General features: G+C 42.6%; 14 protein-coding genes and 2 long non-coding RNA genes across 26 annotated transcripts in view; 9 read left to right on the top strand and 7 right to left on the bottom strand.

The window, feature by feature from the left end:
• Positions 1 to 25,713: 25,713 nt before the first annotated feature.
• On the top strand, positions 25,714 to 29,716 carry LOC308411361 (uncharacterized protein; the record flags this gene model as incomplete). The annotated part of the gene is made up of 2 exons (XM_080905244.1): positions 25,714 to 27,074; positions 27,144 to 29,716. The coding sequence occupies exons 1-2, from the start codon at positions 26,417 to 26,419 to the stop codon at positions 29,714 to 29,716; spliced, it is 3,231 nt and encodes a 1,076-aa protein (XP_080761370.1). The 5' UTR covers positions 25,714 to 26,416.
• A 7,938-nt stretch (positions 29,717 to 37,654) lies between these two features.
• Positions 37,655 to 80,786, top strand: gsg1l (gsg1-like). The gene is made up of 5 exons (XM_080904481.1): positions 37,655 to 40,214; positions 59,417 to 59,464; positions 72,304 to 72,456; positions 75,431 to 75,542; positions 79,282 to 80,786. The coding sequence occupies exons 1-5, from the start codon at positions 39,878 to 39,880 to the stop codon at positions 79,640 to 79,642; spliced, it is 1,011 nt and encodes a 336-aa protein (XP_080760607.1). The 5' UTR covers positions 37,655 to 39,877; the 3' UTR covers positions 79,643 to 80,786.
• An 11,824-nt stretch (positions 80,787 to 92,610) lies between these two features.
• Positions 92,611 to 98,896, bottom strand: hoatz (HOATZ cilia and flagella associated protein). Its single transcript, XM_080906078.1, has 2 exons — positions 97,167 to 98,896; positions 92,611 to 96,686 (listed from the first exon to the last, which is right to left on the bottom strand). Exon 1 carries the CDS (start codon positions 98,870 to 98,872, stop codon positions 98,408 to 98,410), a length of 465 nt encoding a protein of 154 aa, XP_080762204.1. The 5' UTR covers positions 98,873 to 98,896; the 3' UTR covers positions 92,611 to 96,686; positions 97,167 to 98,407.
• Positions 98,897 to 100,785: 1,889 nt separating this feature from the next.
• On the top strand, positions 100,786 to 131,330 carry LOC308411434 (uncharacterized protein). Of its 2 annotated transcripts, XM_080905308.1 has the most exons (43): positions 100,786 to 100,908; positions 103,187 to 103,484; positions 104,125 to 104,295; positions 105,772 to 105,928; positions 108,409 to 108,436; positions 109,560 to 109,659; positions 110,186 to 110,212; positions 110,350 to 110,442; positions 110,531 to 110,594; positions 110,674 to 110,772; positions 111,782 to 111,925; positions 112,249 to 112,344; positions 112,431 to 112,549; positions 112,636 to 112,788; positions 113,872 to 114,045; positions 114,881 to 115,054; positions 115,698 to 115,812; positions 115,899 to 116,092; positions 117,199 to 117,320; positions 118,208 to 118,277; positions 118,385 to 118,545; positions 119,013 to 119,121; positions 119,242 to 119,373; positions 119,457 to 119,663; positions 119,918 to 120,055; positions 120,148 to 120,271; positions 120,663 to 120,834; positions 121,264 to 121,476; positions 121,924 to 122,068; positions 122,227 to 122,433; positions 123,321 to 123,425; positions 123,509 to 123,661; positions 123,778 to 124,026; positions 124,222 to 124,434; positions 124,524 to 124,736; positions 125,177 to 125,338; positions 125,537 to 125,665; positions 126,008 to 126,096; positions 126,447 to 126,570; positions 126,680 to 126,888; positions 126,980 to 127,088; positions 127,173 to 127,345; positions 128,981 to 131,330. In XM_080905308.1, the coding sequence occupies exons 2-43, from the start codon at positions 103,329 to 103,331 to the stop codon at positions 129,213 to 129,215; spliced, it is 6,027 nt and encodes a 2,008-aa protein (XP_080761434.1). In that variant the 5' UTR covers positions 100,786 to 100,908; positions 103,187 to 103,328; the 3' UTR covers positions 129,216 to 131,330. The 2 variants fall into 2 exon arrangements, with proteins under 2 accessions (XP_080761434.1, XP_080761435.1); XM_080905309.1 differs by lacking the exons at positions 100,786 to 100,908; positions 103,187 to 103,484; positions 104,125 to 104,295; ... (1 more) ...; positions 108,409 to 108,436; positions 109,560 to 109,659 and adding an exon at positions 109,685 to 109,880.
• On the bottom strand, positions 131,328 to 145,149 carry LOC308411435 (nuclear distribution protein nudE homolog 1-B-like). 2 transcript variants are annotated; one of them, XM_080905310.1, is made up of 9 exons: positions 144,952 to 145,149; positions 144,182 to 144,305; positions 142,332 to 142,485; positions 139,549 to 139,697; positions 137,101 to 137,237; positions 136,752 to 137,018; positions 135,624 to 135,709; positions 135,121 to 135,266; positions 131,328 to 134,771 (listed from the first exon to the last, which is right to left on the bottom strand). In XM_080905310.1, the coding sequence occupies exons 2-9, from the start codon at positions 144,265 to 144,267 to the stop codon at positions 134,723 to 134,725; spliced, it is 1,074 nt and encodes a 357-aa protein (XP_080761436.1). In that variant the 5' UTR covers positions 144,268 to 144,305; positions 144,952 to 145,149; the 3' UTR covers positions 131,328 to 134,722. The 2 variants fall into 2 exon arrangements, with proteins under 2 accessions (XP_080761436.1, XP_080761437.1); XM_080905311.1 differs by having other exon boundaries at positions 144,182 to 144,394.
• Positions 145,150 to 148,823: 3,674 nt separating this feature from the next.
• LOC308410956 (mpv17-like protein) lies at positions 148,824 to 155,256 on the bottom strand. Its single transcript, XM_080904620.1, has 4 exons — positions 154,671 to 155,256; positions 154,133 to 154,203; positions 152,920 to 152,949; positions 148,824 to 152,681 (listed from the first exon to the last, which is right to left on the bottom strand). The coding sequence occupies exons 1-4, from the start codon at positions 154,975 to 154,977 to the stop codon at positions 152,466 to 152,468; spliced, it is 624 nt and encodes a 207-aa protein (XP_080760746.1). The 5' UTR covers positions 154,978 to 155,256; the 3' UTR covers positions 148,824 to 152,465.
• A 905-nt stretch (positions 155,257 to 156,161) lies between these two features.
• On the top strand, positions 156,162 to 174,868 carry crlf3 (cytokine receptor-like factor 3). 5 transcript variants are annotated; one of them, XM_080906302.1, is made up of 9 exons: positions 156,162 to 156,287; positions 165,147 to 165,275; positions 168,539 to 168,746; positions 168,892 to 168,979; positions 169,066 to 169,243; positions 169,933 to 170,161; positions 170,803 to 170,941; positions 171,063 to 171,175; positions 172,410 to 174,868. In XM_080906302.1, the coding sequence occupies exons 2-9, from the start codon at positions 165,159 to 165,161 to the stop codon at positions 172,673 to 172,675; spliced, it is 1,338 nt and encodes a 445-aa protein (XP_080762428.1). In that variant the 5' UTR covers positions 156,162 to 156,287; positions 165,147 to 165,158; the 3' UTR covers positions 172,676 to 174,868. The 5 variants fall into 5 exon arrangements, with proteins under 5 accessions (XP_080762428.1, XP_080762429.1, XP_080762430.1 ...); XM_080906303.1 differs by having other exon boundaries at positions 156,176 to 156,287; positions 165,150 to 165,275; XM_080906304.1 differs by lacking the exon at positions 156,162 to 156,287 and adding an exon at positions 164,726 to 164,745 and having other exon boundaries at positions 165,150 to 165,275.
• Positions 174,869 to 178,357: 3,489 nt separating this feature from the next.
• On the bottom strand, positions 178,358 to 192,751 carry LOC308412237 (polycomb protein suz12-B-like). Its single transcript, XM_080906431.1, has 16 exons — positions 192,026 to 192,751; positions 191,197 to 191,243; positions 191,032 to 191,096; positions 186,291 to 186,359; positions 185,922 to 185,971; positions 185,747 to 185,832; positions 185,410 to 185,656; positions 184,494 to 184,596; positions 184,263 to 184,368; positions 184,002 to 184,176; positions 183,706 to 183,794; positions 182,396 to 182,539; positions 181,704 to 181,861; positions 181,413 to 181,611; positions 180,256 to 180,335; positions 178,358 to 180,151 (listed from the first exon to the last, which is right to left on the bottom strand). Exons 1-16 carry the CDS (start codon positions 192,186 to 192,188, stop codon positions 179,728 to 179,730), a joined length of 2,205 nt encoding a protein of 734 aa, XP_080762557.1. The 5' UTR covers positions 192,189 to 192,751; the 3' UTR covers positions 178,358 to 179,727.
• Positions 192,752 to 202,838: 10,087 nt separating this feature from the next.
• Positions 202,839 to 206,836, bottom strand: LOC308412212 (C-reactive protein-like). Its single transcript, XM_080906384.1, has 2 exons — positions 204,489 to 206,836; positions 202,839 to 203,599 (listed from the first exon to the last, which is right to left on the bottom strand). Exons 1-2 carry the CDS (start codon positions 204,635 to 204,637, stop codon positions 203,173 to 203,175), a joined length of 576 nt encoding a protein of 191 aa, XP_080762510.1. The 5' UTR covers positions 204,638 to 206,836; the 3' UTR covers positions 202,839 to 203,172.
• Positions 206,837 to 207,169: 333 nt separating this feature from the next.
• LOC308412240 (C-reactive protein-like) lies at positions 207,170 to 224,893 on the bottom strand. 4 transcript variants are annotated; one of them, XM_080906436.1, is made up of 5 exons: positions 224,590 to 224,893; positions 210,513 to 210,597; positions 210,331 to 210,397; positions 209,642 to 209,849; positions 207,170 to 209,453 (listed from the first exon to the last, which is right to left on the bottom strand). In XM_080906436.1, the coding sequence occupies exons 3-5, from the start codon at positions 210,380 to 210,382 to the stop codon at positions 209,048 to 209,050; spliced, it is 666 nt and encodes a 221-aa protein (XP_080762562.1). In that variant the 5' UTR covers positions 210,383 to 210,397; positions 210,513 to 210,597; positions 224,590 to 224,893; the 3' UTR covers positions 207,170 to 209,047. The 4 variants fall into 4 exon arrangements, with proteins under 4 accessions (XP_080762562.1, XP_080762561.1, XP_080762560.1 ...); XM_080906435.1 differs by lacking the exon at positions 224,590 to 224,893 and adding an exon at positions 214,188 to 214,827; XM_080906434.1 differs by lacking the exon at positions 224,590 to 224,893 and adding an exon at positions 213,507 to 214,153.
• Positions 224,432 to 231,135, top strand: tsen54 (TSEN54 tRNA splicing endonuclease subunit). Its single transcript, XM_080906432.1, has 12 exons — positions 224,432 to 224,577; positions 226,219 to 226,377; positions 226,939 to 227,002; positions 227,101 to 227,184; positions 227,274 to 227,372; positions 227,448 to 227,500; positions 227,646 to 227,771; positions 228,215 to 228,650; positions 228,718 to 228,853; positions 228,935 to 228,995; positions 230,091 to 230,204; positions 230,937 to 231,135. The coding sequence occupies exons 1-12, from the start codon at positions 224,522 to 224,524 to the stop codon at positions 231,085 to 231,087; spliced, it is 1,539 nt and encodes a 512-aa protein (XP_080762558.1). The 5' UTR covers positions 224,432 to 224,521; the 3' UTR covers positions 231,088 to 231,135.
• Positions 231,136 to 232,831: 1,696 nt separating this feature from the next.
• LOC308412239 (5-hydroxytryptamine receptor 3A) lies at positions 232,832 to 242,326 on the top strand. Its single transcript, XM_080906433.1, has 9 exons — positions 232,832 to 232,874; positions 232,988 to 233,154; positions 233,461 to 233,505; positions 233,683 to 233,792; positions 239,837 to 240,009; positions 240,102 to 240,256; positions 240,344 to 240,554; positions 240,780 to 240,938; positions 241,201 to 242,326. The coding sequence occupies exons 1-9, from the start codon at positions 232,835 to 232,837 to the stop codon at positions 241,461 to 241,463; spliced, it is 1,323 nt and encodes a 440-aa protein (XP_080762559.1). The 5' UTR covers positions 232,832 to 232,834; the 3' UTR covers positions 241,464 to 242,326.
• A 4,408-nt stretch (positions 242,327 to 246,734) lies between these two features.
• Positions 246,735 to 252,704, top strand: LOC308410652 (5-hydroxytryptamine receptor 3A-like). The gene is made up of 8 exons (XM_080904160.1): positions 246,735 to 246,882; positions 247,033 to 247,077; positions 247,246 to 247,355; positions 250,472 to 250,644; positions 250,724 to 250,869; positions 250,957 to 251,167; positions 251,262 to 251,411; positions 251,643 to 252,704. Exons 1-8 carry the CDS (start codon positions 246,871 to 246,873, stop codon positions 251,903 to 251,905), a joined length of 1,110 nt encoding a protein of 369 aa, XP_080760286.1. The 5' UTR covers positions 246,735 to 246,870; the 3' UTR covers positions 251,906 to 252,704.
• An 8,385-nt stretch (positions 252,705 to 261,089) lies between these two features.
• On the top strand, positions 261,090 to 262,000 carry LOC308411315. Its single transcript, XR_013974363.1, has 2 exons — positions 261,090 to 261,227; positions 261,834 to 262,000. It is a non-coding gene; the product is annotated as an uncharacterized lncRNA (long non-coding RNA).
• A 491-nt stretch (positions 262,001 to 262,491) lies between these two features.
• On the bottom strand, positions 262,492 to 263,431 carry LOC308411316. The gene is made up of 2 exons (XR_013974364.1): positions 263,295 to 263,431; positions 262,492 to 262,738 (listed from the first exon to the last, which is right to left on the bottom strand). It is a non-coding gene; the product is annotated as an uncharacterized lncRNA (long non-coding RNA).
• A 1,189-nt stretch (positions 263,432 to 264,620) lies between these two features.
• The window catches only part of tmem104 (transmembrane protein 104), a 75,967-nt gene continuing 55,214 nt past the window's right edge, over positions 264,621 to 285,373 (top strand). The window contains exons 1-6 of one of the 2 annotated variants that reach the window (XM_080904753.1): positions 264,621 to 264,863; positions 265,492 to 265,565; positions 267,783 to 267,904; positions 270,078 to 270,159; positions 275,636 to 275,735; positions 276,516 to 276,596. In XM_080904753.1, the coding sequence (XP_080760879.1) occupies positions 265,521 to 265,565; positions 267,783 to 267,904; positions 270,078 to 270,159; positions 275,636 to 275,735; positions 276,516 to 276,596 (430 nt within the window). In that variant the 5' untranslated portion in view covers positions 264,621 to 264,863; positions 265,492 to 265,520. The remainder of the gene's footprint in view (positions 264,864 to 265,491; positions 265,566 to 267,782; positions 267,905 to 270,077; positions 270,160 to 275,635; positions 275,736 to 276,515; positions 276,597 to 285,373) is intronic. The other variant, XM_080904754.1, reaches the window with a different exon arrangement.

A 285,373-nucleotide genomic window follows, 5' to 3' on the forward strand; every position in this document is an offset into this window, starting at 1 on the left:
CCTCAGTGAACACAGCATGATGTTTATTTGGGAATGTATTAAAGTTTAAATCGGGTATGCTTCAGGCCAGGGCTTCCTGATGACTAATGCTAAATCACAAAGTTTAGAATAATGCACTGTCCCTCAGTGTCTTCATCTGATCCAATTTGCAAAATCTGGACATGCTCTCTGCCTCCGGGCCGATTTCCAGTTTTTAAATAAAACAACATCATAGTGTAACTAGAGTAACTAGAGTAACTAGAGTAACTTTTGATGTTTTTCAATTGTGTTCTGTTGTTTTTGTCCATTTTATGCATAAATTTCAAACCACAAAGAGATTTACTGAACAAACTGAGGAAATGATGGGTTCCATAAGGTGGTAATCACTAAATGCACATATACTGCTTATCGCTCAATACATAGTGCTCATAAAAAGTAACATAAATGCAGTTTTAGTACACACGCGCACGCACACCAGATCCATGAGGAATCCACAGTTTCAGCCGGGCAGCTTTGATCAGTGTCTTCACTGATGGACAAGCGTGATCCTCCTTACAAAACCACACAGGTGTTTTAATAAAGAAGCTCCACAGGATGAGACTTTGATGAAATCACACCAACACACCAACACATACACACGGAGACATAATGTCATTCATTTCACCTGTAAAAGGATACTTAAAGAGAGACAGGTGGCCAGTGACACACTCCACCACCTGTATCATCACTGAGACCAGATGCTTCCCTGCTGCAAGTGCGTGTGTGTGTGTGTGTGTGTGTGTGTGTGTGTGTGTGTGTGTGTGTGTGTGTGTGTGTGTGTGTGTGTGTGTGTGTGTGGGACAGCCTGAGCTCTACTCACCTAGAAATCATCTCCTTTTATTACCCTCCCCGTGAGGTCTGGAAGTATGTGTGTGCCCGTCATCTCCAGACAGTAGGAGGTGTTTCATTACAGAGGATCAGCTGAAACGCCGCGCCGAGCCACAGAAACCCGACAACTGTAACGAGAATGTCGCCGGTCTCCTTTCAGTGTCTGAATTTCTTACCGAACAGCTCAAGGACGTGCAGGTCAGCAGAAATTCAAACAAGAAGTAAAATTAATGGTGTGTTCAGGAAGTCCCTGTTGTGTCATAAAACATTTAAAACGGCGCTGCATTATCGGTGATGGCAGATCACAGCAATCCTCCTGCTGGTAAAATAAAGCATGCAGCACAAATAAGTCCTTAAAAACAGAAGTTAGTTTTACGCCTTTTCTCTCATCTCAAAGTCACCCCCCAAAAAAGTTGTTAGACGAATGATTCTGTGAGGAGTGACGGTGGGGAATCACCAACACTTTGTGGCAGAGGTCAACAAGGTCCTGGGTGAGAGGTCAGATGAAGAGCCATGACTGTAAAACCAAAGGACCAGTTTATCCTGTGTAGGAGATCGATGCCGTGTTCTGGAGTGTAACAGGTAGGACACAAATGCAGGCGAGCTTCACTGAGCAGTTTATTTTGCTGTAGGTCCCAAAAAAAAAGTACCAAAATTTCAAAAAGGCGTTGCATAGCAACATAACACAACAATGAAAACATGGCTGTTTATACACGGACACACTGAGGGCTGATGAGGGGAGTGGAAACAGCTGGGTAACAAATAACAGGTGAAATAATCCAGGATAATGGGAGTAAAACTAAAATCAAACACAGCAGATAAGGACCACCAAATTAAAGTAGGAAATGCAGGAAACACAGAGCCAAAGGTCAAGATACAAAATAAGAAAATGAAAATGAAACTAAACAAACCATAAATCAAAGAAAACATGTAATAAGAAACGAGAAGTGCAAAAAAGTTAAGACTCTGGATCCCAGATCAGCACTGAAAGCAGATCACATGCTGGGCACTTCTGATAAAACGGGCTACTGCAGCCACTTTTATGCCATCTGATTATAATTCTGTGGTTGTTGATTTTTATTTCTATTTATTTATTTTGTTATTTCTTTGGTACGACAAAGTGTCCGTCTGCTCTGTTGGAGCTGTGCCTCCAGTCAAAGGTCACTCATGTCAAACACCAAATCCAACATGCGGAGCCACCCACTGATTTCTTTAAATGAACCAACGTCTTCTGTTTTTTGAACCATTGTTTTTTCTACTTTATTTATAACTTGTTGGATGGATGTTGTGTAGTTGTGGTGAATTGTGCAGACGATCTAGCAGAAGAAAGCAAATAAACTTTTATTTGTCCAGTTGGGTTTTTGTTGAGGTAAACAGGGTGATGCCACACACACACACACACACACACACACACACACACACACACACACACACACACACACAAATCAAATCATCCATGCGGCACTCTTTAGGTGAGCTGTTCCAGGGTCTTTGGGCTGTGCACACTGGCTTGCTGTGGCACAACATGGAGCTGAGCCATGGTGAACGTGGTGCAGCTGGGATGTGAAGAATACATTTTCTGGTTGCCTCTAAAAAGCAGAACAAGAGCATAAACTGTACACAGAACACTTCCAATGCAAAAGCCAGGTTCTTTGAATCTTTATAGGCAGACCCGCTTAATCTGCCCTTCTCTTTACTTTGCGGTGAAGAATTCACCTTAAAGCTTCCACTATCACATGTATTCAGAGGACAACAATGAAAAAATGTTGATTTCATGCTATAGCTCTCAGGTTCTTGAAGTGAAGGCCAAGTAGAAACCTCCATGGGTAAAAAATGAAGCCAAGGTGAATGAACCTGCAGTTCCTCTAAAATCCACTTGAGGCTCCAGCTGTGTCTTGTTATTTGTTATCAATCATCTGATGTGATATTATATATCTGTGTAGGCGTGGCCTCTTTGACTGACAGGTGGATGGTGACCAGAGATGGGCAGTAACGCGTTACTGTAATCCGATTACTTTTTTCAAGTAACGAGTAAAGTAAGGGATTACTATTGCAAAAACGGTAATTGGATTACCGTTACTTTCCCGTAGGAACGCTGCGTTACTGCGTTACTAAATCCGTGATTTTTTGAGAGAATGTCTCATGACAGTGACGTAAGCGAGTGCGCCGTTCGTGACAACAGCTGTGTGCAGATCAACAATGGATCACATATCGAGTGCAGGAGAAAGTATGAGCGTGCAGCGTTTAAAGCGTGGAAGTACTGACCTTACTTTGAGTTTGATTCCATAAAAAGTGACAAAAACATTCGTGTCCGCTGTGCGTGGGAAGAAAACTTCTTTTTACAGCGAAAAAACCCTAAACTTCCAACAAGCACCGAGTAGCTACGACGTAATGGGAAACTCACAGAGAAACTCGCGGATTCTTCCACTGACCGCGGCACACCTGCACCAGGGTAAACCTCCGCCTGCCCCACTCCTGCTTTACAGGTGAAAATAGAGCAACAGGACCGCTGAGTCTTTGCCTTTATTTATTTTCTGCTGTGTTTTACTTGCATCTATTTGAAAGACTGAGTGAAAACACAAAAAATATTTTATTTTATGAGCTGGAATGTGCAGAAAATAGGTTTAAATGTTAAACTAATTTCTTCCAGTCAGAGAATGTTGCAGATAATTAAATTTTTGCTTGATGCATAAAGTTAAAAGATTAAAACTAATAAAACAAGTTTTTTAAAAAAAGAGACTTTTCCATTTGATTACATTTTGTATGATGGATTATGCAGAAAAAGTAGAATTGGGCTGAAAGATCTATCACTTTATCACCTCTTCAGGTTGTAAATCGTGTTTTTAAAAAGTAAGTAAGTAACTAAGTAATTAATTACTTTTGAAAATAAGTAATCAGTAAAGTAACGGGATTACTTTTTTGGGGAAGTAATCAGTAATTAGTTACTGATTACTTTTTTCAAGTAACTTGACCAACACTGATGGTGACACAGGCGGCTAAAGCTGCTAGCTGTCTGCTCGGCTTCACCTCAGCTAGTTGGAGTCCCTGACTCTGTACAGGTCCATTTCAAAAGCAAAATCCTTTTTTCAAGGATTCACATATGCAGGCACGTAAGCAGGCCTTCAAGGATTCACTACAGAAGTCTAAATCACTCATGAGTCTGAGCTGTCACAACAATATATTATCTCTCGTTAGAGGTTGATACTATTTTAGCTACTTAATTAATGACAGCAGCTTGTAAAGTCGGATATTATGAGGGTTGCAGCATGAAAACACAGATACCGAAGATCGTTCCTCCTCGTCATGGTGCATAAAGAAGTCAACTGTAAAACGTGACTGCTGCAGCATCACATATTTCACATCCTTGTTACACACTGTAAGATAAACTTCTTAAAAATGAGAATATTTGTCATGGTTACACACACTTCTTTAATCTCCTCAGGTGTCACAGGAGCAGCGTGTGGACTGTCACCTTATGGAAATCAGACACCCAGCAGGTGGTTACGGTGTCTGTTTGAGTCACACCGTGGTGAGGGGTTCCCACGTGGACGTCAGAGATGCTGGGATTCGTGTCAGTCATGAAGGCTTTGATGGAGGTTGTCGACCTTTCCCTGCTGTGACCCCTCGCTGGGTCACGACACCCTCCTGTTCTGCTCCAGTGAAATCTCATCTCCTGCTGCTTCATTCCCCACAGATCACTTTTACTGTTCTGTGAATCTGAATCAGGTCAGGAAAGTACATTTATGTACATGAACATATGTTCAGCATTTCTGATTCCCTAAAATATGCCGATGATACACAAATTTATATTAGTACGTCTCATACAAGCTCCAGGATAATGCATTTATAAAATCAACACTTAGATGTGCCAGAAAAATAAAACAGGAGTAACTGTTCATCTTCAATCTGTGAAGTTAACCAAAAAATAAGCTGGAAATGTTGGTAGAGAGTTAGATTATAACAGTCAAATGCCATTCGGGGCGATCGTGGTTCAAGAGTTGGAAGTTCGCCTTGTAATCGGAAGGTTGCTGGTTCAAGCCCCGGCTTGGACAGTCTCGGTCGTTGTGTCCTTGGGCAAAGACACTTCACCCGTTGCCTACTGGTGGTGGTCAGAGGGCCCGGTGGCGCCAGTGTCCGGCAGCCTCGCCTCTGTCAGTGCGCCCCAGGGTGGCTGTGGCTACAATGTAGCTGCCATCACCAGTGTGTGAATGACTGGATGTGTAAAGCGCTTTGGGGTCCTTAGGGACTAGAAAAGCGTTATATAAATACAGGCCATTTACCATTTTTGAGGGTTGATGGGCTTATTTTTTAGCTGGATTTGAAAAAACATGAACATTATCTATATTAAACTAGACTAAAGTGATCGTACAGTAATGGGAGACACCTCACCTAGGAGCCATCCACGAGGCATTTTGGTCAGATGCTGAACCAGCTCATTCGAATCCGTTTGATGTGGACGGTCAGCTGCTTTCCTCTGAGATCCCCCCAGATGACTGAGTCCCCCCCCCCCCCCCACCCCCCATCTCTAAAGCTCTAAATTCACACAGGGTCATGTAGGTTTGGATTTTTCCCTCTTAATAATAAACACCTTCATTTAGAAATGGTATTTACTTGTCTTATTTTTTGTCTAATATTTAAATTTGTTTGATGATTTGAAATGTTTAAGTGTGACAAACATAGAAAATTACATAAAATAAGGAAGAGGGAAGCACTTTTTCACACCACTGTACACTGACACCTGAGGTTGAGGACTCTAAACAACAGGTGTCATAGCTAACTAGAAAAAATGACTTCATCAGTTTTGGAATGTGAAGTCTGTTGTAGAGAGTGCTGGTGTTCATGTGTGTTTGGGGGTGTTATGTGGAAAACAGGCTCCTGTACATGTTGTGGTTAACTGTTGACGTCTCATGAAGTAGTCATTAAACGTCCTGATTAAGGCTCTTAGTTTCTGAGCATCGTTATCCTGAGGTTATAACAAAGTCAAATCAGGAAGCAAAGAAACAGAAAGTTTTCTTTTTATTTGTTCAAAGTTTTCTACTCTTGTATGTCTGTATCTTTGTATGATATATCATTGAAATGACAGCAAAGCCCTGAGTCAGGTTATGAAAACAGAAAAGTGCATGATGAGCTGAAAAACTCTGAAGTGCAGAGAAAGGTGAGCGTAAATAATGCTGAGCCCGGAAACCCTGCAGAGGAAGATCATTAATGGTTTTATTCCTTTGGTCTCTGTCCACAGCTTGTGGCCTTAGTGCAGGGCAGGAACATAGACTGATCACCTTCATCTTTTTTTGCTGTAGGCATTTGTCAATCTTCCCTTGGTAGGGTCTCCAAAGGCATGTTAGTGAGGACCAATCAAAAGACCTATACCCAGGTTAATGTGGCCCCACCCGGGGACAGTCCTGGGAGTGGGCACCTGATGGCCAGATCATAAGGGTTTCTGTGGGGATACTAACAGGAGGCGGGGCTGTAGATGTTCAGTGAGAGGTTGACTGGATGGCAGTCGGACTGTCTGATCTCACATTACCATTTTAATATTTTCTGTTATAAACGGTCTGGTAGATATTTAATGTAGTTACAGACTTTAATGATATATAATGACATGATTGTTTTAATTTCCTTTGTAAAATAGTGTGCATGTGTTAGAAATTCAGTTTAATTCTCTCGTTTCTTCTTCTACCAGCTTTTAAGGGACAGGTGAATCTCCTGATCACCTTCCTGCTCCTGAGAGGATGAACCTGTGATGATGGTCTCACATTTACAGCCTTCGCCCGTCTTCTTCTGTTTCTTTTAAAGCGCTAAGAAGTGTTAAACTGTCAGCATTTATGCTCTTTTGTGTGTTTATTTAATTGTAGTGACTGGTGTAAAAGCAGCATCTCTGGGACACTTTCACTGCTGTCAGCTGTAATCTTTTGTTTTTCAGATACTCCAGTAATGTGTGTTGGAGGTTGTAAAGCTTACAGCTCAACAGCTTACGGTGCACAAATGTTTGGATGTAAGAAAAGGCACAAACACACAATCACTACCTCAGATCCTTTTGAATGACTTTCCTTCTTTACTCTCTGAATCCTGTCGGCCTCTCCTTGGTTCCTCTATGTGCAAATCTGTCTTTGTTCATCACTTGTTGACTTGCTGAAATCAGCTTGGTTCTCCTGTTAGCAGCCCTGCTCGTAATTCAGTCGTGATTTCCAGGAAAGTTTATGATTCTGATTGTTTCCAGCTCCATAATTTTATTCTTGGACTCCATTAAAGTAGCTTTACATGCTTTACAGCTCAACATAATCCATCTTTGTCTTGTACAGGGCATTGGTAGAACCCCTCAGTTCATACTGTCTGCCTTTTAGCTCCTCCCACTTTAGCCAACTAAGCATAAGGTGGGAGGGGCTTCTGTGCCTAAAATAACCATTATAGGGAAATTCTATTCTAATCATAAGCAACCCATAGTAGAAATAACTTAGTGAAACTGAGTCTTCAGAGCAGTCTGAAGTGTGAGCTTTACACTGACCTCAATATTTGAATCAATGGTCATGTTTATTACGACCATCCACCGCAGAAACAGGAGAAACATGACAGGAAGTAAGGAAGCATTAGAATAATGTGTGAGCTTTAAATCACTAGATATGATTCCTTAACGTGCTAACTTACACTAAATGTTCCTCTGTTGTTACATCAGTTACTTTACACCAAAAGTCTTTTATCCATATAGAGCCCAAGGTTATCAAATTCAGCCCAACAGCCACGGAGGTGTTTCTGACCAGAGTTAAGGATGTTTTTCAGGTGGAAACTCAAAAGAAAAGAAAAGAAAAGAAAAGAAAAGAAAAGGCCTTATGGGGTTAATTTAAAAGTCTCACTCTGGCAGCAGGCAGCTGTTTTCAAAGAAAAGCTTCTAAAGGGCTGCTGTTCACTCCCTGCTTAGCAACAAACTGAAGACAGAGAAATGAGCAGGTGAACATGGGAGATCATTTAACAGCTAAAGAGCTGAATATTTCCCTCAGGAGTTTGGGCAGAATCCAAAAACAGAGAAAGGGTGAAAATGACACTAATTCTTTACGTGGAACCAAACAAGCCTGCAAATTAATGATGTTTCTGCAGGACGAGGAAATGAGCTGCGTTTATTGCATTGGACCCAAATCAACACAGAAGTTATTGCAGAGTTATTTACAGAGTTTGGATGGTGATATATATATTTTTCTAACTTTGTCTCTGTACACCACCACAGGAGACTTTAGATCAAAGACTCAAGATGTGACTGAAGTGCAGATTTTCAGCTTCAATTTAAGAGATTTAACAAAAGCATTAGACTGTCTGTTTAGGATGTACAGCCATTTTCATGCACGGTGGTTCTGTTCACAGACAGCAGACTGTCTAATGGTCGGGTGAGGCCTGTTCCCTCATTATTCTCTGACAGATTAAGCACATTAAAGATGAGGAGTTGAGGCTTATTTGCATCTTTCCTGGAGCTCTGAGTCCAAGGTCCAAATAGATTTCGATGTAAGTGAAGCAGGACGTCATTAGACTGAAACACCAAAATATCGACACAAATTGTTATTGTATCTTTATTTTTATGTGCTTTTACAAATGTTTAACTTTTCTGTTATGCTTCTTGAGCCGTTTAGAGGCCTAAACTTTAAATTCATCACGCACTCCTCTCGATGTAGGACGCCGGTTATTGCAGCATCCTTTTTCATGTTCCACGACTTTTGATCAAAAGTCACGGCGTGATGGAAAGATTGTTTCCCCCCGTCTCATTTTCCTGCCAGCAGCAGCAGACCTCACACAGCTCAGAGTAAATACAGCTGAAGGCTAACAAGCAGCTAGCGAGTTCGACAGTTCGTGAAAGACAGCCTGTTGCTATTCCCTTCACTCCGGTTTCAGCTGGTTAGGCTAATGATCAGAGTGGAGCTTGATTTAATTTCCAGAGAGGGTGTGTATGTTTGTAATGAATGTGAGGAGTGTATATATATTTATGTGTGCACAAAGACAAAGTGGAGGTCGCTGATCCATCAGGACATCTCAGGCTTAATTGAATTAATTTTGCCTTTGTGGTGTTGCAGGATCAAATGGAAACAAGGTGAAGTGGCACGTGGAGGACGCCTGAAGTGTGAATGCGCTTCCACCCTGAAAGCAATCACTTGTCTCTGGTTCTAATTTCTGGGTCATGTGATGCAAGTCAAATGATGACAGCCTCCATTGATTTGTCTTTGTTCACCCACCCACTGAGGTTGATGAAGCCTCAGGAGCTCAGAGATGACATGCAAACAAGCTTCCAGGTGATCCTGCATGTTTAAAAGACACTGCAGGACGGAGGCAGGACTGTGTTCAGATCATTTCTGTGCTTCATTAGCTTCACACCGCAGTGTCGCTCTGCCTCCTCTGTGTCTGCCTGTTGTTGAAGAAGTCCATCTCTCTGTGGCCGGCTGTGTAATCGATAGGCAGCCCGATATTACCGTGGGCCGGCGGGCAGTGAGTTATTCCTCGGAGCTGAAGCTGGAGGCTGATGGAGGAGGGAGAGGATGAGTCTGAGCACTGAAGCATTGGCTCGGAATCGAATCTGAGGCGAGATAGCCTCGTAGATATTATAAAAGCAAGAGCGAGGGATACATGTGTGGGAGAATTTATGAGTGCCTCTGCGTGGACTCGTGTGCAGAACTGCGCCGAAGTTTTAGGCACTTGTTTGGATTGTTATTCACCGTACGAAGCCAATAATAATCACGGCTTCTGTCTGAGAATGCAAATGTCAGGCGCAGTCAGATCGAAGCTTAGAGACTCTTTCACCTGCCAGCTGTCCAGTACAAGTCAGTTTGATGTTGGATCTCACCAGTGTGGGGAAAAGAGCAGCTAATTTTACTAATCAGCATTCTCAGAACATCATCTTACAAACTCCTGCACACAAATGTTTGAGCCTTTTTTCCTTCAGTAGCATCCAATGTGCCGCTGTGCCTCGCTGAAGTTAAATAGTTGGTATTAAATGGAAAACTTTCACAAATATAAATCCACTGCGATTGGCATGCATGCCATCTTGCAGAACATTTTAATGGAGAACAAATTTTTTCCCCTTAATTTTATTCGACAACAACTGTCAGCTGAAGATTTCATAATAGTGAAGGGTCCGGGTTGCTTCCCGTACCTTCTTCTCATTTTCTGCTTCATCTTGGAAATTACTGCAGCTTCAAACCCGGCTGGTGGTGATACTCACCTCAGCTGTGGTGAGGTGTGGGTGTAATTTTACTGTATTCTTGCATCGTCCAAACACAACACGCCTCCACTCCTCCCAGCTGGTGTAGCTCTTGAATGTTGCTCTGTCAGCTCCTGCATTGACTTCACATGCACATCAGACGATCGGTGAAAAATAACAGGGGAGACGGGACTAAGTTCATCTGGGAGGGAATTCAAGACAATCAGACAGACAGAAACCGCCAGAGAAAAGATGCATCAAAGTAAAGCAACAAACTCAGAAGACACAAACAGTAAAATGAAACAGAAATCTAAAGTTAATAATAAACATGAAGCTGAGGGTCTAAAACAGGGACTGACACCTGTCAGTCAAAGAGGCCATTTTTATCTAAATGTCAGTGGATTGCAGATTGCAGACAACTGACTGTAATCCTATTTTTCTTACCCCTCCCAATCCAAGTGCATAATCCAAGCTACAGTACGGCTTCTCTTCTCCTGCAAACCTGCTTCTATGCATTTTCAATAGTCTGTGGAATGCAGTCTGTTGGAAGATGTAATTACATATTATTATTCTATGTATATTAATGACTACAGTATCCTTTTTTTTATTAAATAAACTCAAAAAATGACAGGCTGCAACTTTAAGCAGGTGACTAATAACAAAATACTTAAAAGTTGTTATGAAAGGAGAAATTATCCATAGAGACCAAATCAGCATCAGGCTGTAAACATCTTTATTTCTGCTGGACACATGTGAGTCTATGGGGACTCACTGCTGGAGCCTCTGGTGGACATCAGGGGAACTGCAGCGTTTGGCACCAGGTTGTGAGCAGGCTGACGGGGAAGCTTTCTTACAGAGTGACTGTATGTGGGAAACTTTTAAAACCTGTGTCTGTATCTCTCTCTCCCTCTGTTGTTCATTTTTTAAGGCTGAGATAAGCCGTCCCTCTGTCTTCCTCTCGGTGTGCAGACACTGCTCCGGTGGAGGCATTAGCTCCTAAATCACTGCAGCTTTTTGTCAGACACAAACGATCTTGTTTTCCTCATAAGGAAGCAGCTGGCAGCAGAGAGGCAGGACAGATACCCCGTAAACCAAAGGCACCAGATTAAGCTGAGGATTAGCTATTGATCCTTCATGCAAACACTCTTCTCTTCTCTTCTCTTCTCTTCTCTTCTCTTCTCTTCTCTTCTCTTCTCTTCTCTTCTCTTCTCAAACTCATATTATTCATTGATGCCAGCCTGGTTTTACATCGGCATGATGCAACGACACAAACAATTAAAAGTGAACACTGACTGTTGCCCATCAGGTAATGAAGCTGTCCAATCTGCAGGAGAAAGATAGGGGCAGAGGGGCCTGTAATTAAAATTGACCAATCGCCTGCCTGCCTGGTTGAAACACTCCTGACAGCTCAGGTGTCATTTAGAGTTTGTTTGTTAAAAGTTCACAGTCGACCGGTATAGAGCCATACACAATGGAAGGACACAGTTGTACATATAGCACAATCATTTACAGCAGGGTTGTGAAACATAAGGCCCTGGGCCAAAATCGGCCCGGTAAAGACTCCAATCGGGCCCACTGGACAACTTGCGAGACAAAATGTGAGAGGGGGCTTTTAATGCATTTTAATAAGTTTTACAGATGATAAAGACTTCACCAAAGTAATTCAGTAAGTTTTCATTTTTATTTACTAAAAAAATCAGTTTTTTACAATGAGCCCACAGTATTATTATTATTGTTATTATTAATGATAACAATAATAATCTTTCTATTTCTATTTCACCTTTTTCTGTAATGTTGCACATTTATTTATTACAATTTTAAACTTCTTGAACTTCTTGTAGAAAAACGTAGCTATAGTTTTAAAATTGCACTTTATTTACACAAGGATCCAATGTGTAAATAAACGGTGTAAGTAAATACATGTTTGCTATACAGTTAGCTATAAACTAGTGTTTCATTGCTTCGTTAAAAACTGTAAAGATGTTTTTTGTTTTGTTTTTTCTGCCCAGTAATCAACAAACTAAATATGCTGAGTGCACAGCTGGAGAAGCTGCTATCAAATTAATTGAAAAATAACTCATCAGCTGCCGTTTCATGTTCTGTCAGTTGATGAATTAATGAATTAGCAGCCGGCTTCTTCAGCTCTGGTCTGTAGGTTGTTACTGGGGTGAGAGAGGAGCCCAGGGACGAATCGGTGCCCCAGGGCCTCTCTGGGCCTCTCTCGGGGTTTCTCTGGTTTCACTTTTTTGTCCATTACATGTTCTTGAGTTGTTTTTGTTTTTTTTAAATGAGATATGGGGATAAAGTTTGTTTGTGTGCACATATATAAACACAAACTCCACAGATCAGGTTCTGCAATCACGAATTTCATGAAGAACCCACTTTTTTTATTCTTAATGCCCAATAAAACTGCTCCTCGACTCTCTTCTTTCTGAAAGCAATGGATGTAATAAAGTACAGTTTGAAGGAGTAAAAAACTCCCACATACAGTCTGAACGTCCTTCTTTACCTGCCAGCTGAAGGCCCGTCCTCATCGACGTCAAAACCCAGAGAAGTGAACATGAACTGTGAATAAAACATGGACTCACCGAGCAGCCGGACCAGCACAGACATGGTTACACTCCACCCTGTTCTCCAAAGGTGGGGATTTATGGTGCATCTCCTCCTTCTCACATCCCCTCTGACACTTTCATTACAAAGTAAAATATCAAAGAAATTGGACATTTCCTTCTCCTGGAGATCAGGTAGTCGGGCGGAGGCAGAGCAAGCGAGACAGGCGTGCTTTTCAATAACAAGGTCCACCTCTCCGGCTGACTAATCCTGACACATGACAGACGGGCCCTCAGAAAAGAAGGATGGCGCCGACTCAGGGCGGGGTCTCCGGTGGTGGTGGTGGGGGGAGCTCTCATTCTGAATTGGAAGAGACCCTCAGGCGGTAATGGTCCCTGTGAATTTCAATCAAGGCTCAAAGGATTTAAGGAATGAGACTTTCTCGAGTGAGTTTTCTCACAGGAACTGGCAGTTTAGCTGACGCACAGCTTTCAGCACCAATGTCCAAATCTGCATTTATACAAATACAGCTTTCTGTGGTGGAGCAAGAAAAGAGACTGAAGGAAGGAACGTTTAAATAGTTAAACTGAGAATAAAGCTACATGATTAAAAGGAAAGCATTACTCACACAGTCATGCATCACACGTGACTTTGTACTTGGACGGAGGTTTTGTTGAACTTTGGGGGCAGTCTGAGGTCTTCCACATTTAGAGCATCAGAAGCTTCATTTCCTGCATTTTGTCTCTTTTTCATGCAGGAAGTTGTACCTTTTTCTGCAGTTTAAGGTGGAAATGTGTTCCTGTATGTAACAGAAAGAATTGCAACAATTCAGCAGTGACTGAATCTCTCAGGCGTTCTGTCAAATAATATTAAAACACATACAGGCACGAGATGACAGCACAGTTTATCCAACTCATTTCACAGAAAAGCTTCACTGCATTCGCTCAGAGCCCGAGAGGCCAGGTCAATATGTTGTGTTTAGGATGGATGTTATAACACGGAGAAACGCCAGTTTCATCAGTTACCTGGAATATTATGATGTGCTGGTTTCATCACTTTATGGAAATCTCCACATCTGCACTCCAGAGGAACACAGAGGATGAGCTGCGTTTCACTGAGTCACCGCACGTTCACCAGCATACAAAACTAAACATACCCCCATTTAACCCTTTCACTCAGTGGTCACTGCGGTGCAGCTATTCAAAGGCTGTTTTCTTGTGTTTGTGTCAGTGTTGATGGGATCCTTGCACATAAACCACTACATTGGGCACTGATGTCACTCCATACCTGCCACCCACTGGTTGTTTAATGTTATTATATGACACGTTTCATTGTAATTATTGTTATTTAACCCTGACATGCATGAATTGTGACAACTTCAATCAGGATTTTCTTCTTAAGTACTTTATTCATCTTTTCGTGCCTAAAAATCCTGATTGAGGTTGTCACAATTCATGCATGAAAAGCTTAATATTCTCTTAGAGAACATTTAAATTCACTTTGCAGCACAGAAAGGTCAAATCCAAGGTCGGAGTAGAGGTCAAAAGGTCAGATAATATTGTAGGATTTGAAACTTTTAACCGACCTGTATTTTAGTCGTTTCTGTTTTTAGTTAAGAACTCTTCTTCTTCTTCGACCTGACCTCTGAGCGTGTCGCAAAAACTGCTGTAAGCTTCAGTTGGAGGTTCAGTTTCAGCTTTGATTGCTGGTGTCAGTGTCACTGGGTCTTAAACCCAGGGGCTTTTCATTTCTCTGTGCCTGTTGTGAGGATAATTTGATAATTTAATATTTCTATTTTCTTTGATCTGTTCTGCTTTCTTGTGGTCTCAGCTGTTTTTCACCTGTTTCCTCTCCCGTCGTTACCTGATGTGTATTTATTGTCTGAGTACAGCGACTAGTTCGTTTCCTCTCACAGACAGTACAACAGATGGCGTTTTACAGCTCTGATCAGCCTTCTTACCATCGCTGTCATGGTTACAAAAAGCTGGACGTGCAGAAGACTGTTAGCAGTGACTGACAGCTTGTGATTGACATGTTGGTAGACGATGAGAGGCTTTCATACACGGATCATCCTCCACTTTGAAACATGGTTTCAAACTGACCTAAATTTTTACTCATTGTGACCCAAAGTGACGGAGCTTCTACGAAGGCAACAGTAAAGTCGTTGAGAACCAGCCTGGTGTCGAGAACCGAAATGCAGGACATGAATGAACAAGAAGCTCAAAGTTTTATTAAGAGGGCTGAAGACGAGCCAGGGAGTACGTTAGGAATCCACTCATGATTAACAAAGAGTGAAGTGCACACACAGGAGGGTAACGAGACTCAGCTGAACTTAATCTAGACAAAAGGAAGTAAAACCCTAAATGAAAGAAGGAAACACAAAAACATGAGTGGGCTCAACTAAAGAGCTCACACAGACAGAAACAGTAGCAATTTATAACAGTATTATTCCTGAATGACGATGTAATCATAGTGACTTACCAGTGGATACAGCAGGATACGAGGATAACGATCCAAGTTTTCCCAGTGAAGAAGAAATATTCATACTGGAAGTAATTTTAAGCAGTGAACAACCAGAATAAGAGTAATTACTCAACTTACACCACACAGCAATTTAGGGCCAATGGCCATATTATACAGTAGCCCTACATTTTAAAAAGGTGTTTTGGTGATAAGCTGTATTCTGATAATAAAAAAGTTAAATCAAAATGTGGTAAAGACTGTTGTTGGTTTCCTGGTCAACATATTGATCGAGTCTATATAAGAGTATGAGAGAAGCGGTAAAGTACCTCAGATGGGGTTTTTATAGTCCATGAACTGGACAGAGGATCAAAATTCGAGCCTTTAATAGCTGCTAAATAAATAAATAAAACCCAGAGAAACCCAGTCCACAAAAACAAAACAGGAATCCAAAAGTGAAGAGGACAAGCACGAAGGACAGCAGGCAGACACGTGCAACAGCAAACGGACGAGCTCACAATCCACAGTCTGATCTGTGTGACAATGGCTGTAATGTTAGTGACTGAAAATATGCACTCATGTTTTTCAGTCCAGTAACAAATGATAAAACGTTAGCCTGCAGAGAAGAAACATAATCCCGTTTAAGGCTAGAGAAACACTGCAGTGCGCCAATAAGAAGAAAACCTCCAACCAGGAGGCATAAATAAGTGAAGAGTCTCAGGTTTCAAAGAGCTCAAGGATGTGTTTATTTGTAAGAAGTACTGTCTTTAGATTTAACTTCTGTTTTCAGGCTGCCAGCTGCTCCTGTTTGACTTCAGCAGCATTCAGACACTCAAAGAAAAGCGCTTTTGATGCTGAAGGTGAAGACGTCTTTTGTCTTATCCGCCCGCAGAGCTCTGCAGAGACTGAAAGTGAGAACAGAAGGACGATCTATCTGCCTCCTCGCTCCTGCCGTCTGTCCCTCGTCTGTCACTTTCCCTCGCTCGCTCTCCTCCAGACCTGCGACCATCAATTACGTCTGCCTCCACTATAATGGCCGACTTTCCGTGCGCACCAAGAGGCGTCTGCAGATTTACGGCTTTAGCCTTCATGCTCGGGTGTCACACTCTGTCTCCTTTTATCTCGCACGCTCATGTAAGTTTTGCCAATCGATGATACAAAACAAAAGCTGCGTGAAGAAAAGCTTCTTAAAATCTCCATTGATTGTGTGGAAGGCCGCCGCGCCGTGGGGACATTATGACCTCGCTCTGATGATGGATGAAAAGCTCACTGCCGTCTGTTCAAAGTTCTGCTGGTTTAAAATCTTTTGGACGGCTGTCGAGCTGAGAGATGCTCTGAGCTTATCAGTCACACATCTGGACAACTCTGGGCAAAGATGGGCTCGATGGAATCGAAGTTATTGGATAATGCAGCTTTGAGATTACACCCAGGGTCATTTTACTAGGTACACCGCTTCATCTTCTCATCAATCTAATCAGCCAATCGCATGGCAGCAATGCATGGTCAGGATGCGCTGATGAACTTCAAAGTGCATCAGAGTGGGGAAGTCAGGTCACTCAGCGTCTGGGTGTCTCAGCCATCTCCAGGGCTTGTGGAAGACCACACTTAGTGGCAAGAACAGGAAACTGAGGCTATAGTTCACACGGACTCAGCAAAAGTGGACAACAGAAGATGGACAAATGCTTCCTGGTCTGATGAGTCTCAGGTGGTGGGGTCAGAGTGTAGTGTAAAAATCACCACAGCATCCACCCTGCCTGTATCAGCAGCTCAGGCTGCTGCTGGAGGTGCTGGTATCAGATGAGCTTTGTTTAAGCACCACAGCCCACCTGAGTACTGTTGCTGACAACGTCCATCTGTCACAGTGCCTCTGTCCCTCTGTCCTCGCCGGCTGAATCACCACTTTCTATCTGTCCTGTGTGTGTGTGTGTGGGTGTGGTTTGGTTATGGCACAGAAACAGGACTCTGCCTGAGTTCCCACCTGCTGCCTCCACACACCTGAAGCAATCACGTCGCTCGTGATGTGTCTCACAATCTCAGAGTATCGTTTTCAGCAGCTTGTCGGGCCAACTAGCAAGGTGTACCTAATAAAGTGACCATGAGCATTCATACTGTAGTGTTACATGCAAGTTAATGACTGCAGTGTATCTGAAACAAAGAGCCCCATCACAGCAACATTACAACATAAACATAAAATCATATTTCCTGACTTTAATATATCATTAAACTTCTGTTAGTCTTACAAAATATAGATAGACAGTTATAAACGAGTTATCCTCGTCCTTTATGCTGCAGAAGCTTCACCCTCCTTCAGATTAAAAGAACACAGTAAGCTGTACAGTGTGAAAGAGCAGCCGAGCTCTACTTCAGGTCCTTTTACAGGAAAAATAAGAAGGTTTCAAACAGATGATGGTCAGGTCATCGTGCTCCAAACGGCTCCACTGAGCGTGACCCTTTTAAGCACCCCCCAAAAATACAGAGAAATCCTCAAAGAGACAGTGAACGGATTAATTCCCTTGTGTCCCTTGCAGTGTTTGATACTAAGACAGGGACTGATCTGTCAGTAAAAAAGAAGTTTAATTACACATTGAATCCCTCAGATATCTTAATATAAGGAAAAGAAGTGCAATTTCAACAGCAGATCTCATGCTGATTTATTTAATTAAAGAAATCTGTAAGCACGACTCTCTGGGTTTAAATCGTAAGAAAGCAATGTGTAAAAATACAGAAAAAGTTCTGGTAGCTCATTGGCCAGACTGCTTTACTTTATTGTAGAAAACAGAATTTCTATAGTAGATAAAAATGAAAAATAGAAACTTTTTTGTCTTTTAATTATTGTGATATAGGATGAAAGAACCCTCGTAGGTGAAACTATGCATTTCATAGGTCCTCCTTCACATTATTCAAAGCTGTCCAAGGGGCTTGGTTGGAGGATTTCTCTGGCCGATTCTGGCCCCCGAGCCTTTCACACCTGTGCATTAAGGTTAATGTTGTTTGTCTTTTGACTCACATCATATCAGGAGATTGCAGAAACAGCAGGCAGTTTAAGATAGATTTCTCTTCTCTATGTATTTTAAACTCAAAGCCATGAAATTTGACTCCAACTCAGCGTCTCCTCTATGCAGATATGAATTTATGGCCATCTTTAGATATGCGTTATAATATAAATAGAAAGACTTTCCAAACAAATGCAAAGGTGACAAAATATGTTGTTGCAGGTTCTAGAGCATAAATGAAAAACACCCAGAGGCCAAAACAAAAGAGAAAGAAGAAGATATCTGATAGTTCTGATTAAGTGCTTTAAGGCTCTCAATATCTCTCCTCCACAGGCTGCACTCACTGAGTTCTCAGCCCTGCTCCGGTCTTTCAGGGATGCTCGCCACTCCAGCACCATTTTTCAGATGATTCGGTCGGAGCGAGCTGAGCCGAGACGTCGTGGCAGGTGCTGACACCATTCGCGTCTCATTCCAGCTGAGAGACAGCTCGCCCGGGTCCCACGAAGGCAGGAGCAGGTGTGAAATTAAATTATGACTTGAGTGGTTTGAAATACAAGCGCAGGCCTGCTGAGCTCTCTGAAGTCGGGCTACGTGGACGGACTGATTGCCGGAGTTACACTGACACCACGGTGTTTGCGTCACTATACGAGCACGTTAACCTTTCTTTTGTCTACATGGACCCTGAAGCAGGAACAATTGAGGGACACCGTCTGTTTTCTAACCCACTCCTCCTGCTGAGCCGCCCACAGAGCCAGCAGAGACATTTAAAAAATGTCTTTAGTTTTTCGTATTTCTCCACATACCTGACACAATATGAACCATAATATTACAAGTATTTTCCTCACACGAAAGAGGTAAGCTTCTCCATCCTCCCTGTGATTTCTGTGGGATGTGAGCGATTGCTTTCCAGCAGCTCCCATAGCAATCCCAGGATGTGAGGAGTTTTGATGGTAAGGCAGGATTTAGTAGAATAATCAGTATTAAAATAATCTAAATGCCATGTTCTTTGTAGTCTGTATGTAGTTTTTGTCATGAACCCTGGGCTGCCTGAGGTTTGTATATTAGTACATATTTTAGTCTATTTTAACTTTTTGTGTTTCTTGTGTCCTGTAGTCAAATGTTAGACTCTTTCTTCTCTCTTTCTTCATCTCTGGTGCTTTGCATTTAGCTTTACTTCAGCTGTGTCTCCTCTGCCCAGTCATCCCTTAGTGTATTTATAGCAGCCTCAGTAGTCTTCCTCTTCGTTTCATGTTTTCCCGGCCATGGACAGCATCAACAGCTCCTTTTGTTGAATCCTTCCTGCCTAAATGATGCCTTTCTAGGTCCTCACACATCACTGTAAACACAGTCGGTATAATCCACGTACGGTTTTAAGTTATTGCAAGTGCTGTTTTATTTTGAAGTGTTACTTACTTTGTGTGTTCTCACGTTACTTCCTGTCTTTGTCTCCTTCATCCTAATCACACCAGCCATTAGGCTGGTGCTCTGTGTTGATGCGAGGAGCAGAAGACAACAGAAATGTAGCAGAGATCCTCTGTTGGAGCTCCTCACACATAAATCAGACAGACGTTGCCAATGGCGATTTTAAGCTCACATGATATTCATTCTGGTTTGAGTCTTCCTCCTGCTCGTATAGCTGACACGGACGTGTCTGGGCGTGCCCACATGGGGGCGCACAACTTCATCAGACGTTGTAACAAATTAACAACTGTAATAAACTCCCTGTGTGAGTCCTTCTCTCTCTCACACAGTCGAGTGAGTTGTTGCCTTTGGGCCGCACGTTGTTCTGCCATCACAGGTGCACGTTAACCTCCTCTGCTGCCCAATCCAATCAGTTACTGGCGATCCCACGGGGGGACAAGAGGACGATTAGACTACACAGCAGGTCACACAGGCCTATCCTGCTCAGACATTGGCTGATTTAACACATGACAAAAAGGTTACATAAGACACATTTAGTCAATAAAACTGACGTGGAACCAACTCAAAGCATCCACGTCATCTGTTGTTCAGGCAGTTTTAAATCGACCACAGCAGCTCACATTTAGCTTGTCCTTGCGCAGCCCCTTAGTTATACTGATACGTGCATTAATATATTATGTTTTCTTTTCAGATTTAGAGGCTTTTTCCCCTCTGGCAAGAATAAAAACTTCTGCTAGAAACAGATTTGTAATTTTTAGAAAACTTTTGGCTTAGAATCTGTCCGAGATAATGTCTTAAGATAATGAAAATGCTGGCAGTGGACTTCAGGAAGTCATTTAGGTGGAACCCTGATGCAGACGGCTGCCAGAGACTGATAGACAGAGAGTCCCATTAGATTAGGAAGGAGAGAAGCATGGAGAGCAGGTTCAGCTGAGGGTATAATGAGCTGCAGGTCAGCCACAACTCTTTACCAAGGGGAAATCAGGAAAAACTGGGAATGAGCAGTCGACTGCAAACTCACACAGAGTGAATATAGCTGCATTCACACAACTGCTCTGCAGTTTAAGAAGTTAGCATCTGGTCACACTGATTTCCTAACCTCAAAATGTGAAACCAGTCTTCAACAGGTCAGACTAAGCCTCACATCATGTGTCTGCCAGGTTTCTGCTCCAAATGAAAAGAGCACAAATGTGACCGTGTACTCATCGAGCATAGCATTAGTTCGGGAAGGACATGGAGTCAAACTTGCAAAAGCAATGAGGTGACCTGAAGCTTTACACGGGTACAAGATTTATGCTATACGTTAGTTTACTGCAGCTGCTCAGGGTCCAGTCCATCAAGGCTGCAGATGTCCAGACCGTCCTCTCCACGGTCCCCTCCTTCAGACAGGCAGCAGAGAGACGAAATCTCTCAAGCATATCCTCGGTCTGAAGCGCTACTTTGACCCCCACCCAGATGACTGAGTTTCTCACCCTCTCTCAAAGGCTGAGCTTGAACATCCTCCCAGACGCTCATTTCCACCACTTAGTGAAGGTAGTTCTGTTCTGCTGATCCCGGGCCCCGCGTCGGCCTTTGACACTGTTCACCATCACATTCTGCTTGGAAGGCAGAAAATACCAGGTCGGTGATAAAATACATATCAATCACCTGGATCACCTGTTGAGAAAAAAGAAAAAAGAAGCAAAAAAAGAGAGCAATATAATAAACAACATAATCACAATAATCTATGTGTATATGACAGTAAATACTAAATATTGAATATTATGAAGCAGATATGGAGGAGATCCAGGCTCCAGACATCCAGAGGCCCCCAGAGCGCAAGAGTCCAAGGAAAACCAATCACATCCGGTTTTTAAATATCAAGATGATAAAGGTGGAAATGCTCATCGCGAGGCTTCATAATGAGACTTTAGGCATCACAGTGGTTACCTCCACCTTTTATTCTGTCTTTGTACACTTTGAAAGAATATCGTACTACTACTACTCTTTGGAGACACTCATAAAATTGACATGTGATTCTTCACTCTGTATTACACGGAGGAAAGCTCCGGCCTGCAGCTGATTAGTGGTAGGAAAGCGGCTCCAGTGTCATGCAGAATTCAGACTCTGCTGCTCTGTCACTTAATCCCACCACAACACCGAGAGGCAGCATAATTGGTAATGCACCTGTATTCACACACACACACACACACACACACACACACACACACACACACACACACACACACACACACACACACACACACACACACACACACACACACACCTGCGTCAGCAATCCGTCCTGAGGCCATTTGCATAAATGTCATTTACTGGTCAGAATAAACATCTCCTCACACTCTCCCATCCAGACACATAATTGGAAAAACAGAACCAGGTGAAATCTGCTGAGCGTGGAATTGATTCGCAGGTTATTTTCACTGCAAACTGCTGCTCTGTCTCCTTCCCTCCTTTCTTTTTTTTTTCCTTGGACAAGCGTGTCCCACAAGATGATTGACTGAGGTAAATACAGGTGTGAGGAGGAGCTGCAGCGGGGAGTAAACCCACCGCCAGCCCCGTATCGCTTTATGGCCAGTCTGTTCACATTAACTCGCTGCAATGCAGTCTCACAGCAGTCTGTGAAATATTCATGACTTTCAGTCTATAGATTCGTGTTCAGGTACATGAAAAACAACATGGCAGTCCACCTTAAGAGACTATAGTGGGGGAGAAAGTGTCCCAGTTTTAACCCAAGAAACCAGAGCTGTGTTCATACATTACGCTCAGATAATTTTGGGGTAATTAGGCAAAGATACTCTGCTCAGCCCACTCCAGATGTGTTCACACTGTCTTTTAAAAAATAAATAAATTTCATTTTCACTACCTTCAGTGGGTTTTATTGATTTTTATTTATTACAGTTACTCGGGGCTGAAACATGGGAACAACCAACTTAAACGATTATGGAAGGAGGATCGCCGTAAGTGGCAGCAGCCACATAAGTTTATTACGGTTCAGTAGTTGTGAAAAGTGAAACCTGTTCAGATTGACTATGTTTCTGGTCAGAACATCGTGCGACGCTTAAACACCTCACTGGGGATCGTCCCAGCTGTCCAAATTGGCCTCTAGAGATCGTGCACGAGCCAGACCATAGCAGCACAAAGCGTGAAACTCGATCTTTGGCCTCCAGTTTAAGCCTCGAATGAAGAATTCGGGCCTCTACCAACTCAACATTCCCACATATCTACATGGATAGGACACCGGTCAGAGAAAAAGTCAAGAAAAAGATCAATTTGGAGCTCAAAAAGGCCAATGGCATCAGGTTTAGCAAACGCTTTGGTTCAGAACTCTAAACACGGTTCATTTCTGCTCCGACGCAAACTGAATATAAAACAAACGTCTAATGAGAAGTAAATCCGTACTCGAGTCCCAAAGATCTCAGCTCTAAATCTCGGCTCTCCGCTGACCTCAGCGCTGCACCTGCATTTAGATGATCTTACCAGCTTGTCAGTCACTTGTAAAGTTGACACAAAAATAAAGTTTTATTGATCCGAGTCTCTGACCTGAACCACCGACTGTGATTAACTACAACATCCACTTTACTTCACAGAGCCGAGTTTCATCCAAGGTCACTTTGAGCTGGCGACGGCACTCAGCCACGAGCCGAACGTCCGACCGGGTGTTTACCGCATCGCATCTCTGAGCGGCAGATAGATATGAGCAGAGGTGCTGAGTGCATTTTTCCACCTCTGACATCTCCTACAGGGATCCAGATGTTGACCAGAATATTTCCCATGAGGTCTATTTACCTGCAGTCAGACCTCAGATGAGTTCTGTGGATAAGAATACATCACTTTTGTCTGTTAACTTGTGGCGTATATTTTAATCAGTCATTACTTTTCTCTTCACTTCCTCTTTTTTTTTGTTTGTTTTTTAAGTTCCTCTGGTGCCTTTGTGGGTTTTCACCTCCCCAAATGTTAGACAACGTGCTCATGCGTATAAAAAAGCTCTTGTACGAATGTGTGTGTGATTGTGTGAACGAGATTAAAGACATGCTCTATGTTGATGCCTTTACGTTCATGTTTTGGTGATGTTCTAAACGTCTTCTAGAGATTCCAAAATGGGAATTCGGGATGCAGTCTGTGATGTCTTGGTACCTTTATTACCATTTTATCACTGCTGCTCGCATCTCATTATCCACAAGGTGTCTTTGGACACTGGTGCTTTGACGTAAGAGCATCCTTGGCCCTGCTTAATAGACCCAAGAAGAAAAGTTGGAGATGTACGGAGGCACAAGGTGAAAGTTTCAAGCAGAGAGACTCTCTCATTGGTGCTGATGTCAGCCCTAACCCTAACCTGAACACTCACCCTCGGCAATAAGAATATGTCATGTTTTATTAAGTTGTCCTCCAGAGTCTTTTCAGCCAAGGCGTAAAGACGTATCATTTTAAATGTCTAATTTCTTTTCAGTCTTTTCTGCAAACATCTGTTTGCACTCCAGTTAATAAACTCAGAGCGAGGGCAGGGTTCGTGTTAGCACCTGTGATGACTTGGCCCTCACAGGGTTGAGTGCCCTTCATCCCCGAGACCACAGAAAGTCAATAACATTCAGCAACATTCAGAAAACATGTCTGATGACTCGGATTTGTCCGGTCCTGAATCAAACTTCTCCTCAGCTGTGAGGGAAGTGATTGATCCGACAAACCAATGAGAGCAAAGAGGAGCTGATTGACACGCGGGAGAATTACCTGCACAGCTGGAGCCTGTAATGCCCACAAGTGACGCACAACGAGTGGATTGCTTTACACGTGCTTTAGTTTTTTGTTTTCCATCTCGTTCTTCTTCTCTGCGCAGTTTCTGCCAGATCAGGGTTGAGATTAAAATCAGGACTCCTTGTGTGTAACTAAGACACTGAGCACTGACGTTTCAGAAATGACCAGTCCAATTGTTTAAGCAGAAACTTGCACTTGTTTGCCCTTCATGTTGCTAAATTACAAATGATTTGTTGTGTTAGGGTTAGCTACTTCAGAGTTTCCACTATACCTGCTTTCCAAAAATCAGTAGCCTTGCTGACTGCATCAGGCCTCGTTATCAGCAGTCAGGTAAACGGCAAAAGTTGATCCAAGAAAACTGGAACGAGGCATAAAAGATTCCTGAATTTGAATTTCCTCACATTTAAGATTCTGGGTGCACACTTGAAGATAACTTTGGGTGGTGTGTGGATATCAGGGGTGTATCGTGTTACACGCCGCCGCTGGAGGGAGTTGTGTTAACTCGGCCATCGTGATCAACTCGCTGGTGCCAGGATTCATTTCAGACGGCAAACAAAGCCTGGGCGAACCCACAGATGGTCCCATACATCCAATGGGAAATCTAGTCAGAGACATCAATCCAGCAGCACTGCATTTATATGTGACTGTGTGTGTGTGTGTGTGTGTGTGTGTGTGTGTGTGTGTGTGTGTGTGTGTGTGTGTGTGTGTGTGTGTGTGTGTGTGTGTGTGTAAGAGAGTGCAGGTGTGTGTTTTCAGGCCAGGGAGGGGATTTGGTCCTTGCACAGATGAAATGATTCAAAGATTGATTCAAACCGAATCATGTGCTGACGTAAAAGCAGAAACTAAAATATATTTCATCCTCTCAGTGTGTGTTTAAAGCACTGAGGTCACAGTCACCATGTTTTCTACTCTTACTGTGATGTAAACATTTAACAGGACTTGCAGGGATGATGTTAGATTACCCGGTTTGTGTCCAGTGGTCTCCTGTGGGGCTTTCCTGCTTTCTACCAACTCTTCAGTCTCATTCTCGGCTCTTCGGCTCGCACTGCTCATGTGAAGCTCATCTTTGAGTAAAGTAACTGCTGCCCAAGGGTTCACAGTGTCCCAGACACTAAATATTTAAACACTTTAGAAAAGCATTCAAATATTTGGTGCCAGGCTGACTGATTGTTCGGTGTGGACATGAAGCTGAGGATCAGCAGAGTGATGCAAACCATTAATGACTAACCTCATGTTGTGACCTCAGACTCTCTGCTGGCTGAAGTTTGAACGTTTCTCAGGATCTTATTTCTGCCACGTGATGGCGTTTGTGCGTTTAAACCAGAAACATGAACTTAATTATAATAATAACTCTGCAGCTTGGCTAAGGCGGCTCTCTCTCTGGGGAGTGTTTGCTATAACTTTCAGTATATTCATTTTGTTTTCTTTTGTCCTTTTGTACTTTAAAAAGTTGACAGTGCAGTAAAAACCAGATAACGGCAGCATGACTGACTTTGATTACATAAACATGACTGTTATGCCCCCAGAAATGTGTTCTTTGTGTTCTCTTTATCTCGCTATCGTAGCTTAGAGCGGTGTGTGTATTTTCGTAACCATGACAACACGAGAGCAGTTTACGCTGAGAGTCAGGAAGTGAATCTACTGTGTGACTCGGGATATTAGCGTGTGGGCTCATTCAACCGCCAGCTCCGCCGTTACAGGATTAATCCTTTTCTCTTCGCTAAGGCATAGTCTGTGAGTATAATTCATTTTGTACAATTAAGCGGTGAAGCGTTTTGAACCGTTGTCTGTTATTCGGTTAACTTTATTGTGTCTCATATAAGCTATGCGGCTAGGCTGTCAAGCTGTGATAATTAGCCAGATGCTTTGAGCTTATTGCATCTATAATACATTTCATATATTTCATTGTATTGTGTTTACAGTATATTTCATTGTATTGTGTTTACAGTATATTTCATTGTATTGTGTTTACAGTTTCACAAAAGTGCCCAGTAAAAACTTCTGGAATCCAATCGTCTGAGTCCTGGAGATTTTCTTGGGAGTGTTTAAGCTGAATGGAAACTTAGCCCATTACAGTGAAAAGACTGCAACGCAGCTAATAGGGATACGAGGATCGCCGCTGTACGGAGCTACTCATTATCGAGAGATAAGCAGCCTCCAATATAGCCTCGGAAAACTTCGCCGCAGCCCACATCTCCCGATACTGGAGACCCAACGACACGCAATGTCACAACGTAGCAATGCTGACAAAGGAAATGGAGACAACCAGTCAGAGTGTGTGCGCTCAAGGAGCAGTCGCTCATCCGGCACGTCGTCTGGCTCAAAAATTAGCATAGCCATCGCCATGGCAAAAGCAAAGGCTGAAGCCGCGCAAGCTAGAGCGGCACATTCAAAGAGGGAAATCGAGCTTAAAGTGGAGCAAGCACGTATTCAAGCCAGCCTCGACGCACTAATCGATGAAAAAGAAAGGGATGCCGCCGTTGCTGAGGCGAACTCCCTAGTAGCTGGTCTGCAGGATATGGGTCTCGAAGTACGCAGCGAAGTTAACAGCCTGGTCCGCCAGTCTGTCAAAGACCAGCGCGTAGCCGCCTTTGTCTCCGAACAGGCCAGCCTGAGCGCCAAGGGTCTATCGGCTACAGAAAATAACCTTCCCCCTTCTCAGCCAGTCACTCACCCGCATAACGCGGCTCAGACCCAAGCTGCCGCTCCTGCTGCTATTACGCCACACCAAGCTCTTCAGGGCCCCTGGAGAAGCGACGCACCAACACGACAGAGCTCCAAGTCACCCTTCTACCCCCCTCCAACTCCACTCCTACAGCAGAACCCCAAACGAGATTCTACGTTTCCCACGCATCAGCCCATCCACGGGACACTCTACGGAGGTGATTACGACCATTCTACAACCACTGACCTCATCAAATATCTCGCTCGTAACCACTTGGTGACTTCAGGTCTCACCGCATATGACGACCAGCCAATAAACTATTGGGCCTGGAAAACATCATTCCAGAACGCCATTGCCAATCTAGACCTGTCTGCTGCAGAAGAACTCGACCTCCTAACCAGACACCTGGGAAAGGAGTCAACAGAGCAGGTAAGAAGAATAAAAACGGTCAACATCAGGAATCCAACTATTGGACTGTGCTCAGCATGGGGGCGCCTCGACGAACTATATGGCTCCCCAGAAGCCGTCGAACAAGCTCTGTTCAGCAAACTAGAAAGCTTCCCAAAGCTCACGACAAAAGATCCACGGAGACTCCGGGATCTAGCCGACCTGTTGTCAGAGCTACAAGCCGCTAAAGAAGATGGCTACCTCGCGGGCATGTCGTACTTGGATACCTCCAGAGGAATTAAGCCCATCATCGAGAAACTTCCATACAGCATACAAGAAAAGTGGCTATACCACGGGACGAGATACAAACAAGAACATTTCGTCAGCTTCCCACCTTTCTCCGTGTTGGTGAACTTCATCCGCACCGAGGCGAAAGCACGTACGGACCCAAGTTTCAACCTCTTCACGCCAAGCCCCCCAAACGAGAGAATGAATAAATGGGAGAGGCCCACGAAGACGTCCGTTCACACCCACAAAACACAAGTCTCAGGCACTGCCAAGTTCGAGTCTAAGGAAAGCAGGGAACGTATTGACCCGAATAAACATTGCCCCCTGCACAAAAAACCCCATCCTCTGAGGAAATGCAGAGGTTTCCGCGAGAAGAGCTTAGATGATCGCAAACAGCTTCTGAAAGAACACTACGTCTGCTTTCGCTGTTGCTCGTCAACAGAACACTTTGCAAAGAACTGCACAGCCAAGATAACATGCACCGAGTGTGGTAGCGCTGCCCACGTGACAGCCCTCCACCCTCACCCACCTACCTGGAAATCTAAATCGTTCCCCTCCATCTCAGAGGATAGCGGGGAGGAGGACAAAGCTGATAACCAGGAGGTCAACGCAACGTGCACACAGGTATGTGGGGAAGGTCTGAGTGCTAGAGCGTGTGCTAAGATCTGTCTCGTCAGGGTGTTCCCAAACGGACGAAGAGAGGAAGCCAAGAGAATGTACGCTATATTGGATGAGCAGAGTAATCGCTCCCTCGCGCGGTCAGAGTTCTTCGAAGCCTTCAAGATCTCCGGGCGCTCATACTCATACACACTAAAGACCTGCGCGGGACGTACGGAGACATCAGGAAGGAGAGCCAGCGGCTACACCGTAGAGCCGTTGGACGAGAAACTGAGTATCTCTCTGCCTACACTCCTCGAGTGTAACCAAATTCCCAACATCCGCGCGGAGATTCCCACCCCCGGTGTGGCCTATCATCATACCCACCTAAAACGCATCGCTGACAAGATACCACCTCCGGACCCAGACGCCAGCATTCTTCTCTTACTGGGCAGAGATATCTTACGGGTCCACAAGGTCCGAGAGCAAATAAGCGGCCCAGGAGATGCTCCCTTCGCCCAAAGGCTTGACCTGGGATGGGTCATCGTCGGAGACGTGTGCCTCGGAGGTGCTCACAGACCACCGGAGGTGAGAAGCTACAAAACAGCCGTTCTAGGGAACGGTCGTACAAGCCATCTCCAGCCATGTAACAACCAGATGAAAGTAACAGAGGTGTTTGAACAAGCACGTGACTATCAACAACATCCAGCGCGAACCCCGACGACGCTAATCGGAGACAATTTGGGGCAAACCGTCTTCGCTCGCACTCCCAACGACCACAAACTTGCTCCATCCAGGGAAGATTTGGAGTTTCTAAGGATAATGGAAGCCGAGTGTTGCCAAGACAGCTCCAACAGTTGGGTCGCACCTTTGCCGTTTAGGTCACCGAGGCAGCGACTCCCTAACAACAGGAAACAGGCTCTCGAACGCCTCGTCTCACTTCGGCGCTCACTGGAAAAACGACCACGGATGAAAGCCGACTTCCTAGAGTTTATGGAGAAGACGCTCAAGAAGGCGCACGCAGAAGCTGCCCCTCCCTTGCAACCCGGTCAGGAGCGTTGGTACTTGCCCCTGTTCGGCGTGTACCACCCCCGGAAGCCGGACAAGATCCGCGTGGTCTTCGACAGCAGTGCATCCTATGAGGGAGTATCGCTCAACGATGTCTTACTCAGTGGTCCCGATCTTAATAACAGCCTACTAGGTGTTCTTATGAGGTTTAGGAAGGAACAGGTTGCGATCACCGCCGACATCGAGCACATGTTCCACTGCTTCATCGTGAAAGAAGACCACCGGGATTTTCTCCGCTTCCTGTGGTATAGAGACAATGACCCTACCTCTGACGTCGTGGATTACAGGATGCGGGTGCATCTCTTTGGTAACAGCCCCTCGCCTGCCGTCGCAGTGTATTGCCTGCGGCGGGCGGCTAAGGCAGCAGAGGCCGACTACGGCAGCGATGCTAGGAGATTCGTCGACCGCGATTTCTACGTCGACGATGCCTTAAAGTCTTTCAGTACAGAGGAAGAAGGCATCGCAGTTCTCCAGCGAGCGCAGAAGATGCTCGCGGCTTCCAACCTCAGGCTGCATTAGGTTGCATCAAATTGTTCCGCGGTCATCAGAGCATTCCCCTCCCAGGATCGCTCTCAGGATTTCAATGGCCTGGATCTCTCCATCGATGATCTGCCTATCCAGCGTAGCCTGGGACTGTTCTGGAACATGCGCACGGACACTTTCACGTTCCAGATCGAGATCGATCAGAAGCCGTTCACCCGCAGAGGGGTACTCTCGACCGTGAACAGTCTATACGACCCCCTAGGGTTTCTAGCACCCATCACAGTTGATGGAAGACGGATCCTAAGAGAACTCACCTTGCAAGCGGAAGATTGGGACGCACCCCTTCCCAAAGACATGGAGACCGAGTGGACTAGATGGAAACAGTCTCTTCAAGACCTGGAGGGGCTCCAAATACCACGGCCTTATACGTCCCTCTCCACCACAGGAGCCCTAAGGAGAGAACTCTGCGTCTTTGCCGACGCATCCGTCAGAGCAATAGCGGCCGTAGCCTACATCAGGGTAACTGGCAAGCAGGGACAAACTGAGATTGGGTTTGTCTTTGGGAAATCGAAGTTGGCTCCCCAACCTAGCCTAACTGTCCCTAGACTTGAACTTTGTGCTGCTGTGCTCGCCGTCGAGATCGCCGAGATGATAGTCACAGAGATGGACACAACGTATGACAACATCACCTACTACACAGACAGTAAGGTCGTACTGGGATACATCCATAACCAGTCAAGGAGATTTTATGTCTACGTACACAATAGGGTCCAACGTATCCTTCAGTCACCCTGTCCCGGCCAGTGGAAGTACGTTCCAACGCATCTTAACCCAGCTGACGTTGGGTCAAGAGCTGTAGCATCAGCCCTGCTCAGCAGTACACCATGGCTCAAAGGACCAGCCTTTCTTTGCGACGCATCAGGGCATCCATCCGAGCTTCAAGAGACGTACAATCTTGTCGACCCCGACATCGATGCCGAAGTGCGTCCACAGGTGACAACGAAACTCACCCATGTTGCTAAAGGCGTGGTACGCCCTCAACGCTTTGAACGCTTCTCCAAGTTCAGCACACTCCATGCAGCCATTGCACATTTGATCCACGTAGCTAGCTCCTTCGCTCGCTCGACGCAGGGCGAATGTCGAGGCTGGCACATCTGTCGTCCTACAGAAGAGGAGCTGCTGAAAGCCAAAGTGTGCATCGTAAAGAGTGTCCAGGGTGAGTGCTACGCGGAAGAGCTCAAGTGTATCGGTTCTGGAGTCGACATACCATCTTCCAGCAGCTTGTGGAGATTGCATCCCATTATGGACCAGGATCGACTACTCAGGGTAGGAGGTCGGATCGAGCAGTCAGGCTTAGGCATGAACGAGACTCATCCCATCATCATTCCTGGCCGGCATCACCTCGCAACTCTGCTTGTGTCCCACTATCACGAAGCAGTAAAACACCAGGGGAGACATCTTACTGAAGGTGCCGTTCGGGCCGCAGGTTTTTGGCTCGTGGGAGCCAAACGCTGTATCAGCAGTCTGCTCTACGGATGCATCACTTGTAAGAAGCTGCGAGGGAAGGCCGAACATCAACGGATGGCAGCCCTGCCGGCAGAACGGTTACAAGTAGCACCTCCCTTCACCTACATAGGTGTCGATGTCTTTGGACCGTGGGGCATCGTTTCACGCCGCACAAGAGGAGGAGTTTCGAACTCCAAGCGATGGGCGGTGATGTTCTCGTGTATGTGTTCCAGGGCAGTGCACATTGAGGTGATCGAAGCCATGAGTGCCAGCAGCTTTATTAACGCCTTGAGGAGATTCTTTGCGGTCAGGGGCCCCGCGAAGCAGATACGCTCGGACTGCGGAACTAACTTCGTCGGCGCTTCCCGTGAGCTGGGGATGGACAAGGAAAACTCAGGGTTCGACAGGGTGGAGAAGTACCTCAGTAAACAGAGCTGCACCTGGGTGTTTAACCCACCCCATGCATCCCATATGGGTGGCGCATGGGAGAGGATGATCGGCATTGCCCGCCGTATCTTGGACTGCATGCTGCTTGAACAGAGAAAGTCTCGCCTGACGCACGAGGTTCTGACCACGCTTATGGCCGAGGTAGCAGCAATTATGAACGCAAGGCCGATCATTCCAGTGTCATCCGACCCCGAGTCGCCCTGCATCCTCACACCAGCCATGCTCCTGACTCTCAAAACAGGCTCCGCGCCTCCTTTGCCGTCAGGCAAGTTCGAGGAAGCAGATCTCTTCAGGGAGGAGTGGAAACAAGTTCAGGGCCTGGCAGACATGTTTTGGAACAGATGGAGGCGTGAATACCTCAAAACACTGCAACTTCGACACAAGTGGCAAGGGAAACAGCCGAATCTTCAAGAAGGGGACGTAGTTCTCTTAAAGGATGATCGGGCAGAGAGAAATGAGTGGCCCATGGGCATCATCACGAAAGCCTTTCCAGGGAAGGACGGTCTGGTCCGGAGAGTCGAAGTGGAGGTCGTTAAAGATGGAAATAGAAGAGGATTCTCTCGTCCCATTACAGAAGTAGTTCTGCTTCTTTCTCCAAAGTCTGACTCTGCCAATTGATGTGGGCTCTTAAAGACCCCAAGCGGGGAGTGTTATGCCCCCAGAAATGTGTTCTTTGTGTTCTCTTTATCTCGCTATCGTAGCTTAGAGCGGTGTGTGTATTTTCGTAACCATGACAACACGAGAGCAGTTTACGCTGAGAGTCAGGAAGTGAATCTACTGTGTGACTCGGGATATTAGCGTGTGGGCTCATTCAACCGCCAGCTCCGCCGTTACAGGATTAATCCTTTTCTCTTCGCTAAGGCATAGTCTGTGAGTATAATTCATTTTGTACAATTAAGCGGTGAAGCGTTTTGAACCGTTGTCTGTTATTCGGTTAACTTTATTGTGTCTCATATAAGCTATGCGGCTAGGCTGTCAAGCTGTGATAATTAGCCAGATGCTTTGAGCTTATTGCATCTATAATACATTTCATATATTTCATTGTATTGTGTTTACAGTATATTTCATTGTATTGTGTTTACAGTATATTTCATTGTATTGTGTTTACAGTTTCACAAAAGTGCCCAGTAAAAACTTCTGGAATCCAATCGTCTGAGTCCTGGAGATTTTCTTGGGAGTGTTTAAGCTGAATGGAAACTTAGCCCATTACAATGACGCAGGAGCAGAGAACAGTTATTAACTGTACCTGAACAACTTGAGCTTATTATATGACTTTTTATAACTTTTTAAATGTCGAGTTTACAGACATAATGACACACAGACACCAAACACCATTATGAGTGTTTAGTTGTGTAATTAGCCCAACTTCACTAACCCTCCAAACATTGCTGATGTTTAGTGTTTGTCTTTTTGTCTTAGTTTTAGCAGGTGTATCATCAGATACAGATAAAGCTGAATTCCTGCTTCTAACCTCTAACTCAACCCCCAAATGCAAAATGACCCGAGACTGGAAGCATCTGAAAAATAAAACAGGGGATTATGGGAGACTAAAGACAAATAAAAACACAAACAAACACAAACAAAAGGCACAATGACACCATGAAAGCTCGTTTCTTGGTTTCCTCTGCTCTGATATCAGGACTTCTCCAGTTTGGACTTTTTCCAGTTTGTACTGGAGTTATAAGTGAGCTGGTTGGTCTCGATGAACCAAGCGTTAATATTTTAAGTGTTCAGATCTGACTGCGGATAAATCCAACAGCATTATAACACATTTATCAGTGCACCCTGTTCTGCTCTGTTTATTGACTCTCCTGAGGTTCTCTGTCAGTCTGAATCGGCCTCAGCTTCCACACATCACATATATAACACACACACATACTCACACACTTGCCGGCTGTATTGATCCGGAGGTGGGAGCCATAAAATGAGCGGTGATGGATCGGAGCGGTGGGCGGCTCGGCCTTGTCGCTGGTGATTTTCGCAGCCGGAGACGTGAGCGCTCTGCTCGGCTGATCGATAAGGAGGGACGCTCGGTTTCTACATATTCATCGAGCAGGTCACACCTGCACAAACAAACAGCAGAGAGGCAATTTCCCTTCTTTCACGTACTGTATACAGCCTGAAATACTCATCGTCTCCTTGGCACCATAACCTCAGCGTTGCCATAACCTGACAGGTTGATTTTGAGTTCAAAGCTTGCACTGTCTTCTCTGTAGGGTGAGACTGATAAATCTTCTTAGACTTGCATAAAGTAAAAACCACGAAGCCCTGGTAGGCTGCAGGACACTTCAATCTTTATCAAGCCTTATAGAAAAGTCACGAATGCTGTGCAGATGAAAAACAATATCTAATGCCACAAGCCTTCACATAACTGCCCTCCCGTAAAAAACGACCCTGCAGGCTGTTTGTGCACGCGGCGTTTTACGAGCCCCAGTGATGTTTTTATCGTGACAGCGTGATTAACGACGCATGTTATATAGAAGACGTCAGGTGACGTAGAGACGAGGCTCAGCTCCACCCCCTTCTGTTTTTAAACATGACCAGCGCCGTTTTCCATAAAATGATGCATTTAAAGAAGCAGTCACCAGGTAAAACCACGATAAAATATAAAATCTGAAATGGGTGGAGCTTCAGTTTAGTTAACACATCTGTATCTACTGTTTTCACCAGTAGCAGGCAGCTAGTAACCACCAGGATGCCACCCTGGACTCTGCAAGTCTCACACTGTGTTGGCTTATGGACTCATTAAGGAAGTGACTGAAGTAGCTTCTGGGTTTGCTTGGAAGTGGCTTAAACCCGCCTCCTTTTTAATGGCCACATGGGGGTGATATCTACAGAAGTGTATGGGAAAACAGGCTTCAGCCCAGAATCCTGCTGAGGTTATGGGCTCAGTCACTTATCTGACACTTACTGGTCATACTGAAGACCCAGAGAACTGCCAGTTAATCCAGTTAGAACCAAAACTTTGGCTCAGATCTGTTTGGATGGCCTGTTACTATGGTAACTGCACAGCAACCATATTATTGGTCAGATAATTGGTCGGCACACAGCAAATGAGTTGAATGTGTTCTTCAACAGTCTGCACTGCAGTGAATGCTCCCCCCCCCCCCCCCCCCCCCCACTGAGTTACTCACCACCTCACCAAGTCCTGACACCCCTCCCCCACCTGTCACTTTCACTCATGACCAGGTTCAGAGATAAATGAGAAGAATCCACTCAGACAAGTCTGCTGGACCGGACGGGGTGAGTCCCAGTGTCCTCAAGGTCTGTGCCTCCAGCTTTGTGGAGTCTGCAGAGGGTCCCATTGCTGAGGATGACATCATGGCTTGTTCTTGTAACAAAGACGTCACGTCCCAGTGGCCCCCAGGATTACAGACCTGTGGCACTGACCTACCACGTCATGAAGACCCCCTTTAGTTTGCTTACCAGCACGCCTTGAAGCTCGGACACCATCATCTACCTGCTCAATCGTGTCTACACCCATCTGGACCAGCTGGCAAGCACTGGGAGAGTCATGTTTTTTCACTTCAACATTGTGTATCTGAGAAGGTGATCAGCAACACAAGGGCACCACAAGTTACCGTCCTCCCCCCCTGGACTGGGTTAAACTTCTTTAGGGTGGTGTCAGAGAGGCAGATGTTGTCCAAGATAAGAACAATGCTGAACAATACACTGAAAATCATCCCTGCCTGTGGCTATCTCTGTACAACTCCTCCATCTGATGCACAGCACACACTGCAGTTGTAACACCCCTTTGCACATCCTCTACAGTAAAATAACAAATAACAACGCTTTACAGTTTAGAGTAAAATGTCAATCCTTGCAGGCAGCTTGCAGCTACAGCCACCATCCACCCGTCAGTAAAAGATGCCACACCCCTAATAACGCAAGCTTTAAGCAGGTGAATTATAAGAAAAGCCCTCCCCCTGTACAACTGTTATAATGGGGGAAATTATCTATAGAGACCAAAACATTTCTGTCTATTGCAGGGGTCTGCAGCCTTTAACACCCAAAGAGCCATTTGGAGCAGGTTTCCACGCAAAAGAAAACACTGGGAGACGCAAATACTTTTTGACATCTAAAATGAAGATAACACTGTATATATTGTTTCTTACCTTTATGCTTTTTGTGAACAACTAAGGTGTGTTGCTTATGAAATCCATGAAGTGCTACAGAGAAAATTACATTTTATTTATGTAATGAGCACATTTTGAACTCTTAAAGAAATATAACAAAAGGAAAGCTGAACTTAAAATGATCCAGCAAACAAAAACTGCTGTGAGCCGCCATCCTTATATTGCCTTTGAGCTTTTGGAGCCTTCACCTGACTCTTAAAAAATAATTGAAGAAAAAAACATTCAGCCTAAATATGTATTTTACCTGGTTAACGTATGTGTCGGGGCGTGGTCTGCAGCGGCGCTGCAAGGGAGGCGGACGCACCTGAGCGGCACCCGCAATCACGCCTCGCCGCCTTAACGTCTGTGCCATCTCGGGTACACCGGCGAGTGTGACGCTTATTTTGATCGATGAAAAAATAATAGAATATAATTTTATTTTTATATTTCAATATTACAATAATCTTCCAATTTAGAACTATTAAAAAAAGAACTAACATAAATAAAATACACTTCAGCTAAATACTTAATTTATTTTCCCAAACCACGCGGAGCCGCAGTATAAGGACTAAAGAGCCGCAGGTTGCCGACCCCTGGTCTATAGGGACTGACTTACTGCTGGAACCCCTAGTGGACATGCAAGGAACTGCAGGGTTTTTTGGCACTTCTGTGTTGGTTTAAGTTTTTTGCTGCTTGGATAAAAGTAAAATTTCCAGTCCTTGTTGCAGTTTCAAATCCCTCTGTGGTCTGGTGATGAAGTGAAGGGACGGCCCATTTTCATTCCCAAAGTGTTAAACTCTGCTGTACCATCGAAACTGTTGGTGTCTCAAAGTGTCCTTCTGTGTCCATGTGTCATGGCACCAACACTGAAAGCTTCTCATGCTCAGCTTGTCATGAGCATACTTAAAAGGGTATCACAGTACCCCAGGATCACATTTAGAAGCAACTGGTAAGCTTATTTTCTTGTTTAGTGCCTTTGAAGCCAAGCCAACATCTTTTTCTGAACATAACCAAGTAGTCTTTGGTGCCCAAACCTTACCAAGTTCATAAAGAACACACAGACTTACTCGACTGTCAGAACCAGAAAACCAAACACCTCCAAATTTATAATTAATCAATCCTTAAGAGGATTGTTCATTCTAATATTGCTTTAACCCAGTTCACTAACATCACAAAGCATCTTATACATGTCTCTCTGATGTCAGCAGCATCTTTCTCATTTCTGGCAGCCTGTGACTGATAAGGTGTGACGAGCAGTCCCAGCCAAAATACCCAAGTGTGCGCTATCTGCAGAGGGCATGGATGTGCATGTGGCCTCACGGCTTCACAGCTGTTACTGACTGGATTTAGGGATGTTTTTCTCAGATGGACAATTAAAGAAAAAGCACAAAAACCTGAGGTTTTTATTGCTGTTACCATGACGATGATGGTCCTGTAACCTTAGAAGGTAGTTATTTTAACCCTGGCTGTGATCGTTCTCTCAGTCTAATCAAGTTGTTTTTGTGTTTAAACCAAGTCTTCACCACTGCTCGGTCACATGGTGGCTGTTTATCTCCTGTAGCTGGTGTTTTTCCCCTCCAGCCTCTCTCTTCACGCCCTGCTGAATCAGAGCATCACTTTGAACTTTTTACTGCAAACATGGTCATTGTCCTCTCTTTCTCCTGTCTCAACTCAGAGAATCAAAGGGTTTTGTTTTACTTGAGCTGCTGCCAACAGTTTTTGTTTAACTGTGGAGATCAATCTGCATATAATGAGACACTGTGAGGAATTTCTAAAGCAACTAGTAGATGGATATGTAGATGTGGACACAAACTATCGTGCAAAAGGAGTAACTTTAAAGAACTTAGAAATAAAGAAAAACAGCAAAAACAAAATGAGAAACTAACAAATGGAAACAAAACCTTCTTAATTCAAGCAATTAACACACAATTAACACACAATGACTAAAGTAGGAGTGTCGTCACATGGACTTACCGGAGGTACACACAATCATCAGCAGTAGGACTGAAACCAAGACAAATAATTTTACAAGTGAAACTGTCAAAAGAAATCATGAAGAATAATCAAAACTGAAGAAAGACTGAACTAAATGCTGGAATCACAAGAAGATCAATATCAATCAATATCAGTTTTCTTTATCACATTTAAAAGCAACAAAGTTGACCAAAGTGCTCACAATTAGTTAAGAACAAGAGGATCAATAGAAGTTAGATGAATCGAACTCTGTGATGTGTTTTTACTGTTTCTGGGTTTTTGATGTCTGACTGCGGCTCCTTGTGTTCTTGAACTGTTTGTCATCCTGTCTCTTTGGTGGATACATTTTTATTTGCAACAAACTCAAATGAAACTTTGCTGGTATTTGGTCATAAACTGGAACAATACAACCCGATGATGGTCCCAGTTATTAGAATTCATCCTGAGTGAAACGAGTCAGGCTCGTCACTCTGGAGAAAAAGTCTGATCACCAAAGTCGCTGAGATTCTTCTTCCAGGGAAGGTTGTGACTGACGCTGTAAGGACTCAGTTAAACAGAAAGTAAGGTTAGAAGTTGAGTCTGGTATCCAAATGTAGGCAAAAAGCAGAGCTTAAATGTGCTCTAGAGCACATTAAAGCTCTGCTTTTTGCCGGGTGTCTGCTCAGAACATGTTAGACTAACATGTTCTGAGCAGACATCCGCCCCACGAGGGAATCTTTAAGGTTTACCCAGAATACTCTTCTTGTTTTCTACAGTAAATGATCAGAAAACAGAGCAAATATCCAGGGTACCAATGCTTCCGCTTAGTGAAATTATAATATTTAATCTGATGCTGAAACTGATGTTCAGAGAAATGAGATTTTGCCTTTGCATTGTGACACGTGGAGAAAAACTGATTTGATGACATTCACAGTTTGTAACAGAGCCTAAAAGTGTTTTTCAGTCCTGGAAATTTCACGTGGGCATCTACTGTACTTAAAAAGCATCAAATTTTAACCTTGCAGATGTTTTTATGGGGGCTCTTACACTCATCATTTATATGCAGGTAAAACTTAACTTGGCTTCATTTGATATGCAAAAGTTTTTATAATAAAAAATCAGCTCATCTTTGGGTTTTTTCCATTTATGATGGATTTTGTTTTGGATTGACCCAGTAGCACTGTGTTTACATACACTCACTGCCTGACTGGGTCATTGTGTTAGTGGCTGTCACAGTTGGGTTCTCACTTCTATAACGTTACAGTAATACTAACTGTGAGTTGGTTGTCGAGCTGTTCCTGCGGCTGAGGTGGGAATCGGTGCCCTTTTGCCAAAACTTTTTTTAACCTCAAACCAAAGGCGCTTGTTAGAGCTTAAACCAAATGTTTACGCAGTTTTTACCTTCTAGTGTCAACCAGGAAGGTCAAGTCAAAGCAAAATGAATGAATAAATAAAATAATTTAAATAAATAAACAAAACAGATTAGATTAAACTAGGAGAGTAAATTAACAAAATAAGCCAAAGGAAAAAATTCACAAAAGTGCGAAACACAGTGGTCCCAAACTGGAGCCTCACCTCTCCAAGCTCCTAATGCACGTTGTCATTAAAAGTTTATCAGTTTATTGAGTCTGTTGGGATCTGTGACCCTTTGTCTCTGAAATGAGACTAAAATTAGATTTTTGACTTTCGCAGGACACCTTGAAGGTGGAGAGGAGATGCAGGTAGCATCAAACAAAATGATATCGTATTACCTGCTGTCATATTTGAGCTGGGTTTCTTTGTGATGGATTCAACACCCCCATAAAGAGTCACAGATTTAATACCAAAAGATCCAAAATGACTGATTTCTAAAAGGGAAAACGGGAGTAGGTGTGGCTGAGGTGTGAGCTGTCTGGGTGACCGGTCACTGTGATGACGCACACGCAGGGAGGGAGAGCAGGAGAGAGAGAGGTGCTCCGCTCTCAGCATCACGTCTCCTCAGTGAGCCTCCTGCTCTGTGACGGAGGAGCAGCTCCCCGTCTCCTCTCCGACGCCGGAAGCTCTCAGTTGTGACGCTGATGGAAGATTTAAATTCTGGGTCCGGAGCTCCTCACTGAGGACACGCGCGTAATTCTCTGTGCGTCCTCGCAGCGCCATGCCGCTCTTCCTCGTCTGACCTCCTCGCTCTCCTTCTTGGATGAACTTTCTCGCTGCCTGCGGGGACGCGGCCGCTCGCTCCGAGATCATGAAGACGACGCGGAAATGCCGCGCGCTGCTGTCGGTGGGTCTGAACCTGGTGGCCCTGTTCTTCTCCACCACCGCCTTCATCACCACGTACTGGTGCGAGGGCACCCAGCGCGTCCCCAAGCCCAACTGCAGCAAGCAGCGGCACCACAACTGCATCGACTACGGCGTGAACGAGACGGACCAGAACAAAGTGCACTACAGCTGGGAGACCGGGGACGACCGCTTCCTCTTCCGCCGCTTCCATACGGGCATCTGGTACTCCTGCGAGGAGAACATCCACGAGTCAGGTGGGTCCATCAGTCCGAGAGGCTGGGGCGATTCTGGGGTCGCTTAAAGTTGTTAAGAGAAAATAAAACTAGAGCAGTGTCGGCTTTAAGATGAGTGTGAAGTATGTGGAATACTTTTCCCTCTTCACTTCAGTTTTTATTTATTTTATTTTTTAGCTCACCTGCAGTAACAGGTCAGACAATGTCCCCCTGAAATTAAAGCTAACACGCCAGCCACGTCATTTTTACGCACAACCAAAGGAAAATGTTTGTGCGTAAAACCTGTTTTCACTTCGAGTTTGAGCCGCACTGATGTTTGTTTAGTCTTTGGACAGAATTTTAAAATGATAGGATGTGGTGCGTTCAGAGGACACTGCTCTCACTCATTGCACGCTGATCGATGTGGACAATTTAAGTCAATGCGCTCTCATTTTTCAAGCAGAAATTGAGCTTCTAAATCTCCGTTTCCCTCAATAACAGGACAACAAATGAAACATTTTTAGATTTACATTGAAAATAAATATTTTTATGCTTTTTCTTCGGTCTGTGCTTCTTGTCATAAAGATAAAAGTTGACAGAATTCAGGGAATTTGTTAGTGCCAGAAAGGAGCACAAAATCTTCACTCCAAACCACGTCTGAAGTCAAGCAATCCTAGATGGAAATTCATCAGTTAGGACCAGAGAGTGTGGCTGCACTGAGACTTTAACCTTTCATGTGATGGTGGATGATGCTGGTGTGGGTCTGCTCTGTGCAAACATGATGTATTCACACTGTTTTGGATAAATGTGGAGAGCTGGGTGATGAATATGACTGAAGCTGGAACTCTGAAAAGAACGGCCCCGTTTACCTCCATACTCTTCTCTGCTCTGGTTAGTTCCTCAGAAAAGCAGAAAGATCTCAGCTTAAACACATTCAGCATACCTGCTGCTGAATTGAAAAGCATCATAAGGAGTGCAGTGAAGGAGATGTGAATGTTTTTCTTGTGAGGTCTCTGGTGGGTTTTGTTGTGGGTGTTTGTATTTTGTATAAATTGTTGTAAATCTTGAATTTTCTGTTGTAATTGGTGCATTTTTAGCATGTTTGCATCATGGCTGCTGTCTTGGCTGGGTTTCTTTGTGAACCTCCTGGTTAAATAAAGGTAAAAATAAATAAATAAATAACACATGAGGCTCTCTGCTCACATTTTCTCTTCCTGCTGATGAGACGTTTAATGGAAAACTCAAAAATTAAAAGTTCAGGTCTTCAAATCACTTATTTTCCCTCAGTCCACAGTGAGGAGGCGCTCAGGTGATGTGCTGGACGCCCTCACATAGAAGCTCATACCAGTGGGACTTTTTGCTGTAACCGTGTTATCCAAACGGTGTGTTGAGGAGGTGCTGCCCTCTCCAATCTCCTGGATTTCCTCTCCTGTGTTTTTGGATTTATAGTTCCAGCAGTTTGTTTCCTGAACTTTGTTATCAGCTGCTGAAGCTGGCTTCCTGTTGAATGGTAAATGGCCTGTATTTGTATAGCGCTTTACTTGGTCCAGTTCTGGTTAGTTCTAAAGCTGCCAAACAAAGTGCTTCACAGGGGAAACAAACTTCATAACAAGCAGGTTTTAATAACTCAAAGTTAACTTCTGGTCTTTTGAATGAAAGATGGCAGAGGATGAAAAACAGAGATCACTGATCAGATTGTTTTTGTGAATGCTCTGATGGTGGACGGCTTTGAACTGTGGGGTGGTGTCACCTCCTTACCTTTCAATAAAGGATGGTCTAATGTATCCTCTGCCAAAAGAGGCAATAACTCTGAAGCATTGTTCTTAGTATTTATATAATCCGGTGAGACTTATTGTGGCTCCCTCACAGACATTTCCACATCTGTCAGGACTCTTATTAAGAAAACTGTTTCTACCTCAGCCAGTGTCCCTTTACTTTCTGACTTTCCTTCTCTGTTTCCATCTTTGTGATGAACTTCCTAAAACTGCTCCACGGTGCAGTTTTTGACCAAACAGGAGAAACCTCTGCTTGTCAGGGACTACTTTCAGCTGCGGATTGATCCCCATTACTTGGAGCTTTAGCTGTGAAGTCTACAGTGAGCTTTGCCTCTGTGGGTCCTGTAAGTGTTTCTGATATTTTGTCCCATGTGAGAAGCTGTAGACAAACAAACAAACAGGATCTGTTCTGTGCAGAGACGAGTGGGAGTGAAGAGGACAAAACAGTCTGTGTGTGGATCTGTGCGCTGTAACTCTGTGAGAGTAAATAAACATCCCAGGGACACAGAGGTAGGTGTGTGTGTGTGTGTGTGTGTGTGTGTGTGTGTGTGTGTGTGTGTGTGTGTGTGTGTGTGTGTGTGTGTGTGTGTGTGTGTGTGTGTGTGTGTGTGTGTGTGTGTGTGTGTGTGTGTGTGTGTGTGTGTGTGTGTGTGTGTGTGTGTGTGTGTGTGTGTGTGTGTGTGTGTGTGTGTCTAACTGATATTATGAGCTTTCCTTCTTCTCCACATTTAAAGTCCACACCATGCAGGAGCAGCAGCATCTGTGAAGTTAAAGTGTAAAAAAACAGCAGATTTTCTAAAATCCTGTAAAGAATCATTATTTGCATCAGTGGCACGCGCCATTGTTCAGAATGTGAATGCATTTTTAACCTTATTTCTCTGTGAGAATTTTCACATCAGCGGCAAATAGGAAATAAAATGCTCAGCCTGAGGCCTTAAGTCCTGACTGATGACCACCAGTAACCCACATGGGAGGGATCCTTTAATTCTGCAGAAGCAAAAACGAGAAACTCGTATTTAAGCTCTTGCTGTAGCGCCCACTTGTGTTTTTATTGTGGTCTTTTAGCTTTTATTGCGATAGGAAGGTGGAGGACAGGAAAGCTGAGACCAGGGGAGCATTTCCAAACATCACAGCACCTAAAAACTATTATTCATGTTTAATACATTAAACCATATTCATATATATTATGTAACTGAGACTTAAACGCTCATATCTCCTCAAGCATGACTTAAAATAAGTTATTTATGAGTTTATTTAGACACAAGCTTTTTTTTTAGTTAGTTTTAATTTTGAGCTCTTTCTTTGCATTATTTGATGTCAGAGGTCTCTCCTCTGTGACAGACTGGATATCTGGGGGCTGTGCTACAAACTTCAACATACCCAGGATAACTTTTTTATCTGGCTTCACTTATCCTAACATCTGCAGTCAGTTTGAGCTCCATCTAGTGGCTGTTTAGCGGCCTTGCACGGTGTGACCAGGAGTGTTGCAGATTCGGCCTCAGGAAGGTTGAATCTGTTGATCTGCTCTAAAGTTTCTGTTAATACATCGACTCAAACTGAGCTCTGACAGCTCAGATCTCAGTAAGTACAAAACTAAGAAAGTCTCCCGTCCAGCACATCAAGTATTGAACAAACACACATCCCGTCACGCCCCGAAGCTTAAGCTTGTTAAATTCCCCCCTCACATTCTGAAAGGATCGGTATGTTCCAGCTCTTCATTAAATCTACAGGATGTTTACACTGAGACCAACACTGGAACAGAAGCTGCTGATGGAGCAGCACCTTTTTTGTTTAACAGGGTGTTTATATTTTTGCTCTCGGCCCTGCTCTCACCAACAGGAATGCACATTTTATTAGACTTAAACCCAAAGCTGCATTTTCATCAAAGATTTTATGCATTCATCTGTTTGTATTTTAGATCAATCCCAACATCCAGTCTAAATTATTTGTTGTCTTTGAAAACTTTGGGATTTGCACTAAGATTTCTCTTTGCTCTGCTTTGTTTTTCACTTTCTTTTTGCCTGATTAAATTTTGTTGCTATCGATACATGTGTATTTGCCAACTGCTCTGTTGCTGCTGGGTGAAACTGGTTGCAAAGAGTGTGGTGCACCAACCTCAGCAGGAGCTTGCAAGGAAACACTCCCCAGCGGACTCTCAATGAATAAGTTTCGAAAAACGCAGCTTTTATTTTGAAGGCGACAGTTTCCATTTCCAGCTTGCATCAGGTTTTTTTAGTCTCATTAACATTGTGCATGTAGTTGGTGTCACTGGAATCAGTTTGTAGTGTTTGGGTCTTGGGGTAAAGTCTGATTCCCACTTTGGTCTTGAAACTTACCTGAACTTGCTCACCTGTCTTCTCCGAGTCAATACTTCCCTGTTAAGGATTCTTTCAAGGAGTCTTACCTTCTTGCCTCACCTGCCTGCAGACCCTCCTTACAAACCTCAAACAGTTCCTGGAGAACAAACCAGCACCATTCTCTGAGATTACATTCACGATTCTTTTAAACTGTCTTCGAAGCAACTCTCTGTGAACCATCCAAACACCATCTGAACTGGGTCCTGCTTAAGTGTCCAGCTGCCTGGCCTGGCCTCCACGGCTTTCCAGGAAAGCTGGTGTCTTCCATGAAAACTGTGGGTAACCATGGCAACCTACAAGCAACCGAAACAATCGTGAGGAAGTTTTTTTGTCCAACACCGTGCACCGACCGGTCTGTAGGCTGGTGTGACTGAGGCGCTGGGCGCTAAAACTTCTTGGTTAGGTTGAGGAATGCCAGTTGAGGTGATTGGATTCAAACTGAGTTGAAGACCGCTGATAATTTGTATTTGCACTTTTTAAAAATGTTTACAGCACCTGTCTTACTAGTCCTGATGGCTGAACTGAGCGTGTGCCGACTTTAATCAAACCATGTAAACAATCCACATTAATATGCAGATATTATACATGTGCTGCAGAGGCTGAATAATGATGAAAGCAACTCCAAACACCAGCTGTTTAATTATCAGCTGATAAAGATTCAACATCATACCCGCCTCCTCATTTAACCTGATGCGTAACAGACCAAAGAGAGTGTTACCTGAGATCAGGTACGCAAACACCTGTGACAGCGCGGAGCTTTGGGAAGAGCCGGAGAGTGTGTGTGTGTGTGTGTGTGTGTGTGTTCTTCTGTCCCAGTGATGATGAACTCTACAGAAAAGCCCAGCAGCAAAAATATGGTGGATTTCCTGCCAAGCCCAATGTTTTATTCAGCTGTTTCCTCAGTTCTGGAACAAATTCAGAATACTGGAGATGCTGGCTGTCTCGACTGTGATAAAACAAGTATACGTATAGTTTATTTGTCTGGATGACTTCTTTGGCGTGACGCAGCACTTGCTGATTTGCAGCTTGGCCTGGATGATAAAGTTGATGTTTGGACCAAAGGGTTGTGGATTTTTGCCTTTTTTCCTCACAGATTCGAGCTGCTGATTGGTGATGCATATAAAACTAATCTTGGCTCATTCTTTGGCTCTCCCTGTGGTGTTAATGATAAAGAGGACTTAAACCTGTTAATGTGTGGTAGTACTGGGGGGCTGTGGATCATAATTCCTAAACCTAACATGTTTTCCCACCATGAAGGCTGCTGCAGTGATTCCAGACAGTTTAATGAAAAGGCTGGGATGAAGCTTTGCTGTGTGGCTGAGATGTGCTGCAGAACCTTTAGACTAAGTGCAATAACATCAGTGTCACTGGGTCATTATAACAAGCCTGCTCCGGTCCCTGAGAGGGAAAAGATTGCTGTACTTTATCCAAGTGTTTCCTGTTGTCTGCACGTGTAGCGCATTAGCTGTTGCTAACATCAGGTTAATGCTAACCAAAGCAGGAGTAAAAATCATTTCTTCTGTGTGGGTTCAAGGTGCATTGTTTTGGTATGAGGTGTTTGCACTTCTACAATTTCAATTGCACTTTGTGTATGTTAACATGAGTCCAGTGGGAACCTCCAGGCGGATGAATGGGGTTAAATGTAGAACTGTCACACGAGACTGAGGTTAGAGTCTAGTATGAAGTCAAACATCAGTAATGGCTCATTGTTTTTAGTACATCACAGCCGTACGGGGGAAATGTTTTTATAATGCATCTATTTGGATTTTGTTAAGGCATAAATTTAGGAGCATGGCAGCTCTGGTTAGTGGGTGGCGACACAGGCGGCTGTAGCTGCTAGCTGTCTGCTCGGCTTCACCTCAGCTAACTGGAGTCCCTGAACTGGACCTCTGGACTGTGTTTGTGCTGTCGGAGCACCGTCCAAGAAAATTAAAAGAGGACAAAAACTGTCTTTAAAAACACAAATCATCTGTAAAGTAGGGGTGGGCGATATAAACGATATACGATAGAAACGATATAAATTTGGCCAACGACAGAGATTTTGACTATACCGCTCTATCGCGATAGCGCATGTTGATGATGTCATCAAGCTGCACCTGTTTTGGTCAAAAGCATCGCAGCGGCTACAACCATTATCATCTGCAAATTATGGCGGGCGACAGTCATAACAAAGAGATGAAGCACTTTTGAAATATGGGGAAAGCCAAAAACTGCGCTTCCTCCACTTCGGTAACATTGATTCATTAATGTGGAATTCTCTCGCAGCTGCTCTGTTCCCGTGTTGTTGCAGTATATTAATAACTAACCTCGTATTGTGGATGAATAATCTCAGTTGTTCTCCTGACTGAAGTTTGGCCCATGTATAGCATCCTGCTATGCGATTTCATTTGTCCCTGACCACCAGAATCCCTCACGTTAACTTTTATCGAGTGGAAAAAAGTTGGCGTTCATCCTCCAGCTTCACTGTGCTAATGTTATGCTAACATAGCTGTGTCGCTAGCAATCACGTAGCACAACATTATATACCAGGTAGTCCAACTTCAGTAACCCTACAAACACCACTGCTGTTTAGTTTTCTGTCTTCATTTATGTTGGAAGTGGCAGCAGAGCTGTACGTTTGAATTAGTTTCAAAAATCTCAGTCAGAACATGATATGAAATGTTTAGGTGGAAGCTAGCGAGCTAACTTCCTGCTAACTTCTAACTCCGTTAAATTTAATAAATTCTGTTTTCATGGATGCCTGGATGTTAAACTTAATTGTTACACCTGGTAAAGCGTTGCTGCTTTACCAGGTGGAATTTAGACCGTTTTTAACTCTTAGTGTTCGTTTGACTTTGGGACCTGAAGCAGACGGAGTTTTGGACCCAGATTACTCCGCGAAGCTCCTCACTACGGCAGCCGTAATGCTCTGACAATCCATCAAGCAGTGCAGCTTACCAAAGTTGTACTAAAACATTTTTTAACAGATTTCTGCAGCCAAAATCGGTTCGAGGTCAGTAAGCACAACCAGAATTCATACATAAGGCACACTCGATTTTTGAGAAAATTAAAGGATTTTAAGTCCTTATAGTGTGGAAAACACGCTATACAGAAGAAAAGAATATATCGCGATATATATCGTTACCGCACATGCTTCAAATTATATCGCAATATGAATTTTAGGCCATATCGCCCAGCCCTATCGATTATTTCCCGGTCTGCACACAGACTGTGTTCACTGTGCTGTTGATGGGATTTTTTCTGAGTTTTTGTTTTAAAAAAATCAAACATCTGTTTGAATATAACTCACTATGAATTGCCTGTTAGTAACTGGTAATTTCTCCTTTCAGTGTGATTGGTCTGCGAGCTAAAGGCCTGTATCTTTATTACAGTGTGGTTCGCCCAACAGTGCTGGATAAAAAGGCATTCTGGCATCGCTGAGCGGAGAGTTATGATAATAAAATTTTACAGTGTGACTCCCTCTCTCAGCCATCGATTCCTTTTTCTTCTCTGACTTCGCTCTGCTTGTTTGTTTTTACAGAAATAATTATTAGCATCACCTTTGAGGATTACGAATGAGATCATCTTGGGGAGGTGATGGAGACACCGAGAGCATCACTAATTAACATTGATTAACCTCCAAAGATGTTAGGACTTAAAATTACATGTACGTTATACATAATTACTGTATGAATATGACACTGTCTGTCACAGATTTAAGCAGACTCTCGGTTACCTTTGTTTGCAGTAATATTCTCTATAATATTTTGACACCACTTTTATCAGTTTTGGGCTCTGTGTTGCTGCTCGTGTTGTTCACTGAAAGCTCAAGAAGTCAACAGAGAAGCGCCAAAAGCTGCAGTACCTCTAGTGTCCAGCAGAGGTCAGTCCCCATAGACTCCCATGTTCAAATGTCCAACTTCACAGCAGAAATAAACACGTTTACAGCCTGATACAGAAACAGTTTTGGTCTCTACAGATAATTTCTCCATTTATAACAGCTGTACGAGGGTGAATTCCTCTGTATAAAGTTTGCATTATTATGGGCGTGGGCTTTTGGACTGACAGGTTAATGGTGACACAGGCAGCTGGAGCTGCTAGCTGTCTGATAGGCTTCACCTCAGCCAACTCAAGTGTTTGTTTTTGTTCTGTTGGAGCTTCCTGTTTGGGATTGAAGTTCTGCTTGCCTGTCTACAGCTTATGGATCCTGCTTTTAAGCTACTAGAGTCCACGATATAATATAATTCTACAAATGTATGTGAGTTATGCAACTTCCTGATGAAGCTGCACACAAAACACAAAAACAGCAGTATTTTATTTATTCATCGCAATGTCATGAATTTCTTAGAAGAAGTGTTTCAACATCTTTATCTGTTTTTTGCATTCAGCACACCTTGGACTTGAAAATAGGATCCACTTTTAAAATGATCACGCCGATCCTTATCTCTGATGATACTTTAACAGACATATGGGCCTTAAGTTCACCAGTACTGAATATGCTGTTGTGTGTTATTAGTATTACTTAGTAAAATAAAATTTTCTTTTAATATTTTCTTTTGTTCAAAAAAATATTTGTAATTGTTGTAAAGCGGACCCGCTGAGCTCAGTGTAGCTCTATTAGAAAGTGGGCCAATTCATCCTCTACCTGAAACAAGCCATTTCGGTGTGTTTGATGGCTGCACATACGCTGAGCCCATTATTGGAATACGTGGCCATCAGCCATTGGAGCTGGAGCTATATGTGACCTGTTGCACAGCTGGTCCGTATATTACAGCAGCTTATTATTAAAAATAGATTAATAATTGAATTAATGATTCAAGCTTTTCTGCTTGTGTGAAACTTATCCAAGCACTTCACAGTAATTATTTATCAGTCTGCTTTCCTATGAAAGGTCCGTACTTTGGAGCCACTGTGAAAAATGACACATGGAGGGAAATAAATGATTCAGTGGGATTTTTTCCTTTAAAAACAGCCATCGTCTCAGAGCTTTGGACTGCTTCAGAAGGGGCCAATCTCAGAGTTACTGAAGCCCGCTCGGGCTGATCGATGCGTACGACTTTACTGCTTCTCTTCATCAGTCTCACTGTGCTGCTCCTCACTGTCCCTGTTCTCTCCTCAAACACCCTGCTGGGAGACTCATGTTGGAGTCTCGCCGTCAATCCAGACTTCACTGAACTTTTAAACCTTCTTTGACTATGATTTGATATCGCATCTGAATCCAGACATGCTGTATTCCACCCAGGCAATAAGAGGTTAAGTGAAAGCATGCAGCCATGGCGTCATGAAAGCTTCAGCGAGGCTTATTCACTTCATTACATCACTTCAATCTGGCACGACTGGCAAACAGACTCCTAAGGAGCTCATCTCGCAGTGACAGCAGTAATGAGAACAGAGTCGGTCGCTCCAAAAAGAGGCTTTAATTTGCAAAAAAGTTCAATTTACATCGACGTGACCTTTCTGTGAAATCCTCACTGTCACTGTTTGAGCCTTTTAACAGCCTGTTTCATGTCTTTTCTCTTTTTATTATATTGTAGAAGGAAGAACCTGTTTCACCCCAAGACCAGAGTGCGTAATACTCAGAGAAACTGCAAACAAACCCAAGAGCTCCATCAAAGACTCTTCAGGCTAGGCTAATGGTTCAGGACAGCACAGTTAGAAAAAGACTGAACCCACATAGCAAAATTGGTATGGCCCGGATCTGGCCCACATAATGTGCTTACACATGGTCCACATACTGCAAAGAATGACGGCCCATGTGTGGCCCAGATCAGGTTTGCCAGATCTGGGCCACACGTGGGTCAGCACAAGGCCAGTTGAAGACACACTGGTGGTCCTGTGCTGGCCCATGTGTGGACTACCTCTGGCAAACCTGATCTGGGCCACCAAAGGGCCATCATTCTTTGCAGTATGTGGACCATGTGTAAGTTGTGTGCTGGCCCAGAACAGTTTCAGCTCTGGCCCCAGATGTCAGCCTAATGTGTATCTTAATCAAGCCATGTAATAACAACATGTGCCAGAACATGCAAAACAGTGCAAAAGTAACATGATGAGACTCTGTTCAGACTGACTTTTATATAGCGCTTTTCTAGTCTCCCGGATTACTCAAAGTACTCTATACAACATACCACATTCACACACTTTCCCTACACGGAGTGCTTCCTAACTACATTCATACACATTCACACTCTTAACATGCAGACTGGAGGAGCCAGTGATCGAACCACTAACCTTCCGATCAGTAGGTGACCTGCTTTACCTCCTGAGCTACCGCCGCCCACTGGCAAAGATGAGTAAACCGTCACTAGGTTTTGGATAAAGTGTACACAAACCTGTCAAACCTGCATTTGAAACGTTGGCTACCATAGCAGTATAGTATTGCAACATGGCATTTGGGTCTTTTAACAAAAATAGGAACATAAACAATGGCATCATTGCGGTTAGAAGTGCCAGCTTGATGCCGGATCTGGGGAAGACCTGTTTTCTATGGGCCTGGGCCACATACACTAAACCACAATCGGGCCAGATATGGCATGCCATCACATAAGCAGTGGCATCATTGCCAGACCTGGCCCATATCTGGTCGACATACACTCTGCCATGACAGTGGTCAATCAGAAGTGCCAGCTTGATGCCAGGCCTGGCCCATATCTGGATGACATATGTCTTTACATGCCAGAATTCAGCCAGCAGTGCCGGCTTGATTCCAGATCCGGGCTAGACCTGCTTGCTATGTGGGAACAAGTATGGCTGTGTGGAAGGGATGCAGGAGAAAACCTCTTCTCTCTATAAACAGCATGGCAGCATCTGAACTACCAACAAGACATCAGGACCAATGAAGTTCAAACCCAGCCTTCACCACAGCGGTGGACCGATCATGATTTGGGCACCTTGCAGTCACTGAGTGTACTGTGACCTCACCAAAGTGTTCTAGAGCCAAATGTGAGGCTGTGTCCCACAGCTAAAGCAAACTGGGTCATCAACAGGACGACGATCCCGAGCACAGCAGCACATTTCCAACTTAAAAAAAGGAGGAGCTGCAGTGATCCAGACCTCAGCCTGACTGAGATCTTTTCAGTCTTTTCTGTGCATAAATGAATGTTGCAAACCTCAATGATCTGATCGACGCTATAAAGAAGAGTGGGCCAAAACTCCTCCACAGTGATGTGACAGACTGATGAAGTCACACAGGAAACCATCACTGCTGAAGGAGGTTGCATTTGAAAATGATTAGGCACATTATCAAAGATGCACAGCAGAGGTTTGTGCAGACATATTTACTCATTATTGTAGTGACGATGAAGGTAAAAGTACCGTTCTTCCTTCCCGGACCCATAACGTGAATCAGACTATTAGTTGTGCTCTGGTGGGCGGAGCTGGAGATGCTGATTGTGTTGTTGCCGTGGATGGAGCCTTCAGTGAAGCTGTGTGACTGTGACGTAGAAGTATAACCTGTAGAACAAAAAAGTCTTTAAAATGTTGCTTTGAGGCAAATCCACCAAACCTTTGGAGCTGATGTGACTGATGATGTTTTCATATCTGTGAGCACAAAAGTTATTCAGTTACAAGCGAGACGGCTCAGGATGGCTGCTGAGGACTCTGGCTTGGAGCAATGTGTGAAATACTGATGTTCTGTCAGATGCTGCAGGCGTCTCACCATTGCAGACAAAGTGTCCTGACTCTTGGGTTTATTTGTGTAACCTTGTGTTTTCCTTTTGCTCCTGATTTCGGTGCTCACAGTTAGTTAATTAGGTTTAGGTAGAAGTTGTAGTTTCAGTTCAAAGCACCGTCCTTCACAACATTAAGCTTGCACACTGCCACTCACCAGTCAACACAGACAGCCAGTCAGTCACACCCTATGGGTACTTCAGAGTCACCAGTTAACCTAAACCCACTAAATGTATGTCTTTGGACTGGGAGGACGTCGGAGTACCTGCAGAGCAAACACTGGAAAAAGTGAACACAGCCACATGGTTGATGTTCTTGCTGTGAGGCAACGGAGTTAACCACCATGCTGCAACTCCTCGGGCTTCCACTGGTCCGTTGCCTCGTTCTGTGGGCCCAGTAAACACTTTCCTGATGGGTTTATGGTCTCAGTCGCTGGTTTGAAGTCTTGTTGAATAAAACGTGGTGTTAATTTAGAAATTTATGATCCAATTAGAGATAGAGGAGGACGTGCTTTAACGCAAGTCATAATTGTGTGACTGCAGCGTTCCTCAGTTTCTCAATCACGTCCATCGATCACTCTGCACGTCCAGTTTTGAACTGCGGTGTTGGATCAGCGCAAATGAGACTGGAGCCTTTATGTTCTTCAAGTTCATTCTCAATCTGACGTTTTATACGGTCTGTTTTAAATGTAGAAGTAATGGCACATTAGGTGTTGTTTCACAAAAGCATTCATACTCATTACAGCTGCAATTAACCCCCAAATGACATCGGATCATTGATTAAACAGTCTGCAGAGCTGCAGGAAGGGAGAATAATGAAAGAGTGGTGCAAAAGTGAGAGCCGGGACTGTGAACCAAAATTACAAGAGAAGATACCTGAAGCTTCTTTAAATGGATCTGTTTCATTACAGCCTGATAGACTGCGAGCGTGATTTTCTCTCTTTTTTTTTTTTTGATAATTGACATTTTAGAGCAGCGCGGGCTTCTGTGTGCAGCAGGAAGGCGTAGGAATACTGATTGTGCTGTTAGTCCTGTCATCAGGTCACAGACGAGCCCGCTCACTCTTTAATTACATTTTAGATTCATGTCCTAATCAGACGCTGAGACGCTCACCTTTTGGCTGCATCACAGCTTCACTTCAGTTCACCAAGGTGTGAGCAAATTCACATTTAACCTTGAAAAGATGAAATATGACCATCCTCTTCAGATTCTGTCAAACAGGCGCTTAGAGGAAACAATCAAAGAGCTGATTTTAGCTACAGTCATACATTTATTCTTATTTCAGTTTAGTTCCCAACAGGAAGCCAGGGGAGAACAGAGGAAGGAAGGATACAAGCACCAGGTGGAGAACAGGTAACAGGAAGGAGTGGGTTAAGGGTCATTCGGCTCATTTCCAGCAGCGTTTTCACTCTGTTATAGGAGAAGCGGAAATGGCCCATCAGTCATGAGATGGGCTTGACAGGGGTAAGTGTTTCATGGTTAAGAGGTGACCCAGTTGCCAAAGAACACCTGAAATTTGGTCCATGTGAGCTGAAGCCAGAGGTGGGACCAAGTCATTGTTTTGCAAGTCTCAAGTAAGTCTCAAGTCTTTATCCTCAAGTCTCAAGTAATGTCAGGCAAGTCAGAGTCGAGTCTCAAGTCACTGGTGTAAAAGTCCGAGTCAAGTCACAAGTCTGAAATTTTGAATTTCAAGTCCTTTCGAGTCTTAAAAAAAAAAAACGAAAAAAAGCATGTTGCAGTTATGCTAAATGTAAATATTAGACCATGTAATTTTAAAATCTGTGTTTTTCTCAACACATGACAAAATAGTGAACTTAGAAAATATACACAAATTGTGAAATTGCACCTCTTTAAAATGCAGCTCAATTAAACCTAGCTCCAAGAATAATTTTCACCGACAGTTCTGAGATAAGCTGCATGTTATTCTTGGATGCGCTTGTAGGACTGGCTTTAAAATCGCATGACAAAAATATCATACACATTAAAAAAAAACTGTATCACCAACGTAGCCTGGACAACATTTGCTAGTTAGATGAAGTCAGCTATCTCATTGTAGCATATTTATATGCATATTTATAATTATACAGTTCTTGGAGTGAGTGCACACACTCATGAAGTTTAGTAACTTCAGGTCACTGCAACAAGCCCAGGTACAGTTTACCGACGGATGGGTGCAGGACCTTGAAATGCACCGTGTAGAAAGTAAAGACCATCGTATGTATCATAAGTTTACCAGTCTCACAAATCGTCGTCATAAATACACATTCGTTAACCGTTTATTAATAGGACCTTTGAGCTCAACGGTAATTAATTAGCAGTGGAAATAATTTCTGGTAGCATCACAGAAATGTAGCAGTGACAATAATATTGTATGCTGTAATCGCACTGGGCAATTAGTGATACAAAACAACAGTTTTATCCTGTGAATAAAAGTATATGTTTTTGTCAATGTACCATAATAACAGAAGCGAAACGCAATATTGTGTCAGGACAATTCACTATTTATGCACAATAAACACAATAAATAAAGGAGCATAGCGCGACAATTTCTGTTCAGCGCCAGACTTGCTTGTAACCTATATCACCAATTATGTTAAGAAAAATGATGCATTAACTACAACAGCAGACTGACCTTTGTGTAAATGCTTGGAGCAGATTAACCTGTGAGCTGGAGTGTTCTAGGACGTTATATTTGATCTTTGAATGGCTGCAATCCAGTCGCCTCTTTATTACTTCGGAAACATGGCTCGAACAATTTCTCTTCAACGACGTAATCCGATAACAACCGATCTCTTTACCCGTCGGCTTCCCGTGGCTGTCATGCGACCGGCTATTGCAGTTAATAATACAACAGCTTCTTGACATTTTTGTGTTTCTTTTTTATCGCTGTATAACTGATTTTAATTGAAAGCCTGCGTGCGCTAGTACCGCTTGCCACGAGTTCCCAGAATCCTTTGCGGTTCTACCCGTGAATGACGTTACATTTTCAATCTCTATATAATATGCGTGTTAAATTTTATATTTGGGGTAAAATATCAAGTCTTTTCAAGTAAACCGGTTCAAGTCCAATTCAAGTCCCAAGTCATTGGTGTAAAAGTCCAAGTCAAGTCACAAGTCTTAGAACATTATTTCAAGTCAAGTCTAAAGTCATAAAATTAATGACTCGAGTCTGACTCGAGTCCAAGTCATGTGACTCGAGTCCACACCTCTGGCTGAAGCTATGGATAAATTTAGTCAGCCAGACCGACCCTGAATCATAGCTGTCAGCCAAGTCTGAATGCAGCCCACATTTAGGCCAAACACCGATTGCTCTCTAGGTTAGAATAACTGCCCATAGGTGATGCAACAGTAGATTAACAGGAATCATGTGAGCTGAAACTGTAGAATAAAAGTACCAATTAGACATAAAAGCTATTCTTCTGAATGCACTGTTGAGCTAACGGGACTTCCAGAATCTCAGAGAGTTTCTGCAGGACTGACGTTGAGTTTCTGTTCTTTTTCTTTCACCACAGGAAACCTAAATCGTCCTCAGCATCAGTGTGATCAGAGTGTGTCTTCATCTGCTGTTCAGCGAGTATGGCTCTGTGCGTGTGTGGGCGTCGGTGTTTGGGCTGGTTATAGATGGGCCCGCCTGCTGCCCGTGACACTGCACGGGCTGAATTATAGCTCGTGTTGTGGCTGCTGATCTGTGACCTGCAGGGTCCCGTGAGCTCTGATGAACTCACCGAGGCCCGAGTGTGCCAGGAAGAAATATAATGAAGCCAAGAGGACACTCGAAACTGAAACTAGAACAATCTGAGAAAGAGTCACACTTTTTCTTTTTTTACACATTCAGTATCGCTCCACATCACAAAGTTATGAAGGTTAGCAACCACGAGCAAGAGAAGTTTAATCACATGACAAACTTGTAATTGACAATTAGTCAGCCAATGACCGTTCCCACTTCTTTCTGACTCTCAATAATCCCAGAACATCCCATGGAGCCCAACCTGTCCAAAATCCTCACTCTGATCTAAATACAGTGGGGCAAAAAAGTATTTAGTCAGCCACCGATTGTGCAAGTTCCCCCACTTAAAATGATGACAGAGGTCAGTAATTTGCACCAGAGGTACACTTCAACTGTGAGAGACAGAATGTGAAAAAAAAAATCCATGAATCCACATGGTAGGATTTGTAAAGAATTTATTCGTAAATCAGGGTGGAAAATAAGTATTTGGTCACCTCAAACAAGGAAAATCTCTGGCTCTCACAGACCTGTAACGTCTTCTGTAAGAAGCTTTTCTGTCCCCCACTCGTTACCTGTATGAATGGCACCTGTTTGAACTCATCATCTGTATAAAAGACCCCTGTCCACAGCCTCAAACAGTCAGACTCCAAACGCCGCCATGGCCAAGACCAAAGAGCTTTCGAAGGACACCAGGAAAAGTATTGTAGACCTGCACCAGACTGGGAAGAGTGAATCTACAATAGGCAAGCAGCTTGGTGTGAAAAAATCAACTGTGGGAGCAATCATCAGAAAATGGAAGACATACAAGACCACTGATAATCTCCCTCAATCTGGGGCTCCACGCAAGATCTCATCCCGTGGGGTCAAAATGATCATGAGAACGGTGAGCAAAGATCCCAGAACCACACGGGGGGACCTGGTGAATGACCTGCAGAGAGCTGGGACCAAAGTAACAAAGGTCACCATCAGTAACACACTACAACGGCAGGGAATCAAATCCCGCAGTGCCAGACGTGTTCCGCTGCTGAAGCCAGTGCATGTCCAGGCCCGTCTGAAGTTTGCCAGAGAGCACATGGATGATACAGCAGAGGATTGGGAGAATGTCATGTGGTCAGATGAAACCAAAGTAGAACTTTTTGGTATAAACTCAACTCGTCGTGTTTGGAGGAAGAAGAATACTGAGTTGCATCCCAAGAACACCATACCTACTGTGAAGCATGGGGGTGGAAACATCATGCTATGGGGCTGTTTTTCTGCCAAGGGGACAGGACGACTGATCCGTGTTAAGGACAGAATGAATGGGGCCATGTATCGTGAGATTTTGAGCCAAAACCTCCTTCCATCAGTGAGAACTTTGAAGATGAAACGAGGCTGGGTCTTCCAACATGACAATGATCCAAAACACACCGCCCGGGCAACAAAGGAGTGGCTCCGTAAGAAGCATTTGAAAGTCCTGGAGTGGCCTAGCCAGTCTCCAGACCTCAACCCCATAGAAAATCTGTGGCGGGAGTTGAAAGTCCGTGTTGCTCGGTGACAGCCCCAAAACATCACTGCTCTCGAGAAGATCTGCATGGAGGAATGGGCCAAAATACCAGCTACTGTGTGTGCAAACCTGGTAAAGACCTATAGTAAACGTTTGACCTCTGTTATTGCCAACAAAGGTTATGTTACAAAGTATTGAGTTGTATTTTTGTTATTGACCAAATACTTATTTTCCACCCTGATTTACGAATAAATTCTTTACAAATCCTACCATGTGGATTCATGGATTTTTTTTTCACATTCTGTCTCTCACAGTTGAAGTGTACCTCTGGTGCAAATTACTGACCTCTGTCATCATTTTAGGTGGGGGAACTTGCACAATCGGTGGCTGACTAAATACTTTTTTGCCCCACTGTACAAGAGAAAGCGAAGCACTTCCTTAAAAACTGTACTCAAAAACACATAAACTAAAAATGCTGTTGGATATAAATTGCTAATGCTACCCAGTCATATGCAAAGTGTTAAGGCTAATATGTGACCCACCTGCCACTGAGACAAACCTTAATACAAGAGCAGTAAATCTAGGTCAGAGCAATGAGTAATATCACAAACTAACCACCTGCTGTTACCAGTTTTAAGTCATGATAAGAAGCAACGAGTCTTTTACAGCTGTGGAGGAATTTTGGCCCATTCAGCTTTGCAGAATTGTTATAGTTCAGCCACACATGAGCCGCCTTCAAAGGTCATGTCACAGCATCTCAATCGGATTCGGGTCAGGACTTTGAGTGGCTTAAGAAAAGCAAAATGAAGACTCTGGATCGGCCTAGTCAGAGGTGGACTTGCTGGTGTATTATGGTTTGGTGTAATGGGACACACACCTTCCAAAAACTTCAGCTTTTGTCTCGTCAGTCTACAGAATATTTTCCCAAAAGTTTTGGGGATCATCCAGATATTTTTCTTTATGTTCCTTTTGCTCAGCATTGGTTTTCTGCCATGCAGGCCATTTTTGCCAGGTCTCTTTCTTACGGTGGAGTCATGAACTCTGGCCTGCAGTTCTTTTGTCACCTCTTGGATGAGTCGTCGCTGCGCTCTTAGGGTAATTCTCTTCAGCTGGCCAATCCTGGGAAGGTTCACCACTGTTCCATGTTCTTGCCATTTGTGGAAATTGGCTCTCACTGCGGTTTGCTGGAGTCCCTCTGCTTTAGAAATGGCTTTATAACCTTTTCCAGTCTGAGAAATCTCAGTTACTTTGTTTCTCATTTGTACCTGAATTTCCTTGGATCCCGGCGTGATGTCTGGCTTTTGAGGATCTTTTGGTCTGCTCCACCTCGTCAGGCAGGTCCTATTTAAGTGATTTCTTGATTGTGAACAGGTATGACAGTGATCAGGCCTGGGTGTGGCTAGAAACTGAATTCAGCTTTCCAAAGATGTGATACATCACAGCTAATTTATGTAATGATGGGTCGGTGACAATCGGTTTTTCACACAGGGACACGTAGGTTTGGATTATTTTCCTTTTAATAACAAACACCATAATTTAGAAACTGCATTTTGTGTTTACATTTGTTATCTTTGTCTAATATTTGAATTTGTTTGATGATCTGAAACTGTGACAAACATACATTCGAAAAACCCCATGACATAACACAACAATGGAGGACATCTAGGCGATGTTTTGTCAGACTGCCGGAGAGATCGGGTGTCTTGGCGACACCTTGGTGTCCCCTTAGAAATGGTGGAGGAGGTGACTGTGGAGATGGGTGGATGTCTCTGCCCTCGTGACCATGACCCAGATTTTTGTCAGAGAATGGATCAACAGATCGTTCTAATCATTTAACTGAGTTCTCTGCTTTGGGATTTTCATCCTGACTCCAGCTCTGTGCTGTAAACATCTTTTGTTTAATGCGATGGAACAAAAGCAAATGAATGTGACTAATACAGCTTTTAAAACAACTTAATAATGCCTGGCAGTGTGCAGCAGTGTGCAGAGGATCATCTTGAGTCACTGTGTCTTTATTTGTGAGCCTGACGTGGTTTCAGTTCGTATCAGTCCGCCACACTAACGTTCATTTTATCCTTTTCTCTCCCCCCTATGCATTCATTTCCATCCTTGTCTCCTGCCCACTAATCGCCTCATCCTCTGCACCTGCTCCCCCCCCCTGTATTCCCAACTCGATTCACCTTGTTTCCTCCACCTCTTCTTCCCTCTTTACATCTACATCTCCCTCTCTCCTTCCTCTCCCTTTCTCTCTCCTCTCAGGTGAGAAGTGTCGGAGCTTCATTGATTTGGCCCCGGCATCGGAGAGAGGTGAGTGATGATGGTCATTAGGCAGCTTCGCCACTCCCTGCCGCTCCCCACCTGTTCACTGGGCCAAGGGAAAAAAACCAAACACACACACACACACACACACACACACACACACACACACACACACACACACACACACACACACTTTCGTTTTTGCTGTGCCCTTGTGTGTTATGAGTTCACATCTAAAATGACAATAACAAGCGTGTTTGTGTGGGACACGTCACCAACGCTGCATGGTCATTTTGACATATCAAACTTGAAATAAACTCACAGTGGAGGTTACAGGTTTGGTGTTTACCTTGTGATTTTAATCTGAAGGAGACTTTTCCAACTCTCTCTGGAGATAAAAGCTGAAGTTTCTTTCTTCTTCCTGCATATACTCTTTATTCCCTTTTTATATCACTGAAACTGTTAAACTTCTTTTAACTACTAAGTAGTAAGTAAGTAAAATTTATTTAGTAGTTAGTTAGTAGTTAGTATTTATTTATTGTCATTGTCAAGAACAATGAAATTGCGTTTGGGGCTTCAATACAACCCCCAAAAAAAAAAAAAAAAAAAAAAAAAGAAGAAGAAGAAAATAATAAATACCCCTTAAAACCCAAGTGTACATATTTAACCCAGTGTGACTCCAATGCAATAAGACAATCCTTAACAATAACATGAGAACATAACAAGTAGTGTTCGTAGAAATTCAGACAAAGACCTGAGAAACATGACAAAGTACAACAATGCAACCCATTCAATATTATTGTACTGTGAGATATGATATCAGATATGATAGTTATCTATTTAAGAAAGGGGGGGCAGGAGGGGGAAGAGAATAAAGATATGATGCACCAATGCAGACCAGTTCATTGCTATTAAGAAGTTGGATATGGTTATTGTCCGTGAGAGGGGGGCAGAGAGTTCAGGAGCCTCACAGCCTGTGGATACAGGCTGTTGGCCAGTCTGGATGTTCTGGCCTGTATAGACCTGTACCTTCTCCCTGAGGGCAGCAGATGGAAAAGGTGGCGCGCAGGGTGATGTTGGTCCCGCAGGATACTGTGCACCCTCCTCAGACAGCGAGTGGGGAAGATATTGCTGATCTCTGGCAGACTTGTTCCAATAATTCTGCCAGCTTCTTTCACCACCCGCTGGAGTGCTTGCTGATCGGCCTTGGTGCAGCTGGGGAACCACACTAGAAATCCATACGTCAGAACGCTGCTGATGGCACAGTTGTAGAAGTTCAACATCAGAGATCTGGGAATGTGTGCGCTCCGCAGTCTCCTCAGGTAGTAGAGGCGCTGTTGGGCCTTCCGTACAACTGAGGTGATATGGTTGCCCCAGGACAGGTCCTCGGTCACAGTTACCCCCAAGAATTTAAAACTGCTCACCCTCTCCACCGCCTCACTGCCAATGAAGAGAGGCAGATGGTTATTATGACCCCTCTTCCGGAAATCTACAATGATCTCCTTGGTCTTTTTGGTGTTTAAGACCAAGTTATTGTCGTGGCACCATGACTCTAGTTGTTGCACCTCTGTCCTATAGTTTGTCTCATCATTGTTGGATATAAGTCCGAGCACTGTAGTGTCATCTGCAAACTTAACAATGAGATTGGACGCGCAGGAGGAAATACAGTCATGGGTGAAGAGAGTGTATAGCAGAGGGCTCAGAACACACCCCTGAGGGGCACCGGTGTTGACCACAAGGGTGGAAGAGGTGTTCTTACCCACTCTGACACTCTGTCTACGGTTAGTGAGGAAGTCCACAATCCAGTTGCACAGAGAGGAGTTAAGTCCCAGTTGGTGGAGCTTGGGACGGAGTTTGTATGGCCGGATGGTATTAAAAGCCGAGCTGTAGTCTACAAAGAGGAGCCGTGCATAGGTGTTCCTGTGTTCCAAGTGCTTCAGTAATGTGTGCAGCACTGTGGCGATCGCATCCTCGGTTGACCGGTTCTCCCTGTATACAAACTGGTGCGAGTCCAGGGATGGTGGAAAAGCAGCTCTGATGTGTTTAATGACCAGTCTCTCCAGGCATTTGGCGGGAATGGGGGTGAGTGCCACAGGTCTGAAATCGTTCAGACATGTGACATTTGACTGTTTTGGGATGGGAACGATGGTTGCTGCTTTGAAACAGGATGGTACCAGTGAACAGGACAACGAGGTGTTATATATAGAGGTGAAGACGTCCGCCAGGTCCGCAGCACAGTCTTTTAGCACCCGGCCCAGCACTCCATCCGGCCCGGCCGCCTTCCTGGTGTTAATGCTCCGGAACACACGCCTCAGCTCATGAGTGCTCAGGACTGGAGCAGGATCGGTTGAGGGGAGAGGGGACAGGACAGGGTCGGTGTTCTCCCTATCAAAACGGGCATAAAAGAGATTTAGATCCTCAGCCAGAGTAGAACTGTCGGTTGAGGGTGATGGTGTTCTTCTTTTGTAGTCCGTGATAGCCCTGATGCCCTCCCAGACCTGCCTTGGGTTTGTGTTGTTCTCAAACCTGGCCTCGATACGCCTCCTGTGCTGCTGCTTGGCAGTCTTGATGCCTCTTCTCAGGTTGGCCCTGGCAGCACTGTATGCCTCCTGGTCCCCGGATTTGAAAGCGTTGTTCCTCGTTCGAATAAGTTGTTGAACTCCGTGTGTCATCCAGGGTGGATTATTAGGGAACACACGGAATCGTTTCCAAGTTGTTACATTGTCCACACAGAAACAGATGTAGTCCAAGACAGTGGAGGTGTAACTGTCCAATGCGACACGATTGTCAGTGTCCTGCACCTTGAATACATCCCAGTCTGTGCAGTGGAAACAGTCCTGAAGCATCGGAATAGCATCCTGCGGCCATGTTCTCACGGTTTTGGTTGTAATCCCAGTGCTCTTGATCTTTTGTGTGTATATTGGGTGTAGCAGAAGGGAGAGATGGTCTGACAGACCCAGGTGGGGATAAGCCTGGGCTCTGTACGCATTCGCCATGTTGGTGTACACCTGGTCCAACGTTCTATCTCCTCTGGTAGCACACTTCACATTACGGTGGAAATTGTGAAGTACAGATTTCAGGTCTGCGTGGTTAAAATCCCCAGCCGCAATAAAGACACTGTCCGGGTGTGCTACCAGGCTGTTATTGATGCTGCTGCTCAATTGTGCTAACGCTAGCTTAGCATTAGCATCTGGTGGAATGTAAACAGCGCAGATGTAAACGGCAGAAAATTCCCGAGGGAGATAGAATGGACGGCACTTTAACACCAACAGTTCTACCTCTGTACTGCACAGTTTTTCCGTTACCGTGACGTTCGTGCACCAAAAGTTGTTAATATAGATGCACAGCCCCCCGCCAGTCTTCTTACCCGAGTCCGCAGACCTGTCGGCTCGATAGGCGGTGCGGCCTGCTAGATCAATAGCCGCATCGGGAATGGCGCTGTCCAGCCAGGTTTCAGTGAAAATCATGCACGAGCAGTTATTAAAAGTCCGTCGAGTGGCGATCTGCAGTCGTATTTCATCCAGTTTGTAACGGATTGAACGGGCGTTGGAGAGGAATATGATCGGGAGTGGTGGTTTAAACGGACCAGTCTTTAGCCGTGCCCACAGGCCTCCCCGCCTGCCTCTCTTCTGCCTCCGCTCGCAACGTCTCCTCCTGCGGCTTGCTGTTGCGGGTAGCCCCGGGGGTTGCTTAACGATCTCCGGGGGGATGAGATACTCGGATGTTAGTTGAAGATCTCCACGGCTTAGTTGTAGTAGATCATCTCTGTTGTATTGAAGTAACCCCAGACTGTGTGAAATAATACACAGTACCACCAAAAGTACAAAAGTGTAGGAGCTCCGGGCCGCTGCGTCTGTGCGCGCCGCCATCTTGCCAATAGAATTATATAGCATATTTCACAGATAAAAATCACAAAGTGCTTCAGAATAAATTCAGAAATACAAATAAAATAATATAAAACAGTGAAAAAAAATGTTTGCATAAAAATGTCTTCAGCTGCTTTTTAAAGGAGTCGATGGAGTCTAGACCGCGTAACGACAACAGCAGGGAGTCCCACAGCCTGAAAAGCCCGATCCCCACGTGTTTTAAACCTAGTACCAGTAGCCTCTGACCTGACGACCTAAGTGCTCGGGATGAAGCATGAGGTTTCAGCAGGTCAGAGATATACTGGGGAGCTTCACCGTGCAGAGCTCTAAAAGTTACAACTAAAATTTTAAAATTACCCCTAAAATTTACAGGCAACCAATGAAGAGAAGCCAAAACTGGAGCAATGTGTGACCTCTTGTTTGTGCCAGTTAAAAGTCTTGCCGCTGCATTCTGTACAGACTGAAGGCGATCCAGAGCTGATTTGTTGAGACAAGTAAAAAGACCGTTACAATAATCCAAACGAGAAGAGATAAAAGCATGAATCATCTCAAGTTCTGCCTTTGACACACGTCTGAGTTTAGAAATGTTTCTTAGATGATAAAAACAGTTCCGGACAAGTTGTTTAGTGTTTCTCAAGAGACATTGAACCGTCAAATATACGTTTCTGAGACGCGACTGAAATGAAGGGTCTAAAAAAACTGAAGTGCTGCTTATTTTCTGAGAGCATGTGATCAGGTGCAATAATCAAGGTTTCTGTTTTATCTGCATTTAACTGGAGGAAACTGTCATTTAACCACTGTTTGATCTCAGACAGACAATTATTTAAAGACGACAATTTATAAAACTCAGAAGCTTTGAAAGAACAGTATAACTGAATGTCATCAGCATAGAGATGATAAGAAATATGTAACGTCTGATAATTTGGCCTAGAGGGAGGATATACAGCAAAAAGAGAATCGGACCTAAAACGGATCCTTGAGGTGCCCCAGAAGGCAGAACTGATGTTTCAGACAACACATTATTCATACAGACAGTAAAGGATCTCTCAGATAGATACGACATAAACCATTTAAAACAACACCAGTGATCCCAAACGAGTCCTTCAGCCTATTTATCAGGATGCTGTGATCAACAGTATCAAAAGCAGAGCTGAGATCCAACAGAACCAGAACGCTGTACTCTCCTGACTCTGCTGCCATCAGAGACACTTTAAGCAAAGCGGTTTCAGTGGAGTATAATTTGCAGAACCCGGACTGGAAAATACCTGTAACTGCTTGGAAGAGATGGGTCCAAATTAGGTTTCTTTAACATTAGTTCAACAATAGCTTGTTTAAAATAGCTGGAAACTGAGCCAGTATAAAGAGAAGTATTAATTATTTCCAGAATGCAGGAGCCAATAGAGTTAAACACACTAACGAAGAAGTACATCAAGGTGGCTTGAAGTCAGTTTCATCTGACCAAGCAGACACTGATGTCCTGTAAGGTAACAGGAGTAAAAGAGGAGCAGGTATCAGAGGTAAGCACGTGTGATACTGAGAGGATGATGGAGAAATATTCGACCTGACGGCAGCGACCTTATTAACAAAATAGTTTAAAAAGTCATTACAATCAGATTTAGTATAGACTGGTACATGAGGAATATCAGGAGAGACAATGTTCTTAATCGTATCAAACAATACTCTGGGATTTTTCTTTTTTTAAGCTATTAGATTAGCAAAATATTCATTTCTGCCATTTTTTTATCCTGTCATTAAGTGAGAAAATTGATTCCTTGAGATGTACCCTATGGACCTCAAGCTTGGAAGCCTTCCATAAATGTTCTAACGGCCATCTCCTGCTTCCAATTATCTCTGTCAGGTCAGCGGACAAAACTCAGTGTCTCAGTATTCCTGCTCACTTGACTGTCTTTGTGGTATCTTCCATCGTATCCATCTGGAATCATGGTGATCTGCAACTTTCACTGTTAAGCTGCAAAACCCAGGTTAACTTCTACTTTACTGCTTCCTTCACATCCATCAGGAAATAAAACTCACTGCAGGAAAGTGAAATTCCTTTGAAGCCGATCAAAATGTGGGACATCGGCTGAATACATCAGACAAGGAGGCTGAATAAAAATGTCCCACATAAACTGTGACATCTGCTCGGCCAGACTGTAGAGCTGCAACTGCCTTTCCAAAGCTCGTTCTACAGGAAGTATGCGGAGAGTTGGGACATGCTACCTTAAATAAGGTCACGTGGACTAACCTTTGACCCCTTTCTGTAATTACAACTGGTGCTGAAGTTTGTGGTACCATGCAGGTAAGATTGATGCAATCTTCCAAAAGTAACATAGCTGCATTTTTGTTTTGCTTTTTAAACTGCATTTACCACAAACCCCTCTGTCTAATTATAAAAACAACTCAAAGCACTTTAAAACTTGTGATTAGAAGATTCCAGTCATTACCGCCGTCATTGCAGAGGAAAGAGTGTGTATTTATTTATATGTTCAGTTTACCAAACGTAGCAGGAGATGACAGTTAAATATATAGACTGTATATAAAGGTTGGACTTTAGTCCTTGGATACTTTTAAACTTCATCTTTCACGTTTTCCCCGAACAATTTAATATTTTTCTGTTTTTAAAATACCGAAGTTCTGTATTTGGACCAGAGGGTGGCTAATGTTAGCTGTCGTGAGTAGCGTGTCAGATCCTTGGACGTATGGGTGCAGCAAATAGACACAGATACCTGCTACCTGGTGCTAATCAACATCCAGTCAAATTCATGAAATTTTACTCACTATAACTGGAGCTCAGACTCCTTGGACAGCCTGTTAGTCACCTCACAGCGGCCATATTATTGGACAGATGATGTCATTAAAAATGCTCCAAAAGGCTCCAACAGCACAAACACGGTCCAGAGGTCCAGTTCAGGGTCTTGCCAAGAGGCCGCACCCCTAAAAAAGGAAAGAAATTTAAGAAATGAACTAAAGTGACTAAAACAGTTTTTGCAGATTTACTGCTGGAGCCTCTAGTGGACATTAAAGGAACTGCAGTATTTGGTAGATCAAAATAAAAGTTCTGTCTCTTTTCTCCAAATATTTAGACAAGAGCTTCTAAATAACTGTCAAACTGCAGCCATGATGCGATACCAAGAGGCTTCTAGAAGCACTTTAGTTAAACCAGCAATACCAGCACCATTACAGCACTGATTAGTTAGAAACTGGGACCAGTGTAAGACCAGTTCCCACCACCGAAAAATGCAATGAGAAGTTTGCTGTCACAGCTGGAATTGAAATATAATGGAGCACATCTGTAGATAGTATATATCTAAGGAAAGTCATAGTTGATCTATGAGTTGAAGAAAGAAATGGGAAAATGAGGAAAATAGTGGAATACATCTCTAAACTGGGTCTTCGGATTTTAAGATTCTGAGATTCATTCGAAGCATCCTGAGGCCGTCATCGTTATTATATTGACAAAGGAGGGGGAAGAGGCAAAGTGACACTTATTAATTGATATGAAACAGGCTGAGTCTTTTCCTGTGTGGTGTCACTGGTGATTTATGGAAGTTATTGGAGCCTGTCGCCTAACAAAGGTGAGGATGTGGCCGTATGTTCACATCAAAATTTTAGACAGATTTTAAGCAACGTTTCCAAAGTTTGCTTTTGCCGACTGTAACCTGACCAGAACATGAAAGGCTTACCTCATGAGAAGGTCCTCTTGTATAACGTTAAACTCTTTTTAAACCCAAATGAAGTGCAGAATATATTAAGAAGAGGATGCTGAATAATGAGGGAATATTGCAGCTCATCAAGATTCATCCTAACTGCAGATAAGAGCAGATTATTTCATGTTGTTTATATCCTGCAGCGAATGAAAGGAATATTTGAGCATCCAGAAGAAAGGGAATATTTTGGTGCATGTGGGGCGTTGCCTCTAATTCTCTGCTTCATGCAGAGCAGGTAGTTAATAATGAAAGTTCTGCGATGGTTTCATCTGTTAATGCCATCTGGAAGAGCAGGAGTGATGCATGGAGCAGAGGTGGATGATATGATGTATTGAGCGGGGTGACCTTGCTTCCCACACAAGGATACGATATGTTAATCTGCCTTCCTTTGGGCCCGACATGCCTGCTGCTGGGTTTTATAACACGCAGCTGCTCCTCAGTCAGATCCAAGTCTGCTCTTAATGAAAAGTGAAACAAAAAAAACAACTCTTAATTTGATTAGACGGAAAGAGTCAGCGAGAGCGAATCGAAGCCAGGATTCAAGTCCCGCCCACTCCAGCAGAACCAGACCCACTTGAGAGATGACATGACAAACGCCATTTATTTTTCTTTACATCTGTGTGTGTGTCATTAAGATCAAACATACAGATGATGCGCGAACATGTAGCTGGCTATCAGTGGTGACTGCGTGGGTGCTGTAAACTAATATAAACTCTTTGGAACAGGGAATTATGAAAACTGTGACTGGGACTCAGACGTGCGTACCATAGGAAAAGATTACAGCAGGGGTGTCAAACATGAGGCTCGGGGTCCAGAATCAACCCAGCAAAGACTCCAGTTCAGCCTCACTGGACATCGAAAGGAATAAGCTTTGGACTCTAACTGTATTTTTATGCTACACAAAAGTTATTCGATTATAGATTAAAATGTTTTTTTTCTATCTGCTATAGAAATGTTTTATATTAAAATATCTGAAGGATCAAATGTGTAGCTAAACTTCTTTAAACTGACACTTAACATCAAAGTGTGCTGCATCTGATCCACGATGTAAGATGAGTCTGACATCCTGGAGTTTAAAGAGGTTCAGCTGTTGGGCCACTTCTGTTTATTTTCATATGCAAACAGACTTTTAACTTTTCATGAGACCCTTCGTTGTCTGCTCTCATCTTATTTGCCAAGTTACATTTGTCAGAAAGGTGTGGGTAGTTATCGTCTTTGGTCCCAAGACTTATTTTGTGCGAACGTTTGCACTAAATTCCAAAAAAAAATGTAAATTTGCAGCCTTAGCTGCTGCATCTTTTTGCGTCTCTCAGCTTTCAGTTTTGTAACTAATAACTGAAAAGCTGGTGGGTTGAGATCAGGAAGCTAACTGGGCCATCAAATCTCATTTCGTTTCCTTGGGAAAGTCTTGAGTTGCTTTTGCTTTGGGTAATTATCTGCACTGTGAGGCTCTGCCTGACCAGCTTTGGCTGAATCTGAACAGGAAGTTGAGCTCTGCTGCTTCTATCAGCAGTCGGTGATCAATAGGCACCAGTGACCCGGTGCCATTGGCAGCCACACAGTCCAGTGCCATAACACTACCTCCGCCATATGATGTGCTCTGCTTCAGATGATGTTCTCCGTTCTCTTCTTGTTCCATCATTCTGCTATAATTTCATCATAATTTCTTCATCTTTCCAAAGATTTCTTTCATTTTTCCAGAACTCTGCCGACTCTTTAGATGTTTTCTGACTTGCCTGATCTTGAGTCTAATCCATGGTTTGCATGTTGTTGTAAAAGTTTTTTCTTTTCAGTATGAGCTGACTAATGCATTTTATTTTTATTTTTAAGAATTAACCAGTTTGTTGAGTGTGTCACATCTAAAGGTTTTCCTGCATCTTTGAGAGACTTAGTTTTGTTCTTTCAGCTTACTAATGGCCTTGTTTTCTTCCACTGATGGACGTTGGATTCAGAGTTCTGGTGAACACTTGAAGCCAGCTCCAGATCTTTAATCTGCTTAATTTGTCATGGAATAATGAGGGACTTGGTCTCGCTTGGCAGTGAAACTGCTTGGCTATTGTCCAATTACTTTTGGTCCTCTAAAAATGGGGACTTGTTTATAAAAACGGCTACAATGCCCGAACAGGTAGTGGAGCACTTTGGGTAAATGTCTTGAATGAAAGCTGAAAGTCTGCACTGAGGCAAAATAGGGAAAAAATGTCATTTTCCAAAACCTGGATACATTTAATAAATGAACCTGATTTTTCAACTGTCTTAAATATTAGCCAAATTAGAGGTAATATGATTAGATAACTGGTCAGAAACTCAGTCACTGGTCAGTCTCCACCAATGGCAGAAACAGATATTTTTACACCCTTGTACAAAAGGTCATTAAATGTTTACATTAAATGTTTGGTCATTACTGATAATTTTACCGTTCGTGGAAACTCGATGCTTGAAATAAAGGGCATGGCCTTAATGGCTGACAGCTGGATGGTGAAGCGGGTGGTTATAGTTGTAGCTGGTCCTGGTACTGTGCTCACAGGCCATCCAAAAGTCTCCAGTTTCTAGGAATTTCAGGAATTAATTTGGAAGTTACTGAGCAGGCCTGTCTGTCTGTGTCCTGCTCCCATACAGTCTATGGATAACTAAGCTAGTTAGTGTTGGCCGAACACTTAGCACTCCACCCTCTCATCCAAATTTGGACACTTTCAACTCCTAAAATGTGATAAAACTGAAACCCAGTTTGATCCCAGGAGAAGACACAAATCCCTTTGGAACACTCAAACCTACCTGCTGGGGTGACAGCAGGTAAAACCAAGTATCGAGTATCAGGTTAAACTGTTACAGCAGCATTAATTCACCAGAATTTGCATTTGATGACATGAAAATGTTTTTTAAAACTCTAAAACCCAAAAAATGAAATGTATTAACCCAAGAAACTGTTGACTTCACACACCACTGACAAGCTCAGGAAAACACACACACTCGCGCGCACAGAGTAATTAAAGGTGTAATTATATCATTTACATGAGACTTGGTCTGATGAGCTGCTTCCTTCCTGTTATCAGGAAGTGTTGGTTTAGTCCTTCACAGCACATTTTATTTTCTGCCTTCAGTCTAATGAAGTCTGCTCAGTCTACTTGTGCATATTCAATAAGACAGAAACAGGGGAGAAAATTGTTTTTGGTCAATATTGTTGCACTCTGAATTCCCCCGCAGGCGGTTATACCTCTGGAATTTGTTTGTATCGACTGTGTGGAAATTACAGCGGCGGCTAATAAGAAATCAGAGAGCGTGGAGTCAAATTCGTGCGACCTGCGGGGTCACGCCGGTTACAGGGTTTCGAGTCAGAGCAGCGTCTCTTGTCATCTTTCATCTCTCGCTGGGAGTTTGATGTGATTAAATAAGCGGATTGATGCAGGACGAGCTCGGAAGCATCTGAATAAAATCTGCTCGTGTGGCTGATGAGAGAGAAAGTTTCCGAGCTGCTTCTTTGTGTCAGCGTTGGGCTGTCGCTGCACATGTGCTTCATTTTCCTCCTCTCAGCACTTACACTTCACATTGGGAGAAACTCACATGAGTAGAAGACACTTTGTGCGCTGAACTGATAACTGACACAGGGCACGCTGGCCTTGCTCGTACTGGGAGATATTCATCCTGTTCTCATTTCCGGGGTGTCAGATTCTGCTGAGCCGTCAAACCTGCTCGTATCTCCACAAGCACAAGGCGTCCTTCGGCATCTGTGCCCAACGAGTCTCGCAGCACCAGCTCGTGACATATAAAGCACTGGTGCATTTAGGTTCAATTTATTCTTTATATATTTTATTATATTTTCAGGTAATAACATCTTTAGATGCTTAATAAAGCTGGCTAGATTCTGGTTTCCGCTTCAATAGCAGATGTCATATGAGTCAGTCAGGTGCTCTTTTAGTTTGACCATCAGGTATTTTTATTCATGCATTCATGCATCCCTCCACCTTTTCCACCTGTCTGTCTACCCTAGCCATCCATCCATCCTTTACCAATTATCAGGTCCCCATTGCAGCAGAGACGTCCTGGGTCTGTCCCAGGACCTCCTCCCAGGAACACTTGACCTAGGAGGCATCCAGGAGGCACTTTAGTCAGATGCCCACGCCACCTCCTTCCTTTTGATGTGGATTGATTTAGTCTGAGATCATTCCACATGACTGAGCTCCACCTTATCTGTGTCACTGCTCGTGTGAACTGTGATGTCAGTGCACCCGATAACTGTTGTTTACTTCTAAACAACAAAACAAACAAACTAAATTTGTTGTGCTGGAATGCGAACAGGTTTCTCCTGCTTATCTGACAGCAGTCTAAGCAGAGACACACAGACTCTTCCTCTTTATCTCCATGGTGCCAATATTCAAATGATCTGTATTGGCTAAAGTGGATGGAAGTGTCGTTCCCTGACTTTAAAGCAGTGCTACCACATGAAATACACAGTCTGGCTTCTCCTTTGCAGTTGTTTGAAGTTAAAGATGCTCGTTAAGATTCATTAAGGAGTCGGAAATGATTTTTAGACCGTTTGGAAGAAATATGTCCACGTGGAGACGATGACATGGATGAAAGGTTAGCATCCTGATGCAGAGGAAACAGTAGTTGGTTGCCACCTTGCCTAGAGAAAAGAGCAAAGACAAAATTAGTGATCAATATTCCCAGTTTGGGGGTTTTGAAGCGCTGCACCAAAACTCACTGACATTCAAATTGAAAATTCAGCCTGGAGGTTGTAATTTTACCTCCTCTTCATCCTCAGCAGAGCAGAGCGGAGAGGAGCAGATAATCCTGTTTAATTCTGTGTCGTGAGGAGCTTTTTGCCTTTTTAGAAATAATACGTGTGGAGAAAAGAAGCGTGGTAGTGAGAGCGGACCCCAAGGGCAGCTTCTGCTACAGGATGACATCTCTTCTGTGCTTTAAAAATGTCATACGGTACAGCGGGGTTGTAACAGCTGTTCATCATCCTTTATAATGTCTCTCTGAGCTCTGCAGGGGTTTTTTCCCTGTCTATGACCAGAGGGCTCAAACACCTTCCTGTCCTCCTCTGGGATGATGAGAAACAAATAACCTCACCTTGTTTTGAGCTCTAAGTGCATTGTCCTCACTACAGAGGAGAGATGTGTCATTATCCGAGAATTCATCAAAGTTTCATCACAGGTTTGTGGCTTATTGGACAGCAGATGAATGAATGGCTGAAGTTGGAACAAATGGGAGACAAAGTTTCTCTCCAGCGTTTTGAGCCCTCGTAGCTTCAGAAGTCCGGGACGCATCTATGTGAGGTCTGTCTGACTGAGCGGTCTGTTGGTGTCTGTAGGCGTGCTGTGGTTGTCCGTGGTGTCCGAGGTGCTCTACATCCTGCTGCTGGTGGTCGGCTTCAGCCTCATGTGTCTCGAGCTTTTCCACTCCAGCAACGTCATCGACGGACTCAAACTCAACGCCTTCGCCGCCGTTTTCACCGTGCTGTCCGGTAAGATGCAAGTTTCCTTTCCTATTCTTCTTCTTGCGTTTCTTCTTCTTGCGTTTCTGCTTCTTCTTCTGCTTCTTCTTCTGCTTCTTCCTCCTCCGTTCTAATTCTTCTTCTGCTTCCTCTTCCTGCTTTTTCTCTTTTCCCTCATCTAACTCTTTAGTTTTTTGTCTCTTAGTCCCTCTCCTCATTTTTTCTCTTTTTTTATTCTTCACTTCTTCTTCTCTGTTGATTTTCCTGGCAAAAGATAATTCGTGTCCAGTGAAATTTGGCATCAGGAACATCCTTTAAACACCACTGGGCATCATTTACATATATTCTGAGTATTGCTGTGAGAATCAGCAGCAGAGCGGACAGAGCCTGAGGCAGATTTGTGAGGTCGTCCAGGGTCAGAGGTTATCCCATGGCAGCCTCGGATGTGGCGGTGCCAGGGATTTTTTCCCCAATTTACGTTAAACCTCTTACACAAGAAGCTGGCGATGCGTCCGTCACTCTGCTCCTCTCAGAGGACAGCGGCACATTTTACAGCATTTATGCAGCAAACCTCTGAAGCACGCTCCCTTAATCACTTCATATCACAAGTGACACTTCTGCTCTGAATTATGTAAAAACCTCATGCTCATTCTCCACCAGGGAAAGGTAATTGACATTTTGAAAACTATTACACAGCAGAGATAAAAATCCAGGCCTTCCCTCTGCTCACGTACTCCAAAAACCAGGCGTAGCCAGCGAGGGCCGGATCTGTCTGTGGAGCTGTCAATCACACATCATTAGCTCTGATCATTTACAAAAGACACTTGATGATTTGTTCAGTTTGACCTAAAATAAGCAACAGAGGTCACAGAGAAAAGAAGCCAGGGTCATTTTGCCTCAGACTTTTTACAGCCACAGAGGTCGCCCCCTGGTGGGCACTAAATGGAATGCAGGTTTAAAGCACTTTTACATCGGCTTCACTTTTCAGACCTGCAGCTACATCTAAGGAGACCAACGTGTATACTCCACACCTGAGCCCTGCATTCTCAGGAGCCCAAAACAAACTTCTGCAAAGAGCCCCCACCCCACTGTGAGCCACATAAACTATTTATCACTGCCACAAATTAAGTTTCCCTAAAAAGTTTTCCACTTCTTCGTGCTAAATGCAATACATAATCTCACCAGCAAGTTGTGGCTCTACCCAAAGGCCTACTCGCTGTCTGAGAGCACCCAGGTGGCGTCCTGATTGGATGCCACCTATAGCGGTTGGCCTGAACCCAGCCACCTGATGAGGGCTCCCGCCTGTTTTACCAGGCTCCGCCTTTCCCCTCCCACCCAGCCAACCTTCTTCTTCAACCTTCTTCGTATACAAGGGCCAGCCAATCAGAGGAAGCTGAAAATTTAAACTGTGACTCGTGCAAATCTGCTCCAGTGGAGTTCAGGAATACAAATATGGAGTATTAAAAGTGAAGACATCAACAAACAGCTTTGATTTACTAATAAATAAATAAAAAGTAATGGTGGGTGTCTTAAAGCTGATGAATATGGAGCATAAACCCCCCCCCCCCCCCACACACACACACACACACACACGTGATTGTGATGTATAACGCCTTTGTTAATGTCACATCGACTCGTTTGCGCCGCGGCGTTTTGACTTTGTTGTAATTCTGCTGACTGATTGTGTCGCTCTCTGTAATTGATTGGATGTTTCCGAGCGCGCCCATTGATTCAATTGATTCTGTATAATGACTAATTATGATCATTACATGTGTTCTGATTCATTACTGTTGGGCTGCAGTGATTTACTGTTGTTTTTGCTTTGTGGTAATTATGGTGGCAGACTGTCTCGTGCTGAGGGTTTCTGTTGTTATGTAAGAGCAAGAAAACACACTAATGTGTCTCCAAGCCGTCCTCACAGGGTTTGAACTGACCTGGGACTAAAGAGGACTCATTAAAACAGGAATATTTAATGTGTTAAAGACATTTTGTCTAATGGTGATGCTTAAATGTGTTTATGCGTCCAGAAAAGTTTTTAAAAACTCAATTAGCCCCCCCAGAAAAAGCCTTAGAATAAATCATGCTGTTACTTGATTTACTGATGGATAAATGTGAAGCGCCTGTCTGACCCTCATTTCGTCATTTATAAAGTTCCTGAACATTAAAGTCAAACACTGGACATTAGATTGTTATTTTCTGTCCTTAACAAGAGCACTTTTATGATCATTTAGTCCCCAGTATGGAAGGACGGAGACAGCACTTATGTCACAGGTTTATTATCAGCTTAGAATAAAGTCTGTAGTGTTCATTTGTCTGACTCTGTGGGCAGTGATGCAGCTGACACACAGTCGTTCTCCTGCTCCTGATCCTGTAAAGCTTTAGACACATAACACACTGATCAGTGATCAATCATTGGTCGTGTTGTAATCAATCACAGGGATGGAAAAATGTCTGTCACAGCTGAACCTCAGAGATGAGTATCTGAGTGAAGATGAGGCTGAAATGACTTTGAGACTCTAAAACTGAACTAAAATGTACCTACTGATTGTAATCAGATTACATTTAATGTTGAAATGTGTTTACAGACTGAGATTCAGTCATTAAAAATTAAGGTCTCCACATTTCACCGAAATCAGTCTCAGCGGCTTCACAGAACCAGATCCGCCTGAACGCATTCTTCCTGCTCAAAGGGAGTTTTTCCTCCCCACTGTCACCAAGAGCCTGCTCAGAGGGGGTTGTTACAGCACATGCAGATCAGTTTCATATTATATTTAAGCAACAGTATCAGGCTGCTACCATGGCTGCACAGGGGCACTGACTGTGCTGTACGGTGTGTAAATTTGGCTCCAATATTATGTTTTGATCGGTTTGTGTCTTAAAAGCCCTTTTTAATGGTTTCCATAATGAATTTGTTCACGTGTGTGTGTGTGTGTGTGTGTGTGTGTGTGTGTGTGTGTGTGTGTGTGTGTGTGTGTGTGTGTGTGTGTGTGTGTGTGCGCTGCAGGTCTTCTGGGTATGGTGGCCCACATGATGTACACCCAGGTGTTCCAGATCACAGTCAGTCTGGGTCCTGAAGACTGGAGGCCTCACAGCTGGGACTATGGATGGTCCTTCTGGTCAGTCCACAGCCCCCCACACACATTAACCCCTAACTAGCGTCACCCCAACATTAAACCTGTGTCCATAATAACGTTTAATGACTGTCTGTCAAAGATGTTAAAGTTCTTCATGTTATGGCTGCCAAATATTTGATATGAAGAATGGAATGTGTCTGACAGGCCACAGAGTCCATATTTATGTAAGAATTCAACAAAATGACACATAGATGTTCACAGACAGACGCATCACGTCTCCAAATACCTCGTTGTAATGACTGTTGGTGGAGGTGTGCAGCAGCCTGTCAGCAGGTGGTCTGCAGGTACGCAGGGAGCTGCTGTTAATAATTGTCTTTGCTCTCTGCTGAAAGCTGAGCTGCAGCTGCTGAGTTCCAACAAAGTCCTTTTTTGAACAGAGAGAAGAAGCGACTGTGCCTTTTATAAAGAGGTGCATAAGTGATACAGATGAGCAGAAATAAAGAAGCACAAACATGGATTTCATCCAAACACGAGTAAAGCAGGACAGAAGGAGGGAAACACCTAGAACGAGAACACCTGCTCCTGTTAATAGAAAGATTTTCAGTGTTAGTCATTTAAGCGAAAGCCTCCATTTACCACCACGAGGGAGCCATTCAGGATCGTTAAAGTGGAAAGGAGGATGAGGATTAACCTCTGCTGGAACAGAAGGCCAAAACGCTCCTTCAGGATGAATGAAACGATGATGGACGCTTGATGTGCACTCAAACTTTCTGCTTAAAGCTCCACTGAAAGCAATAACCTTAATTTGATTTTAGCACGTGCAGTGTTATAGAAATAAGAGAAAACGCTTAATATGAAGACGGGAAAAAAACACAAACAAAGCAGCTCTTCATCTGCTGGCAGGAGGTCGCTGGCAGGTTTTCTAGCTCTGTGCTTTTAGAACAGTTTGTGCTGAAGACACAGAAAAGGCCGAGTGTTTTTTCACGGGGAAACAACCTCTGTGTCACGTTCAGACAAACTCATCAGGACTGAGCGTAACCCCTGTTACGCCTCTACTGTGAGGATCTTCTTTATGCTTTGCAGTAAGAGGAGTCTGTTTCATTTATGTTGTTAAAGACATTATAGTCCAAATTATTTTGGATATTTTTTAATAACCCCACCACATCTACCTCTGGTTCTTTGGTTTTCATTTGAATCATATTTAAAGACAAAGAAAAATCCCCTGAGAAAAGGCAGCGGAGGTACGGTGTGTGGCTGACGGAGCAGACATGCTCAGGAGGGATTTGGTGAGAAACAAAACTCAGGGAGGCAGTAAAAACTGCAGTTCCTCTAGTGCCCAGCAGGGGCTTTAGGAGCAAGTCCCCATAGACTCCCATGTTAAAATGTCCAACTACAGCGAAACAAACATGTTTACAGTCTGATTTAAAACAAAAAAACAAACACAGACACACACACAAAACAAAAACAAAATTGTTGAGGCTTAAAGTTGGGGGCGTGGCCTTTTTGACTGACAGGTGCTAGCTGGATGTAAAGCGATGTCCTTTTAAAACGCTTAAAAATAAACGTCTGGTGCTTGGTGTGAAAATTCAATTTAGTTTCAGTTAGTTTCTACAGAGGTTTCAAATTCATTTTTATTAGTTCAGTGTTAGTTTTAGTCTTTTTAATGATTACTGTGTTTGGAGGACATATGCCAAATATTCATTTTATACTTAACCCTTTACAGCCGATCGGAGCGCTCTGTTTTGCGTAACTATTTTTAAATCCCGGTAGCTCTGCAACCAAGTAAGCTAGCGCAATAATTTTTTTTGCATATGAAACTGGAGGAGTTATCTTATGCCATCAGCTTGTCCTAGGTCACAGTTTCCTTCCACATATAGCTTTGCAAAAACTGCATAAAAAGCACTTGCAGCAACAAAAACATGATATTCCAGAAACACGCTTCGCCGATCCATCAGCTGTTTGTAACACTTCCTACGTCCATCAGCGCGAACTATCACATGACCGCATGCCCTGCCCGAAACCGGAAGTGACGTCATTTTGCGGAAATGTAGTTTTTTACGATCGGGGCCTTATGAGCTTGTGTTTTACTTGTTATGTGTTTTAAAAAGTTATGTTTGACTTTAAGACTTCCTGTGTCGTTTCTGGGATGCTTAAGACTCATATTGCACTGCTGGAAATAGTTTATTTTGATGCATATGCTGTTATTTTGCAAATTTGCACTATAATATTTATTTTCGTTTTTCCTGCAGTATATAAAAATTGGTGTATTTCAAAAATAAAACTATGAAGACACTCAAAATAAATTTCCTGTGGTGGGAAACTAGTTTGTGTAACTTTTTTGTATTTACAGTTTTGAGGGATAAGCCTCTTAAATTTCTCTAACTAGAAATATATGTTAAAAAAACAAAAACGATTTTCAATTTTTTTGTAGTTTATTGCACTTTTTTGCAATTTATGTAATTACTATGCACCTAATGCAGACATATTATTAAAGTTTGGGCTATAATGGTTGTATTGATGTATAGCAACTTGAAATGCTCCCAAAAATGGCTCCACAGCATGTAAAAATATAATATAAGCTCTGGCGAACTTGGTTCTATGGTAGGTCTTAAAGGGTTAATAAACATATCAAAGATTTGTCAGACTGTAATATTAAATGTTAACGAACTAAAACGTTGACTATAATAAGCTTGTAGCTCCAACAGTAATCGGGTGTAAAACTGAAATGTAATCAGTAAACAAAAGAAATAAAGAAACGGTGTCATCGACTGAGGGTAATTTATATGTTTTACGTTGCGGTGACTTGTTATATGCTTCACTGCGGTGCTATACGTGAAGATTTATTGCTGTAATTTCATATTGTTTATTTGGTTTTGCCTTTAAACAGTTTCTCTGCTTCCTCTGAGGAACAGTAATGGTTCAGTTATAAACATAATCCTACAAAAGAGAAGGAAAAGTGATTGAGTTTATAGTGTATTATCCAAATTACATCACACTATGGATTCCTGTTGTCCCAAGATAAAAAGTGATGGATTTTATGCGTCATTTTGTTTTATCTCGTGGTTTTCTTGCTCAGCGTGTTTAAAGACCTCTGCCTGTTTTTTTGTTTTTTTTTTGTGCTGTAGAGCATTTATTTCCCACACTGTTTGCTCAACATTAGGCTCTCCAGAGTCACCACACACTCTGAGGTAGCTGAGCATCGATCATCGTCCTGCTAACATTTGAAGGAATGAAGATGAAAAACTCAGAATTACATTTCGCGGTCGATTTGGGAACACATCGGTGTTCCCCAGCAGACCTGGAGGCTGGGGGACTGAGCTTTGATGAACAAACGATGCCCTTATTTGTTTGTGCTGAATCGAAAGATTATTTTATTTTAAATAGGAGCAAAAAAATCTATAAGTGTGCAAGTTCTCAGTCATTCGGTTCATGGTAGTTTGTGTTGGTAGAAGGTGAAGATGTTTCACCTCTCATCCAAGACGGTTCTTTAGACACAAAAGGTCAAGGGTTCCTATCGACTCCTAGTGGGCGTTGTTTCTGTCTATGTGGTCCAGATGATGGTTGGCCCACTCCTGACTATGCGAGTCGTCACATAACCCACGGTTTGAAAAGGGGTGTGGGTAGTTACCGTCACTGGAGGTTAAGGGTAAAACCACAGGCCCAATCTATGTGACCTACATAAGTCCCGTTGCCTTCTTCTTTCAAGCTTTCAAAATTCTAATTACATTGTTCCAAAGATATATTTCATACTTATTGATTTCTTCTCTCTTATTCCACTCAGCATGGCGTGGGGATCCTTCACCTGCTGCATGGCCGCCTCCGTCACCACCCTCAACTCCTACACCAAGACTGTGATCGAGTTCAGACACAAGCGGAAGCTCTTCGAGCAGGGCCTGCGTGAGGAGCAGAACTACCTGGACCAGGAAGCTTTCCACTACTTCCGGGACCGTTCACTCCAGTCCATCTCCAGCACCGTGGAGGTCTACCCCGGCCACAGCGGCACCAGAGCCGGGCTTGTTGTCGGGGGGCCCGGTGCGGGCCCCGGTCCAGGTCCCGGACCGGGACGCGGGAAGATGAGAGCGGGGTCTGCCTCAATAGACTTGGGGGAGAACACGGACTCACTGGGGGAGGAGCAGTGCTGAGTCACACATTGGAATGAGGGGATTGACTGGGTTGTGGGCGTGGCTACACGATGAGGTGAACTGCACCTTCACATGTGGACCCGGCCGCTAGTTTGTCCACTGTAACTGAAAGCAGAGGCAGAACTTATTTTCTGTTTTAAGAGGACAACTAAAAGGCAGATTAAACATGGATTACAAAAAGAAAATACAAATGTTCTCGCTGTGTGTGAAGTGAAAGTCAGTGTAAAGTGTGAGAAATAGACTGTGGGTGAAAGTAGGCGTTCTCCTGCTTATTTTGAGGTGCTGTGTGTAGTATTTTAACATCAATACATCGTCACAGTTTTGAAAAATGGTGAAAGCCTTTGCTGAATAGCGACCCTTGTAGCAAGAAGCGGAAATTACTGTGGCCCTGAAGTCCAAAACACAGAAGTATTTCAGAAAATACAAGAATGTTTTCATTAAGGTTTCTTCTTTGTTACCAGCAAACACCCTTGAACATCCTTCTTGGACTTTCTGGCAAACACAATTATGTGTCCGCCAACTGTTTAATATTATCCATGTAAAATAAAATAAAATAAAAAATATATATTTATTTATTTATTTATTTATTAAATAAAAGATTCTTGGGAGGAATTAAAGAATTACATTAAAATTATAATAATTAAAAAAACATCATGAATAATTTATTAATCATTTATATCAAATTAATTAAGAATCAAATGTAATTGTGTTTAAAACTAGATTTCTGATTACGCCGCATCCCTCCTGAAGGAGATGGTCAAACATGACTGTTCGTGGAACTTTTTTTTTTTTTTTTAAAAATCCAAGAAAAATGAATATTATCAAACTGTTGCTATGAAATGTATGAACAGCTGCATACCCTGTTATTGGACTATACACAGTATAAACGTTATTTGTGGTTTGTTCAGCAGTAACGATAATTTATTCACAGTTAATTTTTGTGTGTGTATGTGTGTGTTTTGCACCTCAGGGCCACCGTAGAGGAACATCAATATCTAATTTAGCTAACATTAGCCACATATGCTACTTGTCATATCAGACCGAGTTGTACTGCTGACGTGCTCGAGCATGTTTGTCCCCCGAGTCCACTTCGATGGAGTGCGATCGCTTTGCAGTTGGGATGGTCGTGATTTTTAAATATTCAAATAGTCATTAAAATATTTTAAAAAACGCAAATATGTTACACAACTTTCTTGTCTTAAAATTGTTTTCAACAGACACAACTGATGCAGTTTTAGAATAATTACTACTCATTATTTGTTACATTTTTTTAAAAATGTAACAAATATGTTACTTAATTACTGATTTCTTATCACTTTCTTTGTTGTGGGTGCTGGGCTGTGAACACACTTTACACCACAGGCAGTATAAAGATGAACGTAGTTACTGTGACACCACCTGTTGGTTTTTGAAGACAGAGAGGAGGTATTCCTAATACAGAAGCCCCGCCCACCTGTTGTTCAAATCTTCTTTTTTTGGTTTAAAAGTTTGTTTCAGATCTATGATGGGCGGGGCTAAGTCATGCAAAGCTGCTGTAGTAGGGTCCAATGAGCAGAAACAGCCACGCTAAATATGCAAAACATAATATTTTGAGTTCACTCCTTCCTGCGTTAACAGATGATAAATCATTAAACTACATCATCCCAGCCACATTTATTTGGCCCAGTACTGAACAAGCCTGCAGTAGACAATGCTATTAGATTAACACACTGGCTTTGTAGCTCATGTGAACTCTCGATTTTCCAGGTCAAATCAGTCCCTGGAGAATCTCCCGGGCAAGCAAGACTGCCAACCGATCAAGCATGCTCCAAGACATGCTTCTTTGTGAGCCTCGGTATCTCTTATCTGATGTAGTCTGCAGAAAGATGAGGCGAAGTTTAGCGAGAGAGAAACACAGAAACTGTGGGAAATCAAGAAAAGCTGGCCTCAGGACAGGAAGCAACAGAGATTATGATTATTTTTGGCCTGAGTCAGATTAAAATGAAATACCACACGTTGCACTTTTACAGGTCATGTTCAGGCCACATCCTGTTGCTGATGCTGAATGTGGGGCTGGTGTTTAAACTAAAATCTTGAGCGCTGAGGGTTCAGTCCAGTCTTCTCTTTCATTTCTTTGCCTCCATCAACCACCAGCTTCCAGGACTGACAAAAGAAGCCACTGAAGAAGACCTGCAGTTTCTTGAGTCAGTGTTTGCAGATACATATGTTAAAATCTCCAACTTTACTGCAGTAATGCACATGTAACCCAGGCTTTAGGCTGATAAATTAGTCCTCCACCATCTGATCCAAATGCGGCAACTTCTGGTCCCCAAAACAGTCCACGAGTTGCCGACATTCACCTTTTTTCGATACACATGATTTAAAAAAAAAAAGGTGCTTTATTTTACTTGTGTGAATGAATGCACTCTATTATTTTTACTAATTACATTTATTTTTCCAAAGAAATTCTCAGTTGAATGTTAACATGTTAAATTTCACTAGGAAACACTTTATGGATAAAGATCTACTGGGTAAAAGAAGCAAGGAAACACGATGAAAACACCTCGGTACACATAAAACTGTAATATTGGAAAATTGTGCATAAAATATCAAAGGTAACAATGTTTCTTCTGCAGAATAATGTCCATAAATTAAAGGTAGAGTGTTGATAAAACAGCTGGATAAACATTTTAGATTCAGTCATTTGCACGGATGCTAATCCGAGACTGCATCCGCTCAACTTGCCTGTTTTATAGACATGGTGAGCGCTACCGTCCTTCATCATCATCACAGCTTTCCTAACTAATGAATGTATCAAAGGAGTTATTAACAACTTTTAAAACTCCATCTTCCCTACATCACAAAAGTTAGCCAAGGTGGTTAGCAAGAAGCTCGTTTACCTGCTAATGCTAGCTGTGTGTCCATACAGCACGATCTGATATTGTCGTGTTGGTGTTGTTCCCAGATCAACATAGTAAATGTTGTTCCAGGATCAACATTGCAAGTGACCAATCAGAATGTTGTGATGTCATACTTTTGCGACTTCGGGAAAAACCGCCGTAAAACAAAAAACTGTAGTTAAGCTGCGAGAAAGCTCCTCTGTCCGCCGATCAATGGACCCTCACCCTAACCCTAACCGTAACCCTTTAATAAACGGTAAGCAGAACTGATATTGTCCTTGCAACATTGGAATTTCATAAATGCACACATGGCTTGGCGCGCCAAATAATAACGTCACAACAATGTGATTGGTCACTTGCAATGTTGAACCTGGAACAACATTTTCATGATGATCTGGGAACAACACCAACACGACGATATCAGATCATCCATACATACAAAGTGCAGGTGGTTACTGATCTCAGAGCAGAGCAGCCAGAGGCAGTTTGCTCTCCCATCAGTTTACAGTAAAAACCAGCAATGTGCAAACCACAAAAAGCTGCTGGAGACCAGTCCAATCACCACTGAGACAGATCAGTTGGTGGAACTACTCAGTGCAATCACCAAGCAGCCGTGATTTTTCAGAGTTCAAAGTAAGTTAGCGTCCTATTTTTAATAAGTGTAACTGACCCATAATACACATACCATACATAAAAAGTGCTGATAAAGGCTGTGGAGACCTTACCTGTTTCCTTCAACATGTGTGTCTGACTGGGAGGTTAATAATCTCTCTCTCTCTGGGACTCCATTTATCCTGATTTAACCCGCTCAGCTAATCCTCCCTCTCTGCATGTCTGCCGGCCATCACGCTCCACAGAGTCCATTCATCACATCAGATGTTATGGATCAAAGCGAGTCTAATCAACACGTCTGTAAGATGTGGGCAGGAGAGAAATCCATAAATGCAGGTCGGCGTGGCGGAACAAATCAAAACAGTTCAGGTAATAATGCTAATTAGTTTTTAAAATTGGAACTCGGGATTTCATGCACTCGGATTAGTAAATTTGCCCTCATATTATTAAATTTTCTCCCTTGAATGAATCATTAGAGTGCACATGAACAGTCTGTGTAAAGAGATATTAAAAGACTTATAACAGCTGAAGGTCTAAAAAACAGATTTTAATGTCAGTCAGTGAATTAAACAATGGAGATAAAATTCATTGATTTAAAACAAATTCAATATAAATGATACATTGTACTTAATATTTAATTAAAAGATGATATAAATATTTAAGTAAATACATTCAATGCTAATGTTTTTTTTTAACAGACACCGGTGTACAGAGGACTCACGACCTTCCACAAACCGACCGTTTTCAGTCAGGCAGCTTTAGACGTTCTGTTTGGATTACGTTGGCCCCAAAATCTCAGCCAAAACAATCCTCGCTGTTTCCAATCCATGCGCTTACATAAAACACACACTGGGCATCTTCATGCAGCGCTACACTGTTAGTGACTGTTCTCGTCTGTTCAGGTGACTAACAGATTATTTGTTTTTTTCTCAGTTTTCTTATCTTGGTTGAGTCATTTCATCAGATTTTTACATTACACATATACCAATAAAATCCAGAGACTGTATAAAGAAGATGGACAGAGCCACCGTGATGTCATGATGTCTGTGGGGAAATTCCTGAAGGCCAGAAAGAGATTTATGGTCCTACGGAAGTCTGCGGTTAGAGGGCAGCTCTGGTTCTCTGTGACATGACTTTATGGGCTGAATCCCAGGTCTCAGAACAAACTGAATAAAACATGAACTAATATCAGAAAATCATCACGGAATATGGAGCTGCCAGACAGGAGGAAAAGAGTGAAGATTCATAGATGTAGTCAAGGAGGACATGGAGAAGATTGGTGTGGCAGAGGAGGATGCTGGGATACTTCTTCACTTCTCAGTAGTACATGGGGGGTGTGATAGGCTCGGGAGCCGCCACCAGTACCCTCCTAGGCTTTCCTCAATTTATGTTCAAGCCATTCACCTTTATCTACTAAAAAAACACTGTCAACCCTAAACCCTGTTGGTAATTGACGTCATCATGCGACGATCAGTTGACCCAGCTGACATCGGTGTGCCCTGGCACGAAGCGCGGAATCTCACTGACTTGGACTTCGCAGATGACGTCGCCCTGCCGGGCTCGACTCAGGAAGATCTCCAAAGGTTGACCACGGCCCTGCAGAGGGAGGCGGCGAAAGTTGGATTAAGAATCAGCGCCAAAAAAACCAAGGTACTCCGAGTTGGCTCTGCACATGCCCGCATTCCTGTCATGATCAACCAACAACGTGCTGAAGAGGTGGAGAATTTTACATATCTTGGCAGCATCATCTCGAATGACGGGGTCTCTGATCGGGATGTCGACGCCAGAGTAGGGAAGGCAGTTGGTGTCCTGCGACGTCTCCAGCCTATTTGGAACTCGACCTCCCTGAATGTCAGGGTCAAGATCAGACTACTGAACTCTATCGTCTTCCCTACTGCACTTTACGCTAGTGAAACCTGGCGCTCAACAAGTGCAATTATTCAACACCTGAACGTGCTTCAACAACGTGGCCTGCGGCGAATCCTGAGAATTTCCTACCGGGACCGAATAACAAATGAGGAGGTCCTACGAAGAGCAGGCACCCGCCCATTAGTTGCAGAAAGGCGCTTCCGCTTTGCGGGCCATATTTTACGCCTACCCCCTCATCGCCCAGCTAAGATTGCCATGACATGGCGTCCACGCACTGGCAAGCGAAAGCAAGGCCGACCAAAGACCACATGGCGTCGAACATTTATGGACGATCTGAGAACTGTCGACATTGCCTGGGACGAAGCTGAAGCAGTCGCTGCTGACCGACATCGATGGAGATCACTAGCTGCCCGATGCGCCGCCCGGCGTAGGAGGAACTAAGTCTAAGACTAACCCTAAAATGAAGACGTGGGCACAGCTAGTGAATCACAAGTTGTGGGGAAAAATGTGGCTGGTGAGTGGTTTCTGGCTGTCATGGGTGAAAACATTGGGTGGTTATAAAGAGTGTGCTGCACCAATCCGGTCTTCAAGTCTGACGTCATTAGCCGTGCCTGGGCCCAAACACTGCTGCAGGTCCCTGAGTCAAATAATCACTGCAGCATTACCGAGAGTTGAAAAACTGTCTGAATTCTTTCATCTGTAATCATGGGTATCCTTCACTCTCATTGGTAGCTGCTTCAGTCCTCACCTAAAGTTTACAAAAGTTTATTTCACCCATAGTCGCTTATCAGGCTTTATGATTGGATGATGTATTTTGAGATATAGGCCATTTCAAACAGCAGCATCATCTAAAAAAAATTAGATTTAATAAACTGCTGACAACTCGGCTGCCCAGCGACCATTACTGAGAGGAAAACATCCAGTGATATATAATCTCACCGACACACTGATAGAATCATGGAGCTACCCACACAGTCCAAATATTTAAACATTTACTCACTTTTTTATTAAAAATGTCTAAAACCTTGGAAGCATTTTATTTGCTGGAGTCTTACGGATGCTTAGTATCTGCCTCCTGGATAAAAGGAAAGTTATTAAACTTCTGTTCTGCTGTGTGTCTCCTCTTCTTCCTCAGTGGGAATCTGCTGCTGCTGAGCTGTTTTCTTAAAATGGTTGTTTGGTTCAGCTAATTAACTAAATTGGCTAATTAAGATTTTTAAACTCTGCACAGCTTTACTCTCAGAAAAACATCCAGTCTCATTCACCCAAACATTGCATGAATGCAGCAAACATAGCTGTTAATAAAAGGTGTGCCTGCTGGAACAGGCGGTCTGTGAAACCAGCAGGTACTTCTATAATCAATAGGGTGGCGTAATCAATACTGCTCAGTGCAATCACCTGTTTCTGACATCTTCACCACTCAGAGACATGCAGAAAATAATAAGGAGGAGACAAGCGCTTCATTTCCAAACCGTCACTTCAACAATGGAGCTGTGATTAAAATGAATGGCTGGTGCTGTTTTTGTGTTTGTGTGCAGCAATCAGTCTCTTTGGTGTGTTCAGCAGATTAATCTAGCGCTGAAAGAAGGTGATTTATTCACTAATGTCACAGCAAGAATTCCTTTCTGCTTTGTCCACTCAGATATAATGGCGCATGGGAAATTCATCTAAATATTAAAGTGTTTCTGCACCGCGGACGCAGTCTAAATATACTCCAGGAAAGGTGAACTCAAGCAGATAATAATTACAGCAGACAGTAAAGAACAAGGGAAGGAAGTAAAAAAATGGAAAGCAGCATGAGGACACAACCTTCAAAATTAAACCTGAAATAACTGAAAGAGGCCAAATATGTCCACACAAGCATTTTAGCAGCAACTGGGGCAACACAGAAAGCAAACAAAAGAAGGAAACACACAAGTCCCAAAGTGCTGCAAGATGCAACAATAAATAAATCTAAATTGAAGTGAGCCTGTACAGGTGGGTCTTAATGTAACAGAGTGTAAAGGTTTCACTCGTAGATGCCAGTAGATTTCATGTAAACAGTTTTGTACAGACTATATTTTTAATAAAATTAGCATTTAGCAATGAATTAGATCAACTTAAAACGAGATACTCTCGCCATTCACCTGTAGTGAGTGTACGCAGATAGCAAAGTGACTCCGGACTATGTCGGCCCCAGAGGTTTGTCACTATCTGTGGAAGGCTGTCAGTCCACTGTTTACTGTGAAACGAGTCTGATATGTGTCGATGAGTCAGTGAAGCCTCTTACTTTTGTCCAATGACGGCAACACTGAGGTGAGTTGTTGAGCTCATGCTAAACTTTTATGTCGGTAAGTGCTACTGTTTTGCCTCTGTTAGCCGCTGTTAGCCAAAGTTAGTTGCTATGAGCCCTTTTAGCTGTTGTTAGCTGACACTGGTGGCTGTCAGCCAGTGTTAGTGAAACTATCTTTGAAGTGGATGTAACTTGTTGGACTCTGACACCTAGTGAATAAACTCTCACACAGAAACAGGACGGTTATGTGTCTAATCTGCTGCATCTTAGTAATTAATATCATATCTTGAGTCTGCAGGTCTGAATACTACAAAAGTGTTTTTTTCTATCAAATAACCTAAAAAATTAGACAGCTGTACCTTTAAGCTTTTTTTAAAGGTATCAAAGTCCACAGATCTTAAATCCAGTCAGAGTGAGTTCCTCAAAAGCCTCATTTGTCTTAGTCCTTAACCTGGACCGAGGTGCTGCTAACGAGCAGTGATCAGCTGACCACAGAGACCCCACTGTTTTGTATCACTGTAGAAATTTAGAAAAAAACCTGACCATGAAAGCAATCACCAAAATCTTAAACTGAACCCGAAACTTAAGGCGTTTAAGACAGCGTCAGTGTCACCTGGGACCTTACAACAGCACTGCAGACCGTTTGAAAGTGATCCAGGGAGGATTTATCAGTGAAAAATGAAAATAATCAAGGCATGACAAAAATAAGCATGTATGACAATTTCCATTTCAAATTGAGACTCAGCATATTTAAGACAGGTGATACTGAACAGGTGATAAAAACAGTTTTTTTCAAGATGGCTGACGTGCCTCATCAGAATTACCACCAGATGTCTCACAGCTGGGAGAACCGAAGGTGAAACGGTCCGAGATTCAGAGAAGAACTTTAGTGTTTTGTGCTTTTCAACACAGACAATTGGCTGCCACCCAGTTCTTTAAAACATCCTGAAAGATAATTTGACACATACAGCTGGATATACTGACCTAACAGATGTATGAGATATCTTCAAAATCATTCCTGTATGCAGCACGTCACATCTGCAAAATGATGCAAGGTGTAGTCATTTCAGAGGTGTATACAACAACAACAAACTTTATTTATAGAGCACATTTAAAAACCAGCGGTATACCAAAGTGCTTAACATAAGAGAAGTAACACGAGTATTATAAGGCTTTAGCAAAGTATCAAATATACTCACAGGTTAATGCCACTAATACACAGGGGTAATATAAAATGCATATCAAAATAAAAACATAATAAAAGCAGAAGCCATTTAAAAAAAAATGTGTAAGAAAAAATAGAGTAAGTCTAAAAGTCAGGTGCGAGCATTAACAAGCAGGAAAGGCGAGATTAAACAAATAGGTTTTTAACCGTGATTTAAAAGATTGGATGGAATCAGACGCCCGGATCACAATCGGAAGGTTATTCCACAACTCTGGTGCAGCCAGGGCAAACGCCCGGTCACCTCTAGACTTCAGCCGAGATCTAGGCTGCACCAGGAGTAACTGAGTAGATGATCTGAGTAGCGCTCTGGCAGGAACATACGATTTAAGGAGTTCCTCAAGGTAGCTCGGTGCTGTGTTGTTGGTAATTTTAAACGTGAGCAGCAGTATTTTAAATTGGATACGGTATTTTATGGGTAGCCAATGCAGGTCAGCTAGAACAGGAGTGATACAGGCAAACTTCCCAGTTCTGGTCAGAATGCGTGCTGCAGCATTTTGGACAGTCTGTAGTCTATGAAGGAGGGCAGAATGAAGACCAAAATAAAGTGAGTTGCAGTAATCCAGCCTTGAGGTCACAAAGGCGTGGATGAGCTTTTCCAGGTCCTTATGCAGAACATATGCCTCGCCTTAGAGATGAGACGGAGTTGGTAGAAACTAGATCTAACTACAGCAGACACTTGTTTATCGAGTTTGAACGAGCTGTCAAGCAACATGCCCAGATTGCTAACAGTATAAACCTATCCGCGATTATAAGATCAAACCAGATTACTTTGGTTTGATGTTATAACCTGCCATGTGTGCCTGGAAAACAATATTTACTGCCAAGAAAGGTCAATATTGGACTTACAGTGTTCTTCTGTATCTACTGGATGTTGTAATAAAATGTTTAAATGTCACCATCTGCTGGCTGTAAAAAGTGGCATTTCTGCCCCCTAATGGTCAAAAATTGCTACTTTTATCTTTAGGAATTAATTTTCTGTTGTTTTTATCTGCATAAAAATTAAAGTAAGTACACTTTGCCTATTGTTGTGAGGTTTTTGTAAGCCTGCACGCCTACCTTTTGTTACCTCTTGATTTGTAGAGTCCTGTTTTTAGTTTTGTTGTTGTTGCTGCTGCTGCTGTGGTTTGATGAGCAGGTGTGGACAGAGGAGAATATTTTTCTAAATAATAAGTATAATTATTATAAGCTGATGTTCTGAATAGCCACAAAGCTTCTGTTGTGTGATCAGACCTGCATATGCTGACACTGAAGTGCTTCATTTGCTCTGTTAGAGAAGAGCATTGATGACGTTCATGTTTGTGTAATACAAGACCAGAGCACGCATAAAAAATACATAAATAAACCTCACGGTCAGTAAACTGTAGAGCCACACAAATCACAGCGACACAGCGCTGGCTTTCCAAAGCCACGTCCCTGAGTTTGAGCTGGAAATGAAGTGACACACAGCTGCCTCCTCTCCAATAAAGGTTACACAGCCGGTGGGATGTTTTACAGTTGATAAGTAGCAGGTTTGTAAACTAGTCCCACTTTCAAAGAACATAACACGCGGCTGTTCTCTGACTTTCAGATGTCTTTTGGGATTCACCTGATTCGTCTCAGAGCTGCACTAAACTGCTTCGCTGCTCAGGGATGTTTGATCGGCTGTAGTTTCAGATGGATGAGACAAACTGTAAAACACTGCTGATGTGGCTCAAACGTTACTAAAGCTCTTCAGCTAAATGTGTTTTACATCAGCCCGGTCAACATTTAATCCAGTTAAATAACTTTAACCAACCACTTAAACATAAAGTGGCCACAACTGACAGTGAACGCAACAGCGTCAAATCTCAGGGCAGCTAATCACAGTGATGCTCCAAAGAATTATTGCCTGGGTTTTTCACTGTTCGTGTCTTTGTTTTCAGCTGCAGTGGGCAGCGGTTTACACAGAAAGCTGCTGTAAACGACCTGCTCAACATAGCTAAATGTAAGGTAATGAACAGCTGGAGGAGTTAGCAGCTAAATAGTCGCAGATAGAAGATGGTGGAGACCAAAACTGAGCTAAAAAAAAGGCTGAATATTGGACTTTAGTTCATTACACACTTAAATGTGCCACCTTGCTCTCTGGATTTCAAGTATTAAAGCACCTACATGCTTGGAAAATGTTAGCTTTTATGTAACAGTGTATTACAACAGCACTGAATGAAAACTTTGAAAGCCAGTTTCCTCCTTTGTCTCTGTTTGATCTCATCTCAAAAGGAGGAAGCTGTCTGAAGAAGGTAGTTGTTCACAGTGTTTATTGCCACAGTGAGAACACTTCAGTCTCCTGACTCATGCCACAGGAAGGGATGAGCAATTGGACTGAACTGAACTCTGAAATCCAAGAAGACATGCAGTCTAATCCGTTTTCTGTGAAAGCTCGAGGTCCAAACACAGATCCACTGGGTGACCTCACAGACAAGGTCACTGTCAATAGGAAGGATATTGATCACTCCCTGGAAATCCCAGAGTGAGACTGAGTCCAGGCCAAGATGAATTCATGAGAATACAGGGCATCGATCACCGGGGTAGACCTCGCTGAAAATAAATTGTCTCATTATGAGTCCTCCTTGTTTCTAATGGAAACAAATAACCTACTTCCAGCTCATCTGCAGCTAATTTATTTGTATTACTTATGCCCACAACACAACACCCACTGATGTATATCCAACCTCGCTGCAGTGTTTAAAAGCTCTTATGCAATGCTGCGCTGTCATTAACAGAGAAGGTCACGCAGTCAGCTTGTTTGTATGCACTTAAAAATGCAGGTCCTCCTTGAGATGAAGCATTACTATCATCAAGCCCCATTAGGCCCAGGGGCAGCACAGAAATATGCATCTAATGTACGATATCCTCCAAGGACTGACACTGTGCTGTACCTCACTTAGTGCCAAACAAGAGGTTTATGTCACCATTTGGAGGCTGCATGAGCACAGCATGCATCACCGACAGTGGAGGAGGTCTGAGGAGAACTCAAAGTTCTTTTTCTTCTTCCCAAATATGCAAATATGTCACATTTTAAGATGCATAGATCAATAATTTCATATTTGCAGTGGCTCAAATGACTAAATGTCAAGTGAGAGGGCTCAGTGAAGACATAAGCCAAAGAACTTGATAAAGATTTTTAGCATCTTTCAGCTTTGTTTTGGTTTAACAGCTTGTAATTTTGCTGTTTCTGAATCCCTGCCTCTCCTGCCGTGTCGATCAGGTAGACTTTGCTTAAAGCCGCACACAGTGACCGACTAACGGAGGACAGGGTGATGGCTCACAAGCTGGATGAGCTACTACATCACCAGGATGAATGTATGTAAACTTTACATGCAATGGTTTTTTCATCACAAGAATTTATCTGCCAATAAAAACAGACCACAATATAACAGTAAGAATATATAATACTTTCTTTTAGCAGTTTTAACAACTGTAATCTTCAGTAGGAACACCAGACTCATATAAAAGGTGAGATAGTCAGAAAGTTGTTGAACTACCTCAGTGATGGGTGACATCACAGAGGGTGGGTTCGCCCTGAGTTCCTAAAGGTTCTGGTTGTTGTAGGGCCGTCCTGGTTGACGCGCCTCTACAACACGGAGATCTGGGGCGGTGCCTCTGGATTGGCAGACTGGGGTAGTGTTCCCATCCCACTACAGGAGGGGGTTACATTCCTCAGGCTCCTCTCTACGCCAGGGTACTGGAGAGGAGAGAGAGCTGAGCATAAAAGCTAAGCTGTCAAATTATCGGTCGATCTACGTCCCTGCCCTCACCCATGGTCACGAGCTCTGGGTAGACACCGAAAAAACAAGAGCATGAGCAGTGGAAATAGAGCTGCTATTCCTCCACCTCAAAAGGAGCCAGTTGAGGTGTTTCGGGCATCTGAAAATGATGCGTTTTGGGCATGTCCCACAGGGAGGAGGCCCCGAGGCACACTCAGGACATGCTAAAGAGATTACAACTCTCAGCTGGCCTGGGAACGCTTCGGTGTTCCCTTGGATAAGCTGGAGAAGGTGGCTGAGAAAAGGGAGGTCTGGGAATTCTTGCTCAGGTGACCAGGTCAGGATAAGAGAAAATAAGAGAAAGTGGATGGATGGATAAAGGACTGAGATGGAGTAACAAATGTTTATTTGCATCATTTAATGGGGTTTATTATAGTAGTATTAAGTATTTATGGGAAATATGTTTAAAGAAAGGAAATGACATCAGGGAATAAAACACCATTGATTCAGATCATCAGAAAATATTTACAAAGAAGGTTTAACATTTGATTCGCCCACAGATCCTGTTTACAGCATTTAAGAATTTATGAAAGCTTCATGTATTTTTAAAGAAGTTTCTCCTGACAGAGAAGAAGTTGGATTTTCAGCAACATGTTTCCCACACCGGGCTTCAGCAGATCAGCTCCCAGAGTCTCCTGGCTCTGTGTGAAATGTCAGGTAAATATCAGGAACATCAGTTTCCACTGACCGTAATACTCCCTCAGAGAGCTGCGTCTCATAAGAGCGGTGATGAAGCGCATGCAGCAAACAGAGCGGGCAACAGCTGGCGGGCAGATATTACAGCGATCTGTTTTCCAGCCCTGAGAGAGGAGAGACTGCTGAGCCGAGATATCACCCACCGGGCAGCCTCGGAGCTGCAGGGTGCCGTGATAAATTATTTGGGTGAAAGTAGTCTGAGCAAACAAATAACCATCGGAGGGATTGCAGTGCGGAAAATAAACAGCTTCATCTCAGGAGATTTCCCACAAATGAACTTTTACTGACATCTTATGGTGAATTGTCGTCACTGCAACCACCTCTAAAATCATCTTTAAATCGTCAGCTGCTGAAATCTTTTCAAGTTAAAGATCACATTTGAAACCATTGCCTAAATCAAGTTTCCAAGTATTAAACTTTAAAGAAGAATCTCTGAAAAAACAATTATTTGAGCTGTAGGAAAGAAAAACAAGAAAAGATAAGTGCAAGTCCCACACAGATGCACTTACTTTCACAGTTTATGATTCTCGTTCACAGATTTATTTAATTTTCATTCAATGTTTGGCACCAACACTGTTCAACTGCAACTATAGTGGCTATTGCTCACATTCAAACTGAAAAACCACCATTTAAAAGGACACTGATGCATGATGAGCAAATAATGTATGCAGGAAAAAGAACTCAAATAAAATCAGGGGAATTTATGGTTTATTTCATCCTTTGCACTGCTAAAAAAAATGGATTCTTTAGTGCATGCTGGTCCTGTACCTCTCTACCTTCTCAAAAACAACTAAACAACCAAAAGAAAAATAAGACTAAATAACAAGCTAAATAAAAATAACCTAATCAAAACGCATAAACGTGTATAAATACTTAAACCTTTAACATATTCTAATCATTCAGCTACAAACTCCTACAGCAGCAGCTGCCTTGTTTTTTAAAGCTCTGAGGTGGTTTGAAAACAGACGTGCTGCAGACTCGTGGCGTACTGAAGGTTAAAAACCAAAGTAAAACATGTCAGTTTATGCACACATTACTTTTACGCGACTGTTTCATGCTTTGTCAGGAGACAGAGATCCACCGAGATAACCACTTCTAGCATGAGCTGATAACTCGACAGCTCTAAGCTTTTATTCAAATACCAAGATGACGATGACAAAGGCTTCAAAAAGGTAGTCTTATAGACCAGGGGTGGGGAACTGTCCTGGGCCGGTGTCCTGCTGGTTTTAGATCTCACCCTGGGTCAACACACCTGAATCAAATGATTAGTTCATTAGCAGGCCTCTGGAGAACCTCAGGACATGTTGACGAGGTCATTTAGCCATTTCAACTAGCTGTGTTGGATCAAGGACACATCTAAAACCTGCAGAACACCGGCCCTCAAGCCCAAGAGTTCCTCCACCCATGTTATAGACTGTACATAAAAGATGGACACAGCCACTATGACATCAAGCATGGGTTTGGAGAAGTTCTATTTTGAACCTCCAGGTGAGTATCACAGTGTTTTCAGACCACGATGATGACAGGAGACAGATCTGAGTGCAATTACCGACGTAACTGCGCTCTCAGACAGGCCGCGGCTGAACGGGACAAACTGGCAGGTGTTCCAAATTAAGGCTGTCCAAATCTCAAGGAGGAAGATGTCGGACCGTTCACAGAGTCGCAGCCCAAAGTAGGTCTGATTGGATGGTCACGGCATTATCACTCATAATCCAAATGGGATTGGTTCTCTCAATTTACAGCACACTATAAGGCTACGTTCACTCTGCAGGTCTTAATGCTCAATTCCGATTTTTTGATCAAATCCGATTTTTTTGTCTGCTCGTTCACACTACAGATAAAATGCGAACGCGCTCTAGTGTGAACGCTCAAAGCGGCCGCATGCGCAAAAGAAGACGTCACACACAACGCGCTCTGTTTAGACCCAGAGCAAACAGTATTGTTTGACTGATGGCCTTAATATAAAGACTTCGGACTTTACGTTTCCCAATTTTTGCTTTAAGTTATTTTGTTATCTACATAATAATGTAAATAACCTAATAATGATCCTTATTGCTGTTTTAGAGGAGCGCTGCTTGAAAGGATAGTTGTAGATTTCTGTCAGAATCTGCAGATTATACAGTACAAATAAAATGTTCACGTTGTCTTCCCAACAGTTTCACTGGATGGCCAGAAAGCGTTCACGATGTCTTCTCCGGTGCTGATAATTAGCGTCTGTCTTGTGTCAGTGACGTAAAAGACGGATTTAATGCGACTTGACCATCAAACAGCAGTCGCTTTCTGAAACATCGGATATGTATCGGATTCAGTGCCACATATGAAAGTGAACCAGATCGGATTTGAAAATATCGGATTTGTGCCGTTCACACTGTCATACCATGATCGGATATGGGTCGCATAGGGTCAAAAAAATCGGATTTGATGCGCTTTCACCTGCAGTGTGAACGTAGCCTAAGAGGAGAAGTGTTTTTGAAACCTCACATATCTAATATAAACTCTGGGTGAGCTATTATACAGAGCCTGTTGATGTTCATAATGGTCTCTTTGATAAATAATGAATCATACTTGTAAGCACCTTTCAAGCAGGTTGGTGAACTTCAAAGTACTTCACAGATGACTGACAATCCAATAATAGGACATAAGAAGAAGTAATAAAGCAATAAAGCCCTTACCGAACTTCTGTCAAAGGTTATGGTAAGATTGGGTCACATTAGGATCTCCACAGCATCCAATATTAAAGTTTCAACAATGCCATAAAAGAAATGATCATTAGGAGAGGTACTAGTGACGTTCTTATTATAGCCAGCGCTGAAGGGCATTATTGATACTCGGATACTTGGATTTTGAGTGGAGGATCACTTTAGAGTCACTTAAGAGTGACTTACTCTCACAATCTGGGTTTGAGAGGTTAAAGAGTGTTTGTAGGCGATGGGCTTCTGTGCGCTTTGAAAACTTTAACCAAATTAGCTCAAGTCAACAGTCAGCAGGACTCTTCTTATCCTATTATGGTCGGCCCTTCTCCACTGGACATTTGGAATTTGAATATCCACACAGGCTTCACATCACATTATGTAATGCTGTTTGAAGCAAACTGCTGTGTACGCTGTGTCTGACACCAGTATCAGTCTAACACTCCAAACACAATCAGATTATTCTTATTTACATAAAAAATCAGATTAAAACTACAAAACACGCCTCATCTGTTCTCTGTGTGAAGCTAATTAGCAGATATAGTTTCTTATGACCCAGCAGCTCATCAGCAGAATAAATGGGTTTTATTTTTGTCCGTGACATTTAGGAATATTTTTAGAAAGCAGAGGTTGTTACCTTTCCAATAAAGAGTGTGTTTTAAATTTTAAATAAAACCTGGTAAGACTTAGATCATACAAGCTTATAAAACTTGTAAAAGTGTGTGGTATGGCATGTCTCTTCAATGAAAGTGATGCTGTTGGGTGGAAATATCTATATTCTTCAAAATTCTTCAAACAGCAGTGGATGTTAATCGAACACTCACCCCCTAAACTTAGATGGGCTGCTGGTGACTACTCAAAAATATTGTGGCCTATAAAGCATCGTCTTTGCATATAAATGTAATGTGGTTCATTTTTTTAGTTAAACAAAAAAGAAACATTTTAATGGCCAGATATACTTTAAAATGTTATCAGCCCAGTGAATTAACGAGGTCCCAGAATGGATCCCTGAGGAACACCTGTAATAGAACAGAAGACATGACCTGAACCATTTACAGTTTTTTCTGATTGCTTAAGCACATTTATTGTAACTATTGGCTAATTTTGCAAAACTCTTCACACAAATAAGAAAACCTGTCAACCAATAATCAAAACATTGTAGTTCTCTTGCAAAAGCAAACACAGCTAGATTAACTCTTCACACCTTCGTAAAAATGGTGTTTCCGTATCAAACAGTACACACAAGCCATCATCTACTAAGCACACAATGCGCCAACTGCACACTGATGGTATGAATACAAAACACATCTGGCTTTTGCTTTCCCTGTGCACAAGGTAGGCTATGTCAGTGTGAGCTCATACTTCTGTCATAGATCCATAAGCATAGAGGGATCCAAACTTCAAGTACTGGTGTTTATTCAAACACATCAAAACAAACACAAGTGTTTATTTCCAAGTATAGGATTATTTGCAATCGCCATAATGACTCTATGGGTTACTTGGTCTGCAGTGAACATGCTTCCTCTGCCCCAGCATCTGGTCATCTAGCAATTCTGTAAAGTAACAATTTCAGTATTTTTACATCAATGGTGTTGGTGTGTTTCTCATTGGCATATGGCAGTGCTACAAATCTTTGTGCGGAGTGACTGTACTAACCGATTCTCATTTCAAGATGTCCTTATGGTACTTGCTACAGTGTAGCGGCTCGAGTTAGGCTGGACCCGTTGGCCAGCTACCCTCAGGGTCATTCCACGGTAGATTACATGGTCCACTATTGTAGCTCTGATGTCATCAGCAATTCTATTTCTTACTCTTCCTACCCTTCCTCTGCCCCCTCCTCGTCTTCCTCTTGCTCCTCCTTGTCCTTGTCGTCCTCTTCATCCTACTTCTTCACCTCCACGTCCTCTTCCTCGGCCTCCTCTTCTTCTCACTCTTCCTGCTCCCTCCATTGTACTCCGCACACACAGCTTACCTGTATTATAGTGCTTAGGCTGATTGCAAAGTGAACTAATTATCTAAAGAAGTTTTCACATGTGAAAGTGTGCCAGACAGTTGGCAAATTAGTGTTAATGATAGCCATACATGTGTATACTTTTGCTAGGAGTGTGTTGGAAATTTGGTAATTGAGTGTTGTGCAGTGAATTGTGCCTACAGTTTTGCAAAGTGTGTGTTACAAAATTGCAAACTGAGTGCAAAGCAGTTTTTGTGCTTTTAGTTTTGCAAACTCAGTGAGTGGTTTTGCTATAAGTCTGAATAGTTTTAGAGATTGTGCTACAGGAATCACAGTTAGGGTTTAAGCATTCAGAAAAAACTGTAATTAGGATAGCAGCTTTTATTGCATAATGTAATGTTATTTAATATTATATAACTATATTTACAGAAGTGCATTCTTTAGAAAAAGAAACAGGAAACTGGTCTCCCTCATTTAATTTTTAACCACTTTAGTCCCATTTTTTGTGACTTCCGGTTGTTCTACAGGATCATCAGCAGATCAGTATTTAAAATATTATTTAGTCGCCACCAGAGCTGTTTGGCTCCCCTTTATAATACTTTTTTTTTACACTGCTTTACATATCTGTTTTTCCCACAGTGTGCCCATACTGAAGCAGTCATATGGATAAACTGGTTTTGATATATTAAGGCAGTGTGTGTGAGAGACGTTTTGTTGTCTGAACACTTTAAACTAATCCTGCAGTTTATCTCAAACACACCTGCTCCTCTCTACACTCCCAGTTCCCTCCTACTGAAGCTGCCTGACCAGCTCCCTGTCCTCCTCAGAGTTCTCCTCAGGCTTTTCTTTTCCTATGTTTTCTCTGCCGACTTTCCCTTTGGGCTTGAAGGCCACAGAGAGCAGCTCCTTCTGGATCCTCCGCTCCCTCTGCCTCCTCAGCAGAGCCAGGATCTCCTTCCTCTGGTCCCCCATGGCCGCGTACCGCTGCCTCTCCTCCTGCCTCTGCCGGGGATCGGGGACTCTTTGCGGCTCCGGAGCGGGACCGGCGGCGGTGCTGCCGCTGCGCTGCGGCCGAGACACCGGCAGCCTCTGGCGGATATCCGCCGACACCAGCCGCGACTCCAGCGGCGGCAGCAGGGACAGGGAGCTCCACAGCTGCCTGGCGTGGGACACATCCTCCGGGGAGGATCCTTCAAACACGATGAAGAGCAGATCAGTCTCCTCCTGCTCCGGAGGATCCGCCTGAACGGACATTTGAGCCTTCGGGCCAGAAACAGAGAAACTTTTAATTTAAACAGATAACGGCGCTCTTGTTTACTGCTGTCACCATGGAAATAGACTACGGCAAGCCAGCAGGAGTCAAGATTTTCTTGACGCGCGTAAGCCTTCAAAATAAATTCAAAAGCAGGATTAATGTAATCATTTCAGTCGCTTTTGTCTGTCAGTGCCAATTTTTAGAAGAGGAAAAAACACAGTGACAGCCCATCACTTAATCTCATGGATTTAAGCTTTTATCGAGTAAAATTCACAAAACTGTTTCAGTTGCTGCAGACTAGAGTTGACTGTGCACATAAACCTTCCTGATCACATACAGTAGCCTAATTATTATTATGTTTTGGCGCTCTCTTTTGAGCCATTCTTAATGTTTCTGACCATCTGATAAACAAAAATGTCAATTAAGCTTAATTAAATGAAACCCCAGTTAATAAAACTGGTTAAAAATAGGGCTTGCCAAAGGATGGATATCCAGGAAAAATCCAGGAATTTGTCTTTTTCATAAAGTGGATTTCCTTAAACTATAATCATAATGAAAATAAATGATCTAAATAAATGAATAAGAACTGAAATAGTCTGGCAAGGATTGAATTTGGACTTTCATGAAGCAAAGAAAAAGCAAAGAAAAGTAAAATGATGGCATTATTGAGAAACAGATTCGGACACAATAATCATTTTATTTTAGTTGTTTTGTTTTAAGAACAAAGATGGAGACTTGTTTTTTATGTCTGCACGTCCGGGTCACACTACGATTGCTGTAACCCGTAGTTATTCTCTCCTCGTGACCTTTGACACTTGTCTGGACTACATGACATGTAACTGAGCCATCAGTGCTAAAACTAGCCCAGATGTGTCTGCTATTTAAATTTGAGACACTGTTTAAAACGTCAATAAAACTTAATGATTTGCATGATTTTAAACTGTGTGAATGACCTAAGTTTACACAGAGAAGGGTTTCAGGTGTGGAGCCAGTTTAAAATATTTTATGGACTTTTATTCAGTTTGATCTAATAAGGTGTTTTTAAATTTGTGATTCTCATAAAAGCTTAATCTCGGAGTTTCTGACAAAAAGAGTGGGATGAAAACATTGTTTTTTTAAGAAGACGAAACCTGCAGTTCCTCTAATGTCCACTGGAGACTCCTGAGTTCCTGCAGACTCATGTGTTGAAACTTTACAGCAGAAATTAAAAATGTTTACTGCCTGAAATAAAACAATTTTGGTCTCTATCTTAACCGATATACAAGGAAGAATGTTTGTATAACTCACCTGCTTAAATTGCATGAAGGTTTAAAGTTTGCATTATTGGGGGCGTGGCCTATCTGTGACATGAAGGAGTTCAAAACCAATGGGTGAAGCAGAGGCGGAGGCAGACATTTGACACACCCGGGCTTCTGAAAAAACAACCCAGGCGTCATAGAGACCATGTCCATCTTTTATGTACAGTCAGTGTAAAAGAAGCCTGTCACGTACAAGAAAATGCAGGTAGAGGAGCAGAGTTTGAGGATCATTTAATAACACTGGTTATTGGTCATGTGTGCAACATACTAATGTGAAGCCAAGTTTCTATACTTTCTATATTGTTAGTTTTAACAGCTTAATTTATGGATTCCCAGTGTGTTGTCGGCACAAAACAAGGAAGTGCTGAAAAATCCTGAAATGTAGGCACTTTCCAGCACCTCTGTGTAATAACCAACTCAATTTTGTTATCACTTTAGCAGATACATGTCATCAAGCTGAGCCAGAACAACCGTGGGCTCTTAATTTGAAGGCAGACTGACTGAACCTCGTTTGATTGGCTGAATGAAGACCTGCTGCTAACTTTGGATAGGAGGTAGGCAGGAGCCCAAGGGCTCCACCCCCAGGTATCGCGGCTGATTTAAATGCCAGGGGAGGAGGAAGGACATCATCTTCATCTTCATCCTCATCATCACCATCACTTCATTTACCTGACATGAGAGTCTCATTTCCCTGGAGCTCAGCCTGCATCCTGCACTGAGGACTGAAGCCCTGAACGGTGAGTACAGCGCTTTAATTTTAATTTTAATACTCCCACAGTTTTGATGCCAACCTACAGCTGCTGCCTTGCTCAGTGAGTTAGAGCCTGTGTGGATGCATCTAAACTTGCAGAAATGTGTAATGTTCAGTAGATGAATCTCCAACAGGTGGCTATTTTGTGTCAAGACAAAAGAAATGTTCTCTTTTATGAGGTGTAATTAGGAACTAATGGCCTTCTGCATGACCCTGAATCCGTTATTCGTCATTAACAATAATTCCAGGCTGACCTGTTCTCAGTTTAAACTGTGAAAAGTGTCAGAAATGATGCAGGATGCTGATTTCACCTGCTCTGCATAGCCCGTGTGCCAGTAGCCACACATGGATGCTCCCCCCTGACATGTCACCATTTTGGTGTAAACGGTAAGCTTGGCTGGACACATGAGCTGCACCTTATAAGGTAGTATGCCTGCTAAGTCCCTAGCATCCCTCTTTGGGCTACCAAGCTACCAGGAGCAAATGGTTAGCCAAACATGGGCATTCCAGCATGGCAGCTCACTTGTTTGATACTCGGGGTTATCTGTGTGCTGCTTTTCATATTTTATTGCCTGCTGTTCAATGGGAGGTCAAAGCAGCCTTGTGACCTGCACGCAGAGGCACAGACGAGGATAAGTGAGTAAGTAGCTGTATGCAAACTTTAGGGAAATATGGCATTTATTTATCAGATGTAATCTGTGAGACAGTTCACTGAAAGTGGATGTAAATGAGCTGTGAGATGCAAAGGCAGCAGTTGGAGGCACAGATGGAGGAAGTGTGAGGCAGAAAAATGAGCTAATGAGTCAGTTTTATTGATGCTGGCGCGTCTTCATCACTTCTTAGCCTTTATGTGCCCCTGAAAGGTTTCAGAAGTCAGTGAGAAAGATGCTTTTATTTCTCCTCCTCTGCTTGATGCTGTGTGAGACTGTGCTACAAAATAGTTTGGTCTTTAAATCAAGTTGCGCTGAAGGCGTAGGCGTAGTTTTTTCCTTCAGAAAACTGAACAAGTTATGCATTTGTCCTGTTCAGTAAAGGCATGAAAAAAACAAAAACACATCAACAGTAGTCCGTAGGGGAAAAAATGCCTCCAACAAGGTCTTTTTCTTTAAAAATTGGTCTTTTTTACTCCCAAAATATAAAATATGAATCTTGTGTTGGAAACATAATTATCTGCAACGCACACACTGCTGTGAGTCCTGGTGCTGGCAGGTGGAAAACTATGGAGAAACCAGGAGATGGATTTATAAATTTTTTTTTTAAGTTGTGAGCTGCTGTTTTTGAATTTGGGAGTTTGAAACTCATTTTTCTTTTATAGAGCACCCGTTCTTTATGCTATGACTCTGGGCTGTTAGTGGGATGCACTGGGCTCAACAAAACCACCAGATTAGCCTCTATATGCAAAATAATTCACTCTAATTACAGTTTTATAAGATTCCACACAAGCCTGTATATGACAGCTACTCATCATCTGATGTAATAAAACCAAGAGCATCCTGATATAAAAACAAAAATAATGAGCTCAGGGGGTGTGTAGGAAGTTTCAGGGAAACAAAATAAATGTTGTAATTTACATGTACTAAACTGTCCAACCTTCTGGGATGAAACTGGATGCCGATAAAAGCTTTCCTTTAGAGTGTCGTAACACTGACTTTGGGCTCGATTGAAGACAATCTCAGTTATGGGTGAGTGGATACACAGAACTCTACTGAAACTGTTTTCAGCATCAGCTTTTCCTTTTTTTCTGTAATGCATTAGATAGCTTGTTGGCATGCAGGTGAGCACAGGTACGATCCTGTAAGCAAAGTGCAGAATGGAATAAAATTTGCAAAAGGCCAATGATATGAAGCATGTGCTGTAAGGTAAGTACCATGTAATATTACAGAGAAAACTCCAGCAATTAGATCAACCCCTTATGAGCAGCACTTGGCAACTGCGGGAAAGAAGAACTTCTTTTTAACAGGAAGACACTTCCAGCAGAACCAGGCTCAGGGAGGGGTCTGAGAAGAGGAACAGAGAGACACAGAAACAATTATGGGAGCAAAGACATAAGCTAATAGATATAAAAATGTGAACACGTGGGGAGTGAAAAGAGGTCCTCAGTGCATCATGGGAAATCATCCTGCAGCCTGAACCTGTAGCAGCATAAAAATAGATAAATGGCAGGTTTATGAGTACAATAAGGCAAAATTAAAACTGCAGTGAATATAAAAAAGCAGAGAAAGAAAAAGTGTCTTTTTTAATTCACATTTTTGATTTGTCAGCAGGTCAGAGGTCAAATCAACTCACATATCAGAGGCTGAGCCGGTCCCAATCGACGATTCAAACGTCAGCGTCACTGCCTCCGAACCACCAGCGTTAGACTCCGATCCCGCCGCTGCTGACCCGCAGGTCGATCCGACCGCCAACATGGCCGACACTGACGACAAGTACCTCTTCCTGGAAAACGACTTCCGCAACAGCGGCGTGGCCCAGGCCGACTGGGCAGCTAAAAAGATGGTGTGGGTGCCATCAGAGAGGGAGGGCTTCGAGCCGGCGAGCATCAAGGAGGAGAAGGGTGACCAGGTATGCATGGAAACAAGAATGATTGACAGGAGCCATCAGGAAACACAAATATGATGTTGATTAAGTCAGAAACAGCGTGAAAAGAAGGAGCTGAAGCAGAGTGGGGTTGCAAAGCAGCTTGCAGACAAACATTTACACCAACTGTTTGTCTTTGTTACTTTGTTACTTTATGAAGAGAGTAACAGTGATTCTGGTCTTTTAACAGAGTTTTACCCTTAAACTCTTTAATTAAATTTAACCTGGCACTTCAGTACGGGACCGCTTTCTGCAAACTGAGTAAACACAAGAACAAATGGAAAAGCTTCCATATATTCCAGAATACTCTATGGGAATTGTTTTGTTATGGACGAACATGAGACGCAGCGGTTACAGACATTACTTCCTCGCGTGTAAAACTTCAGAAATTACTTTTCAAAGATTAAAAAATAAACTTGAGATAAATTAAATGTAGAATTTCAACATTTTTAATTTTCTTGTGAGATTTTCTTCTCTTCGTTGTCTTTTTTAGTTTTCTCTCACCTGTTCTCAAACCTGTTTCCTCTGAATGACACAGATGTGCAGGACACCAACACGGTTGTTTGGTTTGTCAGGCGATGTGATATTTGAATTTTTGTGCTGAATACCTGCCGCTGCTCTGCAGGTGCTGGTGGAGCTCTCCAACGGTCAGAAGGTGACGGTGAACAAAGACGACATCCAGAAGATGAACCCGCCCAAATTCAGCAAGGTGGAGGACATGGCCGCCCTCACCTTCCTCAACGAAGCCTCCGTCCTGCACAACCTGCGCGAGAGATACTTCTCCAGCCTGATCTATGTGAGGAAAACACTCAATGATCACCTGGCGCCTGATTTATCTGGTGCTCAAGTCAAACTTACACCCATGATTTTAAGTCTCTTTGTTAGAAACTGTGTTTAAATTACATTAAAAAGGAAGTTTGTTCTATAAAAACCACACAGGTCTGTGTTTATAGAACTAAAGTGAAAACTTTGCCCCCCTATGTTGAAGACAAATTGGAAGAATCAGGTGTTAACCTGAATGTGCTGTAAGGTTTTACGTAAAGAAAACTGCAGTAAAGACAAAGTCAGCGGGAGACAGGAGAGCTGAGGGCCCCTCATAAACTCAGAGGCTGAAGAGACTTAACGTTCAGGTGGAAAGTCCTCGTTTAAGGACTGATGTACTGGAAAGATCAGCAGCTTATGTTTGTATTATTTTAGTCAGTCTTTCAAAGACTAATAAGGTACTGCATGTAAAAATTTGAATCCGAGCTCATGCATCTCATACAGACCACTGTGCAGATCCCCGAGAGTTAGGAGGTCCAGTTCCTCCAGTCCTTATATGAGCAGAGGACTTCAGAGCAGCTAAAACCATCTCTGACGTTAACTCGAGCCACCGCTATTGTTCAACCTAAAGTTGGATTATTAAGAGAACGAGCTGCAGGGCCTGTGCAGTTTGAATTAATGCAGCAATGTTTTCTCTATAATGTTGTGGTTAGAAAGGAAGCGTGTGATTAGGTTTAAATATATTCAGAAGCAAAATAATCTTGTTTTAATCATTAAAGCCATCAGATTAGACAAAACAGGGCATTGATTCACACAGATTACATTCATTCTTACCATGTATCAATATAATTAATCCCATCATTTGACTCTAAGGCTGCTTTATTATTTTGTCTCTATTTGCTGTAAAACAAACTGAATGAAACTTTATTGTTATAAAAGACGAAGCAGCAACAAGAAGCAGTCAGGAAACAGTTTATAACGAAAATTAATTTATAGTCTTGACTTTTAAACATGTCAACGAGGTGGAAGTTCTTATAGTCACAGGTTAATAAAGCACATGAACCTGCTCGTGCATGAAAAGAGCGAGGCGCCAGTTCAACAGTTCACACTGTTTTGATCTTGAATGCACCCAGTCGAGGTGTGGCCAGTCCCTTAAGAAGGTGGGAGGAGTCAAACAATCAGACAGGAGCTGGAAGAAGGAAGCAGAACACACCTGAAACTGAGCCACAGCTGAAACAACACTTTTACTTTGGAAGTGTGACCTGTCAAACACGATGACTCCCATTATTAGGAGCACACACCTGTTCATGAACTATTACAGGAGTACTAAAATCTGCATGTACAGCATAAGATAACCTTCCTTATTCCTGCTGTGCGTGAGTAATCAGATATCAAAGCACCAGTTTACTGGGCGATGTCTTAACATTTTAAAAACTCGAGTAGAAAACAGACGTCAGAATGAGCTGGCAGCTCCGGCGTGGTGATAAAGTGATGTTTCGTCCCTCCACAGACGTACTCGGGCCTCTTCTGCGTGGTGGTGAACCCCTACAAGATGCTGCCCATCTACTCTGAGAAGATCATCGAGATGTACAAGGGCAAGAAACGCCACGAGGTTCCACCGCACATCTACTCCATCACGGACAACGCCTACAGGAACATGATGCAGGGTAACTGTCTGCATGCACAGACAACAGATCACACGGTAAAACGCACACGACTGTTGTTCTTATCAAGAGTCCAAGAAAAGCAGCTACAAACTTTGTGTTTGATACAGAAAGTATTTAAATACTTTTTTTTTTTTATCTCAAACCAACAAACATGTCCATCAGCATCACTGGAAATATCAAAGATGTTCCCAGATGACTGAAAATCAAAGAATTTAGTCAAGTTTATATGTACAGACGGATTAAAGTTAGACCATCGAGAAGTAAACGACAGGTGGGAAATGCACTCAGGTAAATAAATGACAATATTTCACATCGTAGAAAACTTTTTTTTAACCAAAATTACCTTTAAAATTTGTAAATAAGATGCTGAATTATGAATATTTCAATATTTTAGCACATAAGTGACCAGTTTTATAGTAAATATAAAGATACAGATCTCCTTAGAGGCTCTGTGACGATAACAAAAACATTTTTATCCATCCAACTGTTCTTCACCTGTCCCAACAACCGTTAACCTGAGCCACTTCAAACCTGGAAGGTGTTTCACTGCTGGTGACCTGAACAGGTGCACCAGTGAGTCCAAAGCACATATTTTGAGCCAAGTCCAGGTGTGCCACGGGACTTTAGGAGGCATGGAAACTGTAAGCAAAGAGAGAGATGAGGGTGAAAGTAAAGCTGAGGATCCATCTTCTTGCCTTCACCTGTGAGCAGGACCTCTGTGTCGTGACTAAAAGAATGAGATCACAGATATAAGATGTAAGCAGCACTTGCAAAGGAATCAGATGAGGTGGTTTGGGCGTGTGACCAGAAGAGTGTGAGGAAGTTGGGGACCTGCAGACAATGTGTGGATGGCACTCCCCCTGTTTACCTGTGCATCGCACTGATAAACGGTGTGTTATAGAGCTCTGTCCATGCTCTCTCATATGATATATTACTTGATAAGATTTCTTGAAATTTTTTACAAGGTCAACTTTGACCTTGGGAGCTAACAGTGAAAGTCAAGGTCAAACGCTCAGCCACCCTAGGTACTCATGTCCCCCAAGCTCCAGTATGTTGTACAGTTGGAAGATGTTTGGTGTGACTTCGACCAGATTTTCACCTAAATTAAATCCACTCCAGCTGTTATTGGTCTCTACCATCACATGGAATATGACAGTTACATCTAGACTGCTAACAACCAGACAAATGGAGCGGTGACATACTCCCTCCCTTTGGGGAGAAACAACGTGTCTCTGTTTTCCCACCTTCATTGAACCTACCGTTCCCGTACAGTTTACGGCATCTATGAAGGCACAAAACCTTCATGTGCAAAGAACTTTTCACTTTCTTTGTGTTTTCATTCCTGTGTAGAAACGTTACCCTCAGAATAATGACTGTCGTAAAATTTCCACACTTTCAACCCTCCAGTGTGGGTTGGATTGGACTCTGTGGTTCTGCATGTTTGGCACCCCCAGTCTGAAGCACTGGGAGTCAGCAGCACTGAGAAAGCCCACCTGGCTTCACCTGGCTTCACCTGGCTTCACCTGGACCGGGGAAGTCAGAGGAGCTGGATCATGCTAACATGCTTTCTTTGAAACACTTGTCAGATTCAGAAGCGTGCTGGTTTGAGCCTGTGGGCCTCTCTGTGTCCAGAGACGTGACTTTTGATTGGGTGTAAATGTGAGAGTGTGTGGTTGGTTTCACATCTGGGATGTACAACACCTTTTACCCTGTGGCACCTGGGATAGGCACCATCCCACCCCCATGACCCCGAGTTGGATAAGCGGATAAGTCCTGCTCATCCACTCTGCATCATCAGCCAACACACAAACTGACTTTTAAATCGCAGCACGCTGGTCAGACGTTTGACTCCCGGGCAGACCTCTCACAGGATTTTGCACGGCCACCCTTTTCTCTAATGACATACTCTCTCCACTAAATGCTGCATTTATCATGTGTTTTATGACTTTTGATGTAAGAGTGTTTATGTTTTCAAGACACATGAGGCTGGTGTGTATCAGATGAATACACAAACACTCATCCTGTCCCCTCAGATCGACCATCACTATCCCCAGATGCCCCCATCTCCCCCCACAAATATGAAAACACATTCAGTCCCATAAGTCCTGCTGCTTCTGACGCTGCTGTACAAAACATGAAGCAGCCACAAACAGTCACATCACAGCTCTTTCTCAGAGGTGAGCGATGGCGTTGAGCAACCTCGACTGAAGCCTCGGAGCGTGCCGTCTGGCCTCCGTTTGGTCCGCCGGTGACCTCAGAGCAGCTCCATACTTTCCACTGAGCTCCAGGATGGCCATACATGGAGCAGTGAGACGAGATTACAGTGACGGAGTCCTGCATCCACCTGCTATTTTTAGAGGATATGAGTGATGGAGGCTAATCTCCCAGTGAGCGAGATCTCTTTCGCTCTCGTGTCCAAGTGTTTGGAGTTTGACGAGTTCAGTGTCACATTATGTCTCTCTCTCTCTCTCTCTCCACAGACCGCGAGGATCAGTCTATTCTCTGCACGTGAGTCAAAACAGACAGCACTTGACCTTTTCACAGACACATACCACCAGTTTGTTACCCAAACCTTTAACTGGACCAGTTCACCTCATTTCCAGCTCCATCTATTTAGACCAGAGCAGCTTTGCATGACTCAGAGTTCAAAATAAGCTTAATTATTCTTACACTGGGCCTCAGTGATGCTGTCAGATCAGATATTCTGTCTGAAACAAGCTGTTTAAGCTTCTTATCTTTTCTCCTGATTGGCTGCCCCTCGCAAGCAAAGTTTAAACGGCAGGTGGGCGGGGCCTCTGTGCCAGAGATGGCCGTTTTAGGGATGTCATAAAGGTCCACTTTACACTAAGAAAAACAAATCAAACGACGATGCCCTGTTTAATATTCTCACTATTTTCTTGTTTACCGTTTTAATTTTGGGGGCCCATAAAACATTATCAGAATAGGAGTTTCAAAATGTCATTTATTTACACAAAGACAAAGAAAACAACAGGTATTTACATCTGAGAGGGTGGTTCTGGTCAAAAATGGGATCTTTTGCTGTAAAACAATGTAAAAACATAAAAATGGGGAGTCTAAGGAGCTTGGAAAGAAAAGCATCTGGATGTCTTTAGACATGCTCTGAGAGCACTCCCGTCGGGCTTAAAGTCTGTGACTCTCCACCAATCGCTCTTAGAACTGAAAAAGCTTCTTGGACGAAAGGTGAAACATCTTCAAGTAACCTAAAGACATCCAGATGCTTTTCTTTCCAAGCTCCTTAGACTACGATGACCTGGATATCTAAGAACCTTCACAGAACTTTTATTTTACGATCCCTGCTATTAATCGACTTAGTTTCATTTACTCCAAAACATGTGTCCACTTTGGTGCCTGCTTTTAAAAGAGAAGCACTTTTTTATTTTACATGTAAATAATAACACGACCGATGGGAATATTCATCATAAATCTTTTATAATCTTTAATTGATTATCGTTAGTGTTCAAATATTGTGTTACTTAATCCAAGTTTATCATTTTAAAAGAGCTGCAGCTGAAAACTCTCTTTAAAGAAGCGTTACAGCTGACTAGCAGGCTAATGCTAAAACTAGCAGCTGGGTGTTAGGAGGTTAATCAGTCTCTGCTGCGTCACCCAGAGGTGAGTCTGGAGCCGGGAAGACAGAAAACACCAAGAAGGTGATTCAGTACCTCGCCGTCATCGCCTCCTCGCACAAGGGCAAGAACCCCGTCAACCCTGTGAGTACCAGCGCCTCAAGCTTTCTGACTCTTAAAGAAAATAAAGCCCAAAGCAGCCAAATAATCAGACAAAAGCTAAAAGTTTTATAAGGTTTCAGGATCCAGACTGAAAGTTCAGACATTATGAAATCAGAATGAGCTTTAAGTTTGAAAAAACTGCTATAAAAAAGTGCAAACTCTGCTGTGTACGACAGGATTCAGTCGCTGGCGCCGTGGCCAAGGTGAGGACAGATTACTGCTGTTTGCTGCTGGGGGCGGGGCTTTTAATTCTTTATCTTTGATGATTTAAAAGAAAAATCAAAGAAAAGTCTCCATGATTCTCACGATCCTCCATAACTAACCTGAACATTACATCTGCTCTTCGCTCCGCTGCATTTAATCCAGTCATGAACCATCTTTGGTTTGTTTAGTCAGGATTTATCAGTGCTTGACCTCTGACCCCTGCTGCTCCGCTGCTGCGTTTCAGGCCAATTTTGGGGAAAATGCAAATATTTTATGATTTCTAACCGGCGTGTTTCTCTTGCAGCAGCAGCAGGCGGGATCTTTGGCCTACGTGAGTATAAAATCTCATAAAGACTCGTTTTTACTTCAGTATCAATGTAACAGGAAAGCTTTGTGAGCCTTACATCATGACCTGTTCTGTTTAAAAGCAGAGATGTTTTTAGCTGTTTAACCTCATTTTTGCTGCAGGGGGAGCTGGAAAAGCAGCTGCTGCAGGCGAACCCGATCCTGGAGGCCTTTGGAAACGCCAAAACCATCAAGAACGACAACTCTTCGCGATTTGTAAGAACTTCATTCAGTCTGTCAACGCAGAGATGGAAAAATACCTGTGATATAAAGTTAAAGCTGCTGTCGTCCTCTCTGCTCGCAGGGAAAGTTCATCAAACTCAACTTTGATGTGACCGGCTACATCGTCGGGGCGAATATCGACACCTGTATCCTACTTTGAGTTAAATTTTTCCTTTTTTAATGTAAGCATTAAATAAGTGGGTCATTCTTCTTAATCCTGGTCAGACCTGCTGGAGAAGTCTCGCTGTATTCGACAGGCACACACCGAGAGAGCCTTTCACATCTTCTACTACATGGTGGCTGGAGCCAAAGACAAGATGAGAGGTGAGCAGCTCAAACCACAGGAAAAAATCCTACATTTAAAGGGACAAGCTGACATTTTTAAACCATCCTGGGGTCAGATGGGAGCTGTCATAACATAGTAATAACTATAATTTATTGGTAAATATGAATTTTAAGCTCATGCTGCAAAACAGATGCTGCAGATCAGAGCCTGACTGAGAAAGTCATAACAGATGTTTTTGTTAAATTGCGAGTCATGTCTCAGTCAAATGAGACTGTGTATAAATGATGGCCACCGTGACATTATCCATCAGCTTTTGGTGTTTTGAAGGGTGAAGTTCGGTGCTGCTTTTGAGGAGCTACAAGCAGCAAGAGTGCAGAGTAGCTCTACAGACTGTATGATTCAGATACTTGATCATCTCTGAAAGACTGTGAAAACATCCTATTACGTTTCAAGTTTACTATCCAACGACTGAGACAGAGTTTGCATGCAGATGAACATAAATGAATCTGTGTAGGTGGACAGTGTGTTCAAGTTAGCTGTTAGTCAAAAAGAAAGATGCCTTCATTCATTTCCTTCAGTCAATAATATCATCAGCAATCAAATGTTGTAGCTGGACCATCTTTGTCCACTCTGCAGTTTTTACCCATCGTAGCACGACGACAGGCAGATGTGATGTCACCGTTGTAACCATGTTTGGACTCTGTGTCTGCACAGTTGGCCATCAAAGCAGCCACACCCCAAACTTTAGGCCTCAGTAAAATCCAGATGGATCAGTTATTTAAAAATATATACTCCTGGAGATGTTATAAAAGAGGAAACTATCCATAGAGGCCAAAACTGTTTTTATATTAGGATGTAAACGTGTTTATTTCTGCTGTAAAGATGAACATTTTAACATGGAACAGCAGTTTTTGCTTCATTTTCAGCCCTATTGATGTCAGCGTAGATATGAAATTATGTGAATGATGCTGGAAACCAGCTGCTTCCTCTGTAGCGACTGCACGGATTACACTCAGTCAGCGTAACGTCTTCTCTCTCTGTTTGTAGAGGAGCTGCTGCTGGAGGACTTCAGCAGCTATCGTTTCCTGATAGAGGGTCACGTGGAGATCCCCGGGCAGGAGGACAACGAGATGTTTGATGAAACGCTGGAGGCCATGGACATCATGGGTTTCACTGAGGAGGAGCGATTAGGTACAGAGACCACGTAATGACAAGATTCCCAACGATTTATGCAAGACTTCCTATTCAAGCCTACAAAATAAAAGGACTGAAATTATACTTTAGGATATTTTTAAATGAGGAAAAGTTGGGGTTTGGGGGTATTTTTATAAGAAAGTAGACAGAAATCACCTCCAAATTTAATTCTGAGGTGTTGGGGCAACCCAGGTTCATGCTTCTGATGCCCCTTTTTAGTTAAAGAAGTACCCTACTTATCAAAGAATAAGTGGAACATAAGAAGTTATATTTGATCTGAATCAGTTTGATGCTCCTGCTCTTCCTTTTCCTGTCTGCAGGCATGTTGAAGGTGGTGTCCAGTGTGCTCCAGCTGGGTAACATCAAGTTTGAGAAGGAGAGGAACAACGAGCAGGCGACGATGCCCGACAACACCGGTAACTTTAAAACAAAAAAGCACCATCACCAGTTCTGTAAATGAGCATCTTCACCTGTCTGACCTCCTCTCTGCCTCGACTCACAGCTGCGCAGAAGGTGTGTCACCTGCAGGGCATCAATGTGACCGACTTCACCCGCGCCATCCTCACGCCCAGGATCAAAGTGGGCAGGGAGGTGGTGCAGAAGGCTCAGACCAAGCAGCAGGTACCCGAGAAGCAAACCAAACCTCGTTAATTAAACACAGAAGACGGCAGCCTTCAATCTCATGTCCTTTCGATCTCCCTTCCTAGGCTGATTTCGCCATCGAGGCTCTGGCTAAAGCCATGTACGAGCGTCTGTTTCGCTGGATCCTCGCCAGAGTCAACAAGACTCTGGACAAGAGTAAGAGGCAGTCGTCATCCTTCCTCGGCATCCTGGACATCGCCGGCTTTGAGATTTTTGAGGTAACTGATTCCTAAAAACTAACTTTTAGTGTGTGTCATAGGAATGACATGAAACATTTCACTGTTTCATGTCATTCCTATGAGTCAGTCGAACTAATCATTCAAGAAGAACAGCCAGGTTTGCAGTTGCGTAAAAGTGGACCGGCTCTTTATCCTGTTGAGGATATTTGAGGGTATGCATCCCTCGAGGTCCATTGCCGAGAGCACCTCAGGCCCTGTTGATACGTTTTTCGGAGTAATGTAAGCTGGAAGTCACTGTTTCATTTAGCTGGTTTTCAGTCAACTGAGAAGTGGTGGAAATGAGAATTAAGACCTCTGTCTGTGGGTCTTAGCCAGATAAGGGTGGAGAGCCCACTCCTGGTGGAGGACTAAGGAGAAACAATGAGATTTTCGTTCTGTGGAACGCCGGTCCAGCTCTCTATCTTCTCGAGGAAATTCAGTCGTGTTTTATAGACTTGGAGAAGTCCCGTGTCCCCTTCTATGGGTGTTTTAGTGTGTGCACAACCATAATGAGGCCCCACCCTGTCACGTGTCCTCTTCATAATGAAAGACGAAGAGAAGAGGGTTGGTTGGTCTCTGGTTCTTCTGGCTTCAAGCTCCAAGCAGCCTCCTTTGTAGTGGCCAAAATGAGATATAGCATTTCTATCGCTGGTTCTTAACTGGAAAATGGTGGATTGACCACACTGGTTGGGAATGAGCTTCAGAGTCTTGGGGTCTTTTTTCCCCAGTTACCTGGATCGTTGTGCAGACTCACTGGTCTGTTCTACAAAATCGAGGGCTGAGGGTGACAAGTTTTTCTGATAGAACTTTCTGGAGTCAACAGGGCGTTTGCAAAAAAAAAAAAAAGAATCATTGTGTCATCATCATCGTTCTCGAAAATCATCCTCCGTATTGAAAGAAGACAGTTGAGATGGTTCAGGCATCTGACATTATGCCGGTTTACTTGGGACTGCCCCCAGAAGCACCTGAGGGAGTCTCTCCTTAGACTGAAGCACTTGTGACCTGGATAAGTTGGGAAAATAGATGTATGAAAGTTTAATTGTGTTTTTTGTCAGTTTTTAATCATGAATTTCGATCCCACAGGACAACTCATTCGAGCAGCTCTGCATCAACTACACCAACGAACGTTTGCAGCAGCTCTTCAACCACACCATGTTCATCCTGGAGCAGGAGGAGTATAAGAGGGAGGGCATCGAGTGGAACTTCATCGACTTCGGCCTCGACCTGCAGCCCTGCATCGAGCTCATCGAGAGGCCGGTCAGACAGCTACACACACAAGCAACTTAACATGTATAACAATAAAGTCTACGCCGGTGTTGCACAACTGATAAATGCAAAAGAAGAAAATATGGCATCTAAGTTAACGAAGGATTAATTGAAAGATAACTCAAAGTTTGCCTTTATTTTATGAACAGGACAAAAGCAATTTGATGAATTAAGATAACATTCACGGTCTTTAACAAATGAAGAGTGAGCAAAGAGATCTTTCTGTAAGATTGTTAACAGATCAATTTCAAGAAGGTTTAAATTTAACAAGATTATCTAATTAAGATTATTCTGGACAGATAAAACAAAATGATAAGAGAAGATTTGGACCAAGAAAGTATGTGTTTTAAATGCCCTTAAAATATTTTTCCATCATGTTATTCCCAAACATCCAACAATAACCCATATGGAAAAGATATATATAAATCTTATAAAGTTTGTATCTGTCTTGTGTGAAACTTGTATGAAAAGCATATAAGTGTGAAAACAGATATAAGATCCCTTGAAAAATTATATAATGAAACTTGTATGTTTTGGATACTTACTAAAACAATATATGAAAGTAATGAGAAAGTGGCCACTTTCACGAGTAATCACATATAAGTTTTTACTATTTCTTTTCCATATGGGGATAATTTTAGGTTAATTTTTCGAGGTCTTTGAGGAAGGGACTGCGTTCTCTTTGCTCCTATCAGGACTGCTATAAAGGATGTTTGCCTGTATAGGAATGACTTTTAAACATCCCTGTACTCGACACTGATCAAAAAGTAACTGTTTGTAAAAATGTTCTCCTAAACTGAGCCGTGGATCCGACACTCTCTTCCAGAACAACCCTCCGGGTATCCTGGCCCTGCTGGACGAGGAGTGCTGGTTCCCCAAAGCCACTGATATTTCTTTCGTGGACAAGCTGCTGAACACCCACACTGGTCACGTTAAATTCTCCAAACCCAAACAGCACAAAGACAAACTGATGTTCACTGTCCTGCACTACGCTGGAAAGGTGAGGACAGCTTCCCGAGACGGACAGTCATCTGTAAAACTTTGCATTTGTGAAAAATATTTAAACACTTAAGAAAAAATGACTCACAGTGAAACAGAGGGTCTGTTTGGTTCTGTTGCTCTTGATTGATGTGATTTTAATTTCTCTCATGCAATTTTTCTGAAAACAACAACCAATTCAATGGTCTAGATCAGCGGTCCCCAACCCCCGGGCCTCGGACCAGTACTGGTCCGTGAGTCGTTTGGTACCGGGCCGCGAGAGTTGAGGCTCAGGTGTGAAATGTCTGGTTTTCAGGGTTTTTATCGGTTTTCAGCGTTATTTTGTTATTGTTTTTATCGTTTACTCTGTTTTCCTTGGTCTTTTCACATGTGTTATGAATAAATTTTCTTTTTTTCGGTACGGTACTAGTTTTATTTTGTTGTATTTATCCGCGACACCTTAAAGGCCGGTCCATGAAAATATTGTCGGGCATAAACCGGTCCGTGGCGCAAAAAAGGTTGGGGACCGCTGGTCTAGATCCAGGGAAGTACTGTGTATATTTGTGAGGTGTATGATAAATGCTGAGTGGAAACCAATGGACTCTATGATTTTGGGCACGGTGATTTAAATATTTTGAGATTTCTTTTAAAAATTGTGACTCCAGGTTGACTATAATGCCGCCAACTGGTTGACAAAGAACATGGACCCTCTGAATGACAACGTAACAGCTCTGCTCAACAACTCCTCCAGTGCCTTCATTCAGGATCTGTGGAAAGACGGTGAGTCGTCATCACAGTAGAGCAATAACATAAAGCAGGGCATTAAAAGTCGTCATAAATCTTTCCTGTTTTATTCTCCATGTCAGTGGATCGAGTTGTAGGTCTGGAGACCATGACCAAGATGTCTGAGAGCTCAGCGCCCAGTTCCACCAAATCCAAGAAGGGCATGTTTCGCACTGTGGGTCAGCTGTACAAAGAGTCTTTGGGCAAACTGATGACCACGTTACACAACACCCAGCCCAACTTCGTCCGCTGCATCATTCCAAACCACGAGAAGCGGGTAGGTTATTATAGCTGACTCTAGGGCTGCCACGATTAGTCGACTAGTCACGATTACGTCGACTATCAAAATCGTCGACGACGAATTTAATAATCGACGCGTCGTTTGAAGCTTTGTAAGATCCCAAAGACGCAGGAATAAGTAGCAGGATTTAAGAGTGTAAAAACGGACTGAAACAGAAGATGGCAGCACTGCATGTACAAGGATGCCAGCTGCCGTTAAACCCCGAAGAAGAAGAAGCTGTATCCCAGAATTCATAGCGCAGCCCAGCTCAGTTTCCAACAATGGCGGCAGCTAGTTAGTTTTAATGTTACTCTTATTATTCTTTCTGGGTCACAAAATAAACGTTTAACATATTTTCAGGCGAGAATGTAGCTGTGTAAACCTCAAATATCTGCTCAGTTTATCAAGACACCGCATATTTTCAAAAGCGCTCCGACGTTTTCGGAGACGTCTGTTACCGACTAGCTCGATAGCTAGCCGGAGGCTAGGTCACTAGAGCCGTGAGAACACCGGACTCCCGGCAGATCGTTTTCAAACCCACCACCGTCTTTCGCTACTCAGGTTAAACATGATATATGAGTCACTTAGATAACTTGAAATGTTATTGTTTGGCTTTTTTCAGTATTTTATTTGTTCCTGAGTAAATCGGTTTGGCTGAGATTAAAGTTATAGTTTTTACACAGCTGAATAAACGTCAAGCAGACAGCTGATTATCAGAAGTGTGAGATGCTCGAGAATTTACTCCAGTGTCCTGTTATATTTTAGATAGCAAGGAGTTTATTAAACTTCACCAAAACAATCTGCAAACTTCATTAAAATTTAATAAACTATCATCTTGTCTTTATTTTTAGTTAGCACAGACCTTAAACACTTAAAGCTGTAAGCTAATGATAGTTATATAAGAGCAGATGCTGCTGGTGCAATAAGCTGTAGTTTTACGTCCAATGGATGATGATCTGAGTAGTCGACTAATCGCAAAAATAATCGGTGACTAGTCAACTATCAAAATAATCGTTTGTGGCAGCCCTAGCTGACTCTAACCCCGAGATAAAAGACAGTCTGTTAATTCATTGAGGAGTTGTTGGCTTTTTGCTGTGGTGCAGGCTGGAAAGATGGATTCCAACCTGGTGCTGGAGCAGCTGAGGTGTAACGGAGTGTTGGAGGGGATTCGAATCTGCAGGCAGGGATTTCCAAACCGGATTGTGTTCCAGGAGTTCAGGCAGAGGTGAGGGAGATGTCTGAGATCATTTATACTGATAACAGTATCATAGTTCCTTTATAATAATACTAAGTTTGAATGCTAACGACTTTAAAGATTTTTGCTTCCACTGTATGCAGATGATGTTCAATTCTGTATCTCACTTGAGACTAAAACATTGTTTCTTCAGAATGTTTTTATTTCTGTAAAAGTTTGATGGGAGATGCTACCAACTGTGAGCCTTAAGTGTCATGTAAATGCTTTTGTTTAAAAATACTTGTCAGCTGTGGAATATTATTAGCTGCTGTGTAAAGTTGGCATGTCAAAAGAATTCCTGCATAAAAAAGTTACTCATGCAGCTGCAGTGAGAGCCCACAGCGGACACACATCTCACAAACCCACAGCTACCTGCATGTACCTATGGCTATTACTAAATATTCAAATAAGTCCATGGACACCTGCCCACAGTCTGAGGCCCTGTGATCAGGTTTCGTTGGTTGTTCCTCACTCTGGACTGAAGGCAGATGCTTCTTCCTCTTTTAGAAAAGTTCCTTCAGATCAAAAATTGGATGAGTTTAAAACACAAGAGTTTTTTCTATTTCTTTATCTTATTTTGTTTTTCTTCATTGCTAGCTTATTGCTATATTTTGCAGTTACGTGAAGGTGATCTGCATCTAAACTAAATTTTAATGGGCTTGCCCCTTACCCACGAGAAAGGAAATGAATAAGCTTGGTACGGGAATAAAGTGTCAAGCAGATTGTGTTTGAGATTAGAGTGAATTGGGACCTCATATCTTCCAATTTAGAATATTCTTTGACCGCTTTGCAATTATACTTCGATCGATAACCCATTTAAGGAACGAGTACTTCATGTAGTAGTAGGTTTGGTCTCACCGGTAATGTGCTGTTTGCAGGTACGAGATCCTGGCTGCCAATGCCATCCCTAAAGGCTTCATGGATGGAAAACAGGCCTGCAGTTTAATGGTGAGCTCGATGGAGTAAAACGTTTAATGCTTACAAATTTATGCTATTTGAATATTAATTTACTGTGAAAAGGAAGAAGCAGGGTTCATTCCTCTGCTCGTCTCCAGGTAAAGCACCTGGATCTGGACCCTAACTTGTATCGCATCGGTCAAAGCAAAATGTTCTTCAGGACAGGAGTTTTGGCTCAGCTGGAAGAGGAGCGAGACCTCAAACTGACTGTCGTCATCATCGCCTTCCAGGCGCAAGCAAGAGGCTTCCTGGGCCGCAAGTAGGTGGAGCATTAAGACCCAGAAGTCATTTCCTCTACTTTTCGGGGCCCATGATAGACGCAGTCATCAGGAAATAACAGAGAAGTCCTGTTGGAAGCTTCAAGTTTGATGTTTTGCCACAATCTTTGTTTGGTTTAAACAACAGAAGGCTCCGTGCCCTAAAGCATGACCAGTTTTATTATTTGACTCTAAATGGGACCAGAATTTTTTTAAGAAACCTTATGTCATATTAAAGAAGACTCTAAACTAGTGATTAAGATCATAAACTCATCAGGAAAATGTTTTTCAAAGTCATAAATCCAGTGAGCAGTAGGGTCATTATCCCATAGACTTTGAAAGGCAGTGCCCCCTGCTGGCCATTAGAAAGAATACGTGTGTAGGCTGCTTCCACGTTGTCTTCTGTTATGCATCATTTCTTTACAGTCTGTGATCTCTGCAGGTCTGATTCTTCTTCATGTGTTTTCAGGGCTTTCAGCAAACGTCAGCAGCAGCTCACCGCCATGAAGGTCATCCAGAGGAACTGCGCCTGCTACCTCAAGCTCAAGAACTGGCAGTGGTGGAGGCTTTTCACTAAGGTGATTCAAACAGTTCACACCACCATCCAACCAGAGGACATATTTGTTCTTAAATGTCTCTCAAATACATTTTTATTTAGGTCAGATGAACAAACTTTGCTTCATCTGTCTGTGGTTCAGGTCAAGCCGCTGCTGCAGGTGACCAGACAAGAGGAGGAGATGGGTCAGAAAGAGGAGGAGCTGAAGGCCGCCAAAGAGGTGGCGGCCAAAACTGAGGCTGAACTGAAGGACATTACCCAGAAGCACACCCAGGTGACACAAACTCGGGTTTTTATCTGGGTTTTATCTGAGCGTTAAGTCATTTTGAGTAAATGTTCTCGCTGTGGTGTTTATAGCTGATGGAGGAGCGGGCGCAGCTGGAGTTGAAGCTTCAGGCGGAGACGGAGCTGTGCGCTGAGGCAGAGGAGATAAGGGTGCGACTGGAGGCCAAGAAGCAGGAGCTGGAGGAGGTGCTGCACGAGATGGAGGCCCGGCTGGAGGAAGAGGAGGACCGCAGTAACGCCCTGCAGCAGGAGAAGAAGGAGATGGAGCAGCAGCTACAGGTTTGTCTCGTTATCATTACAAAAACAAGACATGCAACGCTTTTTGTATCGCCAATGTAAGGCACAGACACGTATGGTTAGTTTATCTTGTTGTTAATTAAAATACTATCTTTCAAGTCCAGCAAATAAGAAGAGATTACAGGTATAAACTTACTCAGTGATGGATAATAACTCTGGTCTTACACTGAAAGCTTGTCCTCCTACTGCATCCTTATATTTTCTGTCCGTTAACTTTGCGTCGTCTTTTCCTGCAGCTGATGGAGGCCCACATAGCACAGGAAGAAGACGCCAAGCAGACGCTGCAGCTGGAGAAAGCGGCTGTGGAGGGAAAGGTGAAGAAGCTGGAGGAGGACATTCTGCTGATGGAGGACCAGAACAACAAGCTGCAGAAGGTATGAAGAGGCAGCTTCACGCTCTGCTCTAAGAGAGCGCTTCATTCAGCGTGAACGCTGCACTGCACGCGCTCACATGCGTCTGTTTTTAGGAGCGAAAGCTGCTGGAGGAGAGGATGGCTGACATGAGCTCCAACCTGGCCGAGGAGGAGGAGAAGTCTAAGAATCTAACCAAACTCAAGGCCAAGCACGAGTCCATGATCTCTGACCTCGAAGGTCAGTCAGCACTTTGTCTTTGTTTGTTTGGCTCATGAGCTGAATACAAATCTGTGGTGCATGTTCAGTTTACAGCACGGTGCAGACGTTGCAGCAATCACATGTTGGACCGAGGAAATGTTTAAAGCTTTAAACCTGGGGGAAGATTTCAGCTGTTACAGTAAATTTCAACTCACAGTGTGAAGTTGGAGTTAAAGGAGTTATTTCAGGAGTGATAACTGACCTTGCAGTCAGTACAGAGAGCAAATGTCTCTTTATTGCATTATATCATATTTCATCTCAAGATTAAAATAATATGACAACCCGAATATCCACTATTTCATTCTGCTGCTTTAGTATGGAGTAACTCGTGTCTGTAACATCTAAAGAAATTTGGTTTTTTTGTGTCCAGTGCGTCTGAAGAAGGAAGAGAAGAGTCGCCAAGATGTGGAAAAGGCGAAGAGGAAGGTGGAGGCGGAGCTTGCTGAACTGCACGAGCAGCACGCCGACCTGCAGGCGCAGTTAGCTGAGCTGCGGGCCCAGCTTGCTGCCAAGGAGGAGGAGCTGCAGGCCACACAGGAGCGGTGAGGACTAACATGAACAGACGATGCATTATGAATGCTGAAGATGTCCTGACAGGTCGAAGCTTGAAGCGAGGCCATCAAACATGGCTTGATATGATCCAGGAGGGAACCAGTGCATCCAGTTTTGAACTTTATGAATGTAGCTGTTTAGAGAACTTAATCGTACCAGGTCAGATGATCTAAAGGGGAAGGGTTTGTGTTTTATTAGCATAAACTTGAAAAGAGACATCATGAATTATGTGGCTAAGCACATATAAAGGAAATCAAATGGGTCTCAAAAATGATCCCTGTGGGACACCATACCCAAGAGATGCAGATACAGAGTTGTTTAAATTCTCTCCTAATTGAACAGTGTGAATGAAACCATAGAAAAACTGTAACATTTCTCCAACCTTCATGATTTCCTTTCCAACAAATTTGTGTCCACAGCCTGGAGGAGGAGAGCAGTCAGCGTGGGGCGGCGGTGAAACGCATTCGGGAGTTGGAGGCTTTGCTCTCAGAGCTGCAGGAGGACTTAGAGGCTGAAAGGGCGGCGAGAGGGAAGGCTGAGGCAGCACGACGGGACCTCGGGGAGGAGCTTAATGCTCTACGTACCGAGCTGGAGGACAGTCTGGACACGACTGCTGCCCAGCAGGAATTACGGTCCGTGTCGTCCATATACATCCTCGAAATGAACCACATAATTTGATAAGCAAGCTCATTTTTCAGTTATTCATATTCTGTAGGACAAAATTAATGAATCACAAATTGAATGTTTTTCATTTAATTTTACTTTTAGCATGAGACTAGCCCTAATCTGTGTCTGGGAAAATATATATACAGCAATTCTTCATCCCTGGAATTAGATAATCCAAAGAAAGATACCCAAAAGATGAGAAAAGAAATTGGTCCGGCGTTTAAAAAAATGCTTAAATCTTTTCCAGTTACATAAGAATGAGCTTCAGGTATCGGTTAAACATCCATAACAGTTAATGCGACACAAATCTGAAACGTTGCAGTAAATAAGAGTATCATCTGCATAGAAGAGCAGCTTTTAAGTTGTTTTAATCTGCACCATCTTACCGGATGTTTTGTGTTTATGGTTGGCAGGGCGAAACGTGAGCAGGAAGTGGCCATGTTGAAGAGAGCCATGGAGGAAGAGGGGCGGAGCCATGAGGCCCAAATCCAGGAACTGAGACAGAAACACAGTCAGGCTGTGGAGGAGCTGAATGAGCACCTGGAGCAGGCCAAGCGGGTCAGTTCACCAAAGTCAGACACTTTCATTCATACGAGGTGCAGATATACTTTTGTTTAATATTAGGTACATGGATATTGCTACTGGCACGTCCTTATAAGAACAGTGAGACAGAGGTGGATATTTTCACTCATTCAGCATCTGTTCCTTCTGTCCAGGTAAGAGCTGGTCTTGAGAAAGCCAAGCAAGGTCTGGAGAAGGAGTCAGCAGACCTGAGTGCTGACCTGCGTTCCCTCACCAGCGCCAAACAGGACGTTGAGCACAAAAAGAAGAAGTTGGAGGGTCAGCTGAATGATCTAAATTCTCGCTTCAATGAGAGCGAGCGGCAGAAGAACGAGCTGTCGGAGCGAGTCTCAAAGATGACGGTGAGCCATACAAACAATGACAGAAGTGAGTCAGATAGGAAGATATCAGTCGGCTATTTATAATTACAAGTTGGCTTTTTTCTACTCTTTTCCATCTTCATGTTTTAATTCTGAGATTTCTCCAAATTAGCTTTGAATGCCTGAGAGTACAAGTCCCCGAGTCTGTCCTCTGAAACAAGCTCGTCATCTTCCTTTAAAGGCCACTGTCCTCTGATTAGCTACCAGATTGCTTTACTTACACAAACGCAGTCAATAAATGGGAAGCTCCGCCTCCTATGAGGAGTGACTGTGGGTGTTTCTTATGACCATATAAGGAAATCAGTGACAAACTGAAATAAAAGTGCCTAAAACATAATTCAAATATTGACCTAAATCATAATAGTTCCTCTTTAAATGTGATTAAGTAACTAATTGGAAATGTTTTAGATCCTAATTACAGATAAATGAGAAACTAGTACATCTAAAATGCACAAAACAGATATTGATTTATAAACTGGTTATTAAAGCAAAGATAAAGCATTGTAAACAAACATATTTAGAAGTCAAAGAATATTTTGAGGTAAAAATAAATTATAATCTGAGTTACCACCATGTCTCTGGGTTTAAAGGATAAAGGCTCATCAGGAGCACAGTATGTGAACAGAGTCTTAAATATCCAGGCTGTGTTTGTGTTAGCTGGTTCAACAAGACCTAAACTCCAATCAGAGATAAAGAGGTTGGCAGCAGTAGCTGTAAGCTTTCTCAGTTAACTTTAAACTTTCTGCTTCTTCTACTTAAAGAGAACAAATGGATCTTCATGAAAAGTCACACTCAGATTTAAAGAGACACGTATCTGCGCTTGACTTTAGCCTTTGTGTTTACAGTTCTCGTCTCTTCTTCTCTGTTAGTTGGAGCTGGACAGCGTGACGGGTCTGCTGAACGAGGCCGAGGGAAAGAACATCAAGCTGGGTAAAGACGTCTCCAGCCTGTCCTCTCAGCTGCACGACACACAGGTGAGGAGCACCCTGACTGCTAAATGCTGTGATGCATGAAGCCAGGTTTCTAAACAGCGTCCTCCTCCCCCCAACTCTTTCAGGAGCTGCTGTCAGAGGAGACGCGTCAGAAGCTGAATCTGTCTGGGCGTCTGCGTCAGATGGAGGACGACAGGAACAGCCTCATGGAGCAGCTGGAGGAGGAGACTGAGGTCAAACGGGCCGTGGAGAGGCAGGTGTCCAGCCTCAACATGCAGGTCAGCTCTGCTCCGGGTCTCCGAAGCAATCGTTTCAAAGGCCGACTGGGATTTTTCCTAATGCTTAAGCTCATCCTCTCTCACACTGAAGTTCTCATTCTTCTGACTTTTCTCAGCTGTCCGACTACAAGAAGAAGCTGGACGAGATGTCGGGGACGGTGGAGCTGCTGGAGGAAGGGAAGAAGCGTCTGCAGCGTGAGCTGGAGGCGACCAACACAGAGTACGAGGAGAAGGCCTCCGCTTACGACAAGCTGGAGAAGAGCCGGAGCCGGCTGCAGCAGGAGCTGGAGGACGTCCTCATGGACCTGGACAGCCAGCGGCAGCTCGTCTCCAACCTGGAGAAGAAGCAGAAGAAGTTCGATCAGGTCTGGCAGCTCCACAATGACTGCTTCAGTTACCTACCCACTGATCAGTTTTTCAGATTTTCCAGTTTTGTTTCCACACGTATTAAAGACGGGAGAGTTTGTCCCAGGAACCAGATGTTCCACAAAAGCTTCTCTCAGTGCTTTTTTTTGAGCCTGCAATGATCTGTGATCTCTAATGTCCTCCATGTCCATCAGATGCTGGCCGAGGAGCGCACTGTGTCCTGTAAGTATGCGGAGGAGCGGGATCGAGCGGAGGCAGAGGTGCGGGACAAGGAGACAAAGGTGCTGGCTCTTACCCGAGGGCTGGAAGAAAGCCACGAGGCTCTGGAGGAGGCGGAGAAGACGGTGAAGGCGCTCCGAGCCGAGATGGAAGATCTCATCAGCTCCAAGGACGACGTGGGAAAGAATGTAAAACACTGAACCTGGACACGAGCGACTCCTACTATCCGTGGTCAGTATTTCCGATGAAGGTGGATGTGTTTCTGGTTATATTTCAGGTGCATGACCTGGAGAAGGCGAAGCGCGGCCTGGAGGCCATCGTGGAGGAGATGAGGACGCAGATGGAGGAGCTGGAGGACGAGCTGCAGGTGGCCGAGGATGCCAAGCTGCGTCTGGAGGTCAACAGTCAGGCTCTGAAAGCTCAGCACGAGAGGGAGCTGCAGGCCCGCGACGAGCTGGGAGAGGAGAAGAGGAAGCAGCTCCTGAAACAGGTCGGGAAACCTCGCCACCGCTGGTTTTTACTTCATCTCATTTTGTAAACACTCGCACCTCGTCACAGTTTTAGAATTTATCATCATAATTTAGGTCCTTTAAGAGTTGAGAAGGAGAAGAAGTTTGAATTCTCTGAACTGGCTTCCTCCTTAAACTTGATGATGTTTCTCCACTTTGAGGTCTTCCTGCTTTTTGCTTTAGTGGTGCAGACTTCTCTCTCCCGAATACTGTGAGGTTTATCTGTTTCCTTATCTGGAGAAATAGACCTGGTGGGATGGAGACTGCAGGTAGTGGTTTAGAAAGATTCTGATTTGCTATCATTGATGTAACAGTAAGAACAAAACTGGCCAGTGCACTTACTGAGAACATTTCTAAGCACATGTTAGGAAAAAAGCGCAAGTTTTCAGACAGCTAATGTTTTCCTCTTGGCGTCCGTCAGGTCCGAGAGCTGGAGTCAGAGCTGGAGGAGGAGAAGAAGCAGCGAAGTCAGGCTTCAGCCGGGAAGAAGAAGCTGGAGGGGGAGCTGAAGGACGCGGAGGATCAGCTGGAGGCCAGCAGCAGGGGGCGTGACGAGGCGCTCAAACAGCTCCGCAAAATCCAGGTCAGCAAACTCTTTTATTGACTTCTTATTTCTCTGAACTCGTCGTTTCTGAAGCTGAGTTGTCCTAACAAAGTCCTAAACATAACCACGTTTGATGTATTTTCACATTTTGCCTGAGCAGGTTTGGGTAACTATAAGAGCTGAAGTATTTAGAAACCAGTTCAAAACCCCACATGAGCCTCCTTGCTCTCCTCACAGGGCCAGATGAAAGATCTCCAGAGGGAGCTGGAGGACTCCCGTGCAGCCCAGAAGGAGGTCCTTGCCTCAGCCAGAGAGTCTGAGCGCAGGTCCAAGGCCATGGAGGCCGACATCATGCATCTGAATGAGGTAAGGCCGTAGGAGCTGCCTGCTCTAAACGTTGAATTTTTAGTCTTTAGTTTGTATGAAATCACAGAGAGGTGGATCGACCCAATATGGCCACCTGAGGAGGGGCGGTCAGAAGAAATGTGGTTTAAAGGGCGTGCCTGGAGAGCTAAAGCTGATTTTATACAGCGAGTTCAATCAGTCAGACACAGATACTCATTATCGTTATGCGATTAATCCACAGAATCAGTTTCTTCCAAGTGTTTTTTAGCACTTTTTGGAACGATAAAGGTTTCAGGCTTCACCAGCATTGCACAGGTTGTCCTCTGGAAATCGTTTCTTACACTGCTGTCTCCATCTGTCCAGGCGTTGGCAGCTGCCGAGAGAGCTCGTAAGCAGGCGGAGACGGAGAGAGACGAGCTGTCCGAGGAACTGGCCAGTAACTCATCTGGAAAGTAGGTGTCTTACATTATTGATGCATTTAAAATGAGGAGCATGAGTCTCATCAAGCTTCAACTTCACTTCCTGGAATTTTAGTCTTTACTTTGGGAGGGGAAAACCCAAGAGATCAATAAATTCACTGGAATTTGTCATCTAGGGATCATTAACATCCACTAAAGGTCGTCCCAGCTGGCTGTCACTGAGATTTTAAGGTTAAATGAAAACATTTCTGAATGTAAATGAATTAATCAGGAATCGGCAAGAACACTGATCATGTTTTCAGATTTAGTTAAATATCTGAGTCATTTATATCTCTAGTCTTCTGATGGCGAAATCTAACTCTGACTTGAATGTCCTCGCTCAGGTCACTGCTGTCCGATGAAAAACGTCGTCTGGAGACTAAGATCAGCCAGTTGGAGGAGGAGCTGGAGGAGGAGCAGGCCAACATGGAGGGCCTCAACGACCGGCTGAGGAAGAGCCAGCAGCTGGTAGGTTCATGATCGTCTCTAATCTCATTTCATTACAGCAGGCCTGACCAGTGAAGCTGATGCTCAAGTTCAGTTCCTCTAACAGCCACTGAAACTGATTTTCCTACAGGTGGATCAGCTCGGAGCAGAGCTGGCCACGGAGAGGTCTTCTGCTCAGAGCAGGGAGGGATCCAGGCAGCAGCTGGAGAGGCAGAACCGAGAGCTGAAGGCCAAGCTGCAGGAGCTGGAGGACCAGGGCCGCTCCAAACTCAAGTCCTCCATCACTGCTCTGGAGGCCAAACTCCGAGAGGCTGAGGAGCAGCTGGAGGTGGAGAGCAGGTGAGGGCGCACGGTGGGACGAGGAGTGTTGATCCCAACTCAACGTGTGCCGAGCACTGAGGAGATGACTTTGTGCCACTTTGTTGTGCAGAGAGCGGCAGGCCAACGCTAAGAATCTGCGCCAGAAAGAGAAGAAACTGAAAGATTTAACGATCCAGATGGAGGACGAGAGGAAGCAGGCGCAGCAGTACAAAGATCAGGTGACGCAAGATCAAAGGATGAATGACAGTTCAGAGTTTTGGTCATTTACAAACTGTAAATAAAACCATGTCTGCCCCCTGCAGGTGGAGAAGAGCAACGTGCGGGTGAAGCAGCTGAAGCATCAGCTGGAGGAAGCGGAGGAGGAGGCGCAGCGCGTGGTGGCAGCCCGCAGGAAGCTGCAGAGGGAGCTGGAAGAGGCGACAGAGTCCAACGACGCCCTGAACAGAGAGGTTGCTTCGCTCAGGAGCAAACTCAGGTAACGAAGGTCTCGAGCACAGAGACGTTCGATAAATACGTCACACCCACCGCGAAGCAAAACTAGAACAATGTGAGCAAAGGTCACCTCAGCGCCTCTTCTGCTCTGGAGTTTGAAACAAGACAAATGACAATTGTTTCCTCTCGTATCTGCTGTTCCACAGTGGGCGGGCATAATAAGCATTGCTGCATTTTCTTATGGTGCGATGAGTACACACCAATCAGGCGTGACATCATAAACACCTGTTTGATATTGCGTTGGTCGCCTTTTCCTGCCAGAACAGCCCTGAGGCTGTGCTGTGGTAGCTGCACCATCAACACAGTCCTGTAAGCTCTGAGGCGGGGCCTTCATGGAGCAGACGTCTTTGTCCAGCACATCCCACAAACCCTCGATTGGATTGAGATCTGGGGAATTCGATGGCCAGGTCAACACCTCAAACCATTCCTGAACCATTTCTGCAGCTTTAGCCTGCTGAGAGAGACCACAGCCCTCAGGGAGTATCGCCTCCATGAAAGGCTGTACATGGTCTGCAACGATGCTTTAGTAGGTGTAACATCCACGCGGATGGTAGGGCTCCATGTTCTGGTCTGCAGCTCTGCAAAAAGGACAAAATGTTCACCTGCTCTCTGATATATCCCGCCCACTAACAGCTGGCGCCATGAAGAGAATCAGTGTTACTCCTCTCACCTGTGTGTGGTCATAACCTTGTGCCTGATCAGTGTATGAACAGCAATCCCTCAGTTACTGTTTTGTCCTCTCTTGAATCTGAATGTCGTCACAGAGAGAGGATCTCGCTAATATGGTCACACGGCACAGAAGCCCCGCCCACCTTCTGGTTAAACCTCGTCTTTAAGATAGACAGCCAATCAGAAGAAAGGTGGAGGAGAGTTCATAACAGACAAATTTGGACGCATTAGCTACTCTAGCAGAAAAACTACCTGTCGAGGTGTAGTCATTAAAATCTTCCTGCTTAGGTGGAGATGCCAAAAGTTACTTGACCAAATTAAATGCTGGAAACTAGTTGGTTATATTTGGTAAGTTAATAACTCTGCTTTAAAACACTGATGGAGTCACCACAGCAGGTACGCCAACTAGTTTTTTCACTGGATGCCCCAAACAGATGTGTGTCCTCCGGGTGTTAAGGTGGGGCTCTTTGGTTAATCCTGCGCTCTGACAGGCTGGAAGCATCGGCTCCCTCTCAGTAACCAATCAGAGCTCAGCTTTAACAGGACACTTCCCTCATAAATGAGCCTCAGTGACAGTCTCCACAAATCAAAGTGTTTTGTTGTTGAATGTATCGAACGCTCTCGTGTTTGTAGCGGCTGAGTGTCGAAGACGAGCTCACTTGTGATTTTAAATTTCCTTTTGCTCCTTTCATGTCTCGCTGCTCTTGTTTCACGCTCGTCTTCAGGCGCCTCTGATCTGCAAACTCAAAGCCTTCTGGGAATGTTCTCCTCTTCCTCAGCGGGCTTTTTTCCCCCCCCTCACTGCTCTGCCTCCAGTTTACTCCTGCTTCAGGATTTCAGGCCCTACCTCTTAATTATTTTGCTTTGCAGAAAGCCATTTCCTCTTCCTCTGCTGCCTTTCCTCTCTTTCTGACCCTCCTCTTCCTCCCGATGTGTCGGGTGTTCCCAGGCGTGGCGGCAGCGGTGCTGGTGGGGAGATGTTGTACAGCAGCTCCACTCCTCGTAGCAGTGGTGGCGGCAGCATGAGGAGTTTGGGGCTCGGAGGGAGCATCAACCGGAGGAGCAACATCAAAGAGAACTCGGTGGAGCTGCACGAGGAAGAGCCTCCCTCACCTTCCTCACCCGCCCGCACCCCACCTCTGGAGCCCCGTGCCGAGGTCTACACCTGCTCCCCCAATGAGTAGACGACCAGGAGCAGATAAAGAAGTGTTTTAGGAAACAACCAAGCGTAGAGTCACAGGAGGAGCTGGATATTTAATCAATACTATGGATTTATGTTTGAAGCAAATAGTTTTGTTTTTAAGTTATTCCAAACACACTGAGGGACAAACTGTGGACGGACCAAATTTATCCCCAACAAAACAAGAAAAAAAGTCATTTAATAGCCTGAAGCTACAATTTAATGTCCCAAATATTAGAAATATTAGCGCAAGTATTTCATACTTCATCCATACAATGCTACCAACCTGTTAGTCTGATCATTTATTTATTTATTTTTAATTATTTCTGACACTAAAAGTCAGTAAAATGTTATTTTACGAGCAAAAACTCTCCAAATTTTCCACTTTCACTTCCTCAGTGTGAGAATTTGTTTTACCGTCACATCTGAGAGCATTTTAAAGCCTCTGTGCCTACGCTTTTACATTTTATACATAATCTGTTTCTATAGGAAATAATCTGTGAGATTTGAGACCAATTTAATTAATTTATGATTCTTTGTGGATGAATTTCCCTTCTTTTGTTGTTCCATAAATATGCACATATCTCCAATTATTTTAAAAAACATTTTATCCCTGCAAATACATGTAAAACACCACAGTAAGGTTCCTAAATTCACCCAAGAACTCTTAAAGCTGATTTTAATGAGTTTCAGATTTTGGGTCCCATTAGTCCCGCCAAAGTCTGCCGCTCTAGTTTATAGAAATATAGAAATTAATTTCATTGAATTGGTAAAATTTAATTGGCATCTCCTGTCCAAATAACCTCCCACCACATGCTGGAGTTAAAAACAAACATGAACTTCAGTTCCAGAGCTCCACAAATATCTGCAGCTTTGCATCTGAGCCTGTTCATCCCTGTCCTGACAGCAGCTCCACAGGAGAAGAATTATTAATAATTAACTGGTGGAAAACATTTAAATCTTCTCACTGTTCCAGCAGTCTACGCTCATATAGGGTTTCTAATAATGAGATGATTATGTACAAGAGTCCCTGTGAGCCCAGAGCTCCGGCTGCTCTAAACGCTGTTTATCACAGTTTGCTCATCTCGGGCACACAAGCCACACACACCTGAAGATAGGTGGACAAATGGGACATGAATCATGCAAAGCTCCTCAGGTGGAGTCTAAGAATCATAACGTGGAGACAAACATGAGCAGGATGTGTCTACAGTGCAACACTGCAGCAGTTTTTAGACCAACAAAGAAGCTTTAAGATGAATAAATTAGCTCAATAGTTCTCCTTTAAAGTGCTGTTAGGAGCATTCCTAACCAGCAGATGGCAGCATCACCCTTTATTAAAGGTCTACTCAGCCAATCAGATGCAGTGAAACTGCACAAACCCAAAAACCAAACCTAGCAGTTTTGGAATATCTTCATTTACAGTAAACTGTGTTCTAAACTGTACAACAGGTGGATAAAAGCAGTTTTTAAAACCATCCGTGTACCTGTGGGGAGGATCCTGGCTTCACAATGTCAAACTGAATAAAACGAGGTTCAGACAACAGCTGAAGAGCTGCCAGCTCCAGCCCTGCCGTCACACTTTAACAATCTGTGCTGCTTTAACACAGGAGGAATTTAGGCTGCACACTTTAGATGAACGTTTGCCGTTTCAGCTTTTGTTACGTGGAGTGTTATTAAGCTAAATAACTCTTATATAAGAAGTCGGCCTTGCTCGCCTCGGTTTGTGTCATCAGTGTGATTTTCCTGTCAAAATATTACCTGTAGATCTTTTGTTTTGTCTAAACAACCTTCTGGCTTTGCCAGGATTCGGGAGATCATATGCAACTCTTCAGCGCACAAACTGAGGCGATCCTTTCTGGACTTTCTTTGAGGGTTTCAGGAATATTTAGAGAAAATCTGTATGTTTGGAAACTGAATGTATCCAACCGGGTCCACATTAATTCCTGACACACTTGGTTTTAAATCTCACAGATACTCACAGAAGGCTCAAAGTCCCCCACACTTGGCGAAGGGTGAAGCAGGAGTCTGTGCTCTGTAAACCACAGAAATGATATCAGACTGAAACCAAACTCTTACAAATGTTTTCTGTTTCCACTTCCTGTGATAAATAAAAATGAAAAAGGACAATCCTTCTGTGCGTTTCAAGTTTTATTGCTTTTTCAGAAGCAGCGCTGAAGGTAAAAAACAACAAAGGCCAGAACAGGTCTTCAGCACTTCATGTGAGCATGCAAGCACTTCATTTTACAGAGTCACATAAGGCAAAAGAAAAACACCAGAGCCTGTTGCTTTACTCCCACCCTGAGCGGCTACTTATAACAGGTCCTGACTCAAGGCTTGAGCAACCCAACCTACACATCCTCATCCTACATTTTAGTGACCCTACAGTGAGTAGACAACACTACGACATACTTTTTTTTAACATAAAACACGAGTAGCCTTCACTGAAGTAATCGAATCTCCTCAGAAACAGAAGATGTTTCAGATTTCACTCCTGGAAAGACAGAAGTAGCCCTGCAGAGGGATCTAACAAACGTCTCCACAGACTAAAAAGTGCCTAAACTACCCGTCTGCCACACAGATCTCACAAATCTCCATCATTAGAATCATCTAACATCTACACGTTAGCTATAACATCAAACTTTTGGACGGAACAAATATTTTTATAAGCATAAAAGCTCATCTGAAATATCCTGAGGGTCGCCAGAGGTACTTTTTGTAACTACCGTTTGCAATCTTGAACCAGCAGGGGGCAGTGTTTCACCAGATGTTGCGGCTGCTTTCCCAGACCTGCTGCACTGTATCCTGGTACAATTTGGGCACAAATTTATAGCAGTTATTTACATTCTGTTGGTAGCTTTGGTTCGTTTTGGAAGGTTAAAAAGTTTTGTTTCTTGTTTGTTTAAATGCAGGAATTTACAATAAGTTATAAAGTTTCACCCTGTTAGAGGCATTAATGTTACCTGTAAATTTCACGTCAAGCTGGTGATTTAAGTGAAACATTTTAAGTATAAAACTGAACTTTGGTCTGAAGGGAAGTCTCCAGAATCATTAGTAATCATCATCCAGGAACGATGAATATCCACGGCTAATCTTTCCTAATGTTTCCACCACACAGAGAAATAAAACCGGTTTTATCGGGTTCATCTTCTTCACCTGAGCGTTATGGTGCGTTCACAGAAAAAAGAATCAAAGTTTATGCAAAGAAGGAGACTAAATTTTGAGCTGGTGACATGAATGGAGGTAAAAATATTTCAGGCGATCAGCTGAGATTCTCCTGACACCCGTCGCTGTTTGAATCTCGAGGCATTACTCAAGTTAACTTGGAGAACGTGGAGAAAAGGAAGACTTCCTGCGAAACTCTGAAAATATGCTACTGAAACGTTATTCCAGCTGTGGGCTGGACTCTTCCTCGTCTCGTTGGCTGTCACGATTGAATAATTGTGGATTTTCATATGACGATTCTTCGATTCTTTAGTGTGAACGCACCAAACGAGGTGGACAATGCTTTCGCTCTGATTTTGAAAGAAATCATTCAGCTGCTTCTTCAGAAAGTTTCATCCTGCAGTCGGACTGCGAGTTAAAAACAGCAAAGTGGTGAAGAGCTGGTTTACGCTGCACTACACTGAGAACAAAGACTACCAGTTACAATCCAGGAGGGCGGAGTCAGACCAGCTCATTATGTCCATCGGTTAGTCTTCGTGAAATAATTGTAGATGACAGAATTATGAACGCCACGTGTGGACGGACAGCCACAAACTTAAACTGTGAGAAAGCCTCCTTCCTCTACAATCAGGTTATTGATGACAAACTGAGCTGAACTCCATAATTAAGACAATAACACTAATAAACCCAAACAAAACCGTTTACTGTGTTCGGCCCACCTCAATCTAGGTTTTAGCCTGACTTTGACAAACTAAAATGAAATTCATGGAGAACTGCCCGAGAACCAGAAGGCAAAGAGTGAACCACAGAACGAGGCCAAAGGGCCACATGGAGCTGCAGAGGAGCCAACTTCTCACATTCAATTAATCATTATAAACACATTTAGACACCTTTGACAGATACATCCCAAAAAGGTCACCTGGTGTCGCAGGATCCTTCAAAAATAGTCACAGACAGCGCGTCACCTTTCCGTGACCGTGCTGTCTGTGACTTCCTTATAAAAGGTCAAAGGTAACAACACTATTTCTTCTGAGCTTTGCTGCCTCAGCAGTAAAATCTTCGGTCATGTTAGAGCTGGGCGATATAGACAAAAACATTAATACACATTACATCCTGAGCGGTCACGTGACCGCTCACCAACAGTCTGCGTCCACCTTTCGTTCTGCTGTTGAACATAAACGCTGCTTGTTTGAGGTTCAGTCACTGCGGGTTTAAGTGGAAGCTCTGTTTCAAAGACTTTTCACAGTTGCTCTTTGTGGTAAAACAAGAAGCTGCAACGCTCCACCAGACTCCATTCACAAAAACAGGAAGTTTACCTGCCAGAGCAGAAGCTGCTCATCATTAGTTCGTGTTACTGCACGGCGGTGGTTACTGGCAGAGTTAGTCGTTCAATAGTTTCGGTTGGTTCTAATAAACGTGGTGGCGTGGAAGTTTGGGAAACACCTCTGGGGTATTTCCTGGCTCAAGATGGGCCTTTAGTAGTTGACTTGCCACGCCGCCCTTTTAGTTTAGCTTTAGTTACTATGATAAAGGTGGTTACAGAGGTTTTGCTAGGAAAAGCCATTAATCCCAGCAGCTTGGGGCAGGGTTGTAGCACAGCGGCAGAAACCCTGCAGTCAGTTTGGATCTGAAGTGACGGGTAAATCCGGCTTCCTGCGAGGTAAAAATGTGTTTTTGTTAACGAAGTCCGATTCCCTCTCCTCAAGTTTTCTGCTACCACAGACATCAAGTTAACATGTACCGTTACATTTCAAGTCATTATTCACGCTACACGTAGAAGTAAACCATGTGGATTTTTTGAAAATATATCGACGTATTTACCAAATCGACACATTGCCCAGCCCTAAGTAACGTAGTCAAAGTCTCTGCTCAGTCTGTAAGAATGTGTAAACATATCGTCTTTCTAGGCCACCACGTGTGCTTATCATCTCCTCTCTGTGTGAACTCAGAGACACTCCTGACGGTGGAAGCTTCTTGACTGTCAGGAGGTTTAAAGGCAGTTTTACCCCCCAGTGTGTGCATAAAGGTGCCCGTCCAGTGCTCAGCCATCAGACGTCTCTCAAGCTCACTTTGTGTTTAATCTGAACAAAACTTTTAGAGGGAGAGGGGAAAACAAGAAGATCCAAACAAAAGGAGCTGAGAGGGTCCAGTAGATCAGTTCAAAGCCAAGTGCGAGTGCTGAAAAGAGTCCTGTTAACGAACAAACAAAAACATCCCGACGTGTCTGGAGTAACGTGTCCTCAGAGCTTCGGTAGTCTGTGTCCTGAAGAGGCGACAAGGGCGATACCTGTGTCACGTTCGGGAGACCCGGGGTGGACGGAGACGACGGGCCCAGCAGCACTTTTACTTTCACAGCAGCAGCTTGGATCCAGCTCCTAAATCCAACCTCTTAACGAGCCTGGAAACAACAAGTAAACAGTCACAACCTCTGAACGTCTTTCAGTGCCATCTCTGATCAGACAACAGAGTGAGTATTTCCACTTCACAGGACGGACTTTAATAAAGATCAGTAAATCTGCAGAACAACCCGGGGCTGCAGCATCGTACGTTACAGCAAGAAAATCAGTCGTTCATCTCACTAATGCGCTCGATGCTGACCGGCGAGGAAAGCAACAGTGGAAAGTTTAGATGACCAAACACATGCATCCAAATTTTTAGGCCTCTCTCAGTAATATGAAGGTTCCCCTGATAAGCAGGAGACTTACAGTGAGTCTTACGCTGCCTTTCATGGCTGCACAGAAGCTCACCCCTTGTTGTAGAGGCCGTTGGTTGGATGGCTCTCTGAGGAGCTGCTCTGACCCGCTGCTGCCCCCTGTCCACCAGCGTGGGCTCTGCGATTCACCGCCTGCTCTTGGACATATTCCCGACACGATGCCAGCCTGGACTCCAGACTCTGAACGGAGAAGAAAAAACGAAAGGTTCAAATCTCTGATTTAATGAGTGTCACAAACCACCGGCCATAACGGACCACATGTTCCTGTCATGTGACACCAAGTACCTTTTGTATAATTTTTAAGGCTTTTCTTGCTTTGCTCCCATCTTACTATTGTTTATCTAAAAATATGCCAAGTTACTGTCTTCACTCTGTACCGGTGATTTAAAAACAGAAAGAAAGAAAAATCACTGGCTGTGTTATTCTTCCCAAAAGTCAAAGATAAGTCTGTGTAATGTTTAATGGACTCTGAGAAACTGCCTGCAGCATCACATGACGGTAAGTCAGATGATGAAAAACACGAGCCGAGCTTCTTACCCCGACTTTCCTCAGCAGCTCTCCGACAATGTTCAAAGCAGAGATCCTCGCCGACGTGGTGAGCGGGGTCCCAGACAGGCTTTCACCTGAGAAACAGACACGCAGCTCACAGTGATAACGAAAACAGACGAGCAGGATGACCGATTTACACTCGATAAAGCAGTTAGTTAAAGAAAACATTCACAAATAATCAGATTCATGAATATGATCATCATCTGTAGCCAATTCAAACTTATCAACAATCATCACACTCTTATTGTGAAAGTTCACTGTTGGCGAGTCCGCTCCGTCCTTTCCTGCCTCGTGTTTCTCTGGTGGAAGGGTCGCCCGTCGACAGAGTCGGACTCCACCGGTGATGTCAGGCTAACCAGAACCTGCAGCAGGATGAGACCCGACTCACGGACCCACACGGACCTAAACTGAAGCTGCAGAACTGAGACTACTGCTGCAAAACCCACTCCACAGGATCAGGGTAACCCATGCAGGACAGCTGACACATACAAATAAAGTAAAATAAAAGCTGAACACTGAGCTCGACCCGTTTCTCCTTCAGGATCCACAGAAAATAAACACCAAAGGGGATTTTCTATATTAAAAGTGCTGCTGCAGCCTTTCCACTGGCGGTTTTGTTCAGAAAAGACAAACAAAAAACATCATATTTTTTCTTTCTTCCTGGATACTGTTGCCAACTACAAAATGAGCCCCCAGTATTTTCGGTGTAGTTTCCACCACGGGGCAGCTCAGCAACCAATCAGGATCGGCGCTGATCCTTTCCCAGCAGCAGTAAACACGGGCAGTTTGGTTGGATTTCAGCCGAGCAGTTTGAGCGCTTATCGCGGGCAAATCCATAATTAGCAGCAAGAAAAGAACAGCATTGTTTTTTATGATGCCAGAAGCTTTTATAGTTGTTTTAGTGTCACTAAAGAGAGTTTATCTGTAGGGATCTGAAACTTTTTGGAGCTTTTTCTTGAATCAGGCATAAAGCATGTTCTTGGAATCGCTGTGGCTCAGATACGACTGATTATAGAAGAGCTCAGGTTGTGTTTCAAGCACATTTTGAGAAAGTCACACTTCATAAACAGAGCTGGATGGTAAAAAGGTTAACACCACCACAGAACATAGACTGACCTCTGCTGACGGGGGGCTGCGGGGTGCTGAAGAGCTCTGCGGAGGCGGGGGGTCTGGGCGGCGTGGCGGCGGAGGGAAGGGGCTGGTTAGAGGACGAAGACGCGGGTTTGTCTTCTGTTCTTTTGTCTAACGGGGTGAGAGGAGGGGTGGGCAGCCCAGCCGAGGACAACGACGCTGATGAAGAAGGCTCTTTGGCTGCACTGCTGAAGGACGGTTTCCTCTCCTGTACCTGCTGTTTTTGCTGCACGGCGAGCTCCTGCCTCAGGTCTGTGCAGACACACAAAGAAGTGATGAAGACGAGCAAAAGCAAACACGAACGAAACTGCCGAAGAAAAAGATCTCGCTGCACCTCTGGCTTCGTCCTTCAGTCTCTGGACGGACTCTAACAGGTTCTCCTTCTCGTCCAGCTCGCTCTCGAGGAAGGCGTTCCTCTCTATGACCTGATTCATCCTCTGCTCGAAGTCCTCCAGTGACATGATCGTCGCCCTGAAAGGCACCGAACCAGAAACGTCACAAAACAGACCGTTTACAGGGTCACTGCATTAAAATCAGCGAGTCTGTCCTGTAACAAGAGAGACCAGGAAAGAGGACAGCAAAGCAGACATGGAGATGAGCAGACACCAGAGCCGCTGCAGTTTTGCTGTTGAAACTATGAAAGGTGTTTTTCATGTTTCTCCTGAACTTCTGGAGTTATGAAGGATCAAAACTGAAAAACTGAATAAAATCTGAATCCACCTGTTACTCAGAAAAGATTCATTTATGAAGGTAAAATTGTACTAAAAGTGTCTTTAAGTCAAAAAAATGTCCGGATGTCTGACCGGCCTGGATGTGACAACCAAGGCTTTTTGCCTCCCTATCTGGAACCAGTACCACCGTACTGGCGTTCCCTACCACTGTCACTGGATTTGCGGAAGCGACGCAGGAGACGGGGTCACCGTGGAGGTCGTCTTGTCAAGCTGAAATCCTGGATTTCTCATTTTCCCTATGAGCTCCGCTCCATCCGTGACTTTTGGTTGCATTGCGTGCCGTGGACTCCTGGTTGGTTCCCGTTGCATCTCTCGAAAATGGTCCTGCAACTCTCTGTCCTCTACGACATTTGTGCTGGCGTGGAGTTGGCAAAAAAAACAAACAAAAAAAAAAAAAACAACCTTCGACCGGTGGATCTGCTTACTAATGCCTCGGAAGTTTTGGGCCCAGTTCCTCTCAGGCTGGGTCTAATAAATACCAGGTCGGTGGCAAACAAGACCTTCATACTGAAGGAATTCTTTGGCTGCATCCCAATTCAGGGTCTGCAGCCTTAAAGTACGCATTTCAAGGCCGATTACGTCACAGCGGCGCGCCGAAAGCTGTCCCAATTCAAAGGCTGCTCGAAATGCGGCCCTGAAATGCGTCCTTCATTTCCCTGAATTTTAAGGCTGTGGCGGTGTAGACTTCGTGGCCCAACATATCCCAGAATGCATAGCGCGGCGGTGGGTGTGGATAAAATTGCCGGAAAAAAAAACTGCGGATGAGGGGCTCCCGAAGAGTAAACTTTAAGTACTGAATATTACGTCACTTATGTGCAAATGTTTAATAACGAAGAACATTAAACATTACTGTTGGCCACATGTCGGCAAAGTTATGTGACATTAGTGACGTTTGTGCTAACTTGGTTTTAAAGCCTTTACTTTAAAATATACGCCGTTCAATAGCTGAGCTTAATCTCACAGAGAATGATCAAAGCTCATGTAGAAACAAACAAATGAACAAAAGATTGTCTCCTTCATCTCTGTCAAACACAGCTGTATGACACGTTTCCAGCTGTTAGTATCATGGTTGCTAGGCAACCTGGGCATCGCAACGGAGGCTAGACCGCCCATTTCACAAGCCTCGCACTTCCGGCATTAGCGGTCTTTGAGTACGCGGCCCTTGAGGATCGTTGAGGCTGCGTACTTTAACGCTGCAGACCCTGAATTGGGAGACAGCCCTTGTATCTCGTGTTCTGGATTTGCTCTTCCTGACTGAAACCTGGATTTCTCCCGCTGAGTTAAGCACCTTCATTGAGCTAGTGCCGGCTGAACCTTTTTTAATGTTCTGAGAGCTTCTGGTCGTGGAGGAGGGCTTGCTGCTGTTTTTAAGGCTCATTTCATTTTTACCAGCTGGTTAGTGCATGTTTAAAAAAAAAAAAAAAAAAAAAAAAAGGATTTATTTTACTAATTCATTTATGAATGTTTGGAGTTTTTCCTTATTACATTTACCGATATATATATATATATATATATATATATATATATATATATATATATATATATATATATATATATATATATATATATATATATATATATATATATATATATATATATATATTTTTTATTCTCCCCCAATTATTTCAATTATTTTCACTGTTTCTTCTTCTAATTTATTTAATAGGTTATAAAAACATACATTGTTCATATTTTATCAATGTTTTATTTCTGTATATTTAATATTTTGTTTTTGAAAAATATCTTAAGGCTCATTTTTATATTTTAACTGGACAATATCAAAGAACTGATTGGGCGCTGTGATTTAAGGTGGTACCACAATCATCTGATTTAAGAGCATGCATGTTCAAAATGTCATTTATTTAATAAATCAGTAAACCTGGAGCCCTGCAGCTTTTTGTTGTCGTTTCTCTACATTTGTCTTCTGCTGGTTTCGAGCCCGTTTTGGTGGACAGATGTACAATTTTCCAGTTTCTTTTACCTCCACTTAACTTAAATTTCTTCATTTATTTCTGGAAATTCAATAAAACCATGCTCATGCTCCTCCTGACCTCTTGGCCCTCTCCAGGTCGTCGTTGGCCTGCTCCAGCTCTCTGATGTATTTGTGAAGCTGGTCTCGGACGGCAGTGGTTTCAGCCAGGTCTCCCTCCAGGCTGGAGATCTGCCGACAGGCCTCAGAGTGCTGCGTCTCATACTTATCCTGGCAGGAGGGACGAAAATACAAGAAAAATACAGTCAGAGAGAGAATGAGAAGCAAAATAAAGACAGACCTCGGCGGCTGGAGTGGAGCAGATCTTCAGGAACTCGGCTTAAACCTCAACAAATATTCAAGAGGATTGATTTCAGCTTTAAAGGCAGAAATAAATGAATAAACTTTTAGTAAAAACAAACCGTTTCAAGAATCAAATTCACCAGAGAACCTTTCAAATGCCTCACAAATGAAGAAACCACGACTGAAGGCATAATATTCAACCTTTATAAACAAATGTCAGACTTGAAGAGCTTTTTTCGCTCTTTTTCAATCCAGCCTTTAGACCCGAGCTCTGTCAGAACCTTTTGTTTGTCAAGCTGCTTCACACCGACCTACGAATCATTCAAGCATAAAAGGCTCCAAAGCTAAAGCGACGAGTCAGTCAGACAATTTAGCAAAGAACCAAATTTCATTTGTATCTTCGGGCACTTGGTTGCACCCAGTCTGTCACAAAAACACTTCACATGTTCACATTTCTTTAGTCGAATCTTTTATGCCAGGTTGAAAGTTTGGGCTCAAATGTTTGATTCAGCAAAGTGTCGCCATGTTTCAGTTCTTCAAAGTCTGGTCCTTCGCTTACTTTACTGGAGTTATTTTGGCCTTGTCAGAAAATAAATAAATAAATTCTCATCCAGCACAGCAAAAATCCTTCCAAGATGAAGCCTTTTCTGTGCCGCGAGACCATCTGAACTCTGTCTCTTATTTCGTACACCTGGAAGGTTTTTTGTGGCAGGGTTCGCCTCCAGGACGTCAACATTTTCTCATATTTCTTGTGAACGACAGAGCAGCCAGTGTTCAGCATTTATTTCAAAACCTTAGTCATGAATCGTGCTGCATATTTAGATATTAATATAAAAAACAACATCTAAAAGTAAATTATTCTGCATTTCTCTCTCCAACGTTTTGGTGACACCACCGTCCCCATCGATGCTGCTCACACAGGCAGCAACGCCGGAGCCGTCTGCACAGACGCTCCACAGAAGTCTGGGTCCAGCGTCAGGCTGCTGCGTTCTGTATGACGAGGAGAAAACGGCACCCTCATCATTACAAGCAAGCGTCAGGGTTGATGTTGGCTCTGAGCAGTGAGCGCAACAGCAGATACAGCTGTTAACCGTCTTATCACTGCAGCGTGTGGGGACAGTTCACCATCAAACACAATGGCATGACGTCATTTTCACTGTGCCTGGCACCGGGGGCGCGGCGCCCACCATGAACAAACTCTGCGCCATTGTCCCCTTTTTGCTTTTTAACCGAGCTCCTCAAAATGCCGGCGCACACCCGGCTCTGTGCACAGCAGCGGGACAAACTAATGAGATTTGTACCAAGGATCTTCTGGAGGTACTGCCATCCCCTCCAGACACAGATGGAGCGCAGGAGGCGTCAGCTGCCTCTCTCTGGCCTGAATCGATCCTCTGTGAGAGCGAAGAGCGCGCTGCTTACGCTGAGCAGCGGCTCCTCTTCACTGCAGGCAAACCAGAGCCAGAAAACCCGACTCGCAATCAGCTGAGCGATATGAAAATCCTCATCAAAGCCGCTTCAACGGTCAGTCGGCTGAATGCAAATTCAAAGACGGCTGAACACTTTAGTTCAAGTTTAGATACGGACTTGCGTCACAGAAGCTCCTTTCAGAGTTTCTGCAGGATCTTAAAAGACAACATTTATGCTTTTTAAACATCAAACACTGTGAAAAATTAGCCATATATCCGAGCCTAATACAGGTTCGGTCACCAGTGCAATAACCCTTTCAACATTTACTTTGTGTGAATAAAGTAAACAGAAAACTGAGGAAAGAGTGAATTGAACAGAACTGTCTCATTTGTGGTTTTCACTACTTTTTCTTTATAAATTATGAAACTGACTCCTATAGCATGGCAGCTCAGAGTAAAGCTACTGCTATTCCACATCAAGATGAGCCAGGTGAGGTGGTGCAGGTATTTGATTAGGTGGAGATTCTCTTCATTTTGCTTCGTCAAAGATTCTCATATTTGAAATCTGCCCATTATTTTCTGTGTTTGAAGCGCTGCATTTCCTCAGCACATTAACATATTCACTTTGACTAAAAAATGATGTGCATGTCTGGAAAATAAGCAAATGATCCTGCAGCAACTACGTCACTATTTGTGGAGGAATTTTGAATCGAAAGGACTCTGAAAGCTAGTTGTTAATGTGAATCTCGGTGTACACGGCTCCAGATTTGCACTTTTTGCTGATTTTCCATCTCGTTCAGCTGCACGCTGGTAGCAGACTGACTGTCTTGTTGCTACAGTTACGCACCAAAGTCACTTTGAAGATTGTAAATGTCTGCAGCTGGTCGCAGACCTGCTTCCTGTGCTGAAGTTCATTGCACACAGTTGCAATAATTTTGGTCATGCTGTGGTCTCCCACCACCGTTTCCTCCACTGTGACTGTAGCTTCAGAGAATCAAAGGGAGTATCTTGAAAATCAGGGCTCTGTTGGAGGTCTTCTCTGCTGCTGAATGCTGGAAAGTTTCATTTCTTCATTGGTGGAGTCTCAGTTTTCAGTCTTGAGTTAGCTTGGAGAGCTGAGATGCAGAATACTGAGAACTCCTTGCGTCTCCCGTACCTTATAGTTTTCCAGTTCCATGCGCAGCCGGTTGTTGGCAGTCAGAAGCTCGCGGTTTCGCGTCTCATACTGCTTCAGCTCCGTCTCCAGCTCCACCTCGTAGTCCCGACTCATCTGCTGGAACTCCTGCAATTCCTCCTGAGCTTCCTCTGCACTGAAAACACAGAACATGCCCCGCATGTTTGTTACCGTTGGATATTTTCACTGCAAATCAATCCCAACTCACAACCCGAGCTGTATTCATTTATGAGTTTGGTTCTTCCAGTGAAAACAATCAGACCAAGACGATGTTTAAGACAAAGATCTGGATCAATTTAAACCAGATGCAGCTGGACCCAACTTGACCAACATAACCACAGTCAGCATTATGGGAAGCTGTTTAACTGGGGGAGGGGGTACAAGCATGTTGGGATGCTGTGTAAAATAAAAATAAAAAGAAGGCGGCCTTCATTTGCAGACCTCCCTAATTACAAATAAATGTTTAGTCTTTGACAAATCTATTTTCACTTTTCATTTGATTACAGCAACATGTGTCATGTATCAGTAAACTGCAAGAAGACCTGCATCAGCGATGGTCTGGCGGAGCATCAGTGCATGTTAGATTGGTAATATGAACATCTGTGAAGGCCCCACTAATGCTGAACGACATATGCCCCGAACCCTAACTCAGGCTGCAGAGAAACATACAACCTGTTATTATTTGCGCGTTGCTCAGACTCCAACACACAGCTCCAGATTAAACCATCCCGCCTGCAGTCTGAAAGCTGGTACTAGCAGGCAGTTTTAGGACCCAGGGACGCAGTATTACACATGCGGTTCACCACCATGGTAACTTACGCTCCAGACCTAACCTGCTCAGAAGCGAGAACACAAATCAACAGGTATTAAATCACTTTCTACTGGCCAATCAGCTCTCTGGAAATGTGCATCAGCATTGCTTGAAGACAAACAAGGCCTCAGCACCCAGATAGTAAGAGCGTCTGAAGTTTATAAGAGCACCAGTAACAAACAAAGATCCACTGAAGCAACGTCACTGCTGCTTTTCGTTACGTCATGTACGATTTAAAAACCATTTTATTGTTCTATGAGCCTAAACATGTAAACTTCAAACAGCGTTCTTACTTATTGATAACCCAAATTTGAATTTTGCTTTTGTGTTCTTTGCTTTCAGAGCGTTAAAAACCTCCTAACGATGGAGCAGAAATGATACAAAATAAAAATACAGTGAGATTAACAGAAGACTTAACTTATACAGTCATGCTTTTAGTCAGCTTTCCTTCTGGGCTTCAAATAAACTTTATGAACATAGCAACAGTTTTCCAGCCCGACTGAATAAACCTCGTAAAGCCAACTCTCATTCACACGTGTCCACATGCCCTAAAAATCAGCTGCTGCCAGCAGACCTCTCAGTGTTTCTGCTTGGTCAGATGCTGCAAACCCTGCCTCGGCTACGCTGTTAGACCCCAGGTTGATTTATTTGTGGATGTTCGAGTGAAGCCAGATAAGGAAAAAATATCCGGGGTATGTTAAACGTGCTTTAGCGGCCCCTGACCGATCACCTGTCGAAAACATTTGGCACATTATGAAACAAAAACCTACGACAGCTGGAAGTGCTGAAATCCAATATCCCCTGAGAACTGAGAAACATTTGGTTTTCTAAACACTCTGAGCGCTGATAAAAGAAGAACGTGATGCAACACAGTGATAAACATGTCTCACTCCCAACTATTTTTAAACACGCCACCAGCGGTGAATTTAACGTGAGATTAAGATACACATCCACTTCATTCTATATACAGCTTAGGGTTTATAAATTAATAAAATTATAAGAAGATCACCAGGGGCCATACCTCTGTTGGTGCTTGGCAGCCTGTTCCTTCCAGTACTCCAGCTCTTCCTCCAGGGACCCAAACACTGGAGGCTCCCGGTCCCCCATCTCTAGGGCAGGCTCTTCTCTCACACACCAACACTAGTCTGTGGGCAATTTCAATAAAGAGCTGAACTACTGTTTGAAAGCGGCCAGTTTATCTTCATTGTTACACAGGCTTGTGAAAAAACAGGACCTGAAGCAGGAAATAAATTGAGATGATTCTTGTGAGTTTTCGCAATAATCCGGCACGAAAAGAAGCAGAATTTATACAAAATAAATCTGAACTTTCAGAGTTCGCTCGTCGCAGCTATCCGTGGTGTAAGGGCGTGCTTGGAGAACATCGTTCAGTTTTAAGTGCAGTTTATCGAACACCTGAGTGTATGCCGAATTAAGGAGCATACCGTGTTGCGTCCAAGAACGTAATAATATTTCCAACTTCCACAAATAGTGTAAGCAATTGAACTAATGTAAACGATTTTAAATGAAAAACTTACATGGAGTCTGGTCACACTGTGAGCGAGACCAAAAAAGGGAACTTAATGAGCAGTAAGACTTGCATCAAAACCTAGAACTTAGTTTATCTTTTTTTTCATACTAGTAACACATTCCTTTAGAGTCGTATTGGTTTTTAACTCGTATACAACAAAGTTAGATGACTGCAAACAAGCCACCGCTAGCCACCTAGTTGGGCTAACGGAGTTTAACCATTTAAATCCCCGCTGAGACTAACATATGACTTCAGCTACTTACGCTCAACAGTTGTCTCCGTTCGACGACAAATTAACCAGATTGAACTAAATCTAAATCTTCTCCATGTCTTCTTTAACTTGTGGCGCTTTGACGATGAAATTTCAAGCAGAATCGTTCAAACAAACCAATTTAACGGACTCGCCTTAAGTTGGAGAACCGCAAAGTTGCTGCTCTTTGGGAAGACGTCGAACAATACACTTTGCCATTCATATTGTCCAGACCAATCCACCAATCAGAGGTTACAAGGGAGCCTCGTTGCCTCTCGCTATTGGTGAACTGTCTGTCAATCAAGGACTGGCAGGCGGGGTTTATAATTATTGTCCAATCACAGTAATGATATCAATGTAGAATGGGGGAATCTACCAAAAGGGATCTTAACAGTCCCAAGAGTCTAGACGTTTTTGATGGATTACCAGAGGATGCTGCCTTTAAGTGCTGTTGGAAATGTGTCGAAAAAACAAATATTAAAAAGTTCTAGAATATAGGCATGTAAAAGTTATTAACAAGACCATTATTATTTTTAATTGCAAAATAAAAACATATATAAATATATTTATGTTTATATTTATTTAACAATTTTTTTTGTTTCATAAATAGCTGCCAGCCATAAAGAAAAGTGATAAATTCAGATAGATTTTGTTTGTTTTTTGAAAGGGTGGTAAATTATTTTTGCAAAAAAGTTCAGGAAAGCTTTTATTTTATTTACTTGTTGTTTATTTTGTGTGTGCGTTCTACTTTAAAGAGCCCCTGCTCACGACAGTCCTGTGTTTGTATTGCATATTGTTAAAAGATGGCATTTAAATTATTTTTGTATTCTCTTGGAGTGCACCTTAAGTTTTCTTATTGTTAAAGAAAAAAGTACATTCATAAGAAATAATATTGTTTGGAGAAGATAATAATGTACCATCCATCCGGCATTTGTCCAAGGCATCCTGGTCAGATGTTGAGCCAATACTGAAGGATGCAGCTGTCACTTTTAGAAGATGCTTATTTCTGCTACTGGTATCTTGGTTCTTATTCTTTCAGTCACTACCAATAATGACGAGGATACTGGTGAGGTCACAAATGTAGCTCAGCTCAGAATCTGTAAAACAAAGGGCTGGTGTGACAGGACAGGATGGTAGTAACAGGGTGAGACAGAAGCCAGACGGCTAAAGGAAGATTCGTTCATGCTTATACTTTTTTGCAAATGTATATGTGCATGTTTTTTTGTTTTGTTTTTTAGTAGAGCTATTCATTTATTTATGACCTCATTATTTTGGCAGTGCTGGTCCCCCCTAGTTGCCTTTGCAGCTTCGGTCTCCCTTCATCTGTCTGCAGGCATCCCTGGCTCTGTGGCCAATAAGACCACAGGACGAGTGTTGTCACCAAGTACTTGCTCAAAAGAAACCTCAGGGTTTCTCAGTGGAAAAAAACCACTTGTTGTTTTCACATAACCAGACAAGGAGCTGTGTGATAAAGCTGAAACTGTGTGGATGTGTGATTTAAAAAGAGATCAAGAAGCATGTTAAATATTCAACTTCTTTGTCTGCTTACTTCAAGTTACTTTTATTTCTGCCAACCCAAATGTGAGTTTCAGCTTTTTAAAACAATTTTATAAAAACCAAAATCACTTTCCAACATTGGGTGGCAACAGAAGCTTCATCATGTGATCACTTTTTTACTGAGATGACGTCATTAATGGTTATTTATATTAACCATTGTGTTTTTTTTTTTTGTATCAGTTACTAAACCTGTGCTTAAATTTAAGTCCTCTGCAGCCGCCCCCTCACAGTCTGTCGCTTATGTTTCCCAGGGTTAGAAAAGAAGGGCACTTGGCAGCGTCCTTCACTCTGATTGGGTAAAAATTTCACTTCCTGTTGATGGGGTCAGAGGTCGGAATGACTGGGTCAACTCTGTCCTTTTGCAAAGGGATTAAGGAGGCCTATCTGATCCTGGTTAATCCACCCACACATCACTGGAGCATAAAGCTTTTATACACACACACACACACACACACACACACACACACACACACACACACACACACACACACTGTACCCTTGCTTCATATCTGTGCTGCATGTTTTGAGTCCACACACTGACAGCAGATTATAAACATGAACATGTGACCGTCACTGACATTAGCGGCAGTCTGGTTAAAGTGATACATCTCTGTTTTAAGAAATACTTTTATTTGCTTTTAGAATGAAATCTATTAAAAGACTGATGTCAGTACTGTGTGTTGGTAAAATCTAACTTTAATTTTATTCACACTTGTTTTTGGAGTTTACTTACTTATATTAGTATTAGTTGTCTGTGCTGAGCAGTAGAGTTGACTAAACTCATTTAAAGGTAATAATTTGTATTAAGAATACTTCCTCTGTGGTGAGAACAAAGACTCACTGGGCTGTTGATGTTTCACCTCAGATCTTTGATTTAGTCTTCACTTCACTATGATGTGTTTAGACGACCACGTTTGAGACTTCTGCAGTGATCAGTAACTTTAATAAATCCAGCTTTCCTGTTGTCTCTGCAGCGTATGGGTCACAGAAAACAGAGAACCCTGTCTCTGAATCGTAAATATTGTGTGCATGCTATAAAGTAAATATCCAGCCCATTTATAATGACGCTTTCTTACGTCAGCATGAATTTCTTCACTATAATTTAGCTAAAAAATATATTTATCTGCCCTGCGACAGACTGGCGACCTGTCCAGGGTGTACCCCGCCTCTCGCCCTATGACAGCTGGGAAAGGATAAGCGGAAGCGAATGGATGGATGGATAATATTTAGCTCTTCCACTCTTGTTTACCGGTACATTCAGTGACTTATCCTGTTATGCACACTAAAAACAAAACAATGCATCAATCCTAATTTAAGGTTAGCTAATGTTTTAAGCCTCTTTTTAAGAGTTTGTATTAAAGGTTTTAATTAAAGCCAGTCTGTCGATTTTTACAGGATAGCTCGATCTGGTTAGACAAACGAGTTGCCAGAAATTGGAAAACAAAACAAAAACATAAACTTAGAGTGATGTACTTAAGAGTCAAATCTTAGAGAATACTTAGACTAAGTTAAAGTGTTTATTTAATCATTTTAGTTTTCATTTTTGAGCACTGCTGGGAAAAGACTTTGAGCATCAGATTCCAGAAACTGGCCTGAAACACCTCCTCGTGGTGCTGCAGTATAAATAGACAGCGACTCTTTAAGATTCCTATATTTAACTGTTAACTGTGGGATGATTCTGAGACTAACACAGAAAAATTCATCAGAATGTATTAACTGTTTTTCATTTAACTTATATAAAAAGTAAAACCTCTTATTGGACGATAAATTCTAGAAGAATTGGTGCGTATCCTCGTGAGAACCTCGTGAGATTCTAGTCGCTGAGGAAAAAAGTATCTTCCAGATTAACTTTTTTGTGATTTCCTGCCCTTTTGGAGCTAAACAAGATCACCAAAACACATGAAATATCACTGGAAAGGCCACAATGTCCTCTTTTTAGCACATCAGTACTTAGTGGGGTTGCTCAAATAACTCAAAAGATAGAGACCTAAAAGAAATGTCCATTACAGAGGACATAAGTGAACAGGCTGGGTCTCAGGAGGGTGGAAACAACATTTACTCCACCCCTGTGACCGTGCCGCTAACTGTGGTCTTTATCTGCTCCGGGAACCTGTTTAATGCTCAACAGTCCAACAGCCTCACTGTTCATGGCTTAACTGGGACACAATTTTCCCATCGCATCTCATTCGAATCAGGACAATAACCCCGTCCACTGGAGACAACAGGAGAGAGCTGTTTGACCGGTTTATTGGTGTCAGGTTTACTCTGTGAACACGTGTCAAAAGGACGCACAAAGACGTGGCCTCGTTGTGAAAATATTAAAGTGATGGAACAACAGAACAGCTGAGGTCATCACAGCTGCTGTAAACTAGTCGCTGTAAGATCCTAGTGATAACTTTTATAAACCACTTTGCAAAATAAATGAACATTTGTTGAGGTTTAATGTTCTAAACATGGAAAACAGGATTTCTAGGTTTATCCACTGAAGGGCTGTTTTTCATTTGATACATGATCTCATCTGATAACACCAAAACCAAAAGTCTTACAGAATCAGTAAATCTAAACTCGTGTAACTCAGGTAAGTGATGTGAACACAGTAAGGTTTCTGGGCTGATGGCAAAATACAGAACAGTGACAAATTAAATAAAAACCAGTGAAACCTGCGAGGGAAGGCTCGCTGCCTCCTGCTTCATCCTGTGAAGGAACGCTTCCCTCTGCTGTTTCGGGGCCTAGCAGGGCGTTGGGATGAAGATGACATTCATCACTAGCTCTGGCCTTCACAGTCACATGATCTCAACCCAGCTGACCACAGGTGGGAGATTTTGGTTCAGCACTTTACTTTTCCTTTAATTTGTCACTCACCTGTATTGGATGGTTCAAGTAACAGAACAGGATTCAAATGTTGTAACTTCACATTTCAAACTACCAAACACAGCAGAAGTGGGATGCACTGATACGTATCCTGCTCTAATAACTTATAATGAGCCCTCTGGGTTCCCTCCAGGCCTTCAGTGAAGTAAAGTAACCTTCTAGTAATGGTCTAACTCTTCTTCTTGTGTATCTGTATTGATACAGATGTTTTCTGGTAACACCGCATCTCAGGAAACAGGACATCAGGTCAGTCGCTTCTTCTCCACATAAACGTGAGGTTTAGGTTACGTTTGCACGCTTGTAGGGGCAGGAAGGGAGGAGGTAAGGAGGAAACATCTGTAATTCTACTTGTGCATCAATCCATTTATGATCTCCCACCAATCCAAAGTTGTGTCCAACTAGCAGCAGGCTGCCCAGGCCAGGTGTTCTTAGACCAAATGAGCTATATAATCTCTCCAAGAAGGTCTAGGTCTAGGCCAGGGTCTCATCCCAGTTGGGTGTGTCCTGAAATCGGCCAAAAGGAGGTGCCCAGGACACATTCTAGCTGGATGCCCAAACCATCTCAACTGCCTCCTTTAAAAAGGTCCCCACCACATTTCTAAGCCACCCGATGCAAGTAACTGACAGTCATCTATCTTTACTGTCTAACTGCTCACCTGCCTGCTCGATCCTTCATGTATATTTATTTTTAATATTACTTATCTAGTGGCATTAGCGGGTATTCTTTTAAATTCTCAAGTTTGATTACTTTGACATTTACTGAGCACAATCACACAGAGTGAACCTTTCTGAGTTTTTATCCTGCAGATACGTCAGTGCATCCCAGCGCAACTACGTTTTTAATTGTACATACACACATAAATATACAGCAACACACATCTTTCGTAGTATTGATTGTAACTGATGGCAGTCACCAGTCAGCCAAACACATCTGCAGACTTGTTGTCAACAGAAAAAGGCACGACTGGTATAAAGCAGAAATATCAGCCCTTGAAACTGGTCTCAGGAGCTCCGCTGAGCTGCAGGCTCAGATCAGATCAGGAACCAGTAGCTGTGGCTCGATATGTCAGATAAAACGTCCCCGTTTATTTCAAGTGAAACCTGCGATGTTTGAAGTCGAGACGTCACCACAGCTGCAAACATCTGCTGTTCAGCTTTAGCCCTACAGCTGCTTTAGTGCTGATTCATCGCTGTTTGCTTCACTTTGGTCCAGAGCAAAAATAGACTATATTGCCAAAAGTGTTCACTCACCCATCCAGATCATTGAATTCAGGCGTTGCATCACTTCCATGAGCACAGGCGTGTACAGCCAAGCACCTAGACATGCAGACTGCTTCTACAAGCATTAGTGAGAGGATGAGTCGCTCTCAGGAGCTCGGTGAATTTCACCGTGGTACCGTGATAGGATGCCACCTGTGCAACAAGACCAGGCATGAAATATCTTCGCTACTAAATATTCCACAGTCAGCTGTTAGTGGTTTTATAAAAAAGAAACGTGGAAGTGAGTGAGAAAGAGAGCAACTCAGCTACAAAGAGGTAGACCGACCTGAAATCACAGGTCAGCGGATGCAGAGGTGCATAGTGAGCAGAGGTTGATCGCTGGTTTCCATGGCAACCAAGCCTTGCATCACCAAGTGCAATGCAAAGGGTCAGATGCAGTGTGTAAAGCATCTAGAGCAGCAGAGATGTGTTCTCTGAAGTGATGAATCAAACTTCTCCATCTGGCAATCTGATGGACGAGTCTGGGTTTGGTGGTTGCCAGGACAACAGTACTTCTCTCACTGTATTGCGCCAAGTGTAAAGTTTGGTGGAGCGGGGATTATGGTGTGGGGTTGTTTTCAGGAGCTGAGCTTGGCCCTCAGTTCCAATGGAAGGAATTCTTCATGCTTCAGCATACCAAGACATTTTGGACATTTTCATGTTCCCAATGTTGTGGGAACAGTTTGGGGATGGCTCCTTCCTGTTCCAACATGACTGCACACCAGTGCACAAAGCAGGGTCCATAAAGACGTGAATGAGTCAGTTTGGTGTGGAAGAACTTGACTGGCCTGCAGAGTCCTGACCTCAACCTGATAAGAGACATTTGGGGTGAATTAGAGCCGAGTCTGTGAGGCAGGCCTTCTCATCCAACATCAGTGTCTGACCTCACAAAGGTGCTTGTGGATGAATGGTCAAAGGAAGGAAGAAGAGCAAATACTTTTGGCAGTATAGTGCATCTCAGCAGCTTCTTGGTGTGTTTCTAAGCTCCCTGAGGTTGAATGGTGACGACCAGCAGCCTCATTTGACCCAAAAAAAGTCTCAGCTACACATTAAATAACCTGATCTAATGAGTTTAAATGAGCCTTCATGCTTGCCTGAGCAGGAACCAGTTTAATGACCTTGACCTTGACTCACAGTGTACTCGAAGTAAATATAATAACAAGTTTTCACACCGAATGAACCTTTGCAACGAGAAATGAAGGACAAGCTTCATGTTGTCGCTTGTGCACAGCTAAATCGTATGATTTACCATTGCTTTATATAAAGATGCAAAATAAGGGAGAGGGTTTGAAGAAAAGTGAGCAGAGCTGCGGGACTTTTACCTATGGTTGCTCCAAAAAGATTAAAAATGCATGAAAAAGGACGGACGCTTACTGAACCCTGAGGCTGACCCTTGTGGATGTTACCAGACTGATCTAACCAAAACTGACTAAAGAGTTCTGGGTACCAGCTGGAGTACTGCATTAATGTGTAGCTTTAGAAGATTCTCCTGTAGCTGTGAGAGCCTTTAAATTGGTACGCAAACAACATCATATTTTCATAAATCCTAAAAACGTTCATCGCCATAAAAAGAATCAATAAAACACGCTGGACTCATAAACTTCCTTGACAGACTCCTGCCTGTCAATCAATGCCCTTAATTTAAAAACTCGCCTTCAAAATCCACATCAGTCAAACCTTGTGACAGACAGTGAGAGTATTCAGTGATTTTGCTTTCATTCGCTCCTCAGCTCTCATCGTGCTGGTTTAAGTGGAGGTAACGAACTCTCGGTCTTTCCTCCACGGCTCAACAACCTGAATGACTGAAGCGGCTTCCTCTTCCATTCCTTCCTCCTCGCTTTAGTTTTCCCGTTGGGTCTTTTGCTTCTTCCGGGCCAGCCGGGCCTCACGCATCTCCTCCAGAGTTTTACGTGGGTCCATGATGAACGCAAAAGCCACTCCGGCCGTGCCATCGCCGTTCTGCCGAGAGAAGCACAGGAAGGTGGCCCAGAGGAAGGCGCAGCAGCCCATGAAGGCAGTCCGCATGTACAACGGCATCAGGACGAAGTTGAGGAACTAGAAAAGTAGAAGCAGAGAAGAGGACCATCATGGAAAAGGGTCTTCTGAGAGGTTTTCTTGTCAGTGGGGTGCACACTGTGATTCTGAATCTACACACTTCATGTGAAAAAACAACAACATTTACCAGTAAATAATATCAGACAGCACAGCAGCAAAATCTCTGATTTTTAGTTCCACTCCTCTGAGATTTTTATTTTTTCTGACTTTAAACAAATAAAAATGAAAACAGGCTCACCTGCATGAATGGCCAGTACATGAGTCCAGTCTGAAAGAGAAAACAAGACACGATCAGAGTTTCCATCTCCATGCACACCTGAGAGGATCCCAGGGAGAGGCCAGGGATGAGTGTAGAACTGAGGCGAAGGTGCTGTGATTGGGATGCTTCCGTTCATTAAAACATCGCACACAGAGCTGCCAAACTGCACGCAGCAACATCTGTTGCTTTACTATTTAAAACATTGGTCACTGTGGATCCTTCTAAGGTTAGAAAAGAGGACATATCTCACTCGCAGTTTCAATCCACTCACTTAACGCAGCTTGAAATGGAGAGTCAGCAGCAACGCCTGCACAACTGCACTTCAATTAGTGTGTGCAAATTATTATACTCCTTAGAGTATAATTTACACAAAGGTGATAAAGCAGAAAAGATCTGAATAAGACAGAGATAGAAGGGAGACACGCCAATCTCAGAAAAACAGTGAAGCATGGCCACCAAACATGGTTAGAGCTCAGCACTGAAGCTAAAAGACTGGGGTTAGAAAACGTTACATGAAAGAGAAGTTAGGTTTAGGTGTGGGTTACAAGTTAACAGAGGGGGAAGTGCAGCAGCAGCATCCTCCTCTGTCACACTGATCCTCTGCATCTCCTCCTTCACTACATCCATGAACCTCCTCTGAGGTCTTCCTCTTCTCCTCCTGCCTGGCAGCTCCATCATACTTTGTCCAGTAGATCCTCCCTCCCACCTCTGCACATACTCAGACCACCTCAGCCTCTCGAACTCTGAGCTGTCCCTCTGATGGACTGATTTCTAATGGTGCTCACTTTTGTTGTTTAGTGTGTGTGTGTGTGTGTGTGTGTTTAGTCACTGTTTTTCAAGATATTGTATTATGCATAACTGTTGTCTGCGTGTGAGGATGGATGACTCACGACTGCAAGTACAAATAAAGCAACCCGAAGCTGTTTTACTGTAATCACAGCAACATGACACTATGAGTCACACTTGGCAGGACGTCAGCTCCTGAACGTCCTGAAACCCACTGACATTTTTATCCTCTGGCTGAATTACCCCGCGTGCTCTCCTCCGGGCGCCGAGCCCACTGCGCAAAAGCAGAAGTGCCGGTGGCGTAATCTACATTAATCCGGTTGTGAGCTGGCAGCGGCAGAAGCTACCGTGTGTGAAAGAAAGGCGACTTTCCTTCGTTTCGCGCCGCTGCTGAAGCGCTTCTCACCTTCCAGGTGTTGAAGAACTTCTCCCTCCAGTCCTCAAAGACGTCCTCCTTTCCCTCCAAGAAGCTCACCCCTGCGAAACAGAGAGCAGGTTTAAGGCACGGCTTGGGACGTGCGTCTTTACGCACAAATGTAAAAACTATGGAACAAGACATCACCTTGAACACTTTAGTATTTGACTGAGAGACAACCTTGACCGGAAACCACTTCACCTTCACACTCATTTAAGATGTTAGAGTTTCATTCACAAACTGACACTCTTTAGATTTTATAGTAATGGTTTGTCCCGATTGTCCAATTATCACTCATTATCAGCGTCATTCTGCGTCTGCGCTCTGGCTCCGATGGCTGGTTGACATTTATAGTTGGAAAAATAATCAATAACTCTCATATTTGATGTTCCGACTAAAGATAATATTTGCTGGCTTCAAACAAAAGCGCACTGAAGGGGGGGTGTACTCACGCGCTTTGCTTTAACACGAAGCAAACTCTCAGTTCTGTAACCCTTAACGTGGATAAAATGAAAGCTGCCCATCTTACCGGTGTAGAAGACACTGGTGGCCAAAGGCGACGCGAAGCTTTGGTCCAGCAGCAGTTTGCGGAAAACCATCCCGGCGGACTTTCCAGGGAAGCGCCTCTCCAGGGCGCGTAGCCAGAAGTAGTTAAAGTTTCCCTGGAAGCTGATTGCCACGATGGCGACATTGCGAGTGTGTTTCCAGTCCATGTGCTCCTTCTGAGCGATGAGCTGGTGGACTAGGTCACCGCCGGCGAATAAGCATCCGTACAAGGTGACATTAGCCAGCCAGGGGAATCGCTTGGCGGCTTCTTTGAGTACAGCTCTCCTCATCGTCTTTGGCACCGACAGGGACGCAGGTGCCTACAGAATGACCTGCCCTGAGTGGTTTCACCTCAGCAGTCAGGATGCAGGCATACCGGTTGGATTCGTTTGGCTAGGCCCTAGTGCCAGCCTACTGGACGACAGGACGCAATCCATCAGTGCGCCGTAATCTGGGAGGGATTACACGTTTCCGCTGGCAGCAGGAATATCGCACATCATCAGATCTCAGATGAGAAATGCCCAAAAAACTCCCCGAAAAATGCAATGCATAAAACCTGCCATGGCTTCGCTTTGGTCACGGTAAATTTAAATCCAGATCATTCTTTCTACTTCCCGTGAATCAGGTGCGTCTCCAGCAACAAATCCTGCAGGTCAAGCGCTAATCTGCTCAGGCGTACATCCCGTCCAACTGCGTCACCAACACAGCAGCACAATTAATTTAATTTGACCAGATTCCATTAAATGTAACATTTTACACGCCAAATATTTAACAAAATTACTCGGGAAATTTACATGTAATTAAATTATGTAAAAGTTAAGAGTTTGGGCAGAATCTTTCTGAGTGTACAGCCAGGTAAAGACTTCAAATACTATGGAGAAAAATGTAGATCTCTCATTCTGAGGATCCTTAAATAGATTATCCTCTGTCTTTTCTTAAAGGCCTGTACAGCCAAAGGTTTTCCCTAATACTGCAACTAAATCAAATAAAACCAGGAGTTGTCTGGAAAGACATCACGAAAACTTGAATGATGGAAGGTTGTGATCCAAATGCCATATCCATTACAGAGCACTAGAGGGCGACATCTCTCCACACTGGGGCTGTTTTCCTTTTCTCGCTTGTGAAGTACAAAATTAGAATATATATATATATATATATATATATATATATATATATATATATATATATATATATATATATATATATATATATATATATATATGACATTTTAATGTAGGAAAAGGCTAAATTGTATACATAACTATTTATAAAATATACAGTTTATTTATTGATGTATTTAGTCAGTTTAGTTTTGGCCTAAGGGGCATTCCATACACAGTCGGTCGCTTAACTTCCATCAGTTCCACTTCGATTAGAAGGTTAGTCTGATTAGGGTGGGGAAAAGAGAGAATATCTTACTCCTATTGGTTGATTGTCTTGTCGTTCGAAGCGACTTCCTCTGTGATTGGCTGCTGCCCTTAAAGCCTCGGAAGTGTCATTTTTGGACTTGAGTGAAAACTTGGGCATATCGGTGTGGCGGCGGCTTCGAGCTGATTCATAACTCTCGGGAAGAAATGGCCACCAGAAAGCACTAAAACAGGTACGGCTGGGGTTTTTACCGCCGCATGTTAAGAAGGGCTGTTGATTTAGTCGATGTGTCGGTTGTCTTGTTGTCGTGATTAATGTGTGTGTTGTGTTTGTTCTCTCAAGCGTGCTCCGATTTCATTGTCTTTTTTCCACAACAAGCAAGCTTCAACTTTTTCTCAGGTTTCCGACCTTATTCTGAGAAGCTGACGACAAACTAGTCTCAACACCAACTCGTGTATATCTACTCTTTGTCGTCCCTCTTCATCACCTCTTTATTACCAGTTTACGCCTCATACTTTACAACTTTCTCGGCAGTTGGTCGAACGCTCTCCTCATCCTCTTAAGTTCAGCCTGACAAGCAGCACGAAGCATCCATTAAGTTTGGGTTTTCATGGAAAAAGTTGCTACCTGCTAAAAATATTCCATGCCGATTTTTTTTAACACGTTGTAAATCTTTTCAAAGTAAATAATATTTTACTATGATTGATCGTTTTTGCTGCCACTCGCGTAAACTTGGAAAACTGGTGATTTTCTAACGGAGTTCGGCTCAACCCGACTTTAAAAGACATTCCAGGACCAAAAATGTGAGAAATTATGCGGCGTGACTTACCTTATTAAACATTTTATGTATTCTTGATTTTTTAAAGACGACAAGAGCAGCTCTATATTTTAAATTCTTCTGTCATTATCGTATTATCGCCGTCCTCTTTCACTTACACGAACAGCACGTACTGTCCTTTAGGTTAGACTTTCAGTCAAGAGTGTTATTACTTTTAAATAGTTTTCATGCCGAATTATTTTAAACAACTTATTTATAATAAAAAACAATGTACTGTTTTGTTATGACTTATTATTGTTTGCCGACACCAGCACAAACTTAAAAATGGGAGTTTTTCCAGCAGAGTTCGGCTCAACTCAACTGTTGGAGCTCCAGAGCATGAGAAACCACGCAGAGTGAGCTATGCAGTCACACATTTTATGCATTCTCGAGCACTTTTAAAAAGACTGGAGAAGCCCCTGCAGTTGGTGGTGGGCGGGAGTTTATCTAGAAAATAACTGCAAAATACGGAAGTAACAGAAGCGAGCCACGACATGTCTAATGCCTCCTGCGCTGTTAATAATAATAATAGCGTGGGTTTGCACTTGAGTGCCTGTCATAGCTTTCCTGTTGCATGTGCAGCTTGCTCAGAGGAGCTGCCTCAGGCCTCTTTAGGGACCTTCTAGCTGGGCTTTATCAACTTTACATTCAAATCCACACATTTTGGGGCATTTAAATGCAACACCGAGGTTGATTTTAATATATATTCAGAACACTTTTGATGTAGAGGATATGTTTGTGCCTTCTGACATGCAATGTGTCATCTTTATTGTTTTTATTGTTGGCATACGGTATTTTAACCTCTTAGCATCCAAACATTTTATTGACTCTTCACCCAAATGAGACTTCATTTGAAAGGTTGCATCTTCTAGTTTCTTCTTGGAAACTTGTGCTTGTTTAGCATGAAGCTAAAATCCGAACTAAGGTCATGAAAAATGACCTATTTACAGCCTCAACAGCTTAATTTCCCGTTCACGAAACAGTATGTAGTACACAGTACACACTATAACCATCGTGATACAAATTCAGTGTTTTCTTTCTCCGTCTAGGGCAGCATTAGATAAGTGTTTACAGCCCTGCTCCCTGATGTGTATTGAAGCAAAGACTGTTGCACAAGTAGAGCATGAGTGGAGATGCACATTTTAGGATGTCTCAACAATGCACAAAAAGTTGTTGTGGGTAAGGCGGAAGTATTCCCTGTGGAGGAAATCTTGTATAATAATGAGAAAAAGTGAGAAACACCCTGCGTCTGTGGCTAAAATACTTGTGCTTAGACAGTAAAACAGCTTAATAGTCCAAAAATTCACAAGAGATTGACTCAACTGTCATGTGTGGCAAAGAGAAGCATGCCTTTGTTGATTGGATAATTGCATACCCAACTTGTAGTTAGAGCTTGTTTATAAAAGCTGAACTATAAGGCCTATTTTTGACACACTGTAGGCTTCATTTAATTACACACAGATCTTAAAAAGCATTGATTTTTGACTGCTAAAGTGTCACAGGAGCCCCGCTGCAGCACACATATATTTGTGAGACTGTAAACGGTGTGGGGGAGCTTGAAAGCAGGACAGCGGGTCATGGCTCCATGCAGGTTGACCTAAATATCCCAGAGACACAGACGGCTGAACTCTTTAGAGAATAAATAAAAAGTAGGAGGAGAAATTCCTGTTCATTTGTTTCTAGCCACACCCGTGTCATCTAAACAGAGAGGGAAACCAAGTCGACCTGGCTGAGCGCTCAGAGAGAGGGATTATAAGCCACAGGATTACAGAGACAGAGGGAGAGAGGGCCTGCACCCCTCTCTTTGAAGGATGTAAAACAATGTCTGGGCTGTTAAAGGAGCGTGAGAGTCGAGGAGCAGTGTTAGCAGTGGGCGCTGTTTAAGTCAAAGTGACTGCATGCCTGCATACTTATTTGCATTCATGTGTATAAATATATATATACTGGGGTTTTGTTTGGAGGCATGACACTGGATCTCTGGTCGGTTGTCTGTCTGTGCATCAACAGAAAACGTCCTGTTTAGTTTGATTCAGGTGATTGGTATGGCAGGACTGTGCGAAAATCTTGAGCCACCCCTAATTTCTTTGTTTTATTTCAAATGAGCCAGATTTTAGTGTAATAGTTTTTTGAAGTGCTCGTCAAAAGTTCTCCAGCTCTCTGAAGGTCTTTCAAAGTTCTTCACTGGCTGTGTTTTCACTCATTTTCAGTCCAGTCCTTGTACCTGACCATTTTCACAGGTTTACTGGTTTTAAACACTGACCTATTAACCATTCGGATATAAAAAGTACGCAGCTGAAGGGAGAACCAGTGTTGTGTCTACACAGCAAAGATCCATCTTCAAATTGTGTGAATGTGAGAGTGAATGAATAGTGGCATTGTAAAGCGCTTTGGGTGCCTTGAAAAGCGCTATATAAATCCAATCCATTATTATTATTATTAATTGTATCTTTGCATTTTGTTACTAGCAGCCTGTCACAAAAGCACAGCCTGTTCTCATTTCTTTAGATGAATGTATTAAAAATGCTAAAGGTAAAAGTTTGACAGGAATAACAGCAGCAAAGTGATTCCCAAAGAGAGCTATTAGCCAAAAACTTGGCATATTTTGGCATGTTGTGCAGTGTATCCTTAAAACTGAACAAGTGGAGGACAAAAAATATCTACAGCAGATGAACAGCATGTGAAAGTCATTAAGAAACGAGAAAAAGGAAAAGAGCAAAGAGAGATGCATCTGTACCGTCAGCTGATCCATCTACTGCTCACTGAAGCCTCATCAGAGATGGTCTCAGTGGAAGGGCGGCTGTCGAGACGCCATTCTTACGAAGGGAAACAGAAAGAAAAGGCTGACGTATAAAAATTACACAAGAACTGGACTGAAAATCAGCAAAACAGGTGTTACAGACGAATCTGGATTTGAAATGTCTCGTTCTAATCATGTCCAGTGTTTATGGACGAAGTCAGCAGAGAGCTACAGCAGTGAGTCTGCAGCCGTCTGGAAAACATGGCGGAGGCTCTGCCATTGTTGGGAGCTGCATTTCAGCACGTGCTGTTGGACATCCCGTTTTGTTCCACCATGCTGTACCATCTGGAAATCCTCTGAATGCAATGATCTCAAACACACTGCCAATGCAGTAAAAACGTACCTGGATAGAAAAACACACAAACAGCATCAGTCATGGATCAGACCGGACCTCAACGTGACTGAAGCGGCGTGGGATCGTCCTGACAGAGAGCAGAAACATCCAGAGAGCTTTGAATGTCCTTCAAGAATCTGGAGAACAGATACTTAAATCACAGAAAGCTGCCTGAGAGTTCAGGCTGTGCTGAAAAATACCAAATGCATTTATTTGGTAAATGTTTTCTCTTACACACTGTGTTTCTATGCATGATTGCACGTTTCGATACATCGCTGCACCTTTTTCTTATTTTCCTCGGAGCACTAAGTGGTGGCTCAAGACTTTTGCACAGTAGCAAAACTCCACTGAAGTAATTTTAACTTTAGTTTTTGAGGGTTTTTTTAAATCACACTGGAGTTTACAGTATAAATTATTCGACTTATCTCCAAGTTTCACTTTAATCACCAGGACTCATTAGCAGGGGTTAAAGGTTAAAAAAGCATTTGCTGTGCTGGATTTCTTGTATAGATTATTCCTTTCCTCCATAACCTGCAGCAGCGGACCACATGTGACACTTTGCATACTGTATGTGGCGGGAGCGTGATGCATTTTAGTAACTTCCTCTTTAGATGCTTTAAAGGAAGCGTGGCCGACCGCAGCAGGTAGCGGCATTACTTTCAGCTTTGAGAAGGACTTGGCTCAGACTTAACGCACCTGCTTCACATAGAGACAAAACTCGCGATCCAGCGCGTCACTGAATGTTGCCGAAGCATCGGAAGGTACATGAAGGTCCAAGCCAGATATTCTGTAGCATGAAGATCATTTAATCCAGCGTTTTTGTGATATATTTCATTGTTCTATGTCAACAAAAAGATATTTTTTCCAACACTGCCTTCACCAAAATAGATTCAGAACTGGAGTATTTATACTCCTCCGAGACCTCCTTCCAGGGTCCTAAATTCACTCAACAAGCACCAAATGTAGGTGAATATTAGCCCCAAAGCAGTGGTGTAAAAGCTGTGCTCAGAGGAGTTATTATCATGCAAAAAAGACTCTAAATATATAATTTCTTACTATATATAATGAGTCATTTTTAATGTTTTTTTTATTTTGTTATCTCACATTCACCCCAAAAATAAAGAAGAATACAAAAAAACCTTTAAATGTGGTTTTAAATACAAGCACAGGAACTATCAGATCACATGAGTTTAAAGGATTAGGTATGAATGTTTGTCGGGTAAACATTGAGAGAAAATAAACACCACAATTTCTGGGAAACCTGTGAAATAAACAGATTAATCGATGAGATAAAGGATCGGTTTTAAACGTGTAACCTGTCAGCGGACACCTCTGACAGGAAGACGTTGAAGGCTGGTGGTAATTCACCTCACCTTCACTTTCATTCTGTCTACAGAGATTTCCGTGCTGCTTTTATCCCCTTTGTGAGGACACAAAGTTGCTGCTTCTCTCAGAGGTTTGTGGCAGAATTTGGTATTTGTTTTATGGTATTAATTTTCAAACTTACATTAAAATAATTATTAAAGTGGAGGCTGTTACAGTACTTTGACATTACACTGCTCATGTTCACTTATCTCAGAGTACTTTGAATAATTGAACTCAGGTGATGCTTTCCATCATGCAGGTAAGATTAGATATGTTCCTGTGACTAATGTCTTGTCTGTTCGTGGGCTTTGAGTGTCCAGATCCATCCAATAAGAGTCCAGCTACGCTCCTGCAGCTGATTGGTGCTCCTAGGAAAAATCCAGGAAAAAAAAACCACATTACATAAAAGTTAAAAAAGGATTTTCATGCTACTGGGAGAAAGAAGTATTTGATCCCCTACAACCCAGCAGGAATAACTGCTTCTCCTGTTCGCAACTCGGTGTGTGTTCAAAGCTTACCTGTCCACAGAAAATGTTCCAGCCTCTCCAGCAAGGTTGGGAAAGACCAACATGCAAAGGCTGTCAGGGGAAAATGGACGGACCATCAGGAAGACGCTGATAAAAAGACTATCAGTCACCATCGGTCTGTAGCTCCATGCAAGATCTTTGCTTGTGGGGTGAGGATGATCATGAGAAAGGTGGAAGATCAGCCCAAAATCACACGGGAGGAGCTCATTATCAAACTGAAGGCAGTCGGGACCACGGTCACCAAGAACACCGCTGATAGCACACTGCAGTGCACTGAAATCTTGCAGGTCCCCCTGCTCAAGAGTGCGCATGTACAGGCACGTCTTAAGTTTGCCACTGAACGTCTAAAGCATCAACTCGACCCGCCATGTTTGGCGTAATAGATATGCTGAGCATGACCAAAAGAACACCATCCTCAGTCGAGCACAGAGGTGGAGACGTTATGCTTTGGGGCTGTTTTTTAGGGCTACTGGATGACTTCATCGCATTGAGGGGCCAGTGCATGGGGCCGTTTCCATAATATCTTTGTACTGGTCTTCAAGCATGACAGTAACCCAAAACATAGACAAGTGGCCTAGCCAGACCTCAGTCCAGTCTGAAAATTTGCGGAGTGAGCTGAAGCTTTGAGAAGAAGAAACCCAAAAGATTACAGAGTTTCTGCAAAGAGGAGTGGGTGTAAATGTGTGCAAACGTCTTACACTAATCAGGGTTTCTTCACCAAGCACTAAGTCATGTTTGTCTTATTTTACTCAGTGACATGCAAATCAAGTGAGGTGGAAGTGATGAAACGATTATTTCCAACGCTGTATCCTGAACATAAAACGAAGCAGCACAGAGCTGAGAGCACAGCTAAATAAAGAAGAAGCTCAAATATGCAGACTTCTTGTAAAGCTTTGTGCCAAAGCCTTTACTCTACTACATTTTGAAGCCTTGGTTACTTGTGAGAGCTTGATCCACATTGTGTCAGTAAATCAGGAATATTTCCAGTGCATGTTGGCCAGACCTGCTGTGTGATCTCCTCTTTTGGTGGAAGAAGAGGCTCTGCTGGCCTCGTTACGAGGTAACCTCCAACTTCTGCTGGGATGCTTTGCAGCTGGGATGAGAATCGGCACCTCAAGGTCCGAGGCCAGATTAGGGTGGATTTAAAACTAGTTGCTGCCTCATGTGGAGAATTTCAAGTATCTCTGGGTTTTTGTCATGGTGAGAGGGAGGCTGGAGCAGGTTGATTAGTGATGTAGACCCTTTAACAGCCTGTTGTGCTAAAGAAAGAACTGAGAGTGAAGCTGTTGGTTTAACTGTCAATCTACATTCCTCATCTGTGGCCACGAGCTATGGGTCTGAAGGAATAAGATCATAGATGAAAGAGGCAGAAATGAGACATCTGGGTTCTGCTTTAGACAGAGAGTGAAGACATCAGAGTAGAGCTTAGAAAGAAAGTGACTGGATTTCTTTAATTCCCGTGAATTTCACCTCTGATCCGAGAAGCTTCTCCAGTTCTGAAACCAAATCCAGGTGGAGAGTCCCAGGAATTTAAACCTTAGTGGGGGTTTTCCTTTATCTTGTCATTTGATGAGAGGTGAAACATCCTCACAAAACTTAAAGGAGTCCAGTCAGTTTCTTTCCAAGCTCCTAAGACTACCATGACCCGGATGACTGAGACCCTACACTGACATATCAGAGTGGAGCTGCTCCTCCAAACTGAAAGGAGCCAGCTGAGATGCCTCCTGGGCCCCTCCTAGCTGAGGTGTTTCAGGAATGTCCAGCTGGGAGAAGGCTCTGGAGTGGACCCAGGACACTCTGGAGTGATCTCTGCTGGTTTGGGAACGCTTCGAGGAAAGCATCGATTCACACGATTCCTCTCGGATTCGAGTCCAATGAATAAACTAAATGACTCAAAGTGAAGTGAACGGTTTAGCCGTGAGGGAACTGGATTTTTAGGGAGGATAAAGTTAAAATAAATAAAATCCAGAATACCATAATAATGTTTTTATTTGGATGTTCTAGGTTTAATAGTCTGTGGATGCTAAAACTGTAGCTTCCTTTAAACGATCGACAAAAACGAGGTCCACAAAAATCATTTGAGGGCTAAAAAATGTCTAAAAATTAAACTTGCTGCTTTAAAACACTAAAGAGCTCAGGGACCCTCCAGCCTTGATTACTCTGATAAACCTGAGTGTCTGCTGTTGTAAAAGTGGTCTTAGAGGTCATTTGGCTCCCGGTGCAGAGACGTGAAGACGGACAGAGCTGCAGTTTTAAAACTAGACGAACTCCATGCTATCAGTTTTCCAGTCGTTGCTTTTGACATTAAAATGAAGCCAAAATCAGTAACAAAGCATTATTTTACTGATGTTTGATAATCATATTAAGGTCACAGGAAGAGGCTCATTAAAGCGTGTTTATGATCATTGTGGGGTTTTATTTTCGTAGTTATGTGAGGCCGGTGGACCACACTGAGCATTGTACGTAAAGGTCGTGAAGAATGTGGTCCCACGCCGCTGCAATGAAACCAGAAGTCCTGTGTTTTCGCCGTGTCGTAAAGCGGCTGGTACTGCGGCTGGCTGGCAGCAGAGGAAGTGGTTTACTTGTTTTCTCATTTCCTCTGTCACTGAAAATGCTCAACGCACTTGGTTGACTTGTAGTTTTTCTAGCAGAAGATCGAGTCTTACTCCGTTATTGGTTATTAGCCACAGCAGCGCCTCTGCAGAGGTGAATTATGAAGAACGCTGTGGGCCGTTTGTCCAATGAGACGTCTGCATCGATGAGTCACGACCAGCTACAGGACACGCTGGTGTCCGCTCAGTCACTCTGAGTCACTCGCTTTGTGCCGTAAACAGTTAATTCAATGCAAAGGTGCCTTAAGCCTGTGTCCTTTCTAATGGCCAGCAGGGGGCGACTCCTGTGGTCTGAATGTAGAGAAACCTGAAACACTTTACAGCCAGGTTATGGTCCCAGTCTTTAGTTTGCAGGCTTTGTGATACAACTCGATGTTCATGTTGTAAATTATGGTCACACTCGAGGTAAAACAGAAGATGAAGCAGGGCATTCGGGACACCGTGTGCCTCTCAGGGACAACACGTTTCTGTTTTGTCTGTGATTTAAAAACAACATGATTACTGAGGCCTGATTCTGTTTGCTGGAGTCATTTTTCAGCCTCTGTCATCTGTGCAAATACATCTTCTAAGTGCTTAGTTTCAGGTTACGCTGCGTTCTGGGTGTGTTTAGTAAGTATCCCTCCCTCGTGTGTGTGACAGCAGGCCGGGAGGATGTCTGTGGAGGTGGACGTGTTGCTGCAGGAGGCGAAGGAAAGCATCGAGGCGGCGCAGAACTACCGCAGCGAACTCCAGCAGCGCCTGCATGGCCTCAACCAGGCCCGTAAACAGGTACTGCATCCTGATTTGTGATCTGTTGTGAAGCTCAGGCCTCGTGTTTCCCTCCTCCTGTGATGCGCTTCACTCCCTCAGTGCTTTCTTTGTCGGTTTCACTGCACCCGCTCATTCTGAAAGACTCGTGCAGGCCCAGGCGGTGTGATTTGTCTTCGCTCCTGACTCAGAAGAATCCCGGGAGAGTAAATTCTCCCCCCTCCCTCCCTCTCTGCTATCTCTTCCTTCCCCCTGCTGTCTAGTTTTACCCCTCCAGCTGCTCGCAGTAAACAATGCTGCTGTTTCCTGTCGCTGTGGACGGACAGCGAGCCTTAGAGGAGAGATTAAAAAAGGAGAGCGGGAGAGAAACGAGGCAGATTTTGGTCCAAGAACATAAAATATGGGATTGTTGTTTTTTCATTCAGAATAAGCAGCAACTGCAGTTCCTCTAATCTCCACAGGGGGCTCCAACAGTGAGTTGGTCTGGTTAAAATGACGGACATAGACGTGTGCACATGGTGGTATAAAAATGGGTATCTATAGATTATTGAGGGGAAGGCATAGAGTTGGCGGGGGAGGTTATTTTACCATAAAGACCATCTTCCAATGAAAATGGAGCGACAGAAAAGCTGAGGGACGAGAGCGCCGACTAACCAGGACAGGATGGCAGCCATTAAATTCAAAATATACCTAAAAATGCCGCCACCAGGGGGCAGTAGTGGATGATTCTGGGTTCAAACATCTCTTCTTTTAGTGATTCTTAATTGGCTGTAGGTGTGGGTGTGAGAGTGTGTCGCGTCTCTCTGATTGGATGTGTTTAGCTGTACCCCGCCTCTCTGGCAGCGAGGACAGGCTCCAGCCCTGTGCAGCTGATAATCACCCACACTGTTCAGGGTTATATTTGAAGTTGACCCCACCCCCCTTTCAGCCTAAGCTTGTTAGGTTACTTACACATAAAGTGGCTAAAAACACTAATAAAGAAGTTAAAAAGGAGATTTCCTGGTAAGCAGATAAGGATAAGCAGAAGGGGATGGATGGAAGGAACTGTAAGTGCTTTTATTGCAAACTAAATGTTCAGAAGTCGCTGACGCTCTGATGACTTGATGGCATGGCTGAGCTGCTCCCGTAGGTGTAATATGTAGGTAACCTGGGGCATAATCATGTATTCCTTTGCTCCACGAGCGACTTCCAGTTGGTAAATCTGCCTTTTTTTTTCCAGTTTTTATCTTTCTCTGACATGATCTCTATCAGAGGGTTGCTGCTGGTGCTGCTGTCTGTGATCCGGTTACTTTGAATTCCTGTCTGCCTTTCCATCAGTATTTTGTCTCCTGCAAGAGTCGCCACGCTAACTGAATCAGTGCGGTCCAGAGCACATAATGTATCACAAAGCAAACCTGAGCCCCTCCAGCTGATCCACACACACGTACAGTTTGCCTCATCCAGAGAAACAATCTGCAGACTTATTAGACTTGTTAGTAAAATTCGATGTGGGATGTGTTTCATTTGTTTTGTTAGTGCAGCTGAGACTCCCTCCACCTCCCTCAGCTGTTCCATCGCACGTTATCCTGGATCGAGATGTGCTTTCTTTTCTTTCCCATGACCCCCCGATTTCCCACAGAGGGAGACGGCTCCCCACCAGATTATAGTCCAGGAAACAACACACACACACACACACACACACACACACACACACAGAGCGAATAAGGGATACCAAAGTGTGTGTTTGAGATCTGAGACAATGCTATCACTGCAGCATCTCTCTTCTTGTAAGAGGAAAACTATTTCTGTCCTGCCTCGTGTTTGGATCATATCTTTAGTCTTATTTTACTTTTCAAATCCCAAAATATTGATAATTGCTCATCTGTGTCCAGCTGATAATCCTCAGGATATGATGCCTCTGCTGGAGAACTGCTCACACACACAAAAAGATCCGAGTGTACTCTGGCAGAGCGGCTTTCCGTCGTCATACAGTCCCTGCTTTATCAGTGCAGCAGTTGTCAATCAGCCTTCCGTTTCCTGCCGTCGCTCTCCGTGTACTCATTGTGAAATCTCACTCTGTGTGTTCTGCAAAGAGGAACTGAAACATGACCTCCGCCGCTGCAGATGACGAGTAAGTCAGCTTCCTGATGAGCTGCTGGTGTGTGCAGACAGTCCGCACCGCCTCTGTGTGAGGTGTAACCTGTCATAGCGCTAACTGCGGCGTAACTGTGGCTGGTCATTCAATGAAACTCTATCGGTTCCTCCCAAACGAAACCCCAGAATCAACCGACTGTGTTTTTAATGTATAATAACTTCAGTATGTGTGATGAAGCCCTGCAGAACTTTACCTTTATACTCTGAATGTTTCCTGATTTATAAGCGCTTAAAGTACAACCCCACAACAGCTGGGACGCTCTGTGCACCGTAAATAAATACAGAAGGTGATGATTTGTGCATCTCAGCACAGACTGTGGGTCTCTGTGGCTGCTGGAGACGGGCAAAGTAAACGTTTCTACAACCAACTCAGTATAATCTCATCAAAAGGCTCTGAGATGAGGCAGGTACCCGTGATCTTCAGGCACTCAGGCAGCGCTGCATTAAAAACAGGCACGATTCTGGGATGGAAACGAGTGCACGGGCTCAAAAACACTTCCAGAAATCACCGTCTGTGCGACCTTTCACCGGATGAGCTCATCTGGAGCTTCACGAACCCACAACAGGACAAAGAAGAGCCAGGACTGCTGAGCAGCGACAATCCTCCATCAGGCATTTGTCTCCCAACAGTGCAGCAGCTGCTCAGCTCACAGATGTTTACAGATGTTGAAGGAGAGAAGATGCTCCTCAGTGGGAAACACGACCCCGACCCGACTTTTAGAAACGTGTTTTCACATCAGATTCCAGATGAACTCATTTTTTCCTTGATGGTCTTGAGACTGAGCGCTCAGACGACACTGGCAGGTCGAAATTTGGTACTTTTGAATTTGCATTATTATTGTTGTTATTATTGTTGTTATTTTTCAGCTTATGTTACAATTAGTGTGCTGACGATCTGCCACACTGCCTTTAAATGTTATATTTTCCCTTCACGCAGCCCCTTTATGTTTATTTCAGAGCTCACTCTTTGGCTAAAATCTGTTCAGGAGCTGAAACGAGCAAAGACAAAAGAAAACACAAAACAGCAACAATTAGCACCAATAAAGCTAACGAGGAGACGTCTGATGACAGAAACACTCGGTTATGTCGTTCTCTCTCGGAGTCGCGTCCTCACCTGTTTTTACCTTCTTCCTCTTTGATTGGTGGCTCAGATTCGAGGCAGCTCGGGTCAGGCCCGCGAGACCCTCCGGAAGCACTTTGCCGAGCTGCAGGCGGCGGCTACTCGACTGCTGGCGGAGCGGCTGGCTAACCTCCTGACCGAGGTCGACACCATCGAGGCCGACAGCATCAAGCCGTTGGACGACTGTCAGAGCCTGATCGAGCACGGCGTGGGCCAGGCCGACGAGCTGCTGAGAGAGGGTGGGTCGCACAAACGCTGCCACGAACACAGCTGCAAACTATTATTTTCAAGAAGGAGAGACGATGATTTACAGCCACCACAGTTTTCACAATTATTCAGAGCAAAAGCAAGCCCAGAAAGATGATCCATGCTTATTCTCTGCAGGAGAAGCAGCTCTGCGATGTGGTCTTGGAGAAAAGGAGGACAAACTGGGCAGCTTCACGAAGAAGGCCATGCACATCCAGCTGGACAGGTGATACGGGCGAAGGTGTTTCGCTGCAGGTGTTTAAAGGAAAAAGTTAATCAGCTGCTGTTTAGAACTGTGTGCGTGTTTTCCAGCCTGCCAGAGGTTCCAGCGTTGGTGGACGTGCCGTGTGTCTCAGCCCAGTTTGATGACTCCCTGCTGAGCCTGCTGAGGGACCGGGTGGCTCGCCACGGCGCCGTCTCCTCCCACCCGCCCGTCCAGATAGAGGAGCTGCAGGAGAGACCAGGCAGCATCCTGGTTCGCTGGTGTAAGGTAAGCAGGGGTAAACGGGACACACACATGGTGCTTTTCCAGGTGAAGAGACTGAGCAGGAAGCTTGTTGGAGTTTGCAGAGCGTAACAAAAGACCTTATCAAGCCCACGATCTGAGATAATGCTGAGCCTATTGTTTAAAGTCCCATCGCACCACACAGAGGTGGGTAGGAAGATCCAGTCAGCTTTCAAAATAAAAGTTCCCAGGCAGGCTGCTCACTCGCTCTGTAAAACGCTCGTAGTGGTGTGACTTTTAATGTTGTGGACGAAAACCAGACTACTCGACTCAAACAGTGAAAGTTAAGGTCGGTGTAATGAGGAGGTTAAACTGCCAGTGTAATTAAGGGCTCTTTGAACTTACTACTGACATTTCTTGATCATAAATGGACTTCAGAAGTTCAGAGAAGTCCTTTAAGTTTGAGTTTTCACAGCATTTAAACTTCACCTGAGTGTCAGCCTCTGCAGTGAAGTCTTCTCTGCACCAAAATCCTTCGAGCACGTCTGTTTGTATGGATAAAATCATGAAGTTAATTTAGTCTCTGGTGGAAACACACGTGTTCCTTTAAGTTTGTGCCGAGGAATCGCAGCTCAAATATGGACATTTGTTGTTACAATGTAAAACTTGGTGAAATGAGGAAGTACATTATTCTGCATCTTAATTAAAACTGGACATTATCGTTTGTGCTTCAGGTGGACGAGGACTTCGCGGCTGCAGATTATCGGCTGCAGTACCGGCGCTCCGGCAGTGGGGGAAGCCAGTATGAGGACGCCTACATCGGGCGGGAATCGGAGTTCCTGGTTCTCCACTTGGACCCTCACACGGATTATTTGTTCAGGGTCTGCGCCCGCGGGGAGGGTCGCACCGAGTGGAGCCCCTGGAGCATCCCGCAGACGGGCTACACCACGCTGGCACCGCACGGTAGGTGGAGACATCCGAGAGAGGGAAACCCTGTAGCAGCAAACGGTGAAGTTCACTCGTGTCTGAGTTACTAAAGCAAATCAAAGACCTGCATCTCTTCCCAAAAGCCTTCCAGGCTTTTAAGCCACTAAAATCAGATGCTCCAGTAAGAAACAGAGATTTCACCTCCTGTTGGCTACAGATAACTTTAAAGCAATAATATTATTACTCTATCGTCCTTCAAGGACCTCTGTCTCGTGTTTGTGACCTTTCTCTAAAATATTTGCCAGTTTTCATTCTGTTTTTAACTCTCAGACCCTTTAACGCCTCCCGGGTTGCAGCTGAAATAACAGAGCTGTGAATGCAGTCGCGTTGGTAATTGTTTGCAGGAACCGTGACATCATCACAGGCCTGTAAGCATTTATGTGCGCAGGACTCGCTGCAGCCTTCTCATGCAGTCACTAGCCAATCAGTGCACCTCTAACAGGAAGGCAGCATCTAATGGAAACATCAGCATGACCTCTGTGTTTCTGTACTATCAGCAGAGACCGTCTCTGTCTCCACTGCAGTATGGAGCCGTGTTAATATATAGAAACCTGAAAGTTTAAACTGAAGCAGATCAGGTCCGCTAACGAACGCTGTGTGTTTGTTTTATCTTCCAGAGTGGCGTTCAGGGACCGAGGGCTACATCCTGAGCAGCAGGAAGAACATCGCTTTGCGCAATGACTCCTCCCAATCGCGCTGCCCTGTCCTCTACTCCAAAGCGCCCACCTACTTCTGCGGCCAGACGCTCACGTTCAAGTACGCCCACAACAAAGCTTTAAAGATGGAGATCTTTCCATTTCTCTCCTGGACGTCACGTACAGATCATATGTAAATCCACAGTTAGATGCTAACGGCGTGTTTTTGTGTGTCTGTGCAGGATCTCTGCAGCGGGTCAGATGGATCGGAGGGACAGTCTGGGCGTGTGCATAGACAGCGAGAGTGAGGAGGAGTCACTACAGCGGGACCAGGCTGTCTGCATTTCCACCAATGGTATGCCGCCTCAGATAGACTTGAAAAACTCAGCTTGTACAGGGCGAGTCTGCGTGGCTCACAGCTGAGGATTCGAGCCTGAAAGTCGTTAGTCTCCTTGAAAATGTTTGTTTTTTGGCAGATAAGAAAGGCTCTCACCCCCAGCCGGTTTCTTCCTGTTAAAGGGGAGTTTTTCCTTCCCACAGTCGCCAAGTGCTTTCTCAAAGGGGGTCGTTTGATTGTTGGGATTTCTCTGTATTAATCCAAGCACCTTGAGGCGACTGCAGTTGTGAATCGGTGAAATACAAACAAAACTGAATTACACCAGAGACAATAGTGCACTTGTCAGGGACTATTTTCAGTGGCGGATTCATTTCTAATGGGTCCTTTTCAAAGACTGTAAATAAATGATGAGGCCAGTGCAAATTGTTCTTGTTTAGACACATTTAAACACAATGTTTAAAGTCGAGGCTTTAAAATGGGAGGAGTCACTATCAGATGGCGGATCCACAGGGTCTAACCACCACGCTACTGTTTTCCTACAGCGGCACTTTAAGCTTCATTGAAGTATAAAAACAGGCTGCAGACTGTTTAGATTCCATTATTCCAAAAACTGCTCTTGAAGTCTCTAATTTCTGTTGATCAGATCTGAAAAGTCATTTCCTTCAAGTTCTGATGCTCTGATACTTTGAAAGGTTGCTCTTGATGAGGCTTTCTGTGTGGACGCCATGTTTTAGATCAATGGTTTCCCTCCTGGTGGGAGATGGAGCCATTATAGGGATTAGATTTCCGGGCAGGATTGTGAGTATGGACCATAATTTAATTTATTCCCAGTTATGGGATGTATAATGTTTGAAGCCACTCACTGAAAGGTGGAGCCAAAATTAAATTAAAAAGAACCCCACCAGATGTCGAAGAAGAAGAACTGGTGATGCTGCAAAGATGAAGAAACAGTCTGGAGACGAGTTTCAGGCAAATCAACTCAGACTGTTTCTGTGGTGCTGACGTGTTGATGCAGAAGCAAAGAGCAGAGCATCGTCGGAGACGAGGAGACAAAGAGACTTAAAGCAAAATCACCGAAGCTGAAAACAGGAGAGTGGAAAAACCTCCTGAAGTGTAGAATTCCTCTGTGGGAAGCATTTAAACGAGATGCTTGAAAATTAAACTTCAAACTTCAATTTAACTAAAGTTCAGCTTCGATTCTTTTTTATGATAAATAACAAATGTTGAATTCTCTCAAACTTCTTCTCCTCAGGTGCCGTTTTCGTCAACGGGAAAGAGATGACCAACCAGCTGCCCGCTGTCACCGTTGGCTCCGCCGTCACCTTTGACATGGAGGTGGTGAGCCTGTTCCCCATCAGCAACAACAACACGAGCGAGGGCGGCAACTTCAAGCTGAGGGTGACGATCGGCTCGGGGAACCGCGAGGTGGTGTTCGATTGGCTGGTGGACCAGCCGGTGGACTGCCTCTTCTTCGGCTGCTCCTTCGTCCACTCCGGCTGGAAGGTGCTCGTGTTTTAAGACGCCAGCTCCTCCGGCGTCCCAGTCCAAACATTTCTGCTCCTCTTTTTTTCACCTCACACACACAAAAAAGCCGCTCGCACGTCTGTTGGGTTGAAGCTCAAACAGGAGCCTTTCTCTTCTGGAGTTTCCTCGCTGGAGCGAGTTTTCAACCGGCGGCGTCTGCCGACGTTTCCTTCTGCTTGTCACAAACTGCAGCTCCTGTCTTCGGCTCGGTTCTGCAGTGACGGTTTCTGCTGTTTGTAATCGAGGCCGTGGACAGAGTTTCAGTCTGAGGACTAACTGTCCCCTCTCCTGCAGTCCTCTCACTTTCTGAGTAACACTGATTGAGCTCAGCCGTCCTCCATCTGCACATTTACCCAGTGAGGTCTCATGTGTTCACACCAAATGGAGGGTGAACCACTTTGCAGCCGCTCAGAACCCCACAGCATTCACCCTGATATCACGTTACATGGTTTACCCTTCACTTTTAGAAACCTCGTCCTGCATTTCTGAGTGGCAGCCATGACCTCTGCAAAGCCTTTGTTTGATGTGGACGCACTATTAAGTCATCAGAGATAATGAGAAGTAGCTCGAGCCCCTAACCCTGAGGTTTGGACATGATTAAAAGGACTGTGTCGTTTTTGGCGTTTGACTTCTGAGAAAATCGCATAATTTCATAGCACAGGGTTACTATGGTTACTACAGGTTAGGGTTACTTGGACTTCACGGGTTATAGAGGAGGATAAAACCAAAACCAGTAAAAGTCCTGAGGAATCAGATTTTATCCATAAACCTCCACGTGGCGTTTGGGAACAGCAACCCACACACATGTCGGCATCATATAAAAATGGCTCGTTCAGAATGCTCTGACCAATCGGATCCTTCAGGGCTGCAGCACAGAAATATCTGAGGTGAAGCGCTCCATTTCAGGACCTTTACATGTTAGCCTGCGGTTAGAGTCCTGCATGAAATCAGACGTCTACAGTGGCTGAAAGTGATGATTATCAGGGCTAAAAAAGTGCCACGAGCTGCAGTTCCTCCAACGTCCACTAGTTGTCTCCAAAAGTCTCCATAGACTCCCATGTTAAAAATGTGCAACTTTAAAGCGGAAATAAACATGTTTACAGCCTGATACAGACGCTGTTTTGGTCTCAGTGCACAATTTTTCCTTCATAACATTTTTTTGAACTCATTTAGATTTTGTTGAGGCTTAAAAACTGACACACAGCAGGCTGTAAACACGTCTTTCTGCTGTACAGATGGGAGTCTATGGGGACTTTTGATTTGATCTTGACTCTAACCTCGGTCACCTATGTGACCTGGATCAACATGTAGAAATCCAAAATGTGACGCTGAGGCTTTAAAATGAAATCTGAATCATGCGTCCCAATTTCACAGCTGATGACTGATTTCTGGCTGACAGGTGGCGCTCTGAGCGTTTCATTCTGTTTTTGCTTTTTTATTTTTTTTAGTTACATGGTTACTTTTAAGCTTGCTGACAGTATTTAAAGCAGGAGGAGGGCGTCAAATGGCAAATGATCCGTTATCATTTCTTTCAGTAGCGAACCGGCAGCCATTTTAACAAAACAGTCAACTAAACGGAGTAAAGTCTGTGGTAATGTACAGGAAGTTTCCCCATGGTTTTTCCTGCCCTGCCAATTTTTTTCATGCTCATGTTTGCACTCTGGTGGAGCAGAGGGCCTGATGTGGTTTAAAAATGTCTTCAGATGTCTTAACATTGCGAGTTTTCCTGCGTAGCTTTTTGTTTTTACATACGTGTTCTGCACACACACTGTCATAGGATTTATCTGCTGCAACTGCTCACTTGTCTTGCTTTTATTACACGTCTGGACACATTTCAGCCGCCTGGCGTAATCTGTTATCAGCTGATACAAAGACAGGCCGGGACAGCTTGTTGCTCACAGATGTTCTCCTGTTTTTCTGAAGAACTGAGCACAGTGTTTCGTGTTTTTAGAGAACTGTGGGACTCTGGATTTGGTCCAGTTGATGGTACAAAAGTCCGGAAACCAGCAACCTCAAAAAACCCTTTTATTTTATTTTTCGTCTGAAGGTGGAGGAAACAAACCTGTTTGTGTCAAAGTCACATCAGTGACACCTGCTGGTCAAACCTTTGTATTGCATGTGTGTTCACTGCTGGTCTCTTCACATTGTGTTCAATAAAGATCATCATGTGATTCTCAGTTTTAAAAATATGATGTATTGGCTTATTAATGACATCAATGCAAGTTTAATTTGCCTGTTTAAGGGGCAAATGTATTCTAATCTGTGCTGCCCCCAGTGGTCACGACAGGAACCACAACATCAGTTTGTTAAACCTCTATAAAGACGTCTGTGCATCTTCACCGTCTTGAGTGGATGACAGCTGTTCATGAAGATGTTTCACCTCATGTGGGGAGTCACTAAGGTCACATGTGGGACAGCATCTGGATTATAGTTGGCAGATATCAATGATCAAGATCATCAGTGTGCGTTTTAGTGTTGATCAGTGTTTGAAGTCTTCACTATGGCAACGAGATCAGCTTATTTCACTTCTATAGGTCGCTGTATTTTAGAAATGCTGCTGCCTGCATTTGTGTTGTAGTTCCTCACTGCAGACACGAGAGGGCAGTAAAAGTAGTTACCAACTGTTGTGTGAGCAGTTAACGTTCATACTTGGAAGATTTGAAAACCCAGCATGCAGATTGCTTTGATTTTTTTTGTCTTTGCAAAAAGTTGTACAATATTATATTGGAACAATCATGCGGGGAATGCTCCAGCCATAATATAATTTATAGAAAATATAAATCAACATTTGTCTATAAATGAAAGGTACCAGATCAGACACAACAGCCTTTATCAAAAAAACCAAACAACAGCTTTAAAGTCAGAGCTCTCAATCCAGCAACATGAGAGGGAAGAGCCACGTGCAATCAACCTGTGCAATCTCTTTGTGATCAAAAGTCACCCAGAGGTTTGGGATGTTGCAGCTCTGAGCGATCAGCTGGTCGCAGCAAGTACTTGCAATCAGTCTCAGACAGCAAATGAAATCAGTGCAATCCTGAAACGACGACACTTAGTCACTGTTGTCCTATTTTGAACCTAGTGTGACCGAGCTGTGAGTGACGTGTACTTTGGTGAAAGAAATGGAGCATGATGCCAATATTATTACAAAATTGTCCTTTTTAATAGAAAACCATTGTGACTCGAACTAGTTTTACATTATTGTTAAAGAAAAGTCTCGTTTGGCCGACACGGCTCCTCCCGTATTGTGCAAAACGCTGCTGGGTCTCGTGAACAAAGACAAGGTTTCAGATCTGCAGATTTCAGCAGGCTGGATCAGTCACCAGCAGGCATAAAGCTTTTTAAAACAACACAAAAAAGATCGATAAGCTCTAAATACATCCAAATGATCATGTCTGACGTTATGCTCCCATGGCCTCACAGCTGCCCACATCTGGAGGCTCGTACTGCATTTAGGCTAAAATGGCACGGGTAAAACATCAGCACCTGGACTGCCTGACTCTGTTACTAGTGGGTGGGGTGATGAAATATTTTCATTTACAAATCTGTGGCAGCGCCCTCGAGTGTTTTGGGGACCCTCTTGCAGGAGAATGGAAGAACTCCAGGAGTTACTACTCCTGTTGTTTCGCGAAAAACCTACACAGAGGGTCCACAATAGATGCATCCAACATTCATATACAGTCTATACAGGAGCACGGTTTTAATTTTCAAAATAAAATTGCCCGTGGAGACTGAAATGCTCCCGGTGCGATTCGTCTGTCATGTCTAATCTTTACCCGGCGTGTTCTCGAGGTTAAATGTCAAAGTAATGACGGCAGCAGGGATCCAGGAGTCACATGACGCAGGACACATAAGAGCAAAGAAATCTGCAGGAAATGAATCCCAATTTGGTCCTTTAACTAAAAAACACCTAAAATGTCACTGATGGTGTTTGAGTTTCAAAAACATACATATCACAAAGCTATGGTTTTTTTTTTTACAGTCATATTTACATTTATATATAACAGGTGTAGTGGGCGTGTTCAGTAACTACATGTGCCGCCATGGTGTCCCCTCATCATTTTAATGTTGCTCCAGGACCAGTCACACTGTTGTGATGTCACAATTTTGCAGATTCGTGGGGGTAAAGAAAGCTAAAAGATGGACGAAGTTACTGTGCCTTCACCTGCTGGATTCTGGACTTCACAGTTTGGCCTCCAACAATGTTGATTTTTGGAGCCAGAAGTGAAAAGACTGGATGAAAACTGGTGTACCAAGCTATCAGCTAATGCTAGCTAGTTTGGTTAGCAAGAATACAGTGCACCCTAGGAGCTAACATCTACAGCTGCCTGTCTCAACATGGACCTGTCCAATTCTAATAAACAAAAATCCAAAAGGAAAAGCATCCAGTTTTAGAGTTTCTTAGTACCAATTAACAGACATGCATGTCTGTGTGCTGTATCAACTTTATGGATATGAAATGTGCTAACCAAGCTGCGTAGCATTAGCCTAAATGTGAAAGCGAGATGACATCATCTACATGAAGTAGATGGTTTGACCCACGTGTCAGAGTGGCCACTTTAAGCTGTGCAGTTTTTCTGAAGGAAGAAACCATCCAGAAATGTATTTATTTTTTTATATCTGGCTGAAAACATGTTTATTTAAACAAATTAAAGTTGGACATTTTAACATAGACTGATCCACTGCAGGAGCCTCTGGTGGTCGCTACAGGAACTGCACATTTTCATACTTATTTCAGTCTCCGAGTGTGTCGCTTGGTCTAAAAGTGATAAATCAGTACTAACTTTTCCCATCATGGTGGACTCAAACCCCAAACGTCCTGTGTGAAAGGCCTGGATTTGATCCATCCACCATCACCTCCTCCAGCCAACTTTAGACTTCCAGGTGTTTTTTTCCCCCCCTAATCAAAACATGTTTTTTTTTGGTTGGAGCAACATTATTTATATTGCATTAACGCCACACCATAAAGCGACATCACAACCCTGTGGAACCATTCGTTTTATAAGTGGCTTTTCTTGTTTCTTTTCTCTTTTTTTTTCTTTTTTTAAACAATTTCATTGATCAAATAAAAGAAAACAAACAAACAAACAAACAAACAAACAAACAAACAAACAAACACAAAACAGACCAGCCAAACTTGTATCAGTCCAAAACTTAAACTATTCAGTTTATAATAATTTCAAAATAAAGCAGCAATTTCTTATTTTAAAGAAACTGGAACCAGCACCTGCATAAACAGTTTAACCCTATAGTTATCAATTTTTTTTAGATTACAACAGTAGGAACGTGGCCTTTCCAAGCCTCTCTGAGCTCTGAGGAGCTTTTTTGTCCAGTTTTGCTGCACAGCGAGTGTTTTTTGTTGTCCTGGGCTCAGAGCACGGTAAAAACAGCACTGTAGGAAAAAGAGAGTCGCTTTAAAAAAACGAAACAGACAACTAAACATGCTTCTCGTTGTTGGAGAGCTGGCAGTGGAGATCTGTTGTAAGAAAGGAGATGCACTGAGGAGTAAAAACATTTAGCACCAGTAGTTTAAAGAAAAACATAACTGTAGGGGAGGTGTGCCCACGAGTACAGCAGAGTCACAGGTTCAATAAACCCTCAGATCCGACACAGACGAAGCTGGAACCTTTAACGATCCAGCGAAAACCCTTTACTTCCAGATAAAACTTGTTGTTAGGAGTCAGTTTTCATTGTCTCGGCTCGAGCTGAACTAAAGCAGCAAAAGAGAGAAAAACGCCTGCAAAGGAAAAGTCTTCACAGAGCATTGCAGCAAAAACGAACCATTTGTTTAATATTATCTTGTTTTCATGATCACTGGATGCCAAAAATTAACCCAACCTGAGGATTAACTTCCTGATTAACCCGATCAAAGAAAGCTCGGAGACTTTTGTCTCGTTGTGTTTGAGCTAACAAGCAGCTGAATCACACGGAAAACATCCTTGATCTTACGAGATCCCTCGAGCTCGCTGCACGGATAGTGAAAGGTAATGCTCCACAGTATGAGCAAAAATATATTTTCTTCATATTCTGACTCGCAGAATTATTATGAACATGATTTTCACATGAGCGGGGCTCAACAACAATACATATGGGGGAGAGAAAAAAGACTAACACAAGTGCAGAGAGTCTCTTAGCTTTGAGCATCGGTCTCATTAACAGTTAATACGAACTTTGTGGCGTCTCCAGGTAAAATCACCTGATAGCAACGGCTCTAACAGGCGTCTCGAGTTGTGATCAGCCACCTCCCGACCATCAGCGGTTCAACCCTGACCTTTCTTGATAATAACTGGTCAAACTTCCTTTTGCAGCAACACTCTTGACACCCAATCAGATGCCGTAACCGTGACACTACTGAGCATGTGCACACACTCCCTGCTAAAAGAAAACCTTTGGCGGAGCTGAGGGTGCCCGGAAGGTCACTGATTGATGCTTCACTCTGAGGAAGACTGACATGAGGTTTGAACGATGGAGTGAACACAAAATGACTCAGAGCACCAACGAAGAGTCTCGAGAGGCAAAGTAGCACCAAAGAGAGCACCAAATACGGATCACTCCGCTGCTGAAAACAGTCCCGAGCAGACGGCCCATCTCCTCCTGTTTGAATTCGCAGCTGCTGCATGAAATGTTGACGCCTCTTTTGAAGGCAACTCGTCATCTGCAGAAGGCGTACGACCGTCTTCTGCACCTCCAGCCCTAAGACCGAACCTGCTTTGTGCTCACTCCACAGCTGTGTCAGGCTGGAAATAAAACTGGAGCAGCTCAGAGTTAAACACTCAAACATTTACAGAAACAGGACAAACAACATGGAAAAAACATGAAAATAATTAAAAAATAATTCAAAGATCTCAGCGTTGATGAACTGTGAAACCATAAAGCGTCTCTTCGATTTGAATGTGTAACTTCCAGGATGTGAAGTTCATTTTGATCCTGGTGTAACCTGCCTTTGAGAATCCCTGCAGTAACCCGTGTGTGTCTAACACCTGTTTGCTGATTCAGGCCTCAGTCTTCCCGCTCTGTCCGGGAATCTTTGTGGCGCTCCAGCCGAGCAGTCACTTTAAAACCGAGCCGAAGCCGGACAATTTCTGCTTGGCGTGCGGCTTCTCGCCGCAGTCCTCCACCAGTTGATTTCCAGTCTCCAGGGAGCTGTTGGCGGTCTCGGTACTGCAGGTTTTAAACTCCGTCAGATCGGGATCAGGGTCAGGATCCGGCTCCGGCTGGGACTCCGCGGCCGTCTCCCAGTCCTCCTCCTCCTCTTCGTCGTCCTCCTCTTTGTCTCTGTGGGTGGCCTGGCTCTGGACGAGGCAGAGCCGGGCCATGGCCTGGTTGATGGTCAGCGTGCTGATCAGGTTGAAGTCATGCATGCTGATCAGATGGAGCAGGAAATTGCGGCACAGGTTGCGTTTGACGATGAAGGCGGCGTGGTGTTCAGCAAACAGCAGACACGCTTCGTTCATCTGGTTATCTGCGATGAAGCTGGGAGGAAGACGCCAGTGGATAAGGTGAGGTTTAAAAAACAAAAACCCTGAAATAAACCAAAAAACTTCTGCAGTTTGATAAAAGCTTTGCCGAGTACATACCCACGCTTCATGACGTGCAGATTCCACAGCTTCATGATCTCCTTCTCCCCCTCGTTCACGTCCATGAAGTCCTCGATTTGCTGCAATCAGAGCACACTAGTTAGCGTTTAGCATGGACTGTATATAAAAGATGGAGGTCGATTTTGAAGCCTCAAATTTATGATTTAGGCGAGTGTCGCATCCTCTGGTATTTTTAAAAAAAAAAGACTTTAAATGAGACCACAAACTCTTCAGCAAAGCATTTACTGAAGTCAGAACTCGAGTTAAAAATAGGGTCGTTTTCCTCATAGAGTTCTATACAAATCAGATTTAAGAGGAGCCGCTCCCTGCAGATTTAAGACACCTCTGCACTGGCTTCATTCTTCAAACCACGGGGTTACATCCATCTTTTACATACAGTCTATAGCGTTTATGCAGGTTGGAGTCCAACATCACAGAGAAAACTTGAAAAAGAAAACCTCCCCAAAACAACCAAAGAAACGCAAGAACACAACAACCATTTGTAAACGGTGTGTGTGTGTTGAAATCTTTTTTATCGTTCATTATAAAACCTGCTTTAAGTCACAGGTTGTTAAGTCATGGGGAGCTTTAATGTTGACATCAATAGGCCAGTGGCAGAAACGTCCACGCTGACTTCTGTTACCCTCACACCAATCTGGAAAAGTTAGCATAGTTAACACAGTCACGAGAAGCAGAAGCCGTTCACAGGAGGAGAGAAGCCCGAGCGTCTGCTGAATCGTCTGAATCCTTCAGAGGTTTTTAACGATCAGAGAAAACAGTCGAGATCAAAGTGACATCTTCAACAAAAACTGGCTGTTTCGTCTGAACAACAACCCGAAATGTTTTACTCTCCAAATGTTCTCCTTTTAGAAGCAGGAGAAACCAAATGTTTCAATATCGCTGTTTGATTATTGGAAGCGTATTTGTTTCTCTGAATTTGGTGAAGATGGAAACAGGGTTATCCTGGATTTTTCCCTTTCATGACTATTAAATTTCCTATCCCAGACTGAGAGAGCCGGGACACACCAATCAAACTTTTTACAGTTCAAACTGTGTTGATATCGAATACCGATCCAATGAAGCTTTCTACTGTTTTTATACCCGGCTTCTTCCTCCTCAGGAGCATTCCTGTGTTCGCTCGTCTGGCTCAAGCTCACCTTTACAGTCTTCTCTTTGAGCCAGTCGGGGTCCCTCTCGTCCTCGCTGTCCACTTCCATCTCCTGGGGCCTCAGCGGCAGGCAGCTGTCGCTGTGGAAGTACAGGCGATTGTGTCCACTGATGTACGTCCTCTGCGCCTCCCGATCGCCATCCTCAGACTCCAGAAACTCAGACAGGCTCGGCTTTGTCCTCTTGGGTCTGAGAGGACAGGAAGAGGATGATCAGGAGTTCCTGTCGCCCTCGGCAGCATGTAAATAAATATAAAGGTAGAGGAGAAGTTGGAGGGGTACCTGCAGACCAGAAAGTGGGTGACGGCGGTTCTCTTCACGGGGCCGTTCCTGCTGAAGGCGAAGCCCGGCTGGCTGTGGATGTCCTGAGGATTTCCTGCATACGACCCATCGTAAGACTCGTTGATAGAGACCTCAATCTTTGCTCCTTTGGGATGGGGCTGCCAAAGATCAGAGATGCATATTTAAAGGACACGCTCGACAATATGTTAAAAGATCTCAGTGCTGAATTTAAATAAGAAATACTGATGATACCCCCAAGTTTTACATTGTACGATGTTTTTAAAGTACTGGTATCTTTGATTTTATTTGTTCTTAGCTTTGATTCTAAGCCTTGTGGAGCACGCTCATCAGGTTGTAATAGAACTTAAAAATGAAACGCTCCTCGATGCTCGTGTTGACTCCAACAGCGTGTCGACTGTTTGAATCCAAAGGATTTATGCTCCTGGGGATATCTGTGCTTCTCTTCCTTTCCTAGAGCCAACATTAGCTCTGACTGACGCAGATGTGGCTACTGCACTAGATATCAAGTAATCTACCCAAGTTAGCAGGTAAGCTGATGTTGGGCAACATCTGCACGAAGACATTTTTACCTAAGAAACATGTCTGACAGAACAGGAATTTGGTTGGTAGGAAAGCTTTGGTCAAACTGGCAGTGCAAAACATGAGAGCAACAGCTGGTGTACATCTCTCACCACGTAGTTGAAGATGAAGCGGGAGTGGGACAGTTTGAGGTGTTTGACGAGACTGTACAGCTTCCTGCAGTTCAGTGTGCACCACGGACAGTGGAGGTCATCCCTGGCCTCGGTCTGCTGCCGTGTGTTGTTGTTGTATTGAAACTAGGAAAGAAAGAAACAGAGTGTGATCTCAGCTGCTGAGAAGCGACAGACTCGCTGATCTTTGACGAGGAATTCACATCCCGTTGCCACTTCTCCGGAGGTCTGAATCGACATGCAGCGGCCTTCATAAATCCCACCGTGTCTCACACTTTGATCTCGGCACTCCTTTGTTTCGCTGTCACACCTCATCGGTGGTTTTTGGGTCATTTTATCTCACCTAAACTCACCACAGGGATTCCCGACGCCCAAGAAAAGGGATTACCAATTCTAATGCTAATGCAACAACACAAAAATACCACATCTTTTACCCCATCTGTGCTCAGGTGTAGACTGACATTAACTGGTAGGATATACATGTGCCCCAGACAGAAAATATACTTCCCGTTGACGCGCATTAGAAAGTCGTGCTGGCCAAAATAAAAATTGCGTTTTGTGTCAACGAACATGGACAATTTGCCTTTTCGTGATAACTTCATGTTTTCCTCCGAGGCCAGGCTGAAAATTTGTTTTGTAAATTGAAGTGAGCTCCGTTCATACAGTTCACTCACGCTTGAATCTGTGAGTGTCCAACTTTTCTAACCATCTGTAACACACAGTCTCTCTTTCACTGGATTCTTCACGGGGGGAGAGCCGAAGCAGTGGAGAAACTACAGACAGCAGATGTCCATCAGGTGTCCATCATCCATCAGCACAGACAGCAGCTGTGCAAAGCCTTTGAATGAGGCTGTGGGTTGCCTCGAGTAACGCTCATGAAATCATTCCTACTGTTCTCTATAAAACTCTGTCACAGGTGAACACACCTGTCAGGTGTAAGATTTCACACACACTTCTGTATTATTCCTTCTTGTACAGTGTACATATTATCTATTAATGGGATTTGCACTCTCAGTCTTACTTTTTACTCTTCCTAAAATCAGTTTTATTATTTATTTTCTTTGTTTTCTTATCACATGTGTACGTTTTTGCACTGTCACAGTATAAAGCCCTCACCACTTGCTCCTGCTGTAACAACAGGCATAAGGATCCTTTGTGGGATCAACAAAGTATCCATCCATCATAGAAAAATTACAGATGTGTGTAAAAAAAGATCCACAATGACATTTAAGGGTCACAGAAATGACTGAAGTCTGTGGGAGAAACGGCAGCGTTAGCAGGTACGGACTGACCTGGTAGAAGATTCGTAGTTTCTGTCGAGGCTCAGATAAGACTTGTTCTCTTCTGGTTTGAACATCTGTATTTACCGACTCTTTCACAGCTGCAGAAGAAAAACAGCAACACTTTCACTGCTGATGTTATAGGTCAGTTTACTGAGGGCCACACTGGGAAAAGGGCCAAACATATGCAGGTTACTAGCACGTCATAATTTTATCTAAATATTAGATCATCCTGGATATAATCAACATGAAACACGAGTTTGACGCGTGTGCTGAAACACAGCACACATTATCTGTGCTACACTCACTTGGTGCGTGCGTGGCTCTCAGGGTGCTGGGTCGGGTGTCCTGGTTGGTTTCGGAGTTGCGGGTGGCGAGCGGTTTGGCCACGGGTGCGGTGGAATGATCGGCGGAGTCGCTGGTCCAGCGCAGTGTGAACTGCAGAGTCGGACCCTGAGAGAAACTCTCAAACGGAGGCAAACGCTGCAAAAACAGCAAACACGGGGTTTCACTACACAGATCAGCTGTGTGAACTGAGGGTTACTTGGTTCACGCACACAAACACACACCTTTCCATCTAGGATGGTCTCCCAGGTCGCCCTCTTCTTACCGACGGGACACTCCTCCATCTCTTGCATGGACACCTCGTACTCGCCGTCCAATAACTGCAGACGCCTGCACGCAAGTACACGACAACGTCTTCTCACTTCTGCTGCACAAACGCTGCAATGACACCTTTTCTTTCCTGTGCCAAAAGGTGCTACTGTGTGTGCGCGTCAGTGTATGTGTGTGTCTTTCACCTGTTTTTATCAAAGACTGTCATCTGAGCTACAAATGTGGTTTCTCCCTCCTCCCTGAGAGCAGAGCTCCTCCTTTTCCTGTTCACAGCTTCTTCTGAAAAGTCTGAAAAAGACACACGGTGACATGAACCTCTGCTCCGCCAAACCGTCCCTCGTTTTCTGCACGGATGTGGAGCTACGAGGGTGACTGTGTTTAATTTTTAAGTTCAAACAGCTGAAGAAATATAGATATAGATAGAGCAGCCATAATAATCTTCTGCAAGTTAAACTGGGTCAACTAAAAACTTTGAGTGAATCAAGTCTGAAGGACCCGCTATAAACGAACTCGAAACATCACTGAACTACATCAAGACTCGCCGTACAACAGTCTCACCTCCCAACATCTGATAATTTCCACTGCAGACCAATAAGAAATCTGAAGTCGTTAAGCAAAGGGAGGACTCTTTGGCATCTAAGAAGTTGGTTTAAACTCGTAATTCTACTCGCTGCTATTCTGATTGGATCCAACCAAAGTTGTCTCAATGTGTGTTACCAAAACATATGACACATTTCCTGTCCCCTGATGATTTAAGCCCTACTGACACTAGTAACTGGTTAACAACTTCCTGTGACAGTTTCCCACCAGTACTGGCAAAACTGTCATGGACTCACGTGAGGGGTGCTTTAACTTCATTGGTGTTTGAAACCAAAGTCAAATCCTGCTTCCTTTCACTATCCCAGTTTACGGCCTAAATCAGGATTTTCTCCAATAGTTTAGTTCATGTTTTCTTTTTCATTGCAGGGGATGATCGGATGACAAACAAAGCAAGTTGGCTTTTTGCTACAATCCCATTTTCTTGTCCTTGGTTTGTCTTGCTCTGTCAAGCTTTTGCAAAGCTGCAGAGATGAGACCCACCCAATAACCCACTCTGCCCACCTCTGCTGTGGTGAATCTCGCCATTAGCAAGCCCGTTGATCTGTGTTCGTGGATGCCCGGGTCGTGACACTCTGAAGAGCAGCGAATAAGATTTGACCATGTGAGAGTTGCTGGGTTCAAACTCGCTGCTGGGAACCAGCAGGGAGGGGTAGGAGCTCAGCTTGGCCTGGACCCCGGCGCTCGTGTCTGGGTTCAGAGGGACTTGCTTCTTTCCCGTGGGGACCTGCTTCACCGGACAGCTCACGTCCTACACAGGAAGCAAGAAAAGGAAACTTCGTGTGTTTCATTTAGACGTGCAAGCTGTAGAAAACCAGCAGAGGAAATTCATGACACACACCTTCCTCTTCTTGTGGCAGACTTTGACCAGGAGCACCTCCAGAGACACCGAGTTCTGCTCGTTCTCGCTGTCCTGAGAGAGTTTTCCTGTAAACAAACAACACAAAAGATTTCCTGTTAGTCACAGTGGGATCAGTGGAAACGATAAAACAAAGTGCCGATATGGAAAAACGTACCAGCTTTATGGAAGAAGCCAGTAAAGGTGAGCTGAAGATTGGAGGCCAAGCTGTAGAAGAGGGGAAAACGTTCTGAGATATTTTTAAAACCAAACATTGTGAAGTTTGCAGCTATAAAAGGAGGCGTTCTGGTGCCAGAGAAAGCAGCATCAAATAAAAAATGTGAAACTTGAGAATCTCTTTTTGCTACAGCACTGTTTTCCTGCTAAAAATGGGCTTTTAGGTGTGGATGTACCTCAGCGGGATCGCTCCACATGTAGCTGGTGAACTTTTTATTGATATTTTGTCACCTGATAAACAAAAACGAGCTAAATGTTTTCTAGAAGCTTGGAATGGAAAGCAGAGAGTCCTGCAGGACTGAGCGCTTACCTGTGAGTCTCCTGTTCCCCTCTCATCTTCTCCACTTTGAACAGAAGATTGTCAACCTTGTAATTTTTCCTGCACATGGAGACAAACGGCAGCAGTTAGCAATCGTACAACCAGCCCACTGAAAGTCCAAACATGCAGAAACTCAGTGGCAAACGTCTTGTTTCTGGAGGAAGATCAGGTTCTTGTCCTCGGGACAAGGACGTAATCTGGATTACGGCACACTACACCTGGGGTTATACAGCTGCAGGCAGATTGAATGACTCGTTTTTCTTATAAGGGCTAACGACACCTCTCAATATTAGCTTCTGTCATTTAAAATCTTCCTCCTCACACTCAGAGTCCTGAACGATCACATCTCAAAGTAGGGGTGGGCGATATATCGAATTCACTGTGTTTTTCTGCGTACGATGGTTAAAATGGCTTTATTGTAACCATCAAGTATAAATTGCCAAACAATATTAAGCTGTCTGTATGTAATTCACTGTGACTTTCTGTCCAGCACACTGCGCTGAGCAGGCGCTTATATACTACCAGATTCAGACGAGAGGGAATGAAACTCGCTGTCATTTGGATTCCACGAGGATGACGCCGAACAAAATCCGGTAATTTGCAAAACATGCTGCAAAAAGTAGAAGTACCACAAAATATCCCACCAGCTGAAAAGTCATCCAATGCAAAGGTAAGGCCGTTTTAACCGCTGCCTGTCAACGTCAATGTTAAATAAATGAGCTGTGATACCGGTGACTGTTCTAGGTCAGTCGTTTTTATAGTCACTGTCTAGACTTTTGTTTTTGTAATTTGAGGTGATCATATTTTTTAATTTTACAATTTGTACATGTTATAAGCACAAAAAAGCACCTTTTTAAATTCAGTCGTTTTATTTTCTCTCATCAAATCTTGCTTGATGTACTTTTGTTGCTTTGATCTTCTGTTTGTTAAAGGTCTGGTGTTGACCACAGAACGAGGTTCACTGTGACAGTGTCGTCATTAGAGAAAACCTCTGTGGGCAACTGATGGTTAAAGATAATGGTTAAAATAAGGCGTTTCTATTCATGTAGTAAAATATATGTTTGAAAGTAACTTTTGTTTTTTGAGTTTAGTTAAACAGGGTTAGGGTTGGTTACACATAAATCGCCAAAAAGCATTGTGATTTTATGTTTTCCTCATATCGCCCAGCCCTGTCTCAAAGACCACACAGTACCAGCACTTACCTCTGTGCAGGCTTATACGCGTTTCCTGGAGTTTCTAAAAGTAGGACGCGAGGCAGAGTCTCGTTCTTGTCAAAATGGAGTTCTTTCTCACCACCTTCTCCAAGTCTTGCTCACAGGAGATCATCTGATTGTTGAGGTTTCTGCCGTTAATTTTCTGTTCATACGAACCAGCGTTTTGTGACATAAACAAAAAGGAGTTGTTCTAAAACGGTGCTGCAGCCCACACTGACGGGTCACGGACAGCCAGAGGAAAAAATAAGAGGTGAAACTTAGTTGAATAATTGCATTTCCTTTGGTAAATAACAACTGTCAAACGGAAATATGCTTCATTTAAAACTGAACTGTTTTGTTGATAATATCTTATAATATTTATATATTTAAAAAAAAAAAAAAAAACTGTTGGAAGTGGGAAGCAAGCTTTTTATCAGACAGAGGATTCACTGAAGACTGCACCAGGCTCAGTGTAAGATAAAGGGGGATTATTTTGAACTGTGAATCATGCAAAGCTGTTTTAACAGTCCAAGAATGAAAACAAATTAGCAGAGTAGGTGCCCTTTAAGAAGAAGAAGGAGGAGGAGGAGGAGGAGGAGGAGGAGGAGGAGGAGGAGGAGGAGAAGAAGAAGACGAAGAAGAAGATGAAGACGAAGAAGAAGAAGAAGAAGAAGAAGAAGAAGAAGAAAGGTAAAGGCCGTCAGTGATCTTTAAAAGCTGAAATAAACTTTTCGTCTTTGAGCTTTTAGACTCGAGTGAAGTGAGGGAAAAGGCACTTTAAACGACGTGGCTGACAAAACTCTTAAATGGTGTGAACGCACAATAAGAGGTATTAGGTATTGAATTAATATCAGCAGAAGGATGACGACGTTTCTGACGTTTTGGTTTGTGTGTCTGCTTGAAAGTATTTTATTCAACTGCCAGTTTAAGTCAGCATCGCTGGCAAGTCCTGATGTGTTCTTAAATAAAATTAAATAGAGAAGCACGTCCCCCCAGCTCATAATGGCTGCACACCGTTTGAGTTTTGTAGTGCATGTACTCTGGAGAGCTAACATAAATAAAGTCCTGTCCAGCTTTAACCTGAGCTGTACTCTAATGAGCCAAAGTAACTGAGAACAGCTGTGAGGTAACCTTCACATCTGTAGGCTGTCTTCAGGCCCAAGCAGTCTCATTTTAATGACCGCTGCAGAGGGAACTACAAAAACCATTAACATCTATACGCCGCCAAGCATCCAGCACCACACTGCTGCTACAGGACTGTAACATTCAAGCTATTATTTTAATGGAAATGCTCCTGCTTACAGGAAATTTCAACTTCATTTACGAGCTCAGTCATTTATATGGCTTGCTATGGATTTTTAAATTTACTTTTCAGTGACTGATGCACTAAATGTTTTCTGAAACTTTATAGGCTTTCAACTTGTTGGTAATTCTTCCATTATTTGGCATCTTAACTGTATACAGGACATAAACATTGAAACTTTGGGCTTTCCTTTCCTGATTGATGTTGATCCATTTGTTCCTTATCAGAGCTCCAAGTTTATCAGACTGTGGCCTCCTGCTTGTCCAATCACTTTTAAAGTCTGCCCATAGATTTTCGATTGGATTAAGATCTGTTGAAATGTTAATTTGATGTGTAGCTTCTTACCAAACTCCTCCTGGATCGCTGGAAGAAGCTGGTGATTGTTTGAGTTTTTAGCAATAATCAGTTACAAACCTGTGATCAACTTGGAGCTCTGGAGGAAGGAACGGATCACCAATAATAAGACTTGCCCCAGAAGCTGATCTTGAGCATGCTACCAACGATTTTAGAAGTCATGAAGAAGAAGGGTCTAAACTATAAATACTGACTTTTTGTAGAGATGTGATTAGTTCGGTAGTAAGTCTTCGAATCTTATTTTTCTCTATAATCATGGAAATATGTAACAATAATATAACTATAACCTAAACAGGAACGTGTATAATTTTGTACATCCTTATTACGATAATGATTTAAATCATCATTAATGACCAGAGAAAATGACAGAAGGGCTCCATTAATGCTCATCTTAAAAATTCCAGTAGATACTATACCCCATGTTTTAGTAGCTACAACAGCCTGGTTGGTATCTTTAGGGTTAAACACACAAAATGAGCCAAATTACCTGAGACCCTGTACATTTAAGGCAGGCTGTGTACCCCCTTCTTTTCCAAGAAGCCATACAAGAGAAACCGTGTCCTGCTCAAACATTTTATTGCAGTCTCTCTCTCTGCAGCAAACTCAGCTGGGCGCAGACCCAAAGATCACCTCTGTGTAGAAGGAGTTACATGAACTTCAGTTTCTGATAATCCAACCATTTAACAACCCTGCTGGTTTCCTGCTTCCTTATCTTCTGGTTATTAATGCTTTAAATAAAACAGTCAATAACTGTGGTGTGGCCCTGAGTCTCTTCATCTCAAATCACAAGTTGCGTTTCATGTGACTGAAGCATGCACCACTGCAGCGTAAAGTGAAACTGAGCTGAGCAGCAGCAGACACCTGGTTCAAAACCTCCAATTCAAATCAAGAACACACACACACACACACACACTAACAGCCAACAAGTCCACAGCAACAAGAGAAAACTACTGTCATGCAAAGAGAGAAGAAGCAAAAATCCAAAAACCAGCAGAAAACAATCTGTTTAACCTCATAGTAGAGCTTAAAACACAAATAACAAGTGACAGCATCTTTTTAACAATTAAATTGGGTTAAAAACCTCAAACACATTAAACAAAAAACCCCAAAACATTCAACAATAACAGCTTAATCATAACTTAACTTGATATAACTTTTAAAGTTAGATTATAGTAAATGGACTGGTTCTCACATATGACTTTTCTACTCTACCTGAGCACTCAGTGCTTTATACAACATTACCTGTCACGTGTCTCAGTTAAATGCTGAATAACTTCCTCTCTATGCTCCTTTCTTTAACACTAAATCCATGATTAATCTGCCCTCTAACAAAAAGCTAAATAAAGTACCACAAACTAAACCAGAGAGACGTTTGGAGGCAGCTCAGCTGCAGCTATCACTTGCACCATTTTAAACACTTATTGAGGTCTGCAAAATAAAATGCATGTCCTGCAACATAACAGAAGTTGTGACATGCCCTTTGTAATCCAATACAATCCTTCGGTGTGTCGTCTGAACCACAGACAGCCTCATGTGTATCAGCGTGATCTTTTTTTTCCTTCCCCTGTAGAGTCTGTATGCAAAGCAGCTCAACTGAAAAAACCTTCTATCTCAGCTTTAACTGATCGAGGCAGCCTCCACGTGTCAGTTAGCTCTCACTCATGATAACAACTGACCTTCTTTCTAAGAGTCAAACTTTTTCAATAAACTTTAAAACCCGAGAAAGTGACAAGTACAATTTTTGCTGAAAAAACACGAGATCTACACATGAATCACATTGAGGTGCATTAAAGGAAAAGAAAAATTATAGCTAAAATTGTAAAAAAACAAACAAAAAAAACAAAACAAAACAAAAAAGCTTGTTAACAGTCTGAGTTTTTACCTTTTGATGTTATTCCTTGAGTTTCTGTGGGACATGTAAGTGAGTGTCCTGTGCAAAAAGATGGGCTGAAATGCAGAAAAACAATGTTTTTTTAAATACACATCAGTAATTTATGAAACGTAGAGACTATCTGAACTGTTAAGTTTAACGAAGTTAAAAACTTACAGCTATCAAGTTTCTTGTGCGGAGAAACCTGTAGATTTGGGTTGGTTCTGCAAATAAACAGTCCAAATGTCAGAACATTAATTCATGTATTATTCACTAGAACTGCACCAACATACCCAGTGATATATTTTTTTCGACTACCTCAGTTTATCTACCCTGCCACATCAGTTCAGAGTTGACTGAATATCCAAATATGGTGTAACTAGAAGCTAAAAACCTTTAAAACATTCTTACTTGCTATGACATAAAAGGGGAAAGATGACCATTTTCAAAACACATGCTATGGATCCATTTTAAATATCAGTATCAGTGCATCGTCACGTAGTTTCGTTTCAAGTAAAGTACCACACATTTGCCACTTGAACCTTCAAGAATAGGAATTTTTCTCCATTTCACAGCTACTCTGACTGTTCAAAGTTTAAAAAAAAGAAAAAGACATCTGGAAGCACAGTTTTTGACATTTACTGAATTATGAAAACTTAGAACTATGAATTATAAATAAGTTAACAACAATCCTGCAGAAAGAGAAAGTTAAAAAGCAACAGCAGAGACTATATTAATTACTAGGTTTGTCTGGGTCTCTCTGACACAAGTTTCAGGATGTAACATTGAGTGTGATGACCCTCCAGGACATGCAGTTAAGAGTAAATGGACACATTTACTCTTAGAATTACTGTGTACAGTACCGGTTTGTAGATAATAATAAAAGTACGGCATTAAGTCAGCTCTCTTCCTCCTGCTACCGCTGCATGCACATGGCCGCGGGAAAGCTTCCTATAAGCTTAAATTAACACTTTATACATGCAACCCGATGACAGCAGTAACTTACTCTCGAAGGCCTGCAGGAACAACTCGTGGTCGGCTTGAATAAGTTGCATGTTGGGCTTCTTGGCTGCAGCCATCGAGGCGGAGGACGGCTGGTGGTGGTACAACCCATTGGGTTTACCTCCAGAGCCCAAGCCCACCGGATGGCTCTGCTTGTGAGGAGCCATTACAACAGTGAAAAAAAATAAGAGAAAGATCAAAGAAACTCTCCCACCACCAAATGCGAGGTGGTGTAAAATGATAAAGAAATGCGGCTCCTCTTCCTTTGTGAAAACAAAAGAGCAGCAGTGGCAGAAAATCAGCCGCTCAGGAGAAACACCGCCTACTCCCCATTTTACACAACGATTTGTAAAGTTTCTCCTCTTTTATATCCGTCATTGGCGAAACTCCGACTTAACGCTCTCGACGAGGAACAGGTTAAGCAGTTGGTGAGGGCGGTTAACAGACTTGAAATGCGCGAAACAAGAGAACAGCCTCCGGCAGGCGGATTGCTAGCTAACTGGCTAACTTCCTTAGCCAGCTAGCAACCACCTTGCGCTAACCGGTTAGCATTGTCCAGCGCTCTGACTTTACCGACGACGACCACGCGCGTTTCTATCACGCGACATCTCATAAATCACATAAACGATAGTCTTTCTGAGGCTTTGGTGCCACAACAACATCAAATTCACAGTAGCTCTCGCCGAGCGCCTGTTTCCAAGTTGGGATATAGACCCCGGAACACAGCAACAAAGCACTCATACATCCGGTTGGAATTTCCTAAATAAAGTTTTACTTTATTTATGACATTGGCAAATGCATATTTTACCCGTTTATACGCGGTAATTGTGCATAAATTGCAATCAGAAAAAAATTAAATAGAAAATCTTACAATACAAAGTAGATTTAAAAAAAAAAAAAAACCCTCACGCAATTGTTCAGCTTTTATTAGGAAGGCAAACTTCCTTTATGTGGCCTCAATTCAGCGACTTCACAGATATACGTTGCGTCTTCGTGTCCACCTTCTAAATACCTCTGTCCAATCATCGCGCTCGTCAGCGAGACTCTGAAGAAGGCACGTTTTGCCGCCCGTTGCGTTGGGTAGCGAGCCAGAAGGTCTGAATATGCATACATTATTCACGCAAGTCACTAACTGTGAAAATAAATAAATAAATAAATAAATAAATAAATAAATAATAACAATAATATTATTTATCTAATTTGGGGCATCTATAGCCAATAAATCATCACATTTGACTACAGACAAAATAGATTAAAATACTATTCATGTTTTTACATATAAATGGTATCATTGTTATTTTTAAGAGATTTACGTTTTTGTTTTAAAAATTCTAAATTACATAAATGTAGAAAATTAAAAAATATTCTTTGTATAATTATCGCTTCGCTTTGAATCAGCACCCTTCAATATCCACATGTAGAAATGTTGGAATTTTATCCTGAATGGAAAATAAATTGCTTTACTAAAGGTTAATTAAAAAAAATTGTTTTGATTGATGAGAAATTACACTGGAAATCAGGGCTATGAGTACAGTTTGGAGAGACTTTTTATGGTAAACATTTCAGTTGCAAGCAGTGCTGTATTGCCTGCAGACGACTGAACCACTGACCCAAAAATGTAACGAGGCCTAAAATAGCTTGTGAACACTCAGTACTTAGAAGACATGACGTGGAATTCAGTGCAGCTCTTGTACTTTTTATTTTTACTTGCACAATATTATAAATTAAATGCTGCTGTATTTTTCCAAATGGGTTTTCTGTGTCATGATGTTCTATAAGGTAATTATAAGACTTTGGATCCTCTTAGAGATGTATTAGATTACTGCTTCTGTGCTTCCCATAAGAAAATTAAAATTATAAAAATACCCCAACAACTCTGGATCATCAATTTAATTAACTTTATTTTGACTTCTATGACAAAAACTCAGATCAGCAGTTGTCTTAGGAGCTTTATAATCTATGTACAGATCCTACAAAATCCATCCTCCCATCTTCTACCCCTCATCCAGGTTGGAGGGACATCAGTCCAAGCAGAGATGATTCTCAGACCTCCCTCTGAGCCTTCTCCTCTTTGGGGAAGACACTAAGTTGTTGATCTTATTCTGTAGGTCACTAGCCACAGCTCGAGGCCATAGATAAAACCATGAAACAACAAATTTGCCCTTTCTTCACCACAACAGACCAGTCGCAGTGTGCAGCTATAACAGCTTCAACCCTTCTGGCAAGGCTTCCCACAGTGTTTAGGAGTGTTTCTGGGAATTTATGACCATTTTTCCAGAAGCACATTTGTGAAGTCAGACACTGATGTTGGACGAGAAGACCTGGCTCACAGTCTCTGCTCCAATTCATCTCAAAGGTCCTCCATCGGGTTGAGGTCAGGAGTCTGTGCAGGCCAGTCACGTTCTTCCACACCAAACACTCATTCAAGTCTTTATGGATCTTGCTTTCTACACTGGTGTGCAGTAATGTTGGGACAGAAAGGGGCCATGTCCAAACTGTTCCCACAGAGGTGGGAGCATGAAATTGTCCAAAATGCCTTGGTATGTTGAAGCATTAAGAGTTCCTTTCATTGGAACTAAGGAGCCATGCTCAGCTTCTGAAAACAACCCCACACCATAATCCCCCCTCCACCAAACTTTACACTTTGTACAATGCAGTCAGACATGTACTGTTGTCCTGGCAACCACCAAACTCAGACTCGTCCATCAGATTGCTAGATGGAGAAGTGATTCATCACTCCCATCACTCTACTGCTCAAGAGTCTAGTGGCGGGGTGCTTTGCGCCACTGCATCTGACACTTTGCGTTGCGCTTGGTGATGTAAGGCTTGGATGCAGATGCTCGGAAATGGAAACATGAAGCACTCTACACACTGTTTATGGAGCTAATCTGAAGGACACATCAAGTTTGGAGGTCTGTAGCAACCGACTGCAGAAAGTAGGTGACCTACTTACAATTTCACGATTGGACTTCCTGCCCAGGTGGCATCCTATCACGGTTCACGAGCTCCTGAGAGTGACCCATTATTTCACAAATGTTTGTAGAAACAGTCTGCGTGTGTAGGTGCTTCATTTTATACACCTGTGGTCATGGAAGTGACTGGAACACCTGAATTCAATTATCTGGATGGTTGAGTGAATACCTTTGGCAGTATAGTGAGCGTTTGTTGACCACGCCATTCACAAAAACGCAAAGATGCGATCTCCAACTTCATCTCCTTGACTTTGCCTACAAATGTTTGTCCATAAAAGTTCCAGTCACACTGGCCTAATTTGACTTATTGCTGGAAATGAGAACTGTGCTTGCACTGTGGTCGTACAAGGACGGAAGAACACGTGACAACAGGGCTAATACCCCATACTACCAAAGCAGTCTTCACAGGAAAAATCCTTTACAATAGTAGAAAAAGATTCCCAACCATGAGATGATCCTCTATGTCAAAACAATTGGCAATGGCGGGGAGGAAGAGCTCCCTTTCAACAGGAAAAGAACTCTTACAGAGCCAGGCTGAAGGAGCAGGGAGGTGAGAGGACAAAAGAAAAGAGGAACAGCAACAAAAAACCGTAAATCAGCAAAAACAAATTATGAATAAAAGACAACAAAGTCTGGACTTAAATTCTGATCAATATTCAAACATATTCCCTTTTAATAGCAGTCGCGGCAGAGGTTCGGCTGGGTAGAGCACACAGTAGTGTTTACAGTACACTGACAATGAAGCCCAGTGTGAGCAGGAACAGCAGTGAGTGAGCCACCAAGAATCGGTTAAATCCTAACACACACATTAGTAAAAATGTAAACAAACAGATTAAACGCCCAATCTCCCTTTTCCACATTAAATGCACACTTTAACCTCCATCCTACATGATCATTTCCCTTTGGTGTTTAAAAATAAATAAACCACGTACAGGACAAATTCATTTCCCAGCATTTGAAGCGTTTTTTGAATTTATCCTCCAAGTCCAGGTGTGTCGGTGGAATCAGGGTAATTACAAACCACAGTTGCCACAGAGCATGTTTTAAAATCTCTGATTATAATCTTTTACAGCAAATACCATGACGGGACTGTGCATGTTGGAACCAGTCTCAGAGATGGGGTAGATTCTAGTATGACCATATTCCCATCAAGCTTAGCAGACCCAGACATCACATTTTTGGCATTTCTGTCCCACTGAATCAATTTAAAAATTAAACACTGCATAAAGTCAATGAAAGTCAAAACCCAGGCTGATGTTACTGTTCCTCCGTCCACATTTACTTTGGTTAGTGAAACAATGAAACAGAGACCGATGCCTCCAAACTAAAAGTTGTGCTTTTAGTCTGCAGCTAGTGACCAAAGCATCTCGACAGGGTTTCTTTGCAACTGATTTCAACTGACAACAGCCATCAACCTAAGGCAACCCAATGAATTCAGAAAGTATACATTTTTCCCCAGCGTCTGGAGGTTGCCAGGTGGTTGGTGGCTGGTTTGTGTGACTGAGACCAAAAAGAAAGTTGGGTTAAATAAAGTTGTATTGGGTTAAAGGGGGAGGGGCTAAAACATCTCATTTTAGACAGAAGATGAACTTCAGGGTTGGATCAAAGCGTATGTTGAGCTGTGAATCATGCAAAGCTATTCAATTAGAGTAACTTTGCATAAGCAGAATAAGTCCACTTCACTGTCACAACCTTATTAGCGATGGGTAATCCCCTCACTGTTGACATTTTAGCGAAAGACTTGGTTTCCTTCTCTTCCTGTGTGCTTTCCGTAGCTGATTTTAACCATAGACTCCCTGTAACGGTCCGAGGGTTCAAATCATCTACAAAAAAGTATTCTGACACGAGAAACTGAACAAACCACTGACACCATCTCCTAAACTGAGTGGTGCACCTGAGGTCTCACACGTGTAATTCTGGCTCGGATCAGTGAGAACGGGCCCCTAATTAGTCCACAATATCACGTGTCTCATTCAGACATTGCCACCATTTATAAGTCATGAAGATGGAGCTAGAAGATGTAAAGATTAATGGGCAATTTGGATGCATCTCAGATTATTTGTCTTAACAAATAACATGATTCATTTGGAAGCACAAAAGAAGAACTGATCGAGTTAATTATGGTGTGATTTTTCAACAGTGTTAAAAATGAAGCAGTGATCACAGTCATTCTGGGCTTCTTCCCTTTTAAAACCGACAATAACTTCATTTTAACTCCTTCGTTACACTCTGAGGAGGTGTTTGAGTTCTTGACGCCATCTCAGGTGGTTTTTCCTAAATAATGAAGTCCTTCATGTTCAGGTAAACAGAGTGCAAATTCGCCTTGAGAAGCTGTTATGTTTCTTTTAGCAGGATAATTTAACATTTAAACAAAGCAGCAAACAGACAAACCAACCAAGCAGCCACTACCCAAAGTGCACCAGGTTTTAGAAAGCATGTCCCGGTGGAGCTTTGTTGGTCAGACTTAGGAGCCCATCAGTCCTCCTGACTTCATCTGGGACATCCTGACTGTCACCAAACATGCCATCCTTCAGGCAAACGACCTCTAGCGGGCGCTTGTCCTTCAGGTGAGGACGGTTTTAGTGTTTTCTCAACAGTATGTAGGTCATGAGCAGAATGAGGCCTGCTGACAGGCCTGCAATCACAAACTGGTGGATGGAGAGGACGTTCTCCAGTGTGTGGATCCTCTCCTCCATGGCACTGGTGTGGAAGTAGTCGTAGACGCCGGCTGTGATGCTCCACAGCGCCCACACAGCATCCACCACCAACGGCATGGCCAAGCAGGAGGATGGAGGCTCAGCTGTAGATCAGACTCTGTTACAGACTGGAACATGGGAACAACACGTAAATAATTCAGATACAAGATGAAATCCTTAAAAAAAACCAAAAACACCAAATCAGTTTGTTCTGATCAGCATATCACACGTGTTAGTGCAGGAAGCCCTGGTTTCATATCATTGACGGTATAAAAGATGCAGCACTGCTGAAACACGATGCACACTATGTTATCAATATGGACTCATGGAGAAATAAAATAATAATATTATAATAAGATTTAACATTATAAAACATTTCTGCATTCAATAAATAATAGATAATAATAATAATAATTATTATTATAATACAGGTTCATGTTTCAGACAGTTTTAACTTGATGATTTAAATGTAAGTGGGTCAATGCAAAGCACTGAAGCACACGACTTCTTCTATGCTGAATTTTGATGCATAACTCATTCCGCAGCTTTGAGAGCCTCTACGAAATGATTTCAAAACATGCAGCTCGACTGGGAATAACGGGCCACGATTCCCAGTAGTGACTGGTCCCATGTTTTTTATGTAATTCATAAAAAAAAAGGTCAAAGAACGGCATTCAAATAAAAATCGTCTCAAAGGTCTCTATTGTAAAAACGTTGATTAACGTTTAAACAAGTCACAAAACTTTGAACTTCTGATGACCGAACCTGCGTTCTGAAATCTTCTGATGGCACCGTTTTATGACAAAGCTTTCTCCTGTAGTTACACTGTGTCCAAATTTTCCTTTATTCTGATTTTGAAAAACTACATTTCAATCGTTTTATTGCAACACTTTTCCCTCTACATGCACAGATTATACGTCATAGCGTATATCGGAGGCCTTTTTGTGCTCTTTCACCTGATGCAATGGGATATATGGTGAAACCAGTTTCAGCTGAACATCAAAACAGGCTGTCCACGAACTCTTCTCTCATGGGGTCACACCACCATCCAGTAATATGGATTATATAAGGTTATAATGCATCAAATGCAGTAAGTATGCAAATGTTTCATATAAATATAGTTTATAACTTAATAATTTTCTTTAGCCAAGATAATTAAACATTTTGATTTTATGTAATGTATAGATTTATACTATTACTAAGTATCACACCCTTTTTTTATTATTTCTATATTATTTTTATATTTTATATATTTTTTTATATATTATTTTTTTTATTAGAAATAATCAAATTGTTACATGCTTAAATTTACACAAAAAGACTGAAATCTGCACTGTCATGAACACGTTTTTCACCAAAAATTGAAACCTAACCTTTCATTATTTATTGGGTTAAGCCTCTGGGCTCCAGGGTATAACTTTGGTTTGTTTGGTATCATTATTTTGAGCACAATCTCACGTGTCTGAATTTACAGTTATTTTTTCATTAACACAACTGATCTGAAATCACACAAAAACATAAAAATCGAGGAGAAAAAAGTTACAGTTTTTACTGTAACAGCCACAAACATGTTTTGTGAAAGATTTTCATAACTTGAAATGAAAATATAAATTGTAAATTTTAAAAACTTAGGCACAGAGGAGAGGACAACACCGCCGGCCTAAACCCTGCAGGCCTGACAGCAGGAGGTGTATCACTCTTCAGATCTGACGTGCCTGATGTATGGCGTCATTTTTGTGCCACTATTCTGAGTGCATATAAAAAAATTTTTTTTAAAAATATAGCGCACGTAAAAACAATTTGCCAGTACAAGTGTTGCATTTTGAGGAGAACAAATTCTTTGCTGCGTGCAAAAAAATGTACTTCAGTGTTTGCTATTATCCATATACACAATAGCAGCCCCAGTTTAGCTACAGTAGCTACCAAGCTGATTGGACACCAAAACAGCTAATCAGATTTTTTTTGCATTCAAGTCTGTGATTGGTTGGTTTTGTGGCACAAATAGAACGGTGTACAGAAAGAGTGTGTGTGTGTGTGTGTGTGGATAATAGCAAACACTGAAATACATTTTTTGCACGCAGCAATGAATTTTGTTCGCTCAAATTGAGCTTTTCTTCACTCAAAATAAAATTCACCTCAAAATGCAACACTTGTACTTGCAATTTTTTTTACGTGCACTCAAATTTTTACTACGTGCGCTCAGAATAGTGGCACAAAAAAAAACGCCATAGTGATGTTGACTGTGCTCTGGCACAATCATAGGCATCGGTTGCTACTGACAACAAGAAATGAAGCTGGTCCGAGCTATGGGCACAACCATTTTTTAATAGTGGAGGGGGAATAACACTATGTAATACATTCAGTTTTAGAAATTATATTCAATGTTAACTGTGGCTATGTTCAAACTGTTAATACTATCTTATTTTAATAAGCAACATTTTCATATGCAAAACTAGAGGCAAGAGATTATTTTAGGGGTCACCCCGTGCCACCCCTGTAGATCCACTCCTGCACACCAACCATGACAACCATTAACATGTTAATATTCTGACCTGTGAGCCACTATTGTTACATGATTATGTCAGTACCACACCCGCCTTTGACTGATTTCGACAGGTGTGTTCAACAACACACCTGCAAAATAAAGGCTACTGTCTTTTGCACGGTTGTGTTGACCAGATCTGTCAACAGTCAAACCGACATTTAGCAATTCATGCCAAAGGTCTGAAAACCTCCTGCAGCCCCATAATTTGCCATAAGACACAGAGACAGACTATCCAGGTGAAAACAAAACCATGTCCTATATCATTACTGCTTATAATACCTCTGCAGTGAAGGCTTGTATTCATGACACAGCACCCAAAGAAGTTCCAGGCTGTTGATGAAAAAAAACTTACCTTAAAAGGTTTTTTTTTTTTTAAACTGAGTGAAATGACCAACAGGAATTTGGCTAGAGCCACAATAATTCCCTAAATGCTAAGAAAAGAGGCTCTGATGTTTTACACACGGTCTAGAAGCAGGTTTACATGATTATTTAAAACATTCGGTGATTCAGTGCTCCTGGAGCTCAGGTCAGATATTACATCACAGAGAGAGTAGGAGATGGTTGTAGCTTCCAGGTTTGAAAAGTGAAGCCAGTGGAAGTGCATTAAACCTGTTAAACCTTCTTTTTAAACGACACCAGGGGGCGACACCTTTGGTTGCCCAAAGAGTCCCAGTCCTATGCAAGTCTATGGGAAAACTCTGTAAACACTTTCTAGGCTCGGTCACAGGTCACCTCACACTGAATCAAAGAGTAAGACGATTTAGTGAATTTTGCTCATTTGAAGCATCGGTGCTCATTAGATAATGCCTTAAACACATTTGGGATCTGGTGATCTAACAAATATAAATCTCCCTCTGTCCATTTTATTTAGATAACTAACTATAATACAAAGTAAATTTCCTGGTTTTAATATTCTTTTCGAAACATTAATCATGTAATCCAATGGCTTTTCCAGGTTTTCCAGGTTGTTCCATGCCCCATTGAACACATAATTCGTTGATGTATTACACAAAACATAAATAATACTACAAAGACGTGATAATGGCCCTGTCAGTAAAATCTCACAAGGAGCGCACATGCAGCAGACTGAAAATAATGCACCTTGCACACAAACTTCTCCCCTGCTAGCTACCAAGCTATCGCTTTACCAGCAAGCTAAAGCTAGCTTTGATTCTTTTAAAGAGGCGCCATTACTCACAGCATTACTCGAGGATCAGACAGCCCTTCCTCCGTGCCATACATGTACAGGAGTCTTTCACATCATCATGCTGACTCTACAGTTAGCGGTTAAAAAGGAAAGTGTGAAATCCCATCTGTCGTGAGCCACTTCATCTGCTTCCGGGTGCGTTTCCCTTGAAGACACCCTTTCATCGCGTGTGTGAGGTCGTGAGGAAACTCCAAACTCCATTCAGAAACATAACGAATTTTCTTACTTCGCACAGACCCAAAAATGTAGCCTATAAACCATAACCTGAGGCAGTCTTTATCAGCAATGCCTTCGACTGGGACACTCGGCTCCATACATGATGTTGTCAGGATATTTTATCTCAGTTTTAAAGAATTTCCGTCCTTGGCTTTTATAATATGACGTGCATTTGCGTGTTGATGATGAGAAAGCCAAAACCGAACAGATTTTGGATGGAGTTCGGGATCGTGATTCTTCTCCGTCAGTGAAACGGTCAAATGAAATCTCAGCACTTACGTCACACGTTGACGCTGTACCTTGAAATTGACAGATACTGCAGGTTTTATATTACCAGGCGCGGTGGCCAAGTGGTAAGGCGTCGGTCTCGTAAACCGAAGATCGCGGGTTCGAACCCCGTCCGTGCCTGTTAAACTGGAATGTACCAACTGTGTTTTTTGGGGTGGGGAAACAAAATGCTATCCTTGAAGTTGTCGAACAGTATTACAAAAGAAAATCAGACCAAAAAAAAAAAAACCCCAACACGAAATTGAAATTATAAAGAAATAAACTATAAACATAGCCCGAAAGTGGACAAAACTTTTCATGTTTTATAAAACTTCAGAAGACCACAAGAGGGAGCAATACGAACAGTATATTACAGAGGGTTTGTTTAAGTTAAAACTGATAATGACTCAAACTGTATGAAAAAGCAATTCAATGCAAAGCAATAAGATATTTTTTAATGTCTAACTTGATTGCAACCCAACAGAGTCTTCCCATTCTTCTTTTTTGCCTATCCGACTTTAAAAAATTCCTGGAAATATGCATGTAAGCAATTATATATAATATATGAATTCATTATGAATACTGGCTTGGTAAGGATTGTATGTTCTTACTGGATGGGATGTCCAACATACAGCTCGGGGGCCAGAATCAGGCCTTACAAAGACTCTGTTTTATACTCTGTCATCCCTTCGTGAAGCACTTTGTGATCTTTTTATCTAGAAAGATGCTATATAAATAAAATTTTATTTTTTACTTTTTAGATTTTTACTTGTATTCTGGTTTCCAGCTTCTCCTGTTGATAAAGACTCCTCCCTGCCACTGAAATTCAGAAAGTAATTAAGCAATAAATAAACAATGACAACAATTTTCTGTGAATTAATATTTTATGATTACACATTACACAGTCTTGGCAATGAAACAGCTGCACTTTTTTGTAATTTTACCCATTTATTATGTGGTTTCACTGGTCTGGACACTTAAGTTCAAAGTGGGCTCTGTGTGTCCCACAACGTAAAATGAAAATGAGCTCTCTGATTGATGTTAATTGGCCATCAGGGAAACATATCAATCAGTAAATAAATGAACAGAATCTTTAATTAAAACATAAGTAACAAGTGTCAATACACGTAAAAAATAAATAAATACAGAGTCATTTAAGGCCATTCTATTCAAAAAGAAAAAACAAACAAACCGTGAACGCTACTGTGGTCCAGCCCGTGTGAAAAACATCATAAACACTGTGAGTCCTCACACGTCAGCTTCAGGAGTGTACAGCTCACGAATGGCGACCTCGACGTCCCCGTTAATTCTCAGCTCTGTGCTTTCCCAGTCAAAAACATTTCCTCTTGGTTCTCTCTCCCCTGCAAACATGCCTTGGATCACGCTATCTGCCAGAACAACGTCCCACATGTTCACATCACAGATTTCACCAACAAAATTCTGATGTTTATCAAAATCACCCAGATAAAAATCCGGATCTTGTCCCAGGATAACCCTGCCTCCTGCCCTGACAGTGTGACCCTTCCTGTAGATTTTGGATAAGCTCCTCTTGCCATCCAGGAAGAGGGCAGCTAAACCTGAAGTGGAATCCCAGGTGACACACAGGTGGGTCTGCAGGGCTCCGAGCTCAGGGGCTTTAAATAAAACAGGATCTCCAGCCATGTAAAAGGACAGTCTGCACACACAAACAATCATTATAAGTCTGCACACAGCCAGCTTAATGTAAAACCCTACAGTGGCCCTCAGAGGCCAAACGGACTGCAACTTAAGAAAACACCAGCAATAAGAAAAATGCTGCAAAAGCACACAAAACACAACAGAAATAGGAAAAAACTAATTTCCAAAAGCACAAGGGAAGTGTTTCTGGGGAGACAATAACCTGACGGACCAGTTGTAGAAACCAAAACATGCTGGGTAAGTGTGTTTTAATCTCATGATTCAAAAAACTAATAGTTAGGCTAACACACTTACCTCTCATCGTTTCTTTCCTCACAAAACCGATAGATCCTCCACTTCTTTGAAGTGTCTCCCAGTACAATGCTTAGCATATTTTGGTTGCTGCAACTGGTCCTTCTGGTTATTGTCTCCCCAGAAACACTTCCCTTGTGCTTTTGGAAATCTGTTTTTTCCTATTTCTGTTGTGTTTTGTGTGCTTCTGCAGCATTTTTCTCATTGCTGGTGTTTTCTGAAGTTGCTGTCCATTTGGCCTCTCAGGGCCACTGTAAAAACCACCTGACCCCCGACTGTGCTCCACAATAACTTCAGCATGTTTAATAAACCACATAATGGGAGGTCATACTGTGGGCTGTTTTTCCTTCATAGATTTGTAAGTACAGGAGAAATCCATCTGTAATTTTCATTTTGACACATTCTGTTGAAACCAATCCATTCTCTTATGCTGAACATTATCAGGGCCGTGAAGGCCTGGAGTCTATCCCAGCATGCCTCCATTAACAGAATAAAGTTAGTGTACATGAAATATGTGAGTGGGAACTTTTCAGATTTGGTTGATATTATTTTTGGGGGAAGCTCACAGTATAGATGTTGACTTTGAGATGTCCTACCTTCCATCCAGTTCACGCCACACATTCAGCTCATCGTAGTTTCCAGTCCGGTATGCAAAGAGGATGATCGCTCGCTGGCCGCTGAGCTCCGTGGCCACTCGCATGCACAGAGTGAACGCAGTCAGGTTCATCGGCCTTTGAGGGATCATCTCAGCAAAACTGGTGCATGACTCAATGGGGAAAACCAAGGTCTTGATGGGAATACTCCCTGAGAGGCAGGAAAATAAATAAAAACATTACTAAAACTTTGAAATGGTTTAAAAAAGAAACTGTGATAAAACTGTGTTTTTCTGTATAAAAATAATTAGATGGTATAACTAAGTTGACAGGCAGGGGAAAAACAGAGGTGTCACGCAAATTTAAAGAATTCTTAAAATGAAGGTCACTGAAATCACTGTTTAAAAGCTGTGTCTTCTCCCACTGAAAGCCTGAATACCAGATAAATGCATTTTAAGTTTACAAAGAAAACCAGAAAATAAATAATAAAATAACTTAAAATGTGCACAAGAGGACGACATGGAGAGGTATACAGTTACCGGCCAATGCTGTCATGAGGAAAAGGATGACTGGAGGTCTCATTTTATTTTCACAAACCTGCAGAAAATCAGATGCCTTCGAGATATTTTCATGTGTTAATGCAATCTAACATTTGTACACAGCATTGATTATCAAAAAGTCATATGAAGTTACAAAATAAAAGGAAGCTGTATACATAATGAGCTGCTACAAAGATCCTGCTGCAGACAGACGACTGAGCGGTGACTGAACTCTCCCCATTTCAGATTCTTGCTACGCAAATAACATCTCTGCAGCTCTCTAAACTTCCTTACTGGTTTCAGGCTTTGGTGTTCACTGGTACTGGTAGAAGCAGCTGCTAAAATTACAGAGTTCTGTAGTTAAAGGTCATTTAGATTAAAGTTCTAACTGTTTTTTGCAAACCATGCCTTTACCTGTGGGTGTTTTATTTATTAGCCATTTATTTCAAAGGGAATATTTAAAAAATAAATTCTGATTTGAATTCTTTCTGTTCACAACGCACTGATGGTTATTTGAATTTTGCAAATGAGCACGAGCGTGTCTTCTGACCATTGTCCAAGAAAGATTTCTATCAAAGAGAAAAGCAGACAATAGTTTCTGCAGAAGAGAAACTGCTGCTCATTTGAATTGTTTCTGTTGTATTTTTTTGCAATTCAAATGTTTCTTATTTGAATTCTTCCTGTAAATGAGACACTGATGCTCATTTGAATTTTTCAGACTGATGCAGCATGATTAAAATGTGGTTCCCTGAATTATATTACTATATTCTAACAAACCTATCAGTATACATGCAGGAGATATGGAACAAACAAATATGCATACAATGCTACAATCATCTATGTACCATAGCACATGGAGTGATTGTAGCAAAGGTGTGTCAAAATGTCACCTTTATAATCTGTAATTTTACTCTGTATTATGACTGCTGTCAGGGTCCCTGGATTGAGGGCTTCGAGTTTTTCTGACTTTTAGGTTTTCTCTAGTTTGGAATTTTTTTGATAGTGTTTGGATCGTGGTTTTGTACTCTTGGTGTTTAGTTTTGTATTTTCAAGTTTCTTTTGGTTATATTTCATGGCTTTAGTTCTGGGTCAATCTTTAGGTTCATTCTGCGTTTTGTGACTTCACAACGTCCTTTTGGTTTCAACTTCGGATTTATGTTAAAACTCCACACTTTTTTGTTTATGGTGTTTGCCCTCATGGTTTTGTGTTTCCTTGTTGCACATTTCCCCGAGTCTACTAGTTTTGGGATTGTTTGCTCCTGATCATCAGTGTTTGTATTCTTGTGTTTCTAAATAAAAGCTGGGATGTCGTGCTTGGAGAAGACTATCCTGAGTTTCTCAGATCAATTCATGTTTATCAGAGAAACCCAAAGTCAAAACTCCCAAACACAAACTAAACAACGTTGTATATGCTGTGCAGTGAAGCAAGGAATGCTCACACCTCTACACTGGAGAAACCAAAGAATCAGTTCATAAACACATGGCACAACATAGAAGAGCCACCTCATCTAAAGGTCAAAGGTCACTCTTTCAAGGATGCCAATGTTCACATTTTGGACAGAGAGGACAGATGGTTTGAAAGAGGAGTGAAAGAAGCATCTATGGCCACTGTGAGCGACCATCTTTGAACAGAGGCGGGGTTTACGACACCAACTGGCTGCCATCATAATCTAGTTTTGAGATTCTTCCCAGACGCCTTAACGCCCACTCACATCCTGGGGCATCTGACCTCAGGAAATCACATGATAGGGTGGGGCCAGGTTTCACAATGAGCTCACCTGAAACTCTGGCTGATTGGGACCCACGCCTGTTTTCACACCTTGGCTCATGTGATTAGGTAGATGATCATTAGGGGGTCCTCTCGGGGGGGGGGGGGGGGGGGGGGGGGCACTCCCACAGAGCTTAACTCTGGGACTCCCCACCATTTGACCCTAGAACTGAAGAAGCTTCTCGGATGAAGGTGAAACGTCTTCAAACAACTTAAAGAAGTCCAGACGCTTTTCTTTCCAAGCTCCTCAGACTACTGTTATTAATGTTGCAAACGTACTCTGTAAAAAAACGTTTAAAAAACAAGAAAACCTGTCATATTCCAGCTGTTGTAGTGCCAAAACATACAGTAATTTCCCATAATTATAGTACTGAAAACTGATGTACTTTCACAAGGTGGTAAGTTAAAGTTTGGTGTATTTCTGTGGATTTTTCATGTTAAATAGAAGGTATGTGTGAAAACAAAATTACATAATTATATATTCAAACACTGCTGCAATAAAATTAATCAGGTTTAAAATTGCTGAAAAGTACTATTATCATGTAATAACACAATATCCCACCCATAAAAAGTAAAATATCCAGAAATGTTATTGAATTATAATATTGTTACATATAAATACATCATGTGTATTTAATAAGTATAAACACTGAAATAGCTACACGTAATACTAACTTTACATTGTTTAATAATGCCATAATATTGCTAGAGCATTACTACAGTTCAACTTGATATACTTGTCTTAAAATGTTTCATCACATCATATAAATTTTACTTAAAACTGCAAGGAAATATTTGCGCTCTGTCACTAAAATAAAAATTACATCGAGGGGTTTTTGCTTTATAATGAAAAATGTCACGGTCCTGGGTCACGCAGTGTTTGTGCTTTTTGTTCAAGTTTTGTTCTGTCAATTATGGTTTTCTGTTTGTATTACATTTATAGTTCCTGGTTTTTAGGTTTCTGAGCCTCCTCTGTGTTCTTGGTAAAGATCTAACTCTGTTCTCCATGTGATGTATGCTTAGACTTAGTTTTCCGGTGTTCAGTGTTAGGCCTACGGTTCCTTTTTCATGTCTCTCAGTGGGAGAAACGTTTCGTCACTCATCCAAGTGATCAACAAACACTGAATAAAGACCATTGATCATTGGCCATCCAGTCTCAGCTGACTGCAGCTTCTAAAAAGCTGGGGAATGAATGACCAATGGTCTTTAATCAGTGTTTGTTGATCAATGGTCATGACAATTTGCATGTTAATGAAAAAAATGACCTCACAACCCATTGTTGGCCAGTGCTGCTGGTTTCAGTTATTGTCAAATGTACTGTTTATATGATTACAAATACAGTACAATTACAGCATTTACTTAACTAAACAGTCTAAATACTTCTTTTCAGTTCTGTAGTACAAAACATTAGCTAAACTCTTCTGCAGTACCACCTTTATACTATTTGTGTGCCACTGAGTGCTTTGAGTTCTCCAGTACTATAGAAAAACACCATATCAGAACAGAGATACTTATGAGCCTGAAGACCGGGAAGTCAGCATTATCAGTGACACTGTGTTGTCTTGTTAATTTTTAAGCCCCTGGTGATAAAATATGCCGATGTCACAAGCTGCATATTATTTCAACTGTATGGAGTGTAAAGCTGAGGATTGAAATGCAGACACAGGAGGCAGCAGGGTTTAATAGGACAATCTTTAATAAGCTGATGGCACAAGTCTACAAAGGGAAACGTAAAAGTTTTTACGAAACCAAATCCACAAGTGCATGGAGAGAAAACATACAAGATATCGTCACAGACGTTAAAACAAAAGTGTGAGGGGAAGATGGCACACATACAAGGGTGATTAGGGTAAGTAGACACAGGCGACAGGAGGGGTAGCAAAAATGAAGACAAATAACAAATGCAGCGGTTAGACACAAACCCACATGTAGCAACGTTAGACTGAGACTGGGGAAGGAAACTAAAAGAACTCAATGCATGGAAATAACTGACAGAAAAGCTCTAAAAACTCTCATAATACAACAATGGGACTATGACAGTGTGATTAAAAGTAAGTACAAGTAAGTGATAAGAATAATCTAGAACAATATGAATCTGTGTTGAGTATTTAATATATAATTAAAAACAGGTGATGTGAGCACATATTTGTTTTCTAAAAACTTAAAGTAACGTTAGTGATATTGACACACAGTTTGATTAATAGCCATTATTTCATACAGCAGAATGGGGTTATTCCTGTGGGTGAGCATTATAGCTACAGCTCACGAATGGCGACCTCGACGTCCCCGTTAATTCTCAGCTCTGTGCTTTCCCAGTCAAAAACATTTCCTCTTGCTACTCTCTTCCCTGCAAACATGCCTTGGATCACGCTATCTGCCAGAACAACATCCCACATGTTCACATCACAGATCTCACCAACAAAACTCTGCTGCTCATCAAAAGAACCCAGGAAAGAATCCGGATCTTGTCCCAGGATAACCCTGCCTCCTGCCCTGACAGTGTGACCCTTCCTGTAGATTTTAGATAAGCTCCTCTTTCCGTCCAGGAAGAGGGCAGCTAAACCTGAAGTGGAATCCCAGGTGACACACAGGTGGGTCTGCAGGGCTCCGAGCTCAGGGACTTTAAATAAAACACCACCTCCAGCCATGTAAAAGGACAGTCTGCACACACAACATCCATACGTCCTTTAGTCATAAAAGTCTTGCACACAGGCAGCTTCATGAAAAATCATAATTTTACTACATTTGAATCAAAACAATTTTACACCAGGACCAATAAGATCAAATTTGGTTGATATTGTTTTTGTAAAGCTCACAGTGTAGATGCTGTTGACTTTGAGATGTCCTACCTTCCATCCAGTTCACGCCACACATTCAGCTCATCGTAGTTTCCAGTCCGGTATGCAAAGAGGATGATCTCTCGCTGGCCGCTGAGCTCCGTGGCCACTCGCATGCACAGAGTGAACGCAGTCAGGTTCATCGGCCTTTGAGGGATCATCTCAACATAACTGGTGCTCGTCGCAGTGGAGAATACCAGGGTCTTAATGGGAACACTCCCTGAGAAGCAGAGTTTTCTTTTGTGTTGATGAAATTGTAAACGAATTAATTGTAATTAAATTGTATGAACTAATTCATATTTTCATTCTCTTCGTAATGTTAAGCACTTTGGTCAGAACTTGCTGTTCTTAGAGCACTTTATAAATAAAGTTGGTTTGGCCTGTAACCTTTGAAAGGTTCAAAACACTCAGCTGCAACAAACTCCATGTCTTTAACTCTCCCACGAGAGCTGTTTATGTACATAAATGTGTTTGTTGTTGTTAGTTCTGTTTTAACTGACATCACACAAATTTAATGAGCTCTTAAAAATGAAAAATTTTGACATCTGAGCCACTGAGAGGATGAATGACAGATAAAAGGATTTAATCAAGACAAGAAAACATATAAAGAAAAATAGAAAATGAGATAAACAATAAAAAGTAAATAATGACATAATTACAAACTTGCACAGAGATGGACAAAAGAACAGAGAAACCGTTACCAGCCAATGCCATGGAGACGGCGATGAGGAAAAGGCCAATCAGAGGTCTCATTTTGTCTCCACAAACCTGCAGAAAATGAGACTCATATGTTAACATGATTTTAATTTATACACAGAATATCAGTGGGAGTTTTTTTGAAAGTTATGTAAAGTTACAAAGTAAAATGAAGCTGTATACGTACTGTGATGCTCCAAAGGTCCTAATGCAGACAGTCAGCTGGGCAGTCTTATAACCTGAGTACCAGAAATCCTCCCCGTTTCAGAGTCCTGCGATGCAAATAACAGGCTGTCATTGATTGGCTGGTTTTCATTGGTTTTGGTAGAAGAAGAAGAAGAAGATGCTAAAATTACACGAAGTCTTAACAAATACAAACACTTCTGTGGATTATTTATTGTGATTATTTTTTTAAGTTTTTTAGCATCACATTATGAGTCATTGATGATTTTTCTTTTCTTTCTTGTACATATTAAATTTGGATTTGATCAGTGTTTGTCTTCGATCATGAATGATTTTACATAACATCTTAGATTAATGTGGTTCTGAGGGCCTCTGGATGTCTGGAGTTTTGATCTCCTCCATACCTGCTTCATGCCCTGGGGGACGGGGCTGTGGCCCCCCCACACCCTCTAGCAGATCATTACATGAAGGAACCTTTTAAAAACAAGCGCGTCCATGCTCACAGGTGTACACACGGGTGATCACACCCACAAACTACACCCTTTTTGGCTCCTACCTCAAAGCACACTGTGTTCTGTTGATCTTATGTGCTGCACAATAATGTTTAATATTTAGTATTTACTGTCATATTCCCATTAGGGGTGCAACGATACACAAAATTCACGGTTCGGTTCAATACTTTGGTGTCACGGTTCGATATTTTTTCGATACAAAAAAAATGTTCATGCCTTTTTAATTTGTCATTTATTAAAATTATAAATATATATTTTAACTCAAAAGTACAGTTTTTAAATTTAACCCTAACCCTTGTGCGTGTTTTTTATTTTGACAGCGAATGCGCACCTGCGGACCACTTATGTGAACCCCTGGTTATTTAGCTCATCATATGGCAGCCACAGAAATTCTTTTGTCCATGAAACCATAAAGCTGCACTTTCTTTTTGCCTTATAGTCTGATTTGTCATAACTTCTCCGTTTTGTGGTAAGCTTTTCTTTGGCTGTCACTTCTTCACCCTGACCTGTCTTATTTGGCTCAGCAGAACCGAAGGGTGGCTGGCCTCTCCCTTAGAGATAGGGTGAGAAGTTCGGCCATCCGGGAGGGGCTCAGAGTAGAGCAGCTGCTGCTCCACATCGAAAGGAGCCAGCTGAGGTGGTTCGGGCATCTGACAAGGATGCCCCCTGGGCGCCTCCTGGGTGAGGTGTTCCAGGCATGTCCCACCGGGAGGAGGCCCCGGGGCAGACCCAGGACACGCTGGAGAGATTATATCTCTCGGCTGGCCTGGGAACGCCTTGGTGTTCCCCCGGATGAGCTGGAGGAGGTGGCTGGGGAGAGGGAGGTCTGGGCCTCTTTGCTTAGGCTGCTGCCCCCGCGACCCGGTTCCGGATAAAGCGGATGAAGATGGATGGATGGATGGATGGATGGATGGATGGAGAACTAAAATATATATCCTGCTGCTTTTACACACGCACTCACATAAGCTCAGCGATTCTCTGCGCGATCAACCTCTCACATGTTTAAGCTGCGGGAGATTTCACTTGTCATGTTTGCATAGTAAGCTAATGATTAATAAGACGATGTCAGAGGAATTGGTGCACAAATTATCATCACTCACAGATCAGTGCTGTCGCTCTCTATACACAGTTCGCGCGATTGCAAAGTGAAAGCAAAAAAACAAGCGCAAATTCAAACGCGATTTCAATATGTCACATATTGACAGTGGCTCACCGATGCCAATGACATAATTACCCAGCTACATTTCCGAAAGAATGCAAAAGCATTGACATATATTTTTCCTTCCTACAATAGCCCGACGGGCAGGGCAGAGGTAGATTTTGGCAGCCCGACTGGAAAAATCGCTAGCCCCAGGACGTCGGGTTAGCGATTTTGCGAGCCCTGTATCTGATTGAGGAATCACTCATCTTTGGAAAAGAGAGTTTATTACAGAGAAATGTCTCTTTCCAAAATAAAAGCTATACTATCCGCTTCTTCTGGGCTATATTCTCAGCAGCATATTAAACATATCAGGTCCCCATAAGGAGAATCATGTGCTAACGGCTGTCTAAATGACTCGGGTAAAGTTTGTAGCATGCATGCTTGTTGTTTTTGTCTTTGCACTAGGATGATGTCAGCGTAAATGTGCAGTCATATTCGTTGTGTTCCCACTAGTGCTTTCAGGTTAATCTCGTTGAAATGACCTTAACGCCACAACACGGCAAATCTCCGTTAACGAGCTACCCCTGATCGCCCCGTGCATGGGGCTAGACGGCCAACACGTTAACGAGCTAACTGCGCTAACACACTAGCTCCCACCATGTAATTGAGCATTGCATGGCACATCCAACATACTGGTCGTGTCCAAATTCATGGGCTGCATTCTCCTGAGGACCCGGCCTTCGCGGTCTACGTGGGCCGGGTCCTCAGAAGATCGGGTAGGCCGGAAGTAAACGGCCGTGAAATTGGACTAGCCTTCTGATTAGCGTCACCAATGTCTCGGTGGACTTTAATAAACTCAGCCGTCTGCTCCTTGCTGTCTAAAATATAACAGGACACTGGAGTAAACTCTCGGCCATCTCACACTTCTGTTTAATCAGTTTTCTGTTTGACGTTTAGTCAGCTGTGTAAAAACCAAGGAGGAACCCACCCTGGGGATTAATAAAGTTTTATTTTATCTAATCTAATAACTTTAATCTCAGCCAAACCGATTTACTCACGAACAAACAAAACACTGAAAAAAGCCCAACAATAACATTTTTAGGTTGTCTAAGTGACTTATATATTACGTTTGTCACGGCCGGGCGGGTTACACACAGTAATTCGGCGTGCCCGTGTGGCGTGTTGGCTAGACCCAAGCGCGGCGAAGGCTAGCGGTGGGTTTGGAGCAGGCACGCAGTTATTCTAGTAACGATCAGTGCACGAAGCGTGGCTTCGGAACGGTCGTTACCGACAGAGAGCGAGCGGAGCCGGGAAGAGAAAAAGGATTGAAGGGATAATCACTCACGGTTGCTGAATCAGGCGGAGACTGACGTCGGCAGAGTTTCGGAGCTCCTGACACGAAGAGAATGATGTCTGGCGTCTCTCTTTTAACCCCGGCCCCGTGATCAGCTGATCACAGCTGATCACCGGCTGACAACGTTTAACCCGAGCAGCGAAAGCCCGCGGTGATCTGAAAATGATGTGCCGGGAGTTGTGCCATTCTCGGCCGCATCAGTAACCCTCGAGCTCCCGGCTAGCTATCGAGCTGGTGGGTAGCAGACGTCTCCGAAAACGTCGAAGCACTTTAGCAAAGATGCGATATCTTGATAAACCGAGCAGATATTTGATGTTTACACAGCTACTTTCTCGCCTGAAAATATGTTAAAAGTTTATTTTGTGACCCAGAAAGATTAATAAGAGTAATTTTAAAACTTAGTAGCGGCCGCCATTAGCCGGAAACTGGAGCTTGGCTGGGCCGCGCTATGAATTCTGGGATATGGTGGGCCACGAAGGACACACCCGACCCATCCTTCAAATTCGGAAAAAGGAGCACGCATTTGTCGGTTGCATTCGGAGGGGTCTACGAATTTGGACAGCCTTCGGCACGTCGCTGTGACGTAATCGGTCTACAAATGCGGCCTCAGGAGAATGCAGCCCATGAATTTGGACACGACAACTGTTTTACTTTAGTCCATGACGCGCTTACCTTCAGGGTCATACATCACATGAAAACCAAAATAATTCCAAACGCCAGATGTGAATGAGGGTGGGGGAGGTTCAATTCGCCATGTTGCAAGGAGAGCTTAACTTCTGTCTCGCTAGCTTGCCCTGCGCTCTTCCTTCTGGCTATGCTGTCTGTGTTGAGCGCTCAGTGGATCTGCGCTCGACAGTGCAGCCTAGGCAGAGTAGTCGGGCGCGGATTCACTGAGCGCTCAACACAGACAGCATCGTCAGAAGGAAAGTTGATAAAAGAAATTAAAAATTTTGTATTGTTCGATACATATGCGTACCGAACCGAAAGCACTGTATCAAACGGTTCAATATCGATACGAGTATCGTTGCACCCCTAATTCCCATATATCATTGTGATGTTGTTTATTCTGTTGCTCTTGTTCTCTTCTGCTTGTTTTCCTTTTTCTTTCTCAACAGGTGATCCAGGTGATCGATATATGCATTTTTTTTCCTACCCATTCTGTTGGTTTTTGTTTTTTGCCCTTCTCCCCCGTCCCTCTTCTCAGCTGTTTCTCTTTCTTTCTCCCCTTCTTTCCTCCAGTCAAGTCTGTCCCGTATTCAGCAAGTGAAAATAAAATAAACAATAAAAGGTGAATCAAATGATCCATTATGGCAAGGCTGGGATGGTCAATTTGGTAAAGTAAATCCGTTGGGCATCTTTCTTTGCCTTTAGACAACAATTCTGATGGCAAAAGAGCCAAACGGGACAGGCAAAAAAAAAAAAAAAAAAAAAGATTAATGTGGTAACTGTTATTTACATCATACCTTTACCTACGGGTGTTTCGTTTCTTAAGCATTTATTTCAAATGACAGAAAGGCATTTTGTGTAAATTAAGATGATTTCTAACCTTAAGACCTGAGAGACTTATTTTCATCAGCACACCTCAAAAATGTTTGAAAGCCATTTGTTGCAGTGAAACAATGTTTGTTTTCTATGTTTTCTGAAGAAAAGACACCGCTGCTGTTTGAATTGTTTCCGTTTTGGTGTTTGTTTGTTTTTTAATTCAAATGTTTCTCATTTAAATTGTTTCTGTAAATAGTTTCTCATTTGACTTTTTCAAATGAGCTGCGGCGTCTCTTTGACAGAAACAATGGTCTGGTTGAAAGGCGTCTGTGTTAGAGAAGTAACCAGGCCATTGTTTCTGTCAAAGAGACGCTGCTGCTGATTTGAATTTTTCCAGATGTATTTTTGGATCATTTCACTGAAATGATTGGCATTTAGTTCCATTGCATTAGATTATCATATATATATAAGGCCTTCAAATTTTTACAGTTATTTCATTTTATCTCATATCAACATTTTTGAGAACATTTTCTGATCAATAATCTACAATTATCCTAAAAAAATTACTGTCCAAAATTTGGGCACATATATTGATGATACTGTGAAAGTATACGTTAAATATACCAACTACTTTAAACCGAGTACTGGCTAATATGAAAAGAAAAATTGTGGCAAAAAGTTTCATATATTTCATAAAAAACTTCACATTGCAAAACACAACTAATGACGTTGCTTCAGGTCGAAGGTCATTATAATTCACATAGTATGCCATTACACCCATAGGTAAAGGCATGATTTGCAAATAACAGTTAACAAAACCAAAAGTTAGCACAAACTATACACTGACCTGGAAGAGTCTGATAAAAGTTTAAAATATACTAAGAGGAATTACAATGCAAGAATGTAGGTTTTTATGTAGCTCTGTTTCGTCTATCCAGTCGTTAAGTGATGACGTGACGAATCCTACTTCCAGGCCTAAAGTAGTCTGCGTTTAATATGGCTTTTGTGTTGTTAACATGTTTAATGTTTTGTATTTTCTTCTATTTAATCTCAAAAAGCTCCTAAAACAGTCAGTGATCACTGTTGACCTCCCTCGTCTTTTATTACCGCTAATCATTTATTTAAGCTCAGTTTTTAAAACCTTAGGATGTAACTACAGCCCAGCCCATGCAGCAGTATATGAATGACTAACCTCGTATTGTGGATGGATTATCTCAGTTGTTCTCCTGGCTGAAGTTTGGTCCTTTTACAGCATCCTGCCATGCGATTACATTTGTTCCTGACCACCGAGAACACTCACGTTAACTTTTATCGAGTGGAAAAAAAGTTAGCTTGTTTATATTATGCTAACATAGCTGTGTCGCTAGCGGTCACGTAGCACATCATTATATACCAGCTAGCCAAACTTCAGTAACCCTACAAACGTCCCTGCTGTTTAGTTTTCTGTCTTCATTTATGTTGGAAGTGATAACAGAGCTGTACGTTTTAATTTGTTTCCAAAACCCCGCAGTCAGGACATGCTATATTGTATTTAGATAGAAGCTAGCGAGCTAACTTCCTGCTAACTTCTAACTCCGTTAAACGTCATAAATTCCGTTTTCATGGATGCCTGGATGTTAAACTCAATTGTTACACCTGGTAGAGCAGAACGCTGATCATTTTATTAAAGATGAAAGACTTTAGACAGTTTTTCAACTCTCAGTAATGCCATAGTGATCGTTTGATATATGGACCTGCAGCGGAGTTTAGGCCCAGACACGGCTAGTGACGTCAGACTGAACGACCGGATGTAAATCCAATCTATTATTATTATTATTATTATTATTATTATTATTATTATTACGCTGATCATTTCAAGGTTAAAGCTCTCTAGTGTTTCATTTTCCAAATGGCATCAACTTGCAAGACTTGCTTCCTGATGCCCTGTACAAGAACTTTGATCGGTAGCTTGAAGTGGGCTGCATGATTTACTGGCAGGACTGGGTCATATCAGAGTTCAAAAGGGCAAACAAACCAAAATAGGGATGAATGCCAATGTTTCCAGCAACATCCAGTAACAGACAGATTTGTAGAAGGCAAACATCTGTTGCATAAACATATATCAAGGTTAGATGTTAAAGAATTTGTCACATACAGCAGCAAAAGTTTGAGGTCAACACACACACAGAAACACACATGATAACACAAATATCAAACTATTAAAATATTAAAAATGTAAAATTCCATAGAAGGCAAACCAAAATTATAATAAGATTAATGCACACAAGACTGAGTAGTTAAAATCATTTTTTTCAGATGGTGAGAGAAGTTATGATGATCTGTTCAAATTTTTACATTCTTTGGAAGCATTTTCTAGCCTTTAATACTTCATAGGAGAAAGCTGATTGTCATGATCTGTCTGGTCAAACTCAAACGCTAAACTCAGTAGTGCAAGTTTAGAGATTTATTTATAATGCAGGTGATGGTTGTGCTATTTACAGTCTTTCAGCAGTTCTTAGTTCAAAAGCCTCTTATTTACCAAATCCAACAAAGGAGCATTTCCAAAACTGATGGGAACCACTGGGATGTCTTAAACAGAGGACAAGACACATTAGAAATCTATGTGATGACAACAAGGACCATGACGTGCAGATCAACAAGGAGATCGCTACCACAGTGAGGCAGAGCTCAAGTAAAGACCGAATGTCAGATCCCAGCATAGTCAGCTGTTTGTAAGATGTTTTGCTTCAGGTGTGTCAGGGAGAGGGCAGAGATCCCACCAGTGTTCTCACCCTGTAAGGTAAAGCAGGGTAAGTAGACACACACACAGCAATAAGCACACATACCAAGAGGCAGAGAGAAAGAAATGTTAAATGTTATTGTCACGGCCGAGGCCGACTCGAAAGGAATAGGACTCAAATGCAGGACGCAGAGCAGCACAGAGAACGTTTAAGTGACAATGTTTATTATTTCCACAACAAATGTAAGAGAATAAAACTGCCGGCTCGGAGGAAAAACACTGGCACTCACCCAGACCGTGACACTTATGTACTTATAGTATATATAAGTTTGAATATAGTTCAATTCCCTCAATCGATGTCTCATTCACTCTTGGCATACAGCTTGATGTCATCCATGTGGCTGATGATTGCTCCATTCTGTAGTTGGTATCTGTAGCCAGTCTTGTCAATGATGTCCCTGAGGAGGTTCATGCCTATGCAGAACAGCAGTGGGGACAGAGCTATTCCTCGGTAGATCTCGCACTTGATGGTGACATGTGCTATAGGCTTGAAGTTGGCCTCTAGTGTTGTTCACCATGTCCCCACTGAGTTCCTGATGAAGGCTCCAAGTGTCCTGTTGATCTTGTACAATTCTAGGTATTCCGGGATCCACTTGTGGGGCATCCAGTCTTAGGCCTTCATCTAATCAATTCAGGTGGTGCACAGGTTGGTCAGTCTGGTCTTGCAGCCCAGTGGTCAGTGAAGTTCATTTGAATTAACGCTACCTGGGCACACATATGGCTTGGTCGGTGAGCAGGCAATCTACTGCAGAAAGCAGATGTCTTCACCTCTTTCCATCTTCACTGTCTCTATCCAATAAAGGCAAAATCCCAAAAATATTATTGTGTTACATAAGTCATTGACTTATGTAACACAATGAGCTACTGTCATTTTTAACACAAATGTATTGTTTTATTATCTAAATTTGTCTGCCTGTTTTCCTCTTAATGAGACTGTGACTTACACAATTAACATTATGTCGTATCAAGTAAGATCCCAAATTAGATATTAAGCCCATGAATTCAAAAGGTCAACGTTTACTGAGATCATATATAAAGTGAGCAGTAAAGTAATTATCTAGTTTTTAGTCTTCAGTCCTGCTGGGCTCGCTAACACTCGCCCCCTGATGACCTTTACAAAGAAAAACACATTAAGCACAAATGTATTGGCTTCTTTTCTTTGGAGACACTTCTGAGCAGAAATCCACTGAAGAATTTTCCAAAGGATAGAAGAATATTTTCCAAATATTTTGAATAGTTTGTTAGGATTTCACCGGTCATTTCAAGGTTAAAGCTCTCTAGTGTTTCATTTTCCAAATGGCATCAACTTGCAAGACTTGCTTCCTGATGCCCTGTACAAGGACTTTGATCGGTACCTTGAAGTGGGCTGCATGATTTACTGGCAGGACTGGGTCATATCAGAGTTCAAAAGGGCAAACAAACCAAAATAGGGATGAATGCCAATGTTTCCAGCAACATCCAGTAACAGATAGATTTGTAGAAAGCAAACATCTGTTGCATAAACATATATCAAGGTTAGATGTTAAAGAATTTGTCACATACAGAAGCAAAAGTTGGAGGGCAACACACACAGAAACACACATGATAACACCAATATCAAACTATTAAAATATTAAAAATGTAAAATTCCATAGAAGGCAAACCAAAATTATAATAAGATTAATGCACACAAGCCAGTCTGTGAATCGCTACCTTATCGTGGTGGAGGGGTTTGTGTGTCCCAGGGATCCCAGGGGCTATGTTGTCTGGGGTTTTTTTGCCCCCTGGTAGGGTCTCCTGTGGCAAATTGGTCCTGGGTGAGGGACCAGACAAAGAGCAATTCAGAAGACCCTTATGAGGAAAACATTGAGGGAACAGTTTACCCTGCCCTGGATAGGGTTACTGGGGCCCCGCCCTGGAGCCAGGCCCGGGGAGGGTGCCCGAGGACAAGCGTCTGGTGGCTGGGCTTTAGTCCATGGGGCTCGGCCGGGCACAGCCCGAAAAGGGGACATGGGCCCATCCTCCCTCAGGCCCACCACCCGCAGGTGGCGCCGTAGGGGTGTAGGGGTCGGGTGCATTGCGTGCCGGTCGGCAGCCAGGAGAAGAGACCCTGACAGACTGATCCCCGGCTACCAGGACTGGCAATTGGATATGGAATGTCACCTCTCTGGTGGGGAAGGAGCCTGAGTGAGGTTGAGAGGTACCGGCTCGATATAGTCGGGCTCACCTCTACGCATAGCTTGGGCTCTGGAACCAGTCTTCTGGAGAGGGGCTGGACTCTGTCTCAGTCTGGAGTTGCCCCTGGTGAGAGGCGGCGGGCTGGTGGACACCAGAGGTGAAGGGAGCCACCAGGCTGAAGAAGGAATCCTATCAGGCTGTAAGTATTCCTCGAAGGAATACTTTGAGGACCTCCTTAATCCCACTGACACGTCTTCCGAGGAGGAAGCAGAGTCTGGGGATGAGGGGGGGGGGGTGGGTGACCCGCTAATTTCTGGGGGCAAGGTCACTGAGGCAGTTAAACAACTCCTTGGTGGCAGATGCGTGACTTTTCGTGGCTGTTTTAATATCGCTCTCTCTCTTAACCGATTAAATCTCGCTGTGGTAGCAGCTTTAAACTCGGTATGACCCAGGTTGGTAGAGGGTGCACAGTCTGGATCGCATTCCAGCATTTTGTAGGCTGGTTTTCCTACAAAACACAACAATTATTAGCCCGCAAAGCCAAAGTGAACAAAGCAGCATAGCACAATGAATTCAATTCGTACCACTTGCCACTCGTACCTACAATCCTTTGCGGTTTTGCGCTGGAAATGACGTCACATTTTCAATCTAACCCTAACTACAAAAATACTCTGGTAAAATTCAGTGCCAAACAATTCTACCTTTGTGAATATGACCAGTAATTAGTTACTGATTACTTTTTTCAAGTAACTTGAACAACACTGCTTAGAAGCATACTTTAACAACTAAAATTCAGTGGCAAAATCATCCTACCTTGGTTAATAAGAGCTAGAAACATACTCTGACGGGTAATATTAAGTAGCAAACCATCCTGGCTTTATGAATATGAGCTACAAGCATACTCTGAAGGGCACAGTTTAGTGGCAAACCGTCATACCTACTTAAATATGTGCTGGAATTACTCTGTGACAGCAGAAATGTGACGTTTTGCCAAAGTAGGATGGTTTGTCAGAACACCAGCCCTGTATTTACTTGGTATTGGATCAGTCCAAAGATTTGCAGCATTCCAGCGTTGCAGCGTTATTTGGAGTTGCTGAGCTGACCAGCTTATTTTTTCTTTTTAACAATGCACCATTGTTGAGACTCATATTTACAATGACATCGAAATTTCAGTGAAGGCTATAAAATAGACATTTAACCCTTTAAATAAACTTAAGATTTTATGTCTCCTTCCTTTATCATGAAAAGAAAGAAGCTTTCAACTTGCAAAACAGTCATTTACTAAAAACGCTACATCCAGATGAACAGAATCAATTTTGGGGATAATCGTTAAATGCTGTTAGTAGAATGAACCTGAAAATCATGACCAACATTTTCTGCACTAATTTTCTACCCTGTATTTTTGCCTGATCCAGTTTTCTGCCTTCTTGTGGGACCCTTTGGTTTGTTTTGGCTGGAACAAATCAAATATTCTGGAAAAACCCTTCCCTGATTTTAAACTGTGCCCTTTGGCGCCCTCTGATGGCCACGATTATAAGTGATGAATTTGACGGTCACCAGGACCCAGAGGAGAGCCGCAGTAGCAGGCAGACCCGGTGTTGTGCCAAAAAGTGATTGTCTGCCAGAAACTGATTGCCGTCCGCGGGAGCGCGCGCAGCTGCTTAAAGCTGCAGCGCCCGGATTACTTGCGTTGCCAGCTACTTCCGTGCAACTGATATAACGTGGGGGGAAAAACCCAAACACATTTATGCCTTTGTTATTAGGCAAAGGTATGCATTTATGGAGCTTTAACGTTTCTTGTAACCGAATTATGACGCTATCAGAAGGTTGCTTTCAGTGTGTAGCGCAGTCACGAATGACTACACGCATCACGATGGAATAATTAATGCCTACAGGTTTAGTATGTCTACTCTCGTTGTTCATATTTGTTATAAGACTGTCGAATAGTAGTTAAAACAATAAAAACCTATTGTGCCAGTATCACCATGACTCTTTCTTGTTTGTGCAGAATAACGACTGAGAACATGGCATTTTAGCGCTACCAAAAAGTGATTGTGGCCTATAACTTGTCACTGAAACAATATTTCTGCTTCAAACTTGTTGGATATATTCCAGAAGGGTTACATGTGATATATTGTATCCCAAAACCTCTCCAAGAACTGCTGAATAACTTGTACAGGAACAATAACACTGATAATATGCCATTTTCAAGCTGCCAAAAAGTGATTGTGGCCTATATCTTGTCACTGAAACAATATTTCTGCTTCAAAATTGTTGGATATCCTCCAGAAGGGTTACATGTGACACATTATATCTCAAACAGTCTCTAAGGACTGTTGAATAACTATTAAAGGACCATTAATACCCATAATATGCCATTTTCGACCTGCCAAAAAGTGATTGTGGACTATAACTTGTCACTGAGATACTATTTCTGCTTCAAACTTGGTGGATGTCATTTAGAAGGGTCATATGTCAAATATTACATCTCAAACAGTCCCTCAGAACTGCTAAATTACCATTAAGGGAACAATAAAACTGACAATATGCAATTTTCAACCTGCCAAAAAGTGATTGTGGCCTATATCTTGTCACTGAAACAATATTTCTGCTTCAAACCTGTTGGGTATCATCCAAAAGGATGATATGTGGCACATCATATCCCAAACAGTCTCTAAGAAATGCTGAATAACTTTTAAAGGAACATTAACATTGATAATATGCCATTTTCAGCCTGCCAAAAAGTGATTGCCGCCTATATCTTGTCACTGAAATACTATTTCTGCTTCAAACTTGCTGCATGTCATTCAGATGGGTCATATGTCAAATATTATATCTCAAAGAGTCCCTTAGAACTGCTGAATAACTTGTAAAAGAACAATAACACTGATAATATGCAATATTCAAGCTGCCAAAAAGTGATTGTGGACTATAACTTGTCACTGAAACAATATTTCTGCTTCAAACTTGTTGGATATATTCCAGAAGGGTTACATGTGATATATTATATCTCAGCCCCGCAAGACCAAAAAAACCCCATTTGTTTGTGAAGCATGCTGGTCAGAGGGTCGCTGTCAATTTTTCAATGTTTTGGAAATGTTTCTTGTTTTGTATCGTTGTCTCCTATAATATTTATTGGTTGTTTATTTGTTTATTAATTCATTAATTTATGTTCGTGTTGCTGTGTGTGTTTCTGTGTTGTTCACAAGTTCAGCTTTGATTGCAATTTTTTTGTAGGATGATTCAATTATTTTGTGTTTCCTAACATGTTAGCATAGTTACTGTATGCAAAGAATTAATATATATGTTGTTCCATGGTTTACTGGTGTTGAGCTTCCGCTATACCCCCTGTTTCTGGTCTATTTGTTAGTTTATTTTAACTGGTGGTTTCTTCTTTAATTGGATGTAATTGTTATTTGTTTTTGGTTTTCATTTCAATTAATAAGTGCTGTATTGGAATGACATTTTTATTACCGTTTGTTTTGTCTTTCCTATTACTTGGTGTTCCTAATGTGTTTAAGCAGATCTCCTCCCACCTGTTTCCATTTGGCCATTATCCTTTTTTTGTATTATTTTTGAATTACAATATTTTTGAAATTTGACGTTTTATGCACAGGTTGAAAATGACATATTATCGGTATTAATGTTATTTGAAAAGTTATTCAGCAGCTCTTGGAGAGTGTTTGGGATATAATATATCACATGTAACCCTTCTGGAGGATATCCAACAATTTTGAAGCAGAAATATTGTTTCAGTGACAAGATATAGGCGGCAATCACTTTTTGGCAGGTTGGAAATTGCATATTATCAGTTTTATCGTTCCCTTAATGGTTATTCAGCAGTTCTAAGGGACTGTTTGGGATATAATGTGTCACATAGGACCCTTCAGAATGACATGCAGCAAGTTTGAAGCAGAAATAGTATTTCATTAACAAGATATAGGCCACAATCACTTTTTGGCAGCTTGAAAATGGCATATTATCAGTGTTATTGTTCCTGTACAAGTTATTCAGCAGTTCTTGGAGAGGTTTTGGGATACAATATATCACATGTAACCCTTCTGGAATATATCCAACAAGTTTGAAGCAGAAATATTGTTTCAGTGACAAGTTATAGGCCACAATCACTTTTTGGTAGCGCTAAAATGCCATGTTCTCAGTCGTTATTCTGCACAAACAAGAAAGAGTCATGGTGATACTGGCACAAATGGTCTTTATTGTTTTAACTACTATTCGGCAGTCTTATAACAAATATGAACAACGAGAGTAGACATACTAAACCTGTAGGCATTAATTATTCCATCGTGATGCGTGTAGTCATTCGTGACTGCGCTACACACTGAAAGCAACCTTCTGATAGCGTCATAATTCGGTTACAAGAAACGTTAAAGCTCCATAAATGCATACCTTTGCCTAATAACAAAGGCATAAATGTGTTTGGGTTTTTCCCCCCACGTTATATCAGTTGCACGGAAGTAGCTGGCAACGCAAGTAATCCGGGCGCTGCAGCTTTAAGCAGCTGCGCGCGCTCCCGCGGACGGCAATCAGTTTCTGGCAGACAATCACTTTTTGGCACAACACCGGCATCATGGCGGATCAAAACAACACAGACGGTAAAGGGAAGTTCTACAGTGAAATTTTAAGGTGCGTTTTTACCTTTAACGGTACCTGTGAGCGGGCTTGTTCGCAGGGTAGCGGTACTTTGTCTTGTGTTCTCCCTCAGCGGCTGTTTGTCATTGAATCACTGTGGACGGAACTCTCAGACTTCTTCTGCACATGGTAGCACGGGTTAGTTTAAAGCTAACTGTTAGCTTAAACGTGAATACGTGCTGAAGAGAAAACGCCTATAGTTTCATTAAAACGCACCGATGAAGCTGCACAGTTGTTTCCAGAGAAACACTGTTACTGAAATATTATCTGGACACGTTTTCTGAAATAGTGACACTCTGTATTCGACTCTCTGACACCCTCTGTTGTGTGTTTTGGTGAAAAACAGCCGTGGGAGAAAGAAAGCATTTGGAAAGTTAGGAATTAAGTAACAGTAAAATATTTTTTGGAAGTCTGCTGTTTTTGTTTTTTTGCACACAGACAAAGCATCAGGGTGGAGTCCTTTTAAAACAGGTCTGGGCGAGGTCCCATGGCACTGAGTCACGACTTTATGACTCATGATGGCACTTTAATTACACGCAGATGGACTTCATAAGTGATACTAACGTTATACACCAACATGCAACGCCTGGAAAGTATGCCAGTAACTTGGGGACTGCTGCTTTCTTGTCATGATAATCTTTCACACCGATGCAGCTTTGCTAGAAAGATTTTACAGTTGCCTAAAGCTCAGATATGAACTGAATATGGGCTAGAAAAATCATTTTAGTTATATGAAACACAAATAAACTAAAACAATGAGAAACCTGGCTTTAGTGATTCGTTACCTGCCACCATGTGAGACGAATATGATGTACAGAGACTAAGAAGTGCCTTAAAAACAGCTAAAAGGATTTTAAAGTCAGTGCACAAACTGCAGCCAGAGTGTTTTAAAACTGCAGTTTTGTATCAGTTGTTGTTGATGTGAGACATTTTTGCATAGACCAGACAACGGAGCATTACAAGAGTCGAGCCTCAGCTTCTTCTTCTGCCGGTTGCTCCTTTTAAGGACCATTGCAGCGGCTCATCTTCTGAGTTACTGAGAGAGAAAAGTTTGCCTATGTTTTTCATGTGATAAAATCCAGATTTAGTCACAGACCTCACATGACCCTCACACTAAGATCTGAGTCAGTGATTGCTCTGAACAACAAGCAAGAAGATAAAAGAGGGACTCCAGAGTGGGAGGTTTAGAGTCTGATTCTCCTTGTGTTGAATATTTTTCAGGAGTTTCTTCCTCTTCTGCTGATCAAGAATTTTTTTTTTATTGCATTTTGTTAAAAGGAAAATATGAAACACTTGCTGTACACCGCCTTCCTCTTCCCCGGCAGAGCATTTATTTAAAGCTGTTTTTCAAACTGAGACAAGAAAAGACTGTCAGCTGACAGTTACTCACACGTTTACTGTGTTCTAGCAGAAAACCTCCAACATAATGGAGAAGGACACTTTTTTTCACAGAAAAAATTCTTGCTCTTGAAAGCCAGCCCTCCTCAAACACCTCCAGCACATTTTGTTTCAGGCTGTGTTATGAAATCTAAAAGCAGTGCAGTGGTTTTCCTTCTCAGTGTTTCAATGGCAGTAACTGTGATCGTGTGTGCATCAAACAGCTGAACGATGTTGTCTTTCTTTAACAACTTTCAGCCCGTCGGAGCTGTTCGCAGCCCGCTCCCGCAGTCACAAAATCCCCGTCAGAGGACAGAAGGACTTCTTCCCCGATGACTCCGACGAGCAGAAGCAGCGACTCGAGCAGAGCCTGAATGAACACTGGAGCCTCCTCTCAGAGGAGAGAGTGGAGAGGCTGTGAGTACCTCTCATTACCCGTGGGGTTACTCATCAGGCCCAGCTTTGGTGGTGCATATAAGACATATAAGGGTGTCTAATATTCACCTGAGTTTCAACATCCACAAGCTCCATTCTTAGCTCAGACAAAATAACATTTAGATTGATGACCATCGATGTTACTACCTTTCTGTGATTGAAAGGAGCTGAAAGCAGCCACTATTTACAGCTTTACTGCACAAAATAAAAGTAGATAAATGTGCACAGTGATGGATTAAACAGCTTTTCTTGTGTTTGTGGGAGCAGATTTTTAAAAGTCCAGAAAAATAAATGAAATATAGAAACATGATTTCAGACAAGAAAACCTTCAAAGCACCACGAATCCTAAAGAAAAAAAAACTGGGTAACAGCAAAATAATACATTTGACTTTTAATCTTTTGCAGTGCTGAGTGAACGTTAACGTCTTTCGGGTTTAAAATCTTAAAGGTTTTTCACAAATGAGCCCAAATCTTGGCTATAAATCCATCAGGTGGACAGAAACACGTTTGTGTGAGATGGCTTCCATCTGTTTTAATCCACAGGGGAAACCTCGTGAACGGCCAATGGATTCCCAGCAAGCAGATTGTGGAGCTTCGATCTCCGGCTGTGAGTTGCTTCACTGTCACAACACCACCTAGAAAAAGCTGCTGCGTTAGCTCGTCCTCAGTCGCTCCTTTGCTGGATCTTTTCTTATTTTTCCGCAGGGGAAGTTCTGGCAGACGATGGGCTTTTCTGCAAACGGGAAGCAGTGCCTGCTCCCCGAGGAGGCTCTGTACCTGATGGAGTGTGTGAGTCTGCAGATAAAACCTGTTGCTCGGTGCGGTTTTCCTCCTCGGAGCACATAATTAGTCCTGTGTCTGTGTTGTTATGGGAACAGGGAAACCTGCAGGTGTTTCATCAGGACCTGCCACTCTCCATCCAGGACGGGTACGAGAAGTTTCTGTCTGCAAACACCGTGAGCCTTCAGCAATATCAGGTGCAACCTTTACTCCAGCACACCTGTGAAAATGCCACCTGTGAAATGAGCTAACGACTCTGTTTCATCCCAAAGGTGTTTGGGCATTTGAAGAGGCTCGGCTATGTGGTGCTCAGGTTTGATCCCAGGTAACATTTACCCCTCAGACATTTAAGATAATAAAGATAATTGAGCATCAGAGATGACAGTGTTAGTGTATCTATTAAAATCGGCCTTGAAAAGTTAAGTATGCGTGGGAACAGCCTCCGTAGGTGGATGTTTGTGTGCTCGCAGTTCTGAGTCATCGTCCTACGCGAGGCAGCTCAACCTGCCGCAGTCACGTGACCGAGCAGGGAGACAGCTGAAGAGGAAACGCAGCCTCAGCCCCGCCCCTTCCTCCACCCCCACTGCGACGTGCAGGTAAAGAGCTGCTTTGCAATCTGTGAAACTACATCTTAGTTACAAAAGCTATTATTTAGCTATTGCCTTGTACAATAAAAATGAGGAGTTGTTTATTATTATATTATTATTATATACTATATTAGTTTTTTCTGTAGCTACAAAAAGAAATCTGGATGCCTCCACGTGCAGCTGCACATGAAAGCTGAGTCTGTGCTGCTCTCTGCTGGTGTGAGCTGACATTTAAATACCTTTGGTTTCAAAATATCACAAATGAGAGATCTCCAAAATCTTCAAATAAATGTTGCTGCTAATGTTTGTCTTATAGTTCAGTGTGATGAACGTGGTGCATTTAGGTGACCTATTATAGTCGCTGTTAATTTTTTGTTTCTAAGCTTAACATTTCACCTCAGTCTGTTAAAACAAAAATGTAAGAAGTCTTATAAGAGTTTTCTTCTGCGTAGCCGTGCTGAAGCTCAGGAGGAATGCTCCACTGAGAAGATGGAGGAGGATAAATGCAGTGAAGGCGAGGAAGATAAAAAACTTCCAGAGCCTCCGGAGGCCCAGAGTTCAGCAGACGAGGGCGGAGGCAGGAGCTGGTGGATGATGGATGTTCTCGGGGACTCGGACAAAGATTCCGGTCACGGCTCCAAATCTGGCTCCTCGTGCTGGGACTTCAGCTCCATCTCTTTCCCTGACCTGGGCTCCACCTCCAGGGAGCACTTCCCCAGTGACCTGGCCCCTCCAGACCCTTCTCTGCTGCCCGGGGATTTGAAGGTGGGCTTCTGTGACATTGCCCCCTGGAGGCAGAAAATAAACCTGCGGCAGGTGAAGATGTCAGCCAATGAGCAGAAGAGGGAGAAATACAGGCGGCGGTGGGACGTCAACAAAAACAGAGAGGTTTGTAAAGACTAAAGGTATCGGAGGAGCTGAGGATCAAATTTAATTTATACGGGCTTCCTTAAAGGTACGGCGGTGCAGAAACTGGGTGGAGTATCAGGAGCTGATGGCGAGGCGGAAGGGTAAGCGGGAAGGTCGACCAGCGCACCTGTGGAACAGGGAAGTTACTCCGTTACATGACCCGACACAGCCAATCGCCACAGGTGAGATCACATGACCGTGAAGGAGATTTTAATTTAAAATGTTTTTCACTGTTTTGTGTGATATGAGGTTTTTTTTTCCAGGAGAACTGCTGGAAAAAATCGGCGTGATTAAACCGACTCATTTGCTGGAGGGAGCGTCCAGGTATCCACGATTTGTTTTACTCACATGAGCAGAAGTGTTATTTTTAACTCTGCACATCCAGTGCACAGTCGGACGTTTGTACCCCTCAGTAAAGGCAACGTGGGATGCCAGAGATGTAGGGCTGTTCGATATAACGATATATATCGGATGACGATATAAAAATGTCTATCGTTGCATTTTACGCTATCGTTTGTTTCGTGGTGTCACAAAATAAACTGTTTACAGCTCATGGTTCATGAGTTCATGGTTTTTTGATGGTCACTGTAGTGGCTATATTCATTTCTTAAAGTTCTCTCTTTCTCTTATGTTTAATATAACCACACTACAGACAGACAAGCGCTTGTTTTTATGCGTTGTCGTTATTTCCACATAAACCTTTCACAATAAAGCTCAAGATCCTGTTGAGACTTTTCAAAATAAACCGAATCACGTGAAAGATCAGATTATTTAATTTGATGAAAATTAAAAAAGAGCCGCCATGTGTTAAAAAATAAACCTTAGGCTCAAACGTTAGAACAGGCTTTTCCCCGCAGCACACCATGTAATAAATACTCACAAAGAAAACGGCGGCCGTTACAACTTATGTCTAAAAATGATGAAAAACATGACGCGCAGCTGGAAACACTTCACGCAAGTCGAGCTGCCCGAGATTCACAGAATTTACAGAAAAGGTTACATTTTTGTGATTTATATCTTTATCGGACGATAGATGTCTTATATCGGGATATGAGATTTTGGTCATATCGCACAGCCCTACAGAGATGCATCAGATCCTACTGAAAATCTCAGATAAGACCTCAAGGTCAACTTTTCTGAAAAACGCCTAAATTTATGCCACTGCTGCAAGTCTGCTTTCTGGTTTTCTGTTTCTGGAGCTGGGACTTCATGTGGGCTTGATTATAAGCTGTGACGAGTGCAGCCTCTGTGTGTTTACTGTGATTAGAAAATGTGAGTGAAAAAAGAAACAAAGTCATCGCTCACTCGTCTCGCTGGTGTCACATTTTGCCGTCTTTAATTTACAGACCATAAAGGCCGTGGGCGTTGTGCTGATGCAGTCAGCATCGTTCAGGATGACCTTGTGCTTTGTCCTCTCAGGTTAAAAGATGCGGACGATTGGAGGATTTGTTTCAATGTTTACCAGCCCAACACGGTGGCCGACTTCAAGAAGAGCAACCCGGGGAAACCGTACTCACGCATGTGTGTGTGCAGGTCAGCAATCACATCGCCGCCCGACGGCGTATTTATTCAGGATTAGTTTGTTTAAAGGAAAAACAATAGACGCTTCACTCAAATTAAATGAATGTCCCGGTGGCTGGACATGAACGGAGCCTTTCTCTCGTCCTGCTTTGTGTGATTCTAACCACTAATAGCTGCTTAATTATTCAGAGCTGTGATGAAGCAGCAGAATTTCTCAAGCTGGATCATCAATCGAGTTATTTTAGTGTCTAAAAGTCTTAACTGTGGTTTTAGGCATTTAGACAAAAAATTATAAATATTTATATACATTTTATTTATATATATATATTATACAAAAAAACACTAATTGTGCAGAAAGCCCTAATCTGTGACGACTTATAAATCAGATGTTTATTAAATCTCTTCCACACCACAGTGAAATTCTCACTCTTCACATCCTCAGGCTGTTTTTTCCTGCTTTGTTACTTTTGTGCTTTTTTTTTTCTGGCGAGCGTCTTTGTTTGGAGATGTGTGATGGTTCAAACTTTTTCTGCAGTAACACTCAAAATTCGAAGCTTCTGCAGCAGCAAATCATTCTGCTGTTGGTCTTTCAGCCACGGTTCAATGCAAAATGTATATGTGTGTATATATATATATTAGTAAACTATAGCTGGGGCCACTCGGTCATTGATTGATTGCTATTCGCTTTGCAGTGATCTCATAAACTGATACCTTTGAATTGATTACCTCTGTGCTGTGTCCCAGTTTCGATGACCCCGTGCCCGACCTGCGAGCCATCAAGCTGCTGGCCTATCAGAGCGGAGATATCCCAGTGGTCATAGCTGTGGTGGACTATGGAGACATATCGTTCTACACCTTCAAAGACTTCCAGCTCCCGACTGATGTTTACCCCTAAGAACCGCCCACCCACCCGGGACTTTTTAATAAACCTCTGTTTGCTGGACTGGCTGCATTTTCTGTGATTTATGGTGGAAAGATGGTTTTAGTAAACAAACAAACAAGAACAAGTGTGTTCTGACAATGTTTGCATATAATTTGGCTCCAGTTTACATCTAAAGACAATTTTATTGATCATCTTGACTCAGAAGTCCTTTACGATGATGAAAACAAGGGATCAGGAAACTTTGTCCACATTATGGACACCAGCATCCCATCTGGTACCTGCCCACTGGGGCAGGGGTTCTTTTGAGAGCCCCTGGTGGGCACCAAAGGTGGAAGTTTGATCCCTGGCTGGTTAAACTGGCTTCAGGTACAAAGAATTTCACTTAGAGCTAAGTGTTCGGTTAGCCGTGGGTGCTAACAGAATGAATGAGTTTGCAGAAACCAGTGACGGAAATAAACTTCCTCCAGAGGCATGTTGGGACTCTCCTGTAGCGCTGGGGCAAAGGGCTCTGAGTAAAGCTGCTACTCCGGCGCATTAAAAGGACTCAGTTAATGACTAGGATCTCCTGTCTCAGGGTTCCTACTCATTAGCACTTACATAGACTGAAGCAGCGAAACTTTGGATGGGATAAAAACAAACACATAACTGTTTTATCCTGTTTCGAAAAAAATTGGAAACTGTTTTGCTTTCAGACCATAGTAGCTGGTGTCATCACAGTAAGTGCTGAACTGATGGAGCTAATCCCAAGTTTTGTAACTGCATCAGTTCCCATTTAAACAAAAATAAAACACAATTATTAAACTGCATTAAGATATTGTTGATGAATTGCTCTAATATAGCTGAACTGATCTACATCACTTAGAATATATATATATATAGCTAACTGTAAAAAATTATATAAAAGATTTTTTATACATTTTTATTTATTAGTTTTTTCATACTTTTGACACAGAACTTCAGTTTTTTGAAAATGGGATTTGAAAAGTTATTCTGTACACATGTATTTATTGCATGCTCACTGGTTAGTTGCTACACAACTTTAACAGCTCGTGAATACAATCATTAACTTAACCTATCACATGGCAGCCACTCAGTGCATTTAGCCATGTGGATATAGTCAGGAGGAGAATGTTCCAAACAAGAGAAAATGTCCAGTGAGCATCAGTTCTCTGGGAAAAGGTATCTTATTGATGTCACAAGTGAGGGGGGAATGGATGGACTGCTTCAAGCTGATAGCAAGGAAACAGCAACTCAAATAACCACTCAGCTGTTTAAAACTGAACAACAGAAGATTGGAAATATGCTGCCTGGCCCGATGAGTCTTAGTTTCCGCTGTGACTTTTCAAATGGGAGGGTCAGAATTGGCTCCTGAATTTCCCGACCGTTGAAAATCCTCTTGTGCGCATTTCAGCATTTTTAATTACAGTGATTTATAGCCACATGTGAAGCTTCTATTTGACTAGAGGCCAAATACTTTGTGGGATCATTCACTGTTACGTCAAGTGGAAGTGGGAAACCTTTCCATTTAGACTTGATGTGATAATGAGATCTTCTTATGTTGACTTTGTGCTTCATTTGTAGCTCAACAATAGTAATGTACAGGTGATTGGTATCATGTTCAATCACACAGAGGGACAAATAGGAGTTTGTTTATAATAGACAATGCAAAGGTCTCATGCACAATTTTGTATTGCTTTGTTTTGTGTAAGACTCTACAGTTTAAAAGGGTTTACCCAGACTGAGGTGAGAGCAAAAGGCCATGGCTGCTCTACAGACTCTGGCTTTTATCTCTGTAATTGGTGAGTTTTTACATTAGACTTTGATTTGTTAAAGAGACGTTCTCTCTGTAGTTGTGGAGGATCTGAAGTTTCAGGCCACTTGTTTTTCTTGTCTACATGTTTCATCTTCCCAGCAGGGTTTTCCTGCAGTCTGACTTCAGAGTGCTCATACTATAATCTACTGGACTACTTGAACCTGACCTCATCAAATGTTGCTCTGGAAACCATGCGGCCAGTGAAAAACTGGACCAGAAGCACCTTTGTTCAGGTGGACTTGTTTTTGTTGGGCATTTTAGAATCGGTAAGCATCCTTATCGTCCTTCTTGCATGGACTGAACAAAAGCAGAAAAGCATTTCAAACATTATACCTTAGGATGTGTCTGATCTTCAACCACACTTGTGATGATTTGCAAATAATTTTGGTTCACCTTTTACACAGCACAACATTTTTTGGATGCATTATTGTTTTAGAGCATCAGAACCTTAGAGGATAAAGAAATACACCCCTGACTATGTGGATTAATAAATACTGATCCTTTTGAGAGAACAACACAGTTCCTTGGAAATTCCCTCGATAACTTATCTCTTTGCTGTTTACTGTTTCCAGAATGAGAAGTCTCAAACTTTCACAAATGAAATCAGGGTCCACATGGTAAGAACCTGGTGTGGCACATTCAAAAACCAAGATGATCACTTTGGTCCATTTGTCAGCATTGTTCAGTCAGCAGTTACATAAACACCAGCTCTGTAGGCTCGTGATTTATTCATTATTTCTATTATTCATATTTTTTCTGGCACTTTTTAAAACTCAGCTTTTCATTCTTTCCAGAGTTGGACAAATGAATTCCTGACTTGGAACCCTTCAGAGTTTTGTGGGATAGAAAAGCTGTCCATTATGACATCAATGTTGTGGTTCCCTGATGTAATCATTGTTGAAGAGTAAGTATAGCTCATTGCAGAAATGTAGATTTTGTTTGCAGGGATTTTATATAAAAGGGTACAGGACTATGCAAAAGTCTTGAGCCATATTTTGCTAGGGAAATGGGTGCAGTGATTTAAACTGTCACAAACTGGCTGTGTGCAGGCAGGAGAGGACCCAAATGCAAACTTGCAGAGACAAAAAGTAAACTCAAAAAGAACACACTGAGGGATAACGAGGGGAATGAGGCACAGGAGGAGAGCACAGCTGGGAGTGATTAGGCAGGACGAGACAAGGGAAGCAAAACTAGAAACATAAACATAGGACGCAGACTGTCAAAGTAAAACAGAGCAAACATGGAAGACAGAGAAACCAAGAGACTAAGAACTCTAAATAGCACAAAAGCAAAGACTATTAATAATAAACAACACAAAACACTGGGTCACAGACTCAGGACCATGACAGTAACGTGCAAACATACACGGAAATGTAGTATACAAGATTATACGGAGTTCACATCATTCTAACAAGCTTGGAAGACACTATTTGATATGACTGATCTTTATTGTAATTTCTTTAAATAGTCTTCAGGAGTAGTTCTCCAGGCTTCTTGAAGGACACTTACAGCTCTTCCTTGGATGTTTCTTTCTTTTGTCCTGTTCTCTTTTAAGAGAATCCCACACTGCTTCAATAATGTTGAGGTCCAAGCTCTGAGGAGGCCAGTCAATGGTTGGTAGAGTTTAATTGTGTCTTTCTATCCAGGTATGCTTTTACTGAATTGGGAGTGTGTTTGAGATCGTTGTCATGCTGAAAAACTAAGCTGTTGCCAGACGCTTTTCACACGGTACTGCACAGCGTTTAAAAATCTAACAGTGCTTTTCTGTTTCTATAATTCCATCAATTTTAAGATCTCCAACACCACTGGCTGAAATGCAGCCCCAAACATGACAGAGCCTCCATCGTGTTTTGCAGATGGCAGTGTTGTACTCACTGACCTCCTCGATAAAGAAATTAACCAAAAATGTCCAATATAGATTTAGTGCATTAGACCTGTTGCTGCTGATTTTCAGTCTAGTTCTTGAGTAATTTGCCACACTTCAGCCTTTCCTCCCAATTTCCCTTCCTAAACAACCGTTCTTTAGGAAGCAAGCACTCAGGGAAACAAGCACTCACCACTGAGGCTGAAGTGAACTGGTTTAGCTGGATTAGATGATGGTCCAAATGCATCCATCTGCTGGATTATTTTCCTTTTGCCTGAGAACATGATTTTCAGTTACTGTTCAATTTTGTTCTCGATTTCTTCAGTTTCCTTAATTTTTATATTTTCACACCATGGCGAGATATGGCAAGTTTTCATCTCATTGTGAATCAGTTTGTTGGTGCAAAAACACTGGTTTTGTCAATAGGGCCCAGAAGCCAGTGAATGGAGACACACACAGAAGCAGCAATAAGATTTTAACAAGGTTATTTGTGCTTATTGAGTAGCACCTCCTAAATCTGGGTCTGTATGCACCGACAGAGATGTAGGTGGTGTTTGACGGATGGAACGGCGAGATCAGTCTTGGGTTCCTGGAACGGGTGGTTGGTAACCTAGGGAGGCTTCAAAAGGTAGCGACCAGTTGCAGACAAGGTAAGCTAATTAGGAGCGTACTGTATACAAGGAAGTTGCAAAGACCAGGTAGCAGGGTTTCTCGCTGTGACTCAGCAGAGGGCCGACTCCAGCTCCTGGTTGGGCCTTTTGATTTGCTCATTGGGTTTAGGGTGGTACCCGAGGCTGAGGCTGACCCTGGCTCCCAGTACAGAGCAGAAGGTTTTCCAAACCTGTGAAGTGAACCGAGGACCTTTAGGAGCTTGGCTGTGTTGGAGGCAGAACGAAGTTTATCTAAAGCAATGAAATGGGCTGACTCGGAGAACATATTAGGATTACGGTTTTCCCGGAGAAGATGGGTAGGCCAGTGACAAGGTCTAGTACTATGTGTGACCAGGATCTGTGAGGGGTGATTAGCGGTTGGAGTAAATCTGATGGTAATTTGGTGCTATTATTGCTTTGTGCACAAGTGGAACAGACAGCTACATAATCCTTGACATCGTTTTCTAGAGTTTACTTCCAGAAGTAAAGAGATAGTCCTACTTACTGTGGGGTGACAGAAGAACTTTGGTGTTGTCAGTGTCCCAGGTGATGGCGCCCACCTAGCAGGTGGCAGGTAACATATTTGCAGGCTCAGGTTCATCAGCGTTGGAGGTGAACTGTAGCAACAAGGCGTCAGGCTTGAAATTCCTGGAACCTGGATGAAATCAAATTGAGAAATTAAAGTACCCAAAAACAGAGACCAACAAGCTTGGTGGGTGTGAAGTCTTTTAGCAGTTCTTAGTTAAGTTACGTTTTTGTGATCAGTCCAAATGGTAAACAGTTGCCCATCTCCTTCTAGCAGGTGACGGCATTCTTCTAGAGCTAGCTTAATTGCTAACAGTTCCCAGTCACCTACATCATAATTCTGCTTGGCATGAGATGTGATGATGCAAGAAGGTGCTACAGGGCTGCAGTTTAACTTGGGGCCTTGAACGTTACAAGAGTATGGCCCCGACTCCAGAATTGGAGGCATCTGCTTCTACGGTGAATAGTTCTGTGGTGTTAGGGTGGAACAAAATATGTGCAGAAGTGAACAGTTGTTTCAGTCTAACAAAGGCTGCTTCGACTTCAGGGGACCAGACAAATGGAACTTGGTGGAGGCTAGGTGAGTGAGGGGTGTGGTTACCTGGCTGTAATTCTGAATAAAAAGTCATCAGAAATTGGCAAAGCCCAGGAATCATTGAAGGTGTTTTTGTGACGTGGGAGTGGGCGATTCGCTCACAGCTTGAATCTGCGCTGGATCGGTCTTTATCTGTCCCCCTTCCAGAATCTACCCAAGAAAGGTGACAGAAGAAGAATGGAACTCACATTTTTCTGGCGTATAATCGATTCTCTGGAAGACGTCACACTTCTTCACTGCGTACAGCTCTAGATACTGTAACTCTTCTGAAAATCTGAAAATCTGAAGTACGTGACTCTCTGGTAACTCTCATATGTGCACCGTCAAAGTCAAAGTCAAAGTCAACTTTATTTGTCGATTCTGCCACATGTACAGGACATACAGAGAATAGAAATTGCGTTACTCTCAATCCCTAGATAAATAGCAAATGAACATTTAAATATATTTAAATATAAAAGTGATTAAAAATGCAAGTAAAATAATTAAAAAGTAAAAATTTAAATAAATACAATTTTACATATAACAAGAAAGCTATACAATATACAATATAATGGGTAAGTGACATTGAGTGTAAACCAGGCAGAGTAGTGCAAATAGGCAAATAGTGCAAATGGAGATTTAGTAATGTACGGTAAGAGAAAGTGTAACAACAAAGTCTTATGAGGTAATGGCAGTCCAATGCTCCACAAAGTGACTGGTAACTGGTGCAGGCCAGTGAGTGAGTCAGAGAGTGTGTGTGTGTGTTTGTGTGTGTGTGACAGAGTTCAGTGAGACCGTGGAGGAGAGAGGGGAGAGGGGGCAGAATCGGGAGGGAGTTAAGCTTCCTGACAGCCTGATGGATGAAGCTGTCCTTCAGCCTGCTGGTCCTGGCCTGGAGACTCCGCAGTCTCCTCCCCGACGGCAGCAGCTTGAAGAAGCTTTGCATTGGGTGCGTGGGATCAGCCGCTATGCAAAGGGCTTTTTTAGTGAGACGGGTGCTGTAAATGTCCTGGAGGGAGGGGAGAGAGACACCAATGATCCTCTCTGCAGCTCTCACTATGCGTTGGAGGGTTCTATGACAGGACGCATTGCAGGCTCCAAACCACACAGTGATGCAGCTCGACAGGATGCTCTCGATGGTGCCTCTGTAGAAAGTGTACATGATGGGGGCTGGTGCTCCTGCTCTTCTTAGTTTGCGGAGAAAGAAGAGACGCTGCTGTGATTTCTTGGCCAGTGCTGTGGTGTTGTACGTCCAGGAGAGATCCTCTGTGATGTGCACACCCAAGAACTTGGTGCTGCTCACTCTCTCCACAGACGCTCCGTCAATGGTCAGAGGAGCATGTTGGGTGTGCATTCTCCTGAAGTCCACAACAATCTCCTTCGTCTTCTCCACATTCAGAGAGAGATTGTTGTCAGCACACCACGTGGCCAGGCGTCTCACCTCACTTCTGTAGTCGGTCTCATCCCTGTTGCTAATGAGACCCACCACCGTTGTGTCATCCGCAAACTTGATGAAGAGGTTGGAGCTATATGATGGAGTGCAGTCATGGGTCAGCAGAGTGAAGAGGAGGGGGCTCAGCACACATCCCTGCGGGGCCCCCGTGTTTAAAATGATGGTTCTGGATGTATTACTGCCGACCCGTACTGCTTGAGGTCTTCCGGTGAGGAAATCCAACAGCCAGTTGCACAGTGAGGTGTTGAGCCCCAGCTGGACCAGTTTTTGAGTGAGCTGTTGGGGGATTATAGTGTTGAATGCTGAACTGAAATCTATGAACAGCATTCGAACATATGAGTCTTTTTTGTCCAGGTGTGTGAGTGCCGAGTGGAGTGCAGTGGAGATGGCATCATCGGTTGAGCGGTTGGGCCGATACGCAAACTGGAAGGGATCCAGGGAGGGGGGCAGGACAGTCTTGATGTGTTGCATGACTAGTCGTTCGAAGCACTTCATCAGGATGGGAGTAAGTGCAACAGGACGGTAGGAGGGAGATGACTTTTTTGGAACCGGAATGATTGTGGTGGCTTTAAAACATGTGGGGACGACAGCCTGGATGAGTGATATGTTGAAGATGTCTGTGAAGACATCAGTGAGTTCCACTGCACAGTCTCTCAGTACACGACCAGGAATGTTGTCAGGACCCGGAGCTTTACGTGCATTGATCCTGCTGAGGGATCTCCTCACGCTGTCCGGTGACAGAGTCATCACCTGGTCACCAGGAGGGGGTGGGGTCTTCTGTGCAGTGGTGCTGTTTTGGACTTCAAAGCGAGCAAAGAAAGTGTTCAGCTCGTTCAGCAGGGGGATAGTGCTATCACAGGTCTGTGGTGGGGGCTTGTAATCTGTGATGGTCTGAATGCCCCGCCACAGGCTCCGTGAGTCTCTGCTGTCTTTGAAGTGATGAGATATTTTCCTGGAGTACTGTCTCTTAGCCTCTCTGATGCCACGGGAAAGGTTGGCCCTAGCTGTCCTCAGGCTTGCCTCGTCTCCATCTCTGAAGGCAACATTCCGAGCTTTCAGCAGCCTGTAGACCTTGAAGCAAATAACTCGTAAACTGGAGAGGAAATGGCGTCCCCCTAATTTAGATCATCATTTAGCCTGTTTGCTTGTCTAAAAAAAAGCTAGAACATCTTACTATTCATCACTGATTGAAGAAAATAAGAAGAACCCTAGGTATCTCTTTAGCACTTTAACCAGGCTGACAAAAACCATTCCTTTAACATTAACTAGTAATGACAAGCAAAATTTGAACCATTAGAAAAAAGATTACTCATTACCAATTCACAGACGCAACGATGCGTATGGCTACTTTCAGTACCACTGATATTCATTTTCTCCAATTGATCTTCAGTAAATGCTTCCTCCAAACCATCAACGTGTCTTTTAGACCTCATTGCTACAAGACTACTCAAAGAAGTCCTGCCATTAATTAATGCTTCAATCTTAAACATTATCAACCTATCTCTATTAGTTGGCTAAGTACCACAGGCCTGTTAAAAGGGAGTTTATCCTTCCCAAACAAAGAAGCTTGAGGCAACTGTTTTTGTGATTTGGCGCTACATGAATAAAATTGAATTTAACTGAATTGAATGTTCATGTAAAATAATACAAATTCATTGTACAGAATGAGAGTTTGTTGTTGTGAACTGCGATACAGCAAGTATTAGTCTGAAATGAAAGGAGATTGCTGCACTTCCTCTGAGCTGTCAGGCTGCAGGGATTTTTTTAAGGTTAAAGTAAAGAAACTGAAACAGCCAGCTGTAGGCAAGCTTTGATGATGAATAACCAACCCCTTAATTACTTTACTGGCAGATGACTGATGCGTTTCCTCTTCTCTCTGCAGTGTTTCTGATGATGGGAGCATGCGGATGAGTCCACTGGTCACTGTGTATTCCAACGGTTCAGTGAAGGCAGACTTTCAGCAGCGGCTGACCTTTGCGTGCCGTTTAAATCTCTTCGCGTTCCCCTTTGATTTGCAAACGTGTTACATCTCATTTTCATCTCTGAACTCTGATGGTAAAATACACCAGATTAACTGTAATAATTGGTTCACTTGCTCTTTTTTGTCAGAGCAAATGATTTGGAGTCATTTGTTATTGTCTTCATAGTGGACTCTATAACATTTGGAACGATCAGCGACGAAAGATTCCTTACTCAAGTCTCTGATACAGTCATGCTTACAAGGGGACAGTGGGAACTCAAACACATCGACATATACTCAACTAACCAAACCATTGAAAATAAAAGCTACGTTTCTTTCAGAGTAAGACAATATCTGGGATGACATTTCAGTAATAGCTCTTTCACAGATGCCCATATCTCTTTGTCTCTAATGACTCTGTTTTTACAGGTGTCGATGTTGAGGAAGCCCATGCTTTATGTGATAGATTTCATCATACCCCTCTTCTATTTCCTGATCATGGATTTGGCTTCATTCTTCATTAGTGAGTCCAAAGTGGAAAAGCTGAGCTTCAAAGTGACAATACTTCTGTCCATCTCTGTCTTACTGCTGCTTCTTGCGGACATATTGCCGTCCACTGAAAAAGACATGCCAATCATATGTGAGGATTCAGATAAGACATTTTACTTGCACTATGTTGTATATATATTTTTTCCACAAATTTATATTGTTGCTCTATCTGTGCTGCTAAACCAAAGATCTGCTAAACTATTTTTCATTGTTTGTGCAACAGTGACAATAAAGATCATCTTATTTCTTATCTTTCTTTGTGGCAGACTTTTGTAAAATAGCACTGACACATAATCTCTCTGCATCTCACTTCTAGCCATTTATTGCATGGTCATCTTTACAATGGTGGCTGTAAGTGTCCTGGAGACCATGCTGGTGATGTTTTTAATGGACTTTGAAGGTTTTAGTTGTTTTTATAAGAAGGCTGAAAACTGTGAAAATGCCAAGACTGATGTTCAGCTGGAACCCATGGAAGGTAACCTCTTTTTTGAGATATGGAAATGAAATTACAGACCATTAGTCCCCATGATTTGACTTTAAGTTTGGTCTCTATGAACCACTTTTTGTTCATCTGCTGTCTGGCGCTGGCCATGTGCGTAGAAATTTGTTGACAATCCGAAGCTTTTTCCCCTGACATGGAATAATCAACTGGGAATAATTGACAAGCATCATATTCATATTAATAGTATTATAGTAACTGATTATTATATTGGCTATTGTCTTTATTTCCTGCACAGATTCTGCTGAAACTTTAAAAAAGGGTGAGGGGAAACCGAAAAGAAGTGACCTACCCAGTGACTGTGACCTTCTGAAGTTAATCCTTGATGAAGTGAAGGCAGTTCAAGACAAAACTGGAAGACAGGACGAAGTCAATGGAAAGCAAGAAAGCTACAGGAGACTGGCTGCAATCATAGATCGTGTGTTCTTTGTTTTATATTTGATTGCTTCCACAATTTTTGTGGTGTTGGGATATTTAAAGTGGATTCCACAAATGATCTGATTGAAATTTGAGTAGATTTTGTGTTGTGTGTATAATCCATCAGTGCATGAAAATAGATGTTTTAGTTGTCTGTGAAGGTTCTCAGTCATCCAGGTCATCGTAGTCAAAGGAGCTTGCAAAGATTCAGAACTGAAGAAGCTTCTTGGATGAGAGGTGAAACGTCTTCAAGTAACTTAAAGATGTTTTAGTTGTGAAACATCACCTACGCAATGTTAGTAAATGCATGCAGTGCAGGATGAAACATGTTAATAACTACTGCACGTCTTTTTCAAAACTTGAGGAAACCCACTCTGGAAGGTCATTGAAAAGAAAGTGAAAACAAAATAAGAACAAAGACTAATTATAAAATACAAAACTAGAAGAATTCAGGTTTCTTGTTGCCAAAGGGTATTGTCTGAGTCTCATCTATCTCCAGGGTTTACAGAGAATGGTCCAAACGGGCCTCTTAACCTCTGATGGCTACACTCAGCAGGAAAACACGTTTTGTCACAAACCTCAAACAGTCTCAATTTGGGTTTTTTGGAGATGGAAATGAATTTGGTGTACTCAAATATTTTCAACAGTCACTTTCAGTCCAATAGAGCACCTTTGGCATGTATAGGAATGGGAGACTCATATCATAGATGTGCAACTGTATGTCAATATGGACCAAAATCCTCTGAGGAATGGTTTCTCTGAAGACACATTCGTCAGCTACCTGTGAGCAGAATCAAAAAAATCTCAACATGTGTCAGGTTATGTCCAGTTGAAGACTCCTGACCAGGGTCAACAGCTTAGAGGATGGGCCTCCGCAACAGGAATGCAGGAGCAGTAATGACTCTTCTGTGTAATTCTTACCTTGCGGACGTTTGGTGAGATTCTATTTATTTGACCTATTATATATTGTTCAAGCTTTTTGTCTTGGGTTAATTAATGTTTTGGTTGCTGTAACACATGAATTTCCCAACTTGTGGGATGAATAAGGTCGTTGTATTTTTTTCTTGCTGTATAATAAAAGTATCCAGTAACTCAAAACTGTTCTATTTTCAACTTCAGTCACATAAGTCTAGAGACAAGTTGGCAACTATCTTGCGACCAGTGGTTGCTATTCCCAAACAAGTTGGTAAGGGTTTCTTGGATGTTTGTGATCGTTACTTGATACAATCAAGTTGCATGTAGTTTGCATGGTTACAACTTATCCAACCATTCATGTGATTGTTTTGGTGGCTAGCAGAATGAAGAGATTGCCTGTAGTTTCCAATGAAGACGCTGACATGCTGCAAATGATTGGTAACTATTTGCTGTGCTTCAGCAGAACTTTAAAAAAAAAAAAAAAAAAGGCTGATGCAAACTGGAAACAGAATATTTGCCTTCAAAGTAAAAGTTGTGCTCATTGGTGTTGCCATGTTTCAAGATGTAGAATTTTACTCTCTGTTTCCAACTTACGCTGCTTCATCACAGCTCAGAGAGTAGTTGATAGAAAGTTGTATTATAACAAAGTGGAGCAACTGGTAAGAACTGTAACTCAGCTGTCACAGTTGATGTAAAATCACAGAGAATTTACAAAAATGGTTAATAAATCAATAAGCATAATAGATCGTTAAAGTTAAAAGTACTGAAAATAAACAAAGCATTCATATAAAAATATTAATAGGCATTTATCAAAATGCACATGATACTGTATGTCTTATACACACTCTGGCAGGATGGTGCTCCATGCTAGCCAGCAACAGAGCGCTAAGCTTAACAGTGTCCTAACATTACAGGGAAACGTAAATCATCTAAACATTCTAGTATCCTATTGGTACATTTGCAAATGCAGTCAGCACATCTCAACATATATATTTCTACAGTTCAAAAGCAGAAATGCTCATTTAATACTAAGGTTGGGCATTTGGATGACTATATTGACTATTGACAATAGGCTTAGCCTTTTACCGATTGTTTTTACAAGAGTTATTTATTTATTTTTCTATGAATAAGTTTCCTAATCATTTTGTCTGAAACTAAGAGAACCAGCCAACGGAAAAAATAATTGCGCTCTTTTAACGGTGTCTTCTTCCAGCTGCAAGCAAATGCACCCTCATGGTGCGCCCAAATGCAGCGATTCATTTACTCGAACAGTAGGCTATGTTCAGAAAAAACAAAACCATTTTATTTTAATAAAAAAAGACCTATAATGGTGGGTATGGAAACAAAGAAAAACTGGCTTCTTTTTTCCACTATAACCATGTTTACAGGCCGTTACAGAGTTTATCTGTCTTACACACTCAACCAAACAACAAACACAAAATTAAACAAAAACTAAGTTAAAAATCAAAATGTCTCTTCCGTCAAATGTTAAAAAAAATCTCAGACTCAATGTTAAGTCTTTTGTGCGATTTGGTACATGTCAAATAAATAAATAAATGAATGAATAATCCAAAAAGTAGATAGATAGATAGATAGATAGATAGATAGATAGATAGATAGATAGATAGATAGATAGATAGATAGATAGATAGATAGATAGATAGATAGATAGATAGATAGATAGATAGACCGAAACAAACAAGAAACGAAGTTAAAATATTCCCTCCAAACAAAACGTATAAATTCTAAATGTGCAGGGTTACATGGCTCCGCCCATCAAAAAGTCACCTGCACAAATATACCGCCTATCGTCATTTATTGGACTGACGATTGTCGGTTGGAAAATTTACTATAACTTTAATTACATATCGCCCAACCTTATTTTAAACCTAAAAGGAGACAAACGAAGAACGATGCTCAGACACAATGCTTCTCTTTCCGCCGCTTTATTGGGAGGGAGGCCAGAGCTCCCCCTTCTGGCAACTGCAGGCATAACATCAATCACGATTAATAAATTACAGTGGAACCCCGACTTACGAAATTATTCGTTCCAGAAGGTCTTTGGTAAGTCAAAATTTTCGTAAGTCGAAGCACCTTTTTCCATCGCCTTTTGAGCTGGCTGAAGACGAAGTTCTTGGCGGAGGAGGAGGTGGCGGAGGTTGAAGAAAGCATACATACATACGTGTACATGTATATAACATTATGGAATTTAATTTAATTTTTAAAAATTTTCTATTTTATCTATTTCGTTACACGGGCATTTTGCCGTATCATGGGCAGAAATATTGCTGTTAAGTGCCTTCGTAACTTGAATTTTTTGTTAAATGGGGTCTTCGTAATTCCACTGTACATGGATTAATCCTCAGGCTCACCAAGTAGATCATGGATTGAATTTTAAACAGGTTGTAGTCATACATAAAAATGGCTATAATTTATCAACGGTTATAAATGTTTTTTAAACTCTTGAACTGTGTTAAATGTATAATCTACTGTCGAACCATACACAGCCAAAATTAAGAATATTTTACCATTGTTCAAACATTTTATTTCTCACTTTCAGTATTTGATCTGTTGTCTTTGAAGTATTTTGCAAGTAACTGAGTTAATTAAAGAATAGCTGAATTTTACATTCTGAACAGTGCTTAAACTTTCTGAAGATTTCACACATAATTGCATAAAACCTCTGGTAATTACATTCTGTATTATACCTGAAAATATAAATTCATAATCAGTGACTTAGAGCGTCACTTTTCAAAGTAAAACTGAATTATCATTAAATATTTACGGGCACTGCGAAGAGTTTGCTCACTGAAAACCTGTCTACTCTCTCCTGGTTTAATACTTACATGTTGACTTTTTGACTCAGCTGCCAGCCAATGACATGAATGCAGAGGTGATTAGTATTATTTCCCTTTCAATAGCACACAGGAACAAATAGAAGGATTTTAGTATACTTGACAGTTCATTTTTTACATATATTAATTTCTCCTTCACACTATTGTATGACTCTGTTCTATGTAAGCAGCTGTGCAGTTTAAAAGCGTTTACTGGGACTGAAGGCAGACAGCCATGACTGCTCTGAGGACTCTAACTTTTCTTTCTTTAATTGGTGAGTTTTTAAATTTGACATTGATTTGAACATTTTAATTATTTTTCTGAACTTTAGTTGGATGAGTTTCTGATGTCTTACATTTTGCCTGTAAGTTACGATTTTGTGTTTTTTTGCCAGCAGGGTTTTCCACCAGTCAGACTTCAGACTGTTCATACTATGATCTGCTGAACTACTTAAACATGACTGAATCAAATACTGTTCTGCAAATCATGAGACCAGTGAAAAGCTGGACCAACTCCACACTCGTTCAGCTCGACATGTTTCTGTTGGGTATTTTAGAAGTGGTAAGTGTCTCCATACTCCTTTTTTTGCACAGATTTCTGCACATTTACATCGAATTATATTCATGAATCTGTTACCTTTATTTAAAAGCTATGTTTACACAAAAATAAATCCAAGGGACTGCGCTTTATCAAATTTGAAAAACAAGTAAAACTTTATCCAACCAACTCAGATTTGTCTGAAAACATTTCAAGGGAAAGATGCACATCATAAAAGGAATTATGGCCTGGTCCTTCAAAGGTTTTAGGGGAAATATCTTCTACTACGGCTCTGTAAATATAGACTTCCAGGCGTGGAGGTTCAACAGTCTTTATAGCTAGATCTTCAGCTCTCTTCTCATCTAATGTCCATCACAACACCTAAGTTGTCAATACTTGTTAATGTTATTTATATTTGGTGTCTTCTTTTTGTTATGACTATGACCTACCCAGGGTTCTTTGTCTGGGTTGTCTCTTGATTATATCTCGTATGTGTTTATATTATTATTATTACCAGAAAGAATTTAAAATTGAGTACTGTAACCTCAAGCCTTGGGCCTTTTGAATGTTGGTTTCATGTATATTTCCATTGAAGTCTCTGTTTTCTGTTGATTTCCATAAGTTGTTATGAGCCTCTTAGTCCTCATAGTAGATTGGTTCAGGTATTTGTTGTTGTGGCATTTGGTTAGTTCCCTCTGTGCTGCCTCATTCCCATATTTTTAGAGAAATTTGTTAAAAGAATAAATGACGCCAGAAACTAACTAACTATCTATCTATCTATCTATCTATCTATCTATCTATCTATCTATCTATCTATCTATCTATCTATCTATCTATCTATCTATCTATCTATCTATCTATCTATCTATTAGGGCTGCAACAATACGTGTATCGATATTAACCCGTTCGATACAGTGCTACAGTGCTTTCGGTTCGGTATGCATATGTATTGAACAATACAATATTTTTAATTTATTTGATCAACTTATCTTATGCTGTCTGTGTTGAGAGCTCAGTGGATCTGCGTTCGACTACTCCGCCTAGGCTGCACTGTTGAGCGCAGATCCACTGAGCAGCGCAAGCTAGCGAGACGGAAGCTATGCTAGTTGCAACATGGCAACTGCCTCAACGCTCCCTGAAATTGAACCTCCCCCACCCTCATTCAGATCTGGCGTTTGGAACTATTTTGGTCTTCATGTGAAGCATGACCCTGATGGTAAGCCAAAGTATCGAACTGAACCCAACCGTGAATTTTGTGTATCGTTGCACCCCTAATATATATAATAATAATAATTCGTCTGAGTTCAGCATTTTAATCAAGCTGAAAAGTGTGAATACTGATGTTGGTGTTGCTGATTGTCTGCAGGAGGAGAAGTCTCAAACTATCGCAACTCACATCTGGCTCTACATGGTAAGAATGTGGACTGGCAGTGTCGTCATTTTGAGTTTACTGTTTGAAAAACCATTGTCTGTTATCAGTAAATATATCAACTTTAGTGACATTCTTGGCTCTTTTAACTCTCACACAGTTCGTGTTAAGTCAGAATTATCTTTAAATCCAAGCTTTTACTTTTCCTAGTCTTGGACAAATGAGTTCCTTACTTGGAATTCTTCAGACTTTTGTGGGATAGAAGAGATAACCCTTCCAAAATCACTTCTGTGGATCCCCGATGTGAGAATCAATGAGGAGTAAGTACTGTTCATTACACAAGTGCAAAATAACTTGGGCTTTTATACAGTTTTATTCTGGGGTAATTCCTACAAGGAAAGCAAGCTGCCCAGGAAAAAGTCTGACTTACATTAGCTTGAATACCTGATTAACAATACGGAAACTTCAATTTTGGTCCAAGTGTGAAATATACACACAACACTGTAGACATAACTTATCTAGACTACAGCTGGGTTCAGACATCTAGGAAACATTTGTCCGCAGAACATTTGCAAAGATATTTTGTTAATTGAAAATTGGGGGTTGAGACCCTGCACAGGTCTCACCCAGGCCATCACAACAAGTGGATATAAATTATAGATTTTTTATTGGAGTAATACCTTTAGTACATGAATGACATCAAACTGAACTCCAGGAGTGAGCAAAACATTTACTCACGGATCCACCTCACTAGGCTCTGCAGCGAGGACATCTGTATGTTTGGGTTGGAGAAGTTGCAACAGCAAACATACAGAACACCTACAACTATCTGAGTGTCCCATAGGCCAACAGGAAGCATGAGAAAGACAGAAGATGGTCAGCAAAACCAAATACCTCCAAAAGATAAAGAAAGATCCTCAAAAGCCAGTTCAGCAGATTTAAGCTGCCATTATGCATGCCCTACCAGCCATCAGATATCGAACTGGCCATAGAGAAGTAAACAGGACATGCCACAGATGTCAAAACTTTTCACAATGCACAGTCCAACAAAAAGAAAAAAGCGTGGCAGAAACTAATGAGTATCAAAGGCACAATCCAGCATCCATAAATTCAGGAACACTGTCCCCTGATGTGAGCTGCTGCCGGAGTGACAATGATAAGGACTGCAAGGAGGGAGTATCCCAGAATTCTTCTCAGATGTACAGTTAGGTCCATATATATTTGGACACTGACGAAAGTTTGGTTTTACCTGTTTACTGAAACATATTCCAATTATAACATAATGTATAGACTCAGCTTCATTTGAGGATATGCACATTCAAATTGAATGGAGGGTTTAGGAGTTTCAGTTCCTTAATATGTGCCACCAATTTTTTAAATTGACCAAAGGTAATTGGACGGTTGACTCAAAGGCTTTTTTATGGGCAGGTGTGGGTAGTTCCTACGTTATGTCCTTATCAAATAAGGAGACAAAAAGCCTGGGCTTGATTTGAGGTGTGGTGCTTGCATTTGTAAGATTTTGCTGTGAACAGACGACGTGCAGTCAAATGAACTCTCCGTGCAGGTGAAACAAGCCATACTTAAGCTGCGAAGACAGAAAACCCCATCCAAGAAATTGCTAAAATATTATTATTAATCTACAGTTTGGTACATTGTGAGAAAGAAAGAAAGCACTGGTGAAGACCTGGGCGTCCACAGAAGACCACAGTGGTGGATGATCACAGAATCATTTCTATGGTGAAGAGAAACCCACTCACAACAGCCAAGCAAGTGAACACCACTCATCAGGAGGAGGGCTTATTGATATCCAAATCTACCATAAAGAGAAGAGTGCATGAAAGTAAATACAGAGGGTTCAGTGCAAGGTGCAAGCCACTCATAAGCCTCAAGAATAGAAAGGCAGGATTGGACTTTGACAGAAAACATCTGAAAAAGTCAGCAGAGTTCTTTAAAACTAAACTTTCTTTAGAAATATGAAACCAAGATCAACCTCCACCAGAATGATGGCAGGAAAGAAGTATGGAGAAGGCGCAGAACAGCTCATGATCCAAAGCATGCTACATCATGTGTAAACCACGATGGAGGCAGTGTGATGGCTTGGGTGTACATGGCTGCCAGTGGGACAGGGACACTAGTGTTTATTGTTAATATGACACAGGACAGAAGCAGCAGAATGAATTCTGCTCAAATCCAGCTAGATGCAGTCAGATTGATTGGGCGGTGTTTCATACGACAGATGGACAATGACCCAAAACATACAGCCAAAGCAAGCCAGGAGTTTATTAAAGCAAAGAAGTGATATATTCTTGAATGGCCAAGTCAGTCACCTGATCTTAACCCAACTGAGCAGTTCAGATGTTGAAGACTAAAGACTAAAGAAAGGCCAACAACTTAAACAGCAACTGAAGGCTAGAGGTGGGAATCACCATACATCCCACGATACGATATTATCACAATACTTAACGCACAATACGATACTATTGCAATTTTTAAAAATATTTTGCGATATTCAGATTCTGTACATAAAGGTAAACTTTATCAATATTCATTTTATCTAATATCAAAGTCTCACACTCAGTCTTTCTCTCATTTCAGTTTTATTGTTGACAAACTGAACGGTTTGTATTACAGTCTAGTCCAACTTAACTGAATGCAACCATCTGGTACAATTATAGCTATTTATGAAAACTATGCAGCCCCTTCAGCAACTGAAGAATTTGAAAGTAAATTAAAACAAAACATAATTTTACATTAAATAAAAAAGTTTTAAACTTAATCAAAATAAAACATGTCTTAAATTAAAATAAGTAAACTGTCATGTTTATTGCTGCCAAAAAAAGTTAAACACATTTGACAGTGTCAGGATTCTTGCTCAGAAAAAGGATCAACATGCTCTGAAGTCAGAGCACAAAAACCTTTTTTGTAACAAAATATCGATTTCTGCTGTCCCTGTATCGATACATTATTACCAAACAAAATATCACGATGCTACACAGCATCGATTTTTTCCCCCACCCCTAGTAAAGGCCTGGCAGAGCATTAAAAAGGGGGAAAGCCAGCATTTGGTGATGTCCATGAGTTCAAGACTTCAGGCTATAATTGCCAGCAAAGCTTTCAACCAACTATTGGAAATGAATATTTTATTTTCAGTTATTTAATTTGTCCAATTACTTTCCAGCAGAATCCATTAATTTACTTTGAAATGAAGGGATTGTGTTAAAAAAATCATGCTTTAGTTCTTCATATTTTTATGCAATTTTTTTTTGTTCAACCCTGAAGTGTACAGGGAGCTACCAAACCATTTATAGAGGTGTTCTCAGGAGATGAATACACAACTTTATTACACACTCAGTGCAAAACTTGAAATTATAACAGTGAGAGTGAAAAATAAAGTTAATTTCTGACTCTCCTCCTGCGTCTGCTGTTGTCCCCTCAGTGTTTCCGATACCGGGAGCATTCAGGAGAGTCTTCTGGTCACCGTGAATTCCAGTGGTTGGATGTACACGAGTGGACGCCAGCGGCTGACCTACACCTGCAGTCTGGATCTCATGATGTTTCCTTTTGATACGCAATCCTGCAACATCACATTTTCAACAATGAGCTCGAATGGTAAATATTGTAAATTGAGTCAGATTACCTCCAGAGCAATTGATGTAACAATTTATTCCTTTTTTTATTGTCTCCATAGAGAAAACGATAAAATTAGGAACATTCAACAGTGACAACGTGCTGAATAAAGTCTCAGCAGAGGCCATGGTTACAATGGGAGAGTGGGAACTCAAAAGCTTGATAACTTTTAATGGATCGAAAGCCAGAAACAGACTTAGATACATGGTAAGAAAATATTTTTGTGATGGGTTTTTTTTTTGTGGACAGCTTTTTATCTCATGTCCAGGTCTGATGAATCTGCCTGTTTTACAGGTCACAATGGAGAGGAAGCCAATGCTGTATGTCATAAATCTTATCGTGCCGCTTTTCTTTTTCCTTATCCTGGATTTGGCATCATTCTTCATTAGTGAGGCCAGAGGTGAAAAGCTGAGCTTCAAAGTGACGATACTCCTGTCCATCTCCGTCTTACTGCTGATTCTTCAGGACATGTTGCCCTCCACAGAAAAGAGCCTGCCAATGATCGGTGAGCAGCCTCGTAGATCTAAGATCGAGATTTTAATGAGGTAGAGGGATTTTAGTAACAGTACACCGACAAGCAATTTCTCTGCACCTTCTAGCCACATACTGTGCTGGAGTTTTCGCCCTGGTGGGGATTAGTGTCCTGGAGGCCATGCTGGTGACCTTCTTAATCGATCTCGATTGTTATTGTGGTAAGAAGGCCCATGAGGCCCATGAGGATATTCAGCTGCAAACGGGCGATGTCACAGGTATGTGTTTGTAGATTTTCTTTGCAAAGAAACTAACACAGAGATCAATAAGGAGGAGTCAGTTTGTCTCTTTTCCTTCTGTTTGTTATCTCTGTTTTGTTTTTGTTTTTTGTGCGTCACTGGAGTATGGTGGTGTTTTTAAGCTTTTTCACTGAAAACAGCAAAAGTCAACCAGACCAGAAACGTTGTTGCAGCTTGCTCAATAAATGATCTCTTTCATTTCCCACTCAGAGTCTGCTGAAGCCGAAGAGACAGGCCAGGTAAAAGAAGACAGGTGTTACCTTCCTGAGTACTGTGACCTGCTGAAACTAATCCTGGATGAAGTGAGGGCAGTTCGAGGGGAAGCAGGAAGACAGTACAAAGAGAATAAAAAGCATGGGTGCTACAGGAGACTGGCTGAAATCACAGATTATGTGTTCTTTGTTTTATATTTTAGTACTTGTGCTTTGTTTCTGACGTTCATGTACTTAGTGTGGATTGCAAAGGTTATTTGATTTAGATTTGTTGCACCTGCCTACAAGCCTACACGGTGTGTGTATAATCTGCCAGTGCATGCTTATACGGTGTAGCAGTTACGTTGAAGCCAAGCACACCATTGTTTTTCTTGTGACATTACCAAGAAGTTTGATGTGTCACATGGCCCTCTTCCTATTGAAAAAACAAAAGTTGTATCCAAGATGGCCGACTTCTAAACAGCCACCATGGTCACCGCCCATCTTGAGGAGTTCGCCCCCTCACATATACTAATGTGCCACAAACAGGACTTTAATATCACCAACCATTCCCATGTTATTACGGTGTATCCATATAAATGGCCCACCCTGTACTATATGATTGTAGGTTTTAGTAAGGTTTTGTTTGTTTTTTTAATCTAATGTAATAAGTGTAGTTTACACACATCGATCCAAGTGACCTCCCATTTAGGGGATTTTATCTCAGTCACTATAAAACTCCCATGTGTCATGGGTCTCATCACGTCAAAGTCACCCCACTCCATGTAATTGGTAATCAAAACATCGTTTCCAGTAAAGACGCGGCTAAAGCTAAAGCTACTTTGTCTCTAGTGCATGAAAGTCGTTAATAGAAATACAATAAAAGCACAACTCAGATGGAAACTAGCCCGGCTGGGACGGCAGTGCAGGAGGACAGCGCTTAATGATTCTTCTTAATGAGACCTCACAGAATCAAGAATAGATTATTTAGAGACAGACTGATTTAACTATTGATTGATTATTGATTTGCATTTATAACTGTTGTTGTTAACTTCTGCAAATTTTAAATAAAGCTTCTTGATTAAAAGTCAAGGTTCCCAAGCCGTATTACTTTTTAATTTTGTTAAGTTTGCTTGAAAGTGCCCGAAACCTTTTCTTAGTCATGCAGAATGTTTGTGTGACATGAAGCAGTAAGAGGATATTTACAGCCTAAACCTTTCCACTGACTGAACTGCAACGTTTTGGAAGGAAGCCGTCATTAACCAAAGTGTTATTATTATGATATTTAAATGCATTATTATTGTATTTTAAATGCTTGAGTAAAAGAAATCTAAATTTTAATGTTTGCTTAGTTATAAAAACATGACTATATTGGAAAATTATTTTCACACAGAAGGAGCCACGGCGAGAGGATGAGCCTGGTATCAAATGTAGATAAAAAGGAGACGTTTCATATCATAGCAGGTTTCCAGAGCAACCTTCTCACATGGAGATATGAGCCTTGAAATGGGCTTTTTGAAGTTTTCTCCAGTGGAAAGCAAATAACCTTAGCATAAAAAGTTTTTTGTGTTTGGTTGATTATTTCTTTGTTATAATCATACTTCATGTTTTCATGAGCGCAACTCAGATGCTCAACCTACAAATGCATTTTCCTCACAAATGTGGCACCATTAAGGCGAAATAAAAACAGGTTTTCCAACTATATAAAATTATTTCTAAGAAGGTTAAATACTTGACACTATATCCCATCATATCGATACCCAAAATTAGGTATAGAAAATAACTTGGAAAAAAATGAAGATTTTGGTTTTTATCCCTGTTCGACTTCGACAATTTTGTAGAGTTTGTGATTTATTTCCAGTTTATGTCACGATCCTGGGTCTTTTGACCCAGCGTTTTGAGTTTTAGTTTATTTTTATGTTTATCGTTTAAGTTCATGTCGCTGTCACCCCAGAGCTGCTGAGCAATAGGGATGGGTATCGTTTAGGTTTTATCTGATACCGGTGCCAAACCGGTACTTTTGAAACGGTGCAGGTGCTCAAACGGTGCTCAAACCGGTGCTTAAAGAATGGAGAACACAAACTTTGTCCAAAAATCTCTTGTTTTTATTTTTAGCAATCTCTTTTTTTCTGCAAAATGATAACCAAGTTAGCCTTTTCTGTTGATACAACATATCTCCTTTGATTGGAACCAGTGCTTAAACAATGAAAAATACAAACTTTGTCCTAAAACCTCTCATGTGTAGCTGTTTTTTTTGTAAAAAGATAACAATGTTAGCTTTTTCTGCAGCTATAGGGCATGTATGGTATCAGAAGAAGACAGCCGCATGTAACTACGACGGTGGTTGCTAGTTCACCTTACGTGCATTAATGTAATAACGTGGTTAGCCTACTCAACGTAAATTACACACGAACAACATTAAGCTACTCACGCAGAGAAGAACGGCTGCTGCTGCATCATCATCCTCATCATTTCTGCTACACTGGCAGGGCTAGGGGCCAGGACTCTCCTCTTCGGATTTTTGGAGGATGTTGCTAACTCCGGGTCCGATAACAGGCACCACACCTGCAGTAGATGTGCACGGTGTGAGGTCTCGCAGCAAGCTATCAAATACGGCGCATTTCTCGGCTTTTAAAAAAAATGCTATGCGTCGCCAGGTGTTTCATCAGATTCGAGGAGTTACCTCCTTTGACAGTATCACCTTAAATCAGGGGTGTCAAACTCAAATACACAGTGGGCCAAAATTCCAAACTTGAACAAAGTCGCGGGCTAACATTAATATTTATTGAAAAAAAATCTTCCTCCAGATTTATGAATGAATCTTTTCTTATGGACTCAAATAAGTTTTGCTGGAAAACTGAATATGGAACAAGCAAAGCTTAATACTAAACAATATATATATTAGCTGTATAATACCAGTAGGCCAGCTCTAATAGTAATTTGGTATGGCTTCGCGGGCCAAATGTAATTAGGCTGCGGGCCAAATTTGGCCCGCGGGCCAGAGTTTGACACCTATGCCTTAAAGCACTTGTTGCTGCTGAGTTTGCATCTTTTGCTGTGAAGTACAGCCAGACTTTTGACAGCTTCGCCTTGGGCGTTTTTAATCTGTAGCTCTGCTCTAAAAGAACGTACGTACCTGGGCCCGCCTACTATCCTTGGAAACGTAAAATGATTGGCTAGAATCCAAAGTGTATCACAGCTCAGGAAAACAAAAAGGAACCGAAATGTGCGCTGCTTTTCGGTCTGGTTACTACCGTTTATGTCAGAACCGGTGCCATACCGGTACCCATCCCTACTGAGCAAGCCCTGTCGGTGAGTGATGCTGACTGTTTTTCGCTCACTCAGTCCGAGCATTGTGACTATGGACAACCTGCTGCTGAGCTAAGCCCCTTCTATGATCTGTTTAGTTTTCCAGCCAGCTCCCACAGACACTTGTGAACCTGCTGTTGTGACTGAGACACCCTATGTTTCTCCACCAATTTCTTAGTCTGTGACTTTTTCTTCGCCTCAGTTGGTAAATACTAATGACAACAGAACGCCACCTGCCATAGTTAAACTGGCTAAAAAACTTGAACTTGATGCCACTGAGCTAATGAATCAAGTTGAATTTTGTGTTCCACAGCCAGCCATGTTCAAACACATTCACCATGTTTTAGAGAAAGACCAAGTTAACACAGTTCAAGCTGCACCTCAAGAGACTGTTTTGGGTGTGGCTTCACCCCTGGACTGTCCCGCTCACCAGCTTATACAGAGACTGTTAGTGAAAATACTCTTGAGCTCCATTCTGCACCATCTGTCCCTGCGCCCAAGGCGGCTAGGGCTTCTTTTACACCTGCACCAGTTCCTCGGGTGAAGGAGGCAGAGGTCCAGCGGATCCCTGTTCCGGCTCCCAGGTTGAGGCCTGCCAGGGCACAGTCGGTCTCCGCACCCTTTCCTACTCCTCGCGTGGGAGTGGCTAGTGTCCAGCAAGAGCCTGCACCCATTTCTGTTTCTGCTGGCAGCTCAGTTAAGCCCATCCAGCAGCTTTTCCAATGTTCTGGAGGCTCAGCGCCACCTCCTGGTCCATCACCCATGGCTTCCCCGCCATCGCCTGGTCCTGCCGTCACCTGGTCCTGCCTCGTCCATGTCCGGCTCAGCCTGCTCAACCTCGTCCACGTCTGGTTTGGCGTTGGCGGCCACCTTCCAGGATGCTGACTGGACATCTTCACCAGAAAAGACAGCCTTTGGACCTGCTCAATCGCCACCGTCTTCTCCGCGGTCAGCGTCCTGAACTGCTTCGTCACCACCACTGGCGCCGCGGTCGGACTCCTGAACATTATGGTTCTGAGACTTAAAGAGGCAGACTAGTTTGAACATAAAATCTTACATGACTTTATTAAATATACTACAGTTAATGTACAGCTAAATAAAATGGCCCTGCAATTTCGGTGGTCAGTGGGAGGGATTATTGGGCTGCTGCCTTCTCCTCCTGTGAAGAGGAGAATTTCAGGTGTGTTGTCATTATCTGCTTGATGTGAAGGCTGAACTGGGCTCAGATAAAAATATCAAAGCACAGTTTGTTCATCACTGGCTCTACTGCGATGCACAGCTGGTTTGAAATGTTGTAGCTGAAGTGATGTAAACTGAGCTCCGGTGTCTTTTTCCCCTTTTCAGATAGCTGTGAAAGAACTGTTTACACAGCGTGTGGGCTGAATGAAATCACACACACCTGTCCATGAAATGAAATCACATTTGAACAAAAGGAGGCTGTGTCTACACAAAGCTGCAATTCCTTGAAATTCACCTAATGTTTGTTTAAGCGCCTGAATTAAAGGTGGAAGTCTTGTGTATTTAAGTTTAAATCTTTTGTGGTAGCACAATCTTAGAAAGGAAGTATTTTTTAAAGAGGATTGTGAGAATTTTTCTAATATTTTTCACTTTCCACATTCATTGAGGATACCTCTTTAAAATGCAGGGGGCACATTACTGGGATGGATGGATGGATGGATGCGACCTGTTCTTGGTGCACGTTGCCTCTCACCCTGTGGTAGCTGCTACACAGTCCCGCCCCTCTGTGAGCCTGAGCTGGATATGCTGTTGAGAAATTTGCTGGACAGCTGGAAGGATGTTTGTGCTTAGGAGTACTCAATCTCAAGGTCATTGTACTGACTGACAACCTTTCCACTCCCACCTGGTCTGATAATGAGATCTCGTGTTTACTTTTTGCTTCGGCTCCCAGCCAACAATACTGATGCACAAAGGCCATTTGATTTAATATACTGGTGTCATCCATGCTATTATATTCTGTTTAATACAAGCGGCTTCACAGCGTAAGACAGTTTACTCAGACTATGGTAGGCAAACTGCCATGGCTGCTCTAAAGACTCTAGCTTGTCTTTCTTTAACTGGTGAGCTGTAAGATTAAATGGATTCTGATATTGGTAAAAATGGTAAATGGTCTGTATTTGGATAGGGCTTTACTTAGTTCCTAAGGACCCCAAAGCGCTTTACACTACATTCAGTCATTTTGTTTTGCCCAAGGACACAACGACCGAGACTGTTGCAGCCGGGGCTCGAACCGGCAATCTTCTGATTACAAAACGAACTGCCAACTCTTGAGCCACGATCGCCCCGTGTTATGAAACTCTTTCTGAGATATTGTTGGATTATATGAAGTTTGAGGTGTTTGCACTGTTCATATGGATTTCTTCTTCCTAGCAGGGTTTTCCAGTTGTTAATCTGTTAAAAACATTGATAACAGCAGTGAAAGAAACAAAACTTCTCCTTGTATTGACACATTGTAATCCACAGTTTTTTAAAACAAACAAAGACAGATCCTACTACCATCCATGTTTATTATAAATTTGTCCTTAGACACATTCTAAAGATGGACCCAACATACAGTGGTTGTGCTCCCGGTTGCAGATTTTATTGGTATTTTCTGCAGATAATGTCACTCAGTCTCCACTCAGAGCTGGTCTCAGTACGCGCACTGCACTGGTCTCCCGCCTCACTATAAGAGAAGAGGCTGTCATTAGTCAGGTCGCCACCATCTGTGGCCTCACCTGCCTACTGCCCCCTTGAGCTCACTGCACCATCCCTCCCCTGCAGCAGGGACCACACCTCCACCACACACGTATAAACCCACGTGTGTAAACCCTTCTGGTGTCACTCAAACCTCGGTGAAAAATGCCTTAAACGTTACAAACTGCCAGACTCAGTGAAATAATTCTCCTTTAGCTTTTGTGCATTTGCATATTTCTGGTATTGTTATCATCATGATTCCACTTGGCAGGAGTTACATGTGTTTACGCTGAGAAATTATTGCATTTACTCCCATTTTATTCATACTAAAAATAACCAAACAACTGACTGATTAAATGGTAAAATGAGTTCTGGTGAAAAATCTTTGAACAGATGAAATCACATGAACTTGTATATATGACTCTTTTACTTCTGATTATTTATTTCTTCCATTTCCTATACAGAGTCTAATGAAGCTGATGAGAAAGTCCAGGTGAAATCACAGGACGAGGACCTTGGTCGTGCCTGTGAGCTGCTGACATGAACTGAAAGCAGCTCGAAAACAAGAAGAAAGACGAGACAAAGACAATGAATGTGTTAATCTTTATAATTATCAATTTTGATTATTCTTCATAAAAAATATGTATTTTTGTGCCTTTTTGTTTGCCATCCACTTAACCAAGTTTTTGTCACATGACAGCAGTCTAACCACATGTTCAGCCCTCCTTGTCCTGGCCACCTCCTCCACCTCTACTGCAGGGACCACCAAAGCAGCTGAGAGAAATAATCTCTCCAGTGTGTGCTGCGTCTGCCCCGGGATCTCCTCCCAGTTGCACATGCCTGAAAAACTTCACCTAAAAGGAGCACAGGAGGCATTCTTATCAGATGCCCGAGCCACCGAGGAGCGTTGGCACTACTCTCTGATACTTAAATTCCTCCCTGGGTCTGGGAAGAGTTGCTGCCCTGACACTACATCCTCTGACCTTGGCCTCAGACTTGGAGGCGCCAATTCTCATTCCTGTTGTTTAACATATGGTTGCAGACGGCCCCAAAGTAATCCCGGGGTCCCCCAATTCTCATACACTCTCAGATTCGCACTGTATCTGTTTTTATGGGCTATTTGTTGCTTTTATTATTTTATTAACCATGGCTAAAGCTTCAAATGAGGTCAGGTTGTTTGCACTTAATGCCTGATTGCCAAAAGCCACGGGGTCAGACTGCTCTAACTGCTCACGGCTCGTTATGAAGTCAGTGAGAAGGGATGTCTGATGTGGTAATCTCAGGCACAGAAGCCCCACCCACCTGCCGTCTGACGAGCATCCAATGTGAAAAAGGGAGGAGGTGCTGAGGCATGCTACTGCGTGTTTGCACCACCACAGTGAGTGTCACGTGAAATTCTCAGACTTAAACCTGGAACTGAATCTTAAACAGACCACAGACAAATATCAAAGTTAGTCATCAGTAACTTGTAAACTCTTCTCAGTTTCTTTTTTTGTTTGTTTCTGTCATCAATCTTTTTCTTATGCTTCCATCTTCAAGCTTATGGGTTTTTTGTACTTTCAACCAAATAAATGCTCACTCTTTGTTGGTTTGAATCCGCCCACATGTCACTCTCATTTCAATAAGGCTAAGCAGAGGTTATCAACTTGATAACTTAACCCAGGTTTTGATAACTTTCCCAGATGAATGTGCCTGATCCCATCGGTGGATCACTGACTTCCTGACGGACAGGAAGCAGCATGTGAGGCTGGGAAAGAATGTCTCGGACTCCCGGACCATCAGCACCGGCTCCCCTCAGGGCTGTGTTCTTTCTCCTCTGCTCTTCTCCCTGTACACCAACTGCTGCACCTCCACCCACCAGTCTGTCAAGCTAATCAAGTTTGCAGATGACACCACCGTTATTGGACTCATCTCGGACGGGGACGAGTCTGCCTACAGGAGGGAGGTTGAACGTCTGGTGTCCTGGTGCAGCCACAACAACCTGGTGCTGAATGCCCAGAAGACAGTGGAGATTATTGTGGACTTCAGGAAGGACACAGCCCCACTCCCCCATCATCCTGACTGACACCCCCATCACCTCTGTGGACTCATTCCGCTTCCTGGATACCACCATCACCCAGGACCTGAAGTGGGAGCCCACCATCACCTCCGTCATCAAGAAAGCCCAGCAGAGGATGTACTTCCTGAGGCAGCTGAAGAAATTCAACCTGCCAACACGGACGATGATGCAATTCTACACCGCAATCATCGAGTCCATCCTCACCTCCTCCATCACCGTGTGGTACGCTGGAGCCACTATCAGGGACAAACAGAGACTGCAGCGTGTTGTGCGCTCTGCTGAGAAGGTGATTGGCTGCAGACTCCCATCTCTGCAGGACCTGTACACCTCCAGGACACTGGGGCGTGCAGCTCGGATCTCAGCTGACCCTTCTCACCCTGGACACAGTCTGTTTGACCTGCTCCCCTCAGGCAGGAGGCTCCGGTCCATTCGCACCAGAACCTCTCGCCATAAGAACAGTTTCTTCCCCTCTGCTGTTGGACACATGAACAATAACCGTATGACTGTTCCCACCACTAACACATGACCCTACGCTGTGTTCACTGCATCATTCCATGTTTGCACTGATCACCACCTGCACTCATGTATATATCTATCTAGTTAGCACTTTCAATTTTAATTTTTATGTTTATTTAAGTGTTATCTGACAGTATGTTTGCACTAAGTACCGCAGCAATTTCCTAATGTTGTAAACCTGCTCAACATTTGGCAATAAAACCCTTTCTGATTCTGATTCAGGGTTAATCAGTTTAGTGCTCACATGGTTGGAGCTGAGAGCAGCTGACCAATCAGAAACACAGATGAGCCCACTGGCGGCGCATTGACTTTATAAAGCAAATTAAAACTACAATATTAGAAAATATCAAGAGATTAAACACATATAACACACTGAAAGCAGTTAAAGCTGCAGCAGTGTGTGTGTGTGTGTGTGTGTGTGTGTGTGTGTGTGTGTGTGTGTGTGTGTGTGCGTGCGTGTTTCCAAAGCTCTGTGGGAGTGTGCAGTCACGATTGTACAATGAGTGTGAATTTTAAATGCTTTGGTCAGCAGTATGGAAAAGACTTGTATGGGCAGAAATCTGTGCCATCAGAAACTGAATTTGAATAAGTTCAATTTGAATTTGAATTGCTCAGATTGAATCTGAATTGTAACTTGAATAAATGCTTTTGAAAACTGAATTTGAATTAGTCTAATTTGAAATTGAATTTATGGTTTGAAAATGATCATCACTAAATTGAAATTGAATTTATATTTTGAAAATGAATTGATTTGCTTTGAAACTGCATTTTATCCTTTAAAAATTCAGCTCTCGAATAATTTCAGTTTCACTTCTCACCATTCAGTTTCAGTTCTACAATTCAATTTCAGTTCCAAAATTCAGTTTTTTGGAACTTACATCCGGTTCCGGTTCAAGCACTGATTAATAGAACTACGTTTTACTAGCGGACCGAAAGTGTTACTGACGGGAATCTACAGCGTCTTGAGCTGAATTAAGACTTCAGAAGTCATTCGTCATGTCGAATGACCAGCGGATAAACTCTCAGGTTGGTAATAAATGTATTACATGTATAAGAACAAGCGTCATGTTAACAAAAGATAGCCGTAAGGTAACTGTTATGCTTATTGTAGCTGCTAGCTAAAAACGCTAATTTAGCGTAGTTTGCCCTGAATTCAGCTTTGACAACAAATATGATCGACTGTTTCTAGTAGAATTCCAAAGTTGTCATCTTGGACCCTCTCAGAGTGCCCCTCTGTATGCTTGCAGAGACCCCTACAGTAGGGAAACATGCAAAACAGTGTCCAAACCTTTGTGTTTTAGCTTTATTTATGTCTTACACAGCATCCCAACTCTTTAGCTAACTTAATAACTTTAGCTAAAGTGAATAGTTAGTCTAATTCATTAGTGCAGCATTACTGGATCATCTCTGTTTGAAGTGATATAATGTGATATACAACTATCACTGAAACAGCAAACTTTGTAAATAAGCAAACAACACTTCTCATTCTCTAAACGTTTGGCCACAGCTGTAGATTACACTATCAGTGCTTGTTCACTCTTGACAATAATTACATTTCTAAATTCTCTTTGTGCATTTACAGGTAAACAATATCTAATATTTTATTTAAATGACTGCTTTGTCTTTGAAAAGGGTGAAGAGCCTGAGGCCGGTGACAGTCCAGTTCTACTCTAAGTACATCCTTACAGTGGCTCACAGGACAAGGCCACATTCCTGTCCTGCCAGAAGAGAAGACAAACTTCAGAGTCTTCATGCAGTTCAACCACACCTGTCATATTCCATATGACAGGGGTCTCAAACTCCAGTCCTCAAGGGTGGACTGGAGTCATGCAACTTTTCCATGCCCTCGAGGACTGGAGTTTGAGACCCCTGCCGTATGGTGTTCATGCTGTTTTCTACCCCACAGTTACAGCATGTCTGACTGCCTGTTCAGCATATGCAAAAATATATGAGTTTAAGCATGTGATGACTAAGGCCTTCCATTATGGTGTTTGTCATCACATGTCACAGACATCTGGATGATCATTTGGAATAAACTAAAAACTTGTTACTTCATCTTTTATCTTTATTATTATTATTATTGTTGTTCTTATTTTACACTTTTCATGGTTAGGCATTAGGTTTATTTGTAGTAGTCCTTTCCAACGTCTTTCCCTCTTCCATGTTACTGTGTCAGCTTGTCAGCATCTATTTGGGTTTGGAAGTGGAACAGAAAGTCAGGAAATCCAAAGTGCCATTAAAACCAGAAGAGGTTCTTATATTTCAGAAGAAGGGATTAATTCAAAAGAAATGACCTCAATGCCATATTTTATTTAGGAACACTAGAGAGCACTTTGCAAAATAACACATTCTTATAATTTCACCCTCAGATGAGCCAAGCTACGACTGTCAGGGAATGTGATGTAGGTACAGAGCATATGAGAGTGGTTAAGTTAATGTCTCTTGTCTAGATGAAGGCACAATAGGGATCAATGGCAAGGCGTAGAGATTCAGTATCTTCAGTCTTCAGTGGACACTCCATTTCTGGCACAAAACACCTGTAAAAGATGGTCGATTTAGGAGGTGACCCGACAACTTCAGCCTGTCAAACATAGTAATGGAGCAGCATGTTTAAAAAATATATCTAATTAAGCATGCACTCAGTACCCTAAGAATTATTATGGTAGTTAAACACAGTGATAGTTGTATATCATATTATATCACTTCAAACAGAGGTGATCCAGTAATGCTGCACTAATGAATTAGACTAACTATTCACTTTAGCTAAAGTTATTAAGTTAGCTAAAGAGTTGGGATGCTGTGTAAGACATAAATAAAGCTAAAACACAAAGGTTTGGACACTGTTTTGCATGTTTCCCTACTGTAGGGGTCTCTGCAAGCATACAGAGGGGCACTCTGAGAGGGTCCAAGATGACAACTTTGGAATTCTACTAGAAACAGTCGATCATATTTGTTGTCAAAGCTGAATTCAGGGCAAACTACGCTAAATTAGCGTTTTTAGCTAGCAGCTACAATAAGCATAACAGTTACCTTACGGCTATCTTTTGTTAACATGACGCTTGTTCTTATACATGTAATACATTTATTACCAACCTGAGAGTTTATCCGCTGGTCATTCGACATGACGAATGACTTCTGAAGTCTTAATTCAGCTCAAGACGCTGTAGATTCCCGTCAGTAACACTTTCGGTCCGCTAGTAAAACGTAGTTCTATTAATCAGTGCTTGAACCGGAACCGGATGTAAGTTCCAAAAAACTGAATTTTGGAACTGAAATTGAATTGTAGAACGGAAACTGAATGGTGAGAAGTGAAACTGAAATTATTCGAGAGCTGAATTTTTAAAGGATAAAATGCAGTTTCAAAGCAAATCAATTCATTTTCAAAATATAAATTCAATTTCAATTTAGTGATGATCATTTTCAAACCATAAATTCAATTTCAAATTAGACTAATTCAAATTCAGTTTTCAAAAGCATTTATTCAAGTTACAATTCAGATTCAATCGGAGCAATTCAAATTCAAATTGAACTTATTCAAATTCAGTTTCTGATGGCACAGATTTCTGCCCATAGACTTGAGCTACAATATTAATAAAATCTATCATATTGCTGGAAGGGAAGCTGGCTGTAGTTTAACAGACTTATCAGAATCACAGCTCGATTGTTAAGACACAGGAGGACCTGAAGGATTACAACCGTTTTTCATTGAACACCTCTGCAGCTGAGGGTGTGTTTAAATGCCTGAGAGGGAAGTACCGGTTCAGCTCAGTTTGTGGACTGAAATAACGTAAAAACAACTGTGTCAGGCGACACGTTTATAAACTCATCTCCAGTAAATGTGATTATTATAGAAGGGCGCTGGTTCATGCTGGCATCCGTGGTAATTTTGCACCAAATCTCACTTGTCTGATGCCAGAATTGTAAACGCCAATAAAAGAAGGATTTCATTCACTGGGATTTCAGTGTGAGCCCAAGACCCAGGGACTCTGCTTTATTATGGCACAGACAGGTATGCCATATGTCATATGACATGTACACGTGTACATGCCGCTAGAAGGGTCGTTCATATTGATAACCCTGACAGTCCGAAAAGGCGGGTAATAAATTGTGGCTAATTCAAATAGACAAATTTATCAAATGTATTTGTAAAACGCGAGGCAGAATAAGCTAAAGGTTACCATAAAAAATAAATATAATTAATATGTGATATTAAACTCTAAAACATGGAGTCAAATTTCAACCGTGATTTTACAGTAGGGTCGTCAAGTTAACGATTATAAGATGGGGCAAAATGTTCAAAATAAAAGCTTTCTTTGGTCAGCCAACGGGCTGCCTTGCAACTAGGGTAAACAAGCCTTTACTTTGAAAATCAGTAACGGAAATGTGTGCTTGCGTCAGAGGTAGTTTTATTTGACCAGCTGAGGTGCTGGTTCGGTTAGTTTACTGCTGAAGTTAGCGCCGTGTTAGAGACGTATTTCTTTGTGGAAATGTGTTTTTATTTCCCGCTTTACACCGACTTCCAGGCTGCCACATAAAGGCGAACCAGTCCGTGCTGGCTGAACTGGAAAAGTGAGCTTTTTTCGGCTAGTGAGTGAGGATTTGGTCCCGAGCATCCTGCTAGCTTAGCAGCTAAGTTAGCAACACAAACCAGAGAGGAGGGAGGTGAGCAGTGTTTACTTTCATTTCCAGTAATGACAGCTCTGTGGCAGCTCGATATCTGCAGGATAACTTGATGAATTTATCTATTTTTATTAGTAATTATTTTATGCTGTTATTCAAACGTGATAGATGTGCTAGTCTGACGTTATACTTCCCGAATGAGCGGTTGCCATGCAAATGTCAGCTCTCTGAAGTTACATAAACTCAACTAAATGAAGGCAAAGTGGCCAGCGAAGATACACATACTTAACGTTTAGTAGGTCATATTTGTGGCCATGGCTCAAAGGAACTATGGCAGTACAGTTTTTGTCACTGACAGCTGGAAGAAGACATGTGACACTGAACACAAACCTTCAGATTTAACGCGTCATATTTCTGCCGAATTAAAGAGCAGCTCCTAAAAGTTAATTAATGTCCCAGGTTGGATTTTGTGCATGTACTTCATGGAAATGTTAAGGTAAATGCTAAATTACACGATAAGTTACCGGGTTTTTGTTTCCATGCAAGTAAGAAAAGATTTAGCACTTCGAATGACACTCCCCCTGAAACTTAAGAAAAGATAATTGTTATCATCATGGCAGTAACGCAACAGGCTTCATAAGCTACCTGACTGCTTTTTCTTTCTGTCCAGGTGAGAGGTGAGAACCAGGGTCACCGACCATGGCAGGTGGGATTACAGACACAGGAGAGCCCTACTCTCCATTTGTAAGTTTCCAGCATGCAGGAGTTATCTCCCAGTCTCTCTTTGAATATTTAAAACACTCCCTTGCTGGTTTAAAACAGCCTCTCCTACTAAAGCACACTGTTACGAACACATGAAAGGGCGTTTAATGTTCAGCACATTATGACCTCTAAAGGCTGCCACACTGTGCTGCTTTTGGTTGTAATTTGTAGTTTAAAGGAAACAAAGGACGGTGTGTTAGTCACAGCTTTCCTGTCAATGAAAAGAGGAAAATCGAAGGAAATTGTTTGACTTCCAAGCGTGGCTGTGCTCTCGTCACTTCTGTCCCAAAGCAGCTGATGCATTTAGTCACTAAAGGAGCTAAGAGATGGTGCTGGTTGTGAGGACACCTAAACACAAAATCAGTGCTGATAGTTTAATTTAATTAAAAGTGTTTTCAAAGAAAGAGTAACACAGCAGCTATGTGACGGCCAGGGAATGATTTACTTGACCTGGATAGAAAATTAGAGGACATTAGTGTGTGATGGTGTCACTGTAGGAACCAAAGACTGGAAAGCAATGATCTTTCAAATTTTAGAAGAATTAGCTTTAAATCAAATCAAATCAAATCACTTTTATTGTCACATCACATGTGCAGGCACACTGGCACAGCACATGCGAGTGAAATTCTTGTGTGCGAGCCCCACAAGCAACAGAGATGTGCAAACACAACAACACAAACGAGCAAAATACAAGAATGGCCAACCTGAAACTAATAAATATATGTACAATATATAATAGTGTATGCATTTCTGGATGTGTATACTAAATATTTTCCTACGTGTGTGTGTGTGTGTGTGTGTGTGTGTGTGTGTGTGTGTGTGTGTATACACACATTTTTACAAATTAAATAGTAAAAAAAAAATAATAATAATAATTATAAAATATACAGAGTTGAATATGTGCAAAACAAGTGGCAAAAAAAATAGCAGATTGAAACTGCTGAGGTTAAAATCCCGATTAAAAAGCCGCAGCTGTCGTCTTTGTCAGAGCTCCTTTTAAGGTCAGGCACATGCTTAACCACCTGACTGGCCTCTTTGAAAATGCTGTAGTTGCAGTATTGTTGCTTTATTGCCAACCTTGGAACTTGTTTGAACAAAGCTCTTCGAAGCAGAGAGGGTTAAAAATAAGATTGAACCCCTGACATTCAGAAACCCGGAACCCTGTGAGCTGAACAACCACGTTAAATACTTCATAAAGTTAGGACACGTCTGTGTCAAGTTGCCTCAGAAATGTATCCATGTTACTTTTAGGATCGACTGTTGTGCTTCCTTATTATCAGGCTTTCCTAAAAGCTCTCTGAAAAGTCTTCAGTTGATTGAAAATACCACAGTGAGAGTACTAGCTTCACTCTCAGACTGCAGGCTTGTAGTTATATTTACTAGTTGTTGTTCATGTTCACTGTATGCAACGTTTTTCTCCCCCCTTTGGTTGATCCTGCTTCTACTGGCTGTCTCTTGATATTAAAATAGAGTTCTTCCTCTCCACAGTCACCAAGTGCTGCTCGCAGGGGATCATTTCATTTTTTTGGTTCTCTCTCTAATTTTCTTACAAACGAAGGGTCTTGAGATGACTTTTAGTGAAAATAGCTGATGAAGTCTGCTTGTAAAAATAAGTTTTGTGTGTGAAAGTGCAATGATAAATAAAGAGGAAGCTTAAAAGATCCTTCTACGTCCTCTTTTCTTTTGTCACGTCAGGCGTCTTTACTCAGTTCGACAGCTCAGTACATACCCTGACTTTGCTTACTTCAGCATGACTTTGCCACAAAGAGTCAGCTCTGCTGGTCAGATGATTTTCTGTTTTTGTTTTTTTTTTTCTTTTTCCAGGAAGTAAAAGCCTTGAATGATTAAAGCACTCAGCTATCCGATAGTGTAAGTGCTGCCCAATTAAGCCCTACTGTCTCCCTTGGCACTGGCCCATTCTTCCACCCAAGTAGCTTGATCTGTATCAGCCCGGGTGCCAAGGAGCACCTGATACTGTGGTGCCTGAGGATTTGCACTTGAGGAAAAAGGCTTTTAGTAAATCATTAATAGTTTCTAATAATATTTTCTAATATTATTATACAATAGTAAAAAATATTGGATGTCTGTGGAGAGATGGGGTCAGCAGAGGTGAAATGAAAAGCTTGTGCGGTGATAAATGTTAATATTTATCAGGAGCACGCCTGTGCATGTCTTTACCTCCCGTGGTTTCCTCTCCAGGTGGGGCTGGTGTACATGTTCAACCTGATTGTGGGGACCGGAGCTCTGACGATGCCCAAAGCCTTCGCTCAAGCTGGGTGGGTGGTCAGCTTGGCCCTCATCATCTTTTTAGGATTTATGAGGTGAGTGTTGCTCTGATCCAAACTTAGTTAAATAATAATAGTCATTGACTTCCACCTCTGCCTTTTTTTTCCTGTCTGGGATACACAGGTAAACGTGGGTTTCTTTCTTTGGTTGATATTTGCCACCCAGTAGGCCTTCTTTTACTTCCTCTTTCACTAATAACACGGCACATTTTAAAAACTCTATTGTGTCCAGGTTACTTTCTGTTAGGACTGCATGATTATGCCGGGTGTGATTTGTTCGTGGTTAACATCGCTGGCCCTGAATCTGAAGGATTGAGCTGCTTCCAGGAACGAGCTCTCGATTTGTTTCTTGTCTGGTGTTTGTATCGTCTTTTAATGTAGCGTTACAGGTTCAGACTGTTTACTGGAAACATAAAACTGCACGGTGCAGGGAGGAGCTGTGATTGGCACATGCAGGCACATCACCAGGTGGAGATTTAAAGACAGATTGATAGCACTCACCTTCAGTCAGTTATCTTGATTTAACTGAGACAAGCCAAAATTGTAATCAAGTGAAATTGTGCAGCCCTGTTTTCGTTTTTTAAATATATCTTCCATTTACAGATGTAGCCTAAACATCTCAGATGCGTGTTGGTATTTAAGTTTAAGAGAGAGAGGCTTGTAGCTGAAATATGAGAAGTGCTCATTCAAATGACTTCATGACACTGGACTTCCTTTGGTCCCTATCAGTGAACCCACAGCGAGAAGCAGCAATGTTTATTAAAGACATGCTCAGGCGCTGAAATTATTCAGGCTTTATTGGCACACTATGTGCAGGGTCAGTTATGTCGAGTTTTCAAATGAACATTTCTTTTGTAGTTCTGAGTGTTTCTTGCCAAATTTTACCCCTAAAATCAGATTATTATGTAGAAAAATATCTGATTTAAGAAATATATAAAGACTATTTAATTAACAAAAGTGTCGTGGCGTGGAGCACAGATTGCTTCAGTGGTTGTTGGTGGTAACTCAGGGATCTGAAGTTTATTTGAGAAAGGATGGAGCTTTCATAGTTCAGCACGCTGGACCTGGATGTGTAGCTTCTGGTGCCAACTAGCCTCCGGTTAGCTGGAATTAGGAAGTGAGGAATACACTGGAAGTAATTCTTTATAATGCAAGGTCGGATCAGGGTTTGGTTACCCAACTAATAATAATAAATAACAGAAATGCAATAATTCAGGATAACTTAACTGAATTGGGATTTATTAATAAATGAGTGACAGGAAGTCTTTGCTGAGCGATCCTACTCACACATGAGAGGAGCGAGTGGAGAAATAAAACGAAATAATCACGGTGATGACATCAGTTTCATACACAGAGACACCGAAGTATGTTTTAGAGGGAATCGCTTTATTTTTGTCTTGGTTTGTTTTGTTGTGAACATTTTTTACTCCCAGTATAGAATATTTCATGTTCTACATGTTGTATATATATTTCTGTGGTGACTGTTTGGTAGAACAAACTCACTCTGCACCCTGGTCATGGAGCAATCTGCAGAACACACTAAAGCTGTTCATTCATCTCCCTGGAAGAGCTCCGTTTCCAAGCGCGTTATTCCTGAGCTGGACTTTGTTTTGGGGTTTTTTGTAATTGTTTGCTTTGATTTTCTTGATCGCGCCTCTTCATTTTATAGCTTTCGCAACCTTTTGCTTTCTTGGCAGTGTGCTTTGAAAAAGAGATTTTAATTATAGGGAGCGCACCGGGCAAATAAGGATCAAATAAATAAATGCGTATAAAACTTTGCTTCTTCCACTTCATGTTAGTAGCTGGTGTATACCTGCAAGCAACGAAATGTTACTGATACTGGATCAGTTTTTCAGAGTTGGGATTACACTCAAACCAGCATAAATATGAGAATGTTACATCCAAACTCTGCAATCTGTCATTGCGAATATGGAAAGTTTATAGGGAAGGCCCAGTGTAGGCTTTTCCTAACAATATGAACCTTTTTATAAACCCATTTTCATTAAACTTATTCTAATCTGAAGCTTTCATAAATCCCTCATTTGTTATACACAGAAACTTGGTGCTTTCCTTTCTTCGCCAGCCTGCGGCGGCGTAATAAATGAAGGTTTCTGCTGGTGAAAGCACCATTTGATAATGGATCAGACTTTTTTTTTTCCTCTGTCATTAAAAATATGACCTGTTAACTCGATTATCATCTCCTCTACAGCTACATGACCACCACGTTCGTGATCGAGGCGATGGCAGCGGCCAACGCTCAGCTGCGCTGGAAGAGGAGAGAGCAGGAAGAGGTGAGATGATAAAGTGTCGGAAGGAGCAGGCTCTTACTCTATATGTAAATATCCTTTTTAATAAGATGTGGGCTGGACAGATCGCTCTCCCTTTGCTGTGAGGATGTGTGTCAGACAAACCAAATATTAAAGAAGTAAATGTTCCTCCCTGTCAGGGGGAGTTTAATAAGACACTTAGCCAAACAGAGCTGCGACCCTGCAGCAAGGTGAAAGTAATGTTTAGTGTTTAAAAGCAGTGCAGGGATGTTTCGAGCTCTTAGGTCTGCTTAAGGTCTCATTCTGACACGTTGACGCAGCAGAACTTGAACAGCGATAAAGTTGTAAAATGTTTACAGTAAACACTGAGAGTGAAAGACACCAGAGACAAAACAGCAGTCAGAGGAGGCATTCGCTTCCTTGTACATTTGGTCTGCATAATGTAAAGCCAGTAATGTCTCAGTCATATCGAGTAAAATCAGGAGGGAACTGCCTAGCGACTAGGAAAAATTGGTGGTTGCTCAGTGATTACGTTGAATTTTTTTGCAGTTTGTCCGCCTGAGTTTGAGTTGAGAAATACCTTAAACCTTCAGCGACCGCTTTCAATTTCAATGGACTCAGCTGACTACCAGCTGTTTTATTCTAGTTGTTCTCATATAATTGCAAGGTTGGCGAGCGTTTGTGCCATTTTTCAGTGTGATCACCGTACTACAGCGACTCTGAGTGCAGTCACGCTACGTCCACACTTGCACGGGTATTTTTGAAAACTGAGATTTTCCGTTTTTGTTTTTTTTTTAAATCCCGTCCACACGTGCAGTTTTGGAAAAATATCTCTGTCCGCATGTAAACACTAAAAACTAAATGTTGGCCAATCAGAAGTCTAGAAGCCTGGGAGGAAAAGGGTAAAGAGGGTTTGTGCCACCACTAAACCTGAAGTACTGCTGAAAGGTTTTAGTTTTTCTGGTCAGGCAGCTAATTTTGTGTTATTTTTCAAGTGCGTTCATCATTTCAGATGTTGATAACTAAAGACAGTATTTTGGCTGTTGTGCAGACTCACAACTTAGGAATGAGCAAAATGCAAACAGCATGCATCAATTTAATTAAAAAAAGTAAATTTATTCAAAACTGACGTTGGGATTTGGGTTGTGAGTGTTGAATGTAGAAGTTCACCCTGATGCCTGCGTCTTTTTAAATGGAAGGACAGTAGCTGTGTGTACGGCACACACGGTGTCAAAAACGGCACACGCCTTTGACGTTGCGCGAGTCTGCTAATCAAATTTAGAAGAAGAATAAGACGTTGCATGAATCTCAGTTTTTCTCGTCCGCACCTAAACGCCAAAACTGAATTTTTGAAAATCTCCATTTCATTGACCCAAAACGCTGTTTATGTGCGGATGAAAATCCCGAATGCATAGAAGAATCTGCGTTTTCAAAAATACCCGTGTGCATGTGGACGTAGCCTCGGAGACGATTATGGCAACAGATTTGCGTTTTTCACTGATTTTTCTTTTCCCCCTGTTACATTTATTGCATATTTTTACAGAAAGGCTGCATGTAATTACGATTCATACAGCAGACCAGCTTTGTGTTATTGTTGTGTTCTGCTCCCATTTAAAAGAAACGAGACTGCAAGATCATTGCGGTTGCAGTGATTGTGGTCGTAGCAACGACTACAACCACTCTTTCCTTTAGTGTAACTGTAGCTTCAGGCTTTGTCACCTTGACAGAAATCTGTGCTGTTTTCTGTTTTTCTGGGTATTTGCATCCGTTTAGACTTTTGACATGATGCAGGAACCCTACTCTTCTCTTTAGATTGAGGATTTGGCTCCACTCGAGCAGACACAGGTGACATTTGTAACTGTGATGCCAAATGCAGAGAAAACAGCTTCACCACATCTTATAGCGCTGCTATGAAGATTAAAGTGTCCACTGTACTGTGCAGTCATTTGACTCGAGAATGAGAACGGCAGTCTGACTATAGAGGTTTGTAACCTTTAAACACGACTGACGTCTTCCTTATTTGAGTTTATCACCACACGGACATTTGGACCTTCTTTATAGATCCGGTGACTGTCTTCATTTCACTCCCAGTAAAAATCACTTGACTGTAGAATATTTAAAGCTTAAAGCCTGAAAGTTCTCTCTTTTAAAAGGGAAGCTGTATTTTTTTTTATTTAGGGGGCTGTTGTTGTTTTATTGCCCAATCCTAGCAGAAGTGAAATGCGCCTCTTGCCACTCGTCTATAAGAAACCCAATTTGGATGAAGCCGTCGGTGTAGAACGATACTGATTACCAGAGGAAACAACAGAGTCTTAAATCATTTTTACTTTGCCTTAGAAAAAAAATCTTGGTGTACTCCAAATGGCTCGGCCTTTGCTTTTTTGTTTCTCCCTGGGTACAGAAGTCATCTTGCTTAATGCCTGTGGGTTTCCAGTCGAGGAGTTATGAGCCCGAGGACAATAGCTCGGCTCGAACTGAGCCTCAAACACTCAGCCGTGATTCATGGCTGCTGTGCTGCTCAGCATTTTCCCTCCATCTAATGGAAACGGGAGAGCTGCTCAACACTTTATTTCCCTCTGCATGAGTGAAGCCTCTTAACAACAATATACGCTTTTTAAAACAAAAACACAAAAAACCCCATCAGGTTCAAAATGAGTTTATTTAGCAAAAACCAGAGAGCAGTCAGTCACCATTACCTGCTCTTTAGTTTGCACCGGTGCATGTTTGTCATGATTTGACATCACATATGTAAGTGTCACCCACTGACTCAGCGCTACTGATTTGGACGCCACCATGTTGGTTTTTTTGAAAGTTACCGTATCTGAATGAGAGGTGGCGCTCTAACAGTTCTTATGGATGTCCGACACAAACAGACACCTGCTAATTAGTGCCAAGCAACACGCTAATTAAATACTGATGAAGTTCATCCACCCGAGCACTCAGCAAGGGAGATCTTTGTCTTCAAAAACACTCCAGAAAGCTTATATAAACTGTACTTTAGCATCAGCTTCATTTTTCAGTCCCTCAGGGGTCGCACATCCTCCTCTGTCACACCAACCCTCTGCATCTTCTCCTTTACTGCATCCATGAATCTTCTCTGTGGTCTTCCTCTTCTCCTCCTGCCTGGCAGCTCCATCCTCAGCATCCTTCGTCCAGTATGTCCACCCTCCTCCTCTGCACATGTCCAAACCCTCTCAGCCTCTCTGACTCTGAGCTGTCCCTCTGATGGACTCATTTCTAATCCTGTCCATCCTGCTGAGTCCAATGAACGTGAACATCTTCAGCTCGGTGTCCCGTCTTCCTCCCAGTGCCACCATCTCCACACCATACATCACAGCCGGTCGCACTTCTGTCTTGTAAACCTCTCCTTTCACTCTTGCTTCCATCCTTCAGCTGTCTTGTGCACTGTATTTAAACTCTAACACTGAACACAGGACATACGTTTGACCTTTGTCAGCCAGTTTGGAAGGAGAGAGAATGAGTGCCAGTTAACATATTGTTAAATGATTTCACTAAAAATAATTGGTGGATGGATATAAGCTGTGATATGTTTAACCTCTTTATATTATATGTTTTTGAGGGTTAATGATAACAGCAGGTGTAAAGTCCATACGTTCCCAGCTTTAAGTCAGCACAGATCCCTTATTGCAGCCTTTCTCAAACAGTGGGGTGCGATGCCAGAGGGGGAGCGTGTGACCCCGGGGAGCATGCTTTCTTTGCTGTACTAGAATAGAGTGTGATTGCACATCCGCTACAGTAGGTGGCAGGGTTTTTTGCACTGAGCGTGCACACACACAGCACAGAGCAGGAGATAAAGTGCAGTAAACAAACTCTCCAAAAAATATTTAACAGTGACGAAAAGAAAGGCGGAGAGAGACAGCGATAACGGGACAAACGAACGTCTCCCGAAAGCTAAGACGAGGAAATATGACGAAGCGTACGCAGCACCTGTCGTCACTGTGACTTTGTGGGTTAAAGTGTTTTATGTATTTGAGGAGGACTGAGTTTGAAGTACAGTTTTTGAGGACACGGCTCTTTTGTGGTGCTACACACAAAAATGTTGTTGCTTGAATCTACCTGTGCTCCCGCCAACTGCCATTAAATACCAAAGCTTAAAATGATTCTGGCAGTCTGGCAGTGCACTGGAGGCTAAATTGTGAAACTCTCAAAAGGGTTTCTTTTAAATTTATTTTTTTGTCTGAACATTTAAGAATTCAAAGGGATTCATTTTCAAGGCAAAGAAAACTGTCAGACACCACCAGCTGTTATCAATCAATTACTTTTCATTACCTGAGGTATTAAAGAGGAGCCCTCCCAGCAGAAGTGATCTGGTTTAGTATGGGAGGCGTACAGGCCTGCCTGGAGGGAGCCATGACTGCCCTCTGCTGGTGTTTTAGGAGGACTGTAACTGAATTAACATGTCATAGTGTTCAGAGTTTCAGGAAGGATAATAAATGTTTGGCCTGACTATTGAAAATCATCAGGTTAATATTGAAACAGATTCTTTTCTACACAATCTGCAGAAGCTGTTCAAGTTAGAGAAACGGATCCCGTTTAATCGTTTTAAATCAGCACAGTTAGCACTGTGACTGCACCTGTTTTTATCCATTACAGGATGCCTTTTATCCAGTCTGCTTTTGTTTTATGTACATTTTATGTTTGTGGTTGTCTTTAATTTATCTGAATTGCAGTTTGAGTGAATAGGTCGTTGTTTGCTATGAAGCAGTGGGATGTTTAAAAGCTTTGAGGTGGTTACTGAAAAACATGTGACCCTCCTTTTGTTTTAATTTTAAGATCTGGGAGCCATCAGGAGGAGGGTCAGGTGGTCCGAGTGATGCTATAATCTGTGAACACGGTTATTACACTGGGGTGCAGACTGTGGTAGAAGAGGTGGTTTCTGTCCTCCTTCCTGTATTTACTCTTGTTGCCTCTGACACATCTGACCAATAGCCACGTTAAATGTTCTCAGATGGTTTGTACCGAAGATTTTGGCTTACTTGGAGATTTTTATTTTTTTTGTATGAAAACAAATTAAACCACAGGAAAAACGACTTTACAAAAATCCCTGATTTGAACCTGAGCAAACAAAGTGTGTCGGTGTGAAAACAGCCTAAAACCTGTGAGGTGAGGCTAAAATCAAGGTTGGAGTCCAAGAAACTAATTTACCATCTTTTAAAAGGCGGGTTCACATCCTGCAGTCTGGTGTTTGTTGAACTCTTAGTTAAGTTGTGATTGGCGCTGTAAGGCGGGCCATGTAGCTGCTGTTTGTCACTCCTCGTCCGATCTTTGTCCCTATGTCACTCACCTCATCATTGACACCTAATTGACGCTAATCTGCAGAGACTCTGTGGGCACGCGATTGCCTCCGTCCTCCACGGGGTTTCCCAGCTGCTGCTTGTAGTTTCCAGATGTTACCTTCCTCTGCTGCAGCTGTTTGCTGATTGTTTGTGTTTAGAAATGAGGAAAACAGGAAGTCACGCTTTCCTCCTGTCGTCCTCAGCAGGTCGAGAACAGCGACTCCACGTCCGAGTATTCAGACGACGACGAGGTCACGTGCCGGGGTCGATCGGAGCCGGAGACGAGGCCCATCTTGTCTGTTCGTGAGTGTCGCTCTCTTTAGAAAAATAGGAAAGAAGATGTAGTCTTACATCAAGACCACGCACTTAGTTCAGGTTTCTCTCTCATTGTAAGGTTTCACCTCTACAAATACGCTCGCCGAGGGCTTTATTACACGTTACAGATGTATGTGCATGGCTTGCTTAGCACAGTTTACCTTTAAGCAATTTTCCAAAATTGCTCATTTTGCAGGAAGTGTTCACAAATGCACATAAAATTCAGAAATGAAGAACTGTGAGACATGTATAGACTTAATATATCACAAATTCATCGTGCTCCGGATCCAGGCTCTGAAGTCGAGGTGTGCCGACTCAGGCTCCTCTTACTCATGTAGTTATCCAATCAGCAAGTCACATGACAGCAGTGCAGCTACAGACAAGTTAATATTCACATCAAACATTAGAGACACAGCAAGTGCTCCAATGACTGGCTAACGACATGAATTTTAGACTTTGTCATTTATCAAACAAAAATTGTCAGTTTTATGCGATTTTATATTAAATATTTTTCAGATTTTCACAATTTGGCAAATGAAACAAGGTGGAACAGCCTCTGAGTATAATTATCATCATTTCTGGCATTTCCTGAGAAAAAGTTACATTTGTTAAAATGCTTTAATGTGAATTCTTTAAATAAATGTAGTAAATTTGTAGCAAGTATAAAGACACTTTTTTTTGATAGATAGATAGATATCTCAGTCTGGGCTTATCTGACTCCTTGCACGAGGTGTCTTTACTCCCGTCGTCTGCTTCCTGTCTTCACAGAGAGATCAGGGCAGGCCGATCATTTTGACATCATGGAGCGGGTTGAGATGGGTCAGATGGCCTCCATGTTCTTCAACAAAGGTAATAATCTTCTCGCCTCCAGCTCCTTCTTCACCTCCTCTCTCTGCCCATTATTCAGCCATTATTCAATTAACTTTCGATGTCGCCATCATTAGCCACGCGTAACATTTATATGGAGGAGTAGTGAGGGTTGTGTGGGATAATTCGGGAGAGATATTTTTTTTAATGTCCGGTGCTCACATTTACAAAAGGAAGACTGCTGGCAGTTTAATTGGATGTAATTATAAATGGAAAAACTGCCTCTGGTTTTAATTACCTGTTTGAGACCCTATCAAAGTTGAAGTGAAGTTTTGCTGTTGAATTAAAGGCAGAATCACCTTCAACCGGAGACAGACAAAGCCTCGAGGCTCATATCGGAGCTCTCGTCTCCTCGTCTCCTTGCTCCTCTTGTCCGCTTGCATTAATCCAGCCAGCTCTTCTTCACTCGGCGCGGGTGCCTCCACAGTCTGCAGCATCCCTGTTGTTGCAGGAGTAAAGGAACAGCAAAAGGTCGAAGCTCCGACAACATCGTTGCGCTGACACGCTCGGTCCTTCAGCGTTTCGGCAGCAGGTGGAGCACTTGGCACACGCTCAGTGTAACACATCCGCTCGGCTCATGTTCACACCCACACGTGTGAACGGACTCATGCATGCTGTCATGCAGCTCATGCTGTTAAAGCTGCAGTGCGCTCCGTACAGTCTGCTCGTCACTCACTCGCCTGTTCTGCTTGGTTAATGTGCTTAAAAGAAGAAAAAAAAACGAGGCTGGCTGACGACCTTTCCCACCACGAAACGACTCCATGCAGGTGAAACACGGGCAGCTATCGACTGGTAATAAGGAAATGAGTTTTCTCTCCTCGTTTCTCTCCCTCATGTGGTGAGAAGCAGCCCAGTCACTCTAATCAGAAACGAATTAGCCCAACACGTGCTGGTCGAGGAAAGAGACGGAGCCCTTTTCTCTGTCCCGATTACGCCGACCCGCTCAGCTTCTACCTGCTCACCACCTTCCTGTCCACTTCATCCACTTCTCATCTGTTGCAGTCATGCAGTTTTAATAAGCAGGCACTGACTTTTTAATATTTGGGTCAATAAAAATTCAAACATTGTTTCTTGTAGACATCTTAAAGGGCTTTAACCCTGCATTCTGTTTAATGGCCAGTAGGGAGCGACTCCTCTGGGTCACAAAGACATGAGAAAGCGTCCAAGCACACATCCAAGGTGTGCACATTGGCTGATAGCTTGTCCATCACAAGACTAACAGACAACAAAGCAACAAACCTGAAAAAAGCATCGACTCCTCCAGTTTCTCCAATGAATTATCAGCTTTAAACATCCAGAGTACTGACGCTTGCTTCTGTTCCTCCACATCAAAGACATTAAATTGGTGCGTTTTATTGAACGGATGATATGTCCTGTTATACTCATGCTCAAATTTGCTTATAGAAAAATATAGTTGGATTGTGGCATTTGTGGAGTGGGCCTCGATGTTTAAACGTTAATTTGGTTGCACTTTGTTTTTAACAGTGTGCATATAGAAATATGTTTTTCATTAGAATCTCATGTTCACTCATGAAGTCACTCAAAGGTGCTGGAAAAATATACAAATATAAAAAATCCAAACTCCAACCCAGCGTGTGGTTCAGATAATTTTTCAGAATGAAGGTAAAACTTTACATTTAACACACTGAAAAACTGATGCTAATGGAGTCAGGTGGGGTTCACTGAAAAAGTGCAGCGCAGGCTTTATTTATCAGCCAATATTCCCTGTTTGCTAATCTGTTGATGTCTGCATTTATAACAGCTGATAGATGAAAGTTTAAACTAAACTGAGCTGTGAGTGTTGCATCGTTAGGCCACCAAAAGGCAACCTGCAACTTCCCCACGGACAAAAACCAAATAAAAATCTGCACACAACAAAAGTTGGAGAAATGTCTTTAACTTTAATGTGTCTGAAATATTACATTCTATAATAATATCGTATTCTTAAATCACCAAATCGGTATCATAAATATAAAACCTTCTGAATGTTTGGCTCTTTGCAGCTGCAGGGACACTGCGCTGCTGCGTCGAGTTGTAATAATAACTATTTATAAAGCACTTTCAAACAAAGTGCTATACAGCTATCTGAAACTAAAAAGATGAATAAATAAAAGGGATAAATAGCAGTACAAGTAAAACACAATACAAGTCAAAAACGGTAAGAATTTAAAAACTAAAAGGCAAAGAATTACGAAATGTGTCTTCACCTTAGTTTTAAAAACCTCCACAGAGCATGCCTGCCTAATATCTTGAGGGAGGTTGTTCCACAAGAACGGGACACGAAAAGAAAAAGCTCTCCAGCTGTCTTTTTTCTGGCTCTGGCCAGAGTCCTGAGATCGTAGAGCACGGCATGGAACATAAAGGTGTAAGAGGTTGGAGAGGTATGAAGGTGCCAGTCCATTTAAAGCAGGGGTGGGCAACTCCAGGCCTTGAGGGCCGGTGTCCCTGCAGGTTTTAGATGTGTCCTTGAACCAACACAGTTGATTTAAATGGCTAAATTAGCTCCTGCAGTTCTCCAGAGGCCTGGTAACGAACTAATCATGTGATTCAGGTGTGTTGACCCAGGGTGAGATCTAAAACCTGCAGGACACCGGCCCTCGGGGCCTGGAATTGCCCACCCCTGATTTTAAAGCGTTACAAGGGGTGGGTTTTGATAATCGATTTATCGATTAAAATCGATTCTGGCTTGGATAACGTGATATCGATTCATTAAAATCCTGAATCGATTTTTTAATATAAATTTATTTTGCCAGAAACGCCAGAATCTCAGGTTAAACCTCACAAAATTTCGAAAACCACCAAACAGGAACACAGATTCTTCACAAAGACGTAAACACAAAGCTCGACCCGCCGACGCATCAGAATCAGTGAGATGTCGCCTTTCTCACCCAACGGCACGGACACGGTCGGGGCTGAAAGCCGACAGCTCGCTGATTCTGATGCGTCGGCGGGTCGAGCTTTGTGTTCACGCCCTTTTTGCGCCGATTCTAAAGCTGTTAGTTTTAACTCTCTCCAAACATTATTGACCGAACTTCCACCACGATAAAATCACACTTCATGCACAGCTCTCTCTCTCTCCCCCTCCCTCCCTCCGCTGTTTTTTCCTTTTACTTGCTTCTGGAAAGAAAACCTAATTTTTTAAAATTATGCAAAATTCAAAACGCTGTGTCTGTAATAAAACCGATCGATTCGGGACCTTGTGAATCGAATCGATTCTAGAAATCAGTGACGATACCCAGCCCTAGTTACAATAATCAATACGTGAAGACACAAATGCGCGTTCCCAGTTTCCTGAAAAAAGTAAACTAGACACAGCAGGCTGGACTGAGTGGTAGAAAAAACAAAAACTTAACCCCTGACTCCGATAGCAGACGTCTCTTTGCTCTAACCAGTCAGCATAACAGAAGGGAGAAAACTGTTGTGGGAAATGAAACATGAACTCAATGTAATGGAGTCTAAACCCAGCTTAAAAGTCAAAATCTCATTCAAACAAACACATACAGCACTTTGATCGTAGACATACGTACACACTGATCACACCCTGGTTGCAGGTCAAGGCTTTCTAATTCTAATTCATGCAAACACCTGAGGACTGATATAACTGTTAGGAAACACTCGTCACTGAGGTACACACATGGTGTGCTGAACAGTGTGTTTGTCTCTTGTCATTTTATATGATTATAAATTAAATTTGAGTTGATTTTTTGGGCCATAATAGATGAAAATAATCAGCAGATAATCTGATAATGAGGGAAAAATTGAGATATGTCTTTATTTTTTGGTTCTGTATGTCAGTCGGTGTTTATACAGAATTTAGAGGGTTGTTTTCTAAAATTAAAAATGTAAATGAAACATAATCCCAGCCAGTCTATCAGGGACTATTTATAGTCTGTATGGAAATGTGTGGGCTGAGCAGTTTTGTTTCTTTGTAGAGGCGACAACTTAATCCAAACCAAGTCCAAAAACCCCCAACCCTAAGTTGTGAGGGATTGTATATTCCTTTAAATGCCAATTTTTTTTTTTGCAATGCTCCTTTCAAAACACTGCAAATTGTCACGTTTATGAATAAGTGGATTGGGCGTGAGGAGACAGATGTTGACATGTGACAGCCGGCAGTTGTCTTTTCTTGGAAAGCCGAGTAAAACAAAATGAGCTGAGGGCAGACTGCAGTCTTTACTGACAGGCGCATTCAGCACTCTTCATGCGTTATTAACAAGAATGGGTGCAAACAAACGCCTTCACGCTGTGCTAAAGTTACAGGACTTTAAAACAGTTTTATCACCGCCCTCAATTCTTCAAAGACCTGCAGGCGTGATTGCACACTGTCTTCCTGTCCCGCGCCGTAGCAGGCAATTAAAAAGCATCTCTCCTGCTGTTGAATAGGCACTCTTAGAGGGCATTCGACTTCCTCCTGGGCTGAAATTGATGTGACGGTGGCAGCAGCGGTAAAGCAGGCTTGGAATAAGGCCATGGATATCGTATCAGCCTGACCTGCAGCCACTGACAGGAATGTTGATGGAGGCAGGTTTATCTGCACCTCTGTGGAAAGGTGCTACTATAACCTTCACATTGACGATTTGAAAGTTGATTAGGAGACGACTTTGGCTAAAGTCACAAAGGCAGAGAGAGAGGGAGGCGAGCGGGAGTGCCATCCTCGCATCAGCGTCTCGTCCCGGCGTTTCATACTTTTGATATGATTTGCCGTTTGTCCACGGCTCTGCAAACAGAACGCTTGTTTCTTCAACGCAAGCCGTCCTTCCCCTGACATATGGAGGGCCGTGGACATGAATACTGATATATCTGTCTTAACACAGACCTCTGTCTTTAATGAGAGCCAAACATGGGCACATCCATTTTTAATACTTGAGTGACTTTTACTTAAATGTCATACTTGTGCATGCAGAGCTCTGGCAAAATGAAAACCAGCAGGGCCCGAGCCACTGGGAAGATGAAGGGACACGTTTGCTCCAGCATGGCTCCTGATCTTTTTCTATAAGTCACAAACACCTGTTTCCTGTAGCAGTTTTAGGATAATTTAATTTCAAAGTTTTGTTGTGATCACAAGTTCAGTCTCCTCCTTGAAGGCTTTACTTCTGTTGTATCCCCCCTTGTACTACTGAATGCTTTTGTCTTTGTAACTTGCAGTGCTTTCATCCATGTGATAAAGCAGTCCCCTTCCACGCAGATTCACAAGTAGGCAATACTTTTATTTTGCTAACTAGCTAGTGCCAGCACTTCCTGTCTTGTTGTCTTCATTGTCATTCAGCTGTCTCCTCCCGTGATCTGATGCTGTCCAGCCCTCTCGCTGCTGTTGCAATCTGTGAAACGGACAAACTACCGTCCATCGGTGCAAGAGCGAAAGACTGACTCGTGGAATCAGATTGATGGAAAGCCAAGTGTTTAATGTAATTCCTGGACTTTACGACTTCTGTTACTGCAGAATATCCTAGTAGGCAATCATTTAGAAAACCACCTCGAGGTGAGAGTCAGCGTTTCTGGCGTTGTGTTGATGCAGGTGAAATGACCAAACAATGAAGCTTCTCGGGAATTTTGTCTCTTTGTGTTTGGACAAAAAAATTTATAAGTAAAACTTTTTTTGCATCACGTTTTACTTTATTGCAAAACATAATAATCAATGTGCATGTTGTTAGTGAGAGCATTTCGTTTGTATTTTGTGCCATTTAAAATGCATTTAAGCATTTAGGATCCATTGATGTACACGGACTCATTATCGCAGTTACTGTTTTTGTTATTGTGTCGCTGGTTACACGAGAATGACACAGCAACTGACTAACTTCTGCTCCGACTTAGAAGGGAGATATTCTCCAGATGTTAATCTGAGAGATTAGTGATTGTTTAGCGCTGGGATGTCAAACTCATTTCACATCGATGGCCACATACAGCTGGACGAGTGAAACTCCTCTTTCTGTGAGTGTAAAGACGGGTAACTACACATTCATCCCTGAAGTATACTAATATAAGATACAAAAATGCAATTTCAGCAGCACGTCTCAGTTTTTCTACATGATAAATATGTCAAGCCGTCAATCGGTTTGATTAGCGACTGTTTGTAGTTTGTGTTCATCAGAATTTCCCTTTGATAGAACTGGAATCTGAGGAGAAGGCGACTACTGAGGTCCGAATAAAAGTTAATATTCTCTTTCTTCCTTTTATTTCAGAGGTTTTCCATAAGATGACAGCTCATTTTCAGGCATCACAAAACCAAACTGCTTCACCTTAAAGAGCAGGCCACAGGTGGCTTAGTACTAGAGTACGAATAAAATATTATCCCATTCCTTTTAGGACTTAAATGGTATTAAATCCCTCCAAAGTCTCCTTGTAGTCTTAACTAAATGTGGTCTTTGTGCTGTTCTCTCAGTTCCTCCCGGGCAGGTTTTCATGTCTGCTGTCAGTCAGAGGAAATGTGCTGATGGATGGCGGCGGTGTTTCACAGCTACACGGAGTCCTCAGCTCCTACACGAAGGCCCATTTTGTAGCCCGCGTGCCTGCGGCTCGGAGTAATTGGGAAAAATTAGTTGCGGTGCAGCGAAGGCCTGCACGCCCGTGGTCATGTGGAGCGCTCGCCTTTCTATCATTTACCGACTGCAGCAGCAGAATACCCTGCTACCTGTTTCTCAATGATAAGTCTCATCCATGATCAAATTATTAATGGCTGTCCAGTCTGAACCCGGACATTTTTAGGCCATCGTAATGCGAGGTGCTGACCACAGTGCTTCGTTAGTTTGCAGCAGACTCTGAACTTGGGACTGTGTGGAAATATCTGCCATTTAATTCCTGCACCTGTACTTTCTGTAGTATTAGAATATGAAGGCGCAGTGACCTTGGTGTGAAAGCCAGACTCAGTGCAGACAAAGCAAGCAGGTTAACGTCTAAGCTCACACCATATTCCAGCAGCATGCAGAACCACATTTAGCAGCAATGATTTGAAGTAACAGTTTTCTGTATGACTTCATCAGTCTGTCACATCCTTCTTCTTTACAGCGCTGCTTCAGGTCATAGAGGTTTGCAGCTTTGTGGAGCTCAGGTTGAGGTCTGGATTTTGGAAGACTGCACCTTTTATTCTTTTTCAGCTTTTCTGCTGTAGATTTGCGCTTGAGATCATTGTCCTGTTTTATGATCCAGTTTGGACCAAGCTTTAACACTTGAAGAGTTTATGGGCGACTCAGTGGCTGCAAGGTGCTCTAACCATCACCTTTGTATGAGGTGTTGTTATTGATGTTCTGTGTTTGGTTTCCTCTGATTGTGGTGCTGTGCATTATCGTCAGTTGTCTCCAATTCGGTCTCATCTCTTTAAAGGACATTGTTCCAGAGGTCTTGCGGTTTGTCCGTACTGCCATGTTTTTTTCAAACAAGCCGTACTTGTGCAGACTTTTCTAATTGTGCTTTCATGAACTTTGACCTTTAACGTGCTAACTGAGGCCTGTGAAGTCTGAGATGCAGTTCTTGGGTTTTTTGCACGGTCAGATCTTTGGCTGCCAAAACTACAGCTTTTATAGAGGTTCTCACATTTACTGGTGATTAATTAATGAAGTGCATTTGATAGCAGCACCTGGCTGCTGCTCCCCTTTTAATTGCAGTAAGGGTGTTCTTTGTGCAGGCCTTTGTAGTCCTGTTTATGTTTCATGGGTCTGCGTCTTTGTTCTTAACAGAACGAGCCGTTCACCATGACATATGTAGTACATATGCTGTTAAAATGTAATGGGTGTGTTCCATTTTGACACTGTATTGACCACATGATTAATTGTTTCATTTTCTTATAATGATAATAACCAGCACACTCTAATAGAGTCTGGGCTAAATTAGACTCGGATTACTCTTTTAGGGCTCCAGACTCTAATGTTGCATTCTGACTGTTGTGAGTCAGCTGACAGCTTTAATTACAACGAGATGAATGGTTGTTTATTAGGCTGCCACTTCCTCGTGTTTTCAACTTCTGTCACTGCTTAATTTAACTGTTTGATGGGCACCCTCAGCCATAAAAGAAGCAGTGTAGCCCTTAAAGCCATAAATCTGTCAACTTTTATTTCTTTTTAATCGACTGTATGCTCTAATTTCCTTGGCAGTAATGAATTAGCTGAGGGGTCCGGTTGGACGGTCGAAACCCCTTCTAAGAATTCAAGAGGATGATGGATGTGTGGGGCACCGTGTTGATGTGTCTGCTGGTGAAAGCTCTCGATCTTGGCTGCATGGCGAGAGGAGGACAGATGGTTAAAGAACTTGTAAAGAGTAAAGGCTGATGAGGAAAATTCCCCGATTAGTTTTTTTAAATTAACGCTATTAATATATTTCATTGAACCAGTAAGACGTGCCTATGCCGTGCAGGCCGCTGTCCCAGAAAAGGGATGGAGGGATGTAATGAGCAGAGGTGTAGATGAGAGTACATTTTAATAGAGATGGCAAAGTTTCACACTCGTGGTCCGTCGCTCATATTTCATGATGAAATGTTGAGACGGACGCTAAAAATGAAAAATGCGTCTCCTTGTCACTTATTGATCTCGTGTTACTTTGTTTTTATTCACGTGGAGAAACCAGCTGTGCTTTGGTGATCTGTAAAGATTGTCTGCGTCACACAAACGTAATTGCCAAATTATAAGCTTTAATGGGGAGTGGTACGTACACACAGGAGTGACCCACACCAGGCTGTGATGGCTCTGTCCCCGTGTCTGCCGCCTGCCTGTTAATCCCTGATGGTGGAGTTGCCATCTGCACTCAGTTTGGATCCAAGTTGTCCTTAAACA

This window comes from Rhamphochromis sp. 'chilingali' (assembly GCF_963969265.1).
Source record: "Rhamphochromis sp. 'chilingali' genome assembly, chromosome: 15".
Taxonomy (NCBI): domain Eukaryota; kingdom Metazoa; phylum Chordata; class Actinopteri; order Cichliformes; family Cichlidae; genus Rhamphochromis; species Rhamphochromis sp. 'chilingali'.

What these genes read in the sequence shown, in the direction of transcription:
- LOC308410956 (XM_080904620.1), bottom strand. Translation starts at nt 154,977, where the DNA reads ATGAGGAGAGCTGTACTCAAAGAAGCCGCCAAGCGATTCCCCTGGCTG. An exon ending in AGTTCTTCAACACCTGGAAG is followed by an intron (nt 152,950 to 154,132) that starts GTGAGAAGCGCT and finishes TTTCTCTTTCAG; the next exon opens with ACTGGACTCATGTACTGGCC. An exon ending in TGTACTGGCCATTCATGCAG is followed by an intron (nt 152,682 to 152,919) that starts GTGAGCCTGTTT and finishes CTACTTTTCTAG; the next exon opens with TTCCTCAACTTCGTCCTGAT.
- crlf3 (XM_080906300.1), top strand. An exon ending in CGACGAGCTGCTGAGAGAGG is followed by an intron (nt 168,747 to 168,891) that starts GTGGGTCGCACA and finishes TATTCTCTGCAG; the next exon opens with GAGAAGCAGCTCTGCGATGT. An exon ending in TCCTGGTTCGCTGGTGTAAG is followed by an intron (nt 169,244 to 169,932) that starts GTAAGCAGGGGT and finishes TTTGTGCTTCAG; the next exon opens with GTGGACGAGGACTTCGCGGC.
- gsg1l (XM_080904481.1), top strand. Translation starts at nt 39,878, where the DNA reads ATGAACTTTCTCGCTGCCTGCGGGGACGCGGCCGCTCGCTCCGAGATC. An exon ending in GGCCCCGGCATCGGAGAGAG is followed by an intron (nt 59,465 to 72,303) that starts GTGAGTGATGAT and finishes TGGTGTCTGTAG; the next exon opens with GCGTGCTGTGGTTGTCCGTG. An exon ending in GACTATGGATGGTCCTTCTG is followed by an intron (nt 75,543 to 79,281) that starts GTCAGTCCACAG and finishes TATTCCACTCAG; the next exon opens with CATGGCGTGGGGATCCTTCA.
- LOC308412212 (XM_080906384.1), bottom strand. Translation starts at nt 204,637, where the DNA reads ATGATCCCTCAAAGGCCGATGAACCTGACTGCGTTCACTCTGTGCATG. An exon ending in TGGCGTGAACTGGATGGAAG is followed by an intron (nt 203,600 to 204,488) that starts GTAGGACATCTC and finishes TTGTGTGTGCAG; the next exon opens with ACTGTCCTTTTACATGGCTG.
- LOC308412239 (XM_080906433.1), top strand. Translation starts at nt 232,835, where the DNA reads ATGGCTGCTCTACAGACTCTGGCTTTTATCTCTGTAATTG. An exon ending in TGTTGGGCATTTTAGAATCG is followed by an intron (nt 233,155 to 233,460) that starts GTAAGCATCCTT and finishes TACTGTTTCCAG; the next exon opens with AATGAGAAGTCTCAAACTTT. An exon ending in ATGAAATCAGGGTCCACATG is followed by an intron (nt 233,506 to 233,682) that starts GTAAGAACCTGG and finishes CATTCTTTCCAG; the next exon opens with AGTTGGACAAATGAATTCCT.
- hoatz (XM_080906078.1), bottom strand. Translation starts at nt 98,872, where the DNA reads ATGTCCGTTCAGGCGGATCCTCCGGAGCAGGAGGAGACTGATCTGCTC.
- tsen54 (XM_080906432.1), top strand. Translation starts at nt 224,522, where the DNA reads ATGGCGGATCAAAACAACACAGACGGTAAAGGGAAGTTCTACAGTGAA. An exon ending in CTCTGTACCTGATGGAGTGT is followed by an intron (nt 227,185 to 227,273) that starts GTGAGTCTGCAG and finishes TTATGGGAACAG; the next exon opens with GGAAACCTGCAGGTGTTTCA. An exon ending in GTGCTCAGGTTTGATCCCAG is followed by an intron (nt 227,501 to 227,645) that starts GTAACATTTACC and finishes GTGTGCTCGCAG; the next exon opens with TTCTGAGTCATCGTCCTACG.
- LOC308412240 (XM_080906436.1), bottom strand. Translation starts at nt 210,382, where the DNA reads ATGAGACCTCTGATTGGCCTTTTCCTCATCGCCGTCTCCATGGCATTG. An exon ending in CGTCTCCATGGCATTGGCTG is followed by an intron (nt 209,850 to 210,330) that starts GTAACGGTTTCT and finishes TCTGCTTCTCAG; the next exon opens with GGAGTGTTCCCATTAAGACC. An exon ending in TGGCGTGAACTGGATGGAAG is followed by an intron (nt 209,454 to 209,641) that starts GTAGGACATCTC and finishes TTGTGTGTGCAG; the next exon opens with ACTGTCCTTTTACATGGCTG.
- LOC308412237 (XM_080906431.1), bottom strand. Translation starts at nt 192,188, where the DNA reads ATGGCTCCTCACAAGCAGAGCCATCCGGTGGGCTTGGGCTCTGGAGGT. An exon ending in TGGCTTCTTCCATAAAGCTG is followed by an intron (nt 185,833 to 185,921) that starts GTACGTTTTTCC and finishes GTTTGTTTACAG; the next exon opens with GAAAACTCTCTCAGGACAGC. An exon ending in ACCCACTTTCTGGTCTGCAG is followed by an intron (nt 181,612 to 181,703) that starts GTACCCCTCCAA and finishes CTGTCCTCTCAG; the next exon opens with ACCCAAGAGGACAAAGCCGA.
- LOC308410652 (XM_080904160.1), top strand. An exon ending in TTCAACAATGAGCTCGAATG is followed by an intron (nt 250,645 to 250,723) that starts GTAAATATTGTA and finishes TTGTCTCCATAG; the next exon opens with AGAAAACGATAAAATTAGGA. An exon ending in GAAACAGACTTAGATACATG is followed by an intron (nt 250,870 to 250,956) that starts GTAAGAAAATAT and finishes CCTGTTTTACAG; the next exon opens with GTCACAATGGAGAGGAAGCC.
- LOC308411435 (XM_080905310.1), bottom strand. Translation starts at nt 144,267, where the DNA reads ATGGGGGACCGGGAGCCTCCAGTGTTTGGGTCCCTGGAGGAAGAGCTG. An exon ending in GCAGCCCCCCGTCAGCAGAG is followed by an intron (nt 135,710 to 136,751) that starts GTCAGTCTATGT and finishes TCTGTTTCTCAG; the next exon opens with GTGAAAGCCTGTCTGGGACC. An exon ending in AACGGCCTCTACAACAAGGG is followed by an intron (nt 134,772 to 135,120) that starts GTGAGCTTCTGT and finishes TGTTGTTTCCAG; the next exon opens with GCTCGTTAAGAGGTTGGATT.
- LOC308411434 (XM_080905308.1), top strand. Translation starts at nt 103,329, where the DNA reads ATGGCCGACACTGACGACAAGTACCTCTTCCTGGAAAACGACTTCCGC. An exon ending in AGAGGCTTCCTGGGCCGCAA is followed by an intron (nt 118,546 to 119,012) that starts GTAGGTGGAGCA and finishes ATGTGTTTTCAG; the next exon opens with GGCTTTCAGCAAACGTCAGC. An exon ending in AGCAGAAGAAGTTCGATCAG is followed by an intron (nt 124,027 to 124,221) that starts GTCTGGCAGCTC and finishes CATGTCCATCAG; the next exon opens with ATGCTGGCCGAGGAGCGCAC.